The 245,100-nt window shown below is 39.8% G+C and overlaps 8 protein-coding genes and 1 long non-coding RNA gene across 15 annotated transcripts; 6 read left to right on the forward strand and 3 right to left on the reverse strand.

Annotated features, from left to right (window-relative positions):
- Positions 1-3,357: 3,357 nt before the first annotated feature.
- On the forward strand, positions 3,358-5,885 carry LOC142372527 (uncharacterized). Its single transcript, XR_012768263.1, has 4 exons — positions 3,358-3,435; positions 3,809-3,952; positions 4,082-4,124; positions 5,422-5,885. It is a non-coding gene; the product is annotated as an uncharacterized LOC142372527 (long non-coding RNA).
- Positions 5,886-7,838: 1,953 nt separating this feature from the next.
- On the reverse strand, positions 7,839-13,639 carry noc4l (nucleolar complex associated 4 homolog). Its single transcript, XM_075455847.1, has 15 exons — positions 13,190-13,639; positions 12,957-13,077; positions 12,599-12,705; positions 12,199-12,306; positions 11,934-12,083; positions 11,748-11,850; positions 11,586-11,620; positions 11,451-11,501; positions 11,248-11,359; positions 9,991-10,051; positions 9,775-9,885; positions 9,485-9,648; positions 9,213-9,301; positions 8,946-9,059; positions 7,839-8,199 (listed from the first exon to the last, which is right to left on the reverse strand). The coding sequence occupies exons 1-15, from the start codon at positions 13,460-13,462 to the stop codon at positions 8,080-8,082; spliced, it is 1,719 nt and encodes a 572-aa protein (XP_075311962.1). The 5' UTR covers positions 13,463-13,639; the 3' UTR covers positions 7,839-8,079.
- Positions 13,640-13,837: 198 nt separating this feature from the next.
- Positions 13,838-16,574, reverse strand: pus1 (pseudouridine synthase 1). Its single transcript, XM_075455848.1, has 6 exons — positions 16,175-16,574; positions 15,749-15,969; positions 15,495-15,632; positions 15,054-15,156; positions 14,253-14,953; positions 13,838-14,163 (listed from the first exon to the last, which is right to left on the reverse strand). Exons 1-6 carry the CDS (start codon positions 16,227-16,229, stop codon positions 14,131-14,133), a joined length of 1,251 nt encoding a protein of 416 aa, XP_075311963.1. The 5' UTR covers positions 16,230-16,574; the 3' UTR covers positions 13,838-14,130.
- Positions 16,575-24,471: 7,897 nt separating this feature from the next.
- On the forward strand, positions 24,472-49,299 carry atp2a2b (ATPase sarcoplasmic/endoplasmic reticulum Ca2+ transporting 2b). Of its 2 annotated transcripts, XM_075456570.1 has the most exons (24): positions 24,472-25,112; positions 25,443-25,460; positions 25,592-25,674; positions 30,740-30,844; positions 32,175-32,313; positions 38,858-38,938; positions 39,664-39,749; positions 40,159-40,314; positions 40,428-40,569; positions 40,812-40,978; positions 42,595-42,683; positions 42,851-42,953; positions 43,072-43,203; positions 43,315-43,434; positions 43,533-43,751; positions 43,884-44,007; positions 44,116-44,327; positions 44,460-44,680; positions 44,777-44,979; positions 45,141-45,226; positions 45,333-45,466; positions 45,613-45,730; positions 45,921-46,041; positions 48,370-49,299. In XM_075456570.1, exons 1-24 carry the CDS (start codon positions 24,995-24,997, stop codon positions 48,381-48,383), a joined length of 2,991 nt encoding a protein of 996 aa, XP_075312685.1. In that variant the 5' UTR covers positions 24,472-24,994; the 3' UTR covers positions 48,384-49,299. The 2 variants fall into 2 exon arrangements, with proteins under 2 accessions (XP_075312685.1, XP_075312684.1); XM_075456569.1 differs by lacking the exon at positions 48,370-49,299 and having other exon boundaries at positions 45,921-47,591.
- A 610-nt stretch (positions 49,300-49,909) lies between these two features.
- Positions 49,910-128,385, forward strand: bcr (BCR activator of RhoGEF and GTPase). The gene is made up of 23 exons (XM_075455201.1): positions 49,910-52,391; positions 93,303-93,487; positions 98,999-99,103; positions 99,700-99,885; positions 103,836-103,943; positions 106,812-106,869; positions 106,994-107,046; positions 107,518-107,658; positions 114,075-114,196; positions 115,458-115,623; positions 115,845-115,964; positions 116,260-116,335; positions 116,558-116,662; positions 116,946-117,020; positions 117,266-117,363; positions 118,174-118,305; positions 120,727-120,783; positions 121,118-121,227; positions 122,225-122,364; positions 122,916-123,050; positions 123,243-123,348; positions 124,208-124,370; positions 124,543-128,385. Exons 1-23 carry the CDS (start codon positions 50,798-50,800, stop codon positions 124,630-124,632), a joined length of 4,125 nt encoding a protein of 1,374 aa, XP_075311316.1. The 5' UTR covers positions 49,910-50,797; the 3' UTR covers positions 124,633-128,385.
- A 2,073-nt stretch (positions 128,386-130,458) lies between these two features.
- On the forward strand, positions 130,459-141,343 carry adora2ab (adenosine A2a receptor b). Of its 2 annotated transcripts, none has more exons than XM_075456096.1 (5): positions 130,459-130,663; positions 134,393-134,966; positions 135,107-135,238; positions 137,514-137,617; positions 137,765-141,343. In XM_075456096.1, exons 2-5 carry the CDS (start codon positions 134,767-134,769, stop codon positions 138,748-138,750), a joined length of 1,422 nt encoding a protein of 473 aa, XP_075312211.1. In that variant the 5' UTR covers positions 130,459-130,663; positions 134,393-134,766; the 3' UTR covers positions 138,751-141,343. The 2 variants fall into 2 exon arrangements, with proteins under 2 accessions (XP_075312211.1, XP_075312212.1); XM_075456097.1 differs by lacking the exon at positions 130,459-130,663 and adding an exon at positions 131,333-131,459.
- A 743-nt stretch (positions 141,344-142,086) lies between these two features.
- Positions 142,087-145,514, forward strand: snrpd3l (small nuclear ribonucleoprotein D3 polypeptide, like). 2 transcript variants are annotated; one of them, XM_075455372.1, is made up of 4 exons: positions 142,087-142,249; positions 142,855-142,995; positions 144,860-145,052; positions 145,327-145,514. In XM_075455372.1, the coding sequence occupies exons 2-4, from the start codon at positions 142,870-142,872 to the stop codon at positions 145,389-145,391; spliced, it is 384 nt and encodes a 127-aa protein (XP_075311487.1). In that variant the 5' UTR covers positions 142,087-142,249; positions 142,855-142,869; the 3' UTR covers positions 145,392-145,514. The 2 variants fall into 2 exon arrangements, with proteins under 2 accessions (XP_075311487.1, XP_075311486.1); XM_075455371.1 differs by having other exon boundaries at positions 142,087-142,215.
- Positions 145,515-145,812: 298 nt separating this feature from the next.
- On the forward strand, positions 145,813-165,931 carry camkk2 (calcium/calmodulin-dependent protein kinase kinase 2). Of its 4 annotated transcripts, XM_075455402.1 has the most exons (19): positions 145,813-146,130; positions 150,896-150,979; positions 151,275-151,573; positions 151,979-152,323; positions 153,462-153,509; positions 154,476-154,529; positions 155,477-155,528; positions 155,684-155,817; positions 156,278-156,314; positions 156,496-156,517; positions 156,623-156,711; positions 158,382-158,581; positions 158,769-158,822; positions 158,950-159,023; positions 159,128-159,215; positions 160,820-160,951; positions 161,770-161,873; positions 162,065-162,118; positions 162,999-165,931. In XM_075455402.1, the coding sequence occupies exons 3-19, from the start codon at positions 151,340-151,342 to the stop codon at positions 163,069-163,071; spliced, it is 1,794 nt and encodes a 597-aa protein (XP_075311517.1). In that variant the 5' UTR covers positions 145,813-146,130; positions 150,896-150,979; positions 151,275-151,339; the 3' UTR covers positions 163,072-165,931. The 4 variants fall into 4 exon arrangements, with proteins under 4 accessions (XP_075311517.1, XP_075311515.1, XP_075311518.1 ...); XM_075455400.1 differs by lacking the exon at positions 150,896-150,979; XM_075455401.1 differs by lacking the exons at positions 145,813-146,130; positions 150,896-150,979 and adding an exon at positions 149,122-149,345.
- An 8,830-nt stretch (positions 165,932-174,761) lies between these two features.
- On the reverse strand, positions 174,762-217,358 carry nsmfa (NMDA receptor synaptonuclear signaling and neuronal migration factor a). The gene is given in 15 exon segments (XM_075456206.1): positions 174,762-176,886; positions 177,551-177,626; positions 182,320-182,422; positions 183,164-183,243; positions 183,383-183,453; positions 184,322-184,355; positions 184,512-184,595; positions 185,756-185,886; positions 190,351-190,440; positions 192,029-192,081; positions 196,504-196,572; positions 200,681-200,753; positions 202,918-203,820; positions 204,134-204,195; positions 217,021-217,358. Coding segments are annotated over 15 exon segments (1,998 nt in total). The 5' UTR covers positions 217,092-217,358; the 3' UTR covers positions 174,762-176,788.
- Between the last annotated feature and the right edge of the window lie 27,742 nt (positions 217,359-245,100).

A 245,100-nucleotide genomic window follows, 5' to 3' on the forward strand; every position in this document is an offset into this window, starting at 1 on the left:
CTGTGCAAATCAGTGACAGGCACCTCTATTTCACATGTTTCAGTCATGTCATTGTCTCATTATTTTGGGGTTTACCTTTTAAATCCCTGAGTGAAGCCACCCATATTTCAGGTTGAGACACATCCCCTCATTGTTATAGTTAAATCTCTGGGTGTAGCTATATGTATGACCCTGATTTTTTTCTTTTTTTGTGTATGGGTTGATCTTCTTGTAATTAAAATAGAATGCCATTGTTTCATTATTTTAGTCAGTTGTAGACATTAGCCTCCTGGGGTTGGATTGGGTGGTGGAATAGATTGGAGGGGACGAAAAAGAGGCTGGGAAAGGAGAAGATGCTTTTTGTTATACACTGGAACTTTTATGATGCGTAGGAGAACATTAAAAAAATGATTTTACATTTTTTCTCACCTCCATTCGCTTCCTCTTTTCTACTTGGTGATTTTAAGCCCTGCTTCACACTGTGAGACAACAAGCCAGTCAATCCATTGATGGTGATAGGTTGCAATGACTGATGAAGCTGATGTCAGTCTCCTAGTCTCATTTGGTTCAGTTTGTTGGGTTGACATTTTGAATGTGTGCGTCTTTGTTGAGTTCAGTCACTTACAATGTAAAAGTATCAATCAAGATTAATTTTATTTAATTTTGTATTTATTGAAGAGGGGGAGTTTTTCTTGTTTACCAACCATTAATGTCAAAGCTATGGAAGATGATCAATTACCAAAGGTGTTGCAGTGTGTGTAATTCTCAAAGCAGTCAGCAGTATAGATAACTGCTAAAAAGTGAAGACTAACCAAGCTTGGCATATTCCTGGAAAAATAACATAAAGTGCCATTTATTCCTGTATAGGTAACATAGAACGGTTAGGGATTCATATTTCCTTCTGAAATGAAAGAAACATACTGGGAATTTATTTTTCTATTAAATGTCAGAGTACAAAGCAGAGTTATACAACTCTAGCAAAAACATATTGTGTTAGTCTGACAAAAAAGACTTTTTTTCATGTAAACATTTGCATAAAAATCTTAGTCTGACCAAATTGAAACGAAATCGAGCTTCCCAAAACTGGACTAGCACACCCAGATAATGCGATTGGGAATCAAATCACTGGTGCACTAGTCTACATGCTCAAATGGGAGCTACACACCAAAGTTCCAACTTTTTGCATATTGTTGTAAAAGCAGCTCAGAGTGTATAATGATACAGCCAAATTCTCTATAAAGCTGCTCTCATTTACGCTTCCCTGCCTCTCTTGTTTAAACACACCAAAAATTGTGACTGGATACCAGCCCTCTGAGACTACGTGTCAACTCGAGGTCATTTAAAGCGTTTCCAGGGTCTTGCTCTGCCCTAACCACAGCATCATCTGACCAAATCACCATTCAAGTCATTTGAAGACAATGTCTGTGCAATGAATTCAGCTATTCTTACAATGATCTCCCACGGTGAAAGTTTGGATGGGCAGATCGTTTTGACAGTTTTTTTTCACACGGTCTACACTGTCGACAGTGATCCTGTAGACTCTACATATACTTTGGTTGATTACTCAATTCTGCTCCCTTCCATGCAAACTGGAACAACGATGGCGGTCCAATTAAATGGCCGATGTACAGACCTCACCTGTACATGTAACTGTATTGAGCATATTACATGATTAACAACTGGAGGCTGCAGTAACTGTTGATTTCTGTAGCTATTAAGGCGTTACGGCATATGGTTATGTAATAGGGGCTTTTAAATACTTTATGCACTGCAAAGTTAGCCTTTCCTCCCTTTTTCCTGTAATTAACGTCTACTAACTTTCATCATCATGACACAGACAAATGTTGTGAGTATTAATTCTGAATTTACTTAATAAAACAGCATTCTCTGGTATTTTTAGTGAACGTCTGCTTTGTTGGGTGATTTGTGTTAACAGGGACATAAAAATTAGAGCTTATGGTGAACGGTTTTGAACTGAGAACAATGTGGTTAAGTGGCATTTGCTCAGCCAGCTGAGCAACCAGGACATCCCAAGTTAATCTTTTTTTTTTTTTTGAGTCAGAAGAGAACAATTTAAAATTACTGTCACACCGCCATCTGGTGCTTGAGTGAACTCCTTGCATCGTTTCCTAAATTTTGTCGATTATGAAAGTAAAACTCTAAACCTACTCTGAAACAGATTTTCTGCAAGAGAAATTTACTTTTTATTGTCATCAAGCAACTCCCATCCAAGCTACACTGCAGTTATTTGAGTTTTTATAGAAGTCAGCGAAATTCTCCTCAGAGGAAATATATGTATAAATCTTGATCCTTTCCTCAAAATGCATAATAATCATAGTAACATCCACAGAAGATATCAATAGTATCTAGCAATCTAAAACGAAAAAAAGAAATGTGACAATAATTCTAGTACAGTAGACACATGTATGTTTGCAGATACAACAGTAAAAATGGTCCTACCTCAAAGGCAGTGCCCCTTTTGTCCAAAAATTACTCTCCTCTCTTCACGGCACATTATAAACTGGCCACAAAGGCAGCTGCGACATGTCTGTGTGTGCACATGTTTATGCCGGTGTGTGAGTGCATGAGATTGCACTAAGCGTTTCTGCAGCTTTAACAGTTTGCCTTGGCTGCATGCAGATGTAGCTGATGGGGTGTATTACCCTAATAGCCAGACCAAAAACAGCTACCTTACTAACACTCTCACACGCACATACTCACGGTCTCATCCCTGAATGTGTTAGCAATTCTGGCTCCATCCCTCAGCCGTGCAGTAAACCCCCCTCCTTTTCACTCGTTCTGTCTCTCTCCTCCATGTGTACTGCCCGTTCAACTGACCAAAAACAGCATAACACATGGCAGCTTTAATTTAAATGGGATGTCTAAATCTGCTGAGCAGTAATGTCTAACTCATTACATCACAGATGGATGCAGTTCACATACAGAGATGGCCCTGCATCTCTGTCTTCTGTACATACTTTCCAAAGAAATTGAAAAAAAGAGTAGAGGGCTTTTCTCTTTTGATGCTATAATACTGTTTGTTTTCTGTATCCCACATAAAGTTAATAACTCACATACTAGCATCTCTTTGCTCAGTCCACCTTCTCTAAATCCCTAAGAGGGCTCAAATTAAATCACTGTGGTGGTTTTAGTAAGGTTACATCAGCAGCAGGCACTCAGTGTATTCTCTCTCTAGCTGTTCCCTGTTAAACACTGGGACAGAGGTACAGGACAGAAGAGAGGGCAGAAAGAAAAAGACACCAAGTGTGCATGAGTGAGAAGAGGAAGCAGAGTGTACACTGTGTTCCACTCTGTTGCCTAGCAACACTTGCTCACTGTCTGTTCCCATCTTTACAGTGGACGCATTACTCGCAGTGAATTGGTTTCCAGGCCTGACATGAGGCCCTGTGAGACAGGGACTTGGGAACAGATGGAAACTGGATTGGGCAGAAACAGGTAATGACCCTTTTAAATATGCAGTAGTATCATTTAACTACTTAAGCAAACTGCTGCTTTTGGATCACATCGTGGCCTGGCCGTTTTCTCAACTTTTAGGGGCATGCTGTCCTCTTCTGGCCATAATAGTTAAATGTCTGTAATAGCCTATGCCTCTCTGATTGATTCTGACAGGCAACCTATCGCTCTGTGTAATTTTTACACCAAAGGGTTATAATCAACTGTTGAAACAGTGTAAAGGCACAGCAGAAAAAGGATTTAAGTGCTTTCTGCAATGAAGTAAAAGAAGAGATGATAGTTTTGTTACATTTTATTGTTGTATGGTTTGGAGAGCATTCAAATTAACCTCTTGTTCTGCTTGTGTGCTCCACAGTTATATAATAATATCCCTTGAACAAGGCTGCAACTACCCCAAGGGCTCCCTTTGGAGTGCAGCTGTGGGTGCCCTCTGCTTTGGATGTGTGTGCTCATTGAACACTGATGCCAATAAATACTAACAGGCAGGTTAAATGCATAGGTAAGATTTATGTTTATTACATCATAACTATACGCAATGAATACTCTAAGCTATCTGTGTCAATTCCTGTTGACAAGATGAGCATATGATAACACTTGAAATATAACGCGGTTTTCTTTTTTGTTTTAGGATCATTGAAATCAACATCATCATCAAAAATCAAGGAATTGATGTAAGGAACTAATCAAAGACAGCTAATTTTGAAGAAATAGAGAAATCTGAGACACAATACCATTCTTTCCAAACTCTGTGTAGTTTGGAACATAACTACAGCTTCAAATGAGATTTCATTGCAGCCCTATCAAATTACATGTTCAGATTTGATCAGCGTGTGGTACATCCCATTTATCCTGGACTGACATTAAGGCTAATGTCCCCGGAGTAACTTTTATCTTTGCTGTAACAGCAGTGAAAGCTGCACAGGCCCACAGAGTGCAGAACAACATTACCTTGCCCTTGGTGTGCAGGTGGTGATGGTGTATGTTTCTGTCAGCGATCATAGCCAGCTGTCTTTGGAACCACTGTAACTCCATCTGAGACTGTCTCAGCAGATCTTCCACATTGATGTTGGATGTTTGAGCCTTCATTGTCACCTGTAAAACAATCCAGATAATACCTTCATGAATCTCCAATCAAACTCTCCACCTCCTTACAGACAAAGACGCACAAATGCCTAACCTGTGTGTGGAGGATGTTAAATCCAGTTATTCATACAAACCATTTGAAATGTTTCAACAAACGGCTTTCATGATAATAATAGTATCTGGATTTTGCCCTTTTTGCATGGGCAGCTATCATCTTTACCACAAACGTGATATGATTGTTCAGAATAAGAAGTTCTTCTAGAAAATAACCATAAGGAAGTTAGAAAAGAAAGAAAAAACAGACAAAACTGGGCTACATTTATTCGTTTTGTTTTTGTTTACCGCAGGTAGACACACAGAAAAGCATGCATTCGCTACGTTAATCATCTCATTACTCAATAATTCGTCACTCAAATTGACTCAGGTGCTATACTTGACTGCCACAGATTGAAAGCTAAATCCCTTGTGCAATGTAGCATTATTGCCCCGAGGTTCAGATTGTCAAAATGCACTTGTAGGTGTTAGATTGATGTAATGCGTGCATGTGGATGAATGTGTTCAGTGAGAAAAAGAGAGCTCCATTTAGTTATGTAAGAGAGGATTACTTTATCACAACACCACATGACAGGAGAAGCATTGAAAAAAGCATCAGCTCTTTTTACTAGACAGCAAATCCCCATTTATCTTGACCTGCTTTGTACCTCTGTGCAACCACACACTTACTCACCCACAGGAACACTGTATATAAAGCAACAGCACAACATGACACTGCCACACGTGGGGTTGAGGAGGTTAATGCTGTTTGTAACTCAGCAGATTTAACTGTATCATAATAAATGCTTCTTTTTTTCTGTTTTTAGACTAATGCAGTTCTTTTTTTCGCAGAAGCAACCGGCTACTTCTTCTTCTTTTTCTCCATCGTCTCTATTGGAGCTTTTTAGGGCCTCAGCCAAACGCTCAAACAGCTTCTGTGTGCTGACTCACCTTGGACAGCTTCTATTTCATTGCAGGGGATTGTGGAGGAGGAGGGCAGACACAACAACAAGAGGACACAATGCTCAGGAGTCCTGGAGATTTATGCAGAAATGTTACAACCTGCCAAGACCACTATGAACCTTCTTTGATGCCAAAGCATTTCTAGCAACGATTCATTAGAGTGAGAGCAGAGCGGTGTATCCATGACATGATACAGATCTGATTGGGATTTCTCATTTGCCATCTGCTTAAAGACTGATCTATCAGCCCGTGACATTGATTATTTTCATGACACTGCCACTTCATTTCAAAGCATCACCTAACTAAGATGTTAGACTTTTGATCCTGTGAATTTAGATTATCTTGATTGTTGAGGCGACTCTTCGTTGTTGCACTGTTTAGTTTGAGTGTTCAAATTAAAAATAATTGACAAATAAATGCATTTTAGTAAAGGGTTCACTGAGATAGTAGAAATAGCATGATAGCTGTGCGTGGTTTTGGAGTTTGGCTCCAAACTGAAGTGTCTAAAGCTGTAATTTGTCTCCTGAGTTGGAGTTTCTGCAGCTGGAGAAAAAGTAAAGTGCGCTTTGTGCTCCGACAAAATGACAGACATTGGTAACAATGTGTATTTGATACAAATTGTCACAAATCATATGCAACTTGAAAACATCTCCAACTTTTCTTACCCATTTAAGATATGGTCTTCATTTTCTTTGATTCTCTCTCCACAGTGGTCTTGTTTTTGTAGCTTCTCATTTTCTTGGTCCCATGCTACCCCTCTTCCTTAATACAAAAGCCATCGAAAACTAAAAATTCAGACTCGCAAGCTTAAAAGTAGCAGGGCTTTACGTCAGAATTAGTAGTCTCCGTGATCTCAAAATGAGCTGGTTTGCTGGTGTCGGGTATGGCTATATGTAGGTCCAGTTTTGGAAAGCTTCTCCCTGGTTTGACGTGCTCTTTTGTAAAAGAAGACGGTTATGATTCATAATTTTCTCTCCCTGTGTTCTTGTACACAGGCTGCCTGCAGTGTCACCATATGGTATACTTAACAAGAGGATGAGAGAATGAGATGCAAAAAAGAAAAACAGCCTACACTTAAGAAAAATCTCTCACCTGTATGAGAGGAAAACAGCTCAGTTATTCTAAATCATGGCTGCAACCTTGTAGCATTTTCAGTACTTTGTATAACGTCACTGCAGTATAGAACTATATACTTTTTACAACCACAACATCAAATCATGCTTATTAAGAGGAAGAAAAACATCTCTCACAAATCATCACGACAGGTACCCCAAACTTACCATGACTTAAATATATCTACATCCAACAGAGACAGATCAGCGTTAATGTTCAATTATTTAGTCTCTTGTTGATTTTCTTCTTAATCACAAGCATCAGCAACTGCTGAAAATGTTTCATCAGAATATCATTAACATCTTCACGAATAAACGAGTTATTATATTTCCACAAATAAGAAAATGACGTTTATCAAATTAAAGGAGTCCGTCACAACTAGCCCCTCGGTGAGGATAGTACACTGCTACTACTACAACTACTTGTACATGGATTCATTACTTCTAATTCAGGAAACATCTGCGTTCAAAGGAGAGTGTAACTTGTCTGCGAAAGAAGCTTTACTTTTTAAACAGTATCAAATACCTGCACGGCTGTCCAGCAAGCAGTAATGTAAGGAACACGTATTTTCTAGCGCCCTTATTACATAACATTTTACTTATGTGGAAAAAAAGTACTTTTCTAAAATAAATGAAGGTGCGGTGGGTGTCCTTTTCTTAAAGCAGTTCTGATTAAGGCTGCTTTACACAAATAGTAACCCAAAACTTTAAAAAAATAAACATCTGTGCAAAATTTGTCAAAATGGCGGCTTGTAGACACCTATATCAACATAAAATGTTCTTCATTTTCTAAACACGTATCATAGATAACATTTCTAAGTTTAAGCTTACAGTTATCTAAACCCGTGAGGTAAAAGAAAATAATACTTCTTCAAACAACCAACTTTCATACCATTTCTGTTGTTTCTCATGGTGTGAAATGGTTCTACTGCTTTTCCAGACAATTTTACAAATCATGTGTATTGTCGTCCATTGAATGTCTTTTAGTAGTCCACTGCCAGCTTTAAATCTATCACACATACCAGAATGTAAGCACTATAAGGCCCAAAGGGTAACTGAGTAATCAGTGATAATTTTAATATGAAAATAGAGCGAATCTTTAGATCTCACATGTAACCCTAAGCCTTATATCTAATCAACTTGTAACAGATCTCGTCACAAAAGTGCCAAATAAGAGTCATTTTCAGAAAACCATGACCCTGAAATATCTTTATTGATGTACATTTGTCACATATCAAAGAGCAGTCATAAAGGGGAAAAAATATAACACAATGTAAGCTGGTGCTGATCTAACACTGCACTCGTAAAACTTTTTTCATGAGCACATCCATGGGAAGAGTCTAATCTGCTAAAAGCATCCATCCTGAACGATCAACCACTTAAAAAAAAAAATGATACCACATAGTGATACCAACCCTTTGTTTTTTATTAAACTTCAAACTAGAGAAAAGTGCTGTGCCAGCACATTTCCCCCTCCTTTCAGTAGCTGCGTGGCCATTTCAAACTCCAATGGGATGCTCTTGATCTGAGGCTTCTTCAGGTCTCTCTCCATCAACTGTGGGTAAAGAAATAGGATGTATTATCCATAACTGGATGTTATTTACAAAGCTGGTCTCACACAGGAACACCACATGTTTTTGTCCAGACTTCTTCCACAGTTGCTGTTCACACAGGCATATCACAGTAGGCTATTTCTGCCTGGGATGCACTCTCTTGGCTGGAAATGCTGGGAGGGGGTGCAGGGGAACAGCTGTCCAGAGCATGCAGGACACAGCACGGGATTCGGAAATGATGCTGTATATATCGCTTTCCTAACAAAACGTTCAGAATAGCAGATGAGGCTCCTTGCTGTGTTGCTATGAGACCTGCATGTATCTAAATGTATCCAAAATAGCAGGGAGTGAGTGGAAAACAGTGTGCAGGTTAGAAGCACACACACACACTCTCTCTCACTTGTACAGCAGCAGCAAATGTCCAGAATATCTGCTGACACATCCCTACATTGTCTCCAACCGATGTTCCAGAGATTTAACTTGGGTCTGGTTGGAGAGGCTACTCAAGAAGTGCAGAGCCAATGTGGCAGACATTTCTGTTCTCACATGCCACCGCTCCAGAACATCTCAAGAACATTTCGCTACTCCAATGTGCGCGTGAAAACGGTTTTCAAGGTTAATATCTGTTCACTTTGTATTCACCAACAGACAACACTCTGCAATTACACTAAGGTAATATTAAAAAAGTTGTAATTAATCAATGTGGAGTTGAGAAAAATGAGAAAGGTTCATTTTCATGTCTCATCACCTCGAATGCTGTTATCTCAAGCACCTCACTGATGTCCTCCTCTTGCTCTGGCAGGGGCGTGTTGATCAACATAGCAGCTTTGGCCACATCTGGATGGTAATGCTTCTGCAGCGTCTGCAATACAGCGCACAAGAAAATGTGTTGCCATTACAAAGTCTTCCACTAATCATATTTGACATTTCCTCCTCTCGTTTTCCCCAAACGAAAATGAGAAAATGCTGATAGATGATTCATTTGCGAATCTGAAGCCGTCTCACACTGGCACACCTTAATCTCCCACAAGCTGCTCTCTAAGGCACGGCAGTGAACAGGATCCTCCTCATCCATTATATACGGATCCTCGAGAGGCTCAGTCTCTGTGAACAGAAAAACAATCCAAATACATTTAAGGTAATTTCTTGGGCTGTGGAAGAAGATTATATATCACAATAAAATGATTTCAAAATGCTTTATAGATTAATAGAAATGTAATTGAGGACACATCATGAAGTGTCATTGAGACAGCCCCAGGCATAAACAGAAGTATGATTGTCTCTAACCATCTTCTGTGCTGGGCTTGTGAATCAGGACTCTGCAGGACGGGTGTCGACGGATCAGGTTATAGACGAAGGGCAGCACTATCAGAAGGGCTGTGGGTGGAGCTGTGAGAGCCAGACGAGCCAGGCGTTTGGCAAACGCAGCCACCAGGTAGACTGGCAAGTGACTGGAGACAAGTGCAAACATAATATATGCTACCGGGTACACATGTATGTTGTGTTTTCATGAGCATAAACTGTGGTAAAAAAATATATCTACATTTTTTTATGAAGTGCTGGATATATAACCTTACCTGGAGCTCAGGAAGAGATTGGCCAGATGGAAAAAGCGCGCCCTGTACTTCACATGAAAAACAGACGGCTCGAGGAGATTGTACAACTTCTTATAGAAGTCGGGATAATCTCTGTGAACACACACAACATGCAGCATTTATGTCAATTAAAATGTCTCCGAGCTGAAATCTCTGCATAGTTATAGGTAAGCAAATGAGCGTTTTCATCATACTCACAGGTTGTGTTGATGAATGAGGACAAAAAGGCCATTGAGGGCCAGCAGACTGATTGCGCCTCCTGTTCAACAGAAAAGCAGGGTTATTGTTACCTTACACAAGGTTGTAGTGCTGGCTGAAAGCTGTTTACCCAACTTTCAAATTCTAAAAAAGCCTTTTTGCAAATCTCCGCCAGTGCATACTTTACATCTGCTTGTGCAGTAAAAGTGGGGCCTCTTTTTGAAGGAACTTGTACAGATACAAGGACTGCTTCAATTGTATTCGGGTGAATCACTGAATCCCCATCACATCCCCACACCAGTACTGTTGCATCGAGTTAACCACCCGCCCACCACCAGCTCATTGCCTGATATACTGTTAGATCGTTAGAATTTTTATCATTTATTTTCAGAAAACTGTAAAGAGCATTTCTGTCTCTTCAAACTAAGGGCCGACTGACCAATGTTTGAGGGCTGCTTGAGCGGAGCCAGATGGAATCTACCATAAACTTTTAGAAGTCACCCGTGGAGACAAAGAGAAATGAACATGCCTACCGGATGTAATATTTTAGCCATCGGTAATCAGAGCAGAGAGTAATTTGACCCTGAAGAGAGCACCGGTTTTACCCTCTCCCACTGAAGGAAAAAGTCAGAACAGAAAGTTTTTTGGTGTGAAAGTGACTTGGGAAAGTAGAAAAATAATTGAAGTCTAACTCGTTGCTTTTATGAAACATAATCGAAGTTCCAACCAAGTTTCAAACATAAAACAAAAACTTTATCTGGCAAGAACGAGACAGTTCTAGGGATTCTCTGATGATTATGGGAAAGGACTAAACACCTTCAAAAGCTTTTCCTCTGGCTGCACACAGTACTCAAAATCACACTGTAATTTTTCTGTCACGTGTATTTACTTATGTTTTGTTTAGGTTTTTAAAGGCTAATGTTAAGAACCCCTGTTTACATGGGTAAAAATTTAGTTTTTTGGGTTGATGGATATGATATTGCTTTCCCATGTTCAACCAATCACCGTGTTACTCATGTCCTCTGGACCAATCATCGTGAGGACACATCAAAGACGTCTCTCCTCGTGTTGGAAAAGCTAAGAAAAAGACGCTATATTTTGCATCAGAGCCCCATTTACCACTGTGGCCTTGCCCTGCGGAAATATTACATTCCAGAGTCAAGATGTCAAAGTGTCTTCATGGTTCTGTCACAGAAGTCAGTCAGTTCAACTCTGTCAACTCAGAGCTGTCACGGCAGAGAAGCGTTCACGGCTTACCAACGTCATAGGCAGCTGTCAGAAAGTCGATCATCATCGTGGGTTTGCTCATGTGCGGCAAAATTGAGTCATGAAGGATCACCAAGATTTTTTTATACATGCTGTTTGGCAACTATGACAGAGAGATGAAAAGAAAAAAATTCAATGGGACGAAGCGTGTGTTAGCAGGAGAAGAAAGTGTTGGTCGCGAAGTAAACATATACCTTGTGTTTGAGAAAGCCAAGCCACATCCTCTCAAAGGCACGCTTGTGGTCCTGTAGCAAGAGAGAGGATTTCACTGAGACACGCTAAACTTACAGACGCACATTTGAAGGGGAGATTTGAAATATTCTACTCACTTTTAGTTTAGCAGCTTTCCAGTCCTCGGGCTTGGCTAGAAAAGAGAAATATGAAACGTTTGGGTCTCAGCGAACAGTTCTTTTCCTCACTACACAGTGACAGGGAAGCATAATCCCGTCAAAAAGCTTTCTGACGTCTTCAAAATGAAAAACAGTTCTCACCTTCCCGTTTCACCATAAAGTTGGTTAGCTCTGATTCTTGGCTTGGAATACTGATGTTGGACATGAGAGTGAACACATTGTTCTGATATACAGGTAACACAGCCTAAGAGGAACAAGCAAGCAGCAATAAGAAAACATCAAACAGCACAGAAAAAAAATTAAATCCTCCATATCATGCCTTCCTACCCCTTTGTTTTTGTCCATGATTTTGCCCACATTCTCACGAATGGAGCTCATTACGTAGTAGCGCAAATCCTCCATCTCAAGGAACTCCTGGAACCTGGAGATCAGCAGGGAGTTGTCTGTGGTCTTTGACAAAAGGTTGTCGACCACTGCCTGACGGTAAACAAAAACGGAAACATGACAAGAATCAAAAAGGTTTCGGTCTTGCAGAAATAGATGGAAAATCGGCATTATTCATTGTTCTGACCACAGACGCCCAATAATCTACCTGGAGCAGTTCCCTTGGGAAGCTGTGATGTTCGCTCCAGTCCAAGTCCTCCAGAGGGTGCTGTCCTTCTCCTGCTGCAAATTTCATCAAGCAACAGAGGGCACTTTCCTGTATTCAAACATTCAATAACAATGACATTTGAAAGTTAGAATTAATGTCATTTTCTTTCTTTAGGCTCTAAAGCACAGCATGGTGGTGAGTGGCGGCTCAAAAAAATGGCTTTTGGCAGCGATAACTAAATTAAAACATAATTGCAACAGTTATCACTCGTTACCAGCAAATAAATAAAATGATACGGCACAATGAATGGAAAGACCCACAAAGCATAGTGTGGCTTCTTTTGTGTGCAGAAAGATTTTCATTTTTGTGACTACAAGATGTACAGTCTAAGCGAACTCACCTTGACTCCATGCAGCTCATGGTTGAGATGCTCCAGCAGTATCTCCACACAGCTGTTGTAACGGTGTCGCATGAATATCCGGTACTTCTCCTCAGCACTGGACCCTCCTGGACCACAAAAGGACACAGACACGCTTGACTAACCCCTCATTCACAGGTTCAATGCCAGTTTGCAACCAATGCCAGCCAACTTTTGCAGATGAGTGATCCTTCAGAGGGCCTGATGTTTAGCTGGGAATGCTTTCTATTAGGAGCCAATTTCTCGGCTATCTAGTCGTAGGTCTCACGAGCTTCGGGTGTAGCAACGCTGGTTCTTCATTACGGGTAATAATCACATGTAGTTATTAACCAATACTCACCACTCAACGCCTCCTCCTCCTCTGGGAGTTTTCCTATGAACAGTTCTTTTCTCTCCAGCAAAGTGTAAAACAACTTACTGCACGCGTCGATTGCACTAACAGCATCCTTCTCTTTTTCTGACTGTATGAAACATTAAGAACACAAACAAGTATAGACACGCTAAGGTTAGCCACGCCGTACAGAGTAGATGGTGCAAAAGATAGGCTATCATTTAGATGCTTCATTTTTATACCTGGAGGACCTCGAGAATGTCAAAAACGTCGTTGGCGTGTTTTCTGCTTTCCAGTATGCGCTCAAGGATAGTGTCCAAGTCGATTTTAGCTGTTTTTACACGAAGTTCTGATGATTTTGCGGAACTCACGTTGCGTCTTTTGGCCGGCGCCATGTTTACTGACCTGATGCTGCCTTCGCGTGATCTGGAGAGTAGGAGAAAAGGCCACCCATCAGTGGTCATACATCCTCCGTTTATTTTACATGAATTAAAACCAGTAATTAGGATAGACATTTAAAAAATATGGCACGTAAGAATATAAGTATAGCTTAAGTACACTGTTAGTCACATCCCGTTCAAGGTCAAGGCAATCATAGTTTAAAGGCAGCTCTTCTACTTTACGAAATCCTGAGATATTGAATGCAGCATTTGGCCTAAACATTCACGGAAGATTATCATTGTCAACACTTCTGAGTAGTTTAATTATCTTAGAAGGAGCCTGCATTTAATGACGTGTGTACAGGACATAAAGATTTTGTTGACATTAAGGTGTTTAATAATCAACCCCAGTTTTAAAGAGATAAAAACATAAAAGATGAAAATTACTCCTTAAGAAGTATACTATCAGTATTCTTTAATAAAAATAGATATGATATTTGAGTGAGCAGAACTCCTTAATCCTCATATGATAAAAGTCACAAGACAACTTACAAGAGTCAAACAGCTAACGTTAATGTAGTTACCACTGCCAGAACATCATCAAACTGACGAGGCATCCACATTTATTTCAGTGTGAAATGAACATCAGGAAACAATCGATTTGCCAGAAAGAACAGAGAGTTTTTATTATGTTGCTTTGATAACAACTTTAAATGAAAAATAAGATTTAATAACACTAAAATAGCCAACAAAAGAAATGTTCTGATGAGAAAAATGGATTTCTTCTCTGCAGGGGGCACCGCCTAATCGGAGTTGTTCCCTTCATCTGCATTTTCCTGTGGAAAAAGGGGAAGAAACAACCAATAAGAATACACGACGACCGATTGCCTATTTTGAATATATTAACATCTTAATTTCCAGATACCTGTTTTTGATCCTTATTGTCTCGCGCTTCAGCAGCTGTGCCTTCAAAGTCATGAATTGGAAGTGTGGACATCCAGCTGACCATGGAGCCCTCCTGACACTCTGTCTCCACAATGGTGGGGTAGATGTGATCTTCCTTGAAGGCCTTAATCGCCGCCTCTTCACGATCCCATTCCAGCGTCTCATGCAGGCCGTCTCCTCCAAATCGTTTGTTGTACCGGTCAAAGTGCACCCTCTCCAGGATCAGCCCAAGTCCCGGAGCTTTGGGGACATCCACCTTCTCCGGTCCCCAGCTCCGCTCAATCACCTCCTCCTTTGCATAACCCTTTACCACTGCAATCACCAAGCCAATCATTTTGCGAATTTGGTGCAGCATAAAGCTCTGACCTCTCACATTGATCACTGCAAACTCATGATCATTGCGGATAAAAGGCTCTCCACAGGACATCTCTGTGATGTAGCGGCGGGCACTGGGGTCATGTGCAGCCTTCTGGGAGGTAAAGTTATGGAAGTTATGGGTGCCTTTGTAGAGGGCAAAAAGCCGGTTCACCCTCTGAATTGTCTCTGGATCCAGTCGAAAGGCTGCTATATTCCCTAGATCATAGTCTTTTTGGGAAAAGGCCACAGTTGGAAGCATGTAGCAGTATGTACGAGCATCACAGTTGTTTTTTGAATTGAAACCCTGGGTCACCCGTTTAAATCCTGAGGGTATGAAAATAAGAAATGGGTTTTTTTTAAATTTAGCATTCATTGCACAAACATCCTGGGCTTGTATATTTAACTAATTTCAACAGTTTCTCACCGAGTACCCTGATCTGCAGTGGCAAATTTTGATTAATTTTTTCAATGATGTCCTCGATCAACCACAACTTCAGAGACACCACCTGGCCTGCAGCAGACACACCCTAAAGAATTTTCACATACGTAAACAACAATGCAGTTTGTCAGTGACATACCAGTACATATGAAAAATAAATATGCATAAACTCATCCTGTACATCATATTCCCATAATAATACCAAAAACCTGCAAAACTATCAACCCATAGGCAGCATGTAGACATTCACACAACCGTTTGAACCTTAACTGACCAATAGTTGTACTAGTACAAGTATTAACAGTGCTGGTTGCATCACAATGGAAACACTTAAACTACTTCTCTGTAATTGTGTCAGAAAATCTTAATTTCTCTTCCTCCAACACAAGTGCTGTGCAAAGACAAATCTACCGTGTGAATGCAAACCTTATCTGTCCTGGCGCATCTTTGGAAGGACATTTTCTTCATGTCATTGCCGTGGTTTTCAGGAATGCAACCAGATTTAATAAGGGCAGTGACCAGATCATCTTCAATGGTCCTAAACTGGGAGGTTCCAGGATTTCTCTGAATATTGAAAAAAAAAAAAAAAAAAAAAAAAAAAGAATGTCAATGTAAATACATTTAGAAAATAAGACCAAAGAGTGCTGCAAATAAGGAAAACACACAGCCACAGACTGTACCTGCATTCCATAATATCCCTTCCCAGAGTAAGCCAGAAGAAGAACCACTTTCTTCTTTGGATATTTCTTGTCATCTTCGGTGTGTTCCCCGTCGGCTTTCACTCTTTTAGTGGCTCTCTCAGCAGAATCCTCATTCTCCTCATTTGCCCTTTTTAATAGCTTAGCTGTCTGCTGATCTGGGGATCCTTCGCTCATCGTGCACAGCAACTTTAAAAAACCACCTGTGCAAGTAGCAGGAATCATTTCCAGCGTTAAAACCTCCATATGCTACCAACTCTGTGTTACGTGATATGATTAAAGTTTTATAAGACTGGAAACAGCTTTTGTACATATGTAAACAAGAAACCTCACATCAGGGATAACTACCTTGGCATGACATCGGTAAACAAAGGTTAAACTGACAAAACAACAAAAGAATCGGCTCACCGTTTCTCTGAAGCGTCTGTCTAAAGGCACTTAACAGTGGTCGGACTTCAAACATGTCAGGCTAAAGAATCATGAGAAGAATCTGCAGCTAGGAGATGCGCACAGCTCCATAAGCTCAAATAAATAAATTAGCTCGAATTATCGCCGGATGTTTCGATAAAAAACTAAGCTGAAAGCGTCCGTAAGCGAAACATGAACGAATGGCGATTTATATGACCGTAAACATCAACACTGTGACTAAAACTATTGCTACATTCAACGAAAATGTCCTGTAGTGGAAGCAGTAGACAGTCACACATGGCACTGTCAACTTCGACCTCCGGTAGCAATCTCGCGAGAATTGTTTTGTTCTCTTCTTGTGTACGCGAGAGCAGTCCCATTCACTTGAAACGAGGGGTTAAAAGGTTCGCTGAGTACGTTTTTGTTCGTTTTCACTTCTTTTACGAAGAGCGTCCGAATTGATTAAAATCACTTTGTAAAATCCAATTAAAAAACAGAGAGCAAATTTACAGACTCGAGTGTTTTATGTAATGCATAGTTTGTTCAGTGCCAATGGGTTGCATATAAAATCCGATTAGCCTCTTAATACATACTTATTTGGTGTACTGTTGAACTCAAACTGTGTGGCGCTTTAATTGTTACATTTAGCCTCTCTTTGGACTGAATATAAATTGAACCTCGTCCCTATTTAATTAAAAAAAAAAAAGATCCATTTTGAAAGGAAACCTACAAAGCTAAACAATAAATTGACAACTCGTGCGTGAAAGATTGTCTTTCATAAGGATGTTTGATGGAGATGCGGAGTGGTTAATCCAAAATCAGATTTTGAAACGTGCGTCAGAACCGATTAGAACTGTACCATAATCCTTGCCGTTCCTGCAAAACTTTGCAAGGAATTCAGAGGAAACATAATCTGTAATAGTGTATTTGTCCACTTGAGTGCAGCAAAATCCCATTAAAGGGATACAAGGTAGTTTAGCGGCAGTATAGCGATCTCTATTGGTCAAACTGAAATTCTACACTGTCGTAAAAATGCCCACCTGTACACACCCACTAACTAAACATCGTGGCGAATGCTGCCGTTGTGTTATTCAGTCAGTGCAGTTAGGTCATCTGATTCACAAGTGTAGACTGCCCACGTAAGATACTATAATCAGAGATTTTCTGTAGAGAGAACTCAAGATAATATGCTATAATCCTGTTGCTGGAGGAAGTGGCCGGGGACAGCTCGTCTGGGTTTCTCTGCTCAGGCTGCTGTCCCCGCGACCCGATCCCCGGACAAGCGGAAGATAATGGATGTATGGATGGACTGTTGCTGATCTTGAATGGGATTCTTCCCTCATCATGGTGTATTCGTGGAGTGATTCCTTTGTATTAGCAGACACTTACAAAAGTTACATCTTAGACAGATGCGCGCAAGCACTACCAACACACGCCGCAATAAACGCAGACTAGCTCTACACTATTCCGATTACAATCACAAATTAATCAATTTTCATTTGTAGATAACAATTCTTGTTCGGATCAAAACGCTATTCTTATTCTAATCAGGTCAGTCCGTGTATTTCTGAAGCTAGGCTACGTCTCGAACTCAGGAGGAATTAGAGCACCGTCATCACCTGTCTCTTCACGATCTAAAACGCAGATCACTATGGTAGATGAACAAGATCACGCTTGGAGAAATTTCACAAAGATGGGAAGTGCCAACATCGAACGTTTCATATTAAGTCTGTGAAAGGCAGAATATGAAACGCTTGGTGTTGGCTCTTCAACGCAAGCGAACACAGCTACAACTACAGCTAGCATACAGTACCTAGCTAAGTGCCGTAAACACAAACGACTCTTCTCGCGCATCACGACACTTCAGAAGCGGGTCGCTCCTGCCGAAGTTACATATGGGATTTTCAGCATACAGACCCCTGTTGGGAGCGAGACAGGCTTCATTCGCTTACTATTGACTTGTTTAACCTTTGTTAAACTCCTAAAGGCTATAATTTTAGGTGAAAATGCTACCTAGTGCCCCTTTAATGGAAAAACGATCCTGTAAATGAGAATGGAAGATTTATTGTTGATGCTTTTCTGAGTTTTCTCTTCAAAATTAACTACAAGAGAATTTGTTTCTGGTGAAAATAATAATTTGACCTATTAAACTGCTGGCTTAAAGAGCTAGACCAAAAGCCAAACAAAGGATCTTGGATCTTTACATAACTTAATGGCTTCTGTTTAGGGTAAACTGCAAGTTTGTAATTAAAAGAATACGTTTAGAAAATTCTCACACCTGCTCACATCAGTCTATTCCAATATCACAAGTTTTTTTTTTGGGGGGGGGGGGTTCATACATTGTAAACAGGCTGGTGTATAACAATAATATGGCATGATGCTTATCATAAGTCTATCATATCGAGACATTATGCATTTTAACTTACAGTAGCCACTGATTATAATTAGCTGTGAATCGTGGAACCGTCATACATTTGGAAAATCACTTAAGTCAAATAATTGTGGTGAAGAACTTAATCACTTCCAGGGAAGAGAAGTGTTTGTCTTTCTCAAGGACATCCCAACAAGGACTGCTGATGGTTGCCAAGAGGCCATACTACTAACTGTCTCATCATGGGATGTCCTTAGACAATTTCACTTTTTCTTAGCACCTTATAAGGTGATCAAGTGGTTTTCTGCTAAAATGCCAAACATAGACATGCTATGGGAAAAGGACCTTGCTGGACACAATCACATATCACATAAGTCATGTGCCCATTCAGCAACAAATGCTTGTCTCACTGGACGCTGGTGATTCTCCATGTGACACAGGGGTTCTTCAGGTTTTGTGGCACATCTGATAAGCTTTAGCAAGATAAAAAAGCTTTCACTTTTCTGTTAAATTATCACAGCTTTATTATCATTATTATTGTTGGCACCTTTAAACCTTAAAAAATCACGAGCGAAGGTTTTTGGATGATGGCAAAAAAAAATAGAAAATACACCACAATAAAATGAATCATTCTCTTATTTGTTTTCAGAACTCTAAACAATGGCAGATTTACTCTGTACAAAGGATTTCAATGGGATTTAGGTCAGTCATCACTGCAGGCCACTTCTAAACAGGGCATGTTTTCTTTTTCAAATCTCCTTTTGTGTCCTATAAATGTGTATATGATTGTTGTCCTACAGAATGAAGTAGGACTATCCCGTCGGACATAGTTTTGTCACAACACGTAACACATTGCATTCCAAATAGTCTGAAAGTCTCCTGATTTCATCAGAATATCTAATGTGTCATGGTTCACGGCCCAATATCACCTTCATTTTGTCGCACTGTAGGGTGTTTATTTTCTTAATTAAAAAAGTCTTTTTGTCTCCATCCATCCATCCATTTTCTATACCCACTTAATCCAACTGTAGGGTCACGGGGGGGGGGGGGGTGGAGGGCCTATCCCAGCGGTCAACGGCTGTGAGGCGGGGTACACCCTGGACAGGCCGCCAGTCCATCACAGGGCCACACAGAGACAAACGACCACACACACGCTCACACTCACTCCGAAGGACAATTTAGAGACACCAGTTAACCTAACATACATGATTTTGGACGGTGGGAGGAAGCCGGAGTACCCGGAGAGAACCCACGCATACACGAGGAGAACATGCAACTCTCTTTTCGTCTCTTATTAGAAATTTTTTATTTTTTTTTAAACTGATCCACTGTATTTCAAAGCGGATTACATTTGGTTGCCACTGTCCAAAGATCATTATCCCAAAGAGACTGTGACTTATCTATAAAGATTTCAGCAAAAATGAGCCTCATTTGACTTAACTTCAAAAAGTGGTACCCTCCTTTGACCTCACCAATCCAGTTCTACTTGATTCATTGTCCAGCTTTTAATATGGGATAAAGCCATCCATTGAGGTCAGGCCAGGCATCTTTACATGTCTTACATGGTGCTTTTCCCACAATCCACTCAAACCCTCTATTTTTGAGTTTCTGTTTTGCATCCCATCCTCAGTGTCTTTTCCGGTTTATAACTGTAAAACTTCTTGATAACATTTTACAAGAAATTAACAGGGATTCTGGGATCTTTAATGATTGCCTTCAAACCTTTAGAATTGCACATTTCTTGATAACTGCATTTCTGATGCTCACAGACAGCTGTCAAGGTAAAAAAGGAACTGGAAACAAACAGCCCCCTTTAATACAGTAAAACCATCACTCACTTATCATTTATGGTAGCCTATTGTTAACACTGTGAAAGTTGAGCACGGGTAAAACCTATCTAGAGTAACGGATTTAAATTCATTAAAAGGGTCCAAGTATTTGTAAATGTTGAACATTTTGTGAGTGTTTTTTCTTTTACATGAAAGCCTTTTTTAATTGTTTTTATTAATCAACTTTTTTCTTTTCTAAAATTATTTTTATTTCACAGAAATCGCTCATTTCAATTCTTCTCTGGAGATCTTAAAAGGCTACACCTCAATTCCAATGATTCCATAAAGCACTGTACACAAATCAGTCACTTCCTCCATTGAACCCCCTCAGATTCAGTGCTCTTTGGCATGTAAATATCATCAGAATCATTAGCTGGGCCATAAAACAGGCATCAGACTGAGGAGGAAGCATTTCAGAAATGATTGGTTTGTTAGTTTCCACACAAAAGCTTCTCTAGGGTTTAAAGAGAATGATTAGAAAAGAAAACACACAGAATGTGAGGGCTTGTCCGCTGGTTGAAAATGAGTCGATGATAGAATGGTTTGAGCTGATAGAAAGGCAACGGTAACTCAAATAATCATTTGTTACAACCAAGGTATGCGGGGGAGTATCTCTTGTGCTCGTTGAGCTGCGAAGCAAATGGGTCACAGCGGCAGAGGCCTAGACAGGTTGCCTCAGCTGTCAGATAAAGACTCAGCTAGGAGGAATTTGAGGCTACAAGCAACATATCAACTCATCCAGCTGCGTAATAGAAAAAAAATTCAGGCACAGAGGAAGTTTTTTGGCTCACTTTGGGTCTTTTAATCACATACACTCATTAGTTAAGTAACCTAACTGAGCATTGTTGAAGTGCATAATTTTATAACCACAAGATCCTCTGATGGTTACTTTAAGCAAGATAGAATATCATATCACAATGCTCATATCATTATAGATCAGTATTGCTGCCAAGAATTAGGGCAAGTGAAATATTGTACGCCTTGTCAGTGGGGCCTCTGAATCATATCTTGACTCAAAAATGAAAGAACAGATTGGAAAGACAGGGTGAAAATGAACCTACATGATATGCATACCTCAAAGAATTATCCCAATGTGCAATTCTGCTGCTAATCTCATAGTGCAACCGAAAAGAAACAGTTTTAATCATCTTAAAATGTACTGTTAACATGTGACACCACGTGTATTTCATTGAGACCTTTTAATTCCATTAATATTTCCTGGAAGTGATACGTCATCCGGTGAAATCTTTAGAGCCAAACCTTTATTCATTTATTTAGTTTTTCATTTACAGCGGCATTTCACTGAGAAGACATCATGTGACATTAATCTCGTATTTTACTAACAAGCAGTAAAGCTCAGCCATCTCCTGTAGTCTGACAAAAAAAAACAAAGCCTGCGTTGTTGTGATCTTCAGTCTCTTGAGATGCACCATCTGAAGTTTGAAATTAGCTCTACAAAATCACCAAGCAAGCTGTCAAAGTAGATCTAAAGCTCCCAATTTTGCTACTCATTTTAGGATCTGCCCTCCACTTGTTCTTATTTTCCAGGTTATAAAACCCAAACCAATAAACAAGATAAGGATAAAACTGACTCAATAACACATAACTTCTACTCCAGCTTCAGTGTGCAGTTTTGATTGAAGACAGATTTTATCATATAAAGTGACCATCTGATTCTTTAGCCCAGTGTTCCTCAACTTGGCTCCTCGGAGGCCGGAGCCTTGCATAGATGTTTACCTGCTACAACACACCTGGCTCCAACTATTGGGTCATTAGGATGCTTGTGCAGAACTTGAGGACAAGCTGTTGAGGAGAGACATTTCTTAAAAACAACTAAATCATACAGAGCAGAGGCCCCCGAGGACTAGAACTGAGGAGCACTGCATTAGGCTATACATATTCATGGATACAACCAAAAAAAGTCCTTTGAAACTTTCTGTGAGTTTAGGGACAACTGTACATCCTTCCAATACTTTAGAGACTATGATCAGTTTTTCATTTCAGTTTTGAAAAAGGCTGAATATCAGATTCTCTTGTCAGGTTCAAGTATTGAAACCCCATCTTTGGATTAACGCACCAGTTTTCTGACCACATAATATATGTCACAATTCTGTCGTGACAGCTGAGATTAACCCCACTATAAGTATGTTTTGCATCACATAGCAGAGCAAAAGTGTAGTTTGGGTGTGAAATATGCATTTGTGTCAGTTTTGTATCACATTTGTTCATTTTAGGTTTGAGGAAAAGAAAAGTTCTACTTTTCTTGCTTCTTATCACCATGCTCCTCGCAGCATAGGGACTGATAAAACCTTGTTACAATCAACTGGAGTTAAAGTAGCATTAATAGACTGAGTGTGACAGCCTGGAGCTCATTCACAGCACTTCACTGTCTGTTCTTCTCTCAAGCTGTTGTGTGATTGACAGATTTGTTTTTCTTCTAATATCAGGCAAACCCTTGTCTTCCCTTATCAGGAAGGCAGAGACTCACTGCTACAGCACTCATTTATCTCAGTGGCTGAAAATAACTTGTCTCCCAGATAGACAACAGATACTGCTGGCAGCCATCGAGAAACTGCAGTCATCACCTCTGGGGATTTTAATTGGACCAGTTTAAAAGATTCTTCTTTCATAAACTGCACAAGACAACTGTTTTAACATATTGTTTTATTTCACAGACAACTCATATGACCTCTATCACAGATTAAATATTCCTGACATGTGATAAGAAGGCAAAGAGCAAATGCTAAGATGTTCTGTCTTATATCACTGGCTTGCTCTGACAGTCTGACAGAGACTGGAATTTTTCTCAGACAACTCCAGTAATGCTGACAAGTATAAGATATCAAAAGTGATGTGTACAGTGCCACATTGCCCCAGAATGGAGGCTTTTCTTCATTCATAGTATTCATCAAAGATAAATGTGTTAATGCATCTTAGTTTATCTGCCAATCAGACTCACAACTGTAAGTTTCACTGAGTATGCATGATAGAAATTACCAATGATAACTGGATTTTTTTCTGACAGAACGGTGGATTTTGTTTGTAGAATTTGCTAACGATAATTGAATTGTGCTGAAAGGTAATGATTTAGGCTCATTCACTCCTCTGTTACTGAACACGAGTGTATAATAGCATAATGTGCTGTGATTACAGAGAAGCAACTCTTTCTGGATGCAAAAATGTTGCCACCCGTGGTTAAAAATTTAGTTTCTGTGAATGGCTGTGTAAGCAAAGGCCCCACAGTGCTGGGGAGAATACAAAATTTTGGAGGAGAGCCAAGAAGTGGAACTGAGACTGAGCCATAGCTCTGAAAAAAGAAATAAAAAATACATGCCTTCAGAATTAGCACTAGCATTAGGTATCATTTTCAAAGTCAAAGTCAAAGTCAAAGTCAAACAAAGCTTTATTGTCAATTTCTGCAATACATACACAGACATACGTAGGTTGAAATTACGTAGGTAATTAAAATTACGTGACTCTTGGTCTCCCGGACAACAATCGTCTCTTCTTTTCATCTGGGATGTTGTTTGATTCGTGTACATTTTTTATGCCACCGCTTTTAATAGAATGAAGGACTTTGTTTTTGTAATGAAAAGGGAACAAAATGTTCATGTTTCACTGATTTTCCACATAGATGAGAAGAACTAGAAACTATCATAAATAAATCATCATTTAGAAACAGAATCAAATGTGAATGAAAAGGGTTTCCATAAACGTCTTTGGGCGTTTTTTTTTTCTTTAAGTTTTGGCTGTCAAATTTTAAAGTCGCAATCAAAATGTAATGAGATTACCACTGACACTGTGGCTATACTGTTACTGATTTCTGTTTTTATCAACTACAATTTGGGCATAGTAATATATTGTTTGATAGGATTACATCAAGTAAATCAAATTATATTAGTCAATTGCAATAATTAACAACATCAGTTGATATTGTGTCTAGAAAGTATCAAAACATGAAGGCTTTTTGAACTGTCTGTGGGGTTATGACATCCAATAGACGCCAACACACAGCCGTCATGGAGAGAGAGAGTAGGACTTCCGGTGCCTCCGACCAATGAGCAGATTCCACATGCGGACACTGAACAACCGCATTCGACGAAGAGACGCGATTGGTGCCGATCACAACGCTGCTGATTCCGCAACGCACTGAGAGAGCAGGCGACAAGCTGCAACTTAACCACATGTTTAAATCATCGATTTGGACAAACTAATCTGTGATTCGCTGTTTTAAAGAAGGCAACGACAGCAACAACATCCGAATGAGACTGCGGTGTTGATATGCTTTTTTCGCTTCGGGCTTTACAGGAAAGCTAGTGGAGCACAGCCGGCGAATTCACGCCGAGCCAAGAGGGCAAAGGAACAGTTAGCTAGCATTAGCCTGTTAGCTATCCGTTAGCACAGGAGTCGTTATTTCATTCACTCTCGCCGTACACCTGCGTCCTGCGCTGTCCTGTGTACAGCTATTCGTCCGCTTATAGTCGTCGCCGTGGGCCTTAGTTCTTTTATTTGTCAGTATTTTTGTTTTTAATCAAGAGGTGACACCATACGAGGAGAGGACCGTGACTAGTTGAGTTTGGGACCAGCGAAACAAGCGGTGTCCTCAAGTGGCCGTTCACCATGGACAACGCACACACAAAGACGGTTGAAGAAGTTCTCAGCTTCTTTAACGTCAACGAAAGCACAGGTCTGAGTTTAGAGGAAGTTAAGAAACAACGGGAACGATATGGGCCAAACGGTAAGGAGCTTGTGTGAAATGATAAATTAAAAAACAAGCCATGTTCCCGGCGTCATGTATGGCCCATGGCTCGTGATAATGTAACGGCAAGCTGAGCGAAAAGGAAGCTTATTACGTCACAATCCGGATGTTGAAATACTGCGAAGCATCTTTTATGGGGCTGACTTAGTAAACATGGTTTAACCTTCATGTGAATCACTAACTGTCACCGCTACACACTATTGTACATGAGTCACTGCTATTTAACTAATTGCCTTTCCGACTATATTAAATGTTTATTTCTTATTTTCTTTCCCTCTCTGCTGCGGCCTTGAATGGGATGATCTGCAGAACTGCCAGCTGAGGAGGGTGAGTGGACTACTGTACTTGGAAGATGTCACCTAAATAAGTTATCTATAGGCTCTCGTTTATAATCATTAATTAAAAAAAGAAAAAAAAAAAGTCAGAATGACCTTAAATATCATTTTTTTCCCCCTCAGGTAAATCCCTATGGGAATTGGTGGTTGAACAGTTTGAAGATTTGCTTGTGCGGATCCTTTTGCTTGCTGCCTGCATATCCTTTGTAAGTATAGCACGCATGTTTTCTAAGCGGTGCAACTGACTTGTTTAGTGTTCACTCAACCAATACGGAACAGCCAGTGTAAATACAAGCTGTTTTCACATATGAAGTAAAGATGAACATAGTTCACTATAGCCCCGTTAGACTTGTTTTAGGCAACAGGAGGTGTTCAGTGTGAGATGGATTCATACCACTGAAAATATTGTTGAATGGCATCGGGGTTGAGCACATTGGGGGCAGGAGAGTCTAAACGTCTGTTCTGGTGTCAACATCAATACTGCATATATATATATGTGTGTGTGTGTGTGTTTTATGGGTTTCAGGCTAACCTCTCTCACACACAGAATTAGTGCTCCTAACTGAAGATAAATCTCTTCATTTAAGATAAAGCAGCCGTTGGGTATTCGTGTAGGCTCAACCTAATTAATTACCAAAGCTTTTAGTGATGTAAATGTAATTCTCTTTTTGTCTTTGAAAAGTCCCTTTAAAAAGGACCTTTGTTGTCAAGTGGCGCCATATAAATGCAAGTGAATTCAAACTGAATTAGGGATATAATCAAAATGCATTGAGAGGCATGTCAGCTTAGTGGTTGACAGAGCAGCGTTACTTTCTGTGAGCACCGGACATAATCTCCCGTGTGGTTTCTGAGTCAGATCCACTTAAACTCTTGTTTTCTTTTACAATTAAATGCTACTTGTGATGTGCTGAATGGAAGCTCTTTGTTTAACACGTGTTTGCCTGTATTGAATTTAGTCATTTCAGTCTTTACGTCGGACTAATTATTTGTCTTTTTTTTTTACCTAAAAAGTGCTGCAGTTCCTGCGTGGATAATGTGTCACACTGATGTTGTGCTTCACAAGTGTTTTTTTTAATGTTGCGATCCAGATGACACTTTTGCTCTCTGATACATGCCATACTGGTGTTTGTTCGTTCCTTTCGAATATCTTGACCTGATAAACTGCTGTAAATGTAAAAGGTTGCAATAAGTATATCTCTGCCTCTTTTAAACCCAGACCACTTGTTGATTGTATATCTCATCAGAGGCAGGATTGCTCAATTATTTTTTTATTTTGAAGTGAACTGATAGTTTAAAGGCTGAACTAGAGTAACAAATGGCTGCTCGGGGAGCAGACACAGGTAGATGCCAACAAACTCAGATGCGCACCAATTTTTTCACCTTCCTGATGTTTCACAAGCTATAATTATGAGAGTGGAGAAATGAGGGGCATAGTTACATATTTACCAGTCACACTGATGTGCCTAATTGTAACAATTTTGTCAAACTTCCTCAAAGAAACAAATTCCAAAGATCAAGGTTTCACACCTACCTGCTGTTGATACACATGACACTCACTGCTATTTTGACGTATTTAGCCGTTATCTTGACTTAATTTTCGCATGCAGTTCCCGCATATAACGTCTACAAAGTTTCACAGTGGCGGTGTGTGTGTGACCGAAAATGGCTTTAACAAGACTAGTTCAATGACTTTCCACTTTTGTACACTCGAGTGGCGCTCTTAATTTTCAGTGTTTCAGAGATAAGACACTTGTGTTTGTCGTTGCATACTCGAGATTAAGCCAAGTGTATGCGTTTATTTTGGTGTGAGAGGGTAATTCACACCGAGATCTTGTACACGAGTATCTGCTTCGTTTTCGCTCAACTCAGAATCTTCATTGTCGAAGACAAAATTGGGATAAAGATTCATTTTATTATTACATAACACAAGATTGTGTAACACATTGGACGTAGTCCCTTTCTTCTGACCAGAATAAAAGAAGAAATGAATCAAATCACATGAATCAACAATCAAGTCATCAAAACAAAACGGTGTGCATTTCTTCCTCTGATGGGGATGTGAACATTTATATAGAATTTAGGTAAAAGATTGGGAAGATTTGATGCCATCCAGTTATGTTATGCGACTGCTGATGACCTCATAAACTTCCTGTTGTGCATTTTGCGTCTAGTGGAGTGTTAAAAGGTACAAACACACTGATTTCTATGGCAACAATAACACGGTTGACAACCCATCATCAGAAACATGACATCTGTTAAACATCGGCCATCCACCTTGACTGCATTTGAGCACCAAGCATCACTGTTGAAAACCCAGCCCTCCCCTCATTCCAGTGGAGTCTCATGCTTTGTCATGGTGAAACGCTGGCTACCTATCAAGCTGTGCTTGAGAAAGGTCTCTGCAGAAAAGTGGACAGCACAAACATTAACCAGAAGTAAGCTGTTCAGAGGAATAGCCTTAGGTTCAAACCGTCTTAACTTAACTGGTATCCCAGCTCGATTCCTTTTATTTCTGGGTCAGTCGCTCCACTTGTGATGATGTTTGGGCTGGCTGTTCAGGGTAGCTGAGTGTAAGTCAAAGGGGCAGAGATGATTTGAGGGTCTGCTGCACAGTATCTCATCCCTGTGCTCTGATGTGTCTATTTCTGTCTCTAAAAATGCTAAATAAAACAAAAAATTGAGCAACATTTGAAAGAGCTACTGGCCTTTAAATCCCCATGTGCCTCCATCACCATGTTCATGTTTTCCTTGTTAAAGATTTTCTTTTTAAAAACCCTTTTCACCATGAGTTCAGTTGATTTTATTTTGAGTGTCATTCATTTGTTGATGGAAGCTGCAGATCACAGCTTTGTAAGAACGCTGTTCGTAGTGGAGCAGAAAGGTGCCTAGAATCTGTCTGGTGACACAAAACAGATGACCATTTTATTTCAGGATTCCCTCTAAAGTTAACACGCATCGGTGTAAACATACAGCTCAGAGCGAATGATCATCAGTCCTGCCTGTCCAAACAGGTTGTTTTTATAGAGATATGTTGATTGTAATGCGATTACGTAGCAATAATTTAGAAATTGATATTTCTTAGTTTTACGTGTTTGATTTTTTTTTTTGTCTTGTTATATATTTTGTGGTTGGAAAAGGATATCTAAGATGTCGGTATATCCCCTTATTGACTAAATTTGCAGGCATTAGCATGCTATTACACTATAGCAATGACTGAAATGCTTTATGAGTCTCTGTTTCTTGGCCAGTATTCAGACTGTCATCATGACTACAACATGACCGACTGCTTTCTACACTAAGGTTGTTACTGGCTTGTTGACTCAGAATATCATCTGTCACCAAGGCATGGGGATAACAGCCAGCTATGTTAACATAGCCTATAAATCAGGACCTGCACTACACTCCATGCTTTCAATTTCCTCACACTTGTAGACCCACCGACATCCATTTTATTTTGACATATTTGACAACAACATTTGTTAGTTGGATGTTTACACACTTGTGAAATTATATTTGCCATGTAGATGACTTTGGATGATAGAAAAAGAGTAGAATAAGGCTTTTGATTGACAAAAGCCTAAATAGGTTACAGTAGGAAAAGAGTGGGGCAGTTGGCATCTCTTGACATACTTAGCTCCTGGCACAGATTCTAAAAGAGGAGATAGTGGTTCCTGCACCGTTTCTAACATATTTGGCCCAGTTTGCTATATTGGTGGAAGGAGAAGAAGAAACCGTTATCTTCCTTTCTTAAATATGTGTCTTTCCCCGTTATAACGCTGGTTCATCCCACAGGATAGGAGGATTTAAGTCCCAGTTGTGGCAGCTTGGTGGTTTGAATGTCTAAGCCTTTCATCAGAAACCACTGAGCCACAACTTCCAGAAAATAAGATGCATTAATGTTCATCATGAGTTTTTAAATGATTGTTGAATGGTAAAATTACTATATGAGATAATGTACAAGTCAAAATGGTGCTCTGTCACTACTTCACCAACTTGCATAGAAAACATTTGGATAAAATTTAAAGGTCAACTTGATAAATGTCGTGATTTAGAAATATCAGAAATATTAAAAAGAAATAACAGCACGTTTTGTTCAGTCTCCTCCAGCTTTAATGGTTTGCACCCTCTTGTTGTCACCTTGTTACAAATATTTTAAATTAGAACTGAGTTTAGCACATCTGGATTGATTTTCCATTCTCAGTGAAACAAAGAATGAACCAGGAGTTATAATTGTATTTTGAAATGGAATCACATTAAATTGCATTTGCCAGTTACTTAAATGAAATTGTTTTTTACGTAATACTTTTCAGATAATAAAAAAAGAAAAGTTAGGGGATATTATTCTGAGACAAGGCTGGGAACAAACTACAGTTAGGCAGCCAGTTGTCGTAGGTTGCTAAATAGACAATTAGCCGAAAATAGCTTTGCCCTTTCTACCCTTTTTGTGTGACTAATGTGATTATGTAATGTGGTGGGCCATGTTGAGACTTTCTGTTAAGATATTTTTGTGTATTCTCACTCAGTAGCTCATTGCTCATTTAAAATAAAGCCTGCGGATTATTATTTTACTGAAAGTGTTTTAGCATTTTTGTCACATTGTTGAACCAGTTCGGTGCTCCAGCCTAACTTTTCCACTATTAGCACTTATGCTCCTAACTGGAAATTTCAGGAGAACCACTTAAGACAGCTCGACCACAGTGCTTTCTTGTGTTCTATTTTGACTGCTTTACTGATGAATGACTCTGTAATAACAGAAATGCATACATTACAAACTTCAGTTGTTGTTGTTTTTTAATCAACGAAGACCAGATCTATGAGGAAAGAAATCATTAAATTATTAGATTAGCTGTTCTTTCTTTTTTTGACAGATTTCATAGCTTAATCATTTAGGATTATTCCATCTCACTCAAGATGTAGGTGCACAAGCACCCATGTACACCAGTTCTCTTGTGAGAAACCAGGAGGTGTTTCATGAGCTATAGGAAGTATAATATAAGAGAAGTACTGAAGATTGAGAGTTTAAAACAGACAAGAGCATAGTTCCAACTCTCATTAGTGCTCTTAGTTGTAAAATTCTTTTGCACTGCCTCCCAAAAAACAGTCAGTGTTTCACTAAATGGTTCCTTGTAATTCAGCAAAATTGACTTTCTCCTTGATATGCACCCAATGTTAACCTAGACCAATGTCTTCCTGTGTTGCACACTTTAATGTTTTATTTCCATGTCTTTTTTTTACAGTTTTGGTTTACATCATCTTTTGTTTCGTATACAGGTACTGGCCTGGTTTGAAGAGGGAGAAGAAACCGTTACAGCCTTTGTGGAGCCTTTTGTTATCCTCCTTATTCTCATAGCAAATGCCATTGTCGGAGTCTGGCAGGTAAACACACATTACATTCAATTTATGTTGAAATCTATCTTGTGGGGCCAGAATGTTTAAAAATACTCCAGTTATAATGAAAGAGGTTGCTGTGTGAAGTTAAGGGAACTTCGATCTTGAGACAGATTTGTAAAGTCAAATGAACAAATGAAAGAATTTCTTAATATTTAAATTATTTTATTTTATGGCTGATGAATGAATATCATGTGTGGTTTAGATTGAATTATTTTGCATTGTTGGACATTTATGTTTATGAAAACCCACCTTCGGGGGGAAAAGCCCATTCAACAGTCCCCGTGATTATTAATGATGTCACAGTGAGCTTGGTCAAAGAAAACACCTGGTAGATGTCTCATAGAATAGAATAGAAAAATACCATATTCATCCCCCAATGGGGGAAATTGAAATTAGTCAAGTAGCTCCAAAAAAGATATTTACAATGATTGTATATTAACAACAATAATAATACCAATTCTAATAAAAATACTACTACTAAATAATAATAATAATAATAATAATAAATTACTAAATACATAAATAGATAAATAAAAAAAATAAATCAATTTGAGAACTCAAAACTGTACATATACTGTTATGTAAATTTGATGTTTGTTGAAGGTCCTGTTGAGACTTGTGTAAATGAGGAGTTGGTTAGTGGCAGTTTTCCTTTATTTATGCAAATGCAACCACAAAGAATGAAGGCGGAGGGGCAGAGGCTATACCAGCTTTCTTTTTTTTTTTTCTTTTTTTCTTTTTATATATTTAAAAGCATGTCGCAGTTGCTTTCTCTTAAAAAAGGCCGTAATTTCCTGGGATTGTTTGCTCAGTCTTGCTATGTCTACTCAAGTACTGCATGCCTGAAGAACCAGCCAGGCTGGAACCTGCCACTTAATGTGCCCTAATCTTTATCTGACTCCACCAGAAAAAAGAAAAAGTCAAGTAGGATAAAGGGTGTAAATCAGAGATTATTGGGCAAAGACCAAAGGAAGAACACTCTTTTACTTGAATATGTGCTCAACGAAAGTCTACTTTCAGTAATTTAAGGTGTGTAGTTTCACTTATGAAAATAAGTGTTAATGTGTTGAGCGTTTACAGAATTCTCCACTACTATCTCACCTTAGTCCAGTAATCATGGACTCTTTGATTAGTTGCTTTGCTTATGTAAAGATGAGCCTTTACCCTGCAGTCTGTGTTTTTGAACAGTGCCACACTCGCTGACATTGCTGAATATCTGAAAGGTTTTTATTTCTGTCATCCTTCATCATCCTCGTCACATGGTGTTTGTGACATTTTCTTGTTTTTAAATGATTTCCAAATTTCTTTTGTGAAGGAGAGAAATGCAGAGAATGCCATTGAAGCACTCAAGGAGTATGAGCCAGAGATGGGGAAAGTGTACCGTCAGGACAGGAAGAGCGTCCAGAGAATCAAAGCCAGGGACATTGTGCCTGGGGATATTGTGGAGGTGGCTGGTAAGATGAAAGTTATTAGCTATGCAAACGATACCGCAGCTATTTTTTTTTATTGCCTGTAAATTATGACACAACCCGATGTGGGCACACAACAAAGTACGAAGCAAGAGGAGTTATTAAAGAAAATATACGTACTATGAGAACTCTGATAAAAGTGCTTTGTTGCTAATGTTGACATTTCCATTCAGAAAGTTCAGATGAGATGAGGCTTATTTATTTAGCTGAAAATGTTATCGTATTTTAAAGTATACGTTTTGTTCAGTCTATTGTAGGTGGATCATCTGACCTGTTTTAACTTGCCACGGTGCTGGTAGCTCTGGTTCAGAATTATTAGGTGATGAATCAGCAGCTGCAATTCAACACACCGATGCAAAAAAATGGCCTTAAGAGAGGAATGATTCTGTTAACATGTAGTTTTTTAAATAGAAATACAAGAAACTGATCCTTCAGTATGGTTATCTCCCATGGCAATTTCAAAGTAATGTTAATGGAGAGACTGCAAAGTAGTTATGCAATGCAAGAGCAGAGGCTCAGTCTGTTCCTGAACATTTCTTGGCTAACCTCTACTTCAGTCGGCCACATATGTTTATGCCTTTTGCGTCACTCTTCTGCTTTTCACTGGGTCTGTGTTTTTCCTTCTATTAGTTTTTTTTTCTTTAAAGAGTCTTTTGATCTTTTATCTCTTTTGTGATTATTTATGTTCAAGCTTCGGATTGGGAGAAAATCGATGAATAAATAAAAACAATTTTTCTGTTTTCTGAAGCAAAGCTTAAGGGAGTTGGACAAGTTTTTTTGGACCCATTGTGCTTCAGTCTGCTTAACTGAAGGAAACACTGTACAGTGAGGAATGTAATGTGACTAATGTAACAACTGAGAATTCACTGCAGCATGATGAGATAACGGTTAATGGAAGCACTTTCTGCTTTTTAAAAAAAAAAAAAAGAATCGTTTCACTCCGAGCAAGATTATTGAAAAACATGTACTTATAGGAATCACTGTGAGTTCAGCTGAGCGGTTGACAAATTTTAGTAAAATAGTTGTTAATTAAACAAAACCCACTTGAGTCTGTCTACCTGCAGCTAATGAGGATCCTGCTGTAAGCATTAATATGTCCACTGATGCTTCTTTTTCAGTCAAAGTAGCTCTTGGGCTCATTGTGAGCCAGTATCTAATCGTGAACAACAATTTTGTGTTTGGAAAGCAAAAGAACTTCTCAAGTGACGATATTATTCAAAGTAGCAGAAGAATTATTGGAGATTATTTGGGGGGGTAGATTTTTCTGAAAAACTGTCAGATGCCTCAAATTTAGTTGATGTATGCCTCAAAATTGACTATGAACCGAAATGTCCCTGGAGCAATAAGGAGCAGCTTGGAAGCGTTCTTTTTGTCCTGGGTATTTATCAGGAGAGGTAGTAGTTGAGTTGATTAAAAAGATTATCCTGATGCGAGTCAAGTGAGTCACATGTTTTGTTTTTCCGTTCTGTACAAAGGCACGTTTTATCTGATTTAAAACGAGTACAGACTACAGAAGACATTGGATTAATAAAAACGTTTTGACTTTAAGCATTACAATATGTTAGCTGTCATTGTGGCGTGTCCTCACAAAACCTATTAAAATTGTTCTTACTTAAGAATAAGCAGTCATTAAAACTGGTGTACAAGATGGATTAGTAGCATTAGAATGTGACAGTCCACCAAATTTGGACTTTTATGGCTAACCATTTTCTCAATGCGACATGACCCCCAGATATGTCATGGCTCACATGTTTTCCCACCAGTGACTGGCTACTTCGTATCCTTGAGGAAAGCTCTGTTTTTGGCAGATGAGATCCGGACCGGGTAAATAAATTCAATTTGAATCGAAATGCATAAACGTGATTATCAAAAAAACGCAACACGGTCCCTTCTGTCTTGTTTCTGACACCATCGTTGTCATGCTCTCTTTTCAAGTTATTTTATTGCTTCAGATTTACTTAGTGGATTCCTCCTCTTGGCTGGTCTGACAGCAGCACGATCTGCTCCGCTTTACCATCTTTGAACACACGGCAAATGTGCTTTTTATATATGTTCAGTTAAGACTGTGTATATGATGCCATTTACTGTCTTTGAGGTCGATGAACTAAAGAGGAGAAAATTGACAGACTTGAGCCGTACAGTGTTCACTTGCCTTTTTGCATATTACTCCATTGATTAGATTCAATTTACGTCATGACCTTTTCTAGCTTGAAGGCAAGTCGGCATCCTTCAGAAAAACTATTAACTATCCGCTTCATGGAAAGGATTGTTAGGACATAAGGAAATTAAAGTGAAATCTGTGGGGCCGAAAGCTTTTTTTCAAATTAATTTTATTTTATCAGGCACCTAATGGTAATATCATTCAACAGTGACGTGGACTGTAAATGAGTGGATTTTTAGAATATTGAAATTGGATGATTGAATAGACTAATAAAATCAGTTGATTGAATAAACTATTGGACTATTAGACAACACAGGAGATCAAGCATTTCTGCAGTGTGCGGAGTGGTCTGACCTGCTAACATTACACTTTCTGTCAGGCAACTGTGGCAGCGATAACCTTTTAAACTAATTAACCCCTTCAAGGGGCGAGAAGTGACTTGTGTATGATCAATCAGCAGCGTGAGTTAAAAGCACACTTCTGATTGGAGAACATCTTTGTTCCCTGAGTGTTACTGACTTTTCAGCGTTTCAATTCGAAATGTATTAGAACCAGTCACAAATGCACTATTGCCAGCCATGGACTTCCCACACTCTTTACAGTAAACGCAGTGCATTATATTATCGGCTTTACTATATCTTAGCCAGGGAAACTGGTCAAGTCACTCTCTTCGAAATGTATACACTTTACCTCTTTTAATTTCACTTGGTTCTGGCTCGGAGTCGTTCGTATGTGGCTCATTATCTGATGCTAGCTTCGGACCAGGGCTTGACATAACATGGGAGGTTGGTGGCTCCGTGTCAGAGCATTGGTTGTGGTTATTTTTGGACGAATCGGGCCTTAACTTTACAAAAAAGTTGTCAATCGTTCTTTTCACCTTATCACCTGCGGCTATCCACTGTTTATCTGATGTCACCTCTCTGTCTGACTACAGCACGGGCGTGTTCAAACAGGTACACACACATACACGGGCCAATCAGAGGGGGGTCCCGCCCTTCACTATCTCTGATTGGTTTAGACCACGATATGTGTCTAATGTGTCTCTGTTGTTGAACCACAGGGAAACTTTAAGTCACGTAGACTTTTTTTTTTTTTTTTTTTTTTTTTCGACTGGGTGGTCGCAGATTACCTCTGATTTTATTTTAGTCGCACCATTGAGAAAATAGGTTGCATGGTCTTACTCTAGAGCCCTGCCTGTGTATACTCTGAAGGTGCTTGCCAAGGTTTTTCTTCTGCTCTCACATTCATTTGTTTCTACGCTGTGTTTTCAGCTTTGATGTTCGTCTTCAGTTCGTCACCCACGTCGTAACTTGCTGTCCCTTACTTGAGCTGTTAGGGTTAGGTTAGAGCTCTATTTAATCTCTTTGACTATTACAGAGTTTTGTTAAAATTCCTGAATGAGTCCACTGGTTCTGTTTGCTGCCACAACTTTACTGACCCAACATTTCCTCTTTCATGGCTTGCATCAGTTTAAATTTGCTATCTGTTTTTGGACATGTGAGACCTCTGTTCTTTCGGATAAGAGCTTCGACAACACTCGAGGGCAGTGATCACGGTAGATCTTCCATGTCGATCTTGTCCTACCACGGTGTAACACGTAGAAAGGATACAGATTCAATTTGAAGAAAAGTGTTTGGTGGTCTGCTTATTGTCTTCACTCAGGCAGCATCTCTGCTGCTGGTCTGTTCAACTTGTCTGCACTCTTTGATTTATTCTTTTGCCTCTTGCGTGTTCAAAATGTTGCTCCAGTATTGTAACATGCTAATAATTATGTGAAATGTGTACTGTGTCAAAAGTGTTTATGTGAAAGTCCCCGGAGAGCTGTAGGAAGTCAGGAAAGGTCCCAGAACTTTGTAAGTCTACGTGCGAGCACATCACAGAGCCTTAGTCGCTGGGAGACAAAATATACAACCCCTGAAGACATTTAAAGTTCCACTGGACCCCCCATGATGAAGAGCTGGGTGCTAAGGAACCCAATTTGGATCTCAGTATGAAATGCAGTTTGTGTTTTGGGTTATGCTGAGTTAGTCCCAGGCATCAGTGATAGTGACAGTCTTTAGTAAAGTTAATTCCCTCAGATTTCTCACACTTAACTGTGCATGAGATCAGCATCAGTCTATTCAAGCTGATGGGATGTTGCTAGTTGAGAGTATGCAGCCTGACATTTGTTCTTTACTCAGGGGAGTAGATAATGCAGATAAAGTCTTTTGTTCACATGGAAGAAGGAAAGGTCCATGTCCCATAAGCTGTCCACTGACTCCCATGAAAATAAGAGCTAAAAAGAGCACGGAAGGCTAGACTTCTCACTTGTTGAGTCGAAACGGCTGTAAAATTTGGGTCACTGCAGTGAATTTTGGTGCACATTTGCAAAATAATTGAATCTACTGTGCGCAGAATGTAACTACCTGTAGCAGCATTATCAAACCATGTGAGTAAATTCAAAGTAGTCAATGCACTGTTTGTTTTGACAGAGGACCTGATCCAAGGACATTCAGACGTCAGCATGCCTATATTTGTGTTTGATTAATACTGCATAGGTTTTATCATGTCCTTTTGCTTTCCGATTGATTCTCATTGGTCGTGAAAGTGGGTTAGTCTACTTGCTGTGACCTTATTCCCATTATATACTGTTGTTTTTACTGTTACTACATTTGTAGGAGGATTTCTAATTAGTGACTTTTTGTGGGAACTGTCCCCCAGGGCTTTGAGTCCTTGGTATATCCAGCAGCAGCAGTCCCACTATTCCTTTGTCTCTTCCATCGTGCTCTGCTTGTTCATCCTCTTTAAATTCTCCTGTCCTTGAAGGGACTCTAGTTTGAAGTCATACAAGAAAAAATAATGTGGTTTTGACAGGATGTGGTAAACTGATGGACCAAATGAGTTAGTACAGATGATCCAGTCCATGTGTGTTACCACTCACAATATGTTGCACTTAATAGATTTTTGAATAATTTTCATACTTTTAGCAGATTGTGAAACTAGTGTCGTTATTTGCGTACTTCGTCGGCTACTTAGGTCTTGAGCACAATTTTCTGAATTAAATCTCTATTAATGGGGATAAAAGAGGGGGAAAAAAACCCTTCACAAACTTATGAGAATGGTTGCAATAAATGGACCGCCTGTACGCAGTCACACGTCATACTGTTTCTATTTCGGTTCGTGACTCGGAGCGGGATCTCCTTGCTTAAAACAGATGTTTTCAGCATTACCCTTCCCCCAAATCCAGCAGCATGTTCTCAAATGATCAAAATAGTTTTCCCATTTTTGGACGTGTGTTTTGAAGGACTCATCTAACCCCACTCTCCTCTCCTTAATCCCCGTTTCTCTTACTCACTACTCTGAAGGGCACTGCAGAAGCCCAACGGGTTGGTTTACATGTCTGTCACCACTCTGTCCACAGAGCGAAGAGCCTCTGGGTCATCGCTTTTATCTTTACCCTTTCAAGCTGTGTGATGTCTAACTGTAAGCTGAATGGGAAAATGTTTAGTTCAGCAGCAGCAATTTCCGGTCCGTTTTCCTCATCAGAACTTCATTAAAATGTCAGCCATCAGTTATAGTCAGAAGTATTACCTGATACATTTATTTTAAATCTCATCAATGACTAACATTTTTATAGTTAATTCTTCAGGAGTTATATTTCTCATCTATGTTTCCACTCACCTCCAATAGTAATGGAAAGTCAAAGATATGCATTTGCATGTAGAGCGAGGTCTATTTTTAAATAAAGATTAATACAGATCAAACCACAAAAGCAAAGGTCGTGTATCAGCACAATTCACCTCAGAATTAGCTGCTTGTGAAACCATGAGAAGTCAGACTGTTTATTATTCCTTTGTTATAAACAAAGCTAATAAATGTTTGTGACATTGACGGTACTTAATGGATATATACAGAAACAACCCTTGTTTGAAATCTGTGTATATTCATGTCACATTTATTTTACTGGGGATTGCTAAAGCCTTTTGATAATGGAAAGAATGTGTTGTAATCCATTTATGTCCTGTGCAGACGAGTGGGACATTAATAATTTTGGATGCATGACTCTTCCCCAGTCTCTCCAACAAATAACTCAAGGTCGATTATGTTATTATTCTCAAAGAGCATCAGTATGATAACTCGACAGATGATTTTATTTCCAAGTCCTCCGTGTATGCGTGTGGTTACTCGTTTTATTTTATAGCTTTTAGTGTGACGAGTTGCATCCGGGACATTTATGTGCTTTGAATATCGCATCTAATCACGTTTCATCTGCTTTTATAGGTTGAATTGTTGAATGCATCTGTGCAACACTGGTTGGTGCTGTTCGCATTTAAGCTGTTAACAGATACTTAAATTTGTCCTGCATGTTGTTGTTGTTTCTGTCAACAGTTGGTGATAAAGTGCCTGCAGACATCAGGCTTACTTTTATTAAGTCCACCACTCTGAGGGTAGACCAGTCAATTCTTACAGGTAAAGTATTTCTACAACTTTTTCCTCAGTTTTGTAATTGCATGTTGTTAGTTTTGAAATTATTATTTTTTTTTAATTTTCATTATTTGCTCTTTGCTTGCCTCCACAAATGATCTTTTCTTTTGTTAACCAAGACACATAGGAACAATGAGCAATTTTCACCTTTTATGCACATGCTCTCATACTACTCGGTTAATACTAAAAGGAAAGAAACATTATGTGGATGGAAAATGAACCGAGTGTGTGGATGGCCAATGAGATGGCTGGAAGAGATTAGAAGGGGGGAATTTTGAAGAATGGCTAATGTAAAAAAGAATAGGTTTATGTGAATCGACTCTTTAAATCTCTTGTCCTTCTCTGCTGCCTTAATTGGTAGCAAATTCCATGAGATATTTTAGTGTTTGAACTATTTTCCTCCTCTATTCCCTTCCCCATTCATGGCCATGCTGCCTGTTAACTGCTCCCTATCTTACTCTTTCAGAACTGTGCAGTCCTTGCACAGTTGATTACTCCCAAAAATACATGTGATGTAAGCCTACATTTCCTGAAGGGTTTGAAACGCAATGCCAGGCCAGGAGTTGATAATTGTCAGGCTGCTCAGTCAGCTGTTAAGCCTTTTCCACACATTGGCCTGAAGTGTTAACCAACCATCACTATTACCTCTTCATGCTTTACTGCTCCCACTGTCTCTCATTTTCTTATCTTCTGCTCACCCCTTGTTGTAGGAGAGTCTGTGTCTGTGATCAAACACACAGACCCGGTGCCAGACCCACGTGCTGTCAACCAGGACAAGAAGAACATGCTCTTTTCTGTGAGTGACTCTCAACACAATTTTGGGCTGTTAACTATTGTTTAAAGTCTTTCTGTTTATTTAACTACTCTTAAGTATAATGATCATCCTTTTCTTTTTATGATCCACGGTCACAAAGTGTGTATTTGTGTATTTGTGTGTGTGTGTGTATGTGTGTGTGTGTGTATATATATATATATATATATATATATATATAAATAAAATATTCCTGAATGACGAAAGATTCTTCTGAGTTAGAAATATTTGGAGACAGTTCACCTCTAGAAAACCTGTGATTTTAGTGGCTGCTTTTTAAGTTAGTTTTACCCCTCTGCCTAGCACCTTAGTACCTTAAAATGTCTTGTTTACTATTGTTTTGTTTTTTAATTTAATTTTATTTTTAAAAATGTAAACTACTCCAACTCTACAGGGTACCAACATCGCAGCTGGTAAAGCTGTTGGTGTGGTTGTGGCCACAGCTGGCAACACGGAGATCGGCAAAATCCGAGATGAGATGGCGGCAACGGAGCAGGAGCGCACGCCACTGCAGCAGAAACTGGATGAGTTTGGGCAGCAGTTATCCAAGGTTAAAAAAAAGAAGAAAAAAAAAAAGCATTTGTGTTTATTCAAAATATGACAGTGAGTCTATTTGATTTGATGTTCATTTATTTATTTGTTTTTTTAACTTTGTAATTTAAGGTCATCACACTGATCTGTATTGCTGTGTGGCTCATCAATATCGGACATTTCAGTGACCCCGTCCATGGAGGTTCCTGGATTCGAGGTGCCGTCTATTACTTCAAGATTGCTGTGGCTCTGGCAGTTGCTGCTATTCCAGAGGGTACGTCAGAAGGTTACAAAAAAGCAGCCATGTCCTCAACAGGCTTGTTGCTCTTAGTCCAAAGAAAAAGCCTTCTCTTGGGGCTAATTTTTTAATACTTGATGGTGCTGAAAGAAGGATAAGATAGAATTCTCATCATTGAAACGAGTTCTCGTTGTTGTTTTACTGAAGTTGTTTATTTTCTTAAAGTCTAAATAATCATCTTTCCTTTTTGTGCTTCTGTTGTGACGTGACTCATCTAGGTCTACCTGCGGTCATCACTACCTGCTTAGCTTTAGGAACGCGCCGCATGGCCAAGAAGAACGCCATCGTCCGCAGTTTGCCCTCCGTTGAGACCCTTGGTTGTACATCCGTCATCTGCTCTGACAAGACTGGCACGCTGACCACTAACCAGATGTCTGTGTGCCGGGTAAGAGGACAGTGTACAGTGGCAGAGATGTGGATAACTGATTCTTTGGTGGATTTAATTTATTTTATTACTACACACCACCTCTAGGAGGCACAGACAGAGTTTTATGCTAAAGAGTGTCAACAGATGAGTGTGTAAATAAGACTGTTGTTTTATTTACATAGTTTGGGTATATCAAAAGTTATGTTGTGAAAATATCTATTAATTATCAGAATTATCAGACTAAGAATAATGGCAGAATCTGTGGAAGCTGTACGTCTTTACCACTCGCAATCCCTTAAAGATGGCAGCCTTGAAATGTCCACTAAGTGTAAAGACAACTTCAGGACAAGTTATTATCTTATTGGCTGCAGGATACAAATGATGCCAGCATCATATGTTGCATGTGTCAGTATAAGATTATGTTCATTTTTCCCAGATCAGCTCTTAACTCTGCTCAGGCTGAATGGCAAAGAAAGAATGATGAAGAATTGGGTTGTAGACATGCAGAGGTTGAGATTCTGGGAGGTCTCTGTGTGCTTTCCCATCTCTTATGAGCATGACTATCAGAATCCTGTTTGTTTACAGTGTACATTTTTTTTCTTTAAATCTATCAAAGAGTATATTTTTTTCCTCCTTTTCCATCCCTCCATATTTGTCAGTGCTCCACCCCCACCCCCGCCCCTCCATTCAAGCAGCACGCTGATCAGTATGCAGTGGTTAGTCACTTGCAGCAAAACCGTTCGAGTTGCATAACTGACCTTGTGTCTCTTTCTGCTGTTTCTATCTTCATCCTTTGTTCATCCCGCGCAGTTTTCCTCAAGTCAGACCTGTGATAGGGAATTCTGAAAACCATTCAATCGGATGTTGTTTCTCGCCGTCGGATGCTGTTGACATCTACCCAGAATTTAAGATGGTCCTGGCCAAATAGGGCAGTGCTAAAATTAGTCAAATCTTTATAGAGTTTCTTTTACACGCTTTTGTGTTTTGAGAACCAGGAGGGAAAAAGTCTGTCAGGGAATGCTTTTTATAGTCGTGTTGTTGTCTGAGGGGGTGGGGGGGTTGTCTCCATTGTGCCTGCTCATCTTTTCATTTAGATATTTCTGCCGTCATCCCTCTGCGCTGTCAGTTTGGGACAAATGTTCTGCCTCGGATGTGAGAATATGGAATGAATGAACAAATAAATGCCGATTACTCTATTGTTGTCCAAAATTGATATTGGTAAGGTTTAAAATACAGAAAATAAAATATTGATCTTGCATAAACATTATTTTCTATAATAAACAGTAAAGTCGAGTATGTTTTCTAGGTTCCACACAGGTTTTTAGTTTGATGCAACAGCACATAGGAATTTTGTGCCTTACTTTGCTGTAAGATGACATTTTAAGAGCTTCTCCATCAGTGTTCAGTTCAGCCTGCTTTTCATCTGGATTTTGTTGTTACACACTGATCAGTGTTCGTGTTGCTATGAGGACTGTGATGTGCTGCCACCTGCTGGATGGCTTTTGCATCTGCCGTCTGTCTTTGCTCTCGAAACATTGGAATGGAATGGTTTGAACATTTCACACGTTGTCCTGAAGTGAACGTTGTACACGAGCGGTTTTTAATTTTGTCTCCACATTTCTTCTTTCCTCCAGATGTTTATTGTGGATAACGCAGACGGCAATCACTGTGCATTAAAGGAATTCAATGTAACTGGCTCCACCTATGCCCCAGATGGAGAAGTGTGAGTATTTGGTTTCTTAAATGTTTATTAGCTCAGTAAAATGCATTGATAACTTATAAATCAATGACATGCTTGAAAGAATGCCGTTACTTTTATTCATTTATTTTTAAGTGTAATCAGCTATTTTCTCACCATTATTTCCAAATGCCCTCTCGTCATTTGTTTAGGTTTCTTGATGGCAAAACAGCCAAATGTTCCCAGTACGATGGCCTTGTGGAGCTGGCTTCTATCTGTGCTCTCTGTAACGAGTCCTCACTGGACTTCAATGAGGTCAGTATTGTGAAGCTGCTCTCAAGTGTTAGTCCCAATTTGGCAATACATTACACGTTTCCTGTGGCATTTTCTGATGAAACCCGATCGTCTTCTGCCCTTGTTTATATCTGTTCAGACCAAAGGCGTGTATGAGAAGGTGGGCGAGGCCACAGAGACGGCTCTGACGTGCCTGGTGGAGAAGATGAACGTGTTTGATACGGACATCAAAGGCCTGTCCAAAATTGAGCGAGCAAACGCCTGTAACTCTGTATGTAATCTTACACTCTTTAAAGAACATTTATGGCAATGCAGAGTTTTTGATTTGAATGAAATATTACCTTAAAAGAGTGACATTCTGATTCTGTTTCATTTATCACAGGTGATCAAACAGCTGATGAAGAAAGATTTTACCCTGGAATTTTCCAGAGACAGGAAGTCTATGTCTGTGTACTGCACTCCTAATAAAGCACGCTCCTCTGTTGGGAAGATGTTCGTAAAGGTAGAAACTGCACACGATGAACTTATTTGTGAAGGTCTTAATGTTGCCTACTATTAGGTCCTTCCACGCTCATTTTCTTTTTCTGTCTTTGATCATAGGGTGCCCCAGAGGGAGTGATTGACAGGTGCACACATATCCGTGTAGGCAGTAACAAGGTGGCCATGACCCCTGGCATCAAGGAGAAGATCTTGTCTGTGATCAGAGAGTACGGGACAGGCAGGGACACCCTGCGCTGTCTGGCTCTGGCCACCCGAGATAACCCCATGAACAAAGAGGATATGCCGTTGGAAGACTCCTCTCGCTTTATACAGTATGAGGTGAGAGCTCGGACCTTTGGATAAGCTCGCTGGATCTTCCAAATATTTTTTGGCAACCTTTTCACATTCCAGTTTTCTTATCGTTTTGTGACTTGTGACAACTTTCCTTTATTTTCCCTTTTAACTGTCCAGACTGATCTCACATTTGTGGGGTGTGTTGGCATGCTGGACCCTCCCAGGGCAGAGGTAGCGGCTTCTATAAGGCTCTGTCGTCTGGCAGGCATCAGAGTGATTATGATTACCGGAGACAACAAGGGTAAACGGAGACTGAAAAATTAAACTTGTCGACTAAACAAATGAAGAAACTTGTTTTCTCCTTTTGGAAAGCCTGTAGAAGTAAACCTTGCGCGCCTGTTGTTTTTAGGGACGGCAGTGGCTATTTGCAGACGTATTGGTATTTTTGGAGAAGATGACGACGTTTCCAGCATGGCCTACACTGGCAGAGAGTTTGATGATCTCTCACCTGCTGCACAAAGGGACGCTGTGATCAAGGCTCGCTGCTTTGCCCGTGTTGAGCCTGCACATAAATCCAAGATTGTTGAATTCCTACAGTCTTATGATGAGATTACAGCCATGGTAGGAAAAAAATAAATAATTGTCAGTCAATCACAATATCAGCAAAAAAAAAAGTGTATTTTTATTGTTGCCCAGGTGTTTTATTTCAATAGCTCATCTCTTCTTCTTCTTTTTTTTTTCGTCCTGCCGTAGACGGGCGATGGAGTAAACGATGCCCCTGCTCTGAAGAAGGCTGAGATTGGTATTGCCATGGGCTCAGGAACTGCTGTGGCCAAGACGGCCTCAGAGATGGTGCTTGCGGACGACAACTTTTCCACCATTGTTGCTGCAGTTGAGGAAGGCAGAGCCATTTACAACAACATGAAGCAGTTCATCAGATACCTCATCTCTTCAAATGTCGGAGAAGTTGTCTGGTAAGCCCGGACATGCGCCCAGACACACCCCTAGTTTTCTGTGTCCTCCACGAATGCACACATCTGTTCTAAACGTAATGCTTCTTCTGCGTGTAGCATCTTCCTGACTGCGGCTCTGGGGTTCCCTGAAGCTCTCATCCCCGTTCAACTGCTGTGGGTCAACCTGGTGACCGATGGCTTGCCCGCCACTGCTTTAGGCTTCAACCCTCCAGACTTGGACATTATGAGCAAACCTCCACGCAATGCTCGGGAGCCCCTCATCTCTGGATGGCTCTTCTTCAGATATCTCGCCATTGGATGTAAGTTGGCACTGTGGTCATTAGGGATGATTTCCTGGAGATGTTCCCGGTGTTTAATGTTCACACTCAAAACGTCAGGTTATCGCTGCTACTCTTTTATTCTTGTCCACATAAGCAAGCATTGTGTAACAATGCCGTATTTTTGTTTTTATGTCACTAAGGTTATGTCGGGGCCGGCACTGTTGGTGCTGCTGCGTGGTGGTTTGTTGCTGCCGAGGATGGGCCGAGGATCACCTTTTACCAGCTGGTAGACCTCATTACCCACCAGAGTTTCATTTCACTCCACTTGGAAACACAAACTAAATTCCTCCGCTGTTGGCTCTAATCTTCATTTTGTCTTTCAACTTTGACAGAGCCATTTCCTGCAATGCGGCCCAGAAAATCCAGACTTCCAAAGTTTGGACTGTAAGGTGTTTGAGTCCCCTTACCCCATGACCATGGCCCTGTCTGTGCTGGTCACCATTGAGATGTGCAATGCCCTTAACAGGTTGGTTTGAGCAAAGCATCCTCCTGGTTGTTGCTAATGCTAATAAATTGTGTTTATATACAGTGTCACTTTTGTGTTTCACGAGGGAGTAAAAGTATATCAAAGTGCCTCTACTGGCTCTCTAAACAAACCGTGTTGTCTCTCAGTGTGTCAGAGAACCAGTCGCTGCTGAGGATGCCCCCCTGGGAGAATGTGTGGCTGCTTGGAGCAATCTGTCTCTCCATGTCTCTTCACTTCCTCATCCTCTACGTGGAGCCTCTTCCAGTGAGAAATAGCTTGCAGTTTTTCAATTAATAGTGTTGTTTTGTGAATTTAGCGGCATCTAGATTTGCTGTCACGGCAGAGTCAATCTGCCGCCATATATACCCTGCTGAAGTGCTCCCTCAAAGTTACGTTAAGATACGTTGGCCGATAGAACTTTGATTGAACTGCATTCTTATGTACTACTTCACAGATCATCTTCCAGATCACCCCTCTGAATCTGACACAGTGGCTAATGGTGCTCAAGATCTCACTGCCTGTCATCCTCCTGGATGAATTGCTCAAGTTTGTTGCCAGGAACTACCTGGACCCCGGTAATGAGCTGGAGAAGCCTGCCAGCTCCAAAGGCTGCTCCCTGTCTGCATGCATGGAGGGCATCTCCTGGCCCTTTGTGGCCATTTCCCTCCCCTTGGTCCTCTGGATCTACAGCACCGACACTAACCTGGCCGACATGTTCATGTCCTGACTGACTTGAGCACAACCTCGACTTTTCCATTCCCCACCCACTGCCATCACTTCTCTCTTTCCTCTCCTCCTTCTCTCTCTCTCTGCCTTCTTAAATGTGCATAGCTAGTGTGTGCGTGTGTGTGCATTTGTAGAGTTAGTGTGTGTGTGTGTGTGTGTGTGCGCGCTTGTGCGTACGAGAAGGACCAACTTCAACTCGTGAAACGTAACAAATACTATAAAATGTTAACATTTAAAAAGTTTTGAGTTGGGATAGGACTTGTGAATGGGTGAAGCTTTAAACGTGAGTGTTAGAAGACCATCACTTCCATGGCTGTGGACTTTGTTGCTGGTTCGAAAGAAAATATTGTTGCCAGTTTTTTTTTTTTTTTTGTTTTTTTTTTATTATTTGTTTTTGTTCATGTCTATATTGGCTTTACGGTATATTTTAAATATTTTGGAAATTTTATGTCCTTTTGTCACTACAATTTACACAAGATTGCTTTGTTTAGCTTCCCTCCTAAAGAAAAAGAAATTTAAGATATCAGAAATGATTTGATCTGTACAGAGATTGAACACTATTTTATTTTTAACTTTTTTTTTTTTTTTTTTTAAAGGCTTTGTAAATTGTTTGACCAGCGTGGCTTAGACATACACCGCCTTCATTTTGTTTTTCTAATGTTTACCATTGTGTCTTCAGTACGAACTCAGAGTTCTCTTGAGAGGACAAGCTCCATACGGCAGACTAGGACGGGGAAAGGTTTGGAAATGCTTCAAAGGCTTAAACAGAAAAGAAAAAAGAAAAAAGGAAAAATCCTGAGAAACAAAAAGCTGCATGTCCTGTGACCAAGCATGAACTGTATGTGGTTTCTCATTCTAATTTAATTATGTGTGTTTCCCCTGTTTAAAGCATAAATTAACTTTGTGGATGTTTTTTCTTTATTTTGTTTTTTTATTTGCAAATTTTGATTGAGAAAGAAGTCAGTTTTTCTGCACTGGGCAGAGCACAGCTACCTCAATATGATAAAAAAAAAAAAAAGAATATTTTTTTTGCTCATCTCGAGATGCTTTCCCTCAACAGTCTTTGCTAAACAGTAACACCTGAGGTGTGCCCCCCTTTTTGCTTGTGCAGAAAACGGAGAACAAAATCTTCCTCGCAACACTTTTAAGGAATACATTTTGTCTGTATTGACTTGTGACATTCGTCTAACCTTGTTTGTGGTTTGCTGTGGAGACGGAGCACGCGGGGATGCCATGTACCATCTCCGTGGGCGTTTGATTCAAAGGACGGTGATATTAGAAACTTAAGAAATACTAATTCAACAAATACTCCAAATGGTCGTTGATTGCAAATAAAAAAAATCCCAATGTTTTTTTTCTTTCCCTAATTCAAGAAAAATACACTCTTGAACCCTTTGAATCAAGTGTTTTCTGTCTTTATTTAATACAACCGAGGCCCGTGGTTATCCTTACTATTCATATCTAGTGTTTTTTTTGTTTGTTTGTTTTTTTGGGGGGGCGGGGTTAAATGTACATTTAAGACTTGAATACAAATCATTTCAACCATTCAAAATGCTTCAGTTTTCTTGACACAACGTGGCCGGCAGAACCTGATCCGGTGTATTATTGGGCTTTGACGGCCTTTAATATTGGCGGCGCGCGCACGTTGGATCAGAGCCGTCGCACTAATCCCCGAGCATCGTTTTGTGTGGACGTTTCCACGTGTGTGAGGGCGGGGTGGGGTGAAACTCCTCTAAAGCATGTGCTTTAGGTAGACGCCTGGGTTTGCGTTGCCTGTTTTTCCTTTTTAACAGATGGTTGTTGTTGTTTTTTCTTCAATGCCTTCCCTTGGCTCCACTGTCACTCGTGTGAGTATCCATTTTGTTTTTAATGCTCTGAATTCCTCACCAAACAAGGAACGAGACGAAATGTGTTTAAGGCCTGTTACATGATTTTCCAGTATTTTCATGAAGTCTTAAGTAGTTGTACATATGCAAGCTATAATTACACGCCGCCATTCCACCACATGTCACTATTGGCACCGTGTGCTGTTCTTTTCACCACTCTTGACACTCGCTTGTATTCATTCACGAAATCTACTCTTGTGGGAACAAAATGAACATGTGAAAATCTGCCCTTGGAAGTTTTTAAGACCTGGGATTTCGCACTAATTCCGTTTGTCTCTTTTTTTTTTTTAGATTGGCTTTCATAAAAGCTGCTCGCAGTTTAGGAGGGGAGTCCGAAAGCTGGAGTCGACTCGCCGCCCAACGTGTGCGCTCACGCCTCACTCATTTCAGACGCCGTGATGACCAGCAGTACGTACCAATACACGAGCGAAAGTTTTTTTCCCGAGTGCGGCAACCAAATATGTAGAAGTATACTTGCAGTGGTCTGCATTACGACGCCCGAGCACTTGCACACGTTGTAACGCACACGCCTCTTGTGTGCATATGCTAAATTTCGACACTGTTCCAGTTTTATGTGCAGGGAAGATCCCTCTTGCATGAAGAACCCGTTTCCACTTCCCATGGTAGCTGGCGCATAGCGAATCTGTAAAACACCGGGTTGGATGATCTTAGCTGTACGTCTGTACAAAACATTCATGCATGTGTTTCAGCTGTATATGTAGGCTTTGCAGTTTGTATTTATAGATTCTAACGTATGATACTCAAATGACTCGAAAAGGGTTTTAAGATGGATATATGACAATTGTTGCAAAATCACTGTTTCTATTGTAATGGTTTGGGTAATTTGCACAATATTAGAGAGACATGATCATCAACTTGAGATTTTTGTCCCTCCCCCCATAAACTACTGTAGGCTAATCACTCATATATTTACTTTAATGAATCAGCCCTTTGCAATGAGTGCAGCTGACTGTGGCTCATTCATCGGTTACTCTGCAATACAACATAGGCTATTTTGTTTCTTTTTATTTTCTGCCTTTGCATTCCTCTTCTTTATCTTCTGGTGTAAAACTGTGATTTAATGTGTGGGGGCTGTATAGTCTCCTCAGCGACACCTGGTCGCAGAACAATATTAACCATGTGTAAAGAAGACATCGATCATTATTGGAGGCTGATAATGATTGTACATGCATTGCTGAGGTTGTGGTTTCAGGTAAATAAAGATGATATTAGTATATAATCTGTTTCTTGTCGTTTATGGGTAATTTTTTTGTTGCAAAAACTTAATTCCGGTCTTAGTCACTTTTTTAGAACTTTAAAAAAACAAAGATGCCAATCACTGTATTTATAGTACGAGAAGTAGCCGAAATTGTCCGAAATTCACATGCAATGAGTCGTATACAATGCCTCTCCACTAGGTGGCAGTGTTGAATTAAAGTTTCCAGCCGCTCCACTGAGTGAACAGTTACAACTGCTTGGCAGGCAGAGCTAACAGCTTTAAAAACAACCCAATAATAATAATAATAATAATGCTATAACAAGCCAAATGAATAGTTCTTACTCGAACTAACAGCATTGGGATTGTTTGGGTTAGTGGCAACAAGTGTTTAACGAGAGGATTAAATTAGATTAGAGGCTTCAGTGTGTGAAATGTAAAAAGCTGAGTTTGTGCTAGCACTTGTGTAAGAGTTTGCACGGCTACCTGAGGATAAACGGCGCCTGTCTGGCCAGGGAAGCGTGACTGAGTCCTGGCTCTGTCTCTTTAACCAGCGGGCTCACTATCACCCTGGTCCCTCCCATTCTCGCAGCCCCTCCAACGTAACTGGCCTGAGATGGGAGCGCATACAGCAGCAGCAGCATCACCGCCGAAGACACGGCATGAATCTGGAAGGAGGCGTTAATTTTTTAACAATACCGCGTAGGTGCTTTGGGATTAAAAATGGGCTAAGTCCATCACGTTATCTCCTTACGCCGGACCCCACTGCTCAGAGAGGCTGATGTTGCCGGGCGCTCGCGTTGTGCGCTTTTTTTTGATCCATTCTTCTTCAGCGCTGTTGGTACAAAGACGCTCAGTCCGGAGAAGCAGCACCTGGAATTACAGACTTGTGAATGGGCGAGAGGCAATGGAACTGCTACTTTAAAAAAAAAAAAAAAAAAAAAAATCCGGAATGTGAAACACAGACAGTGAGTAAACCGAGACGGGTTAAAACACTTTCTCCTTCTTTTTTTTTCTTCTCCTCCTCCGTGGGAATCAGACCACCCGTGTCACCCTGCGAAGACATAAGGTCATTGTGTCGATACAGATTTTTTTTGTTTGTTTGTTTTTAAAAAAAAAAAAAAATAAAATACTCCGTAAGTAGCTTTTTCGGGAATAATGACCGAGAATCATGATCTCTGTAACAGCTTTTTATCCCCCTTTATTAGTCGCACATTCCCTGTTTCTGCTCTGAAGGAGCAGCCGGTTCCTCTTGTTCAGAATGGGATGCTTTGCTTCGACTGAGCAACCTACGACAAGTGTCAGCTATTAGGCTGCGAGTCAGTGTGCGGATTACTTAAAGGCTGATATAAACAATAGCCGTTTTTTGCGCTGGGCTTTGGCCATTGTTCTCTATAAGGAGACGAGTGAAGTGGACAAGGAAGGGTCAAACTGCGCGCACTTGGCATCACACCCCCCTCGTGTCTGAAACGGGGTCTGTCACAGAAATAAATTAAGCACAATATGGTGGAGCCGGTGGGATTCATCGAGGCGTGGAAAGCACAGTTCCCGGAGTCAGAACCCCCCAAGATGGAGCTGCGCTCTGTCGGTGGCATCGAGCAGGAGCTGGAGAAGTGCAAAGCAACCATTAGACGTTTGGAGCAGGAGGTGAACAAGGAGCGATTCCGCATGATCTACCTGCAGACCCTCCTGGCCAAAGAGAGGAAGAGCTACGACAAGCAGCGCTGGGGCTTCAGGAAGACGCCGCTGAACGAGGGGATGGACCCTGTAGCCACACAGGGAGCAGAGTCCCAATCCCAGCAGCTTCACATGCAAGAGACTGGTGGAGTCGGAGTGGGTGCTGGAGGGTATGGTGTTGGGGACAGGAGTCGCTTTCAGCCTCTTGGAGACGGAACCGGCAGGTCCAAACCCAGACCTCCACCAGCCAGGAAGTCGGCCTCCCACGGAGACGGCTTGGAATCAGCCTTTGACATTCCACAGCAAGTTGAGTCGACATCCAGTGACAATTTAGACGGCCTCTCTCCATCCAAGCAAAGAGGCGGGGTGTCCATATCGCCCCGTAGGCCAACCCTTCCACCCCCAGACAAGGAGCTGCCCTCTGACCCCAAGGACAAGCTAGGGATGGGACTTGGTGTGGCAGCTCTTAGATCCAACTTTGAGAGGATCAAACGGGCCAACTCTCATTCTGCAGGTGATGTAGCCAAGGGACAGGAGAAGCAGCTGCCACCACCACCGCCGCCATTCTACACCAACATGGAATTCCACCACGAGAGAGGCTTGGTGAGGGTCAATGAGCGTGATGTGTCTGATAAGATCAGCTCCCTGGGCAATCAGGCCATGCAAATGGAGCGGAAGAGATCTTTACACTCCCTCCCAGGTAATCTGGCCACAGTGGCAAGTGACCTCAGACCCAAGCCGGTTTATAGAGGGCGGTCTACTGAGAGCACATGTGGGTATGATGCAGAATATGAAGATGGCGAGCCCAATCAGCGACATTTAGGGAGGGCCAACGGGGGCAAACCTCCACCTCCTCCTTGGCAACCCTCCGAGTTTCAGGCTTACTCCAGTGTCTATGTTGGTGGGGTAATGATGGGGGAAGGTGGCAGTGGTGATGGAAGAGGAGGTGGTGGCGGGGTCACCATGAGAGACCACGGGGGAGGTGATGACCACCTCCTGACCTGGCCACGCCGCTCCTACTCCCCAGGAAGCTTTGAGGATGCCGGTGGAGGTGGCGGTTACACGCCGGACTGCAGCTCCAACGAGAACCTGACATCCAGCGAGGAAGACTTCTCCTCAGGTCAGTCCAGCCACGTCTCGCCCAGCCCAACCACGGCCTTCCGACGACCCTTCAGAGAGAAGAGCCGCTCGCCGTCTCAGAACTCCCAGAACTCCCAGCACTCCTTTGACAGCAGCAGCCCCCCGACACCGCAGTCCCAGAAGCGCCACCACCGGCAGCAGGGGGGCCACGTGGTTATGTCTGAGGCCACTATTGTGAGTGTCCGCAAGACCGGTCAAATCTGGCCACCTGCTGCCCATCATGACCTTGTGCCCCACGGTAGAACATCCCATGACAACAGTTTCCATGGAGACCACCTAGGTGAGTGGTGGCTGCTGTCTCTAATTTGTTCAATTTTCAATGGACTTTTTTTTAAAACCTGCACAGTGAAAACAACAGCCTGTGTGAGTGAGAGTAATTCAGTCATGCTTGCATTATGTTGACACTTATTATTTTGCATTTTTAGACTGTTCTTCACATGATTTGTCTTTCCTCTTGAAACCACAAAGTAGTTGAATCTTCAAGTTTTTTTATAATGTGTGTGGGATCACATGCACACGTATGTGTGTGTGCACTAAAACATGCAGAACTGTGTGTCCTTTGGATGGCCTTGCGTGGGAGACAGATGAAAGATCCACCTCTGCTTATTCCTGGAATGTTAGTCGGGTGGGTGAACAATGAATGTGGTCAGTCTGGGTTGAAACTACAAGTCTAGCCTCTCTAAGATGACTCCTGTGGCTCTCGTATGTAATTCAAATCACAGGTGTCCTTCCTGCCTTTCTTTCTTTCTGCCCTTTCTGAACCGCAAGCTGAAAATTCACCAGGTTTTAGCTCAAAGCATAGCAAAAGAAATCCACTCTTATTACTTAGCACTAAATTGCAACCTTTAAGCCATGATACCTAAGACAGAAGAGCTAGTAGGATACATGTGCAGGCTGAATCCAAATCACTGGCAAACTCGGTAACTGGGCTACCAGGCTGAAGCACAACAACAATGGAGCGCGTTGCTTTGAGAAAAGCACATAAAGAGGTCTTAGGTTACTGTAATTGCTCAGTAAAGTTTCCATTGTAGAAGCGGTGCCAGGTCACAAGAGCTAAAACCAAACACTTCTCGGGTAGTTCAAATATTTGATTTAATTTTTAGACATGGACTGCTGTTTACAGAGGCGCGGTAAGAAGGAATGGATGCACAATTTGGTGAGTTGCTATGGATTCGAGTTGTGTTGAAGTGCCTTCTGTATAGTCACAGATTTTGGACTTGTGCCCTGTTTGACCAGACAGGCGGCAGGGTGCTGGCATTACAGGCATGCAGCCATGCCAGGATGACCTGGAAAGAAGGAGGAGGTCGTAAGACTTTAAGTAAAAAAAAAAAAAAAATACAAAAAAAAAAAAAAAAGGGAAATAATTGGAAGGGGAACGGGAACACTAAAAGGTGAAAAACAGTATATGTTTGCCTCACCTGCACAGAGCTAATGCAAGCCCCTACCTCAATGTCATCAATGTTATGCTGTCGCATCATGTGATCAATTCATCTGAAAAGAACCAGGGATCTTGATGGAATCTGTTAAAATGCTTCATCGTACAAGATGCGATCATGAAAGTACAGTCACATCCTGTTCAGATGTAAATCCAGATCCAGTCCCCAGCAAATGACTGGCTAATTCTCCAGCAGCAGTGCTCAGGATTATCACCGCACTGTCTGCTCTCTTTGTTTTAACATATCTTCCACAACGATGAGCCCTGTGGGAAGTTAGGCAAGCCGGAAGAGCAGGGATGGAGATGGATATTTGAGGGCTGGCGGGGGGGTTATGTGCTATAGACATTGATGTATTGAGTGGGATAATCTGGACTTTGACCATAATACTTCAATGTTGGTTGGAAACCCTGCAGAGTTGCTTGTGTTTTCTTGTCGGGGTTAAGCTGACGCCAGACAGACTTGATTTTTTTTTTTTAACAATGAAGTGGGTGATCTAAATTACTGCTGCATCATTTTGTGCCCTGGTGGTGTGTTCCTTTAATCTTTTAGCAAAAATAGAGACATGTTAGTGAAGGAAGAAGGGGTCAAGTTGATGATGCTAATGAGAGTGGGATGGTGTTTTGAGGAAGACTGAGGCAGGCAGAGTGTAAGGCAAAGCTGTCGTTTCTCGCTTCAATGGCCAGGGATGCGGGGGCTGCAAAGAAGCACAGATGGGAAGAACTCTCCCGTTGTGTAACAGAAACGCACGGAGTCGGGCTCCCGCACAAGGACACACATACTTGATGTATACTTAAACCTTTGGGGCTGCTTTGCCTTCAGAGTAAGGTGTGATGTAAACAGGCCTTATGTGTTCCTATGTTGTAGCCTTAGATGATGTTCAGACCGGCCAGCTTCTCTTCTCTAATGACTGCAGTAATTGCTTCGTGGTGTGTTTTGTTTGTTGCATGTAGGGGGAATTTTCAGGATGAAAAGTTCAACATGCTGAGCTGAGATGAACATGTCTTTTGTGGTTGTGACAGGAAAAAAAAGAGGCTAAATGAGCGAAAGGCTAAAATGAAGGTATTTCCCTTGAGCGTTGCTCTCTGGGAAAAGCGTGGCGAGTTAAAACGAGGCTCAGAAAAGAAAGGAAACACGTTTGGAGGCAAAACCGTCAGCTGCTAACTCTTCATTTTTGAACTAGATTGAGCAAACATGAGCTCGGCAGACTTGCATCAAACGTTTGATTATCCACGCTGCGCTTGGCTGGCTGATGAGTCTCTTTCCCATCATCATGACTCAGATTTTATGTCTTCCTCGAATAGCTAGAAAAAAAATTCTCTTTTAATGTAGAACACAAACATAGACTTCGAGATGGCAGAGGTAGAGGCAATATAGGTTTTATGTAAAGTGAGCTTAACTGATAGAGATCGCGCCTGCTCCATACATACAGTACCACTGGTGGATAAAAACGGCAAGTCTTTCAAAACATCATTCCCATTTGTTCATATTTGAACCAGTGAATACCTGTGGCTTCGTGCCTCTGATAGCAGGGATGCCAAAGCAGGGCAGACTTGAGAAAGCTTCAATCGCTGCATTGTGCTTGGCTTCCAACTGCCTCAGCTGTGTCCTGTCAGCGGTTGTATATCTTAGCAGAGGCAGCCCATTACTCCTTTTGGCGAGCGTTTTTAGTCTTAGGGCTATTTATGAAACACCACCCTTTCCATCTATATTGCATAAATAAAATACGAAGCCACTAGAAATGGCTAGTGGCAGAAGAACCATATTTCCCAGACCAATGAAAAAAAATCATTCACTGTAGTGAATTATATTGTAAATCAAATCTAAAGGTCTAACAGAACTTCCCTTTTCTAACCACATTTATAGCCCAGTTTTAACATGCATCTCTGTTGACTCGCATATAATCATATTAAACCTTATTGCAAAGTTGTGCATGCGTGTGTTTGTGTGTGTTGTTATTGAAGTATGTGCTCGAAAAGACAAAGAAACAGTTGCTGAGAAAAGAGCTCGGGATCCCCGAGGGCCCCTCGCAGATTAAATCTGATTATGCCACAAGTGTCGTTCTGTGTGTGTTTCTGAGTATTTTTCTAATGTAATTTGCTGCTTGTGAAACACTCTGTCTTTCTTCGTGGCAGTTGATCATGTTGCTTGAGCGTGCATGTATTTGACTTTCCATGTTTTTTTTGTTTTTTTTCCCCCCAATCACTGGGCAAAGCCGTACAAGAGGGCTGCCAGAGAAGATCAGAAGGCCGCACGTGTCTTGCTCTTAGTTCTTGTGTGTATCTGCAAGTCTGTCCTCCGCGTCATGCGATTCGACATTCCCACATGTGTATGAGGAGAGGGAGTAGGCAGAAGATGAAAAGGAATGCTTTACAGTAGTCTGGTGTGGCACAATGACCCCTTTTCACATGGGCTGGGGAGTAACTATTGCTCTTAAAAAGGCTCGTTCAGCGTTTGCAGTTGAGTGGACTTGGCAGTGAAAGCCGGCAAACAGTGGCTACAGGCTCAAAGTCGGGCCCTGAGTGGTGGAAAGAGAGGGAAGAAGGATGGGAGGAGAGGGATAAGAGGTGGAGGGGGTGATCTGGCTTTTCTTGCCAGCTGGTGCTAAACTCAGCTTTTCATGGGACTGGCGCAACCTGCTCAGACCAATTATACAGGTGCAGAACTGTCCCTTTGTCCCTTTTTACAGGGAGGATGAAACTTGTTTTTAGAATCAAAAAAAGGCCGGAGACTCATTCATTGTTTGCTTAAGTCCGAATTGATGATGTAATTTGTGCTCTAGATCACAGTAGATCACAGCTAACTGTCCGAGATACACCGAAAAGTCTCATAGTCGGGAGGATTTTGCCTGTACTGTTAGCGCGGACTTTGTCTGTCAGAGTTGGATTCCATGTGTCAGCAGTAGAAGTCCAGCCTGGGTACCGGGGCTGGCCTTTAGTCACAGGGTTGGAAACAGATTGAGGGTGAAGAGCTCCCCACTGAGAGTCAAACTGCTTGGCTTGGTTTGTGGGTCTGGAGCAGTCGGTGTTAAATGTTCATGGATCACAAAGTTTTGCGTCCACTCTACAGCCACTTTGAAATGGATACAAGGGGAGAGTTTTGGACATTCGAGCTAACCTCGGGGGTGAAGGGAAGCAGATTGGATGATCATAATGGGGCACAGTTGAGAGACATGCAAATGCAAACACTCATAAACACACACTCATAGCCCTCCAAAGGGTAATTGCTATTCCCTGGTTGTTTATTTCTTCTCCTTTTTGTGTGTGTTTGTATACTTCCCATGCCAAGCATTCAGCCACAATCCCTCCTCTGGTGACCGACAAGGCTTGTAAAGAAAGAAAGTAACAAACAAAAAAAACCTTGGAAAAATCCCGGACATAAATTTTGGTGACTTCTTTTTCCCCATTCGTAACGACCCTTTCTTTTGAACAGTGGCCATCCTGGCTCTCTCGCATGGCCTGTGTTATTTCATTCCCAGAGGTCGTCATCTCCACCGGCCGCAGTGCATGGAGACAGTGCTAGTTAGCGTGCACCCTTTACTGCTCACCACATGCCTTTTGGCCTTGTAGTGTAAATGCATGCTGGTGTATCTTTCCTGGTTTTGTACAGATCCTAGGTTAACTACATGGGCTGTTAATTACAGCCACTTCTTTCAGTGATGGAAAGAAAAGACCGGTTCTCTGGTTTATGGTTGAGACCACATGGCAATATGGCATAAATTAAGGTGAATATCTCAATGACTCATATGGCTCTAGGTTACGTGGAGCTGAAACGTGAGTGCCCACGTTTTCTCTGCTCTCAACATTAAAGGAGCGCTCCACTTATTTTATATGTCTTAGTCGCAGCAGGAAAGACTTTGCAAATCTTATATGGTTCTGAGAGTCCTTTGGCGAGTATGGTTTATGGTTATAAGTATGGTATAAGTATGGTTTCAGCATGCAGCTGAAGGCCGGCAAGTCATAGGTCTGCTTCGACCACAGTAGTTGAATTCGTATGAATGCCAACAAAGTTCCCGACTAGAGTAGAAGATGGTGGATGAATTGGTATAAGGTGAACTTTGACTCGACTGGACAAGTCAAGATTTGAGTACAACTTAAGCTGAATTATTGTTAGCCCATATGAAGCCCCTGCTTGTTTTCAGGGATGTTGGCTTAGTTCAGAGAACGGCGGCTGTATTTTCAAATTCCGCCGTTGGTCTTGTCCAAACTTCTTGTTCTACCCCGGCTTCTGGTTGCTGTGTTTGAGTGATGATAGCTTCTCAGCCTGACAGCAATAGGATCACACAGCACTTTGACAGTCTGCACCAACTAAAAGTGGCTGCCGCTCCAGTGATGGTCAGTGCCAGCCTCATTCTGCCCCCAGGTGACACACTGACACACTGACCAATAGGAAACCAATCGTGCTCCCGAACTGTAAAGACAGGCCACATAAACGAGAGAACTCTTTTAGGCCACAGGTTAGAATAACAAGGACCAGTTAATTCAATATTTCTGCTAATGAAGGACATGAGCCTGCAGCCTCGGGGCACACATTTCATGCATATGTATAAAACTGAGGTCAAGGGGCTACAGAAACCCCACTAACAATCAGATTACTAAAAAATGTTTCCCCCCTCATATTACACAGCTCACAGCAAATCAGACTCATTGCAGCACTAATGCGTCATGTCCTATATACAGTATTAAACTTAGGATTATAATCGCTTCCAAACCGGCTCTGGCAAGTGTGCACGTTTTGAGAGCTATACAGGAATGTTTTCATGTAGAATTTTGGGATTGGTACTCATTGGTAAACTTTTATGATGGTCACTTCTGCACTTAAGTTGGGGGATAATCCTAATGTTAAATCAAGCTTTTCTTTAATTTAATCATGCATTCTCTGTCTCCCTAAAGCCACCCCCCACCAAAGCCTCCCTTTGTTTTGCCATTTAACTCTCAAAACCTCTTTATCTCCTCTTCAGCAAGGCTTCGTTCACACAGCTGCTTTTAGTTTCCTTTGCTTGGAGCCAATTAGAGGTGCATCACCCTCTCTCCGTCTCTGTTTCTGTGTTTTTTTTCTTTCTTACCAAAGCAAGGGGGGTAAAGCACGGCGAGATCAAAGTCACGACCCCCCACCCTCGCCCACTCTCCTCCAGGCCTCTCTCTGTAACTGTCAAAGAGGGGGTTACCTGACCGATCCTTATAAAACGACACAATCAATGCCAACTGTCAGCAGCAGGAGTCCTTGCTCCAGAGCAGTAAAGACTGTCTAGTCTATTCCCCTGACAGCGGATTCTATCAGAATTCCAACCTCATTCTCTGTCTCTTCCTCCCTCTATTCCTCCACGTTGCTTCCTTCTGTTTATCTTGTGGTTCGAGCACGTGTACCTTCAATCTATAGCAGTTGCGTGAGCAGGCCGTTGATTCAGAAAATCGCTCTAATTGTTTAATGAAGTTAACTGCAGCTTACTGTCAGTATTAAGGAGGGTTGATAGTTGTGTAGTTGGCGCAGCATTCCTCATCCAGTTGAATGTCCAAATGCTGCTAAGTGAGCAAAACATCCCAAAAAATAATGCTAACAAAGTAGGAAGTGCTTCAAACCTTATTAGCTTTCTGTCGCTGTGGATGATGAAGGCCCGCAGTCGTCACACTGTTTCTCTGCTGGACAGGACACATGTCTGCATCTATCCGTCCTCATCTTCAGAGAGGGGATGAAGACACATTGTATTTATGCAGACATGCCGCTTGACTATGGTTTGTTTAATTAATCAGTGCAGCATGGAAATACACACGTCCAACCTAATAAATGCAACATTCAGCAACGACCTGAAGATGAGACAAGCAGCCGATGATGTTGAATGTCTAAAATCCTTAACGCTCTCTTCTGTTATTCATTTTCTTTCCTTTCCAACAGTCACACTTCTGCTCCCAGTTTCCTTCTGCTGGGAGCAAAAATCCCACCTTTTGAATAAACACAGTACAAAACAAGGAAGTGAATGTGACGGCTTTACTTAGACTATTAAAACTCACAGGATGAGGTCCATAGGATGGTTTCAGTTGAGAAGATTCACAGATTATAATCAAAGAGTAATATTCCTTTTTAAGAGAAAAATTTCATTTTTGGCCGAGTATAGACCGTAGGGTGTATGTAAAAGATGGGACATACCTTTGGTCCATAAATTGCACTTGTATACTGTGACGAGGACAGTAGTCCAGTTAAATTGCCTGGTCAAGCTGTACCTGCAGCTCATCTTAACTGTACATGCGAACGTAACGAGTATCGGGCTGCAAACGTGTTTAGATCTTCTTTTGGTGGCCATTCAAGGAACTGCAGTGTTTGGCACTGGGATTTTTCAGCCTCTGGGGGTTGTGGCTTGCTTTAGGCACCGTGTTGCAGAGAGCATTTAATAAGAACAGCCAAATGTTTATTTAAGACCTAACGTCATCAGATGAAATGCTGATCTTATGTACAGATGATGTTTTTGTATGTAAACTACGAACCTCCTGTCCTCTATGAACCTGTCAGCTCCCTCACTCTCACCCTGTTTCTTTCTCTGTGTGTGTGTGTGTGTGTGTGTGTGTGTGTGTGTGTGTGTGTGTGTGTGTGTGTGTGTGTGTGTGTTTTTCCACCTTCCCTCAGGCTCTGTTGGACTTTGTTTTCACTGGGTGACTGGATGGGTTTTCTCAATAAGTGGTAGTTGTTAAAGGCAGCCCAGGCTATTAGTGGAGGAGGTGTGTGTCTGCGTGTTTGTGAGTTAGCACTATTGCAACACGATGAAGCCACGCCGTGAAAACAAATCCAACATTATCAAACAATGCGCAGGGTGGCACAGGCTGTTGATCATCCGGCTGCCTCTGTGTGAGTGAGTGAAAGAGGCCAGCGGAGCAAACCACACAGCAGCAAGAATTGAAGCAAATTCTTCAGTTGGTCGTATTGTTTTGCGGGTAAAAGCATACTTTTGGTCAGTCCTCAGCAGATGAGTTGGCACAGTTGTGCTCTTTGTAAGGAAAGTATGCAGGAGTATCGGTTGTGTTGAAGAAGAATGTGTGAATGTGGTCATTTCTGCGTTTCATAGACTTAAACCTTTTTTTTTTTTTTTTTTTTTTTTTAAATCTCAGTTTAGAATATTCTGGATTGAGGATACACTGTGTAGATGCTGTTTGGAGGAGGGCCACCCAGATGGAGAAATGGGAAGAAAACCTCAGAATTGGTCTGGCTTGAACAGACACTTATTAAATGTCTAACATTTGACGGGAAGGAAAAAGCTTTTACCAGATTGCAAAGATTTTATTATATGAATATGCTTTTTATTTATTATTACATTTTTATTTTATTTTTTTTCCTCTGGCTCCCTTTTATTGTCTGTTATTTGTTGAGCTGCTTGCTGCAGAGGGACTGGATGAATGTAGGCTCCAGGGGAGGATCAGATTTCATGTTGCATCTCCCTCCCTCCCTCCCCTTTCTCCATCTCTTCCCCGAATGCCCTTCGGTAACTTCTCTCCCTCTGTGAAATCTCTTTTATGTCACTTAATATCCCTTTCTCTATGCCCCTGACCATTATCCGTCTCTGCCTGCCCTCCCTCATTCAGTATTGCTCAGCCTGGAGCTCACTAGACAGCATAAAGGGCCTAATTTTAAGCCCAATTTGGCCATGATTTTCGAGTTTGTAAAGAGATGGGACTTAACTAACACAGGACACATCTCTGTGGGCAGTGTTATCTGTATGATTTTATTTAACAACTGAATGTGATTCTGGACATGTGGACAGAAACATGAATGGAAATCACTTATCTGGAAAAAAAAGCTGTCATTAACTGCGCGATCAGCGGCTTTCGACAGCGGCTCAGAATCTTTCGGCCTTCAGTCTTTCTCCTCCAGTCGATTGTTAGACCTCTCTTCTCTTCTGGCAGAGGACAGGGACGGAGAGCTGCCAGCAGAATTCAAGCCGGCAGTTCTCCGTCTGGTTCTCCTCCCACATACCTGCCAAAATGGGGATGACAAATTCAGCTCTGCGGCCTTTTCATTTCAACCCGTGCTCCCCTCGTGCAAAGAGTTCTTTATGCTGCTGAGACTCCAAATGGCGTGACAACCACTTTACCTGATCGGGCCTGGAATCTGAAAGTCTCTAACAGATACCTTGTGCAAATAAACCTGACTGTGAGGTAACAAACCTACACTGAAGACACGTGATGTTTATTTAGGCTGTTACTTCGTGTCAGAAGAGCTAAAAAAGAAACAAATAGGCCATTTTAATCAAATATCAGTACGTGTTTAACTGATTAACTAATCAATACCAGACAAGGAATACAAGAGAGATCTCCTTTTTTTTTTTTTTTTAACTTCACCTCATATTTTTTTCTTTATATGAGTGAAGGAGGAGGATATGAGATGATTCTACATTAGCTGCTTTGTTGTGGGGTTCCTGTGCCTCCTGTGCAATGTCCACATGGTGTCCACATGGTCAGTGTCATGAAAATACAAAAACACACTGTGACAGACTCAAAAGTTTTTTTTGCCTTTGTGTTTTATGATTTATGATGAAACCGTGGAGATTAATAAAAAAAAAAAAAAACTTTCCTTTCCCACACATCACCCTGCAAACAGAGTTGATGAGTATCCCCAGGCTGAATAGACTTATAAGTCCTTTTTTCAGTGATCTGCAGCTGAGTTTGTGTGGAAGAAACGGCCAAAGCGCGAAGAAAAAAAAAATCTTTTTTTCTTTTTTAATAAGCAGCAAGTGTTGTAGGCTGAGTTTTCTGTTCGTGTTTTCATCGTCTCCTTCTCACGTTCTTTCTCTGCTCTTGGCTTTAGCACTTATTCCTCTCTCCAAGTGCTCCAGTTTTACACATCATCCTGTGTCATTGTCGCTGCAGCTTCCTCTCATTTGGCCCAATTTATAAACCTATAAATGGCAGAATGTGCCTTGGGCAGAGTGGCAGTGAATGACTCGGAGTTATAACTCGAGAGGTGCTGCTTGTGTAAGAAGAAGATGCTGTAGCTTTCCGTCCTGAATTGAGACTGTGCTCATCTAATGTTGACATTTTCCCCCAGTACACACTTATTTCTTTTTTTTTTTTTTAATCTCTGTGCACTTCATACGCACTTTCTTTTACTATGATGTGCTTTTACACAGAAATGCAAATGCAGAGTTTCCGCGTTAGACCTACTGCTTGTAGAGCTGTATACCCACTAACCGACTGTTGGATTTTTAAAACAGGCTTATTTGCACACGTACCTGCACCACTCGGCCGCCCTCTCTGTCATCCATTATTGAAACTGGAGCCCACTTGTAAAACTAGAAACTGACTGTCATGACACGGGGCGTCATATTACCTATTCCACACACACTTGCTAGACTGCTGTGTTTTTGCTTGTTCCATGTAAAAAACAAGCTCATGCCTGCACACGTAACACACATCCTAATTTGATGACATGTAATGAAAATATAGAAATACTCCTTCCTCAGCTGACCAGCAGGGCAACATGATCCAGCTCTGTGAAAAGCTCCACCTAATGATACTATAATGACTGATTTAACTGCTCATTATTTTAGTGATCCCTCTTATGTCGCTCAGTATGTTTATCATGCAAACAGGAGCTCCTGTTTGAACATGACGTCACTGAAGGTCGAGATAAACGAAGGAGATTCCTAATGGAAAATCCACATTGAGCTTGGAGCAGGTGACCAGCTTGACCTGCGTGTCCTGGGTGTTTGACAGCTGGTGTCCCCACCACATGATTACCTGTTAAACCTGCTCAAGCAAGCTGACCCTGCAGCTTCAGCCCGAGAGAGCAGCGACTGAGGTCTGAAGTAGGTTTTGGCTGGAGTTTTTTCAGTGGGGCTTTGACTGCAAACCCTACAGAAGTTTGAAAGAGAAGTCCTGCCCTGTCATGTAATTATTAATAATTCTCTGTTTCTTTTTCTTTTTTATGTATTTTTGAGTACTTTGTTTTTCTTTCTCAACCATTCGTCTTCAATTGATTGTATACAGTCTAATCTGTGCATTATTTCCAACTAACTGTGACAAAAGTAAATCCTAATAAGTTTAATGCTCTCCCCCCCATGTTGACCCACCTTATTCTTTTTTAGTTATTATTTTGTGTTTTTTTTTTCAACCCAGTTTTTCTGAATATAATCATTGGTTTTATTCAGTGTCCACTTCCACTGTGTAAGAACAATTTCTGATCTACTAATCAGAGCGCCAAAAAGCGCCACACTACACTTTTTCGATAGCCTTTGAGGGATGACGAGCATCCTCGGTGAGTGATTGACATTCCGTTGTCTCCGCCCCCTGCCCTGCCCTGCTTTGGATTGGATGATAGGCAGAGGACAAGGTGTCAGAAGGAGTTCCTGAGAATCTCGGGAATCTTTGGCTGAAACCCACACACACACACACACACACACACACACACACACACGCACACACAAAGATAAACAGCAAAGAGATCTTTACACACAGTACTATTTGCTTTAGACACACACCACCGTATGCTTACAGGCTTGTCATGAGGTCTTTACAAAATAAAGACACTGCTCCCTTGTTTCATGCTCTGTTGGTGCCGACAAACACTTGCAAACAACCATCTGTTCCTCAGTGCGTCTCGTGCACTTGCCTCTTTTCTATTGTGTGCCCTCAGAATGTCACTCCATAACCTTGTTGTGTGGACAAAAATATCTTGTATTTCCTCTGTGTGAGCTCTTAGCAGTTTGCCTTGCAGTCAACCTTGGAGTGAAAACAGAAAGTGATCTGCATTAGGAGGCCAGTGAAGAGTGGAATAATTTTATTACCGTTGCAGCACGCCGAGATATATCCATAATGCTATTGATTACCTGAGTGAATCCACAACAAGGACACCGTTCAGAAGGCTTTTGTAAATCCTTCAGTTGAACAAGCCGAACCTCTTTCCATGGAAAATGAAGCCAGATATGTGGCATTGAGTTAGCCAAGCTGCCTTATGGTTTATGGGACTGTCCTTTACTCTGATAAGCTTTCAGCTTGCTTAAGTCTTCCCTGGCAGCTATATTACTGCCGATCTGCAGCTAAAAGTATGATTGATTAATGACAATTAACAATTGATAATTGTGTTTTTTTTTTTTTACACATGCACACAACGAGACACACCTTGTGAGTTGTCTTCCATAAAACAGATGGCTTGGAAACTTCCACTGTTTCGCCCTGACGATATTAGCCTATAATGACTTGCATTAGCCTGCCAAGGTAGCCAGGCTTCAGTGAAAAATTGAACGCCGACCGAGATTCTCCCCTGGCAGCTGAAACCTTGTGGCGTCTCACTTCAAGGATCTGTTCTAGTGAGAGAAACAGATGTGTTATTCTTCTGAATGTGCATGTTTGCTCAAGCACGATATTGGATCAGAGCCGTTATGTGCTTGTGCCTTTGTGTCTTTTAGTGTGAGTGTTTCACAGCCCTCTGCTGTGGACACATGGCCCGATCAATACATGTCACACCCCGTCTGATTCCGTTCGTGAAAGCAGGAGTCTTGTGGGTGATATTGTCACATTGGTTAAATATTGTAAATTACTGAACACGCGGTAGGTCTCTAGCTGCTCTCATTTCTTTTAAAGCCATAGTGAAACATCAGTCTTTTTCTGAATGGAACACAAATATGTCATCAGGAGAGATTTAGATGCAACATCAAATAAATCATTTCGGCTTTGAGCACATGCTCAAGGACAGAATGATAAGCCTCTAAGACATAGGTCTTCTCCCACTCTTTAAGTCTGGACACATCAGTGGAAAGGTTTTTGTGTTTTTTAACTCTGATTTGCATCTATTGGCATCCAGTCGACACCATTTGTCCTGCTGTCAATTTGCCTGTCAGTCAGCCTGCTCATAGGCCAGTCATTTAGAAAAGAAGCAGAAGTGCAGTGACTCACTTAAGATTTGGGCATATTCAGGTCTCCCATTCCATACAGACTAGGAAAACACACATCCTGGAAACAGTTGTTCATAAAAAAAAAAGAGGAAGAGATTGAATCAGCCTGGATCTGTCTCGGTTTAAGAATAAAGTTGGTGTTTCCAGAAATACTGCATGAAAACCACAACGCCTCTCTGATGACTTGAGTGTTGATCAGAGTTACTAAAATCTCCAGCGGCTTTGAGTGTGTCAGTGTGTGCCCGAGACTGACTGTAAGATGATTTGTGGGAGAAATCTTGACAGGGCCTCTGAAAAATCCACTGTGATGTAAGAAATTTCCTGAAGCACGGAGTATATTTTAAGAATAATTGCAGTGCAGATTATGCTGTGTGTCATTTTTGATGCATTGTACTTATTTGGCTGAAATGCAAAGGTTGATTTACAGTGTGCAGGCGTGAACAGACAGTAATGAACAGTCTCTCTTTCTCCGTCTTCTCTGCCATTTGCCTATATGCTTCTCTTGAGTTTATTCTTTGCATTTCTCTTAGTAGCTGTACTTATAAATTCATGCCTCAGTTGAGGCGGTTATGTAAGTGAAATAGCTGGCAATGTAGCCTTTCATTTTTGATGGGCTGTGTTGCCGATCAGAGACGGGTTGGCTTATGTCACTGCTGTTCAGCTAAAGAAGGCAAATTTAGACACAAAGAATGTGATTAATTCGACAGCTTGTACAACTTTTCATTTCTTCTGTTCTGTCCCTGCCCTTTATATTAGCAGGGTATGATGTCGACATGCTTTAGTTCATGTCATCCAGTCCTGTTTTTCAAATGAAGATTTTCCAGATTTGAAAAATAATTTGTCATATTTTTTGTACTAAGATGTACAGGTTCTGTGTATCCTAACTACTTTTACCTCACAAAGACTCTTTGCAAGGTGTACAAAGTGATGTTTTCATCCTGCTGTTTAAGTTGGCTAATGCACAGATCACATATGTCTATATGCTTATGCACTTATGCACAATATATATATATATATATATATATATATATATATATATATATATATATATATGTGTGTGCATAAATGGGCCGGGTCTCAGGAGGATATATAGATGTTGGGTATTGCTGAACAACGGACACAGAAATGCTGCGGATGCAAGCATGCGTGGCAACATGTCACAGAGATTAAACTAATTGAAAAAGCAGCTAAATTAAAGCTGCACCGTGTTATCCTTTAAGGCTGGATAGACCCCGTATTGACAGTAGGTTGTTTTTGTCCCAAGGCCAGATCTCCTGAGTGAAAATGCCAATAAAAAGCCATTTTCTCTCTTTCCCGCCGCAGAGCTAAAAAAAAAAGCCATTTCACTGCTCGGATTTATTTTTAACTTGCTTAAAAGTGAAAGCAGAGCAAGGTTTGACTGGCGATGTTGTCGAAAGTGTTTATACCCTCCGCTTCAAAGAAAGTTGTCTTTTTTCTTGTTCTTGACTTAACTGTACTTAGTCACTGAAGGAGTGTCTTTACATTCATGGACTAGAAGGGTGGTGGTGGGTCTATGCACTTATCTAAAGTGTATTTATAGAAAGAGTTTCCTTCTGACAGACCCATTAGTAGTTAGCCACAGTAGCTAATCTTGGGTTTAACTCAGCTAGCTTGAAAGCTAAACTCTTAAGCTTATCTTGCTTGGGACCCAGTGAGTGTTTTATTTTATATTTTTGCTCTTTTTGTGAAATACTTTATTTTCAAAAAAGCCACCGCCACTTCTCCAACTTCTCTTAGCAGTTGTTTTTATCTTACTGCCTATTGAAAAGGACAGTTAAACCACAAAGGTGTGAAGAAATGTTCATGTCTAACTTCACAAAACAACACGAGTGAACAGCAGTGTTGGTGCAGCAAACACGGAACAGTCATGACATCATGTCAGAGCACAGCTGGACAGAGGCTTCGTCTAATACTTTCAAGGCAGGCGGCGTAGGCAGCATTGCTATATTTTGACTCTGATGTCACTCATCCTGACTTTGAGGTTGATTCATGGATCTCAGACAGGAACAGGAACATCAGACTGTGGGGAGAGCCTGGGTGCGACAGAACTTATTTATGCACAGGCACATTTCAAGGCGGGGAACATCAACTGCTAAAGAGGAAAAAACCAGCACAGACTTTTAAAAGAAGAGAAAAAGAAAACCTCATGTATGAGTTGCGAGGAAAGAGCCATAAAAGGCTTGCAGCCATAAGGACGACCGCCATAACAACAAGGGCTGTGAAGTATTTTCAGACAGGGACATGACACGAGTGCAATTAATTTAGCTCTAGAGGCAAAGCCCGTCAAAGCATGTTTAAGACGTGCCATTTGGTGACTCGCCCAAAAAAAGCCTGAGACCCTTATTGTTGTTTAAGGCACAAAATGGATTGTACAGTTACTTATTTACATCTCATATGTGTTGAAATACATTTGTTGGCCTTTTCTCATTCTTCCTGATGATTAAAACCCGATTTTATTATTATTTTTTTGGTTAAACTTTAGCTTTTATGTCTTTTATCACTGACTGCTCACTGAAGAAGAGAAACTGTCAAACCTGCATTTATCAAACTTAGTCAGAAATAACAAGATCACCTAACTAAGAACCAAAAGCCAAAAAATCCAAGAGCCATTCCTCAGTTTAATTGACAAGAAATAGGTGCAGCGACTTATTGAACCATGTGCAAACATTAATAAACTGTACAGGTCTAATCACTTAAGTCAACATTTGATATGAACTACTTCTATTCTTCGACACAGTTTATCAGCTGTCTTGTAATATTCCTTGGTAGTGTTCAGGGCTTCATTTCTTCATTTTGCAGGACTCATTATGTGTGTGTTTGGGAGTTGGTGTATTCAAATGTGGACAGCCAGTCAACCTTCATTTGGCTGAGAGCTGTGTCCTGGGTTATTGATGGCGTCAATTAGAGATGAAATCTCCCTCGAGAAGGCACTCTCTCTCACGCTCTTGCCATACCTGTTTGTTACTTCTCCACACCACCTTTTTCCCGTGGGTAACACAGCTCTCAAGTTGCTCTCAGGGTGCACTGATACATGTGAAATGTTGCTGAGGACGCAGAAAGACAACCAGGCTGAATTTAGCTGATTGCACTGATATTGTGTGAAAAGGCTGAGGGAAGGTAAGCCTAATAACTTTTATCTGATGACAAATTATTTTATATATGTGCATTTTGGCTTAGTTCATTTATCATGGAGCTTTTTTTCCTGCCTCGGAAGATTTCTTTTTCCGTAAATTGGGCATTTTGTTTTCTAAACTCTTGGTTGTACAAACCAATCTATTTAAAAAGAGCACCTTTAGGCTTATTTTTTTCTTTCCTTCGTTCATTTCTCAGTTTCATTTCTTTCAATTTGTTTACAGTGACTACAAATGACTTATTAAAAGAACTGCATGCAGCGAGCAGTAAGTAGCTGTGCCGATGTAAATGCGTTTTGCATCTTCTCCATCAGTTTTGAGCGGCTGTGATGGACAAACGTTTTTTTACATCAATCATCTACAGTGGATGATAACTTCTGTCATTTTTTTTTTTTTTTCAAGGATAATCAGTGCTAACTTTGATGAAGATGAAGAATGTCACGTGAAAACCTTTCCAAACATATCAGATTGGTAGAAATGGCATCACGGCAGATATTGGAGGATTTTAACCCTAACCCTTGGCTTCATCTGCGTAACCTTGTTATAACCTGTTATGCTGCCTATAGCAGATTATCCAGTAAATGTAAAAAATTAAAAACTGCCGCTCTACATCATGTGCAACTGATGCTTCAATGATCAGCAAGATTAAAAAAGGAGAGGACACAGCTCAGAGACACAAAGAGGTGAAGATGAACTGAAGCACATGCTGCTTTCCCACGCCCCTCCCAGTCTCTCCTGACACAGACACATCTCCCCATTCTCTCTCTCACACACACACACACACACACACACACACACACACACACACACACAGACACACACCTATAGCCTCCCACAGTTATGGGTGACTTGCTGATCATTTTGATGTGCAGTTGGAGTATCATTGGTCTACTAATAGTAAAAAGTGGGTCACTGGAGGGTTTACGCCCATCTTTTGGGTATTATTTGATGTCACTCAAGTGTGGCGAGACCCCACTGTCTTTGTCTCTCTTCTCAATGGACAATGGTTTCCCTCTCTGTTTCTACATCCTTCCGTCACCCACCAGTTGACTCACTACTGCCTCAGGCTCACTGCCAAGGGCTCATGAATCCCAGTTAAAGGTCATTTACTTTAGCCTGTTCAGATAAAAAGAGTGTTGCATTGTTCAAATGTTTTTTTGAGTTTACTGCAACTGCATTTTTTATTCTATGTCCGCCTGTTGTTTTCATATTCAAATTTTGCTGCCATAAATTAATAAATCAATTTGCCATATACAACTTTTTGCAACTTTCACTCATGATAACCGTATATAGAGTAGATACCGATCTAACACTTTTGCCATTAAAAAAAATCTTTTAGCCCTAGAATACCTTCGCCATGACTAAATTTAGGCTCATTTAGTGAATGGGTATCTATGAATATGCTCTGCTCATGAAATGAGAAGCTAGCACAAGTTTTAAGGACAAGATAGCCAGGAGCAAGTAAGCTCTCGTGGCTAGTGGCAGCATAACTGGCTCAGGGCCTGAAGGCTAACGACCACCCAGTCACTCAGTCCGGGCCGCGTCCTGGGGACCAGTGATTCCTCACCCACTCAATCCAGTCCTGATGGACAGAAACCAATTGGGAATTGCTTAGCAGTGACTAGCCCACTGACTGTCATCACCCATAGTGCTGGTGGATGATTTTGCTCTGCATGTGTCTTGTAAAAAAAAATCCTCTGATGAACATATTAAAAATGTTAAAGACTTAATTTTTTGCAGAGGAGGCCTTTAGAGTCGTTGCGGTCTCATGAGGGCTTGATGACTTGTTATGCTTCGAATTTTTCTCTCTTCAGTGGAAACTACTGTGCCGAGCTTCAGTTTGCTGCTGGGCACAACAAATCCTCAGGAAAAACCCCAAAGCATGATTTTCCTTACAATTCTGTCACCAATTTGGCTTGATTGCTTCCATGCGCACAGACGAACTGCTGCTTCCCTTCATGTATCCTTGCAGAGCCTGTCCGACAAGTTTAATGACACACACGCCCACACCTCGCATTCTATCCCCCAGTCAGAAACGCTCTGTGCAGGATTTGGGTCAGACGCCTCCACTCACACAATGATGTGTGTGTGTGTGCGTGCCCGTGTGTGTGCACCTGTCAGTCTAAAGGGTCCTGGCCTCTATCCTGCAGATATCCCAACGGTAGTTTGGCGCTATCTGTCTCTGCTCATTGTCATGGGGACAGGTCTCTTTTGGTGCTCTCTTGCTCCTGTTAGCAGATGGGTGACAGTTGAAGGACTCAAACTGATGGATCAGTCAGTAAGGGCTGTATATGCTCACAACTGATTGATACTGTCCTTAACACCAACTTTCTTCTTTTATCCCTGAACAAAAAAGGTCAACTCAGGCAATTTGAATAAGTGACTAAAGTCCATGCCATGGTTATAGAGAGTTCTACCATTTTGTCCTATTGATGATTTTATCATTTGTACAGGAAAGATGTTTAATCAATCGGTGGTTGAGTAGTCTATGATGCACAGACCTGAGATTCACATACTTAAGCACACCTACTATAGTATTTAGCATCGTCGTGTGAAATTACACGGAAAGAGTAATCCCACTCTTGATCCTAAAAAAGAAAAGGCAGAGTTGCCAGTAACTTTATAAAAACCACAAAGACGATTGTCTTATCGTCAGCATCTCAGCTCCCAGACAGCAGACAGATTAAACCTGTTTTTGCTGCGGGAGTTGTGGTTCTCATTTCCCTGATTTGTTGCGTGTGTGTGTGTGGGAGTAATATTAACTGAGACACAGTACATCAAATGACTCATTCTAAGTGTCTGGTGAGGTTTTATCTCATTGGAAGTTATGGTGTATGACATATATTTAAAGGCTGAAACTTTTTTTCTTCTTTTTTTTTTACCAGATCTGAAAACTACATTTCTCTATTATTAATCTGATATGAGTGATTTATATTTCATGTTTAAAAAAACAGTCAAAAGTGAACTGCTGATCTAGAAAAGGGCATAGAAATATAAAGTAGGGTGTTTAATAAAGCTTTACAATCAGAAGCTTTGCAAAGCTTTATAACGTCTGCAAATGTCTACTTTCTGTGTTTGCAGGCTCCTTGAGAGACAATAATGTGACTGATAACATCATGTATTCACCACTCGTTGTGTCAGGGACACTACCCTGCTTACCACTCAGCAAGCCTCATCTGTGTTTGTGTGTGCGTGCATGCTGACGGTGTTTTTTTTGAGCATACGTGCTGATGTGAACTCTCATTAAAATGGCTAACCTGACTATGGCTGGAAAATCCAAACTGCAGAGTCGTGTGAACAAAACATACACAAACATGATGCATGGCCACACGTATACAGTAGGTAGAAGCACCTTCATCTGGCTTCATCTCTTTCTTGTCTCCATCCTTTTAAGACGCTCATCTGGGAAGGCTAGTGGAGTGCACAGCACCCACAGGGGAATAGTTGCATTGGTGGCTCGACAAAGCTGAGCTTTGAACCTTTGGGAGATTGAGGCTTTAATTTGATTTTTTTTTTTTTTTTTTCTTGAGGTCGCAGTTTTTTTTAAGTCATTACTCAATTTATTTTGATTCTCTGCACCCTGGAGACTCTGCTCATTGGTTTCTGTTAAGGATTTTTGTTGGATTCATTTAGCAAGAGTTACCCGTTGTGCTTCTGCTGAGACAAGGTTAAGCACTCTCGCTAAGAGATTTTGCAAAAAGGTGTGTCTACGATACTGATAATAAGCTACTGAACAGGCTTATACTGGCAGCAAAACTCAGTGGCTGATTTAGCACCGACGTGCTAAGAAAGTAATTCCATGGGCCTTTTGTTGAGGGACTGAGTATAAATAATAAATGTGACAAACAACGCGGTTGCAAAACAAGTTTTCCCATCCATGTTTGAGGTGGCCGAGACGTGCTCTGCTCGTTTCACGGCCTCCAGGCATCCCCGAGTGGGACTGTGAGAGCCGGCTCAGACAGAAAGGCCAGAAGTCGAAGATGAGCGAAAGTGCAAATGAATGAAACTTAGTGATAAACATGCTCTGTCTCTGCTGCTGTAAAGTATTTGGTGATATCATTTATAGAGTCAACACTGCATCAGAAAAAACACAACTGTGGTGATTATTGTTTTTCCACTTCCAGCCTCACGCAGTTAAGAGGCTAAAAACACTCTAATTGTGATATGTTCTCCTCTCTCCCTCTCTCTCCAATGATTCCCTGTTTGTTCCTGGATCTTTTTTACCTTTGTGTATCACTTTGTAGCAACGTGAAGCTGCTTGCCTCCGCTGTGCATGTGATGTGTTTTGGATGTTTTTGTCATCACAATCACAGTAACCTGCATGAGAGGGGGTGGATGAATGATTGATTGGTAGATGTACTGTATATTTGCATTAGCCTAACTAAATTCAGTAGGCAGATAATTGGCTTTAGTTATTTATTGTGTACAGCTGTATATTTTCCACTTGAAATGTATAAAGCTCAGGGAGAAAGCACAGCCAGATGGCTGGATAACAGTTTTTTTTCTCCAATTTCTGTTTATGCGTCCTGTAGACAATATGCAAAGTTCAGCCTTGTGCAGTTGTCATAGATCTTCTCCCGGTGTGTGTGTGTTTTCTTCATGATTTAGTATTTGCTCTTTTAAAAGCAGTTTGGCTTTACTTCACGAGAACCACAGTCCAATTAAAATGCAATGCAACAAAAGGCCAAACTCCTTTGATCTCTGAAATTCATCTTCTTATTATTTATACTTTCAATAATTCATATGTGTACTTTTATTTTTTGAAGACCTACTCAGCCCTCCCCAGCTTGGACTATACCAGTATTGCACACATTTCTAAAGAGATATTTGACAGCTCCATGCTGGAAGAATCTTGTTGCTCTGCCTTTCTCCTCAAAACACCCTAAAGCTGTAAGGGTGTCTGTTCTGTTGGATTCAAGTCAGGCACCAGGTCATGTTTTTTTTGTTTTTTTTACCTTTTTCACCTTTTTCTTCCTTACAAAGTCTTGGGGAGATGACACAAAGAATCCCTGACAAAAAAACTCCCAATACCTTTTGCACTCATGCCGACCCATATCATCACACTCTCGCCTCTGTGCTTCACTGTCAGTAGGCAAGGCAATTTTATTTATAGAGCACAATTCGTACACAAGGCAATTCAAAGTGCTTCACAGCTACATAAAATCACAAGAAGGCAATAAAATCATTTAAAAAGAAATAAAAAAAAAAAATACTAAGTACTATGCATTCACTGGGGTGTTCCTGGACCCCATCTGAGCTGATCAAATTCATGTAGTCGGGAGTCTTTGACATTCTTCTTCAAAATTGAATCTTTCATTTTGAGCAAGCAAGGTTTTTTTTTTTTTTCTTAAACACAGTGCATAGAGCTTGTCATCTTGCAGTTTCTCACACACTGTCTGAGCTATTGCTCATTCTGTACCCCTTGATTGCAGCTGCGATTTTCGAAGATCATGTAACTTGATTATTCGTAAAACAGGTTTCTCAATTTATTTGCAGTGTTTACAGCTCTTGAGTTTGATACCCTGGGGGCTGTACTTTCAGTGCAGTCTTTCCAAAGTAAACGGCAGATCTTTACTGAAAATAAGACTAGATGATCTTCTCGTAAACTGAGATATATTGTAATTATTGAGGTGATACAGTTTCCACTGTTTCAACTTTGAGTGACTTTGCACAAGGAGCGTGCTCACTACCATCGTTCAGTCATTAAATAGTCGTTCCCTCGTCAATAGATATGTACATACATTTGCTTCGAACACTCAGAAGAATTGTAGAAAATTGAGTGTCTAGAAAGGGGGAGGGCCAGAATAGTGCAAGCTATAATTTGATGATATGTCAAATGTGTTGGAATGTGGACGGAGCTGGTCTGAAGGGTCTCTTAGACTGATTCAGCTAGAAAGGAACCTGACTGACTGTGTTTAAGTGAAGTGACGAATATTTCAGCAGACACGTTTGTTTCTGTTTCTCATGTCTGCCTGCTAAGATCATGCTCTAAATGCCATAATATTCCAGTTTATGTCTCAGTATATGTACTGTTTATATATATATTTCTTCAAATTTGACTCATTTTTATTTAAAGCTGAATCACATGTTTTCGGGCAGGAAGTGCTCGGATTCAAGGGCAGAAGGACATAGGGGCTTTTGTTTTCAGCTGGCCGCACTGCATTGCTGTGCTCCACAACATGGGAGCACGTGGCTACAAATCACACACTCAGAGTAGTTGGGCTTGATTCATTGTCACACAGGAATGATGGCCAAAATGACTCCGTTGTTCCTCCCATGTAGTTCCACATTCTCTCTTTCTCTCTCTTAACGTCTCTCATTGCCTTCTTTTTTTGGGTCACATGGAGTTTAATGTCACTTTATATCTAAGCGTCGCTGAGGATTAAATAGTTGTTTAGCTACAAAACATGCACATTTAGTCCGATGTGTGTGGGGTACAGCTGCACGTAAACACACCTATGTGTTGATAAATGGCATTCACATGTCCTTGTGGTTCATTCTGCTCAGTATGATGTCATGCTATCCCAGGCTTTTGTGTGTGTGTGCGTGTCTCCTCTGCCTTGCCCTTGGTCTGTAATAAGCATGTGGGACTGCGGCTCTTAGCACATCTGTCAGGTGGTCAAGAAACTGTGCGGTGCTGCTGTGCACCATTTCCACCCATGGCTGCCCCACCCCCCACCTGCGCTTCCCTCCCAGTCACATTGTACACACAAGCTCTCGGAAACACACAAACGCCAAAGGAGGTCTTTTTGCACGGAGTTTGAGGCGACCGCACTCTGTGGGGAAATCTGCCTTTTGTTTGAATGAATACAAGAACCTGCTGTGCTTTCATGGCGTTTCCCCTCATACACTCCTCTCCGCATGTGTTGAGTAAAAGATTTGTGCACGAGAAGTAGAGTGAGAATGCTTTCCAAAATAATTCAACAAACTGTTTAATTTATCAGTTTACATGCCTTGTAGAAAGAGGAGAACGCCGGTTCTCGCTTTCCGGGGTGTTTTTGTGGGGAAACTGTGCATTCATTGAGGGGCAACTTATAGCACTTCTTCTGTTGACTGACTTGATAAAGTTTCTATCAGAAGGATCTAATTTTCTGTGTAATTTAGATCCTTTCGATTTCTCAACCATATTGATGTTTTACTTTTATTTTTTGGCTGTAGCATTTCAATCAAGGTCCTCAGTTCCACACTTGACACTTCATAATTTATAGAGAGAACAGAAGGAAGGTTTCCCTTTTTTGGGGGAAGATTTCAGGCATGGTTTCTTTATTTCTCACAAGTTTTTAGTTTTTGTTGATAAATGCCAGAGATCTGTTATAGTTATCAAATAATGTAATTCTTATATATGGTTTTAGCTGAGAAAAATGAATTGGCAAATAGTTTTTTCACCTGTATAAAAATGAAACAAACAGAAATGTAATCATTCCAAAACTGTTTCCATGTAGTTTTGCGCTGTATGCGCCTTACTTCTTACAGTTTAATGGCACACATTTTACTTTTTTTTTTTAAAATACCGCCAATTAAAAATCCAATTGTATGTAGTGATGGGTTATCATCAGTGCCGTGAGTGCTACAACTTACAGTGGACAGGCACGTCGCTACGTCAACACTAAGGGTTGACATTACTCTGCACCCTACAGACTGTGTTTCTGATAGTCAGGACGCAGTTTACTATTTTTGATTCGTCCGTGGACGTCACCCCCGCACAGCAGGATAGAGAATAAGCTGCCGCCTGCCTTGACATCTTGATGACAGGTTGAAGAGAAAAAAAATCAATCAATAGCTTTCATTTTCAGAGCTACAATGTGAGAAGCTACTGTTGGCGGACATGTTTTTCTGATATAAAAAAAGAAAAGCTCTGCAGTGAAAATAAGCATGTGTACCCAGGTGTTGTGGCTGCATGCTGACCATGTGACCTGTACAGGGTGTACCCTGCCAGGGAAAAGTGTGATGGCTGTAAAAACATCAAAGTTCTGCTCTAGAGACAATACGGCGTGTTCTTTTTTGCGCTGCTGTAATCATAACGATACAACATGGTGGAGGACAGGAAGAACCAGCTCTATTTATGGACATTAATTGCTCATTGTAATGAAAACACTGCGGTTTCACACTGATTCAAACATACTTACAGTTATTATATTGCTTTTCTGCTTTTCCTAACTGTTGCACATATTTCTATTACATTTATTCATACCTGTGCCATCTTCGTTTTAAACCTGTTTTCCTCTTTTCGGATTCCTCTGAGGAACTGTATAGATTGTAGCTCATCTAAGAAGAACGGCTTGCTTTTTTTTTTTTTTTTTTTTTTTGTTTTATTGATTTAGAGTCTGTGATTAAGAAACACCAATATTAGTTTTCTGACTGCCCGGAGGAATCATTGCTTTGAAAGAGCTTATGTGCTCCTGCTCTTTCATAATGTGCTGAAGTGGGCGTACACCCATGCATACATATGGCGCTCTACAACCTGCAGTGCCATGCCCTCCCCTGCTTTTAGTGTCTCGTTACATAAGCAGGCTAATGTTACCCGGGCAGGCCATGTAACGGGCACCTCACTATCAGTCATCGCCCCAGAGAGAAGAGGGGAGAGATGCAAGTGGAGAAAAAACGATGGAGGGTAATGAAATGATTAGTTGAAAGTGTAAGACGTGAGAGAAAGGGTTGAGAAACAAAGTGATTGAAAGAGTAAACAAGGGAAAATTGAGTTAGTGAAGAGTCATGGGTGAAGTTGAAGAAGCAGGGAATGTTTTTAAAGAAGGGCGAGATGGGTCTCCTTATTCTTGAACATGACAGTTTCTTTTACTCAGTTTTATTCCTCTTTTGAGCAGCTGTCAGCTGCCTAAGTGGACATTCTTTCTTTCAAAAATATTTTTATTGAATTTTCCATGTCAACAGCAATGTGAGGGCACATCCAGCATAGACTATCCAAGTGGACATTCTTAATGGCATTTTTTATAAGCCTGTAGTCTTGTTCAGGCTCAGGTAAATCTCCAGTCAGAGTAACACAGAAAAGGCATTGAATCTCCAATCCATGACATGCATTCACTTAGAGTTGTTGCATTGCAATGCATTCTTTTGACCTAAAATGAATACATCTCTCCTCCCTCGAGGTGCCAGAAAAGAACAACAAATTCTCCCTCCATGTCTCTCTATAAGTATTATATGTTTTTCAGGTGCATTTTTGCACAGGAGCAAGACATCTGTTAACTTGTGTAAGGACAGTTTGTGTTGGAGGCCAGTTCTGTTCTTGATATCTCCTCACAAAGCAAAGCATAAAAGCAATAAGTGTCTGAACCCCGTCCTCCACTTCAGTTTCTAACCTTTATCGATGCAATGCAATTATTCCTAAATGTACATCGCACTCCATGTTTCAATGGGTTGTTGTTGTGAAAAATTGACATGATGGATTAAATTTACTAGTATATGATGTTGCTGTTATTCCTCTTTCTCATATAAATCCAAAACTGTGTTTAGAAAGATAATATTCAAATCCATCCCTGTTTGAGAAGTTTGGGTAGCTACACTGAAATCATAATGAATGATTGGATGGATGGATTCATGGAGAGCCGTGCTCTTCTTTTTGAAGAATTGCCCATCTTTAATGTCGACTGAGCATTTTTATTTCCCCAGAGTGTTACCATTGCACCACTGCATTTGTTATATAACCTACTTTACTATTCCAACATAGTGTTAGTCAGGAGTTTATTTAAAGTTACCTTACTATCCATATATACTGCAGTGGTTACTAAAGCTGGGGCTTTCGCTCAGGGAAAGCTTCACCACACACACAGCATAGGCCAAAATAGCAGATTAGCAACATTACTTTAGCTTAAGTGCTCTTAATCGTGTGCAAAAACTGCCAATTTCTGTTTAATTCACTAAAGCAAGCCATAATGCAAATAGAAATATGTTCTTGTCTATGGCATTTCTTTTTTTCAATTCAGGCAGAAACTCAGAATTTCCTCTTCTGTTACCTTGAAAAGGCAGGTAATAAACCAGAATAATAGAGAAGGGTTAGTTATCATTTAGTTTTAGGGTCATTTGTGTTTATACTTTCTCTTTTCTGCTTTGTTTCACTGGGTTTGTGCTTGTGTGTGTGTCTTTGACTGTGTGAAGGAGGGGGACTCCATTTGTGTGAGTGGGGAAGCATGAACCACAGCACAGGTGAGATAACAGTGCTTGAGTTGGTATCAACATGATAAGTTAGTCTATGTGCACTATAAGCTTCCCAAAAAGTATAAATTGTCTAAAATCAAAGCTGATCGGACATCAAACCCAAACATCTGAAAGCGCCGTCGTGATCGTTGCCATGGAAATGATGAGCAAGCGCAACTGCTTGGTCTTTGCAACAAACAAGATAGAGTTGGACCTCTCGGAATAATTCCCGGTCCAAACCACAAAAAATAAAATGCCGCTTGTTGATTAATTTGTCACTTTTTAGAATTAAGTTCAAGTTAATGGTTCAGCGTTCCCTGACATTTTTATTTATAATCGGTTTTGGAAAAAACTGAAAATGAGCCTAAAATTTAGATAAAAGAGAACAATTATTAAGTAAATTAGATTGAATATAAAATAGATCATGCCGTCCTTTGTCCACAATGAAATAGATTTTCTTTTATAATAATTTCAATACCAAAAAAAAGTACATACTAATTTGTTTTTAGTCTCTTGAATGCAATTTTTTTTCCTCATTTATGCTTTTTAGATTGTATTACAAGCTCCCCTCATCTGGGTTTTGGGTCACTTGAGGATGTTCAGGAAAACTGGGACTGGCATTTTTTCTTATTTTGTTACAATTTTACAGACAAAACAATTACCTCCTTGTTTGAGAAGATGGTGTATTCTTTTTGCATGAACTATCTGCAACATACAGTTGCTACATACAGTTGCAACATACAGTGTGTCTTCAACAGAAAAATGGGTGCGTATTTGTTTTTGCCTGGTGCTTTTCCGTCTTGTTCCGACCATACTATTTGCCACGTTGGCCTTTTATTGATGTATAGGTGGTAACTGCTGGTATGGCAAAGAGACTTTGAGTGATTATGGTAATGTTGACCCTGCATTTATTTTCAGAGGGAATTGGAAAAACAGCACACACACACAGTTACACAGGTCTGCCCAGAGTTTCCTGTGTCTCTCTGCTTGGTCCTGTTGCCAAGGCGACTGTGCCTGGGATAAACCAGTAAATACCTGTGAGGATGTGGGAGTGAGGGACTGAGAGGGGGTTGCTTCGGTCAAACCGGCCCGTTCATCATATTTAAATGCAGCCGCAACAAGACGCTGTTAGCTTGACTGTATCTGTTGGAATCCACCAAAACTCATTTAGTCCCCCAAAGAGCTGGCGGGAAGATGTTTAACACAACCGGCTGAGAAAGAAGTATTGTCTTTTCCCCCATTTGATGTAGCCACCAATCTTAGGATGGAAACAGCAGTTCTTTAGAGCATTGATGAGCTCTAGCAGCTCAGATAGCAACATGGCTCCTCCTGATGGGTCCCGTTGTAGACTCTGTTGAGCTGAGCCAATAACCTTCAATAGACGGCAGCAGCCAGACTGCCAGAGGAAAAGAGATAATTGAAATGGCAGTCTGTGTGGAATCTGTCTTTCATCTATCTAATTATTCGCTGTCCTCATTTGGTGAAATTATCCTTGTGTGCTCAGATGAATGTAAAAATCTGAGAGCCCGCTGGAGGTTTTTTTTTTCTTCTATACTCTGTGCATTCTCTTCTATGTCATGAGTGATAGAGTGTGATGATGATAGAGTATAGTATGTGTGCGGGTGGATGAGGCACATCATAGAAGTGTGTAGGTTTTAGAGTAATCAGGGGAACGTGTGAGAGTGGGATTCAGGTAATTGATGCTGGGATGGTTAAAACAGTCAGACTGGCCCATTGCCAGTGCAGAGAGGGAGAAATGAGAGCAAGGGGGAGGAAAAGAAGATTAGAGCAGAACTGATATTGGCCACAGAAATTCCATGGCAACCACTCTGGATGAGAATGGACTGAATGGATGTTGACAGCTAACCTTATGGTGGAATGCAGCCTGACAGTTTACACCCTCCTTGAAGTCTGCTGTGAAGTCAGCATGCTTGATTTTGTTAAGAATTTCTTAAAAAGCTGCTGCCTAAATAGATGCCAAGAAGCCAATGATAAGGCCAGCAGATGCAGATCGATTCACGAGACTAAGAAACCAGCGTTCATGGACCTCTGTTTTGAGTAACATGAGTGAAATCCACTTATGTATCGTGACAGGTTACCTAATCAGAAATTAAAGTTGCTTCCTGTTAGTTGTGGTAACCCAGGCAACAGTTTCCCTGGAGACAGGCTTTGGCAAATCTCCATGGTCTGTTTAGCAAACCCCTAACGCGTGTCCCCTGAACAGCCCCAGCATAAAGCAGCAGTTTATTGCCCTAAGCAGTGATGATGCGACGGCTTGTGTTTGACCAGAGATTAGTCAGACTGGAGCCTTTGTGCTTGTTCTGCTGTTTGCGGATGATAAGCGCTGCTGCAGGCCGTGATGTCTGAGTAGTCGGGAGGGGGGCAAAGGATGGGACGGGGTTGAGTTATACCGAGGGAAGGCCTCTTTGGTTCCTTTTAGCAGATTTCAAACATCAAATTTATATCAGTTGCCATTTTCTAAATGCCACCGAGTGTTAAAGTTGTGCATTTCGAGAGAAGGGGAATATTGCATATTCACGCCTAAGTATAACGAAATCGGTTGTGTGAACTATCCCATTTGGGTAACAGTTTTGAATGTTCCCAACTCATACTTGTCCTAACTTGTCAATAATCTCAAGAATTTTTTTCATAAATAACTGTCAAAAAATTAAACATTGATGACTTTGAGCACCTGTATGTGAGGGCAACTGCAGGCCATGAGAGAGGCACAAGTACACTTGTTTGTTGTTTAATTTGGTTTCATGGAGACAATCTCACACCAGGAGCAGGGTGGTAACATCAACTGCATTACAGTACTCAGGGGATTGGTGTGTGTGTGTGTGTGATAAGATCTGATGGGAGGTGAAATAATGCCAGGAGCACACACTGAGTGTTGACTCCTCTATGAAATAAAAGATTGCACCTATGTCTGAAAGAACAATTCAACAATCTTGCTACTTTGCCTAAGACTTTATAGCCTTGTGCTTCTCTGGAGAGAGAAAGTGGCTCCTCTTGGTTGTTTTGATGAGGCTATTCATGTCCTCCTGGGAAACTGAACCTGCAGTGTGCCTGTGTAGTTAATTGACTGGTCAAATTCCTTGGAATTTAAACAATTTAAGTCAATAATCTATGTGTGTCTGTAGCTTTGCATTTAAATGACCAAGCTTTTGACAGTTTAGGATTTGGATTGCATATGGCTGATGGAGACAGCTGTGCTGCCTAACAAAATTTCCATTATGAAAGGCTTTTGTGCATTTAGAAATTTCAAACTGTATATACAATAATCCTGTAATGAAAGCTCAAAGCTGTGTTTAGAAGCTCCTCTAGAAGTGCTTCTGTGTGTGTGTGTGTGTGTGTGTGTGTGTGTGTGTGTGTGTGTGCGTGTGTGTGTGTGTGTATTGGGGGGGGGGGGGGGTTGTGTTGTTTGTGCTGAAACCAGCAAGATGTTTGTTGAATGGCAATCAACTCTAAACATATCCCTGTCATACATCCCTATTTGTGACCTTTAATTGATTGTTATACATGTATTTTTTTCCTCACTTTCAACGTTGTCTCAAATCAAAGCAAAGTGGTATCTACAAGTTGTTGTCACTGTAGACAATGTGAGGTGTTTGAAGTTAGACTGCTACCTATAAAATTCCTGCTGTCAATAAGTCTTATTGAAGACAGACAGACACTCTAATCCCTGGCCACTAGTCAAACCTTCCAAACCACACGTAATAAATCTTAGAACCAGATTTATTCAACAGCAGAGTTGAGTGTTATTCTTTTGTTAAGATTTCAGAATTGGCTTTTATATATATATATATTGTATATATTTATATATATACTGTATATACACACATTTTTTTTTTTATGGCATTCAGCTCTTTCCAGTTGATGTTTTCATTATTTCATGAACTGAGCTTATGTTTTAAGGAGAATTTCGCGCTGACAATTGCTAATGAGTGCCACTGGATGTTCCAGCTGGTGGTTTTATTGACTGACAGAGTGATATTGTTTAGTAATTGGATTTCTAACCCTCTCCACGCATACACAGACGGAGACAAAGACCGCATGTGACTTTTGTCCTCACTTCTCCGGTGCCTTAACCTCTAACCTTTCTTCAGTTCTGAGCATTGAATGCCTCCAGCTTCCTGCAGTAGACACATAAACACATTCAGAAACCTGCGATTGTCTAACTGCGATTTATAAAGCTGCATATTCAACCTTTTTGTTTGCTCAGCCAACAGCATGGCTATATAGACGGACAGTGTTAGTCGGCATGACTGATGACATTTCCATCAGTCTTAGCTTTACTTTAATTTACTGCTAATTAGGTACAAAGATGGCTAACGAAATCATAAAATCTGATTGAATCAACACTGAAATGTCAACAGCCTTAATTACCGAATTTACATTGATGTCTGACGTTGAAACCAAATGGAGAGAGTTCATATGATTCATGTTGAATAAACATTGATTTTTCAACCACAAGCTGACATTTTATCAATATTAATTCAACTGTCATCTAAAAAAGTCAGTCTCAGCTACTATTTAGTTAATATGATATTGAAACAATGTTTTTGACGCAGTGTCAATTCAGTTACCATCTGAAAGGAATTTTGTATCTACTTGTTCACAGAATTAGAGATTCTTTCACTTTTTTGTGTTAGAACATATTTTGCTCAACATTAAGCCAAAGTGACTAATGACAGACCTTTCCAAAGAGCAAGATATGAAAAACAAAACAACTAGGAGTTATTAAAGTAAAAAAGGAGAAAGGCCCAGTCCTCATTTCCTTCATTTTCCCCCCATCTCTCTGTTAAGCAAGTAGTAGTGTCCACCTAACTCTGGACCACGGGACCATTTGATTGGCTAGATTATCCCTAATAGAAAAGGGACTCTAAGGTACATCTGAAAAATGATAGGGCAAGGCCAAGTTGTGGGACCAAGTGGAAAAATTGGGTTGGAGCTAGGGCTGGGCAATATGGGAAAAAGTCATATCACGATATATGTGTTTTTACATCAATCAATATCGATATATATCACGATATAAAACGAATCACTATTTTGTGAATTTTAAATGTTCCCTCTTACTCTTAATTGAGATTTGATGATATCGGAAGGTTAATTTTTAATTAAATATTTATTTTCTGTCAAACTTGACGGATTCAGGTGTGGATATGTCGTTGCCTTCGTACTCTGCATTATTCTCGGCTTCTTCGACCCCAGTTTCACTCATTTTCTCCTCCTTTTTCCATCTTATTTTTTTTTCTTTCTCTTCTCCCTCTCAGTCTCTCTCTGCAACTGCAGCCATGCTGCTCACATCAGGGAAGTGGGCGTGTCCTACCTGCTGACGCTGATACTGTTGCTGTGTTTACTGTCTTTTGCCATGCGATAGCCTATCGAATGTAGGTCACGAGCAGATCATCGAGATCGATCAAAATTTAATCGCAATGCCAATTCGCGATCGAATTATCGCCTAGCTCTAGTTTGAGCCTAATCTGTTTTATTTAAACTGGGTCACCAATTGGAGGGAAATGGCAAGATTTTGTGTCGTTTTCATTTTTAAGATTTGTGCTAATGTTTACTTAAAACATGTAATCACACACGACTCATAAGTTTAATATAACAGGTGTGGTTTGCTTTACCTTCTGAAGCCAGGCTCAGAAAAAAAGCAAGAAATGGAGGCTGAAAGTCTCCTTACCCTCAACTGAAGTCAGCATTTAGGAGGAGAGAGGAGGACACCAATTTCAAATATCAACGTTTAAATATCTGTACAACGTCCCTCGTGTTGTCTTACAAAATCGGCACAAAATAACGTTATTATCTATCACAGGAGCAGCTAAGTTAACAGTAAATCAAATTTGTCAGCTTACCTTTACTCTTAGAATGTGAGCTGGCACTGCATTTAAAATTTGGAAGGTATCTTTTAGGGGATCCTTCCCTTCTTCCTTGTAGTCTTTATCCAAACTATCGATACTCAATTTCACAATTTATTGAGGGAAAATTGTGGAGATAGATTCCCCTGGGCACAGTTAATACTTTTGAATGTGTTAAATCACACTCTTAATCTATATAGTAAAGTTTATCCAGACCTTATCGTGCTAGTATATGTATATTAATTTGTTTCTATTGGCTTGCATCTTTAATGATCTCAACTCCTTGATGAGTTTTGTCAAATGCCAATACCCGCAAATTTACCAGCTCGATTAAAGAAAATTGACTTCTGTCAGACACATTAGCGCATTCAAAACCCACACATTACTTATGACGGGCAGCCGAGTGATTTTCCAAAAGCCACGGAGACTTCAGTGGCAGCTTTAGTGTAGATGAATTAATGAGACTGCTCTCTCCGCTGACACAAAAACACACGCAGTCGTCATGGTGCTCATAGTGCATTACAGAGTGTGTCAGGGAGGAGGTCTGCCCCCGAGATTTACTGCTGTGGTGAGATTGCAGACCGGCTCCTGCAAAGGCCAACTTGGAAAGGAAATTAGAGTACAGTAGAGACGCACAAAAGAGAGAGATGCTGAGAAAAGATAGTGAGGGGGGGTCTTACAGAAGAAGGAAAGTCCTCTTTTTGTGTGATTGGAAAAAAAAAAAGAAGGGTTTTTCTGATGATGCGGGGGAATAGACAGCGCTGACACCACACTGTCTGTCTATCTATGATAAGATTCTTGCAGTCTTTCTCTTGCTAACTGAGGAGCGTAAAGCTAAGCATCTCCATTTTTCTTCACATTGCTTTGCTTGTAACAACCGCTTTCTAATGAGCGCCACCAAAATTCCAGTGCGGCTCTGGTGATTTAACATGCTGTAATATTAATCAGAGTGTCTGTGTGATTTTTGCAGCAATTTGAACACTTATTTCCCAGATAATGCCTCGGGGGTCGGGATAATGAGTCCCTTTCTTAATGACTTTAGCAGTTGATGGAGGAGACACGGCAGGCGCTTATGGAATCAAAGGTTTGTCTGGCAGAGTAAGGATAGAGCGATGTGTGTCTTTGCTGAGTGCGTGTCTACAGGGAGAGGAGGGCACCTCTCGAAAAAGTCTTGCGATGAAAGGAAGCAGCGACTGTAATGAGAGACGGAATAAGAGAGCGACAGACTGAAGTACTGAGAGGAGAAAAGCAGTGGAGGATGTAAAGCACACTGTGCGAGAGACGCTGGCAAAAACACAAGATTTAACATATTTTGACTGGCTGTGTGTCGATATTGAGACACCTTGAATCTTTTCTGTTGCATTAGTCGGTTTCAGCCAAGCTTTAGCTGTCAGAAAGACATTTGAGTCTCTTGGTATGCAGAAGAGTTCATGGTTGACACAATGACTGCGAGGTGCACAGGTCCCACGGCTGCAAAGCAGGCCCAAATAATCCATTCTCCACCGGTGTTTGTGCTTCCCCTACCGAACTCTGTCCAGGTGAGATTTTGAAAAAGGCTAGCTCAGCTTTATGTACCTGTCTTGGCAAAGTGAGATCCCTTTGGTTGATATGGAGACGAGCCTTATGTCCGCAGGAGTGTCTCTCTTGCAGAAGAAAAACAGCAACACAGAAACCGTTCTGATTACAGTGAAAATGTCTTACGCTATTTCTTACCTTTTACTTTCCGAGGATTTGTCAGCCAGAATAAAAAAAACAAAAAACAGTAATTAAAAATTTGGCGTCTGTATGAATAATTTAGAGCTTCTGACAGCATCCCCTGGCAAAATCTTCTAAACTGTGTAAGAATGAGGTTTATGGAGAAATAATTCCTTTATGTAAAGTACTTGAAAGGAAGTGAACCAGATTTGCATCTAAACCGAATGGATTTTTATCAGCACCCATGCTCTACCTTTGCAACACGTTTCATGAAATACAGCACTAGTTTTTATGTCATTTCTTTTTACTGACAAACAGAAGTGAAAACAGACTGAAATTGTCCGTTGGGCGTGATTTGGATTCAGAAAGTAGAAGTTCTGGGCACAGTACGTCTCCCGCTTCACGCTCATTTTCCTTATAAGTGTTGGTGTAGAAGAGATGTGATGCCACACAACAGAGTAACTTTCCTCTTCATCGCATGAGTGTACTGTATAAAGACGGTTTTGGTTTCCAACTCTATACAAATTAAGGGAAAAAAGGAAAGCATCAATTATTAAAACGCTTTGAATATTTCATAACCCATACACAAAGCCTGGTTAATAGTAATAAATATCACCAGTTATTCAGTATTATTAGGAAAAAAATAATTTTGAATCTAGTACTTTAGTGCTTTTGACTGATCAGTGTGTGATGTAGTGATAGTAAGTGCTGCAGGTGAATTTGCATGCCTTCGCAGGGTTAAGTCATTTGTATCTGTTCTCTCTTGTACAGTAGCTTAGGGAAATGCACAAAATAAATATTGAAAGACCCAAAGCATAAAAGCTTGAATCACTCAAACGCACAGTATGGAGACACTTTCTTGTAGCATCCTGTGGTGTGATCTTCAGCCACAGTACCCGCTCTGTTGGATTTTTAGTTCCTCCTGTTTTTTTTTTTTTCTTTCATTCCTTTTACTCTGAGACAAAGAGATGGTTACATTGATTGCTGTAGGGGGCGCTGTTATTTTCTTAAAGGAGCAGCGTCTACGTCTTGGCATTCGCCCCAGCTCTATTACTGAACCCGGCTGCTTCGGCTGCTGGGTCATTTCCACAGAGATTACCAGCGTTGAGGCAAACAGATTACCTTCAGCAAACAAATTGGTTTGTTATGATTTCTCAACCCGAGTGCATGGGGTGGGAAACAAGGAATTCACTCGCAAAGAGACATCAGACGGCTGCAACTACTTGTTCATTTGGTGGTCTTGTGGTAATCCTGATTCTTTCAAAGGAGCAACTGATATATGAAAAAAGATCTACCAGATAATACACCCTTTCATTAAATCACTAGTCCTGCAAAAATAGGTCTGTGCCACCAAATACATTCTTTGCATATCTTTGACATCGAATCCGCGAAGAATCTTTTCGGGATTCATGTATTCAAGATTTTGTTTCTGCCGAATAGTTACACCAAGTGCTGTGTGTGACAGTTGCAAAGTTCCCAGTCTCCTGCACCTTCTGAGTCCCCGAACACATCCACACATCCAGATTTTTTTGTGTCTACATCACAGATGTTTGGGAGTTTCAGGATTGTGCAAAAAATGACACTGCATCTGCCCCCTAATGACAAGATGCCAACATTTAGCAAATTAACGGCTGTCAAGGGGCTGTGCAGTCGTGGGAGTATTACAGGAGAAAAACTGTGCTCGTATCCGTTTGACGGTGTGACTGTCCCCTCAAGCGATGCTGGAGCTGAGGCTTCGCTTTAATTTTCACAGTTTTCCACTTTCACTCGTGTACCCACCCCCTCTCTTTTGTGCTAAATTATCTCTAAATTGGATATTTAGGGGAATGAGGAACACAGGGAAAGCGCTGCCCTCCCTGCTTCCGGGTCCTCCCCTCAGCTTCTCACAGTTCTGCATTCATACATATATTTTAAGCGGTAATAAGAACTACAGTTTATCCAGTAGTGAGGGATCCATCTTGTTTATCTCCAGTATCCAGACCTGGGCTCTTCAATGAGCTTAGGACTTCCAAATCCACTCTGCCCTTTCTATCACACTGTCATGGAGGTTGGGATGAGAGCATTAAAACACCTCCTTTGGCCTGTGATTATGTTGCATTCTGTCCCATTCAATAGCTTGATTAAGAAAAATAGGCTCTGATTGCTGGAGCATAATATCAGTATCCTATGGACATAAGTGGGGCTTTATGGTAAGCGGTGTGCGTGGATGTATTTGTGTGTCTGAGGAAGAGCTAGAGGTATGGTTATAATGGCAGTGTTACGATGACGGGCCTCTTCCGCTGGTTCAATAAAGGAGTCGGCAGCCGGGGCAGATTTATGACTGCCAAGCTAAGGGGGAAACTTGATGGGGGATGGAAAGGAGGCTCACTGTTGAGGAAATCTTATGCCTCCTTTGAGAGTCACTCCTCTTTTCTCTTTAATTTCATGGCTCTCGGCGTGTTGCATTGTCTCTGCACTCTTGTTCTGATTGTTATTCCTCTCCCCTGTTTTTATTTCCATCTGAATTATTATTTTTTTCTTTTTTTTTACTTTCACCCCTTTCCCTCCAAACCACACAGAGCGCCGCTGGGTTTTAGGCACCAGTTTTTTTTCTTTTGTCTGTTGGCCGCTCTCTTTTTCTCAGATAAAGTCAGACGAACCTTTTTGATTTGTTGTATTTGTGGAAATGGGTAAAGCAAATCAATGCTTTATTGTCTTTGCGCTGTAACAGTATGTCAACACGCTGTAAACATGACGGAGACCCAAGAAAAACAGTCGAGATGTGATGCACAGCAGATAGAGTAAAAGCTGATAGATATACTATAAAGAATAAAAAGCATACAAGGAGAATGAATTGGTAATAGTTGGAAATTAAAATAATGACCTAGTGAAAAACTAGGCTACTTGGAATAATTTCTTTTTTGGTTAAAAGTCACCTTTTGTACATGGCGGTGCTAAAACCAGACTGTAAATCAAACCTGCTGATAAGGTAGAGCTTAAAAACATTCCTGTTACCCATTAGAATTCTTCCGTGGTGCTTTTTAGACTTACAGAGACGACTACCAGGAATCCCTTTTTCATTTCAAAGGTGTAATATGTAACATTTCCATGGGAAAATGTTCCCAAACAAGTAGAGCAACCTTGTACATTTGGATTTGTTCAATGACATTGTTTCAAATGTTTCTGACAAAGTTAAGAACAACAGAAAAAACTATTTCTTTATGCGATGAAATGTCACAATTTCACTTGCTTTGTTATGGGATACGTCACCTTTAAAGGGATAGGTTTTTTTTATTTTTTATTTATATATGCCAGGACAGTGTGAGAGACACAGGAAGCAGGGGGCAGAGAGATGGGGAAGACACGCAGCAAAGGGCCGCTCGGTGCGGGAGTCGAACCGGGGCCAGCTGCATCAAGGACTAAGCCTCTGTACATGGGACTGCTGCTTAACCCACTACGCCACCGACCGCCCCATTAAAGGGATAGTTACTGAATTATATTTAACGTCCCTGAATGATGCATAGTGATACAGTGTTTTCTAATTTATTTGATCATTTGTAGCCATTTTGCAACACTAATCCAGCAGAGAACAATTTTTATTATGTCACTGCTGACCTAGCTTACTACAATGTGCACCCAATTTAATTCTAGCCAGCGAGGTAATGTGCCACAGTGATGTCACCCAGAGGTTTGTCGAATGCTGTTTTGAAGTGTTGTGTTTAACTTTTTGACTGTTGCTGCATTTCATTTACACATATGTCACTTATATCTGGCATATGGCCCGTCATAGCACATCATTTCTTTATAGGGTTCCATACAACCTGACTTCTGTTTGCAACCAGAACAGTCGCCCCCTGCTGGCTATTAGAAAGATTAGCGGTGCAAAAGCAGTCATTTCACCGTACCGTAAAGAACTGTACGCTTTGTCCATCTTTTCTATACGTTTATGATTACACATAACATGTTAGCTACAGTAGCTGTGAGAGTAGGCAATTCATCTGTAAAGGTAACTTCGCATTCAGCATATTTAATTCGCTAAGATAATTTATGTTTATCACATAAACCTTAAAAAAAGGTATGATGCAAGCCGAAAGTGAACAGAATTAATTTTGTCTGTCTTATCCAAGAACATGATTCTGCTTATGTCAGATTTTCATCGACAGTCGTGGTGAAAAAAGATTGTCCTCAGATTGTCCACTGAATGCATGAAAACACGTTGACGTTTGAGATATTTTGCTTAATTGTGACTGTAATTATGGAGGATCCACAGAAGTGGAGTTGTCAAAGGGCAGCTCGCAGTTCCCATGTACAGTATAGACTCATATAGGATATCCCTTCAACAGATCAGAGTCACATGACACTGTGATACCCCCGCTGTGCCTGCGATATTGTTTTGGAAAGACCCATGTGTTACCATGGCAGCTGAGCACCAGCTATTCCCAGTGCGATTGTAGTTTTCCACCTGCAGCGGGAAAGAGACCTGTTCCCCTCCCAAACACTGTTTCCACGTAAACATTTTACAGGAATGTGTGTGTCCATAAATATGTGTGTTTTTCACAGCTTGAAGCAAATTCTGGTGGTTTGGTTCTATGTTAAAATCAATGTGTCTGCTGTTTGTATGCGTATCTGTCCTTCCCCTCCTCCTTAGGCATAAGTGTTTTTTGTTTTTTTTTACAGTAATAGGTTCCTTTTATCCCCCTGTTGCGGTGGATATGGTTTGAGATACAAGAGAGGAGGGTGAAATTAGGCAGCTCAGAGATCATGTGGGTGAAGAGGCCAGCTTTTGGGGCCACAAAAAATGGAAATACAACGGGCAGAAGATGAAAGACGAGACAGACAAAGAAAAAATACAGGAGAGACAGACGGAGAAAGTTGCTCAAGGCTGCAGTGAAAGAAATGTCTAGACCTGGATTAAATCAGATGTAGAAAGACCGCAGCTTGATGTCTGACAACTACAGGCTGTGGTGACCCATTAACAGACTCGTAAAATTCAGTCCCTCCCCCACTGGAAACTGGTGCGTGTGCACATACTCTACATAGGAAAAGATCAATTGCAGTAAATGATATGCAGAGATAATCTGAAGATAGGTGAATGCCAGATTAGGTGAGCATATTAGCTGACGAGTCATGATCTTGACAAATCATCTGTATCAGTCTATTTGTTTGTAACAGAAAAAATCTGTATTGTCTGGTTACAAAAATCATATAAACTGAATATTTTTAGTTTGTAGCTTTAGTTTGCTTTCGTACCTCAGAGATAAACAGATATGGCCTTTCATGTATCCTTGTTTTGTTCACTCTTTACGCCATTATTATTCATGATTGTAGTTTTAGGTCTATGATTGTTCTCCCTTTTAACCAGTAGGTGGTTACAGCCTAAAACGTTTGTTTGGTTGTTCGATATGACTGGCCTCGGGGCTGTGTGTGTGGGCGCTTAAGGCATCCCTCACAACAACACAGTCACACACACACGCGCAAATATGCACATGCGGGGTTTCTAGTGATGACATTTTTCCAAGCAAGATATGATTTGAATAAGAAAAGGTCCTGCAGTTGTTTGAGTGTTTCTGGAGAAACAGCTGGAGGAGTGATTTCTATTAAACGTCAGCTTTTGAGATCTTATGCCTCCTAGCATGAACACGCAGAGGCGGGGTTAGAAATACCAAAAGAAAAAAAAAATGCCAGGAGGGTACTCACTCATTTCCCACTTGGTGTTTTTCATATCCACACACGGTATTTTTAGACAAGAAATGAATCGGTGCCTATTACACTGCTGAGTTTGTTTTGCTAAAATCTTTGGCATTGGTGGGAAGAGACTGTTTGCTCCACACAGAGCATCTGTGTTGGTCTTCCCCTGGCATGCTGCCATGGGTCGAAGCAGGCGCAGTGGGCAGCACCCACCCACAAGCAGCAGGGAGTACGCTGAGCAAACGATGGGTGGACTGAAGGTCAGATGGACTTTGGAAACTCTTGACTCACGCCTTCTATCACATTCCCTCCAGTTTCCTACCAACATAACACAAAGAAAGAGAAATGACTGTCACTTTAATGTGTTTTAAAGCTGGAAAACAAGGCTTACAGTTGGTGTTGTATGAAGACTCGATTGTGTGTATGTGGGAGATAAGCAAAGAGTGTTCTACGATATTCAGGGATTGATGTATTTCCCTCAGACTGTATTCTCTCATCCTGAAAAAAAAGCTGTTATAACTCTCCTTAACATGTTTAGTGGAAGCCGCAACCTTAGCGTCATTGAACGTAACATCGTAATAGAAGTCATTCCTTGTCAATTTGTAGTTTGTTTGATTCCAGCTCACTGACCTTTGTGTCTTATTCTTTCGGGCTGTTCTACATATCTTTGCGAAGGACATCACTTATAATCATAGTCAGAAGCAGTTGGGGCTGGCTGGGCCGCTGTTTTCACACCGAGAAAGTGATAGCGCCCACCATAGAAGGAAGCAGGTCAGAGAGGTGTGGCTGAGAATTTCTCTTGAGATGCTTCATTCATTTGAACCTTGAACCAGTTTTTGGTTAGCCTTCTCAAGCGTTTTCTCCCCGAGCTCGATGTCTTTGTGTGGATGCATGAACAAAGATGCAGGAGAAATTCATTTTAAGTGCCCCAGTTTCCTGAGCTGCATTAATTAGTGTTGCAAATTAACTCTGCAGAACTTGGAAACCTTCTGAGAGCAAGAAGGCAATCAGCAAATGTAATGTACAGCTCCCTATCTTTGTCTTACCAGAGGCTCATGCACAAAGCCACATAATATCTGCATTAAAAGTGAGATTTTTTTTTTTTTTCAGCAGCATTTGAGTTATAGTTGAACATGTTGCATATCATAACTATGTCTGTAAGATATAGTTGTATAAGTACAGTTTAAAAGTTTTTGCATTTTACTTAGAATCAACCAGTTGGAATGAATTCATAAAAGAGTATGGTGTCTGTATAATTTGTGCTGTAATGAATTGCAGAACAAAATCAGCAATCGACTGCAGAAACCTCAAGAAACGCTAACTTGGAGTTTGATTTTTTTTTTTTATCTTTCACAGATGGTCATTTCACCGGGACCCCTCCAACATATGGTTACGATGCAGACCGAGCAGAGGAGCAACGGAGGCACCACGACATCCTGCCGTACATCGATGACTCGCCGTCGTCCTCGCCTCACCTCAGCTCTAAGAGCCGTAGCAGTCGGGACACTCTCTCCTCCGGATCGCTGGAGTCCTCTAAGTCGGTCAGTGTGTCATCTCACAGTCTTCTATTAGATTAGAAAAGAGGTAGTTCCTTCTTCTTTTTTAGTGAAAACAATTCTTCCATATTTTGACCTCATTACAGAGCCGGAACTGGGTTAATCTATTCTTAAAACAATCCTGCCCCGTCAAAGAGTCATCACTTGGGAAAAGAGTATCTGATCACATATGAAAGTATTTATAAAGAACAATATCTGTCATCCCTGCTAAAGCAACCTGTCTGCCTAAAGTTCTTTTTGCTCAGAGAAGGTATTAGACAGAATTACATATCACCCCCATCACTACATCACTGCCTTCATCCTCTTACCCCTCCTCCTTCGCTCTTTCTCCTCTGCAAAGAGAAAACCTGTGAGCTATAATTCCTGGATGATCATGAAGGGGATGCATACATGTGTAAACTCACATACACACAACCATAGCGTCAGCAAAGATTAATGTAATCATGGATTCTATGTTTATCCAGTATCTATTGGATTCACTCTATTTTACTGACGTAATTCCCAGTCATAACATGTTATTTTCTGCATCAAATACTGGCCCTCTACCAGACACGATGTTGTCATTGGTTGAGTTAAAACGTAGAGGTATCATGAGAGAATGGTATAGGCTAACACAGCCTTGGAGGAAGTAATTACCTCCATGGCCATGAAGCTGTATAAGTTGCACCACCCCCTCAGTCTTTGTCTGAATTGGTGAGTGTTTGCCTGTCAGTCTGATTGATGGCTTGAATCTGCCAATACATGATGTGCTCCTTGACTGCATCCAACCTTTGACCTGAGATTAGAACTCTGACTGATTAAATCTGTACCTATGCATACTGCGTCTTCTCTGTCTGACACTGCACAACCTACTTTTCTCACACTGCTGCCTGTAAAGCATGTGAACCCTTTAGAAATGTGTAAATGTGACCTAATATGGTCATCGTGTTTTCACAGGTTTTATAGGGAGATAAAGAGAGCACATTTAGACAAATTTTTGTCAATTTATCCATTCAGGAAAATGACCTGATGTTACATATCTGTGATTGACAGAGGTATGTGAACCTTTAGGAATAGCAGTTGTTTTGATGGTGAAATTAGTCAGGAATTTTCAGTCAATGGTTGGGCAATTAGTCTGATCAGTGTTCATAAACATTTAGTTGCTTCTCATCGCTGGACGAGACTTCTCACCACATCCTGACATCAAAGTACTTTTGCCACTCAGATATGTTATTATCAACTATTTCAGTATATCAGTATCAGTAATCTTTATTTCATTTGTTTTTCTATTTTCTACTTTTCCAGCTTGCATGGCGATATGTTATGTCTATGTTTTCCTCTCCTGCCTTTGAAGAAAGACAAACTTGTTACAGAAGACTTTGAAGGAGATTAGCTGTGTAAACGGACAGTTTTTAGACGCAAAATCCCTGAACAAACCCCATGCTGGGGTTAGCGGAGGCATCTTCTGATGGTCAGTTAAATACATTATACAGCACTATAACACTTATCCAACAACAAATTCCCCATGCAGCCAGACAGGCTTTCAATAACTGCCCTCAAAATGGAGTTACCATCGTCCTGAATTTGCCCTTTGACAACTCCTCTTCAAACAACATCCTCATCTCCTTCTCTAAATGATGAATCAGAGCGCAGACAAGCTGTGGTTGGCTCAGTGCAAGCTGATGGTTTTATGACGTCACCACGATGAGTCATCACCCATGAGCAATGCTGCTGATTTAGTTTTTGACTCTTATTCACTCATAATCTCAGAAAGTCCTCCCTGCAATGAAGAGGGGCTGAGAGGGAGGTTTACTGATCAGAAGTCAGCTACCATAGCTGCTCATGGGTACATCAAGGACAACTAGAGGTCACCCCTTTTTCTTCATCACCTCACTAACTAAAACCAAATTCTTTTTTGCTTTTAAGTTAATTTGACTTTGTATGCCAGGTTATATCCCTGACAGAGGAGTAGACATGCAGCAAGGGCCCTCAGATAGATTTAAAACAGCAATGTTGCAGATATCAGTTTGTCCCTTAAACTACATGAGCCACAGTGCACCTTAGAATTCACCCTGCATGTTAAAGCAGCTAAATCCTCACTCTGGTTGTTCCCCACATCTCAACATTACCATAGAGGTCATTCCCCTTTCCGACTCAGTCATCATTAAACTTTAAATCAATAAATCAGATATTAAGTCACACTTACAATAAGGCTTTGTCATAATCTATCATATCCAGAGACAGAAACTGCAGGCACTACATGTGTCACTGTGTGGCATATCAATTCATGTGTAAACAGCAACGATTTCAAATAAAACTTGTCTTTCTCCTGTAGCGCAGGATAATTCGGGGACATCTCCATTACCTACCAGATGTGGAGAAGGGAAGCAATCCCATTAGGCTTTTCAGAAAAGCGGGGAATGGAAGAACGGGATGCTGAACATATTAGAAAATGAAAAATGAAAAGGGTTAATAAAGTGTGGAATAGAGCAGGCCTTGCCACTCACTTATCCCCCCCAACCTGATTCTTACTGTTTATATGAGCATTTATCTGCACTCTGTGGGAAACCCTGGTAGAGAAATGAAGAATCATCTTGTTAAAGTGGCAAATCATATTAAGAAGAGCTCCTTGGTTAGGTGCGTGTGCATATGAGAGTTCAGATGGTTTGAGTGTGGGTTCAAATGTGAAATATTGGCAATTTGTGACATGTACTTGACAAGAATATAGCCTATTAATACACAAATCTAATTATACCACAGGCAAACAGAAAATGTAATATTCAGACTTTTTTTTTTTCTTTTATTACAAATGCAGACTGACATCTCTTCAGTTTGAACCCAGAAATGGGCTCATTAGTTGCCATGGTGATGAATAAAATATGACATGTCTGGAAGTGTGGGTACTTCCTTTGGGAGTCGTCTGGGGTCTGAAAGGATGAACAAACACTTTATGTCTCCCCTCCGCCAGCTGAATAAAATGTGGCTCCCTCCATCTCGATGTTTCATGTAGACCTTCGTGTTTTTTCACTGGTACGAACATTCTGCCAAGCTACTGTCCCATTGATGCTCAGCAAGAATTTTCATTCATGTTTCATAATTTACAAATGTTGCGGGAGCTCATTCGCTGCCTCGGGCTTTTCCTGGGTCTGCGGGTACAGACTGAAAGTGAAATCATAGATCATAAGTGCATTACTTATTTACTGCGCAAACATTTTAATTTACCATCTCAATTTGCAAAGATAAACGTTTCCTGTGTTAAATGTGTTAGTGGCGATACATAATGAGCTATTTCTTTCTGGGAAAAGGGAGGTTATTAAACCCAAAGCTCTCAAGAGATCCGAGTATACAGCCCAAGATCACCGGATAGCTTTGTGTGTGCACAATACATATCTGTCAGAATCATTTATTTACCTTTTCTTTAAAAAAAAAGAGCAAAAAAAGCTGAAAGAAATAAGGAATAACGAGATGAGATGATGCAGTGGTAGCGTTAACTGTTCAACACGAGGTAAGAGGTCAGATTAAGGAGGAAGGGATTTAAGTGCCCTGTTCTGCTTGTGGCCTGTGCTTTATGGATCAAACCGTGCTAATCAAATAAGTAGTGTCAATTAGTCATTTACTTTAAGTTCATTGACAGGAAAATCATTTTTATGGCCAGTTAATGTGATGCGGTTTTTCAAGCGACATCCCCTGCCTCTGTTCATAACACATAACATGTTAGTTTTTAAGAAAAAAAAAAAGTCCAAGTAGATAACCGAAATAATCAGCAGGTGTAATCTGTGGCCCATTCACATCCTTTTTCACAATGACACCCTCACTATCATTGGTTTAGACGCTAAGAAATCAGAGCAGCATCTCTCAATGTTGAAAAAGTCTGTTTTGTTTACACTTGATCTCATTGCATTACTCAACATGCACATTGTACAGTTGTTAGAATTGTAACCCCTCATAGCAGAAGCTAAAATGAGAAGCTAAATTCTTAATTTTGAAGCTAAATTGAGAGGCTGACCAATGCTTTTCGTATCAAGTGAACCTAAACTTTAATACCAGTATATCTGTGATAAGCAATTTTCTTGCCAAAAAATACATTGGTGGGGCTCTAAATAAATTTGAAGTAATGGTGTTGTAAAGGTATCTGACCTAAATGCACACATAAATGACAAACCAAATGTAATCATTCCATTGCTGTGCTAGTGAAATAAACTTCTTTATAATGACGTCCATGAACATTCCCAGAGATCTGTGCTAGCATCTTTTTATTCAGTGACCATGGAAACCGGTTACAGACCCATTTGCCCTATCATTTGAATAAATGCATTTACGCCCACGGACATCTAAGCACTCACGGTACATATACGTGTAAATGGAGCTCGCATGAGTAGCGTTCGTCATGAGAGCGTGCGCATTTATACACACTTGAATTTTGCTGAGGATTCAGTGAATTCGTGGAGTTCAGCTATTTTAACACTAACAGATCCTCTTAAAAATTGTGATGGCATGATCGGTTGCTGCCTGTCCTTAACCTTTAATTAGCAAAATTAGAAAACATTAGTTTGTTCTTGTGTTGCAGTGAAAGAAGATGTTTTCTTGTGTGAAGCAAAAAATAAATAAATCTGAGCTTATCTGTCGTATACATCCCACCCCCAAAACTTCAGCTACATCGGCTGTAGTCACAGCAGCAAGACTTGAATCTGCATGTTGCCCACATCATGTGCTCAGCCATGACCTTTTCTTTAAGTCATTTCACATCTTGAATATATGGCTGCTCTGGCATACTGTATGTGATTATGTCAATATGTGCTGTCAATAGAACGTGCACAAAGGTCAAGGCCGTTTCTGGTCCTATCCTCTTAGTTGTGTCCTCATTGTTGCATCAGTTATTTTACCCTTCCCTTTCTGCCTACTTCCTCCTCTTTCTGAACTCTTAATTACCCAGTTTTCTTTGTTTTGCTTGCACTTCCCGGCTTCTGCTCTTCTTTCTCTCTCACCTATCTCATTCTTCCTCCCCTTTTCCCCCTCTTTCCTCTCCAACATAACCTATGGGATTAAATCCACATCCCAACTTTGGCTAGCGTACATGTGTCTCTTGTACACGGACATATTTATACCCCAACCTTTTTTTTTTCTACCATGGGAGACCCTGTCTGTTTGAGTTATTTCAGAGTTTGTGGTTAAACAAGACAGCCCGAGGAATTTTTCTGTCCCTCTGTTTTCTCTCATGTCTGGGCTCCTCAGCGAGCTTTGACTCAGCCGAGGCGAATGGGGAGGTTACCGGGGATTATTTCAACATGCTTTTGTTTTGCACGGAACAAAAGTTTAGTTTCATGTTTAGCTTATAAGTAAGAACCCTGAATTTCAGGCTTACAAATCTGTCTGTATGACTGGAGGGCATTTTAACTTGAAAAAGTGAGGGGAAATATTTCAGCCCATTCAGACATGTAAAGCAAAACATGTCCGCTAGAAGGTAAAAGCACATGGTGGATATTGTTGAAAATGTATATGTTTTTGTGTTTATTGCAGACTGAATGTGACTTGGAAAAAGGTTTGGAGATGAGGAAATGGGTCCTGTCTGGGATCTTGGCCACAGAAGAAACATACCTCAGTCACCTGGAGGCTCTGCTGCTGGTGAGAACACTCACAGATCCACTGCATATGATCTACACACACTTCACTCTAAAAATAATGCAAAGCCATAAAAAGCACACAAGTAGGAACATTCGATTGCATTAGGACAGTGAGAGAGAAACCCTTGAAAATTTAATATCAGCTGCAGAGTGAAGCTGATTCCTTTTTTTTTTTTTCTCTGCGCTTCCGCTCATATTTGCCCCTTTCAGGTCAGTAATTTTATGTTTAAGCACTTTATCTGTTTCACTTTGATTCACTCATAGATTTCCCAGAAGGGGTTTGCAGCTATTTTAAGCAAATATCTGATAAAACGTGTGCACCTTCTATTTTTAGACTAGCCAAAGAGCATAAAGGAGAGCATGAACTATGTCAAAGAGACATGGTTTGATATGAACGAAACATATTCAAAAGTTGTTGTGGAGCATGCATCATCAACCTGTCTCCTTTTCTTTGTGCTGCAGTTACTTTCCTGTGCAGACCTAACCGTTTTGGTGTTTTTTACATTTTTTTTATTGATCTACAGGTGTTTACAGTTTACACAAACATGCCCTGTGAAGCATCTTACACCTGTCGCTTGCTCTGCTTGTTCCTTTCAGCCCATGAAGCCTCTGAAGGCTGCAGCTACGACTTCACAGCCTGTGCTCACTGTGGCCCAGATAGAAACCATCTTCTTCAAAGTGCCTGAGCTCTACGAGATCCACAAGGATTTCTACGACGGACTTTTGCCCCGTGTCCAGCAGTGGAGTCACCACCAGAGAGTCGGGGACCTCTTCCAGAAACTCGTAAGGCTTTTGGAGCACATGCACATTCATAGTTGGGATGGGCTACTTTTTGTTGTATACTGTGTGTATAGCCATGACAGCAACCAAGTCCTTGGATGTAGCTGCTTGACTTTACCCCAAATCAAATTGACAGTGTTGAGCACCCAAAAAGGTTGACAGCACTGGAAAGGACATTCAGGGTTCAACAGCAACATTTATGGGCTATGGATGTGCACCCAAATTATTCATAAACATGGGCTTTCTTTAGTTGATTTTTGCCGTGATACTTCTCTTTGTCATTTCATATTTGGACAAATGAAATCTGCGTCTTCCCCTTCTTCCTATTTCCGCCTAAGCATCTGCTCGCTCTCTGTCTTTTCTCCTGCAGTCTCTACCAAGGATGTCAGGTCCAAATGTACAGTACACTGATTCTATTGAATCGTTTTCACCATGGGTCAATTAACTCACAATGAATCATTTGTTAATTCTCTCAGAAATACTCCTTCTCTCCCACTGGTGTGACCCTCACTCGCTCTGTCTGTCTCCCTCCTCGTCTCTCACTTATGCTTTAGCACACACACACACATATGCACGTATACACACACACACACACACACACACACACACACACACACACACACACACACACACACACACACACACACACACACACACACACATACGGAGGGAGGTGCAGGCCTGCTTCACAATGCCCTCTTTCTGCCTCAGGCAGCTGAGGCCATCACAGCACTGTGTGCTTTGTGTCTCGAAGAAGCTGCTATAAATAGGAGCCTCTTTCTTTCTTTCGCTCTCTCTTTCTTACACACACTCACACATACGCACACATCCTTATTAATTTATCTCAGGAAGCTCCCCATGGGCTGTAGATAAAAAATTGGGATTTGATAGGTACCTTTTGTTGTCAAGTAGATGCATTTGTAAATCTAGTTTGGATCAAATGTTAGTAATAATCAAATTAATAGACAGTTAGGCTTGTCCATATTTTATCCCTTCCTCTTGATTGCATTAGACTTCCCTCCAACAAAACTGACTCGCAATCCGCTCCAAGAAACGATGTGTTTCTGATGTGGAAAGTGATGAGTTATGCTGAGAGTAGAATGACTGTTAGCTGTGAGCAGTGTTTTGAGAGTAATACTCTAGATTTAGTCTGGAAATTGTGAAAGAATAATGGCATTTTCCATGAGTGGGCCCTGGAAATGTGAAGAGCAAGGTCGAAAGAATACAAATCTGGTGAGGTTTGACGGCCAGAAAGAAGTTCTTGAACTTGTGCAGTTGTTGTAAAAGGGAACCAGGCTGTCTTTGTCACTCCTCCTTAATATGTTCACAGATGTGTTTTTACTGTACACACATGTTCTGCTGCTTGAACACACTTGCTCACACTCAAAACAGTTACCGTTTCCACTACCACTACCCCATTTCCTCCCACTCTCTAGACAGTGGTTGGTAAAAGTCAGGGGGAGAAGATGCTAAGCCTACAAAAAAAGTAGAAAAATATGGAAGATGTTACATTATAGCAGCTCCACTTGGGAGAGGAGGAGAAGGCAAGGAGAGATTAGATGGGAGAAGAGTAGGTGATGCAGATGACTACCGGTGGGAGTAGGGGTGGCTGAGAGAGGATGGGAGCCGACAAGGCAAATAGGTGACTGCTGCAAGTCTGATAGAGCTGTCACACTATGACTTTGAGATCCATGAGGGTTTAGGAATCATGAAACATCAGAACAGGGAAGACGAGAGACGGAAATAAGAGAAGAGGCAAAGCGTCAGTGACAGGTTGTGAGTGCGGGTGTCAGAGAGAAGTGTTTGAAGACTGAAAATAGGGTTGAGATTCTACTCCTTCCAAATACTAGCTTCATATATGGCAGAAAAGGGAAGGTTTTGCACCACAAAGTCAGACAAGCAAAGCGGTGATCTGCCTTTGAATGTGTTCCTCAAAGACGATGCACTAAAAAAGCACCAACACTGTAGAGCTGCGAAACATCAGGGATTTTTCTCCTTTCAAGAAATGATCTTGAGTCTGTTAGAGTGCCTTACAAACCAAGGATGAATTCAGCCTTTTTGTACAATGGCTGTAGTCTGTCATGAGCCTGTTTTCATGATGTTGTTTTCCGCTGTGGATTACACACCTACTCCGACACAGGGCAAATCCTGAGCTGAGAAATCCAAACGCCTAATCACGTTCTTTCATCACTCTAAGCCATTTTCTGCTCTGACACCGCGCTCTGTAAGCCTTCATGCCGTTATGTGGATGTGGCTGGCAGACATTCGGGCTCTTTTCCTTCAAACTGTCACGCTCTGAATGGCCTCTGCTGTGGTGCAGATTGTGTGGCCCAGGGCAGGACACAGGACTGCTGGATTGCCAAAGCAGCCTCACCTTCCTCCTTTTTCCTTCTGCATGCTGTGCAAATGTATGAACGAGAATATTTTTGGGTCAGTTTCACTGCCTTAAATGTTCCAGCAAGAACTGCATTTTAAAACACAGTTTAGGACTAATTTTAGACCTCGGGTTTTGTGTTCCCCCTGTGGCATTTGGCCTCAAAGCTGTACATGGTTTTTGCATACACAATGAGAGATCTGTCGCACACAAATGCATTGTAAATGCCAGAGATAACAAAGTCAGGGCAAACAATGTTTAGAAAACTTGTGACTATACATTCCTCTGGGAATCAGTTCTCACACACCACGTGAAAGCAAAGATCATGGGCTCATGCCTAGAGTAAATAAGTAGTCCACTGTGGTGGGTAAAAAGCACATTTTTAAGATGCTTCGCATGTGAGAACAATTTCAAAATAATCAAAAATAAATGTATGGAATAATATCTAAGGAAATAGAAAATATTAACTCTGACCAACTGCTGCTCTTTCAAAATATTTTGTCGCACCCTCAGAAGGAACATGTGAAATACAGTACACATAAACTGTGGCAGCAGAGCTACACCATCCATTCTCTATGGTACTTTTCCACCTTGGTGTGAAAACCCACGGGGATTACGCAAATTAATCTGCTGATGTATGAAAGTGAAAAAGCAAGGTCTCTGCTCGCCAATGTGGCAGCTCGGCGTTTCTGTGACGGCGATTTCAAACCGCTGGACGTAAACCAAGAGCAGAGAGACCACGCTCGCTCACACGCTCTCACTCTCTGTTCATCCTTCAGATAAAGTTGTAGAAGTTGTTTTTGTAACAGTTTGTGTGACTGCTGTTTTTTTTATCATAGCTAATGCAACTGATGGTTGAAAATGGGAATTAGTTACACAATGATAAACCTGAACGGCCCTTTGAGAGTGGCTCTTATTGGGCTATAAATTCTGAAAAGTAGCAAGACATTAAAAGCTTTACAAGTAATAATTCATGTTCAGCTCACTCAGGTAAGAGATGTTTAAATATGTGATGTGAATTTTTAGAAGTGAGTGTGTGTGGCTCTCAACAATTCCCACAGAACCCGTCTCTGCTCCACTGTACCCTGTCCTCTTGTCGGCTTTTGTTCAGGAAAATTGATTGTCCTTTTGTTCACCGCCGAGATGGATCGCAACGCTGGCAGCCAACGTTTGCCGTACTTTATTCAGCCATCCAGCTTCCTAAATGTGCTTTCATAGCCTCCATTACACCAGTCATTAATTACCCAACCCAGCACAGTGCAGGTCTAGCTAGTTTCTACGGCAACGAGCGATGAAGACCACCATAGTTAAACACCGCTCTTGTTATCTGAATGTCTCATTTGCTGGCTGTTTCGTTTGATTGTTTGCAAGACATTTACAGTTCTCAAGATGTTGCTGACTGGGTGAAATCACCTGCCTGAGATTTGAAAATGAAAAAAGAATAGCATCTCACAGTTGCAATTTGCACTAAAAGTAGGGCTCTTTTCTGTGACTTATATCTCAACATGCCTATTTTGATAATTGAAACACACTCCTAATCCATCCTCTGTGCCCTTTGTTCTTTCTTTCTTTCCATCAGGCGAGCCAGCTCGGAGTTTACAGAGCATTCCTGGACAACTACGAGCTGGCTGTAGAGACTGCAGAGAAGTGCTGCCAGGCCAACACGCAATTTGCTGAAATCTCTGAGGTAAGACAGAAAAGTCATCCCTTTCATTTCTAGATACAAGTAAATCATCCAGTGGAGTTTCCTATTTCACTCAGAGTTTCTCTAATACCTACAGTACTGTGCGGAAGTCTTGAGGAACCCCTCATTTCTTTATATTTTGCTTCCAGGGAGCCAGACTTTCTTATAATCCCTTAAAGAAGCAATTGAGCAATAGTTCTCCAGGTTTTTTTGATGGGCTCTCCAAGTTTTTCTTTGTACGTTTTCTGCTTTTTCACTCATTTTCAGTCCTTGAACCTGAGAGGATCTTCTGATTTTTATTATTTGTTTTGGTTAAGCCACTTAACACTGACCTTATGAATAATTGGAGCATTAAAAAGCTACTGCACTTAAGGAATTAACCAGTGGTGTGTCTGCTCATAGCAGATAACTTTGCAAAGGGACAGTTTTGCATTGTATCTTCAGATGCTTTGTTACTGGCAGCCTGTCACAAAAACAAATAATTTATTACTTCATTTGTTGCTTCTACAAAAAATGCCAAAGATAACACAGTTCGATGGCATAAAATAGCATTTTGATTGGTGATTTACAAACAGTTATTTGTTGAAAACATGGCTTATCTCAGTAAGATCTGCAGTGTATCCCTAAAAGAATGAGGAATCTAGACAAGTGGAGAACAAGAGAAGAAGTGGCAGGCCTAAAAAAATATTTACAGCAGAAGAACAGTATCTGAAAGTGACGTCCTTAAGAAATAATCAAGACCTGATACAGAACCTGAGGGATGTATCTGGACCTTCAGTTGATCCATCTACTGTTCACTGAAGCCTCAGCAGAAATGGTCTCCATGCTGTAAAGAAGTTGTTCTTTAAGAAAATGCTGAGGTATGCCAAATGACACAAGAACTGGACTGAAAATCAGTGGCAACAGGTCTTATGGAGGGAGGAATCCTCCCCAGAGCCCGGACCTCAACATTATCGAAGCAGCGTGGGATCATCCTGACAGAGAACATTCAAAGAAGAGCTTTGGAAAGTCCTTCAAGAAGCCTGGAGAACTATTCCTGAAAACTACTTAAAGAAATGACAAGAGAGTTTGTCTAAGAAGGTTTTTAAGCTGTGTTTAAGAACAAAACTGGTCATACCTAATATTTAATCTCAAGCCCATTAGAATAGTACAAACTCTTTTTTTGTCAGTTGTGTTTGCACGTTTCAATTAATCGCTGTTCTCACTTTTGGACAATGCCCTATTTTTGATCAGAAGAAAATAAGGCAAAACATCACATGGCTGATATTTAAGCTCCCATAACTTCTGAAAATACATTAGAAGATGAGTGTCGGGTTGATGATCTCCATCCATCCCCCCGTGCCGATTTCATGCTTAAGAGAGCGGCCTTCTCTTGACTCAACACCACCGCAGACCACATTCTTGAAGCAGTGTTAATTCATGTGTTATTCTGAAAAGAACGGTTTCTGAGAATTGGAGAGTCGGGGAGAGTTGTGAGTGCTTATTAGTTTTGTCCTCGATGTACTGTACTTGCAAAACACACTCAGTCTTCACCCACGCAGTCATTTCCATGCATTTAGATTTGAATGTTCTGCAGAAAATATCTATACAAATACAGCTAGAAGCAATTTCTTGTGTGTAACCATGTGTATACTATTGTTTTTTTTCTACAACATTTAAATAGAACAGTGCCGGGGAGGGTGGATTCCAGTGTGCTTTCCCTCAATAGAGCCTTCTCTTTTCATCCTTATCCCTGATCGGCATGATGTGAGCTCAGCTTAGTTAATGCGGACATCTTCCTTGAAAGAACTCTGACTTTCTTTAATCTAGGGCAAGTCATCAACACTAATGCCAACAGTTTAGTTTTGGGGGCTGACACAACCAACGTGACCCTGGTTTAACCCACTGATCTACACTGCCAGGTGTTCCAAGGCATGGTTTGAGGAGAAGTATGACCCAAGTGCAGGACTGAAGATACGCGTGGAAACCTTTTGAGGAAACTGGAATCTTTATTTAAAGACAAAAACCAAGGGCTTAAAGAAAAGGCGCAGAATGTAGACAGATGACAATAATGGCTAACTACTATAGTGTAGACAAGGATCTGGCACTGAACAAAGGAAACCAAGGAGTATTCAAACCGAAAGAGCTAATGACTAATAATAGGCAATGGTAGTGATCAGCTAACAGAATCCAGGTGTACAGAGACAGCAGAAAAGAAGACTGAGAGAATACAAAGATCACACCGATGCATTACAAGTCATAAGGTAAAAGAGAAAAACCCCAAGATGAACCTGACAACACCCAACACTGTTGTATTCAATCTAATATTCATGCAGTGTGTGTAAGGTCTAACAGGAATATTCCTGTTGGCACAGCAGCTGCAGTAATGGATTCAGATCCAGCTTATTAAAAGAAATGTTTTTGAACTGCTGCACGTTCATGAAAAAAAGCGTAAAAGTACAGCGATGCGTTTTCATCAGCTTTCGGAAAGTGGTTTGAAAAATAAAATCCTATGTTAAACTGTGGATGTTACGCAGTCTGGTGAGCAAACCCAGGAGTTTGCGAACCATTTCTTTCTTTTTTTTTTTTTTTAAGCATGTGGAACTTTCTGATACATGACTCTTCATTTATGTTTTATGAAGTGAGTGTTAAGGCTGGTATCTACATGCCGAATGGGGAATTCATCATTGAGGGTTGTTAATGGTCTAAGTAATGATGCATGACTCTGAGCCATCTGAGCATGATAGAATGGGGAGGAAAGCTGCTGAGGATGGCATAATTAATCTGGAAGTGGATGACCTCAGAGCTTGAGCTATGATAATAACCTCACCACTGAGATGATTTTTAAAGGTCTTTCTAGTTGCACTAGTGGTTTTTTTTGTACCCAAACAGAACCTAAAGGTGAGAAGTCCCAAGGATTGTAAGGACATGGCCAAGAACTCTCTCGAGGGTTAGTCATGTTATGCTTAATTCTGCTAAAATATAACATACAAATATATATTTACAAATGATATATAATGTTAATTCGGTCATGTAAACATTTCAGTCCGCTTTCTGTCCTATTTCATTTGCAGCTTTGCTCTATAAACCTGTGGACAGAGTGACTCGCAGCACATTGGTGTTACATGTAAGTAAGAGAGAGTGCAGGTTCAGCAAATTACTTAAATAATGTAACTGTGTTTCATGAACCGCCGATAAATAAACCAAAGAGAGCATGACACAGTGGATCAAAACACAACCAGCAGTTTGTTTTCCAATATACTCAGCTCATAAAATGTAATAGTTTGTTATTTGAGATAATGCATCTGCATTTTCTCATGCATCTGCTTTAGTTATTCTCAGAATATTCTGTGTTTTCGATGCTAAGGAGAGAGAACTGCCGCAAATGCTCAGTTTCAGTATTTGCCAATCATTTTTTAGTTTCATTAATTATTTATCATTTATTATTTCATTAATGGCACTGTGTTCAGAAGATGTGAGTTGTAGCCGTGAGTTTAAGAAAGAGAATGCAGATCTAAAAATAAAATACTGAGAATTCTGGGCTTCTGCTGGGATGTTTTCACCTATGCAACATTAATGTTCCTTTATCTGCTGCTAGGATTTGCTCAAACACACACCCACCAGCCATCCAGACCACCCGCTCCTGCAGGACGCCTTGCGGATCTCCCAGAACTTTCTGTCCAGCATCAATGAAGAGACCACATCCAGGCGCCAGTCTACAACGGTCAAGAAGGGAGAGGTGAGTGTTCAGAGTTTTACTAACTCTGCGCTGCCAGAGTGGTCGGCTAGTTGCTAGTAATATAGGTAATAATATAAGTAATAAAAAGCTGTTGTCCTAAATGAAAACAAACCAACAACAACTGCAGTGAACATTTACAAGAGGAAAATGAAGCGAGCTCTTCTTCAGGAATCACATTGGTTTCTAGGATTGTTATTAGTTTTTTGTTTGCCAGCTCAGTCCAGAAACAGCTGGTGCGCCACATCATTTCAGTCTTCAGGTTGCAAAGTTGTTTTAATTTCTCCTAACATGCAATATCTTGTCCACAAAAAAAAAGGCAAAAATAATTTCAAAGGAGTGTATTCTACTTTTTTTAGTTGTTGTTCTTAAAGTTTCCATTCACCTTGTCTTAGTCACACCTTCTCAATGGGAATCAAAATTAGAAATGGAAAGCCAGCTGGTGCTGCAGAGTTTCATTTGAAAAGAGGATGATATGAACCCGTCTAAAAAGAACCGTGAAGTTGTGTAAATTATTTAGACAAGCACATTGTTGCATGGTTGTGGAACTCAGCTGCTCAACAGTTTTGGTTTCCTAATGGATCAAATAATTTTAGTGGATGATGAGTGTAGGCTGCGGACATTTTATTACTCAATCTTTTTTTTTACGACCGTGTCATGAAGTTGAAATCATGCCAGTTGAGTCTGGCTAAGAAAGGATGGCAGCATATGATGCTCCAAAATACGTTTTGGTATTGTTCACCTATTGTCTTTATTCTGGAGAACACAGCATATGTGATTTTCTAAAGGAATTCAGTCCAACTGAAATTATCTTTGACTCAATCTTGTTCATTTCTGTTTTATTATTTACATCATCAGGTTTAACTTGTGTTTGTGGATGCAGGCATGAGCTATGTTCTCTGGTAATGGCTTTCTATGGTCTCTAATTTTTTTTAATTATGTTATTAATCCTCAAATCCTTTGCAGTTTTTTGTCAAGCTTTCTCAGAGATGAACCCTTCCACATCTTTACTTCTGAAAGAGTTTTCCTCTCTGGGAGGATTTTTGTTGTTTTTTGTTTTCTTTAGTTGCCCCTTTTCCCAATCTTATTTGAACAGTCAGCCAGCATCAAATTCAAAATGACTGATTAAAAAGATCTCTTGATTAGCATTTAATATGCTGTCTTAATGGGGCTATTATCTGCCAATCATTCCACTCATGACTCAATGTCAATCTTTGTTGACATTGTACGCTGGCTCCCAACTTTTTCAGAAACAAGCTTGTAGATCGCCCGTCAGTTTTCTACAGGCCTGCTCATTTTGTGTATGATGTCATAAACACACTCCCAGAAAGACTTTGAAGTCACAGCCAGATGAGTGCGCAGGAGCCACCAATCTGCAGCCTAAAGCGGAGCCCATGTCCTTATATGGTCATACCAGGGTTGCCATGATGAGGCTGATTCTGTGTGTTTGCTCTGTGTCTCCCCATCCCTCCATCCCCCACTTTCAATAGCACATACACAGATCCCCCCCCCCAAACACTGTCTCTCTCTCATCCCTGGAGATGACTTGATACACATGAATGGCTGCCTCTTGATTGATAGCTTATGTGACACTGCTGTACACAGCACCGAATAATGAGCCACCAGTCCACTCTGACTGGCAGATTCCAAGTTAATTATTCATAAATGGTGGGTGGGAGGAGGCGAGTCAAGGAGGCTCCTCCCCTTGCTCACTGGGGTCATTACCACACCCTTTCCACACACACACTCGCAGACTTTCCTACTCTCTCTCTCTGCATATGCTCCCTGAACGTATATATACACACACACGCAGGGCCTTTATTATCCCCGAAGGCCACAGTTTCCTTCTCAGTCGATTTAGGGCTTCACACCAGTCATCAAATATTTATAATGGATACATGAAAGAGGCACTTGGAAATCAATGGGGCTCATTATATTGTACCTCACCCTAGACAGAGTATATACTGATAATACGTTTTTATTTGTTTTTGTGTGTGTGTGTGTGTGTGTGTGTGTGTTTCTCTTTAATCAAAACGCTTCAGTAATCAAAACGCTGCCATTTCTTGGAGATTTTGAGAAGATGAGGACTTGCATTCAGTGAGGATGATGATGCTCAAAAGAAGACACTGTTTCCGCCATTGATCAAGTGTAACACTTTTAGAAGATTGATTTGAACATTTAAAATTAGATGGTTAGCTCAATGAGTTTGCAGAACTTGAACTCAGGTTCCCTTCTTTCGTTGGTAACCATTTTCCATTGTTCACTCGTAATGGCAACCATGAGAAGAAGCAAAATGCAGTCCAACAGCACAAGTGACAGCAAATGACAGAGTGCTCGATTATCATCCGAACTGCAATGTACAGGGTTAAAGAATCGCTAATGGTTTGTGGAGGCATGCAGGAGTAGAGCTGCACAGGTGGCCCCCAGAGGCCCTGGTCCAGGTCCATGAAGGGAGGAGACAAACAGAAACTGCTTCATTAAAATGCAAATGACGGCGCTCATGTCCTCACTGTTTTGTTTGCCTTTGGCAAAGCTGCATCACTGATGCGAGTGTTGCCGGTGGAAAACTACACACTCATTTACACAATTCCACTTTTTCCCCAGTCATCACATAAGCATGTCCCCATGCATGCTTACAAGATAAAACACACACCATACACACACACGCGTGTGCAGAGGTAGCTCTTTAAGCGAATGTTCTAAAAATAAACTCAAGCCATTTCTTCTGCCACATGCTCTCAGTGACTCCGTGTGCCTTCTCCAGGAGACGGTCAATATTTAATCTGTGTTCTGTTGTTTTCACGATGTGCCGGTCAGCTTTTATTTCTCTTTCTGGCTCTCAAATATTATGAAAGTCTTATGTGCTGAGACAGCTGGTTTGTTTAAGATGCTATTTTCTCTGTTTTAGAATGAAGGAGATGCACAGGGCAAAGTCTCTTTGGTGGAATTTTTCCTGTATCCAATGATAAAATAATCAATGTGAAATCACAAGAAAAAAATATATATTGACCCTTCATTAAATGCCGCATAAATTCAGAAGAGATGATTTATCAAGGGGTACCGTAGAGGCCCGACAGCCACAGTAGTTTTGCCGTGGGTCATTACAAACTCATTACTCGAACAGATCTTATGTAACACATTGCTCACTCTAGATTTGCAGTCGTCAATGTTAATAGTTTGGCAAGTTACTTTCTCGATAGTAATCCAGATTAATCTGCTGCTGCCTTTTCTTTTCAGCGGTCTGTAAAAATGTAAAGCCGACTCGTGAAAATCATAACAGATCTTACTTGCCAAAGTGCCTGGACACAGTCTTATTTACATATGCACAGTAAAACTGTCACAGTGTCTTATTTTCACTGCAGAATTATTGCGTCCAAAAGTGCTCATAATAACAATATTATCACAGTATGACAACATCATCTTCTTTTTGTTTCCTTTTTTTCTCAGTCAAACTACACTCAGAATAGAATTTAAGGACCTTTTTAAATTGTAGAAATAATAATTAAAAAAAATACACAATCACAATACCCCTAATGCATCTATGAAAGCAAGTTGTTCCATGCACTCTAATTTGCTGTTGTTTCTAACCATATGCATTAAAAAAATATAGTCTACAAAAAGACAAAAGCATTGCATAACCCAAAGATATTCTCATCTCTTTTTATATAAAACATAAAGCAGCAGCAAATTCTGTTTAAGGCTGCAACAAAGTTTTGTCATTTCTCATTGTGAAAGTTCCCCTCTCCTCATGTATAAAGGGCATACAGAAATACCCTTCCATGTGTCTGACATGGTTTTGTCATTTAATTATTTTTTTTGTTAAAGCATTTAAAAGGGCACATGATCTTTCACGCGCGATTCCCTCTTTAGGAATTCCAGAAAAGGAGAATACGCACATGGTTGTCATTTCACAAGTTTAATATCTCCACATTGTGTTTGCATGTGCTGAATGTTGGGCCAGGATCTCGCGAGTCATCCTTTTAAACCCACCTTCACCAAAGAATGGGACGACAGCTTTCTAGCAGAATATTCAACTGTAGAAGAAAAGAAAAAACGTATCTTTTGTCTGGAAGTTGCAACGATACTTTGTGTGAAAATTCAGATTAGACATGTTTCAAAAAAACATGTCAAAATGTTTCAAAGTGGATCACAGTCTTGAAGCCGATAATAATACAAAATTTTGATTATTGACATGAGAGCAAGACATTATGAACGCGATATACTGGCCCTAGAATGATGTATTTTTTCTCATAGGAGAATTTAGCATAGCAAAACTAAGAGCAGCTGGGTGTCTCATTCAAACTGCTGCACAGCACACCTCCTCAATATTGACTGGTTGTTAGATGGATGGCACAGATTATATTACAAGCAGGGTGACTTCATATATGTGCCATCCTCACAACATCCCCACCCAGAAACAACAGAAACATTGCAGTGTGTCTCACAGCACAATCATGATCAGGAGCATACACCTGGAGAGAAATGAGCGGGGAGGAATCATGTGTTAAACATGTCTAGTGAGAGAGTGGACTCACAGATGTAGGTGACAGTTGCCACTAGAGACGACTGCCGCATGGACAGAAAGCAGACCATCCAGAGGTTGTCTATCACAGGGCTTTATCATTGCACTCTTCAGTCTGTAGCTATGAATAAACAGTGGAAACTGGTATTGCTATTAGGTCACTAATTCAGGAAGAATAGAGTTCTGTGAGGTTGCTTCAACAACAGCGTGTCACGTGGTTCGGTATCTATGTACAGTAAGAAGTAGCAGTATTCTACTGGGACTTCTCTTGCTGCCTCTCCTCTCCGCTCCGTTCTCTCTCAGACATTATGTGTTCTCTGTCACCCCCCCTCTATGTTTTAGTAATCCTTCCTCCACCCCCTCATTTCTGTCATTCATGAGCATTTTCACTCACAGACTGATCTCTTTCCAGCAGATGCCAAAATCAGTTTTTTTGTAAGCGTATGAGCTTCTCTTTTCTAAGCATCAGCTTCACTCCAAAGTTCTCTGGTGGTGACAGTAACTGTGTGTTCATGGCGGAGGTGGGTGGAGGAGGTAGACAAGAAGGGGATGTCTCAAACATGATGACAAGGATGTGGTTGGTTGTGAACAAGTGTGATGTCATGCTTCGTGGCTCTGCTGCAGGGGAGGATCGACTGCTGTATGTTTGGAGAAAGGGTGCTGGTGTGGGACAATGTGGAAGTGAGTTGGAAGGGAGGTGGTCAAAGTCAAGATGACATGTGGAGAAAAGAAACTATTTCTAGCGTGAGCTGATGAAATGCGTATTAAAAGCTTTTATTTTGAAAAAAAGCTATAAATTACTTGTATGTGAGAGCATAAGCACATAAGCTACCATTCCTCTTCACGTGTTTAGTGTAAAAAAAAACATTTTTTTAACTTACAGTGTAAATTCTCCATTTATTGTTGTCTGTGACACCTTTGAAATAAATATCAAGTCATTATCATACATTAAATGTTACAACAAAGGGAAATATCCAGATAAAAGTTCCCACAAGTGTGAAATCAGGTAGATGAGAAACATGGTAAAGATGAACCAGAATGAGGACTATTTACTCAGATAAATCCTTTGCTCTGACTGCTCTTATTTTCCATACCATATGTAAAGCTGCGGTTTTAAGCATGAAAAATCAAGCCATTTACTACTAAGCTGTGCTTTGACATATATCTGCTCCTTGTTTTGTTTCATGTCCACTCAGTTTCCTTCTAAGAAAATGGCATCACCGCCCCCTTTTGGCAAATGGCAATATTACATGTCTCATTATGTAGTCTGACATCAGTGATAAGTCCAGAGCTCCTCGTGTCATTCATCCTTTTTCACCACCACGCATTCACTTGCATGTGACCTGCCAATCGATGAGTGTGGCAGATCCAGGATATGAAAGTGGAATTCGGTTGTATATGTCTAGTGTAACAGGTGCCAACCTGGATGGGTTAAAAGCAGACGAGTAATTTTCGTGTATTTCGCGTATCTACATGACAATAAAGTCTTAATCTTAATCTTCATCTTAATCTAATGCAAATCCCTACCCGATTTCAAAAATCGTTTTGTTGACTTTCAGTGAGTGTATGTAGGTGTGTAAGTGGTAACAGAGACAAGGGGACGTCTCCTGTCTTCTTCGCTCTCCCACTCTATCCTTCCTTTGTCTCTTCCAAGTGTCATGCTGGTCAAACAGAGATGGGAATGTGAGCAGAGAGGCGGAGAAAATAAGCTTTTTGAGGCAGTCTCAGCACAAATGCTCTGCAGATTAAATGTCTATGGAATATATCAGATTAACTGTGACGCTCTTAGAAATTGATTTATTGCTCATAGTTATACACAACCAAGATGCCCCCCCCCCCTTAAGAAAAAAAAAAAAAAAAATGTTACTGATTCGCTACTGTTGCCTTCCTGCCACAGAACCGCCAGCTGCTGAAGGACAGTTTCATGGTGGAGTTGGTTGAGGGAGCGAGGAAGCTGCGCCATGTCTTCTTCTTTACAGACCTGCTGCTCTGCGCCAAGCTGAAGAAACAGATTGGAGGGTAAAAAGCATCTTTTTAATAATTTCATCCTGAAACAACGACCAAGACTGCAGAAGATGTCTGATATTTTACAGTTTTGAAAGAATTAGATCTTAAATCATGACATGCAAAGCTTTGGTTTATAACCTCACCATAATAAGTTTGCATTAACTGCACTAACATTCAGTCAAGGGTCAAGTTTATTTCATCCTGCTCGATTACAATTAGGTTCTGATACATTAGGATACTAGCACTTCCAAACTAGAGGAATGGTTTAGAAATACAGCTTTTGATATGTCACACATGCTTTTTCAGGGTTCTCAAAAGTCATTCACGATTGACTCAAAAGCTCTTTAATGGACAGGTTTGAGCTATTACTTTACTCAATTTTTCTTCATAAAATCAGGAAAACCACATCATTCTGTCAAAAAAGCTCCCAGTGGAAGGAAGATAGGCTTTCTTTAGGATGCAAAGACAAAAATCGATTCATCAGAGCAGAAATATTAGTGTTCAAATTACCAATTTGGTACATTCTCAATGCAAAAAGAAGACAAAGATGGCTGGCAGTGATGGATGATAAAGAGAAACCCCTCACAACGTCAGGCCAAGTGAAGAACCCTCTCCTTGACATAAATAAATCTCATGCTCATACAGTGCTTGTGCAGAAGGTTAACCACAAGTGCAAACTATTTCCAAATCTCAGTAATAGAAAGACCAGATTGTATTTTGCCAGAAAACATCTGTAAAAGCCTGACTTCTTCCGGAACAACAATTTCTTGGATCAATAAAAGTGAGATCAACATGCACCAGAATGACAGGAACAAAACGGCATGGCTTATATCGAGTTGTGGATGGAAGCGTACAGCATGCACGTACAATGTGATGGCATGGCCCCACGTGGCTTTCAAAGGCACCAGTTCACTGTGGTGTTCATTGATGATTTGTAAGGAAACAGTGGCCACATACAGAACAGAAAAATGCTTGATTGGACACTCCTTCTGTGTACAAAGCCCATATTATAACTGCAACATCAATATGTTTGAGTAAACAGCTGCAATGACAAAACAGATTTTAGTCTTTAAATACAGTATTTATGGACATAAATGAAAATTAAATATTCTTTAACACATAGTCTAATGGCACTTGAATCAGTCAGATTCCTAAGAGATCTCCTTTTCCCGGCAAAATTAGCACTTTTCATCATCCAGCTTCGCATTTCACGTTTTTTCCGTACCTTCTACCTTCTATCCCCTCTAATTTCCCCATCCTGCTCCTGATGCAGCAAAAACCAACAGTACGACAGCAAGTGGTACATCCCCCTGACGGAGCTGACCTTCCAGGGCCCCGAGGAAACGGAGCCACTATCCGTCCCTCAAGTTCCAGACGAGGAGCTAGATGCCATTAAAGTCAAGATCTCGCACCTCCGCAGTGAGATTCAGAGAGAGAAGGTAAAGTGGATGCATACATTTCCAGATTTCTAGGTACAGATAGTCAGAGGCAGACGTTTCTTACAGTGGAAAGCATTGTTTCCTTAAAATCCTTTTCTGGTCTGAAATAAGGGTTTGAGAGCAGGGTTTCAGACGTTTCATCGGTGATCCTCCAATGCAGACTCAAACAGAGTTTCACGGTGCGACTGCATTTAGCTATTAAATGTTTTCAACTATTTCAGAGAGCCAACAAGGGTTCGAAAGTCATCGACCGTCTCCGCAAGAAGCTGTGCGAGCAGGAGTCTCTGCTCCTGCTCATGTCTCCGAGCATGCCCCTCAGAGTCTACAATAAGAATGGCAAGGTGATGGCACCTTTTCATTTTAACTACCTCTGATTCCTCGTTTACTTGTTTCTTCTGTGTACAGTATGTGCCTCATCATCATTTTCTAAGCACTCTCTGTGTGCTCCACTTCTCTGCATTTCCTCTGCTCTTCATTTTCTTTATTTTACTGATGTGTTTTTTTTTTCCTTTTGGTCTTTTTGTTTCATTCCCAGAGAATTACCTCCTTAATAAGTCTCCTCAATCTGTATCTGTTCATGTATATGAGAAAGCTAGTTGAATAAGAATGCATCGCTACTGCATCTGTTTGTTTCAGAGTTACGGCTTCCTGATTTCATCAGACTATGAACGTGCAGAGTGGAAAGAGATAATCAAGGAGCAACAGAAGAAATGTAAGAGTCTCAGACATGCGCTGTCCACTCCAATGGAAAAACATTCTTATTTCTTAGTTTGATAAAACTTGTCATGGTTATGTGAAATACTGGTAATTCCTGTGATGAGAAACCTTTTTTTTTGTTTTTGTTTTTACCTTGAAAACACACACTTCTGTAAACCACTTGCTATTTTTAATGCAAATTGTGATTTACAGTCTAAATTTATTGTCTAACCTCAAGGTTTTAAAACATCCACCCTGACTTCCATGGAACTACAGATGCTAACCAGCTCTTGTCTCAAACTGCAAACTGTCCACCACATTCCTCTTAGTATCAATAAAGAAGGTAGGGTACTTATTTTTGTACGTAAAAGTAGCTTTTGTTCTGTAGTTAAATGTGGGTTTGGGGTGGGGGGGCGTTGTTAAAAGAAATGAGTTGTCTTTTTTTGTCTGGAATTCCGATGGTTAATAATTGTGGTTTTGAACAGCATGTTCTCTGCTGTCCAGGGCTGTTTTATCTCTTCTCTCATGTCCGATTCTGTTCCAAAGCAAACAGAGATCTGCATGCTTTTCTAATCCATCCACTGTTTTTTTTCTGCTCTTTCTCTGCTTGCTGACTGTTTTTCCAGAGGATGAATCCTCCGGTCTCTGCGGGTTCCTGAATGTAATTGTTCACTCTGCCTCCGGCCTCAAACAGAGCTTGAGTGAGTCACTCAACTTCAGCCTTCATGCAAACAACAGAAAATCCGACTAAATTAGTTGCTAGCAGGGCTCAGTTTTAATGTAGCCATACAGAGCATATCAGCTTTATTTTAGGTTCAGCTTTCAAGTCGCTGTGCTTATAAGCACTAACTTTAAATAATTAATACTATTACTAATTAGTTTTGAGTTTTATCTTATTTTATTCTACCTTAAATATATATTTTTTTAAATTTCTCCTCTCTGTCAGATCTCTACTGCACAATGGAGGTGGATTCATTTGGCTTCTTTTCAAATAAAGCCAAGACGAGAGTGTATCGATACACCACTGAACCCAAATGGAATGAGGTAAAGCATCCCTGTCGAACTTGTTTTGATGGAGGCTTCATATATTTACATCTCATACCTGCACTGAATCCTAAGTTGCACAAATTTGTCGCCATTACTGTTTTGTGATGATGCTTAACATGGAAAAACCATGTTTATCTCTCAGGAATATCTCCCAGAACAGATTTCCTTCTGAGCACAATTTATGCTGCCTGTCATATATCTGACATCTGGTCTTTTAATCAGTTAGCTGTCCAATCTTTGAGCAGTTGAAATATGTCTAACAAAACCTGCACAGCGCATCTGCACTCCCTCCAAACATACAGCCAACACACATATGCGCACTCTGTAAGCATGCAAGCACGCAGACGTACACAAACGTGGATGCAGTGATTATGACCCAGATGGATGAAGGAAGAAGAGCTTTGAGACTCTGTCACAGAATCTGTGCATCTGTAGATGAGTGTTTTAATATCTGGATTCTCTTTGAGGATTTTGTGAGCAGCAAAGTGGAATTAATATTAACTAACGAGGAGCTGCTGTTTGGGATGACTCACATCTGTCCAAAAGCTAAATGAACCAACACAGTGTGGCTCTCAGGGCAATGTGCAAACCATATGCAGAGTGTTGGCTTACATAACAACAAGGAAGGTTGGTCAGCCGTGTGTAGCAGTGGGATATATATCAAAATGCAACGGAAACCAGATCTTTCACATCCTTGAGTTTAATTTTTTCTGGCAGTTGGTGTCATAGTGCTAAAACCTTCTTCTCCACCTTTTTCACACAAGATTATCTCCCCTCAGCTCCTGATTTATTTCTTCTTCCCTAAAGGAGTTTGAGATCGAGCTGGAGGGCTCTCAGACCCTGAGGCTGCTCTGCTACGAGAAGTGTTACAACAAGACCAAGCAGAACAAAGACGATGGAGAGAGCACAGACCGCATCATGGGGAAAGGACAGATACCGGTATGACATTACGTCACCCCCTCTATCAGCAGACCCATCGTGACTCAGTATTGATAGGCAGTTTTGTCACAGCTGCTGCCACAGCGTGAAATTCACATTATTGGGCCTTCAGTGATTTAGATTGTACAATGATGTAGAAATGTGATGATTAGCTGGATAACCTGAAAAGGATGTGGATAGACAAGAGAAAGACTGGCCGATGTTATTTGGATGCCAGAAAATGGTGCTGTACAGTCAGGTGAGCAAAGATTTACAATTAAATTCAATTCTGCACAAAGGAAATTACATCATTACTGCGAAGTGTTGTGTCCATGCAAATGTCAAAAAAACAGATGACTGACATTATACTGTGGAATCTGACCATAAAGCTAACTGAGTGTTTGATGGCAGCTTTAGATCGTCAGTACGATTAGGTTGCCAAGACAACAACAGCCTGCAGTTGTGTCTGTACTTAAAAAGGAAGGAAGAAATCACACGAGAGAAAACTCCATTACCTTCCTGTGCTGCCAGCCCTCTCATCACCCACAGCAGGGCAGGCATACATGTTTTTGTCTGCAGTATTAATTAAAAGCTGCCTGCATCCTGATTGGTTTGGTCAAATAAAATCAGACAACTAGGCTTCGTTGTTGTCCACCAAATGCAAAGTCGCATGCACCACCTAGCGGTTGCCTTATAAACCTGAGACTTGATCCTCTCTTGAAGGATGATGTCATTGAAAACAAGCTGGCAGAGGGTCGAGAACGTTGCTCATCAGGATTTTCACAAAGATGAGGGAGTCACCTCTGACACGTTGGTCTGATCAGTCCTACCTTTTAGTGTCCAGTTTGGAGCAGAAAACAGTGGCTCTATTGGCCAGTGCTTAAACGTGGTGTCCAGCTGTTTAATTAGTTAATTTGGTGTATTTTCTTGTCATGGTCTGTTCAGCGTGCTTTAGGCAGACTTATTTATGTGTGGCTCTTGGTAGCAAATGCTCACTTGTGTTTCTCTGTGCTCCATGAACAAATATCTTTAATCTTCACCCTTTAAATGCCAGAGAAGATTACATCGTATCCTTTATGTCTAAAAATGACTGTTAACAGGAAGTAAGAGCTTCTCTGAAACTGTAGCTCCGTGTTTTTTTTGTTTTTTTTCTAGACTAATGTCATTCTTTATTCATACATGGTTCAAACCAAGGAGGGCTCTCAACAGTTACAGATTCCGTTATGAGAAACATGATCAGGCTTTGCAGGGTACGAAAACATTCAGCGCAACGTGTCTGTGTCTGTATGCTTCACTGTGCCAGGCGTGTAAATATGTACCCATCTATTATTGTCCCAAATTGCCTGGCTCTTCACATATGTGTGTATTGGGGTGTAAATTTAATCTCTCTAAATAAATAATATTTGTTTATCGTGTTTCCAAAAATACAACAAGAGGACGTGCGATATCAGCAGCACCTTTGAAAACATTCCGCTGCAGCAGAAGGAAAATTTGTACAGTTGATGTGATTATAATTTTCTGCTCTGCTGGTCTGTCATAACTGGGCTGGACATAAATGGGACAACAATGTGCAAACTTAGCCTTAACGAAGCAAAAAAAACCATTAGAAAGTCATGAAGCTGCAGTAGTTTGTGAGAAAGTGATTGAAATGTCATCTCATAAATCCTAGATAATTTCCTTTATCTTCCTCGATCTCAGAAAAAAAGCTTCTGAGTTGCCACTTTAATGCTTTTGTGAGCCACTGTAAGGTACCGCTTTGGTTAGGATAGAGTTTACCGTCTTAATGAACTAAATGAACATCATGCTGTGTGAAATAAGTAGTTATACAAGCAACTAAGACTGTGAACTAATTTAGAAAATCTTTAATTAGGTTTAAGTCAAAGTGAGAATCAGAAATTTTCCTCTTATGCCTCCATACAAAACATCTGGACAGACATCTTTTTAAGTGACAGTCTCCTCCTGCTGGCCATCAGATAGAATTCAGGCAATAGTTTGAATAAAATTTTTGCACAGGAGGCTTCATCCAAAAGGCTGTAGTCGAAAATGAATGCTTTCATCTGTCACAGTAGTATGTTACTATTGTATTATCAACATGGCAGGCTGAAATGAGCAGTGTTTCCCTCTGAAGTCTCGTAGAGGAGGTGAAGTACAAAATAGCTTAAAATGGAAATACTCAAGTAGAGCACAAGTTTTTCCAAAGCGATTATTTAGTATACTACTTGTATAAGCACTTGTTGTTACTTCCCAACACTACAGACAGGAAAAACGTCAAAGCTGACAAACAATGACCTTAAATAATCTATTACGTTTTCATAAATTACTTTTTACCAGACTCGCATACATCGGAGCAGGAATATATTGAAAAAGGATTTGGTTCAGGTTGAATATCGCTGATGCAATGAATTCCCATGTTGATATATGTTGTCTGTTTCTGATTCTCAGCTAGACTTGAGTCTTCAAGGCAAAGACTGGCAAAGAACAGTGATTCCCATGAATGGGGTGAGTGTTTAATCCCATAAATAATGCAATATCTGTCTGAAGATGTTTAACATCTGTGTAATAATATTAACATTTATTGTCAAAAATGGTGAAGTTATTTAGTATGTTTAAAAAAAAAAAAAAAGAAGCTTTTTTGTATATTGTAGTAACACAGCCCTGAGGAATGTTATAAACCCTCTCTACAGGATGTGGCTCAGCTTTTGGTTTCCCTGTGAAATCTTCATCTGTTTTAAAGATGGCTGGATTTCCCCAAGATCATGGAAGCTAACGCAGATTGATTTAAAACTTGTACTCTAAACCTGATTTCAATGTAAGCTTCTTGTCCATGTGTCAGATTGAGGTGAAACTTTCCATGAAGTTCACCAGCAGAGAATTCAGCCTCAAGAGGATGCCCTCACGGAAACCCATGGGTGTGTTTGGAATAAAGATCTCTACAGTGACCAAGTGAGTTGATATAAGAAAAACCATGGCCATCTGTGTTGTGGAACCCCAAACAGTCATCCCTGCTTCTGACAGTTTTCAGGGCTCGATTCTGGGCCTCCTCTTCTTCTTCTTTTTTCACTCAGTCACATCCCATAGTGTTACACTTACAATTATCTGTATAGTGTTGTAGAACTCACTTAGCTGCATTCAGAATCTGTTTATGTCCTCCACATGAGGAAAGCCTGAAGCTCTGCTTTAGCATACAACACGAAGCATAGTAGATGCTAACGGAAGTTGCTATAAGTGTTGAAAAAACATGTTTGGGAATCCTGAACTGCTAGGATACATTTGTCAGTCCATCAATTTAAAATTGAGATATTTCACAGGATGATTTAACTTTGACCGGCTTGTCGTGATAGGGAGTAATCCAGGTTATCGTCAGAATCTATAGATAACAGTCTGTAAGAGTTGTTGAGATTTTTTAGTCTGGATCAAAGATGCGGGCCAAGCAACAGAACAGGATTGCTATACCTGGAGTCACGTCATTATGGAAGAAGAAGAAAGCAATTATAAAATGTTAATAATATCTATATTTTATATTGTCTAAATTATTTTGAACATAAGTAAAAGTTATAGGTAAAAGAACAAAGATTGAATTTGTTGGAGGCGAGAGCGCTTCTACATGCAATAGTGTTTTTCATTTCTATGGCCATTGTTGATGATGATTGACATTAATGAGGAATGGAGACACCATATGGGCTGGCAAGAATTAGTAGCAAATATCTGTTTGTGTTGGAGAAAAATCATTTCAGCAGAAACACAAGCAAAGAGCCTGAGGCAATCATGGGTCTTCCAGAGATTACAACAATTTAAAACATGACAATTAGCTACGCTCATTTCATGCTTTTGTCACATAAACATTTAGGACATCATCACTTAATTAGCATTGCAGTCTGGAAGTTTTTTCTTCATTATAAGACGTTTATTAAACATTGTGTTTATTTTTGTCTCCATTCAGACGAGAGCGCTCCAAGGTGCCCTACATCGTTCGGCAGTGCCTAGAGGAGATAGAGAGGAGGGGCATGGAGGAAGTGGGAATATACAGAGTGTCAGGCGTGGCCACTGATATTCAGGCCCTGAAGTCCGCCTTTGACACCAGTGAGTTGTGCCTCCTCATCCGTGTGCAGCTCTTGGGCTTTTCACAGATTATATGTTGTTTCTCTGAACTGTAGTAGCATAGAACAAAAAGGGTTGATAGTATAAACTGATCCTGTTATACTGGAATATCTGTATTTTTATAGTTGTTGTTTTTTCTGCAAAAAAACATATATAGTCTCTCTATTCCGTAGTGAGATTATAATTCTTTAAATGCCATGAATTTGTAGGAAAGAAACCTGAGAGAGCTTCCTGACCATCACCACATGGACATCCTTTTTCTAATCTCTCTGTCTCTGTTAATCAGGTGATCATTACTGTGACGTGAGTTTGAGAACATGTTTTATGCTAACTTGCCTTTGCTTTTTGGCCTATGTGTTTAATATTAATGAATGTATCTTTTGTGAACTGGGTGTACTTCTAATACTTGTTACGTGTCATAACAAACTGACCGTCAAGAGGAACGGAAACTGATGTTTGTGTCAAGCTCTTGTCCTCTCCTTTTGTTGGTGAAGTCCTACGGTCTTCACGTACCTTTCATCTTTTTCCTGCAGACAACAGAGACGTGTCGGTGATGATGAGCGAGATGGACGTCAATGCTATCGCTGGGACCCTGAAGCTGTATTTCAGAGAGCTGCCGGAGCCCCTCTTCACTGATGACCTCTATCCCAGTTTTGCAGGCGGAATCAGTAAGACACTCCACTAATCTTGTAAATGATCAAATCGTAAATCCAGTAAACTAACATTTAAAATTGAAATTTATCGTTGTAGTCGTTACTTATCAACTGCGCGTCCTACATGGTTGCCTCAAAATGATTGATATACAGGATGTGTGGAGCAGTCATGAAAGCAATAGTATCTTTTGCTTTGTTCCTTTGCAGCCCTGTCTGATAGTGTTGCCAAAGAGAGCTGTATGTTGAACCTGCTGCTATCACTGCCTGAACCCAACCTGGTCACGTTCCTTTTCCTTTTGGACCACTTGAAGAGGTATGAACAAATGAACACACACATGCTTGCTTCATATGGACGTGAATGTGCAAACGCACAGCAAGACGAGCTGAAGTTCGAGCAAATGTTTGATATTTGATAGTACTCACAGTCACATGCATGTAGAGTCCAGATCCATTTTAAACTTGCAATTAGGTGCATTGTGTCTCCTACGACCACTTCTATATGTCATTCTTCAAAAGGACAGTGTGCAGTATTCACCTTTGACGCTCCTTTTATACCATTATGTTGTCACTTTATGTGGGATGTCAACTGCAACAGCAAAATGTTCCCTACTATTGTCTATCACTATTGTCTGTTTTAAAGCACTGCATGAGTGAGTAATTGGCGGAGCGGGAGATATCTTTTCATTGTTAAAATTAGATTTTTTTTAGGAAGCAACACTTAGGAAAGTGCGGTGTTTTTTGGCTGTTTCTTTGGTTATAGATTACTAAAATTGGTCAATTTGTGAAATGATTATTGTCCATGTCATACTTTGAATGAAGGTGGAGGCTGGGGACTGATAGTTGGAGACAGATTAGACAAAATTATGCCTTTTGTGGCCTAAACTCTATATGGTTACGGAATAATTTTCTACCAGTGCACTAAGGATGAGTGATTTAAGTTAATGACACCCTTAACTTGTGGAATAAATGTTACATTCCACCAATATGAGACACTAGTGTCTGTCAGGGTTCATGTGGAGTAGCATCCACTTAGCCGAGTGTTTAAATTTTTACCTTTTCTATCACTTATTCGCACACAGAACGTAGACATCATTATACACAAGGAGATCACCTCTGAGTGTAACCTTGTTTTCATCTGTATCGCTGATGGACTGGTTTATTTTCCTCCCCAGGGTAGCAGAGAAGGAATGTATCAACAAAATGTCTCTCCACAATCTGGCAACAGTGTTCGGTCCAACTTTGCTGAGGCCATCGGAGAAGGACAGCAAGATCCCCACAAACCCTACACAACCCATCAGCATGGGGGACAGCTGGTCCCAGGAAGTTATGTCACAGGTGGGTCACACACCGAATCCTCTGTCTGCTCCGTCTGGCATTTTATTGTTCAAATTTATCAATCGTTTTGGGGTGGTTTTTTTTTATCAGAAATATGCAACTAATTTGGAGTTGTAACAAGCAAAGTCTTATTTCTAATGAGATAATTTCCCTATACTCAATATCCTTTCAGGTCCAGGTGTTGCTGTATTTCCTCCAGCTGGAGACGATTCCCACCCCAGACAGTAAACGACAGAGCATTCTCTTCTCCACTGAAGTATAGAGCTGATATGACTCTGATTGAGAGGGTGTGAAAAGGGGATGAACACTGGCTCAAAGTGAGCCCACTGTAGTATGTTTTTGAATTGACTGGCCGTACTCTGTTCAGCTGGGAAGGATCGTCTCTGGCAGTGCCTGCTTGAACACAAGGGGGCACCACTGGACCTCTGAGGATGCGAGGTCGTTGCCATTCGTATCTCTCAATACCTGGTCGTTAGTTTCTTGTACCCGTTGATCCTATGGGTACATCTGCATTCCTACACGCCGCTTTTTTTGTTTGTGTCAGCGCTGATCCTAAACAGCTTGGCCCACGAACGAAGAAGCTTGAATGAAATGTCATCGCAATGAGCAGAACATGTCTTTCAGATTTTCCATCATGTATCTTTTCATGTGGGCATTGTTTTCGGTTTGTGTTTCTTTTGGACAATCATTAAGTCTAGGCAAGAAAAAAACAACAACAACAAACCCTTCCCCCCCAATGTTTTGCCATCTCAAACATTACATTATGTCCTGTTACCAAATTCCTTTTTTGACATTTCTCACTTGATCTCAGCAGATTCTTTTTCCCTTTTTTCTGTGTTACCAAAGGCACAGGAAGCCAACACCTGTGAAAGTGTTTACAACGTAAACAAACCCAGTTCGAGTCAAATGCTGCGACTTGAGGATGTGTAATAAAGATAAGAACCCAATGCTCTTTTTCTGACTCAAGAAACAAATTCCCTCCTCAGCTTAGATACCCAGGAAGCAATATATTTTCTAAAATAGGAACTGTCTGTGATCATATCTTTGCTGACGAAATGTCCGTCTCGTTGTATCATAGGACGTCTTGCCAAACTGATTTTTTTTTTTTTCTAGGAAAAAAGAAGGCAGTTGCATTTAAAGAAATCGTACATGTATATAATCTTACAGTTGTATTTTTCTTTTTGATTAACAATATAATCATTGTTGCTGTTAGTGTAATTTATTTTGGGGTCCCAGTGGAGAAATTGGTTTGTTTTTCTATGTAAACTTCTCTCTCTTTAAGAAGGTGGTAGGTCTTAGCCTTGACTACAGGTCTTGCAGGAAATGAGCAAGATTTAGGCTTCATCTAATAGAAGCTACTCAGCCGTTCAGTCCAGCCTTTGGATTTTTTTATTTACATATTATTATGAAGGTAATGCACACACATTGTAGGTACATACTTTATGCTGCTGTGGAGAAGGCACAAGCTCTTTAACTGCTGAGTGTTCCTCAGCAGCTCTGTCTCATGTCCAGAGACGGCCGCCTGTCTAGAGTAGACTTTATGCAATGTCATGATACAGCACACACACAAACGTATGACATTGTGTCTTTTTGTACCGTTCAATCTGTAGCTACGGAAGTGCACTAATGCGATGTTAAAACTACTGTATTACAATTCAAGTGACCTGTGCACTCATGTCCAATGAAGAGCATATCTGTTTGTTACACTGAAGGAATATCGGCCGAAACTAAAACAAAGTATGCCCCTCTCAATAGCCAAGCTCGAGACAAGCTCTTAAAAGTATTTTTTAAAACTAAAAAGATGTTTCTCATTTTGATTTCCCTCTCATTAATTTAACATGCAGGCATGTTTGATTGTTTTTTTTTTTTCTCAACTATCTTGTCCACAAATGTATCATCATAGACTTTGGTTTGGGATGCATCTTATCTTTATTTGATCTTTATTATACCAGTCTCTTTCTCGCCATGATGCCATTCTCGCACAAGCGCCGTGATTGGTTTGTCGTATTCACCGGAATTAAGACCATCTGACTAATATTCCCCTTATTACCCTCCAAGTAGCTTTTTTTTTTAGCTCCGGATGTGGAAATTGGATGGATTTCATTGTCCTGCGAGTGCAGCCATCAGTGTGGTCCACTGCCATGGGTGGGAGGCTGAATGACCCAAGGTGTCCCTGCAAAACATTGCCTTGTGGCTATGATCAATGTTATTTGCTTCACCTGTTTAATGTTGTCTGATGGGCGTACTTTAAAGGCATGAAGCTGAAATGAAAAGATCATTTGAGTGTTTATGTGTGCTCGTGTCCATGATCAAAACCATAGGCAGGCATACATGAGTGAATTATTAAAGCAAAAGGGGTTTTTTGGCTTGGAAAATGAGACATATCAAATCCTTGAAATGTTAAAATTACACAAATTATCCCCTTATTATGTCCCAAAGATACTTTGTGGCCTGTAGTTAATAAATTATAAATATTACACTGTTGCTCTATCAGCCTCCTGAATAATACAGTCAAGATTTCGTTCTGAAGAAGTCGTTCCTACACAGTTGTGCTTTTATTTTTTTGCCATTGTGAACTTCCACTATTTTTTGCCCACTGTAGCGTGTTGTTGTATCAAGGAAGGAATCTTCCAGCCATCATTTAGTCTGGTCTCTCCTTTATAACTAGTCCCAATTGCCTGCACTACTGCACACTATCGTGCCTCAAAACGTACGCTTTTGTTTAGCACCCGTGGTACTCTGAATACCAGAGAAAACTCTTAACAGTGGACACGTTCATTCTTCTGTTGCCTTTGCTGAGGACAGCCACACATCTTTCATCTCATATCAGCTAAGACAGGACCTTAAATTTAACCATGGTCTTAGCTCAGTCTAAACATCAGTTTTGTACTTGCAACATTATTTGACTGCGATGCTGTAAGTAAATGAAACTGTTCTTAAGTTGGTCTTTTTGGGGCAACACACAAAGTTTCATCTCCTCTAATGCCTTCTGTTCCTTATTTATTTATGCTTCTTCCCGGTTTGGTGTAAGATGGTCTGCTGGATGTATTTATTTATGATTAAGTGTCATTTCGAACTAAATTAATGTTGGAAAATTGTCTTTATATGTTGTCTGCTTTCCTGGAACATGCAGTTTAGAATAAAACTGTTTAGTTCCGTTTTGTCTCGGAGTCGCAATCGCTGAGTCATTCTGCAAATATCTTTTAACCCTTAATTGTCAGCTCAGCTTTAGTTATTTGCGTTGTGCAGCAGACTGGCCACTGTGATTGTTTAGCTGTCTGATTTAGATGACCGAATGGCAGGTTTTTGTCAATCTCATTGGTAGAGTGACTCAAATTTCTACTTTTCCATGGATTTGTATAATATGTATTATACTAGAGAATACATAATCTGGTTTCCCTTTTATTTATTGATGTATAATCTTTAAGGATCAAGGTGGTATACCTTTAGTCTCTGAAAATCTGACTTGTCAATGTGTGGTAGAGGGCAGAAGAGTCGTATATTACTTCAGATCTGCATTGTTTTGGTCTGTTGATTGTCACTGTAACTGCATGTTCCCTCCATAACCTCAGTCCCAGCCAAAAAAAAAATATTTTTCTGTGGACTTGCCTGAAGATATGGTACATATTGCTTTGTATGAAAGTTACAAATCTCTTGCATTTATTACATGACCCTGGTATTTATCACATTATTATATAGTTAATACTTTCAGATGACCTCTCCTGCCACTTCTCTGACATCATGCAATCCTTAAGGCTACTTTGGGGAATATTCTAGTTTTGTTTTCATCAGCGCATAACAATGTAGAGTTCAGGATGAGACTTGCTGAACAACCACAAACACTGTCTCTTTTTATTCCTCGAGTTTTGACTCTTGTTCTTGTTAAAATATTCAATGATCTGCTTGTAGAACTGTAAAAATTAATACTGTATTCTGAGGGCAAACATGTTTGGTAGGCTTTTGCAGCCTATGTTTGTACACAAAAATGTTAAATAAAATCTCCCGTATCTACGTAGATCTTGTCGCCTTTCGTGTGTCTTACTGGGGAAAACAGGAGAGTTGATCAAATATCAGTACCCACACTTCCAACATGGCAACTGATTCATTAACGTATTCATAAATGTTATTAATAAAGGTGCACTGTTAACTGAGGTATGAAAAGAACATTCAACAGAAATAATTCTGAAATTGTTAACTTCGTGGAAATGGTTTACGTTTTCTCTAAAAGTGAAGAAATTACAGGACTGTTGCATACAAAATTTAGACTTCCATGACTAGTACCACTGAAACTGCTTTCTTTGGTTTCTTTGGACATACAAATTTAAACAGTCAATGTCCACATAACTAAGAAAACCTTTACAACTGCAAAGACTTTCTGCAAATTTAAAGTGGATTTGCAACAGCAAATTACCGTGTTTTATAATTGTAGTTTACCATTAATTTAACTTCTTTAAGTGAACATCCAGGGCTGAGAAGCAGAAACAACTTGCTAGGCAGTCTTGATTTTGTTTTGGGGGGGAGTTTTATGAACGACTACACTGGCTCCAAGCACTGGAGGAACTACAAGTAATATGTGTGCATAAAGATCAGTATTATCCCCAAAGTGGATTAATAAAGTATCTTATGTATAATAAAATGGCTGCTGATTCATTATTATCAAAAGTATGCTATTGTTCTAGACAAATAACTAAATAAGCTCAAAGCCATCATTTCAACATCTGAGGAGCAGAGACGCTCCTGTTACCAGCACTACTCCTCTTCCTTAACTGTTCCCTCTCTGTCTGCGGTCTCTGTGTGGCCACGTAGCCTTAAAGCTGAGTATTAAGGTGTTAGAGTTGTTCGTGCAGCCTTGTTTCGATGGCAAAAAATATTGCCTTCCTTATATTCCTGCTGTGTCTTCATCGGTGGTCCGAGAAATGGTTTAACCCTCTTTCCCCCTTTTCTCTAATTTATTCCTTCTCAAAATCTTTGACATCTCTTCTTCAACTCATCCTGTTTTGGGGATCTTATGTGGGCATTATTTGGACTTTGGAAAGCTCAGTGAGCTGCTCAAACTTTCCTGCTGCTATGGTTATGCATCATAACAGATCAGATCATAACCAGTTACCAGCAGAAGGCCTTCCAGCAGCACGGCATCCAAACCAGCACAGAAAAATGTTTTAGAAATCTTTGCATTGACAGAAAAAGCTCAGTAGAATATCTCAAGAAGATGCAAAGAAAAGCACATTATGTCCAGAACCACTGCAGATGACTCCCTGCCTCTAGAGCGGCGGTATGCTGGAATTCTACACAGCATACCAGGTTTTTGGTGGGGTCGGTAATTCATTTTGGACTGTTTCACGACCAAGTCAGTGCAAACTCAATCAGGACACACCGGGGTTGATGTTATCCAATTGGTCGATTGATGTCAACAAGCTCGATTTTGGTTGATGACCATGTTAGGACAACATGTCTTTATCCCTACTTAGAGTGTAGGTCCGATCTGAATTCTTGGTAGTTGGTAAGAAATGCGTTACTGGAAACATGAGAAGAATTAGAGGAGACGTATTGATGGTTCTACCTTGGCTTTCTGCGAACATGACACATCATGACAAAAACAGTAGAAGAAATGGAACAGTAGGATAATTCATCATCATCTATGACAAAGAACTATGATGTGCAAATATAAAAAAAAACATCTGTATAATGCAAAACCTTGAATAAACATCAACATGCAGCTACATCCAGAAGCAATGTAAAGTGCGTTTCAATGACCTTTATAGGCAAATATAGACACAATTTATAATCCAATCTGACTATGTTTTCAGTATAAATTACCCAAATTATAGCACACTCGGTGAAAAGGATGCTGTCATACCCCTCAAAAAGAGAGTTAGTGTAACCTTATTTTATTTCATTCTGTTAACAGGACATTACATTGACTCACTCCGGGCGGACATCCTTCAGCTCTGCTTTCTTCGCCTGTGCTAGATATAACAGTTCGCCAACTTTATGGGTGCTCGTTTATGCGCACACACACACCCACACACACACAAGTCAGAGGCGGCAAGTCCGCGGTCGCAATGTTTTCCTGTTGCATCGTGTACTGTAGGTGCGCAGCATTATGAGCGGCGGAGCGTGCCGTGTCACACACTATTTCCTTTGGATACAGCTTACTTAGCCACATTTTCATTTCACCTTACTGTGCTTTGTTTTATTTTACTGAAAGTTGCCAGCCAGGAGAGCACCTGAACACGCTGAGTGGGTAGAAAATCAGACTTTTCCTTTTTTTTCCTCCCCATCCTAAACACAAGGTAGGTTTAGCGTTTCTTGTTCAGGCCGTGTTGCAAATGCATAACTAAAGTTCAGTTCTGGAGCGTTTTAATGCACGACCGGTTGGCAGATCGTTGGTTTCTCCATAGGTTGAGGTTTCCACTGTGACTTATAAAGTGGAAAAGAGCATTCAAGCTGTAGGCTGTTAACTGGTGAGGGGAGGTCAATAACCAGTTAGATATCTAACTGGTTATTCTTTTAACTCCTGAAACTTTCGAGAGCGCAGACTTGTTCCTGACAATGAATTGGTGACATGGATACCTTATACACCTTATACACTATATCAACATGGGTGGAATTTTAAAACAGGCGTGATAGGTTTAATCTTTTTAAACTAGTACGTGGATCTGATGAAAGCCAAACTTGTCCCCTGCAGTGATTGTTTTTAAGCTTGCAGCTCCTCTCCAGTGTCCTATCCGTCTTGTCAAGAATTTACAATATGTCAGCACCTTCCTTATTAGTCATACACACAGCGCGCTTTTGCCAATAGCGTTACAGCAGCGTTTCTTTTTCAACATTTCTGCTCTTTGTTTTCTTTGGACTTTGGTGAAGCGGAGCTGAGTACATTGATTGACATGGCAGTGGCAGATCTTTTCCAGCAGGATGTGCATTTTCTTATCATTTCCTCTACTGCTGCCATGCTCATTCTGATGCGGGCAGTTTCTGCCAAAGCAGTCAAGTGGAATAAGATTAAGAAGGTTCACTACGAGGAAGCTTTTGTTACAATTGTAACATTATGGGTTAACCATAACGTTCAGCGCTTAAGAGAAAAACGGCGTAAGTTGAGCTTTTTTTATTTTCACTTTTACTTTAAGGGGTTTTGCGGGGTCAGAAAGTGTTACAGCCTCATGATTTAATTTTTTTTTTTGCTGCAGATTTTAAACCAGCTGGATAAACTTGGTTTTTGAATTCCTTTGGTCTGTGGGAAAGTTTAAATAGCACAACAATAGAGAGAAAGTTGGACTTTGTTTCTATAGACTGCCTTTCAGGATTACTGCTGCTAGGGCTAAAGGTTTACACAAGTGGCCCTCAGAAACTGAATGAAATGTATGAAAATGTCTGAAAATGTCCATGATTGTGAAATGTATGGGTTGGGGTAGCAAATTGCTGTTTGCCCTGTTCTCTTTGAACTTCTAACTCTGACTCTGGTAATGTGTGTTCACTCCTTTGCGTTTAGTATGTACAATATATATGTACAATGTGAGTGTGGACATGTTTGAGATGTATGATATCAGACTATAATCCAAAAGCTTTGACCGTCACAGGCTGGAAATGCTACCAAAGCAGAGAATTCCTTAGTGTTTTTTACAAGATGCATAAAAGGGAAAGTTTAAGTATCCATCCCTAATATTTCTGTTGTTTGATATCACATGAGGGAAAACTGAAACATAATTGAGATCATTTGGATCTTACAAGTATCATCACACTTGAATATATTGCATGCTTCTTTGACATTAAAGTTGAATTAAAATGTTACAAAATACATCACATAATACTGTGTTTGCAGTGCTTTCAGTCTAGTTTAATCATAGCTCATCAAAATTTAAACATGATGTAAGACTACGGCATTGCCTTCACTGAAATCAGCAACTCTTAACCTTTCCATACTGTGTGCTCAGTTCTTCAAAAGAGATTAAAGCAGATTTTATATTATCCTTAATTTTGTGTTTCAGACAATATAAATCCAAATAAATGTACCATTAAAGACATTACTGGTGTTTGGACTTGATCTTTGCTGTGCTAAAAAGACACTGTAGTTCAGAAGAGTTCAGTTTTTTCTTCAGACTCTGTGCTTTACTACACACAATATGAAATACAAAAATGTAAACCGCACTAAAAATCAGTAAAAAAAAAATTCCTCAGTCAGCAGATCTTTGATCCTTATATGTTTTTTTTTTTTTTTTTATCATGTGTGATATGCAATGTTTCTTAGCAATAAGGGGATTTACCTTGTGGTGGTGGAAATTTAGGTGAAGTAGTCTTCTCTAGACAAAAGACAAAGCTACATGCATTTATACTTGTATCATTCTTGGCCTTTTTCACTTGCATGGTAACTGCTTTATTATTCATACAGACAACTCTAAAATCTAACCTGCAACTCTGCTTGAAATCAGGGTTATGGTTAGGTGTTATGTTTTATGGCCCTTATATTTCTGAAAGTGTGACAATGAATGAGCCTCTCCCCGCACTTTATTTGGTTTAATATCCGGACACGGAAATCTGACTTTTAATTGGTGTAACGGGAGGTATTAAGACCCAATTGCAGCACACTGCCAAGCTGGCTCAGTTCTCAAAATAATTTATTGCCGACAACAGTTCTGATTGAAAGGAGCAGCAAAACAAGTCCAATCCAGATTAACGATCCAAGCAGGCAGAAAACTCCACAGGAAACAGGCCGAGTAAGAAAAGCCAGCAGTCAAAGTCCCACAAATCCACAAAACAGTACTCGTAGTCAATGGCAGAAGGTGGCAGAAGGCAGGTAGCTTTACTAGAGTGTAGACAGAAAGGATGTATCCAAAAACAGGCACAGTTGGCAACAGGTGACCAAACCAGGGAACAAGGCTGGAAGGTTTTGCATAGGCACAGCAAAGACAATCTGGCAAAGAATGAAAATTGTTAAGTACTACAGATCTCAAAAGAGACACTGACCCTGAGGAAAACAGGTGCAGAATGGAGTCCAGTAAGTCACTCTACACCCCTGAAATGATCCACTTGAATAGAGGTGTAAATCAACAGAGGAAAAATCCATTGCTGCACCATCTCTCTGTGTTGATTTGACCAAGCATGTCACAGACATATCATGTAAATGTCAGGAAATTGTGTCAGCTTTTGAAAAAAGAACATAATATGTGAACTTAAAATCAACTCAAATTAAAATATCTATCTTCTCGTTACAAAATTACTTTTTGTTACTACTTATAACGTCTTCAGCAACAGGATGTAGATAAATATAAAAAGTGCAGAAACATTTAGCAGTGGGAACTTTTAGCTGAACAAGCTTGGTATTGTTCGGCTAAACAACTCAAAACAGCTTGAAACTTCTCAGTGTTTGCACTTTTCCATTTAATTTCAAAGCAGGCCTTCGCATAAACCTCCAGAAAAAACTTTGCTTCTTTCTTGTTCAGTAGTTCAAAGATCTGTTTGGGAGAAAGTAAATAATAATGCACCGTAATCCTCACTATCACTGCAGCTCATGTGAAAAGATAAGGGAACCTGTCTGTTATCCCTTGTGCTGTTTTACCCCAGTATCTTAAATAACTTGTCACATTACATGTCACCCTTATTGCTGAAGCTGACTGTTGTCGTACCAGGTTTGTGTAATAAATCCTAATCTGCTTGCAACAGAGGAATTTAGCAAAATAACCCTGAAGAAACACAGCAATGATAGTTTAACAAAGTGCTCCAGTGATACAGTGAGCATAGTTACATTGAAATTTATGGGTGGTTTGTTTTGTGTAATTATCAGTGATTTTGGAGGGAAGTGTGTTAGTAGTGGGAATGATTAGTGGAAGAGTTTTGGGAAATTTTTCCCGAAATAAAAGGCCCATTGTTGGACTGTCTGCTTTGGCCCTGTCCCCTTGTCTTCCAGTGATAGATGGCTTTTCTGACGTGCATGTGCATGCGTACTGTATATCCGTGTGCTAAGCTGCAATCTGTTTATACAGGCTAAACCCACTGACACTGTGTTCTTTCTCTTTCTCCCTCTCCAGACCACTGCTCTTACTGGGGCATCTACTGGGCAAACCTTCCAAATGTCCTGTCCACGATATTCTACTTCCATCTGTGACAAAGTTCACTGAACCAAACACAAAAGAGACAAAAGACCTTTACAGAGAAAAAGGGGAAGACTAACAGACCGGTATAGCGGTTTGTATAGTAAAAGGTATAAGTGAAACGAGGCATCACGTGTGATGCTTGTGGTGGGAACTTCCGGCTTTAGCTCTCCCTCTGTGGCACAATCATTTTTTTCCCCCCAAGTCGTACCATGCTGTTTAGCAAGCAGTTATTTTCTCTAGAAACAAGTCAAGCAGCTGAGTGTGTGGGATGAAAGCACAAAGAAAGCAAAAAAGAGGAAAAAACAACAATGCTAAGGAGCGTCCAGGTAATCTACATAGTCCTGGAGCTGGTGATCGCTCTCCTGGCTGTGGCTGGGAACATCTTGGTCTGCTGGTCCGTCAGCCTGAACTCCAACCTGCAGACCATCACCAACTACTTTGTGGTGTCACTGGCAGTGGCTGATATTGCTGTTGGACTCGTGGCCATTCCTTTTGCCATCACAATTAGGTATAATTTAATTTGGGACTGCGGTTAATGTTTTCCCATCAAAATATTGCAAGATCACAATGTCCTTATGATTTTTCATGTTTGTTCTGATGGCTGCCTAATGTTTTAACCTACAATGTTTTCTATCCATCTTACATCAGTGTGGGTTTTTGTGGCGACTTCTATGGCTGCCTGTTCATCGCTTGCTTCGTTCTCGTGCTCACTCAGAGCTCTATCTTCAGTTTGCTGGCTATTGCTGTAGACCGCTACATTGCTATCAACAACCCACTCAGGTAAGAGGAAAGAAAAGCATCAACCGAGGTGTCTTTTCTCACTTTTTACTGGTCATATGAACTGAACTAAATCTTTCAGGGACTTCGTGAAGAAATACAAGTGTTTTCGTTGTGCATAAAATCTTTTTTTGGTACAGTATACTTTTAACAAGATCCTTTCATACATGGAAAGTTACACTCAAGAGAGACAATGAGGAGTTATTTCATTTAGACATGTTACGAAATACATTAAATTACAGAGAAAATATAATCAGGGCTAATCTGGCCAGCTGTGCATAGAAAAATATATACATTTCCTTATGTTTACTTGAGGTACTTTTTTAGTTTTTTTAGAGGGATTAAACCTGGTGAAAACTTTGATCTTTATCACCAATGAACACAACTTAAATGTTTTCCTCAGTTTTCTTGTTTCAGCTAAAAGTATTATGACACAACACTGACCCATTGTTCATGTGTGTGTGTGTAACTAAACCCATGGTTGACTAGCAGCAGTTGCATTCTTTTCTCCTGTCATGCAAGGATATTTGATTTAGTAAGCCATAGCAGGTGGTGCATTTGCATAAGCGGTTGCATAATAGCTTCGGTGTGTGTTTTTGCGGTAATACTGGTGTCACAATCCTGGCGCCAAAGAACGATCAGCTAATGGTTTGTCTGAATTTTAGGAGACCTGATAGATGTTAATGGTTGCCAACCTGCCCATGCAGGATTTTAGTCGACAACACAGTGGCAGTTTTAAGTCATGTGGGGTAACTTCAGGTTCAGCTTTGGATTTTCAGTATCACCAAGCTGGATTCACTTTTTACCGGATCAATAACCATGGCAACCCACTCTGGAAATCGTTTTGAGATGATCAACAGATGTAAAAGCACCACATCAACATTCCCTTCCCTTGGAAAATGAAAGCATCTCAGAAGCATCTTTATTAGCGATGTGTTGGCAAAGGGAATGTAAATGTTGCCTAAAACAGGGATTGATTATTCCAAAGCTTGTTTCTGCTGACTTTTAAAGATTTAGAACTAACATTTAGACTTTTTTTTTTTTATCAAAATCATCACTGAAATATAAAACATTCCCTTGCATTTTCCTCATGCATTATAACATTGTGCAATATATTCCATTTGCAAAATTGCATCAATTGATGTCTGTACGATCATATTCATACCCACTTACATCATATAAACTGTTTAGCAACTTAGTACTGCTTAGCCAGATCTTCATTGTTAAGGTTATTTAAGCGAAATCACCTAAAGACACCCGGCATATACTGAACCTTCTTTGTAGTACAGCCTTTAGGTCCTGGGTTGCTGATTGTCTCACATGCAAAGTGTTTGTCTTTATTTCCTTCTGTATATCTTGTTATAGGTTTCCTTTGTTCAGTGCCACATCCTTATCTTTGTTTTACATTGTGTGCTTGTCTTTTTAATGCCAATCTAGTATCTCCTTGCCACACTCATCCTTGTGTTTTGGACCTTTTTGTGTCATGGGCTTCCTGGCATAGCAGCGCCTTCAGTTTTAGCTTTTTGTAAATTTTTTCCTCAACTTGCCTGTTTCAGGGGTTTGAATCTGCATTTGTGTCATCACTGCTATTACTACACACACATTCATAACGCAATTGGCTGAAATGTAACATTTTCAACAAGCATTTTCGCAGCCAAAAATCAATTTTAAGGAGCGAAGCTCACTATACAACCGATCTGTGGGCAGTGACAAGGTTGTGTTATGTCAGAATATTCAAGTATTTTCTCACTTAAGATGCCCAAATATTTTTTCATTATATGTCCACTTTATTAGTTGCAAACCTTTAACACATATGTAGCACAGAATAGCCTCAAATATGTCTACAGAAGAGGTGAAAAATACGGCGGTAGATTACACTGTGGGAAGGAAGTGCCACTCATTGTGTGTGTATAGTCATGAAATGTCACAAAGCAGGATGGCACCCTCTGCCAACTACTCCGCCTTCAAAAATGGTAGGGAAGAGGAGGGTACAACACACTTTTTTTTTGCAAAACAAAGGGCTGATACTTGAAAAAAAATGTAGAATATATTTTCAACTGGGAAAATTTTATGTCCGTGAGCATATATTTAATAATACTGAAAAAAGTTGAAATATAATTTTAGCTGATTAAACTAATAATGTATGAAGATTGTATGTAGCATTTTCTTCTTATTTAAACTAGTAAATATTGACAAAGCCTCTGCGGGACACTATCATAAAGACATTAGATAAAGCATCTAGCCCAAAAGTGAGCTACTGTGTTCTGTTTTATTCCAGGTACAACAGTGTAGTGACAGGGCAGAGGGCAAAGGGCATCATCGCACTGTGCTGGGCTTTCTCTGTTGGCATTGGCCTGACCCCAATGTTTGGTTGGAACACAGGTGAGATATGTAATTCTGGTCAGTCACATATATGTTGTCATTTCTGTGCTAGATAAAATTGGTCAAATTTACTAGGTTGACATAAACAAAATAAAAAAAAACAAGACTGAAAGTATTCAGTAAATCAGCGTTTTCTCTGGTATACAGGTTGGAACTCCACCATAACTACCACTGGAAACAACAGCTGCCCCGATGGGATGACCCAATGCTTGTTTGAGAAAGTGGTTACCCTGGACTACATGGTTTATTTCAATTTCTTTGGATGTGTGCTGGTCCCACTGATGGTCATGCTGGTCATCTATGCACATATCTTCATGGTGGCACGGCGCCAGCTCCGACTGATGAGTCTCAAATTTGCACATAAGCCTGGTCCAGGAAAGAGAGCCCCATCTTCAAGCTCAAGTCGTTCAACTCTGCAGAAGGAAGTGCATGCTGCAAAATCACTGGCCATCATTGTGGGGTTGTTTGCTTTCTGTTGGCTTCCCCTGCATATCATTAATTGTTTCAACCACTTATGTAAGAACTGTGAGCGCCCGCACATCTGGGTGATGAACATTGCCATCATCCTCTCCCATGCTAACTCTGTTGTGAATCCCTTGATCTATGCGTACCGCATTCGGGAGTTCAGACAGACTTTTCGGAGGATTTTGTACCAGCACATTCTGAGACAGAGAAATGGGCATGGGATTGGGAGCACTGACAGCAGAGGTGCTGGCAACGAAAGTATCAGACGGATCTCCCATACCAGTAAAGAGGGTTCATCGTGTGGCACAGTCGTAAATAGTTATGTCCTTGACGCCAGCCCTGATCGAACTAAACAAAAAACTGCTCTTGAACCTTCTTGCTTCTGGATGACAAATTTAGATCCTGCACCAAATAGCTACACACTCAATGGACACCAAGTAAAGAGTGGCACCTTGTCAGCAGTGCCGGAGCTGCCATGCATGGTATTTCCTGCACAGGATGCATTAGAGTCGACCCTTTTTAAGAGAGGAGCCACAGAAGTTTTGGAGCTGAAAGACAAGGGAAGCTGCATTGCTTTTGTGAATGTTCAAGCTCTCTCCCCAAAACCAACTGACTGTGCATGCTTGACAAATACCAGAGAAGAACATTTTGCAAGTATTATGACATGAAGAAAGTTTCATGAAGGCTCAACAAATTAACAGTAACACTTGCCTTCTCTCTCTGAAGTCTGTTTTTCTTGCGATTTTTGTTTTTTAAACTCATGAACCATATGCGAGTCATGTGATGCACAACAAACTTCAAAGAGAACAAACTGGAGCTGCTTATGCTTTGTTGACGTGCTGGGCAATGGCATCTTTGGCTTTGTGTTAAAGCTGCAGTCTGCAGGATTTGTTGTTGTCATACGTAAAGTCCTAATTTTTGGCATTTTAAGAGTTTACATGATCTATCAGAACGCTTGAAGTTGAAAACAGTGACCTCCTTAGTCGCAAAATGCAAGAAATGCTTATTTTTTAACCGAAAAATAAAAAGTTATTCAACTTCCTGTCCCGCCCCATCAAAACACATGAGAACTCGCGCACGTCTACGTGCACGCCAGATGCGCTTACACGACTCCTCATTCATCAACTCACCTGTCATTTGCGATCATAAATCATCATAAATAAGCGTGGGGACGAGCCTACCTTGTATCGCGCGTGCACAATCGGTGATTGACAGGCAGCAGAGCCCAGCTCGTAACCTGATTGGTTACCTTTTACCGGTCCGGTCTGCAATTTTGTAAACAAACCTGCTGGCTTTGGAGGGACCTAGCGGGACATATAGGGGACCTAGAGAACTCTTTTTTTTTTGTATTGGGGTATTTAATGTACTACTTTCAGAATCCCCGGACAGTTCCAGGCATTATGCTTGAAAAAGAGTTGCAGACTGCAGCTTTAATAATTTGAGACTTTTTTTTAAATGTTTTATGAAGTATTGTAGGTAGTGGGCACATTAATGTGGAGAAATTAATATTCAGTGCCAACAGAGAGTTTTCAAACCCCTTCAGACTTTCCACATTATGTTAAGTCTTAGACTTAACTGATTAATTTATTTTCTCCTCATCAGTATTCCTACATTGCTCTAAAATGACAAAGCAATATCTGTTTTGGAGTATTTTGTTGATTTATTGAAAATAAAGAGCTGAAATATCCACTTTTAAGTATTTAGACCCTACTTTATAACAGTGGCTCTGCTGCAATGGAGCTGGTGGTTATTGAATTAATTGGACAGACAGACATTGGTGTTGTGCTCAGACAATGAGAAGCTAAATCTTATCACTTCATGAAATGAAGATCCAACTATTTGGCGACAGTTTCCAATAGTAGGTGAGGAGGAAACCGGGCATTTAGCATCACCTCATTATTTCCAGATTTTTTTTTCTGTGACACGGACGGATTAACAAGCCAGGGCAGGAGAAAACACGAAGTAGATGATTTATGGGGAAATCCTTTTTTCCAGAGTGCCCGTAGTGGGAGGTTTATATTTCAATAAGATCACAGCCAGGTGGATACCAGGAAGACAGCACTGGGCGGAGTCTGGACCTAAATCCAACTGAGCATCTCTGGAGAGACCAGAAAATGGTTGTGCAATGATGTTCCCCATCTAACCTGGTGGGACCTCAATAATTCTGCCAATAAAAATGAGACAAACCTAAAAAAAAAAGTGTATGTTACACTATTTTTCACTTTGATGAAGTTTGTTTTTCAACATTTGGGAAAAACTGTGCGGAGCACAAAGGTTTCCATCTGCATTGTAATGTACTATTTCTTGCAAGGCTCTATAACTTTCAAATTATTTTAACTGCGTCTTTCACAATGTTGCATCAAGTCATATTTTGTGAGTCTTAAACAATTAACTGTTGTTTTGTGGTTATTTCCTGTTGTAAAACTGAATAAATCGCCTATCTAACTTTGCCATTAACAACACTCATACTGTCATAGATGAAGTGTTTACAAACTGCAAATGGCAGACAGAAGTTGCTCTAATAAGATGTGTAATCAGTTGTCTTACTGATTAGAGTCATGTGCAACAGCCTGAAGCAAGCCATAATGCAGTCATAAGTTGCGCACCATCTCTTAAGTAAAGATCTAAAGTAATTTCTTAAAGTGTTGAATAGCAACAAAACACGATGTTGCTACAGTGAGTGCTTGATCGGTGATTTGATAATTGCCATGCAACACATGTCTATTGTCAATTTAACTTCTAAGTAACAAATATCAAAGGCACCCAGGTATAGACCAGTTACCAACCACCCAAAACAAAAGGCTTGTTTGCAAATACTACTCCATATGCCTGGGTTGCAACTACTTTCAGTCAAGCCAGCTTACATAACAGCATGAAATTTTTTTTTATACACACTCACACTTGCACACACAAACATGTAAAGTGCATACACATGATCGTAGGCTACTCAGCAAGGGGTGTTTACAGAGTGGACTGGCGTCTGACGCCAGTCAATGAGCCTAATGCAATGGAAATCAAATGAAAGTTCATTTGACGATCTCTTTTATTATCCCATTATGCCTTCTCTTTCCCCATTAAAAAGACCTTACACTGTGGGATAGACCTGCATTAGGCAACTTTTATGTGCCTTGTAGCACTCCCAGAGACATGTCTCCAGGAATAAACAGACATGGGTATGTATTTGATACGTTATATGTTCATAAAAAAAACTATGCATATCGGTTATTTTTATTACACTTTGTGGTCATGTACAGCGGTATTAAAATGGATTAAATAATTTATTTCAATACATCTTTTTATATTTTGTGTTGTTCTGTTTTGATAAGCTTGAGATAAGGGTAATGAAATTGTGTGGTATGTGTGATTGAAATCTGAGTTATTTGTTCAAAGGAAGAAAAAAAAAATGCCATGATGGCATCATGTCCTGGAAGGAAACAATCCATCCACTTTATAGCGTGTTGTAAAGTTGTTAACAGCAGCTTGGAAGCATGTGGGCACTTGAAGAAAGACATTTTTAATTGACGGCGCCTCTGACATAAATTTAAACTTTAAATTAGAATCAGTGTTTATTCTTGGGTCTAAGGATTTGGAAAAACATATATTTTCCACAAAATACCAGGCATCCCAAAACTAGATGCAAACCCTACTTCAGCAATGGAGATATTATAGTCAACGAATGATGAAACTTCTCAAATGTAAACATATGAAGATCAGTTGAAGTTAATGATCTGTGACCATGATATTCAGGTATCAGGTCAAGACGTTCGGTTCTGATGATCACCAGATGAACAGCGAACAATTGTGGTCGATAAAGCATTTCTTAACCCTATCCCAACAAAATTCCACATTTATAGCCGAGTTAGCTATAGCCCATTGTTGATTATACAATAATTTGTGTAATAAAACAACGTAGAAATCATCGCAAACGCCTCATCTCAAAATACATATCCCACAATGCTTTGCGGATCACACCACCGGAAACAATGCCGGAAACACTCAGTTGACCTACGGTTGCATTGTGGGTAGGTGGAAAAAAAAGGCTTAAAAAGGGACGCGAAAACGGCAAGTGCACGTTGTGGGTTAGCGCAAGAAGAAACAATCACAAAGAAAACTGCTTTCAAGATCCAGTTGAGGTAAAAAAGAAAAGAAAATCTGAACTACTGGGAGGTAATGGTGGTGTAACTTGTTCTATTATTTACATTGGTTTGTGGCTGTGATGTATTTTAAGGCTAATTCCTTCATTCAACAACATGGCTCCGCGTACTTTTCCGAACCCAGCACTTAGTTTATTGAATAGTTGGAATTTAATGCTAAGAATGCACATTCACACTATTTAAGGGTTTAGTTTGTTGCATATCCTGTAAGATACGGTTGTATGTTATGTAACTGCTTGAGTGTTTAAGTAGCAGTGCGTTTTAGCCTAGCTAGCAAATACTGCTAACTTATCTAGCCGTTAACAGTTTGCTAGGTTAGCATCAAAATGTTTAGCTCTGACTGTGTCTTAGTTAAAACTAGTGAGTAATGTCTTCTCTCACTGCAGTCTTTCAAGGAGTAGTATGTGATAACGGAGCTAAAGTAATGAAAAGCTAAGAAAAAATAATTATTGCTTTGATAAACTTGCTAGATATGTAAATATGAAGAATCTCAAATGTTGTTGGATGACCAAGTGGTTACTGAAATTTTTTTATAGAAACTTTTTTTGTGTGTGTGTGTTGCAGGGCTATTGTAAGTTTGAGCATTATAACATATCTTAATATCACGTTGTGTTTTAGGAAGATCATAGAAACATGTCAATCGGCGTACCAATCAAGGTCCTGCATGAAGCAGAGGGACACATTGTGACCTGTGAGACCAACACTGGAGAGGTGTACAGGGGCAAGCTGATCGAAGCCGAGGACAACATGAACTGCCAGGTTGGGTTCTTACAATAAAAACACAAAGATAAAGCTCATATTTAATTGAGCTAATTTCCACGCACTTACAATATGTTATAGTTTTCTTTCTCTCTTAGTTTTTGTTTGTTTTGTGCTTGGAACCTCTCAATTACTTTAACACAAATCATGCAATTTCCTAAATTACCATAAATGAGAAAAAAAATATATAAAATCTAGGGAAAAACTTGAGTTGAAAGTATATCTAGATCTACACAGTATACACAATTAAAGTGCCTTGAAAATTATTTTCCAACTTCAGTTATTTGGTCGTCTTTAGTGCTTTGCTTGTGAGCCCGTCAATGCCTCTGAGTTATCGAGAACATTTATTTTTATTTAGTTGCATTTGATAAAGCAACACTATACAACACAAGTTTAGAAATCTTGCAGAGCAAAGTAGAAATTCAAGAAAAATAAATTATTTTAGTTTGAGTGCTTTAAAAAGAAAAAGGAACCAAATTCACCCCTTCTTAAAAATAAGATGGCATTGTCTGTACAAAAGCAAAACATTTAACAGTGATGCAGTTAGGATGAAAAAATTTATTGTATTACATGTTGATTAAAGTTATTGGTTGACTTATTAGTTTAGCTGACAATTAAATTCACAAGTCCATCGTGTTAAGTTCACTTAACTCTATCTGTGAACGATGTTTGATTACAGACTTAATTTCACTGCACACGTTGGGCCACACAGAGAACAAGGCATAAAAAGTAGTTGCTTTCTTAACAGTATTTTGTGATGATGTGACTGTCTCTTCTTGCTATTGTTAGAAATGTGGAATTCCAGGAGCGCTTTTTCAATCTTTTTTCTTTTAAAGAGTAACTCATAGTTTTGTGGGGTGACTGAAAGAGAGCGCAGCACGTAACACGCTGGTGACGGCATCCTGTGTTGTGGCGATGACAAGAGCTCTATGCCTGGTCCTGTAACACTGCATGCTGAAAGTATCTTTGAAATGCAGGCAGTAGGTTCTGAAGTTCCCTCTAGGCTCTACCATTCTCAATAGCACACTTTACCAATAGGACTGCTCAATCATTAAAGAGTTATTTTGGTCAATGTTGACATTATTATTCTCATGCTTTTATCCCTTTGAAATTGAGCTATCATAGGTGTACTTAGAAAAGCGTGGTCCACTTATTGAAGTCAATATTTCCAGACAAACAATTTTTTTTTTTTTTTACCCCTCTGGATTACCAAAGACTGAAGCTGGGCTAAAGTTGAACCGGCCTCACAGGGACTATGGCGAAGTACACAAGAACATGGATATTTGTTTTATAAACGGGGGTTTTCACTATTCTGTCTCAGGAAAAAAAATCTCATACGAACTCCACCGTTGATAAAAGATTTACATCCATACAGAAACGTTAAAAAAAAAAACAGGACGATAGATCTACAGTAATTGCTAACTGGATTTTGCCTTATTGTCAATCAAAAGATGTTTATACGTTATCTCCCCTCGGCTGCTGAATAGTTCAAAAATTAAAAAAATATTATGAGTAGATGTAATATTTTTTTAATTTTTTTTTTTTTTTTAACTGTGGTTATCGAGGTCTCTAAGCATCTTATCTCACACACATACAGACAGCTTGTCTGTAATAGTTGTTGAGTAGTGGGACGCTGTTTTTGACCTTGACAATTGTATTAACGTGGAAAGCAGGTTACAGGCCAGTCTGCTTACAGATAATTTGCATTGAGTTCAGATATCTTTTGTAGTTGATTTGTGCAAATTACCTAACTGTCATTAACAATGTATACATCAAAACTTTAAAAGCTGATCTGTCAGCCAGTGGTTTTATATTTTGTTTGGATGTAGGATAATAATTATTATTTTTTCTTTTCCTCCCACAGATGTCTAATATCACAGTGACTTATCGTGATGGCCGGGTCGCACAGTTGGAGCAAGTCTACATCCGTGGCAGCAAGATTCGTTTCCTGATCTTACCCGATATGTTAAAAAATGCCCCCATGTTAAAGAGTATGAAGAACAAGAACCAGGGATCTGGTGCAGGAAGGGGCAAGGCGGCTATTCTTAAAGCCCAAGGTCAGTGGGAAGTTTTTAAATTTAAGTCTCCCCAGATATCAAAACGGTACTTTGTGTTTTGGCAACATCATTCATATCCTTTGCAGCTGTAGACTGATGATATTGATGGCATTTAATCACTTTCTTACTGGGAATTCTGATCTTTTTTTCATTGTTCTGATTGTTCTGACTGTTTTATATGATTTGTGAAATAAATGGGGATAACTTTGCACAGAAAGAGACTCCTGTCTCAGAATTCAATATTTAAATGGGCTGTCTTTTGTGTTTTCTGCAGTGGCTGCAAGAGGTCGAGGCCGTGGCGGAATTGGAAGAGGCAACATCTTCCAGAAGAGGCGATAACTTTCTGTTTATACTTGTTTTATAATTTTGTCATCTTTGGATTTAAGTAACACGATTATTCTTTGCAATCTTGTGTTTTTGATTTCATTATTTTTATGAAAATAAACTTGTTTCTTTTCGAGGTTTACTGTTCTCTCTTTGACTCAACTTATTGTTAGGTATTGCTTCTTTATCCCTTATCACGAAGGCCAGATTTACCATATTCATGTGGGTGGGAGGGGGCCGGTGACATGAGTGTATCCTGCTTTAGGAAAAATAAAACTTAATCTGTGTAAAATTATATTATCCTGTGTGGACTTGACCACAATGTTAAGAGTTTGAACTAAATGGCAAAATCGACAGCTGTTTTAATTTCTCTGTTGTGCAATTCTCCTGTACGCCACAAGGGGAGTGTCTTGCCCATGAAATGTGAATACAGTAGCAGCAATAAAGAACCATGAGGTGGTTTGTTGAAGTGAGAAAAGCAAAGAGGGGAACAATAGGCAGCAGACTTCACGGGTGTAAGATATTTGTGTGACCAAATCGTTAAGCGGAGCATGTTAAATGTCTGCTCTCAACACTTCCTATATGTGAAGCACGGAACCTGCGTGGTGTGCCCATTGGTTCATCACAGCATCGGTTGTCAGTCTGCTACAGTCTCCGTTTCTCAAAGAGCAAGCTAGCTGACGGACGCCGCTTGCACCTCAGCGGGAGAAGGAGCTTTGTTTTTATGACTTCTAAGCCCAAGTAACACGTGAAGGTAAGTCGTAAAACATCAGAATTTGTGTTTTGATATTTGACTCGGTTCCGCTGCAGGCTGTTGGGAGGGTTAGAGTCGCACTGGCATCCATGACGCTGTCATTTCCAACATCTGTATCTTGACAGATGAGGCAGCTGCTAACGTTAGCTGAGCTGCTTGACTTTGAAGCTCAGGGCTGAGTTAGCTTGGTGGGACTTCAGACGACATCAACACTCAAGTTGACTTGGTGACGGCGTTAATATGAAAGGCGCAAGCGTTTTGAGAGGTTAATGTAGTGGTTTGAGTGGGGAGGAAGCTATTACTGTACCAGAAAAGCTAAAGCTAAATGGCAGAGGCAACGAGTCTCGATGTGTTGGTGTTAATGTTTGCTCAAAGTAACGCTGCTCAAGAACCCAATGTAAATACATCGGTCTCCATTGTCATTATGTAACATTACTTAATCCAAACCTGTCATTCTTACCAAAGACCATCCTCCTCCTATAGACGCCCCCTGATGTTACTTATTGTTCCTGTATTTTAATGGAAACCAACGCGTTAAATGCAGGAGATTAAAATCAGAAAATGAACGACTACACACCATGAATACAGTGATGTGCTTGCTATGACAGACTGCATGTTTAAAAGTCCCCCTTTTAACGCTGAATATTCTCGTGCCGCTTTTCATTTTGAGAGCTGGTATCACACATGCTTCTGAACCAGTTTCTGAGAGGTTACTCTAAAATGTCTTGGGTTGTCGATTATTAGTTGTACTGTCAAAAATGAAGCTTTCAGTTCACTCTCTGGCAAATGTCTTGAACAGATACAGCTAAAGTGTTTGCTCAGTAATCTGACTAGAGCCTCTCTAGAATACAGTCTGTATGTTAAGAGCTTTATACACAATTTCTGATCTAGATATAGAAATAGATTCTTGTAAACATCTTACCCTCCATGATACTGCACTAATATAATTAATTGTATCTTCTTTATTCTCAGTAATCGTTGGCTATAGCTTTTATTTTGTCATTTAATTGCATAACTTGGTTACCATGGGTAGTGACTCACTGCCGCTGGTACTGGCTCAGCTCAGTTTGCCAGTTTAAAGTTATGAGAAAAGAAGTCGCCAAGAGCTGAAACGATAAAAAAAAGATAAAGGCTTATTATTTAACAAAGCTTCTAACTTGGTTTTGGCAAACACTGTGCAGACAAAGTTAGTTATTGTTGTGATTGTTTAACAGAAATGACTATATATTTATCCCGTTTATTGAGGTGAGGGATGCTGTAACTTCTTCTAGATTTTCAGTGACATTCAGCTGGGCTCATCTGATGACACTCCGGTTTAGTTGATCGAGGACACCCATCCCTCCGTTTACAGGAGCTTGACAGGAACACCGACAGTGTTGCCCTGTTGATCTTTTAGTGGAGCCGGGGATCCGCCTCTGCTCCAGATGGCCCTGTGTTGTACTGGTATGTCTGTAGGACCGTGTCTGTGCCGCCCGTGTCTTGACCCCCCACAGGCTGTGATAAGTCCTCTCCTTCCCTCCCTTCCTGCCCAGATTGTGAAGGTCAGATCATGTGACGTTTGTAATGAGAGGCGCAGTGGAGCATCTGGAGCTGGGCAGCATCTGTTGGTGTTTTACAAGGCTCACATCTAAGCCTTTGTTCTTCATGATGCTGCTGTGATCACCAGGGATCAGGGAAGTTAAAGGTTCCAGCCAGCATTTCAGTTATTTATAATGGCCAGTATCTTTGTCTCGATATTCCTTATCTTTAGTGTTAGGTTAACTCAAGCTGTGGTGCATCTGAATTAGATATTTCCTCTGTTTTGCTGAGTTGTTGGATCATTTTCAGCTTGGGTCTATCCATCCATCCATTTTCTATACCCGCTGAATCCATTGGTCGGGTCGCGGGGGGGCTGGAGCCTATCCCAGCGGTCATCGGGCGAGAGGTGGGGTACACCCTGGACAGGTCGCCAGTCCATCACAGGGCCACACAGAGACAAACCAGACAAACAACCACACACACGCTCACACTCATTCCTAAGGACAATTTTAGAGACACCAATTAACCTAACATGCATATGTTTGGACAGTGAGAGGAAGCCGGAGTACCCGAAGAGAACCCATGCATACATGGGGAGAACATGCAAACTCCACACAGAATGGCCCCAGCCTGGAGTTGAGCTTGGGTCTATATCTACCTTATTTTGGAGTAAGGGGTGAGGTAAATTGCACCTGTAAGCATGACTCCTGTGTTAGTTTTGTCAAAGATAAGTCATACACAAATGGGATTTTATTATCCTGAAAGTAAAGAGGTGGGATGAGTGCCAGACTGCCTCTAGTTTTTAGTCTCAGAGGCTCCCTTCTCAAATAATGGCTGTTGAAACCAGCAACCAAACAATGAGCTGCTATCTGACTGACTGACACTCAATGTCCAAAACCTGCAGGGCAGGGAATGAGACAGCATGAGCAATTTTTTAAACTGCACAAAAACCCTGTCGTGTGAATGGCAAACAGGATTTGATATGTTCCTTCCCAATTTATCAAAGTAGGTCAAGCATGGTAAGTAGCCTCTTCTCTCAAGATATAAAAAGCCCACTGTAGCTGCGACTGTCACCCAGTCTCACAAACGTATTGCTGTCTGCACCACTGAGGCTCTAATCAGGGAACGCTTTGTTAATTTGGTGGCACAGATTGTTTCAAGAGCTTCATTCTCGGCTCAGTGTCTGCTTTTGAGACTAGTGGGGGAAACTAAGAGGTCATAGAGGGCGGAATATGTGGTCTCTGCCAGAGATGAACAACACTCAGACCGTGCTGTTAATGTGGGGTAGTGTAGGAGAAGCTAAGGTGAATAAAGGATTGTAATTAAGACGTAATGTCTCAAAAAATAGAGGTTCTATAATGAAGTTCTGACAAGTATGGATAAAGTTGAAGAGAGGTAGGCAACGCACAAGAGATAAGCTGCTGTACATGGGAACTGTTATTCGTCTTTCTGTTAGTTTACAGCACTATATATAAGCTGGAGAGGCCATCTGGAGTGGGTGTCTCTTCCCACATATTCTACACTTGCCTCGAGCACCCACCGTCTAGTATACCTTTTGGCTTTCTTTTGTTTTTCCGCATCTGTGAGTTTTTCACAGATCCCTCACACTAACGTGGCGAGCTGTCTCAAATCTTTTTTCTTTCTTTTTCTCTCCCTTTCTGCTCTTTCCTTCTCTTCATCCTTTAGGTAACGAGCAGGTAAGACGTTTAGTGGGCTCAGAATTGGAAATGACATGGCTGAAATCGTGCATGGGGGGGGTTTTAGTTTTAGTTAGATGCAGATGATGATTATTCACGTTGTGTGGCTGAATTCAAAAAGCTTTCTTAAGCGTTGCTTTTATAGATGCATAACTCTGAATCTACTTACCAGAGCTGAAATTTGTGATACTAGACGTGTTTGCATGAATTAATTAGCACTTAGCAGAATGTGTGGGAAAAGTCGAGGCTCCGTGGAGGTGTCATATGGAAAGAGCTTTGTCTGCTTATGTTTGAGTGCTAGTGAATAGCATCTCTGATTGTATTTTCCACACATTTCCACAATACCCACGAGCCAGTTTGTATCCGGGTTTGTATGCTATTAAACTTCTTATGTACATATTACTACTGCTCTATTACATACAAAACAGTCACAGATTTGATGTCGGTCTAAAATGATTCTGTATTCATAACGTCTGGCAAGGAGGTTATGTTATCGTTTAGGTCTCTCTTTGTTGTTAACTCGTCTCCCACTTTACAGTTGCTTTGAGCACGGTCACACTTAGAAAGCAAAGAGAAATTCACAAGCCACAGAGACGGTAAAGGGTTCATAGTTCAGATGGACCAAGTTATTGTTTATCCAGATTGATTCTTCCTGAATAAATGATATAAGCCGTTTGATAAGTCCTTGCTCAGTACCATTTTGGTGCTGAGTTTAACGCTAGTATTGAAGAAAGAAAGGGGTTGTTATTCGTTAAATTGGGTCTCTGGTTCTATCCCTACGGGGCTTTTCTAGCAGAAAATCAGGGCACAAGACTAATGTGTATCCCTATCTGCATGTTTTTGTGGCCAGGATGTGTGTGGCGTAGAATGTCAGTTGTAACAGGAAAGTGCTGCTGGTTTGCGTCCTTTTAGTTGATGTTTGGTGACGTTGTTTGTAAACACTGTCAGCACATGTCGGTCTTTTCCCAGGTTTACAGCTTGGCCATGCTATGGTGTATATTAGTTTGCCATTATATTTATTGAAATGCCTTTTGTACAAAGTCATGTAAAGAATAGAAGTTACATTCAAGCCAAAGAAGAGCTCCTTAAATCTGACTGATTTGAAGATCCAGAGGAAGCAAAAATCTGTGCGAAAGCTGCACGTGATTAGGATTTGGACAAGATAGTGAGTCTAAGCTTAGATTAATATGTGTTTCCTACCAGTTAAGCATGAATCATGTACAATATTTGTAATGGCCAGCTCAATAACTGACATGTTTGCATTCAGAGAGAGTGGAACATGTGAAAGGGATGTGCCCTTAAAAGGAGAGGCTGGCTCTGAGTATCGCTCATTGATGGCGGCTGTCCTGTCAGAATAAATCAGAGGCTTGCTGTTACTCTCATTATAAAAGAATTCAAGTAAGAAAGAAGAAGAACACACTTTTTAGGGTACCATCATTTAACAGCACACCAACCAGAATATTCCTTTAAAAATGGCAAATACTAAAGCAATCCCCCTTAGTCACGTCTTAAGACCTGCTTGAAGAGTGTATTGGTGTGTTTTTCCACAGAGACACAGCCCTCTGTTTGTTCAGGATGTTTTTGGTCTGCAGCCTTGGGGCAGAGGATGTGCAAACACCAGCCACTGACAGCGTGTAGGTGTACAGTCTTACAAAAATGTAGTGATCACTTCTAATTGCTGTTATCCTCCTGTTCTTTGTTCTCTGAGTCAAAGTCTGTGGTAGTCACACATTTGGACTCTTGTCACATAAAATCTGATGATGCAGAGCCCTCCTACACGGTTGTTTGGAGGTTTGCCGTTGCTGTATGAAATGCTGCAATTACAGACAGCAACCCCTTTATCTGTCTTCAAGAAGGACAGTGTTTCTATAAAATCATGTTTTTTCCACCGTGCATTTTGTTGATCTTCAATTTGCTGTCGTACCTCAGGCACAATTCCCTCTGAAGTTCCCATCTGATGGAGCAGTGGTTGGCATTCCTTGTGAAGAGGCATCATGTTTCCTTGTCATGTAACCCCTTGGACTTCTGCTGAGCCCCCAGCATCCTGCGGCAGTCATGCACCCCCAGTGCATCCCTCACAACCTCTGCCTGATCTGCTGTGCAGCTGTCCTGCTCCACCTTTGAACACCCACTCTGAGACACCCTCCCCAGACCCCATGGAGTCCCTTATCGTGGTCACGGAGTACGAACCCAGCAGACCAGCCGGGGAGGCCGGGGAGGAGGAGGAGGTAAGATGAAACATATTGGCTAACTCTATAGTGCGTACATGAAATGGAGCCTAATTTGGTGTCTACTGAATGAAATGTACAAAGTAAGATTGATAACATCTCCATGATTTACTATGGAAACATTTGTATTTAGTAACAGCTCAGGAACACTAGTGTAACTGGAAGCTATGTCGTACTGTATTGTACAGGTGTTGCTATGATTTTATGTCTCTTATAAACACGGAAACAGAATGAGGGAAATTGTAATAAATGACAGTATTGCATTCAATTTTAGTGTAAAACGTTCACTGGAAAAGGAACACAAACTGCAGCATCTCGTTAAAAGTTACTACGGGTGACGACATATTGACTAAATAAATTTCCACAATGAAGTGAAATAAAACTCAATTAAATGTTCCACATCAGGTCGAAGACATGGACAGTTCGGAGACGCCTGAGCCAGCTTCCTCCACGGCAGCAGCACCTCTCCGGACTCCATCCTTTGACCTGCTGTCCCACACAGTCGGTCGGCCAGAGGCTCTGCTGCCCCAAAGCCACGAGCATAGGGGCAGGTTGAGCCTGTCTGACCGGAAGCTCTCTCTGCAGGAGCGCTCGCACACTGCAACGTCCCCCTGCAGCTCCCCTGGACTCAACGGGCGCTATATCTACCCATCACTGCCTTACTCCCCAATCACATCACCCCACTCTTCCCCACGCCTGCCCCGCCGCCCCACTGTGGAATCCCACAGTGTCTCCATCACAGATCTCCAGGTATGGTAAAGCCTTAAGGCTGTAATGGTCCCTTTTGATAACACATAAAACCATTTTTTAACCTTATTTATTTGCTTCCAAAATGTTTAATTGAGAAGTTACATTAGCCACACCAATTGATATATATATATATATTGATAATGTATAATTTATGCACTCTGCACAGCCACACTATTTTAGTTAACTTAGTTTGTCACTGACCAAATAATCTAGAAATGACAGGAAATGGCCTAATTAAAGGTCATGAGCATTGCAAGAGTGATAGCGATGATATCATTTTTGATCTCTGGACCATATAGCTCACTGTTTTCCTTGAAGACATGCAGATTACATAAGGCATCATGCATGAAAGGATTAACTGATGCTGACAAAGAGCCAGGCTCTGAGGTGCTCCTCTTTAACATCTGTGTGTGTGTATCCTAATATCAAAGTTGACTCAAAGTAAGCAGAACTACATGTGCATTTGTCTTGAAAGCAGCAGTTCACTGGTAAAGACCAGGCTTTGTGGATGCAAAGGTAAGTTTGATAGTCTCAGTGAATGTAGATATTAGCCGTGTTAAGGCCTGTTAGGACGTAGATGTAGGCACAGTAGCATCTGTCTTCGGCTCCAGAGCCTTCAGCTGCTCTTGACCACCAAGGCGGAAGCCGCTTCCACAACACATCTATTAGCTGGTATCTGTTGTACAGTTCGAAACACATTTGTTAAGATAAGCATTTGTATCATAATCCAACTGTAATCCACTCATTTCACCCATGTCAAGTTCACTTTAATTTTAATTGTTTAATTGTTTAATTATTTTGTGGTATTAGGCTTTGATGTCCATGGATGTTTTGATAGCTGGCAGCAAATCAAAATACTCCTACTCATATTCCTACTTCCTTATAAGGAATGTGAAATATGTTACAGACACACGTCCTGCCTAAGAAGAACTGAAAACGTATCTTGACTAAGAGACTTCACACACACACAATTTAAAAAAATATATATTGTAGGGAAATTCAGAGCACATGACTTTTTTGGGGAATTTCAAGGTAAAAGCAGAACTATTTAGAACACCCAGGATGCAAAGTACCCACGGCATGTAACTGTAACCATTTTCTCCTCCTTTCTTTCTGCTTTTCTCTGTCTCTCCTCAAGGATTGTGTTCAGCTCAACCAGTACAAACTGAAAGATGAGATTGGAAAGGTACCATCAGGGACAACTCACTGATTGCTCCATTTCACTGACTCTTCCATTTTCTTCTCCTCTCCACCAACTGCATGTCTGTCAAGTGGCGCACATCATCAAGGACAAGCAGTAACAGCCTCTGATATCCTCTCTCCCAGCTGTCCTCATTTCCTAAACTCTGTGTAAACCACCAGGCCATGAGAGAGTTGGAAGATGGATGAGAGGCTGGTATAAATAGCACTCTCTAAGGGTTGTGCTAGGCTTAGTGGAAACAAGTGTATGTGTGTATGTTTCTTGGAGTATGTGTATGCTGTTGCAGACTTGTTTTTTTATTAGTTTTATAAAGCAGAATGTGAGTGTCTGTGAATTTCTGTACTTGCAGTAGACAGGCATGCTACTGTGTGTGGTTTTGAGGCCGGTGGAGGCAATTAAAGCCTTTCAGGATTGTCAGAGGCTCCTGTTATCAGATCACCTCTTGCGCTGTAGGACAAGCTCTCTGCTGCCTCTCCGAGCTGCAATCTGCTTCCCCAGCAGGAACACTCCCCCTCTCTCTGTGTGTGTGTGTGTGTGTGTGTGTGTGTGTGTGTGTGTTTGTGGGTTTTTTTTTGTTTTTTTTTTGTGTGTGCATGAATTTGTCTGCATAGGCTTCTAATTGGGACTACTTTCTTATCCTGAATTTCCTGTGTGTGGGCACAGGGGGGGCTGATAGCATAAACTAGATCCAGTTTCCTTAATTAGCCTGAAATAAAAAATGAAAGCAAGGGGGAGAGATGATTTGAATTTCTCTGTTCTCACTTTGAAGCAGCTGGTGCACTTTCAGCGTACACTGTCAGCCCACTCACTTCCCGTGTGTGTAAATGTTTGTGTGTTTGCTCGTGTGTCTGTTTCTCAGCATTTTAAATGTTTGCTTTGGACGTGTTGGGATTTTCTGCATTTATTTATTTGCTCCGTTTCACTCATTGGCTTCCGATCTCTTCTACTTAGGGCTCCTATGGTGTTGTCAAGCTGGCTTACAATGAGGATGACAACACGTACTATGTGAGTTTTTCATGTGCACAGGACCCCAGTTATTAACACTGTCTTGTCTCTTGACACTTGCCGCACACCCCAGACTCACAATCTAACCGCCCGATAATCAGCCGCCCTTGTCTCATTTATTGGTGTGAATTTATGTGAAAGCTCCTCTTGTGAAAATAGCTCCAGATAATTGAGTTCACAGCGTAATGTAAAACACCCATCAGCTCAAGCTTTTCTGTTTGCTGTTCGTGATTATTGGAGCGCTTCTCATTAAGCTGCGTGATATTGACTGATAATGACATGAGGATTATTTTAGTATTTCTCCCAAGTGACAAAGCCCACATGTCACATCTAAGGATTATATTGTTGTCATGAAAACTCCTAACAGTGTGGCTGCTTTCTCTGTTAAACTCTCACTCCGTGGTTGTCGGCTTTAGTAACTGTTGGATGAGCATTGGTTGACCTTGTGCTTGCAGGTTAATGTTAGCGTTCATGTTTTGTTTTATTCTAAATCAGAGATTTTCCTTGTTTCCTGCTTCAGGTCGCAAGTTTTTAAAAGAAATGAAAATATTTAGCAGCTGCAATCACTAAATGAACAAACTTCACAGTGTGGAAGAAACCCTGTTTGGCCTGTTTAGTGTGTGTAATTTCTGATGTACATTTAAAATTCAATCCCTCAGTAGATGCCTTGTACAATAAGGCTAGATTTTATGATCACTTGTGCTGATGACATTTGCCAGTGTTAGTTGTCTCAAACATGAAAGAAAAATTGAAGGTACGAGAGACATTTATAGATGCTGGCATAGTCATCTGTAGGTGTATGATTGGCTGTGCTGTCACACAAGAAACGCTTTTTTGTTTGCCTCTATGTTTATTTTGTCTTCGGATCTCTTGCCCACTGGACTCCCTCCCCTCTCCATTTTCTCTCATCCCCTTTCAAACCATTTCCATTTCTCTTTCTTGTGTAGGCGATGAAGGTGTTGTCCAAGAAGAGGCTGATGAGGCAGGCAGGTTTCCCACGTAAGTCAGAGGCAGATGGTCAGCATAGCGGAGAGCAAAGGCTCTAATGCACCAGTAGCACATGAATGCTACCCACCAATATCTCAGCACACCCTGTTTCTCTTTTCGTCCTCCTCTCCCTTACCAATCACCGTTGTTTTTATCTCCTCCATCAGGGAGGCCGCCTCCTCGGGGAGTCAGAGCAGTCCCAGAGGGTCCCGCTCAGCTGAAGGGGCCACTGGAGCGAGTTTATCAAGAGATTGCCATTCTTAAAAAGCTGGACCATCCTAATGTAGTCAAACTAGTCGAGGTGGGTAATGTTGAAACATTGAGATGGATATTTTGATCAAGTTTAAACTAAGATATTTGTAAACATGTCTTTAATATCAGTTTGTAAAGCATTTCTTGAATGAATGAATGCAAGTTTTTAAACTGGGCTCAGTCTGTACCTCTTCTATTGTCAGTGGGCCGAGGAGAGGATGGATAAAGGTTCAAACTGGATCCATTAAAGATTTTTCAATCTTTCTGAAAGCGTTTTGAGGATTCTCAAATGACAAACCGTGTTAAACCTTAACCCAGTCGTATCTCATAAACACTGCTTTGCTCCCCTTTTTCATCATTATTAACATCACAGAAAATCATATGGCGTTATAAGAGGTTTCTGTGAAGGTGTATTTAGTTTTACCAATCACAGAAGATAATCTGTTGTGTGCCTGAGTGTGTTTGTTTGCATTTAACCTCATTGCTGTTCCTCTGCGATGTGGTGCCAGGTTTTGGACGACCCCAGCGAGGACCATCTGTACATGGGTACGTTGTGGACAGGCAGTCAAGCTGTAAAATGACACACAAACATGATACTGTCAGTCTCACACAAAGAAAGCATATAAGATGGCCATTAAAAAACATTCCCCTTAAAGGATGTTGTTTTGTAGTTTGCTTGTAACTGAAATTCTTTCCTCACTTATGTCATCCATGTTTTTTTGCACAGTGTTTGAGCTGGTTAAGCAAGGGTAAGCTAAGCCTCTTTTATTTTCATGATTTTGGCACTGGAATGAGCTCAATCTCATTAGTTATGGTTGCTAATTGCCTGTTTACGTGCCTTCATGTGTATTCAGGGCTGTAATGGAAGTCCCGACTGATAAACCATTCAGCGAGGACCAGGCCCGGTTTTACTTTCAGGATCTGCTCAGGGGAATCGAGTATTGTGAGTCTCTTTAAAACACTACATTTTTCACACCCAGCTTTTACTGTTATTTGATTGCATAAATTGAGAATGGGTTGATGAAGGTTGTTAATTTACCTCTGGTATGAAACATTTAAAGTGATCTTGCAGTCATTTTTGCTCTTGGGCTCCCTCTTCAGCTGTGATGTGTAACTTTGTAGCTTTGGTGAAAGCAAAAATTCTGTGAAATTCTGCACATACACAATCATACACATGAGTTTGTTGTCATGCCAAAGAGGCTGACAAAGAATATGCACAGTTTTAAGCAACAATGCAAGGTCATGTTACATGGCCCAACAAGAGTAAGACTGCATTTTTTAATATAGTATGAAATATGGAATGAATACCGTGACAAAAATACAAACTTAACAAAAAAAAGTGTTGTTTTTTTTTTCCCTAAATACAGTTTGCTTTTTCTGATTCACATTGTGAAGGGTTTGAATGAGTGAAATCAATGTGACAGAGATGTCATTTTGATAGACTGTTGCTGTTGTATTGTTGTGTATTATCTGCCACACAGAGCCATGTAGTAAATGTTTGGACTATATAAATATGTTGCAACAGTTTTATAGGAATCAATCACAGCTTCCGCTTCGTCTGTATGCACAGCAGATGAAGGACTGCCCATGATCATACTGTTTTTTAGGATTATAAACCCACCCATCAGCAACTTTACCAACAGAACCAAGCAAAGCAAATACAACAGAACCAAAGAGCTAATCACTTATTACTCACCGACAGCAACAAGGACGCTAATTCATCTTACATCCTTTTTTCACTGATCTCTCTTGCAGTAAAAGCCAATCTGATGTTTATTCGTGTTCTGTGTCCTCCTTGTACACTTAGTTTCTTTATCCTTGTTTCCTCTGATGGCATTGTTTTTATTTCCTATCTTTTTTTCTTTAAACTAGGTAGGTATAAAAGTTTATTAGAAATAATTGCGTAAAAAACAACAAGCTCTTACAACTTTACCAAGCTCTTTCCTGCCATTTCCCTCAAGTCCTTCAGCTGAGCTGTTGACTTTAGCCACCCACAAGGCTCATTTCACATCATCTCAGAGGCTCTTAATGCATTTCAGCACAGAGGAGGACATTTTGCACAAGTGTCGTCTAGGAGACAGCAGAGGGAGGGCTCTGAATCAAGGACAAAAGAAATGGCCAGGAATTATTGTAATAGACCAGAAATAGAAAAACGCTTTATTCATCACCTGTGGGGGTAATTCGAAAAAAGATTGTAATAGTCTTATGCAAAGAAAAAAATATATGCTTGTATTCAGTCAAAGTCTGGGTTGTCTGGTTAAAAAAAACACAAAAAAAACACTGATGGGCATACTTCATTTTTGTCCATTTTCATATCTTACACAAGTACTGTTGGTGTTCGCCCTCTTGTTTATGGGACTAATTGGCAAGATGCTTAACCATCTCACTGTCCTCAGGGCGCTGCCAGAAATTCCTCTTCATGTCTCCAACTAATAACTGATTTGTTCAGAACCTGATATTTAAAAACTCAGAGGAGGAAAACGCTATTAACGCTATTCTCACACCACACATCTGGTTGTATATACACACGAAAACAAAGAGTATTATATCTATTTCCATGAGCAGAATTTTACAGAAGGGACCTTGTTAATGTAGTGATGCTTTCTTTAACAGTACATTACCAGAGGATCATCCACAGGGACATTAAACCTTCTAACCTGTTGGTGGGAGAAGATGGACACATCAAGATCGCTGACTTTGGAGTTAGTAACCAGTTTGAGGGAGCTGACGCCCTCCTGACCAGCACAGTGGGAACACCTGCTTTCCTTGCTCCTGAAGCACTCTCTGAAACCAGAAAGAATTTCTCTGGGAAGGTGATGCAGCATTTAGCTAGCTACTGCCATCTGGAGATGGTTTTCAGGGATGCAAGAACCTGTGTTTTTGAATTGTTTTGTGATATTACTGTCCCACTTTTTACCCATTTTAGATTTTCATGTCTAGTGTTACAGTCAGTTATCATAGACCAATTTTATGAAAAATGTTTCTTTTTGTTTCCCAAAGGCTTTGGATGTTTGGGCCATGGGAGTAACACTTTATTGCTTCGTCTTTGGAGTGGTGAGTGTGCGCTGTTGCAAAATTAGATGAATGAATACTGCTTATTGTTCTAAAGTATCGTTCTAAGTGTGAAAATGTCAGGTCTGGTAGTCCTCTTTTAAAGCCAACACATTTCTTGTTTTCAAAGTGTCCATTTATGGATGAGCGTATTCTCAGTCTTCATCAAAAAATCAAGACACAACCTGTTGTGATACCGGAGCGGTAAGTTTCGCTTTCCCTCAGAGTGTATTTTGCTAATTTATTTAATACCCATTTCATCACTCATTTACTGAAGCAACTGTTTGGTTTTTCTTCCGTCTCAACAGTGCCGACATATCAAATGATCTCAAAGACTTGTTGTTAAAAATGCTGGACAAGAATCCAGAGACCAGGATATCAGTGCCACGGATAAAGGTAAACACTGTAAATGATCTCAGAACACGAGACAAGTAATGTCATTAGTTATTATTTTCATTGAACAGTCGATAAATATCTGAACAGGTGAGTGTTTTTACCCTGCTGAAATGAGAAAAAACTAAACACAAAAATTTGTTTAGTTGAAAATGTGCTTTCTGTGACTCTGTTTAGTAAATGTACCACAGTGTCCCATTTTTTTCTTTATGTGGTCATGCTGCTAGTAGAGCAAATGGGGGATTTTAAACCAAGGACTGCCAAAGATTTGAATAATTAACGGCATTATATAAACAGGGAAAAGGAACAACCAGTTCAGCTGGGTTGAAGATATGACATCCTTCAAAACCACTTCTATAAATAGATACAGTTAAGAAACTTCATAACATCCCAGGAGCATTCCTCGGTGTCAGCTGTGGAGAAAACCACTGTAAATTCCATGGTTACACAAGGCCAGATGTCAGTGATATATGTAATGTTACGGTCAAGTCAAAAGATCATTTTTCCTTGCAACTCAGCGTTTGAAGAGATTATCTGAAGCTACATTGAAGGGAAAAAGTGGGAAAATGATTGCTTAAAAGCACAGACGTAGATCATGAAAACACAGCACTGAAACTGATAGAGTATGAGTTGCTATTAAGAATATATGTGGCAGGTGTGAAGATGCCTTAGTGTGATCCTAACAATCCTGACAACTGTGTGAAGTGGAAAGACAACATGGGGTACTCTGCTTATGTGATAACATCCGAAGGTTCTCTTGTTCTGGAAGGATGTGGTGAACCTAGTCCAGTGTGTGGCAGCTATAAATCCTGCTAATCTCTCACCATGCTGCGAAGCTGATCCCCGAATGAAGATGTGCCTGTTTCCAAGCAAAGATAGTTATTTGGTTAAGGTGGATAAGGTAGTTAAAGCTGGGACTGTGAAATGGTGCCCTGACTTGCACATGAAAATCTAAACTATGCGGTCAGAGAAAAATCAAAGACATTTAGTAAAATGTGGAACGGCTCCATACAATTCTTGGATCGCGATCAGGTTAAAATAGGATACATGTGATTAAATATAATGACAGCATCTATGGAAAAACTATGCCTCCTTATGTACAAAATGTCATCATTTTTTGTCAGTTAAGTTATTCAATTGTTTTACATCTTTTATTTAAAAAAACAAAATGATGTGAATCTTTATATTTTTAAGCGGTTTGTTTTAATTTGTCATATTTCTTTATTTTGATAAATAATCCTGACAGTTATTTGTGAAACTGCGGACGTCAAAGCAGGATGTGTTCATGAATGTGATAATGTGTGTCTGTGAGGCTACTCGAGCTCAGATGAATGAATACTTATTTTAAAAAGAAAAAGTATAATGTCTCAGTTGAGATTCAGGTTGAAGTTAGTCCGAGGAAAAATATGTCAACTCTGAGAGATGAAAGTCACCTTTGCTCATAACATTTTTGATTTGTTCTTTATGCCTGTTTGTCTCGTCAACTGCAGTTTACATGTAGGTGTAGATAATCCTTGTATCTAATAATAATTGCATGATGAGCCATTTGTTGCATGATTAGCTCACACAGATGTAATGAAATAGACTTTATGTGAACCTGTGTTCAGGAGCACCCGTGGGTGACAAGGCACGGTGCTGAGCCTCTTCCCCCCGAGGATGACAATTGTTGCATGCTGATTGAGGTGACTGAGGAGGAAGTGGAGAATTCTGTTAAACACATTCCTAGCCTGGCAACAGTGGTGAGTTTCTCCACAAAGAATGATCGGCCAAATGTAGTTCACTTTTTTTCCTCTGATACCTTAAAATAAATGGTCATAAAAGGGGTTCAGTTTATGCACGTCAGACACAGTGAAAGGTTTCCCTGAGAATGAATGCACTATCAGAAGCTAATGTTGGATGATATCTATTTTTTTTTTTTATCACATTGCACGGCCCCACGGCATAGTTACTACAAACCTTTTCACATGTTTTGACATCTTTTAAGCTGAAACTGAGGCGGAACGGGGGGGTAGAGGTTGATCAGCTACTGATAAGCCTCTGAGTCAGCAAGGGAGTTAGTAACAGATGCGAAAACAATTTAAGAGTAAAGTTAAACTGACAGCGCAGAAACTCTCAGCAACGACTCTGCCGTCACTCAGCTTATTCTGAGCTGGCTCGATGTGTAAGCACACACTGATGCGGGGCTCAGCCCCTCTCTTTTAGACTTTGTCAGGGTTTTTACTTAAAGGGCTCTACTTTGGCATAAACTTGTTTCTTGTATGTATGTTGTAGCTTTTAAGTAATTTAGACAGAAGGGCAGACATAGCATCACTGGTGATTGCAGCTGCAATTAAAATGTACAAAGGTTGAATTAATTTGACCTTCAAATTATGGTGCATCGTGTGTCTTTAATTGAAAAACAGACAATGGCAACTAATTAAAAAAAATATATAGTTGACGTTTTGGTATTGTATTGTTATCAGAAAAGATATAGAATGTTGAAAGCTGTAGTTTTTCTTCATTACGTTTCTTCACATCATTTTTGGACTTGTGTACCAATGTTCACTTCTTTTTGCAGATCCTGGTGAGAACTATGTTGAGGAAGCGTTCTTTTGGAAACCCCTTTGATTGGGGACGGAAAGAGGACCGCGGCAGTTTGTGCGCTCCAGGGCAGAAGCTCACGTAAGGATTTTTCACAGACATAGGATTCTGTGTGCAGTGTGCTATCGCCACGATATTCTTTCTTAGAGCTGCCGGAGCCTTTCGTGCTCTGATGACATCGGATTAGCACGCCACAATGCTTGTCAAGCAGTTTGTCTGTAGAGACTGTCAGTAGACTGTCATCATTTCTCTTCCCCTCTCCTGCCCCCCAGGAAAGGCAGAGCAGGCAATGTGAGATACTGCTACATTCATTGTAACCAAAAAAGGTAAATAAAGTTAGGACCACCCTTGCCTGGTTTAAGTGCTAGAGAGGATGCTGAACGATCCTTGGCATGATATTAGCTTTTTCTCCCCAACAAAGCTGTGATGGTCAAATACCCATGTGCATCAAATTTGGTCATTTGCCTGTGCTCGTTTCTAGGCATCGTTTGGAATGTTGTGCTTTGCTCTTTTGTTTATATTAGGCTACCTGCAATACAATTTTTTTCGAATTTAATGTGTGAGGGTGCTTTTGGTGTAGTATGTGCTGTGCAGCGCAGAAAAAGATCCCATTCAATCAAGTAGCAAATTATGGAAAATGAGGTCATTAAAATCGTAAAAGCTAAATTTGACTCACTTAAGCTACTTTGTATGAAGGCCAAACAATTGATAACAAATAAACAGAGTCATTTGTAAATAATTGGTATTATTTCTTATATTACAGGGGATATTTGCTGCCATTAGTGTTGTGTTGATTGGCATTGTAACATGAAGTGTTGCCACATGACATGGCAAAGTAAAAAGTCTCCCTTGTAGAACAAACGAAATAAGAAATAAAGAAAGAATGAAATCATCATTTTTGTCAGCACATCATAAGCCAAGAGCATCTGTTTGTGTTGATAAATTGTTACTCGCTGTTTGCATGGGGCTCTTTTTTCCATATTTGATGACAGGATATGCCTGTACATTTGTTTCTCTGTCTGCTGTGGAAATGAGGTTCTTAGTGCTCTCTGCCTTGCATTGTATAACTGTTAAATGGTTGCTTTGATTTATTTCCCAAACAGGGCTTAGCTGCATCTTATTTGTTTCTCTGCTCAGTGATATAGGATTCAGGGTGGGCCGACAGCATTGCCACGACTAATACTGCGTGTCTGGTGTGTTTTTCAGGAAACAGGAGAGCGGTGATGGTCAAAAAAGTATGGACCTTCCCTATGTGGGAGAGGATGAGGCTCTCTCCTGACACAGACGCTTGAATATGCACGCTGGTGGTATCTTCCCACCTGAAACCACACAGCACGACAGCCCTTTACTCAGTTTTTAAACTGGCAGCCTACACCTACAGAAGTTATTTTGGGAGGTGGACAAGTGTGGAAGATGCTAAAAGAAGTGAGGAAATTAATGATCTAAGGCACTTTTGACGACCATTTCTTAACTTTTGTTCTCCTGTCTCTTCTTGTACGGCTTACTTTGGATTTGTGGGATTGTGATTGTCATGTGAACCTTCCAGGGGTCGATCCCCATGAACCTTGAACTTTCAGCCTTTTCCCCCAACCCACTTTCCACCTTTTCCTATCCTGCATGCATTTATAGTCCCAGCATGCTTCGTCTCAGGCTTCAACTGTACAGTTTTGGGTTTTATCATAGTTTAGCCTCTTGTGTTTGTTCTTATGTTTACTTGACAATACTTTCAGGTACACAAAGCATGAGAAGAGGTGGTGGTTGAAAGGGAGATATGGTCGTCTTCACCATCAATTCTCTTCAGTAGAGAATTTTTCTCCACAAAGACTGTTTGGTTCACTCTGCTTCAGAGTAACAGTGCCCAGTTTTGTAATATATTTTAGAGTGACGTATATGTACAGTTTGCCCAAAATTAACAACAGGGGCGTGAAATGTGTTTACTTCATCGATGCACACGTTTATTTTCTCAGTGCAAACACTGTATAAGCTATTTATGAAGATTCACACACTTAGATGTCCTAGTTTGACACCCCCTAAGTTTCTTATTTATTACAATAAATAAAAGCTTTAAAATGATCAGCATAGTGCTTTGTGAACAACCACATTTGTCATTACTGCATTAGATGGCCTATGCTTTTCTTCTCCAGTAAAACTAGTGCTTCTGGGGCTTTAAAAATCTTTTTTAAGTGCGCGATTATGATTTTTATGGGTTTTCTATCTATTTTAAAATTATTGTAGTTGCAGCAAATTTAATTAAAGACAGTGACTTACCAAATGCACAGGAACAGTTGAGCACATCGGTGCAAAATTGTTTTGTAGGTTTAGAGGATGTTCGTTTCTGGTCAAAGCTGTAAATCAGTCAGCAGGAAATGCTCGAGGCAACTGTCACTTGATACGTAATTCCTGACAAATATAGCCATCTGACCAAAGAAACTGAATCATTTGAGAATGACAGCAAAGGATGCAAAAGGTTGAAACTTTGGAGCATGTGCGGTGCGCCGAGTTACCATCTGAGTCTGTTGGAGCATATGTATACAGGAATGATCCAATCCCCAACCGCTTTATCTTGGTTTGAGAATCGAATTGAGCAAGATTTTGCACGAATTTGGTCAGACTAAGATGTCTACATGCATTTTAAAAGTTCAGTTCTGGTAGGATTAACACAAAAATGAGTTTTCTTTCTAGTATCATGTAAACTTGCTGAATCTGTTTTGGCAAATGCGATGTTGTTGTTTCACACACACACGCACACACACACGCACACACACACACCCTGAAAGTTGATGTCTGTATGGAGACTGAACAGAGAAAATGATGACGATAGAACCTCCAGTTAGAATTGTAACTTTTTTACTTGTTTCATCTTGTCAGAGTTTCTTGCATTATCTTGAAACTGCACATTTCAGGACACCAAAAAAAATTTGCATTTTGTAAAGTCACTTAACAAAATTCTAAACTTATCGTTGAGCTGTTAGAGCAGCTGCTACTGACGTTAGCTTGAGACAGAAGCGTAGTGCTATTGCAGACTTTTCTACAAATCTATGCATATCTGTTGAGGTGTCGAACTTGAAATCCTCATCTTTGCTCAGAAGTACAAGCCGCTCGACTAATATTCCACTTATACCTTTTGTTTTGATTTGTTCTCATGTTTTATTTCAGGTCTCAAAACACCAGATTGAATATTTTCACCCAGTTTGGGTATTTCTTGTCACTGTAGATTAAGTCACTGAATGTGTCTCAAATTAATGTAGATTACTGATACGGCATTGATTAAAACATCTAATGCTTCCACGTACTATTTTGTTCAGCACTAGTTTGCTGAATGTATGAAAAAGGGACTGGACTTTTTTTGTACTCCTTACTGTATTTGCATGTCACTCTGCACTGCACCTGCTGTATTTTTGTTTTTAAGACCTGTACTATGCACATGATGTGTCTTTATGGTGCAACGGTACACCCTGTCAGATTGTACAGAGAGCACGCTCAGTGGTTATGTTCAGAGTCCTGTAAGTGTTTGATTTAGACTTTGTTAAATTTTTTTTTAATTCATTAGTTCATTTTTTTTCCAAGCACTGTTTAATGAGATAGACACTTTGGTTTTAGATGACTGTAAATCTAAACTTGTTTTGGATGTTGAACTCCAGCGAAGATTTAGTCAGTGTAAATTGAAAACGCTGCAGTTTGTTTTGTACCGTGAGGTGTTTCCACACATTTCCTGAATGATGGATACCTTTCGCTGACGTTCTGAGACGGATGCATTCCCTTTGGTGTGACTTTTCCTCCCTGATGAACAGAAAATGAACTGATGGACCGTGAGATTGTGAGTGAGTGACAGTGCAAGCTACAAAAGCTAAAAAGAAGCGCATGATAAATCTTTTATACTTGCAGTATTTAATCTTGCCGTTTGTTTGAGTTAACCTGCCCGGTGACATCAGAATGGCCAGGCTTCATAATTAACGACTACTGTTTACATTTTTCCATTCTATGGAGTGATTTCATTTAATTAAGAACTCTTTTCCACTATATGCATGCCACAGTATTGTCATCGCATGAGAGGTCCTTCACCACAAAAATGGAACATTATACTACAAATGCTGTACCTTGTTCATTATTAAAATTGAATTGTTATTGCCTTTCTGTAACATGGATGGTCATGTCATTAATTGCTTACAGTTTACAGTTCCAGAAAGAAGCCACTAGTGGGTGCTGTTGACCATAAAATGAATTAAGCCTAAAGGAAGTCTCACAGCATATATGTCATTCTCAGAAAAAACAGCTATTATTTCCATCTACCATGCTCCTCCAACCTCTTTAAATTGAATGCACTCAGGCATGTTTCTCATTTAATCTCTAGAGGTTCATTTGCACAACATTTAAGCATTTATGTGTAGGGCTCACAAGTTGGTCAAGATTTCATGTGTTCAATGCATTCTTGACCTGCTGTTTACTCAAGATTAAACTTTGGCATTGAACTGTGAAAGGTGACTTCATTTTTAGCTCCTGCTGTTAAGATGCTCATGTCAAGCAAACTAAGCAAAAATACCAAGAACATACGACCCCAATAACATGAAAGTTGAGATGTAAATCTCCTGAGAAATGTCAGAAGTGATACATTTTACTGATTTATTTAAAGCATTGGCTTATCTTGAATTTGATGGAAATAACGCATCTTTGCATCATGCAAAGTTGGTACCATTGTTTACCAATGTGTAGCAGTAAACACCTCAGAACTGATGAGACCAGATGCTGGACCTTTGGCAGAGGAATGCTGTCCCATTATTGTCTGATATAGGATTTTGGCTGCTCAATAGTTCTGGGTCTTTTTTTCTGTATTATTTTGTTTCATGAGGCACCAAAAGCTCAACTGGTCAATGGTCTGATCTACTGGCAGGTCAGTCCAGCACCTACAACCTTCTACTATGGAGCTGCACTGTTGTAATAGATGCAGTGTGCAGTTTGAAATAGTCTTTCTGAAATATCCAAGGTCTTCCATGAAAAACATGCCATCCGAATAGGTAGGCTACATCCGTTGTATAGTCCTTTTCAGCATTGATGGTGCCTTTCCAGATTTACAAGTCGCCAGTTCCATACGCACTAATGCACCCCTATAACATCAGATACAGAGAGAGAGATACAAGCTTTTGAACTAAGCGCTGATAACAAGCAGGAGAGTCCTCTTCTCTTTAAAGTTTTCCACTTTGCATATGTCCCTTTTAAATTAGCTTTGGCCCAGAGAAGCCAGTTGCATTTCTGGATCATGTCATACGGCTTTCAGAAGTCATCGTCAGTGGACTGTGTTCCTGTTAAAGTTTGAGCAGAAATGCTGATTGATGACACAATTTTTCTCAAGGCCTTTACAGTACATTTTCTGTCATAATAATACAATGTATTGGCACCACAATATTATGCACGTTTCTTTTAAATGTGCCATCAAGAAAACATCTTGTGAAAGAAAGCGGAATTTGTGTCCTCTAAAGACTAATTTGTGGGTCAATAACGAATGTACGTGGTTTAGAAAATCCAATCATTTACACAAATAAACCCTAGTTTTCAATAATAAACTTAATCCTAACTTACATCTACTCTGAAGATATTTCCATTCAAGATCACAAATGCATTGATTTCATTCGTCTCTAATGGCCTCAACCTTATTTGGAACTCCTGTCAGACAAGAATCCAACCGGCATCCTCTGCACTCCAGTGGGGGTTTAACACATTTCGGTAGAAATGCTGTCACACTGACCTCTTGTGTAAATTTACTTATATTGCAGTTAAAACTCTAGTTCTCGGTTAATTTGAAAGATTTATTGATGGAGGGAAAAAAATGTATGTGGGAGAATAAATACTCTGATGTCATATGAGCATGCTAGCATAGCAAAAGGCATGACCCAATTATCTGTGGGAATTGCATAACTGGACATACATTTGATGCTGATATGTATTTAATACAGCCAGGACTATGCAATGAGTGAGCTTAGACATCGCTCTTTCCACTTGCAACCATTCTCATCAAAACATCACTATAAATATCCAAAGGGCAGGTTTGAATTGTTTCAGGTCCGTGGGGCTGACACATATTGCAAATGGCTTACCGCAGCAGATTTTAGGTTCATGTTCATCATAGTGGGCACAGTGTAAATGCAGTTGGGAGGCTGGTTTAGGTCTTGAACTGCTTTGTGTGTTGTGCTCCCTGCTGGGGGCACATAAGGAAGCCAAAAACTCCACATCAGCAAATGAGTAGTGCTGATTGTGACAGAATCAGAGCCTTCACTCATCATACACAGTTAATTGTCTACCAGCTGGAGGGAAGAAAAGCGCAAAAAGAAAAAAATATATATTCTCAAACAAGCGAACAAAGGCCTTGGTCAGCATTCTGCCTTGGCCAAAGGCCTTGGTCAGCAGGCTGAGACCTGCACGTACAGGTTGGATGTTTTTCCCTTCTTTAAGTTGCACCTAAACATACATTCAGGTTGCTACATTAATATCTGCTGCAGGTTCCAAATGTATGTATCCACAATAGGCCTACTACTATGTATCTGCTGAATTACTTATTTAGTAATTCCAAGAATCTGAGATTACGTCTAAATTGTAATTAGAGGAAATAATTTCATATCCTATTTGATGTGCATTGTTAAGAGCCTGAGGAGTTATAGTTGTAATTGTCCACATTTTGCAATGCTTCAGAATCTTCTTCCATTAGACTGACTAAATCATTGTTTGTGAAGCTACACACAGGACAGGTTTTGGTGTATGGTAATACATTTACACAAGCATCTTATTTACATAAGTGTTAAAACCCTTCGCTTAGTGCTTTGTTCACATATCTCTGCCGCCAATGACAGCCTCATGTCAACTTGAGAATGATCACAAAGGCCTGGAGCTGCAGCTTTGTTCTGGCAGAAATTTTAGTGATTTTCATGAAGTTGAACCAGGGTGGATGAGGTGTAGCAGAACGCTGGCATTTTATGAGGTGTCTCCAGAAATACTCAGTTGTAGAAAAATAACTAAGGACGTTAATTCAAGTACCAAACTTAAGCAGAGTTTTGAGTTGCTTTTTTTTCTATAAACTTCACTCTTGGTTTCCTTTCAGTGACCTCACCAAATCATTGACATCAGACGAAAAGTCTTTTTTTTTGTCTCAACCTTATTAGAGGTTTGTTTCTTTTTCTTTCTTCTCCAATTATTTTTGTTCACATATATAAAGCTATGTTTTAAGTAATTGATGCTGCAAAATATGATATGTAACACTTTGGCATAAAAAGATGCTCAAAGCACTTATCTAAGTGTTATGTTTTAGTCTGTTACTCTTCATAAACTACTACCAGAAAAACAGTAGTCTACTCCCTCACTGCATTACACACTGACATTTTAACTTGAATCTGGATAAAACACAAGGAAATGTACAGAACTTAAAAGATCTTAAAAAATACACTGAATACTGTTGTTTATTATAGTTTAAGAGTCAAGTTTATAATGCACCTTATTCATTTAAAAAAAAAAAAAAAAAAAGTGAAACTGATGCTGACAGAAACATAAATACAACAGTGATACATCAAATCTAAATGGCCTTATAGCAGATTAGAAATGTTGCTCATGTGAGCAGCATTTTAAACACTGGACACAATCCTGTAGCAGACAAGGTTGCGACGCGACAGCAACACAATCTCGTACAATCATGATTGTGATGAAAAGCACGAGTTCATTCTTGATCTGTGTGCTATGCCCTTTCTGAAGAAATGTCAAACAATGAGTGTTTAAATTCAGACTGCGTGCAGTTTCCAAATGTGGAATTCATTGAAGGTACATATTTAACCTTTAGCTTAATGTTTTACCACATATTTAACAGGAAAGATGCCTGTGAGCTGTTTCGAGCCCAAGCCGTCACATAAAACAAACAGATTGTATTAAGTAATGAAGTACATTGACTCAAGTGAGTACAATATAAGGTATCTTAGTTATATTTTACTCATGATACTCAGTTTTATGCTACATCAGATATCTTCTCCAGTCCTTTGATTAGATGTAGTTTTATAGCCCTTAACAACAACACATCCAGATTTTTTTCCCTATGGTGGCCCCATGGTGTTGTTTCTCCTTTAAGGGTTGTATATTACTTTTTGTTTTGTCTTTGGTTTTGATGTCATGCTTTGCTGGGATTTTGTTATGTGATGCACCTCGGGTTCACTGCACTTTTTGAGATTCTGTAAACAAAAGGCCTCGATCATTTTTATTGTAAGGGATTAAACTATCCAAGTGTATGAGGACAGTGCAATGAGCAAAACACAAGGATTACTACTCCAGTGAAACAGTTCTGATTCTATTTTTTTCAGCTAGGACAGGGATGAAATGCTATCACACTGACCTCATTTGAATTCTTTGCATGGTCCTGTATTAAATATTAAATTAAATCAGCATTAATTGTATGTCCAGTTATGCTAAGTATGAAAAAAATATTCAAATATTCTAATCGACCGAAATAGCTCTCAAGCGGACATCTGCCAAAGATAACTTTGTCAAACTTGACACACAATACGATTCTACAAAGCTAAGGAGACCATTTTTTTCTGGTTCAGTGTTCTTTGTATTCATGGTATATCACTCTGTGCTCTAATTTCTATGCTTACACTGCCATGATGTGTGCAGTTAGCAGGTTATGGCCTGATAGTTAATGATTTATGCATTTGAGGAGCTCAGCTCATGTTTGGCAGCTCGATGCTTTCATGGTGATTTTGATGTCGAGGTAAAAAAATCATCACTGAGTGTAACAGGCTGAAGTGGTGTCATGGCACGTTTCCACCGGGGTTGTTGCCTTAGGTGTCGTGGAGCACACGCAGAGTAGTTTCTCTGTAATACTGGCTTAATGGGGGTGGGCTCAGCATGGTCATCATCCCACAGGCTACAGGTAATCGGGTTCATTCTCTCAGTTGAGCCTCAGTGTTGCAAAATACTTTGATTAAAAGCAGATTTTTTTTGTCAGTTTGATTGACTACACTTCAGAACAAAGTAGGAGCAACGGATCACAGTTCTGTGGGGGTTTTTTATGCTTTTTTTTTTGTGCTTCTGCTTCTGTGAACAGCACTTACTGCCTGAAGCTTGTATTTATTCACCGAAGGTCAACTGATGTTCATCTAGATTTGGAAAAAAATAGTCTTTTCTTTTCTGAGCTACCAATATTGTTTCCAATAGAGCTATGTCAGTGCAAGGATATATGTATATATATATATGGCTGCAAAACATTCTGGCTTGGTCTGCCTGAAAAATTACTGTCAGTAAGAGGAGTGTGTGTAAGGCATGATGCTGTATGATGGATGTTGTGATAAGTGACGTGGTAAGGGCACAGATGATAGAAACTAGCATGTACAAGTCCAACAAGCAACGCAACTGCAAACCCTGGTGGTCTGTCAGCAAAACAGCAGAAGAAAATCCAAAAACAGTCCAAGTAGTTGGAAATTCCAGGTTAAAAAACAAGAGCCTGTTGTATGATAATGCTTGGTCAAATTGCCTTCCCATCAGTTTTCAATACACAAAGTACCCTTTTATGATCACTTTTTGACATAACTGGGGAACTGCTCTGAACCTTCATATTGCCCGCTATCCTTCTGCATCAGTAAGCGATGCACCGGCTGCACAAAGAGTACATGGGTACAAGAATGTCCAGTAAGTTACTAGCGTGGGTAAAACCTGCATGTCCTAAAATGAACCTTTGAACCTACCCTCTGCATTGAAAACCAACAGAGTGGGCCAAGCGTCAATATACAGTGAGTTTAGAGTGGAAACAGTTTGGGAAAAAAAAATACCAAGACAAATACAAAAATCAGGTAAACGATGAGTTTACCTGACAAGCAGGTGTGTATTGCACTGTGGAGGCAGAACAGTGTGTTAATCAACTAAACCTAGGTGTGAAGCAAGGGCAGAGAGCAAAAATAAACAGAAAGGAGAAAAAAGACTAAATCAGCCTCAAAATATGAAAGGAAGTTAATAAAAAGCTGAATAAAGTGGGAGTAAACAGACAGGTGATGCGTGTGGAGCTTTACATGGACCAGAGCTTTTCTTATTTTGATACATTTTTTTATTATTTTTTTTAATGGTGAAATATTAAATTATTGGAACATATACTGTCATGAATCCATGTGAGAAATCACTGTTTGGTGGAGCTGTTGACTCATCTGAAATGCGACTCCAGGCCCCAGGAGGAGTGATGTGACATCGCCTTTTGACCTTTGAAGACTCAGGGGGAACTGGTAGCTTCTAAACTGTAAGTCAAACTAAAATGTTTCTCATCTCTATCATACATTTCCACTTGTTATTCTCTGTCAAATTCATGTGCTTGCCTGCCACATAGACAACTGAAAGACACATTTATGAAGAGCAATTGTGATGTGAGGAAAGAAGTGAACCAATATTTAATCCTCGAAACAGTCAGGACATGCTGCGGGTAGTGCGACTGCTTATTAAGCATCTTTGATGTTTGCAAACTCAGTTTTGCATATCAAACCCAATGCTAATTCGCCACTCTAGTTGAAGTGGAGAAAAGCAATTGAGAGCTGAAGGTGGAGAAGCAGTGAACACAAGGTAGAGTGTGTGAAAGGCAAATTCATGGACATTGGAAATCAAAGATGTTTCTGGAAGAGGGAGATAAAGCGCCTTAAAACTACTTTTTGAGTATCAAGATCGCCTCATCTGCTTTGCATTGTAGTATATTTCACATGGGACAAAATGATTAACAGTTTTTGTGCCTCTGCTTCTCCTGTACTTTTAATTAATTTGCTGAGGATGAGCTGACTGCATCATTCTTCAGTGAGGGGAAATCTGTGATAGAGGGTTCCTCTCCTCTTCATTTCTGATGTCTGTCATCCTTTCTCCTCTCCGTTTGGGCTTTGCATGAATCAGCAACATGGAACACCACCAAACTTCAGTTTGGCTTGGCTGAGGTTTCTTTATAACAAACTCCCTATCCAGGGTATTTATTTGAGATTGAGGCTAAATCTAAGAACATTTCTTAACACATGATTACACATTCACTCAGATGTTGTCATACAGGCTTCCTGGAGCCATCCCTTGTCTTTGGAAGTTACCATAGCAATACACCTCATTCAAACAATGTGGAACGGTTTGATCATGTTTTTCTTTTTTTAATTTCTCTAGATTTTGAAATTCACTAAATTGTAACACACAAGCCTCCGTGTGTTGCCTTCATGTATTCAGTGAACTGAGATGTCGAATTTTTGAGTTCCATCTGGATCTGATACTGATCTGATTTTATTTTCCTCCACAAAGCTGAGCTGTGCAGGGGAAATAGTTTCCAACTGTATTCTACACCTTTTTCCTGTTTGACACACAAAATTTGACAAACAAAAACAGGGAACTGGACACATTAGAATCTTTAATTTGATTTTAAGTATGACGAAGAAGAAAATAAAAGAAAGCTCTCTTTAACTCCTGAGAGTGCTCGTCATATCATAAGTCCGTTCAGCCAGTTTGAATTATTGGAGTCTGAATTATCTGAATTAGACATGAGGGGGTACTTTTTAAGAAGAATAGATATTAGATTTTCTATTCTGTTTCACTTTTTTTTTAAATTTTTAATAATTAATCCACAATTATAGTTTTTATAAATTATTCCGGGGGGGGGGGGTCACTGAAAAAAAAAAAAAAAAAGAAAAGAAAAAAAGAATACATTGAACCCAGCAGCTGTTTAGGGCAACTTCTTGGAGAATTTGGCAGCCTAATGCTTTTGCAGGAATTAAAATGGCTGCGTGAAATGACAGGTTGTGTAACTACTGAATTTTAAACCTGCAGTGAAATCATATGGCGTGACTCATGCTGAGAGAATATATCTTACCAGAAAAACTGTAGGCCAGGACTGCAATGTCACAGAGAGTGCACGCTCACACATACACAGACACACATACACACAAACAACAATAACAACAACAACAACAGGAGGTCTTGCAGGAAAGAACACTCCTGTGAGCCCATTTGAACACAAAAAGTTTCGGCACATAATGCTCAAATATTTACACCTCAGCACAAATAATGAAAACTGGAAAGGTATATTCCATACACAGAGTACCAGTGCCTTGTGTTTGTGTTTGTATGTTGTGAGTGTAGGCACAGCTAGGACCACATGACCATACTTTATATAAAAGCTTTCCCCATGGAAACTGCAAATTTTCTGCATCCATTTCTCCTCTGCCAACGCAGGACTAGCTTGATATCAGACTCTGAAGTATTGCTGACATTCAGGAGCTGCTTGTCTTTGTGCGACACTGCTCCGATTGGCTGAGCCCTGGCTGACACGACCCACCACTTTTAAGAAAAGCCTTTGTGAAATCTCTCATTAATGCTTTTATGATAATTGCTTTCTCGGAGACCGTACTCATAATTCACAAAAGCTCAATACTCAGGTCTGCTTATTTTGTAGTTTTGACACATTTCATTTATCGAACCAGTGTGAAAGATGAAATGACAAAAGTGAGGCTAGAGTGTTCAGATGTTCCAGCTTTAGGGTGTCTCTGATTCCTGCAACATAAAATAAGACCATTTTAAGAAATGTTCGACTGATTATTTTTTTTTTTTTTTAGTATAATTAAAAAGGTAATTATAGTCAAAGTGCTGCCCAATTAATTCTAGTTATGCACATGAATTGGGTGGGGTACTTGTGATGGACAAAGAAACACATCAGACACTGTAAGTGATTCACTGGTCCAGTTTCACAATGAAAGCTTAAAAATGGTAAAACTGCTCCAGAAATGTTGTCAACCTACATCTGCCTTTAAATTCATAAAATAACTACATTTTCAAGGCTCCAAAAATGTTATGTCTACATTTTGCAAATTGTAACAACCCTGTGTGTTGCGTGACACGACTCACTAAAGTGATTTCGCACACATGCACACAGAAACTCTTAAAAATATGTAGGAAAGTGAAAGGTGGTGTTATACCACAGCTTTTTTTTTCCCATGCCTGAGAAGTATGTATAAGCCCTAAGTGACCCAGTATTGCCCAAAGAATTTTCCCTTTTTAACTGTGCTGTCAGTCATGGTTGGTTAGGATGTGACATGAAGAAAATGACATGGTTAGAGGTTAATATCAATGAATATACTGTTCAGGCTGTTGTCAATAGCCCCCTTTATAAAACAACAGGCAAAGGAATATATTTTCAATTCACATTTTCTGCACCTTTAATGTGACACTACCGTTGGACACGTGGACAAATGTGACAATTTTTCTTCTTTGATTGACCTGCAAAAAATGGTCAACATCAAAGCAGCAGAAGTCAAAATATCAAGAGCAGCACCCCAACTCTCGTCCTACTCTTACTACATCATTACGTGATGGTATTTTTCACCCATCCCTTCCTGTCTGGATAAACTCTCAGACATATTCACACAAACTGTGGTATGGATTTGAAGTCAACACTGAGATGACATCAGGGTTATGATACTCCCAAATCTTCTCCCAAATCTGCACAAGATAAAAAAAAAAAAAAAAAACGTTTTCAGCAGCTGAGCAGTTCTGTTAATAATAAGTACTCTTACCAAACCATTTAAAGTACGAGAGATATGTAGAGTGCCCTTTTAACTATGCTTTAGCATGTGTGTATATGTGTAAGTGAGCACTAGACAATCCATCATCTGTTTGAAGCTGCTCAGGTCATTCAGGTAGTGTGACTGTCTAAGACACAGACAAACACCTGGTGCATAATTCTGCCTTTTTTTTGTTGTTTTTTTGTTTAACAAGCTGACACCTGGCAGGGGAGGCAGATAGCTCCTCCTCATTTCTATTTCTGGTAGATTTCTTCAATTCAGAGAGCCCTGGTCCTCAAACTGGATTGCAGCCCTGTGAAGAGAGAAGTGGCGGAAGCTCGTTTGACTGCCAAAAGAAGTCAACCAGCTCTGTTGACAGGGACCGGCTAAGTGGCCTGAACCCTCTGCAAAAGAATGGGAGGGATCATTAGGGCAGCTTCCACACAACAGGGGTAGGAGCACTTGGATGGCTGTTACATCCCTTGACATCATGAATCATACTACAATGTCATGTGACAAAAGCATACTTGTGGGGATGCCGGCAATAACCCTTTTTGCTTTGAGGGGCAGTGAGAGTAAATACACATACAACATGTTTTCTATTTGTTTACATGGAAAACACACACACACACACACTCAGCACATCACACTTTTTTCCCAAATAAACGCGACGTTCAGCTCCTCAAGCCAAACGCCGATCTCTTGAGAGATCATTAATACAATCATTCGAAGCAATGGCGCTGAATATTACAATATCATGATAGAATAGACAAACATAATCATTACCTCATGACTAAAACCTGAGTTATTCCAAAGTATTTCCATTTGAAATTGCACAACAATGCACATCAAAAATAAACGATGGATCATTAATCTGATATAGAGTATCATTTGCATGACTAAAGCTATGCTAATATATTCATGTGGACTATACACACATTAACACATGGGTTATTTATGTACATGTATGTCTCAGAGGTCTGAGATTATCTGAGAGGTCCAGTCTAGACACAGAACCACATTAGGACAGAATGAGTTACCGAAATACATCAGCTTGTGTAAATGAAATGTTTTTTTTTTCTTTTTAATTCTGGATTGAACTGTCAATTTGAGGCAGACAGATTCAGTGACAATGATGTGGGTAGTCTAGTTGTATCAGGCTTTTTCCTCTCTTTTTTTTTTTTTTTTTTGGGGATGTGTTCTGTTTGCACCTTTTTTCTGTAAGTCTATTACCCTCATTCTGAAAATGAGGAAGAACAGAGTCACAGCTCCTTATCCTCTGGCTCTTTTTTTCTGCTCCTGCATTCCCTCTTCTTCAAGCCCTCTCCAGGATGAAAGCGGACATGACTGTTTACGTGGAGTTGGCAGCCCAAGCACTACGGTTGAGCAGTGTTCAGGCAGCGGATCAATTTTAACAGGGTCCTCATGGCATTGGAGGGCTTTTGTGCACTCTCTGTCCAGGTGTCTTTGTCACAAAAATTCCTCATAGTCCAAGAGTTTGGAGTGCTGGCGTGTCTTCCAAAGGCGATAGAGGCGGAAATCGAAGTACAACTCAATCACCTCTTTGCCTGAAGTGGTAAATGACAGGGGGAATAGTTTAATTAGTTGAGAATCATTACAATCTCACCTTGCAATACATAATGCATAAAGAGTTTGATGCATTTCTGATTGGGATATGAATAAATTCAGCTAGTGTGTGTGTCCTTTTTAAATCTATTTTCTTTATTGTTCTATATTAGACTTAAAACCACCAATTGTATCTCTTCCCTTGTTTTATCTCAAACTGTTGTAGACAATTTTCAGGAAACTACCATTAATCAATTAGTTTAAAGGTGACAATAAGGATGTCTCTGTCTTTGGTAAGTAGTATACAACAAGGCTTTTGAGTATATGGATCATCACAAAACAAATCTACTCCCTAATATTGAAAGTGCACCCCAGTAGAAAAGGTTGATGACAAAATGGAAAGCAAATGAATATTCAACAAGACAATAAAAGATATTCAAAATCAATTGGAAACAAGAAGTGACACTTTAAATAAATCAGAGTTTAAAATAAGAGGACAGCTGTTTCAGTAAATTCCTCCTTCACTTGTCAATGCTGGACAGATGGCATATCAACTCATCATCTTATACTGTAAATACCAGATGTAACATATTTATATGTGAGTTTGAATCATTATGTGAATAAGTCTGCCTGTCTGAATGTGCTAGGGTGTTTGTTTGGACCTACCCTGTGCAGACAGCTCCAGCGGTGACTCAAATTCAACAGAATAAGGCCTCATCAGATTCTTCAGTTTCTGGAACAGCTGTTGGGCCGAGATAAGAGGACAAACACCAATTGATCCTACTTCACTTGGATGTGCTAGCAATAGGGGAGCCAGCATTTTCACAAACGACACACACAAAAACAAAAACACTCACAATAAATTCAGCTTGTTACTACCCAAGAGACAAATGGAAAGGTGTTCATTTGGCTTTCACTTGATTCCTTTTGCTTTTATGAATCAGCTTGTACTGTAAGAGTCCCACCGTATCACCTATAAAGAGACACTTATCAGCTAGTATCAGCTCGCCCTGTCATTGGAGCAGCTAGTCTGCACTCATTCGAAGAGGGTGCACTGCACTGAGATTGTATTTCTCCTTTACACAGTGTGTGATTTAAACCTTCAGTGAATCATGTTGAAGGATTGCCAGTAAATGAAACAATAAATGCAAAATTGCCAAGCTCTTGGCAAGCAAACCCTGCAAGGCGAGCTGGCAGGCTAGTGTTTGCTTTTAGCCTGAGCAAAGGTCACTGCCTGAATCCTGCAACTCTGTTTCCTTGCATTCTGCTTATGATGTCCCCTCTGCTAGCCACCGGTATCAGGAGATGGGAAGGCCGAGAGATTTCGTCCCTGCAGCTATTCCGAGATCTCATAACCTGTCCAGCAGATTGTGTAGCATTTTGGTTGTTGGATGATTTCAATGCTGCAGCACTGTCTGCTGATGTCTTCTATGCAGTTTTAGGTTCAGTCGCTACCTTGAGTCAGAACTAAGATAATTTGTTTTGTTATTATTGAAGCATATCTGTTGATTTAAGTGGCTTTAGATTCTCAGAGATATTTAGTTGAATCAACTGTAACCCCTCTGCTGCGCTATTTTCTACATATTGTTCACTTATAGGAAATCTCAGACAATGGTAGCTTATTCCATTTTCTCTGAATAATATTATACATGGAACATATCTGAAGAGTTTTGCTTTCTCATGAAAAAGAAGGAAATGTGGTGCTGCTCACAAACTCAAACGTCAGTGAGCTTCAGTATTTTTGTCTTCAAGAATCTCCCATGTCCAAGAAATCAAAAGTCAGCGATGTCTTTGTCTTTTAATGGTGTTTAGAGGGATGTAGTGATGGAAAAGCTGTAATTTGTGTTTGTTTTGTTGTGTTTGCGATCCTTTTGAAAAAGATAAAAGATGACTGGACCTTAGATACAGAGGAGAGATTGTTTAGTGATATACAGTCGATGCAGCTTGTCTGTTGTCCAGACTGAACTGAAGGGAACAGCTAATCCAAAAATAAATGTGGTGTGCGTAAGGTAATTTCCTGCCTGTACTGGGTAGCTTCTTCAAGCTGTAAATGGCTGTTGATGCCAAGACATTAAAGATGCAGACTTTGTGCTTACGAAAGCAAAAATACATTTTCCAGGTGTCTGACATCATTGGAAAATTGGGTCACACCACTTCTCTGACCTTCTCACCATCCCCAGCCTTTGTTTTAATTTCCAATGGAACAGCTCAGCTCCTCATAACCCAACATAACAGTGATGAATGAATGGCCCATGGATAACAATAATGAGGTATTATCAGAGATAATTAACATTTCAAAAACAGCTTTTTTTGTGCTTTCAAGCAAAATGCCTTTGATATTTTCTGATTATTTAATAAATCATACGATAAGAATCATGTTGTTCATTTCAGACACACAGGGGCTGGGCTAATTTACCTGTGTATAGAAGTGAACCTACTCTAGTATGGTTGTAGGACCCAGTAAGAGTAAATTCATTCTATGTTGTATATGAGAATTTATGCTATCAACCATAATTGCTCAAATTATTATGCAGTAAATAATCATGCAATATATTTTTGACTGTGAATGAGACTTGGCTCACTTCTGCTTGTAATTCCAATATCCCACAGTGTCTCTATTGAGATACTACAACATTTGTTACTAATACGTCAGTTATTTTTTTAGGATTACAACGTGCTAACTCAGTTTGGACTTTGGATAACATGGGAATGGTGGAAGTTATAAGTACTGTCCATTATGTACTATTAAATTCCAACATAGCTCAGTCTCATCAAAAATGGTGTCATAGGTAGATTTGTCAACTTATCCAAAATGCATTAGTCTCACAAATACCTAGACTGTTGTTTATTGGCGGGCAGAAGCAAAAACCTTATAGATTTTTTTTCAACCAGCAAACCGTGTATTCTGCAACATGTAGACCTAATCATGTACATTTAACATGTTATCTGAACCAATGTGGGTGAGGGCGCACTATAAAAGTTAGACATCACAAGCTGAATGGAAACTGAAACGTTCATCGATAGCTAAAAACATTGCTTAAAGCCATCCATCGAGCAAGTGAATACTGCAGAGCAGAAAAGGATCAAGAATATAAAATGCTGGATCCATTTTTGGCGCATTTACAGTGGAGAAGGGTTTTTTTAGTTGTATAGCATGATTACAGTAAGAACAATTTAAAAAATAAAAAAAATAAAAAAAACATTTTTAACGTGTCTTCTGTATGGTTCTAAGTAAAATTCAACTATTCTACTTTATACCTGTGAAGTTGAAGATACTAAGGTTGACAAATCCAGAGCAAAAAAAAAATAAGAGGGAAAAAAATCAATTTGGGATCTCGGAACGAATCCAAGTCTTTAGTTGTCCTGGCTTTAAATGCTCTTAAAACAATGTGTGTGTTTGTCTTTTGGGGTGAAGATATCAATGATGCGCAGTCTGTTCTGAGCAGACTGTCTATCATCCCTGGAGAGAACCACTTTATATAACAAAGCATTGTTTGGCAGACATGACTGGAATAGACAGTTGGGTCAGATAAACACCGCTGGCCATGGTTTGTCTGTGTATGTGAGTGCCAGTTTGTGTGTGCATGGGCTTTGATTTATTTATTTATTTTTTTTGTGTGTATGCAGCTGATAGTTTTACTATTTTTTTTTTTTTTTCACGTCAGGTACGGAGGGGTGCAGCATCACTCAGCATGCGTGCTGCCCGGCTGTAGCCAGTAACATGACTCAGAAATGTGAGACAGTAAGGTGGAGGAAGAGACCGGGAGAAACAGCTAGGTGAACAGTATTCTGATTATCTGACAGGGATAGCAACAGACACTTTAAGCTATGAAAGAAGAGGGCAGCAAACCAGGAAATTAGAGCAAAGAGCGGGCAGACCAGTTTGTGTGGCACACAGATATTAGATTTTAAACATGTCATGACAATAAAAAAAAAAAGAAACAGATGAAATTATGCTTAATTATACATTGTACTGCATTATGGTGGAGATTTGACTTAAGATTTGACTATTTGGTACAAATAATACACTATTTAGGAAAATCAGTGTAGGCTAACCTCTTGCTTACACCTGCACCTGCATACCTCATAAAGATTTGAATTACTGACATTGATAACCGTAATTAATCTGTAACTGTTTAGATTGTTATCTTGTCATTATGAAATGGGTTGTGACAAGCTAGGGAAATACCTGACTGAGAAGTTGTGGACACTATGCATGAACAGTTGGAGCTTACAACATGGTCACAGCTTCAGCCTAAATGATACTCCACTTTAATTATATCTTAACTTGACTGGAACCATCATTTTCACAAATGAAAATCATCAGGCTCAACTTAGACAATAAACTGATCAGGAAAATGTTACGGTACTTAATCAAGTGACAAGTTTTATACAAGTCTGACATTCTTCTACGCAATACAAGTTATTTTTGCAGACATGACAGCCGCTCCCAACAGGTTATTAGACAGAATGCAGATCAGAGGCAATTTAGCATCGGCTTCACTTTTGAGACCTAGTGGCCACAGTCATTATTTTATTTGGTATACAGAATAAACTAACTTACTTTACCTTGCACCAGCATATAATTATTTATAGTAACAGCTACTGTTGAGACTTTTCAGAAGCAGTCAAGGTGTGGTCACACTGGGCTGCTTCTCAGCTGGTGAGCTAACGGCTCATGTGCTGGCAGCTCAACAACATGTTAGCACTGGTCAGCTGCCTTGGCAGGCTGTCAGTAGACATCTCTCCACTTCCTCTTTGTAGTCTGCACTTTTTTTTTTTTCCCCTAGGAGCCTTACATCATATTCACGGTTTTGAGAAGTGAGAAGTCTGAAACCCTCTTAGCTGACTACTCTTCCAATGTTCTGTTGGAAAACTTGTTACCTCAGTATGTAACGGCATAAAAGGTTTGCAAAGTTTATCCAAAATAACTTATCAACTGTTTGCATCTTTTGTGAAGGGTACTCCAGCAGAGCCAAGTCAGATAAAGTGGATGTTTGGCACACAGCTATAAATAAACCTTCCCTTTCTAGGGAATTTTTATCGAGTTTCTCTTTACATTATTGTAAGATCTTAGCCATGATATGTGGAATGCCCTGAGAGAAGTTAGACAGTGTTCTGATTTGATGCTAAACCAAAATGACTTGGAAATTGAAAAATAATCTACAGTAGCTCACTGTTCCTTCTGCAATATCAAGATAACGTGTTGTTGTTAAATCATATAAATGGGCATCACAGCTGCCAACTATTATGTAAAAGATTTGCTCAAAATCCACGAGTAGCAGGAATTCCCTTAATTGCAACACCCTTAAGTAAGTTATGCTTAGGCCTATATGTTCTCGCTGTTTAATGAAACTTGGAAGTTAAGTCTTTTTTTTCCCAGTTTTTTTTTTTTGAGTGTATGAATCTATGTGTTTTGCATTATGTCTAAATACCTTCTCTCCATTGGGGTTCCCCAGGACATAGCATCCCATTATGTGGATCACGTTTGGCTCTGGGTTGACTTTACTCATAAATCGACTGAGTCTCCTCCAGAATCTAAACAAAGACAGACATGGAAGGACTTTTCCCCTCAGAATGTATAGATGGTTATCATAAATGAAGTACACATTACGTAACTTCATAAATCAATCGGAACACCTCAGTTGAGACTAAAAACACAATTTGAAAGGACAAATCCAGGAGCATGAGCCACTCCTTATTTGTTTTTCTGCTTTGTTTTACATTAAAACACTAGCTTTAGCAGATGCTTCACAAGTCAGCCAGACCTATGAAACAGAAGGTGAGACTTGTTTAAATCTTAAAAACAAGCAGACATCACTATCCAAACATCGCCCCCATTGGGAGGTATGAATCATTCACAGTAGTTATATAAAGTGCTCATAAATGATAAACAAATGTAGAGTGTGTTGTAAGTTCCCAGAGAGCATCTTGAAATCACAGAAAATAGCATAAACATCCTGCAATTAGCATTTGAGCAAAGAGTATTTACATGGCACATTTGTTTCAGGTCCTGTGATCCTTTTAACACATAATGACAGCATTTAACCCACCACCCCTATTTAAATTTTTGAGCGGAATAATAGGATCATACTCTATACAAAACAGGGAGTCGCTGTCAGTTACACAGCTCCAATGAGTCTAAAGTCCAAGTTTGTGGCTCTCAGACTTGTTATCCATATTAAGCGTCATCATATTTCTGTGATGGAATATGAATGTGACTCGTCATATGTCACATTAGGTGGCAGCGACGGACCCAAAATTTGAACCGCAACTTACTGGCTCATGTCCTCCTCTTTTTCCACCTTAGCAAAGGTTGCCACTTTATTTTTCAGTAAATACAGATGACCGGGGCCTCCCTATTAAACACACAAAAACACATTTCACAGAACATGTACAGCAGTGCGTTGGGATATGAGGGTTAAAGTTAAAAAGTAAAACAATTCTACTGTGTAATGAATAGTGTATGATCTTTTTTCTTTGGTTCCTGTTGCTCACCTGACAAAAGATGAGCATCCTCCAGAATTTGCTTCCTCTCCTGTACGCTGTGAGCTTCTTGTCTATTTCCTCTGTGACCCAGAAAAAGAGAGGGATTGATGTCAAAGAGAGGGACCAAGAGAGTTAAACTAAAGGAAAATGAAGAGACTGCATGAGAAAGGGAGGTATGAAGTAAAAGAGAATCTCTGGAGGGTGAGTTCAAGTACAGGTGTAATAATAGACAGTAGAGACACTAGCTGGGAAAGGCATTTAAATCAAACTTGACAGTGGGTAGTTGAGGCAGTAGCAAATATCAAAGTGAAATAAAACAGATCTGGGAAAGATCAGGTGGTCGGGCGGACATTGTAAATTGTTATGTGCAAATGTGAATGTAAAATAAGTCTATCCTTTTCGCCTCTTTGTGTGTGCTATGATCTATGTAGAGTTCATTATTATGTTGGAAAGCTTTAGGGAAAATTTAATGTAAATGAGCGACACCAATTTTTAAAGCTGTCCATTTGAAGGATTTAACTGGTTCCAAATAAACACGAATTTATGAGCAAAATCTAAGCTATTATTTGGAGATTTGTCTGCATGTTAGGTATACCTTTGAGCTATTTTTCTGACCTTTAATTCCTACAGTACAGTCAGAGTTCAGTCTCCCCTCCTCAGGCAAGCAGTTGCACAGTCAAAACTGAAGACTAAAGGTACCTGATTTTATTTTCAGAAAAGTTACTAATATAATACTTTAATCTCTTTTATGGATATGATCTTATGTCAATTCTTTATATTTAATCATTACCTTTTTTTTATATGTCTAGTCCATGTTTTCTTTATGGGCTTCATCTCTTTATTTTGTTAAAGCTAAGTGTTCATTTTCCACATTTATACTCATGATTATATTCAGTTTGCTTTGAAAAAGCCCAATACAGACACGCATTCAGCAGAAATAAAACTCACCCAAAATATCATCAAAAGTTGCATGTTCATGATCCTGAGAGAAGACATATTCACAGACATCATTTTAGCAAACACAGAATAAAAAATGTTGGAAAAACGTCTTTATCAGAGAATGAAAATGTTGCCTTTTTAGCTTTTTTTGATGAGTTTATGTGCACATTGCGTCAATGCTACACTGTGTTCGACTCACATAGAGGATTGGAATGATGGACGGATCATCCCTGCGGATTATGGTGGGAACGTATTCTGCCTTGGGAACCTTTGAGGAGATCAGCTGTGATGCAGAAAGAGAGGATGGATTTGTAAGATCCAATGTGTGAGGGAGGAAAATAATCAAAGGCCTGAAAAAATGATAAAATTTAGAGAAAAGGAATGCAGAATGACGAAATCCTCATTACAATGACATCCACACATTGCAATATACAGCTCTAAATTACAGTGCTGACATAAAGATGAAAACCAATTTTCATAGCTACATTTACGAAAGACTCTTAAAGAGAATTTGAATGAATGTTTGATGATTCCTCACTACCCTCTAAGCAGACCATTTCTGGAACAAAACAAAGACATTGGCCACTGCTACCAGCTTATAATTCAAAATGAGGAATGGATGACATGCATTTCTGACCTTGTTGGGCATTTATGTTCTACATTTTGTCATGATGCTACTATTTCCTGCATGAGCAGAAGGCAGCCTATTATTCAAGTGGTGTTATCATCCTCTCCTGGATCGATAACAGTATAATAAGGTCTGTGTCCACAGGTTTGCATTGAAAACGGCACAACCTCATTTTCTGTTTGCTTTTTCAAGCGCTTATTGTTCCTTGATAACAAAAAAGTTGCAGTGGCAGCCATGATCAATTTCCTCTAATGGTATTGTTGACAGAGTTTAAATTGTAGGCAATGTCTCTTGCCTACAAACTGATCCACCTACATGCTTTACAGTGGGAGAGGTTTGCAAATACTTCCAATGTTCAAATATAGCTTTTCTTATCTTACTCCTCGTTTCAAGTGTACATCAGGGTCATTAGGGTGTTCATTGGCAAACTTATCACACTGAATTGTGTGTTAAGTATGCAAGAAAAATTAACCACTGATGGCTTTACGTGACAACCACATTAGTACAGATGCTTGCTAGACAGTACAACAGTGCACCACGACTCGTGAGTTTCCAAATTCTTCCTGCAGGTCTTTTGCAGTGAAACATAATCAGCATTTTTAGCAATCCTATGAGAGGTAACCTTTCTTGTTTTTTTGACCTTACACTGATCCCTACCATTCCCTTTAACTACAATTTGCAGACTGCATTGCAAAGTAAGGTAATAGCAACATGAAATGTTTTGTTGTCTTTTTGTCTTCTCCTGCTTTGTGGGCATCAGTATATTATATTTTATGAGTTACATTTTTTATGATCAGCACAACACTCATTCTTACCATGATTTTGGGGGGTATAAAGTCATCGCCCTCACAAGCAAGTCTCTCCATCTCTCTTTCTTCCTCCCATCCTATAGTTTCATCAAGTCCTCCTTCTTCCAGGGTACCACTGGAGGTCTGTAGTTCTCCACCTAAAAGACAATATAAGACAAATCTCGGTGAGTAACAAGATTTGAGATAATAGGATGGATGTAGAGAGGCTGAGAGTGGAAGGCAAGAGAGGTGACAGAGAAGAAATTGGCCAATGAGTGAAGAATGATCTCAAGATGTTAAGACATGTGAGTGTAAAAAGGATGAAGCTGTTAAAGATAACAGTGATGTAAGAAAGGGATGCATGAAGCAAGAAAAAGCAGAGGCGGTAGGTGGAAACAGAAAAAAAAGCAGCCCTGTGTCCTGTCAAAAATTATGATAATCATAAGGCACACAAACAATTTTGAACTTATCAATCATCATGTATGTTAACTTTTTTTTTAAATTATTTATTTTACACATGTATTGGACCCATACGAGACTAAAGTATACCATTATGGAATATAGAAAATGTTATCATATGTCTGTGATCCAGGCTTATGCAAACTCTTCTGACTGCAAAGTTAACTTGTCAATACAAAAGGTCTTCTTCACAGGAGACACTTAAATATGACAAAACTATGATATAATATGGTATATTTAATATTATAATCAGTTATGCTGTAAAAGGGCTCTGTTTCCAAAAACAAATCTTTAGAAACAGGTTTTTAAAATATCATTGCAATTCTGTCCTACTGCCTCTCAGATAGTATGTATGTAACCTTCTTTTCCTTTTCTTTCTTATCTGGGCATCTCAGCCATCCCCTAATTCCATCAAAATCAGCATGGGGTGTGCTGTTCCTGTTCCTGTTCCTATCTCTATCTCCTTTCTTCCTCCAAGACTCTTTTGTTGATAAGATATTGCTTATCATCAGAATCTAATCATTTCTTTATTATACATACCTTTTTTCTACCATAAAAGCAGAATTTTTTTTTTCAAATCACATCCCTTTTATCTAACTGAATATTATAAAAAAAACTCCAATTAACGTTTCATTGGCTTTAAAGAAAATTATCCAGAAATCAGCTACCCAGAGGAAAACATCCATTTCAAAATGGACTTGATTAAGCTAGAATGTGGAACAAAAAGAGAAAATGAAGATTCACATTTAATGTCAACAGAGAAACTCCAGAGGTTCAACTAAAGATGACATTATATTCCCTAAAGAAATGGAAGGAAAAATTAGGCATTAACCGTATCATTAGATTGTCATCAACAATTCAGACATTTTTATCACACACACATAACACTGAGACACTGATGGAGGTGGATTTGAAAAAAAAAAGAAAAAAGAAAAACATAAATCCACAACTCACACATCAATACAGACAAACAACATGCAAACAGAGCTGATTCGTAAATCTAAATTTTTACAGAGGCACTTAGACACACAAATCCTCACAGTAACATTTGTACCAGCTGATACAGTTGGACTGGGACATACTTTATTTTGGAAGACATACTCACAGAACGAGAGAAGATCACAAAGTTGAAGAAAAACCCACGGTCATAAGGAGACAGATGGACAGGGTCAGAACCAACAGCAGAGACAGTCAGTTTGTCCGTGTGATTGTGTCATTTATGCAAGTGTCGGCAAATTAAATTTTTTTGTGTTAGTTGGCCTTGGTCAGGAAGTGAGATGCATATCTATGAGGACCAAATGTCGCCCCATTGCAGGAGAGATGTACAGGACAAACTGTACACTATACTGTCATTATCGCAAGTCCTGCCTGTCATGTGCATGTACAGGTTACAAGCAAAGTGGCTCACTTTCTATGAACATAAACTTTTAAGTAACTGAGTCACCTCTGGAAACAATCTTAACAAGGTTGCTCACATTAGATTTCCTTCCAGTCTTGGAGCTTGGAAGAAATCTCAAAGTTATTAAAGAAAATATCCTATTACTCATAGAAATGAGTAATAGGGTAAGTAAGAAAGGAGGACCATTTTCATTACATTGATTCATAATGCATAGATGTTAAATTCATTTTGACTGATTAGCTTTCATTTAAGGCTGCAGATTATTTATCCTCATCCTTGCAGCACTGTAAGTTTGGCTCCAGCTCATGCATAGAGGTGTAAATACGTCTATGACAAATGGGAAATTTATAATGCTCACAAGTCAAGACATGCTCTCAGAGTTGACTCATTGCCTTTGTTTTGTACTACTATAAAATCTTGAGAATAAAAGCTTTAGAATGTTATGATTGACATCTCTAAGAGGATACATTTGCATGGTACTCAGAGGTATTGTTTAGATTTCATTGGTGTGATTTGACTGTGCTTGAAAGCATTGTGACTTTATTTAAAGTCTACAAAAAATCCAATTCTTTGTTTTTCAGAGTTCAATGAGAAGCCTGTAACTAGACTGGGTTGTGAAATTGTAGAGCAAATTAAGGAACAAGTAAACTTAAGGTTATAAGATTTGTTATGTAATTGTAATTGTTATGTTACAAAGATGATTTTTAGGGTTGATTTCCACTGACAATGTTGGTCACATGTTTTAAGAGTCCCGCCAAATGCCAATGACAAAAAAGGATAAAGGTTTTAGACTTTCAGTTTCAGGCTACATCCACAAGAAAGTTGCATGTTAGCTATTAGCATGTTCTCCAATGCTTGCACAACAATACTGTCTGTGTTAACATATGTCACAGCTGTCTTAAAATCGTTATCCTTCTCAATTCTAAACAAAGATTCAACAACAGGGCAGTTAACTACGAGGTCTGAATGCTACAGATTGTGGAAAAATAGCTGAAAACCTCACAGTTGGAGTGTAAGAGAAAGTTACCCAACTGGTTCACTGCATTATAGTTCTTCAATTTAAGTTTCTGCATATCATATTGATACAATGAAACTTGTGCAACTACTGTAGGTATTTAATTAGGGCTGGGCGAGTTAAGTCGTTATTATCGCGTTAACTCGTTAATTATTTAACAACGATAAATATTTTATCCCGTATTAACGCAGTTTTTTTTGGGGGGGGGGGTTAAATTATTTTTTGGGGCTTTTGTGCCTTTAATGGATAGGAAAGTTCAGAAAACAGGAAGCAGGGGGCAGAGCGACATGCAGCACAGGGCCGTCCGATGCAGAACTCGAACTGGGCTCAGCTGCAGCGAGGACTACAGCCTCTTGTACATGGCACACCTGCTCAACCCACTATGCCACGGACGACCCCTGTTTTATTATTTATTTCATTATTGTACAAGTATGTTGCTCACAGGGTTTTATTTTGTAAAAGTCTGTTCCTGTCTGCTGTGGAACCGGAAAGGAAAGTAATTGGCGGATCCACCAAACATGGAGAAGGGTACGGAACTTTTACTCGGCCATTTTCATTTTAAAGTTCTTCCAGACGGCGGAGTCGACAGAACCAAAGTCATCTGTAAACACTGCCAAGTTGAATTGTCTTATCACCGTAGTAGTTCCAGTCTAAAATATCACTTAAAGGCAAAACACACAACTGATACCAGCAAGTCATTCAAGGAAACAGACAGTGGAGCGAGGCTTCTACATAAAAACTACATAAAAATGCTGATGTTAAAAATGTGTTTGCACAACAAATGTTATGGCACTTTCATTCATATGGCAGCACATTTAAAATAAAAACTAAACGCTAAAAGCTATACACCACTTTTGAATAAATTTTTGGATTGTGCATACAAATGCGATTAATCGTGATTAATCAGGGAAATCATGTGATTAATTAGATTAAAAATGTTAATTGTTGCCCAGCCCTAGATTTAATATGATACTCCCAACAATATTTGCGCACCTAAATCAAGCTATAGTAATGTAGCAATAATGACAACAATGATAGTGACAATCAACTTTGGCTTGGTGTCTGCATCTGAGGAAAATATATGAAATTCAAATATTATCATTTGGGTGGGTGACGTATAGTGCAAGACACACTGAAAATGAAAACACTTATAGGTCAAGTGTGAAGAATCTGATGACATCTAGTGGCACAAATGGCAAGTTACAATCAAGTGACTGCATCTTACTAACACCCAAAAATATTAGCTGCAAAAAATGCTTAAGATCCACTCTAGCCAGTGTTTGGTTCTGTGCTACTGTAGTGACATTGTGTGAAGATTTTACACTAATCAAAACATTCTCATGGTTATTGTATAGCATTTTTTCCTGTCGCTCACCCTAATTATGACACACCGAGAATTTTCAAGACTGAATTTCCAACAAATCATCATGGGAGGGGTAGTGATGTGCTAAATCTAATTAATTGAGTGAAGTCTTTTTTTAAGTTACACATTTTAAGTTGCAGACTCAGAACCTTTATTAAACTCAGTAAATGGTTCTTGCGTGCTCGTGTGAATTTGTCCCTGGATGTGTTTTTCACTGCAGATTTTTCTACACATTCACAGCAAAATGTCCAAGTGTGACCTGATAACTTCAGAGCCACTTTGTATATACCCTCTGTAGCTGTTTGAAGCTGTGTGTTAGCATCTGTAAGTGTATCTGTGTGTCCTTGTGCTCATACATGCACAGGTGTTAGTCCGTGTTAACTCACTGTCTCTGGGCTCATGAGGAGAGTCAGTCTTGACAGGTGTGGGATCGCTCCAGGAACGGCTGAAACTCTTCGATCTACGCTCAGCGAATGCTAGTGCAGGCGGGGAGAGATAGTCACACACACACACTCACACACACGCTAGTAAGCCTTCGAACTGGCTTTTTTTCCCCCCTCCATGCACTCACCACTTATAACACACAGGACTGCAAAGGCTGAGGCAGCTACAAATACACAAATATAGTGTACATACAATGCCATCCCTCCTCTGCACAAATGCACGAACTGCCTACATGTAAAGACCAAAAAAATAAATAAATTAAAACCAAGCACACAAACAGGACAAGAAAAACATCATCCTGTTGCTCGACATATTTGTACAGTTATCAATATGGATTTAAAAGGCCTGAGTGAGCCTTTAATAGAGTTTGCTGCTTTGAATAGTAATCCCTGAGGTCTTAGAACATTTTTAGATTCCTTGGAGGTGTTTGAAATGAAATCAACCTTGTCCTTCAAGGGGCCATGGTTTTTGGCCTCTGGTGTTTTTGGCTGATGATGAATTGTCACCACTGTAAAATTCTTCTCTTTTATGATACTGCCGTAAGTTCTTCTTTTCAATAACAATTTTCTTTTAATTTGTAGCTTTATCATTCACAAAGTTAACTTTTTATGTTTCCCTGTGATTAAAAATATTTCTTTGAAATGGAGGTCCTTTGCAAAATACTTGCAAGTTGTAGTTCAACAGGTTTTGTGATATCATCACAAATGCTGTGGTTGTTAAAAAATATCTAGAACCAAACTGTCTCTAAATGCACTTAGGCTAACTTGACTACATGCCTTGCCATCCAATTCTGTATACATGAGGACAATGTTGTCTCACACAAAGCTATGCAAGGATGTGATGAAAAATTATACATCTGAAAAGGAATCAAGCTCCAGTGGAACAATTTCATTGTCAAAGCAGGGGTACTGGTAGGCATAAGGTTTAGAAAAACTTTGACATTACTGTTGGCAGTTATACAAACGTCAATTTGGATTCAAGTGTATCTCTACAGACTGGTGTGAAAATAGAATTTCAAATAACAAAAGACAGAACAACAATTTACTACCCAAGATGTTTTACAAAACTTCTTCATTACTACATTGGTTCTGATATAACTGTGGCTCAGAAAGTAAAGTCTTAACCATAAAACTGCCTGGGTATGGACAAAGGAATTTATAGATTTTGGAAACCTCGCATTCTTAATTGATTAGGAGAGGAGCACGACATTATCATTATTATATTATTGCTAATCGGTACCTTGTTTTTTTTCTTTCTTTTTTTTTTTAGATTTACCAGCCAACCAAAAAAGACAAACAATCATCCAAAAAGATACAACAGAGAAATGCCCCCAATAGCTCAGAACATAGTACATGCTTATACAGTTTGTACACATATGTGCACAGAATCATATAACTGGCAATCAAACACACACTGATAAATGTATATCCTCAAGGAAATACAGTGAGGCAAAGTAGCACACAGAAAAAGACGCACACATGCAAAACCACACACACACATTCAAGACAAATAAGGGGAAAAAAAGAGAAAAACCCAACTGATGATGGCAGGGTGAACAACATCCCAGTCAATCTGAGCAAACACATCAACCACACACACACATAGACACATCTGACTCACTCTGCGCTTTAATCCTTCTGCTGCCCACCATCCGAAGATGCTTCCGGAAGTTCCTGTAGGGAGCAAAAGGAAAGCAGAGGAGGGGTAAAGGAGGACAGAATATGAAGAAGAGAAAGAGGAAGTGGTGGGTGGGTGAGAGAGAGTCAGACAAGAAGATAAAAAAAAAAGAATTCTTAGGTGTCAAGATTCTGTTTCCACAAAAGGTTAAAAAGAGACAACTAGGTAATCACAGCCTGCTTATGAAAAACAGACCATCGACACAATAGTTGAAAGGGAAACCAAACACTTTTTGATTTTTTTTTCAGAGGAAGACATTAGAGTAACCAGCTGAGCTTCTTTTATAAAAGAAGACACACCGAGCAATTAAATACAACAAAGACGCATGTAGTGTTTCCATAAAGATCCAAACCATGTCTCAGTTACCCATACCTTAAACAATGTATGTCATTATCACTAATGGTCACTTCACATTTAATGTCTAGATAGACCTCCAATCAATGTCTTTGAAAGCAACATGGTTTGAACTCTTTGCTGTTGCTCATGATCTATAATAAAGGGAAACAGAGAGAAGACATGAACATCGTAACTAAAATATGACTCATTAAACAAACTATAGGGAAAAAACAAAAATCCAAAATCGAAACGTATTCATCTCTGTCTTCCAACATCGTACTTGCTTTACTGTTGAGATTTCTTGTGAACAAGCCTGTTATTTGAGGTAATACTGACAGTTTTTCTGATTCTGATTCTCTCTTCACAGGACTTTGAACCGCGATTCTTTTATCAATTTTAATCAGTCAATGTTTTCCTACTGATTTCACTTACTGTTTGGTTGATTATAGGGATCAAAACAACATGTTTAGATTTAGACAACAGAATACCTTGGCTAGGTTTAAAAACTACTTGGTTACACATAGAAAAGGCTGTGATTTGGTTGAACTTTTATGGCATGTTGAAAACTATCAAAAGGCTTTATTGATTTGTGACACCGTGGTTTTCAGACAAAATGTCAGTCCTGTATGTGATGTCATCAGGGTAAGAATGAACAGGTTGTGCATAGCTGGACTTGTTTGTGAGTTATCATTTAGCAAATTATCATGTATTCTAGCCTCTAACGCATTATGGATTTGGTTAGATGGCATTCAAAGACTGTACAGTACATTCTTGGAAAAGAATTATGGACACTAAAACAGAATATGTAATCGGGCATTTCTTAATGAATGAGAGGCATTCATAGAAGGGAGTGTCGACCTAAAAGCAGATAACATAGATCACACACAGACCACACAAATTCCAACAAATTAAGAGCTAACCACTCAGACAATGCTACCAAACTATAATTATGCGCATATTCTTTCTCTTTTGTTTTCAGTTTCCAAGGTTTTGTTTACGTATATATTAGCTTCTAACGTTAGTAGGTGAGTATTGAGGAGTTCAAGTGCTCATAAAAGTTGACAAGGATTTTCATGTCTCCTGGTAACAATAAATTGTTCCCTCAAAACTATGTAATTGAAGTCTATAAATTATTAAATGCATAGGTTTTGCATTACTGTATTCCAATTGTCGTTGCACTTAGTGTCTTTGATAACAACAAAGATTTTTTGGGTGTTTTTTTTCCCTACGACTTGCTGCCTGATGCTGACATAATGTTCTATGCATAAGCCCCAGATAAACATCCTTTTATCTTTCTGGGCCCCTCCCATGTCACCGCAGCACACAGTTTCTGTTCACCAGCAACCAGTCAACACTCATTATTAATGGTATCTGCATGTGGTTATGTGTGAGTGGGAAGTATGTTTATCTGGTGGCAGGGAGGCACATAAATACAGAGGCAGCATTAAAAGATAGGAAACACGTTTGCAGTCTCTTAGTCATCGGTTAACCTCCATAATAATGTCAGCAGAACATTAAACTTAAAACATCAAACCATGAATTTCTCTGTTACCCAGACAGGGTAAACATCATTAGTCTATTTGGTTTAAAGAGGTGCCAATACATTTATTAGCAACATCAGTTGCTTTGCGCCTTTGTAAAGACCTTCTGAACATACTAATTCATGGACACAAAGTGAAGGTGAGGAGAAATTTAATGAGATTTAAACAGAAAGAGAAGAAGCAATAGCCTCCGGCTAACGACAGTCTGACAGGTCCTCTAATGCCTTCTTCAGCTATTTCTGTAACTCTGTATGACATCAATACTTATTTTCTTTGAGTTCTTTTGTATATTTGCACATTTTTGTTGTTCCGATTTTCTGCTGCCTACCTTTCTTTCATCTGTTCATTTTTGGCCAAAATTTTTTGGACTTGAAGAAAAACCCAAAACATTTTTAACCAATTGATCTCTACAGATTGATTAGATGTAAAATTCTAATACTTGTGAATAGTTGCATCCATCGGTTTTCATGTTGAAGTGTTGATGTGTGGCATGTCTGACTTCGGTTAAGAATATTATGGCTGGCTGACTGTCACAGACATTCACCAAGCTTGCTTTTTTTTATTAGTCATCAATTAGGTGTCTTAAAGCTGCAGTCTGCAGGATTTGTTGTTGTCATACGTAAAGTCCTAATTTTTGGCATTTTAAGAGTTTACATGATCTATCAGAACGCTTGAAGTTGAAAACGGTGACCTCCGTAGTCGCAAAATGCAAGAAATGCTTATTTTTTAACCGAAAAATAAAAAGTTATTCAACTTCCTGTCCCGCCCCATCAAAACACATGAGAACTCGTGCACGTCTACGTGCACGCCAGATGCGCGTACACGACTCCTCATTCATCAACTCACCTGTCATTTGCGATCATGGAAGACACAGTAAGTAGACTAGCCCGTAATGAAGTTCAATAGTCTAGATAAATAAGCGTGGGGACGAGCCTACCTTGTATCGCGCGTGCACAATCGGTGATTGACAGGCAGCAGAGCCCAGCTCGTAACCTGATTGGTTACCTTTTACCGGTCCGGTCTGCAATTTTGTAAACAAACCTGCTGGCTTTGGTGGGACCTAGCGGGACATATAGGGGACCTAGAGAACTCATTTTTTTTTTGTATTGGGGTATTTAATGTACTACTTTCAGAATCCCCGGACAGTTCCAGGCATTATGCTTGAAAAAGAGTTGCAGACTGCAGCTTTAAATCAGAACTTGCTGCCTAGTTGTTTAGATTATCATTTTAACCAAGACCATATAATAGTGATGCACTGAATTCTCACTAATAGTGTACAGCTATTAGAGGATGTCTTTTCTGGAAAAAACTACCTATAAAACCCATACCCAGACAGCACATTATTTGCAGGGCTTATCTATGTATGAATGATATGGAGCAAAGTGAACATGTCCCATTGAAGAGAACTCCACACTAATTTTTAACCCCTTTATTAAAATTTACTGTCTTAAGAAACAGGAAATACAAAAATCCTTTCAGTATTAAAAATGGGAACATCTCAGTAGAGAATCTCTTAAAGTATTTTCTGTTGGTTAAAAAAAGATGGGCACTGAGGATCTCTAATGTTTAGTCATTTCATTCACATGGAGCAGGTTTTGCTGTTTGATCTGGATTTTAGAACAAAGAGCAGTATATAGGATTTAATAACAATTAGCAAAGTATCAGAATGCAACCGACTGGAGTCAATGTTGGGTTTGTCTCCTTTAGGCGACTGTAGCATGGCATCAGAACATGGTGGACTCGGTGGAAGAAGACCTGAGTTTACACATTTCTACCAACAGACTGCCCTCAATGTTACACACTACCTCCTAAATTTGGTCTTCAGTTTCTTCATGCTCAGACACACGGTTTTAATGATGCTGACACTGCAGATGGAAGACGCTGGCATGTCAGAGGAACTGAGATGTACTGCCTGGTGTCACATTCACCATCTGCCCCTTTGTGACAGAGCATCTGGGCCTGAGTGGGATGGTTTCTGAACTTGTTAGTGAAGTCATTACTCTTTCAAGTGTAACAGAATCTCAATCTGTCCGAAGGCTTTTAAAATTGTATCTCTTGTCTTTATAACTGTATTTAAAGGGAAGTGTTTGTGAGGAGAAAATCCAATGAATCGTATCGATGCAGTAAAACAGCAGGTTGTGCTGCACTGTAAGTTTAAATGCTGAAGTGTTTTTCACAAATCAGTTTAACAGGACTGAACATGATTTATCCACTAGTACCTGTTAATGTGTTGGTTAAACCTTTTAATCACTCACATTACATGTGCTTGTTTTGATCTTTTCAGTTTTATTAAAGAATAACAGTCAATGAGTAAGGCTGGCACAACTCTGCCCTACAAACTGAGACACTGCAAGCAGATTCTGTTTTGGTCCCTTTGAAACCTGCTGACATCCTTCCACCTTCAAGTGCCACGTTCTGACTGCTTGGCTTAGTCACATTAGATACGGTTGCAAATAAGCAACAGTAGAGCTATAGCCTGAAACGAGAGCGAAACGAACATCTCTTAAGAAAAGCAGGGCCTGGCAGGGTGACGCTTCGTACCTCTGGATGACTTCTGCTGAATCCTGCTCCCTTTCTCTCCTTTTTCTCTGCATAAATCCCCGGAAAGCCCTGCCAGGACGTGGCACAGTATTAAAGGGATGAGAGAGGGAGAATGCTGGCATATTGAGGGGTAAGACCATGCAGGGAGGCTGATGCCATGGCTTTTAGCTGCAGGGTTTATTTGGCTGTGAGGTGGATACCTTTGTAGGTGTGGCAGCAGATAGCTTTGACAACAAAGACCAGAGGGTCAGATCAAATCAGAGGCTCGAATCATATTTTCTATTCACCCCTGCAAGAAACTTACCCATTCGCATGTGACATAATCCAGCAGAATAACTGATTTTATGACCTTATGAAACAAGTCAGTATGTCCATGCTCAGTTTTTAAAGGGGAAGTTAGTTTTAGTTAATTTTTTTTATGTTGAAGCTATAACCCAATTAAAAGCTCTCCATAGAAAGAGTTTTTTTTTTTTTTTTGTGGAAACTTGAGGTCTCATTTACATCAGCCACTGAAATGATTTTCCCAACACTCAGGAAGTGATTCCTCTGTCAGTACAATATAGTGTGAAATGCATCACTTTCAGTGTGTGTGTTTTTAGCAGAGTTTGTTGCTGTTAACGAACCTATAAAGCTGTTTGTGTCCAAATAGGAGACAAAGTCAGACTGGGCTCCAACAGCCTGCAAAACATCGAGAGTAATATGTTTAACAGTACTTGACTGTGGGTAGATAAAGCCAAAACTGTGTTGTTAATTTATCCCTTAAAACGTCCAAGCCCATTGTGACACACTCAAGCTTAGTTACAAACTTGTGTAACTCAAACCAAGTCATGAAATTGACTTAATTAAGTTTTAAGAATTTGTCAGAAAAGATCAAGAATTTACTGGTAACATCAGGACTTCAAGCATCACTGAAAGAGGAGTTAATTTAATATATAGATTTATACATTTTTCAAACTCTGGTGAGCTTTTAAAACACCAGGATTGTGTGAGATATTTTTAATCATTTATAACGCAACGCAGAGTAACACAGGCTAACACACGCTCCTTTTTGATAGTTTTAAATGACTGTGTAGGCCTTTGGTACCAATAAAATACTGCAGATAGCCAGGTTATGTTTATGACTGGTTATGAATTTGTTGTTGGTTTGGGTCTTTTCATCATAATATAAAAATAGATCTTGACATCAGACTTAATACTTAAATAATGCTAGAATAAACCCCAAATGTTTAATCTAGGTGCCGGAGATTATCTTGGCCATCTGAAAACCCAATCTCACATCAACATGTGTCACAGTCACATTTGTCTACAGTTCAAAGAGCATTCGTTTCACGGTAAAAGCTGTGAGATGCCTTTTTTTTTAAATTATTTATTTATTTCTTTTTTTCAGGGGGCCTATTTCTGTTTATTGACACGCTTCCACATGTGTTCCACATGTTACACTAAGAATGTTTGCTTTCTTTTGCATTTGGAGGTAAGAGAATTAGACTGAACAGTGCAGGTTTTGGACTCACCTTTTTGTGTGAGGACGCTAAAAGATTACAAATAGGAGTATATTCTGACTGAATTTTGTGAAATTGTCAAATAAGAAGTCACACTGGTGGTAACAGGTTTTCATCTCCAGTTTGATCAAGTACTTTTAACACTTCATGTATTTAAATTCCATTTTGTTTTTACTGGCTACTTTGTTAGGTTTAGGAACCTAACTAACTTTATCTATTTATCAATTTTTAATTAACTGAAACACTTGGTAAGATTTCGGACAACATTATGGTTTGTGGTATCCACAGAGCAACATTAAAAGAAAACCCCAATTGTAATACATTACTTTGAGAGTGGTTTGGAGTGTCACAAAAAAATGCGTAATTTGTTTCCATCTGCTTGAAAATGTTTCATGCTTATTTCCTGATTTACCATAAAATTGGGAAATCTAGCAATAACGGATCAAGCACGGGACTTGGATCCGGTTTGTATTATCCAGCTTACTTTCATTTTCAGCTGTTCTTTGGTCAGGTGACAAGTCCCACCTGTTTTTGCACTGTGGACCTATGTACCTACCACACATTTGACAGTTCAGTAGCAGCTCATGTTAGTTGGGCTTAGTTAGTTAAGGTGTGCTGTAGCTGGGGGTTTGCAGAATGAAATGTCGGGTTTGAGCTTGGTAAAATAGTCAGTGTTAATAATGTTAGCAGGAATCATTAGGGAGAAGTTAGTGGTGCACACAACATACTTTGTCCCAGATACTTATCTGCACTGGATTTTTTGTAATTATACTTACAATTGACTTATTCTAGGACTACAATTGAATTATTTCAGAGGAGTAAACACTAAGAACCACAATTTAACACTATAAATGCTTGTTCTTATTAAAACCTCCCAAAAGCTAATTTCCACATTTGCTTTCAGACACAGCTGAAGTCAGCCAGCATTGTTTCAGTGATAATTAGGATGGCTGGTGAGTGGGATTACAGTATACTAACATAACTGCTGCAAATATTATCCCATCTATTCTCATGACCTGTGTGTGTGTGTGTGTGTGTGTGTGTGTGTGTGTGTGTGTGTGTGTGTGTGTGTGTGTGTGCGTGTGTGTGTGCGTGTGTGTGTGCCAAACTGACAGAACTGCTGGATGGATTTTCTTGAATTTTGGCAAACTTACTCAGCAGTAGTATACTATACTGGACTTTATCCATTCTGTTGGATGAAAGTCCCGTGACTTTCTCCTTTTGGCTTTTTGCTTGAATTAAAAGGCTTCATTTTATGTTGACAAGTCTATACCTGACTATTCACAACTGTCAATCAAAAAATAAACCTTTAGAAAAATCCTCAAAAAAACCAAACCACCTTAAACAGATTGAAAGAGACACCTGTTCAAACCCAGACACTGGCTCATGCATACGAACACATCTATACTGGAAAATCCCTGGTTTTATATTGTAGTGATTTGTTTTCTGTCTCTCCACATATGGATGAAGGTTAAATGTAGACATAAAAGTTGAAGAGGAGATGTTAAGGACGAGAGGTCAGCAAAAAAAAAAAAAAAGATTAAGAAATGCAGGCAATGAGGAATACTCACGATATCCTGTTGGAGAGTCCCAAGGTTAATTAGAATGCAAGAAGAGAGGCAAGAGAAAGAGAAGAGCGTGTCAGTGTTTAACCTCCATAAATAAAATGTCAACTCATGATGCACATAATTGGTGTTGACCTGTGTTTACTCAACAGGCCAAATAAGCAAACACTTTTAGAATATGTCAGCTGACTTTGTGCTCTAATCATGGGCAAACACACATCTGATGCTAGATTAGAGGAGAAGGTGCAAAACGTACACCTTAAAAGAGATAACATGACAGTGATGATACAGACAGTTTACAGTAAACCCCAGGGGACTCTACATTTTGATATAAACTGGTTATGACAGCTGAGATATCTTCTATAGCTACAGGTGATATAGAGACCGAATCTCATTTTGCTTTCAAAGCCGGATACTCACAAGAACTTGAATCCAGAAGCACAGAGTCATATTCACATTCACATCCGCGTTGCATTGCTTTCATTTCTTTATGTTTGATCCAGCCCATCAACTACTATGAACTACTACTTGCATAAACCCAACATTTCTGATACGCATGTATGCATTTGTTCAGATTCATTTAGTAGACTTAAAGTTAAACAATAAACAAGTTATTACTTGTCAACAGATTATCCTGTAATTTCAATACCAAATGTGTAGTACCTTAAACAACACATTTTAGACGATTTGGCTCTTTCTTTCTTTTTTTTTGCCTTTTCATAAACCAACAGAAACTGCTCTCTGATAAACACTGCTAGCAAAAGCCTTACTGGCCATCAATTATTTAACTTAACACTGACTACTTCAATCATTCATTATGATGAATTGTCTTCCTTGAGCAAGTTTTAGGGATTTGGAAGATGATTTTCATAACTTACTGAAATGCAAACGCTGCACAGCAGCCAGGAAAATTTCAAATTAATCTTTAACCAATATCAGATGTGGGAAAAGGGTGTCAATGCTGTTAAGTTAGATGTAAAATGGCCATTTGTAATTAGTGGTCTAAAATGGCAGTATCATTAATCCAAGTTAACCTTTCAGATAGCACATATGCTAAAAATGGTACTGTGTGCACATTTAGTGTACATGTTCACGTGTGCTCGATGGTTGAACACTCACGCCTGCATGGTTGTTGTGGCTGTTTGAAAGGAGAACATATTTTCCTTGGGGAACCAGTTAGTTTCCTCTGCAATTGGAGAGAAAAATGAGGATTCCAAAGTTAAGCAGACAAAAGACAAAAATAAAATATAGCTGCAAGCAGCGATATGGGGGCCTAGCAGAATGGCACAATAGGGAAGGCTTGGGCTGCTCAGGAAGGCTTCGTGAGTCCATGCACCAAGTTTGGCATCGATACATCAATGCATTGCAGAGATATGGCCAAATGTCCCGTTTGCGTGTCGGCGTAGAGTTTGATTGGCTGCCGCGGGTAAACGGAAGTGTAATAAAAAAATCCACGTAATAACTTATGTGCGGCTTGGTCTGAAGATTCTATGTGCCAAGTCCTGTGATGATTAGGCAATCTGCGTGGCCTGAAATGCTTTTTTAAGGTTTTCGATTAAATTCAAAATGGCGGTAAATCCAAGATGGCGCTGATGACGTCATGAGGTGCGTTGACCTCGACTATATCGAGGGATTAAAATGATACCTCATTTGTGACATTTGGACCAAGGGCTCCAAAGATATGAGCAAAAATGCATTTTTGCTGCTTATAGCGCCACCTATTGGCCAAACGTCATCAAACTTCTTGGGCCTCTTACCTTCGTGGTCTTGAGTCTGTGTTAGAAGTTTGACGTCATAATATCAAATGGTTGCCAAGATATGACCTCACTTCCGGTTTGGGGGCGTCAACCTCGAGTTTGATTGGCTTTTATAAAGAAACGGAAGCCTAATTAAAAATTCCACACGATAACTTTTGTGCGGCTTGGTCTTAAGAGTCTATGTGCCAAGTTTCGTGATAATTGGACAATCTCTGTGACCTGAAATGCTTTTTTAAGCTTTTTGATAAAATTCAAAATGGCGGAAAATCTAAGTATACGCAAATTGACGTCATAGGGTGCGTTGGACTCGGCATGATCCAAGGATTCCAACGATGCCTTATTTGTGAAATTTGGACCAAGTAGTCCAAAGTTATTAGGCTGAATGCACTTTGAACTTTGGCGTGTTGGTGGCGCTAGAGAGTAAGTTCTTGGGTCATGAAAATTCTTGACTTTGGCTTTGGCACTTGGCTGATTACGTGTGCAAAATTTCACAACTTTCTCGCATTGCGTTAATGGGGCTGCCATAGACTTCAATTGCAGCAGAAACGGATCAATAATAATAAGAAAAGCTACTAACACAATGGGTGCCTTCGCAGCTTCGCTGCTAGGCCCCCAATAAATAAGTAAATTCTATGTGCTGTGTTTGCAAATGTTGCAATAAATGTAAACTTAAAGCACAAAACCAGCAACAGCACCAGCACTTCACAGTCCACCATTCCACAAATGGAGAGAGGGAGACACAAAGGAGGAGACGGCACAAGAGAGACGGAGAGACGAGGAGTCAGAAATACAGACCACAACGTCACAGGTAACATCGAACCTGCAATCCCCACCAGATATCAGAAGAATTAGATGTTTTTTTCCATTTAGTTAGATTTCTCTTCAAAAGTAAAATAACTTAAAACAATTACTTTTGTATCTAACCAAACATTTAGGATGAGATTTGTTTGATGCTTATAATTTGAGGTATTATGAAGCTATAACTAAAGTGTTGAAAACTGGACCATAGAAAGATAAATTGGTCCAACTGGATCCCTCATTCTGACTGAAAACCTGGAATCTGTAAAAACAGAAACAATAGCTCTAAACTTAATACAATCATACAACAAACCTCTATTAAAGGTTATAGCTTCTAATTTGTGTAAAAAGTATGAGGTCATGTTTTTTCTTTTACATAGCTTTGTGGGTTTTTTCGTTTTTTCTCAATTTCATCTTTTAATTTGCTAAATGAACATGTTTAAAAAAGGCTGGCCTTGCATTCAACATAAAAGAAATGTGTCCTTTTTTTTAAACATTTCTTTTAAAGCCTTGGAAACCAGACCATCTCTTACTCACTGAAGTACTAACTGAACAAGTAAATAATTATTCTCTACAGGTATCCAAACTGATGCAGGTCACTGTATCTTGAATGACAGAAATTGTTTAAACAACATCAGTCTCATCGCCAATTGTGCAAGTTATTGAAAATAATGAAATGTTATTTCTTCTCTGGTCCAATATCAACATTTCAAATCCCAGTTGTAGGGCCACCCACCTTCCTCCCTTTTTTTGGATTTTAGTGCCTCCCTCACTCTGTGTCCTCCACCATCTCACCTCTCTCCATCCCAGTCACCCGGTCCACACTCCACATCCGCTCTAGGCGTCGGTGCTGCTTGCCTGCCTCTCGGGACGTGCTCTCCAAGTCCAGTGAGCCCTGGCTGCGAGAGGGAGTCCCGGTGCATGAGTCGCAAGCCAGCCCGCTGCACTCAGCCTCCCCTTTTCCACCTTCACCCCAGCCACGAATGTTGTGTGCGCTGACTGAGGTCTGCAGCGGCGGTTGGGACAAGTGATGGTGGTGATGGGAGTGGTGATGTGATGTATGATGGGAGTGGGACCCTGCAATAGTTAGCTGCTGCTGATTGCTACTGCTGCTTCCACTTGCCCCGCTACTTCCACCACTGCTGGAAGGGGCATTCATGCTGGAGACGGTGTGGTGGTGGTGGGGATTACTGTGATGGTTGCTGTGATGGTGGCTGGCTCCGCGGCTGCTGCCTGCACGCTGATATTGGGTTGGAGATGATGAAGCAGAAGATGGGGAGGTGGAGGGCTGGATCGAGCCACCTCTAGACCCCACCCCACCACGGCCTGACTTCTCTTTTAGGATATCCAGTTCTAGGCTCTCCTTGCTGCCTTGACCGCTGCTCATCAACATACCGTGCTTGGTGGTGATGGTGTACACACGGGCAGGTTGCAGGGTGCACTCCACCGACTTCTGTTGGTCTTCTTCTGCTGAGAAGCTGCGTTCCAGGGACAGACGCGAAGGCTTTGTAGAAATAGTGATAGAGGGGGGAGGAGGGTGCAGTAAGCCCAGCTTCTCTTTTGCTCGTCTGGGCTCCGGTTTGTCCTCACAGCCCTTGATGGTGGAGCAGGGAGGGAGGTGGTTGTTATTGTCGGAGCCAGTCGTGTCACTTGGCGACTCTGGATCAGGACCCACCAAGGTTTCACACAGAAGATGAGCTAGAGTGTGAAAAAGGGAGATGGATATAAATAAAAGAAAAAATATGAGTGTTCAAGAATGAGAAATATACCCAGGTGCTAAAGAGAAAGAAATAGAGAAAGGAGAAAAGAAACATAAGCTCAGGATGACACACAGGATAACATCAACATCATTCTTCGGTTATCGGCTTCTGTAGTGACACACCAGTGAGCACAGCCTGGCATTTCAATAGAGGATGAGGTGAAGCAGGTGGAGGAAGGATTAAAACCTCAAAGGTATACACAGAGTAGGATAGAGGGATGGACAAATAGCAGGATGACAAGAGACGCTGACCTGATCCGTTTCGGTTTTCAGGGTTTGTGTGGGACAGGTACTCTCCAAATGCTCGTGCTGCTCTGTGGGAACACACACACGACACACATAAAGACATTAATTCATGGAGGGAGGTGGGTGAGTGAGAGACAAGAGAAACGGGAAGGGGAGAAAAGGAGAAAAGGGCAAGGGAACTATAAATTATAATCCTAATTGGCTTCTTTGTAGGCTTGCGCCACCCACAGATTAAGATGCAGCTGTTTTATCTCCTCTTTTCAGCCAATCTTAGCCTCAGACAGCAGCAGGAGATAGAGTGAAGGATTGTTTTAGCTAGATTTAATTTCTCAGTATGACCTCAGTATGCGTTGGTGGTTAAAACTCCAACCAGGGGATTGCATTTGCATGTACGACTGTATCCATGTGTCAGGAAAATTGCTTAACCTTGACATCAAGTGAAACTGATTGCTTGGATATGTGAGAAAATAGATAAGAGGGGCTCCATAACCAAGGTACTGCATCTGTCGCTTAAAGGATAACTGCGGTATTTTCAACATTAAGTATTTTCAACATTAAGTCTCTTTTCTGAGTCATCTGCAATGTTTTAGAACCCCCCTCACCGCTTTTTTGATGTTTACTGCTGTCTCCGGTATTTGCCTAATTTTGATTCATCTCAACCTGCTTCAGAATGGCAAGTCATGTGCATGTCCAAAAAGGTCCGTAAAAGCACCATAAACGTCCGTTTTCAAAATCATCAACTCACCGGAGTGGTTACTGGTGTGCACTGGTAATCCATATCAAATTTCGTTCCGAAAAGTTGCTTCTGTCGTGTTTTATTTGACATTTTGTAAATCCCATTGAGTTCTATTGAAGACTGGATGTTCGTTGATATTACTCCTTCACCGAAACGAAAAGTCAGATTCAACTGCTGAGCGGAAGTTTATCCACGGCTGTGAGGTGGCTAAGAAAATAGTTCGAGCATGAACGAGCTGCCAAATAAAACACGACAGAAGCAACTTTTCACAACGAAATTTGATATGGATTACCAGTGCACACCAGTAACCACTCCGGTGAGTTGATGATTTTTTTAAACGGACGTTTATTGTGCTTTTACGGACCTTTTTGGACATGCACATGACTTACCATTCTGAAGCAGGTTGAGAAGAATCAAAATTAGGCAAATACCGGAGACAGCAGTAAACATCAAAAAAGCGGTGAGGGGGGGTTCTAAAACATTGCAGACGACTCAGAAAAGAGGCTTAATGTTGAAAATACCGCAGTTATCCTTTAAGTCCTTTGTCTTATGGTTACTATTGGAGACTCAACAGACTACAATATTCAGCAGAAACCAATTTAACCATATATAGGTCCAATTCCATATCATGAGGATCTTTTCCATTTACTTTAAGGGTCTGGTTGACTGACATCAATCTCCTTATGTTCCTGAAGTGACCGTGTGTGAGGGAAGTTTGAAAGTAACAGGATACAGGGGGTAACAGAGGAGAGACAATGATGAAAAGATTGTAGTATGATTTAAGTTTACAAATTATATTCATGTAAGTTTTACATGAAGTTATTCTAAAGACAATATTTTACCATCCAAATGAAAAATAAGGTACATATTTGTACCTTGTGTTGTATTCGAGGAACCCTGTGTTCCTTGAATACAACACTACACAACGGATTGCATACAACGCAATCCTTTAGCTGCCAATCACATCTCTCAATCTAAACAGGAGACTGACTGCTCACAAAGGTAAGGCGCATGCCATATAACAAACTAATTAAAAAGAATCCAGTGTGTGTTGAGTGAACCAACTTGACAATCAAGCAGCTCCTTTGAAAAACAAGCAAAAGAATTAAACTGATCATACTGCAGTGTAGAAACAGGAGATATTCAGAGGCAGTGCAGGCAGTAGCGTATCTCCTTTAGGGTTACAAATTACCCACTCTGTCTGTCACTCTGAAACTGTACAATGATGGTTAGGCAACAAAGTAGTCCTTGACTAAACACAATGCCTGTGAGAATATTCCGCATTTGAAATGATGACCATTTATTCCTATGTGACATTATGCCAGATAGAGGGAAGCGGCTAGCCCCAGAATCTGTATCAAATAAAGGGGTGATATTGAAATGTCAACAGTGTTTGAAAACAGCCTCCTAAATCAGATTGGTTTTTTTTGAAAATGTTGATAGAGCTGTAAACATGGTTTAGGGAAGGTTGGTCTGTAATAATGTTTAAATGGTTCATGCTTGACAAAGTAACAACCACTCAGATTGCAGGACAGACGTTTCCACAGCAGAACAAAGCATTTTAAAACAATGATTAATACTGATCACTTTACCTGTTAGAGGTTTTAATGTTGTAGTTCATCAGCGCATAAGAAGTAAGTCCAGGTAACAGCTGGCAATAAAAGACACATTATCTTTAACCCTCCTTTCAAACAGGACAAAAATTTTTTTTACTAACATCTGCCAACACCTGTTTATTTGCAATGGAAAAAAGTTTAAAACAGCGTTCAGATCTTTGTCAAATGACTCTGCAGACTCCAGAGTACTTCTTTTTATCAGCATGAGTGACCCTGAGCATGTCACATGGTTGCTCTGAAACTATTGATTTCACAAGTTTGCATAGCAGTTACCCCGCAAGACACATTTAATTCCACTAAGTACAGCTGACTTTGTTGGTTATAATAAAAAATTAAACACTCTTTCCCAGAAAGTTGAGCTTATTGGACATTGTGGTCCACCACCGCCTTTAGAATACCTTGTAACTGTATGCCTTCCTGTTTTATTGACTCACAGGCCTGTCTTCTGAGAGGACATTGTAATTACTATCTAGATAACCCAAGTTCTAAGTGTGTGTGCATGAACTTGAGCGCAAGCAACCTAATGCTGGTAATGGAAAAGGATTTGATTGCCTTGTACTAACATGTGCACCTACGTCTAAATAGCCTTTGTGAGTCTGAAAACTTTTGTTAGAAGGTACGGTATTCAACTTTCACTTTCCAACTTTTGCTCTCTTTTCCTTTATTTTTCTAAATTTGTCCCAATTGTACAGTAAGACAACTGACATGCAAAGTTTAACAGCTTATCAACTGTTCATATCCTTCATCACACTCAGGAACATGACTCGTCAGCTCTCTCTATAAGGGTTGACTATGGTACAATACATTTCGTGGCCCCTCCATTCTAGCCTTTCTCATCACAGTTGACTGCTTTAGCCTAACCCTGACCTTAACTTGAGTCTAACCTAAATGCTAAAACTAAGTTTTAACCCCTGAGAAGCAGTACCAACCTACAGTGACCTATTGTGTAGTCCCAATGTGTAGTTGGGTGAAAATTTCCATTTGAATAACCGTCACGAAGAAGGAAAGATGCAGGCAGTCATATTTATGCTGAAGAATCCCCCTGACGACAGGGTAATCTATGGGTGTGCAGCTCCTCCTTGGCAGCTGCGTCAATTATTAAGGCCCGTCCAGCACAGCAAGCATGGAGCTCACACTCACAGACAGAACAGTTCTGCACTCATTTGATGTTTCTTCTTTTATATCTCGGAGCTTCTGATTTGCACTCTGTTGAACTTATTCCCAGGGTTACAACTGAAACAATGAGGTGAAGACCCCACCAGAATACAATAAAACAACAACAACAACAATTCAAAAACATAAATAATCAGTTGTACACTTGAAACAAACAAATTTTCCACAAATCTATCAGGTTGGCCAAGGCCATGTGGCATGTGAAGGCAGTTGTTTTGTTAACAACTGTGCTCAAGTCTTACTTCAGGCCCTAACAGCCCTAAATATGATGGCCTGTTTTCTTTGTGGTTACTGAATGTTTTGCTAAAACTGCAAACTCATTCAGAAAAACTTTCAATTACAGGACCTCCTTGAGTAAACTGAAAACTTTCAGCACTGAATTGCACATTATTGGAGCTTTTACATCCGTCTAATTTCTCTATTTTCCTGCACAGCAATTACAAGTTGAAAAGTTTGTCTAAGCTTGCAGTCATTTTGGCTCCTCCATTGTTCAGTGTTAATGGTAAACACCATAGCAAAAGCAAATCCAATAGAGTTCGGTGGTGAAATTGAGGACTGAGCACATGCTGCGACATCATCCAGCTCCCTTCACTACACTTCTAAAAATAGATTGCCATGCCACTGCAATTCTGCTCCACTGCATCTTCTAGTCAGAAATCCACCACATTTAGTGTTGTAATGGTTTTATGTGTGCGTGTGTATGTGTGTGTAAGTTTCTGTTTATATCGAAGAGCATCACAAAAATGCCTCGGGATAAGAATCTGAAAGAAGTGTGTGTGTGTGTGTGTGTGTGTGTGTGTGTGTGTGATGATGTAATGAATGACAATCTCTATAATGCTGTAATGAACATGGTCAGCAATTTAATCAGCAGGTGTCCCTAAGAAGGTCTGAGACATTTTATTTGGCCCTCCTGTTTCATTATTCAACAGACTGGACTCTGATTAGAATCAGCAAACAATGGTGCAAGAGGCTCACATCATCCATTATACATGAGAGGAAACCAAGCAAAACACCTTTCAAGCCATCTATTAATGGAAATCTCTTTCTGTACTGTGTCGCCTCGTCTTACTGTTGTGCATCCGCTTCATATGTGGCTTGTGCACACAGCACATCAGGGACACAGGTGTGTGAAGTGGCAGCTGAGTGATCCGCACAGGTGAAAAATGGAGAAGGGGAGGCTGGGCAGACAGATATAAAATTCGTCCTGCATGCTCTCAGACATGTGATAGGGCTTTAGGGAAAGAAATGAGTTGGGGAGGGGGGAGTTTCTGAGGAGAAGAGAAGTGATTATAGCAGAGGGGAAGAGGAGTGAATGGAGAGAAATTGGAGGCACATTAACAATGAAAGCAGGAGTAAATTTGGGGAGAGGAAGGCAGACAAAGAGGACAGTAAGCACAGTGAAGATATAAAAGATGAAAACGACAAGGGACTCTTTCTTAAGGAAACTAAAGCCAACTAAACCCTGAAACGAAAACATTTTGCATAATTTTATTCTTTCAGGGGCTTATATGAGCCCATGCTAAGGAACGGACACTTTAGTGTCTGCAGAAGGTGCTGATAAATTCAAATCCTATACTTTACTTTAAAGATGTAAAGTGTGAGAAGTCAAGCAAGAAGGGCAAAGATGGTGCAGATCAAGTTCCCTCTCTTGGATTCAGATCAGACCAGTGATGGAATACTTGGCAGAATGTGAAACCTTTTACCATAAATTTAGCTTCTAAGGTCATATCTGCCATTTTGCTTGTCTTTTGTCGTTAAATATTAAGGATGCACAATATTGAATTTCTCACAGCAAGAAGATTCCCAGTTTGAATCTCAGCTGGGGCCTTTCTGTGTGGAGTTTGCATGTTCTCATCGTGCATGTGTGGGTATTCTTGGTGATCCTGAATTAGAAAAAAAAAAACATCTATGGAAAATAATGGAAAGATATTTTTTTTTTTTGTAAAATTCAGTAAGCTGACATTATCATATATGAATTATATTGAATAGTCAGTTATATTAGTTATATGTTAAGATTTGCACTTTAATAAGCAATCATTGCTGTTTTGGTCAATTGCTAAAATAACAGTTCTGCCAACCTTTTGCATTCCAACTTTGCACTTTAAAATAAAAATAAAAATAGATTAATTGATGCCTCATGACAAACAACATAGCAATTGTTTTTATCCATCTATGAAGAAAGTAGTCTTGAGATGATTTACAACAATATACTTTTGTTCAATAAGAGTGTTGTAACCCTCACTGAAAGCAACAGTTTTGATCCTGACCCTTTCAGCTCAGGTGATACTTTTTATGATTGGCAGGTCTGTAACAGGAACATAACTCAAGTACATGAGTAGCTGTAATTCTGTTATGTAACCTACAATCTGAAAGGCCAACTTATTGTCTGACCATCTTTTCTATTTATTCCTAACGACTGAGTAATAATTAATCTCAGCATATCTATGCCTTTGTCTGGGTCTGCAGTTGAACATGAGCATGAACTAAGCATTTCATAAGCTGAACGAGTCAGATGCAATTGCACACACTCCACTTCCTGAGAACATTTTGTCACAAACTGCCATAAGTACTTGAAAACCTGGGCAAGAGACCTCAGCACAACAGATCTTTTTATGGATTCAAACAGAACAATGTAAGACAAGATATTTGATGGATGGAAACATAAAACAGGAAACAAGCTGGTTTTGTGCCCACTAATGGATGCAGATGGTAGAACATTATCTATTTGTGTTCCAGTACCACTTTATCTATCTTTTGTATGACTTTCCTCTCCGATAGTCCTGCTCACAAATGTTCTTGTGTTTCTTCCGTCATGAATAAAATATTCATTTGGATCCATATCCAATTAGATATTCACCAAGCAACTACTCCATAGGGGCTCCTAAGTGACTGGGGATCTATTGAATGAGAAGTAAATGTAATGTGTGAATTGTACGCACTCATTAATGCAGTCAATATCAGTGACATTACCACTTAGTTTTGAAAAGAAAACATCTCTGTCATCCCTTAAGATGGAACTTTGTAAAATGCACGGTTATATTTTTACGTTTTTCACTTCCTGATTGTCTACTAACTGTTCCTTTTCCTTGTGGATTCTGGCATAATTTAACACTGTGACAATATACCGTATATTGGGTGTCTCTCTTCCATAAACAACAGGCTGCCAAGAAAACACATTCCTCACTCTTAATACTCCTTCATCAAATCATCCTCTAAGATTAACTAATTGAATTGGGTTTCCCTCAAACACACACACTCACGGATGCAGAGGAGCATCCATGCAAAAAGGTGCACAAGCAGAGTGATGAAAAGCTGTTGAGAGGCTTGTTGTATGACTGATGGTCAATGGAACCAAGGAAAATTAGTAGGTCTACTGAAAGTGCAGTGCATTATGGGACATGTGGAAACCATTCTGATCAGGGAGCTGTTTGAAATGTCAGTACACTTGGCTGAACACAACCAATTCGAACAGATGCTAGTAAAGTTTAGCACATATAACACATGTTATAACTGTAAACTGAGCAATTTTCCCTCATGGTCAACTTACATTAAATGTTCTTGTGCATTTATGCTGCATTAAATTGTTTTCAGAATCAGTAAATTAGTCACTGAGTTGTAGAAAAAAGATTTTCTGGATGATAGAAATGTGAAAATCTACATTTCTGCAACAACTGTGAAAGCTGGTGTGTTTTATCAAAGCAAAATAGAAAAAATTAAAATGATGATGCTCATTAGACAAGCAACATAGCTGCAGTCTTCATCATTGTTCAGATTGTAATCAACCAAATCTGACTCATTCAAATAATTTAAAGCAAATACTGACAGTGTTTGGCAGAAAAAAAGGGGTAATGAAGAGATGGAGTGGGAGATAAAGTGATGGAGTGAGATTATCATTGCTCATAAACAACAAATATTCATCACACATTACATAGAGGAAAGTGTCATTCTCAGCAAAAGATGATCACCAAAAAGAATTAGAAAAAAAAAAAAGATTATGTAACACTGTTGAACTTCATTAACAAGCCAACAATAAAGTCACACCTGGCTGGCCTGAATAAACTAAGACACAACATTTAATTTGCATCCTTCTGTTAAACTAACCCTTTCATCTCACGCCATTTTTCAAAAGCTCACAGTGAACCCTGTTGTCCGCTGCCCTTCAGCTGAACCACAGCACAGCTCTCTTCTGTGGATGATCGACAGATCAAAGCATTTTCTTTCTCACTTAATGCTGTCGGTGAATTCGGGTGTGTAAATGAGACGTAACCTCTCTCTTGTCATTCTCAGTCACCAGACACTTGTGAGCTCCTGGGAGACACTGCATGTTTACATATTGTTGGTTATGGCAGAGGGTGTTAGATGCACAAGAAGCACAACAAGTCAGTGCCTCTTGAGTGTTTCCAATGTCTTGTTTGAATGTTTTGTTATAAATTCCCCAATTCACAAGTGTGGTGTCTTCTAACAAAATCAAGCAATTTGTCATTGCTTGCCATAAGAACCTCAAATGCAAAGATGTGGGGAGGGTGCTAGTCTGTCCACCACTTTGCTGGAGAACCAAAAAAAAAAAATCCCAGAAACTATTGGACGGATTTCCCTTAAACTGGCCTGAAAAGTGAAGCCATTGCCAAAATATGCACTTCTTTACAGGCGACTTAAAGCTAGCTCCAAAACTGAATCAATCCCCAAGGACTCCCACATTATACCCAACTTTACAGCAGACAAGAACAAGTAGAAAACTGCTCAAAGATAAAAATATTGAAAATGAAAGCAGTTTTGGCCACCATAGATAATTCTCAGTGGATTATCAGTCAGATCAATTTCTTGCACATCAAATGCCAAATGCTGAACATGAAGCTTCTAAAGGATAATCAACAAGCCGATGACTATGCCCAGCTTTTATAACCAGTTTAATACATTATCATCTTTGTTTCCCAAAGGATAAAGCTGGCTTTGTATGGTGATCCACTGTCACTGATCCTGTAATCTTTTTATATTTTTGAGTGAAATATCTGATAACCATTGGTGGAATTTTGGCACATAGATAAGTTCTCACCATGGCTGTCATCATTTTGTTAATCATAATGCCAACATTAAGTAATAGCATTTATATGTCCAGTGCTTTGGTTTATGACCAAATGTCTGCAAAGCCAATGGCATTACCAGCAGCCTCATATTTCCTTTGTGCTTAGTGCTAATCAAATGCTGACCGTTAAATCTGATGAACTATTGGCTTAAGGACCACTGAACCCAAGTATAGCATCACAGAGCTACTTACAGGATAATTCATATTCTTGTTTTAGGTGAAGCCAGGTTACAAATGTATTTAAAACTACCTTTTAAACTACATTTTAAAGTATGTAAAAATATTCTGCAATAACAAATATCTAGTTTACTATGGTTTTACAACAGAAAAAGAGAGAGAGCTGTCTCTGAAAGAGGACTGAATCTACTTGTTCTCGCTCACTGTGAAATCCTGAATCTGGGTGGCACCCTGCCTGTCACTGGTGCTTAAGTAGTTCACATCAAGATGTAACCCTCTTTATCCTTATACCCTCTAACCCCCGCTGGATGATGGATGAATTTGTGACATAAAGTCTCCATCTTGCAATGTGAGAGTTTGAATTGGAGGTGTGTAGACATATCATTCCTCAAAAGAGGAATTTGAAAACACTCTCTAGTGATAAAAATTGCACAGATATGAGCCACCATAATTACAGTTCTTTTTTGGCAAAATAAACAAGAAAAGCATGTGTGATGGAAAAAACACTTTTTTTCTGTGGTTGAGAACATATATTTGAGTGTCTAAAGTCACTACTAACTCAAAAAAAATCACAACCATGCAATTTCTTTGCAATATTTTGCTTTGCTTTGGCCCTCTTTGTATCTTAAAATGTTTCCTTAAGTTAAGGTTAAATTTACACCCCTCTACAAGGCTATGCAGAGCATTTTCCCTGACGAGCTTCTGATGATGTAGCTGTATCTATTAAATGGAAAGTTTAAACTTTTTCTCTTTCATTTTGCTTTGATGTTAGTATCAAATATCATCTGTAGTTATATAGTTCACTTAGCTGAAGAAATAAATTAGCTGAAAAATGCTCTACCAGTACTTTGTATAAGGTTTCATATCCTGAGAAGAAATTTGATTTAAAATGAGTGTTCATTAAATTTTCACCTGACGGAAGATAGAAATTCTGATTCCACATTTGTCATGGAATGCACTGGCAAATGACTTTTCAAAAACCAATATATATGAAATATTGGCCACGCAAGCAATAGCTCTTAATGTTAGCTGTTAAAAACTTAAACAAAAAAAAGATGAATGTGGCAAAAAGCCAAGAGTTTATAGAGCCAAGATGGAGTTCTCAGTAGTGTTAAAAACTGGACAGTTCTGTGGTGCCTATTTTAACAACTCAGAACAGTTTGACAAATGACTCATTGTGCCTAAAGTTGACTATTTTATACATGATTATTTTTTTTATATACTATAAAAATGTGCCTTAAGGGTTATTTGAGGGGCAGAGTAGAGCCCAAATGGGTCACTCTATGCCTGAATTTAAAGAGGTGTAAATCAATAGAAGAAAGGGGAGTTGTGGTAGTTTCTCTCTGTGTTATACTGACCAAAGCTTGTCACATTCGTTTCATTAAGACCTCATAAAATTGGGTCAGCCTGTGGGAAAAAAAGGGGAAATATTTCTCCTTTAAAGTCCAGGGAATCTTGAGGCACCATAGGGTGGAAAAAAAAAAAAAAAAGGTTTGGGCCTTTCATAACCATCAAAGGAGCCCACACTGATTATTAGTTGCAAACTACATAGCTGACAAGTGGTCTGTACACTGAGAACAGATAATGACTTAATATGTGTAACAAACACAGCATAAGCCATAGCATCCAAAAACCGGTCAGCTTATTTGATAAATGTTTCATGTTTCGAGCATACACTATTTAAGAGTGAGGGTACATTTATCAGATTAGAAGTTGTCTGAAGTTGTTTGTTAAAGACAAAGTAATAAAATCAGTAAGGATGCTTTCGATTCCAAAATAAAAAAAAATGTCAGTGTGTGTGTGTGTGTGTGAATATTTACAGTCGCTTACTCCACTTGTATCTACAGATGAGTCGGCAAAGGATGATGACTCAGACTCGCATACAGTTACTTACCAGCTCTCATCTGCCTTTGAGATTCTCTAACCATGTTGATGACTGTGCTGTATTACTTAATCCCAGTCACACTATTGAGACAAGCTTCCCATTTGGGGACAAGTATCAAATCTAAAACAAATGGTTTACCCTAACCTCTTACAAAAGTAAGGTAAGTCAATGCAATGTTCTTTGAAGCTTGCCAGGATGTTTGCGTGCAGGTAGCTCATTAGTCATACAATTCCCAGAATGCTGGAACATGGAGGTATGCCATATGTTTGGATTTTATATCATTTGCTCTATGGGGGTGTTGTGCATATAAACCTGACATCTGACAATCAAAACGTTGGACTATTTGACAATATGCATAAAGGGTCCATTTTTCCTATCTTGCGAACCCAATTGAACATGGACATTTTAAAGCCTCATTGAAATAAAAGTACTATTATGGTCTTGAATCAGTAGTTGAAAGTATTAAATCCCAGATGCAAAGCAGATTAATTATCTCTTCAGATGTTTCCCACCACAATTGAAATTTTTGTTGCCATATAGTTACCTGGGTGATGGGACATGATCAGCAGAAAATGCACAAAAAAGATGATCGAAAACACACACCCCTGTTACATTTATGCACTTGTGTGTGTGTGTGTGTGAGGTGGAGAGAGGGAAAGTAACCGCGTTTGAGCTCTAGCGTCCACATTCATGAGGTTGTGTGTAGGTGAAAGCCAAATAAATATTTTATGTGATTCAGCTACATTTCCCAGTTACAGCAGATAGTAATATTCAAGCTGTCAATAACTCTCAATAAGTACAAGCATTTGAGAACGCTTGTGCATACAGAAGCCCTGTAGCTGCCAATTGAGTCACATTTCTGTTGTTCGACTTTGGCACTAAATAAAAAACAAAACCTTTCAGTCTTAAGATGGACCCTTTTCTCCTCACACGCTCTCTTGCCGCCTGCTCAAGAAACTCTTAAGCTACGTGCCATTATATGAGCATCACATTCTCTTCTTCATTTCAAGGTGGCGCACAGACACCTCACACTGCATGATGTACTATAGGCTGCAATATGGGGAAGATGCACGCATGGATGGAATGACGTAATACCACATCAGCCCACATCTGTGGACGTTGGGAGTCGTACGAGTGAAGGTCATTCATTGACCGAATTACAATCCCACACTATCGATCCTGGTGCGAGCCACCTCTGAGGCACACCGGCTTTATTTGTATTCTGATCTCACTTGCGACCGTGGCTTACTGTCTGCGCTTCATGCGTGTTCATACATGAGCAGACAGCCACACGTGCTTTGCAACTTCAACTCACAGCCGCGAGGACAGCGCGGGAAGCATGTATTACTTTCTCTGTGTGGTGCTAGCTGCAGTTCTGCTGATGAAAGAACAGACATATTCTAAGAGTGAGTCGTTGAGTCGTTTAATGGGCTGGACTCCTGCCAAACAGTCTGGATCACTGCTTTCCCAGGCTTAATAAAATTACAACCGCTATCCAAAGATAAACCCTCTGTGGCTGACCCAGGTAACTGGCCGTTATGGGTGATCAGTGCACGACAGCATCGATCGAGGTGATTGATTAATTGAAAGATGGTTTATTTGCCCGCCGGAGGTGAGAAGACAGCCTCTCCATCGTTGCTCTGTTCGCCCGGGTCGATGCGGCCAGACATGAAGCCATTTTTGTTTAACTTACAATAACAATCAAACGTGCATGCTATTTTCCAGCAGTTGATGGCTATTTAGGTGATGCCAAGCTGAGAAAATGTGTCAGGGGCTTTGCCTCTGCATGACTTTGGTTATACAATGACGATTTATTCAGAACACCAGTGAAAGCGCCAACGCGCCAGAGGCAAATATACCCTTCATCCTAAATCAGACTGTTAAAACACACCCTTGGGAAATCACTGGAGAACCTGCCTCGTATACATTTTGTGATTGCAAGTGCAGTTTGGCTGACAGCGAGAAAATTTGAGGTACTTGTTTTTTCAGCCGCACGCCCCGAGCTATAGACGGGACAGTTGGGAACGCACAGAGAGTCTGTATAGCGCAATGCAAGACGGACTGGCTGTACCCGGGGTAGCGCAGTGGTAGTTCATCAAAACACACAAATGTCTCACCTGCTAACTTAGCCTGGCATGCACAAGCAGGCTGAAATACCTTCCAAGACTTGCTGTGGCTGCAGTAAAACGGACATACAGACGGAGAGGTCCGAGTGCCACTCACCTAACTTTTGCTGCCACAGAGGATATCGCATCGTTTCTTAAATTCTTCCTTTTGGACGCGGCAGTTCCCATGCTGACATGGAAACGGCACAGGCAGGAAAACTGTTCATTCCAAAGAGACTCGAAGGAATGCGACAAGTAAAAGAGTAGCCTAGAAAAGCCTAGAAAAAAAGAAAAGGGCAAAACAAAAAAAAAAAAGTTCAAGGGAAATCCGGAGGTGGGTCATGCACGCGTCTGCAGAGCGAAGAGACGGACGTTGGTATGCTTCTTTCCTCTCTGCTCCTCTCTCTCTAAGCACGTACACGGGGTAGCTTAACAGATGTGGCTGAAAATACACAGACCTCTCTCTCTCATTGATCTAAAAATGCAATGGGAGGATCGTTTCGGCTGTATCACCATCACGCTCACAAAGGGTACGGAAGCATGAAACACTGGTGCCACCCACCCGTCTCATTCATCTAATCCTTTTTGGGGGTATTATCTCTATATCTTTATTTATTTATTGTGTGGGGTTATATAATCGGTCATTTTGGTTAAAACACCCGCCCCCCATCCCTCCTCTCCTTCTCACACTAACAGACTTTGAAATGATCTCTCAAACAGCCAAGGACAGAGGGAGCGTTGAGATGCTGCAGATCTCTTGGATCAACAAGATGATATCTATTATGTCTTTGTTTTCGGGGTTTTTTTGCTGTTGTTTTCCAAGCAAAATATAGCAGGAACTTCATTCTGAGGATTATTCAAAGGGGGGCTGAAGCTGACAGCTCAAAAAGCACTGTCCTCCAACACACAGCAGAATTCCATTATAGTTCCAATTAACAATGCAATGAGAACATTTTTCCTCAGTCAGACATAACCATGGGATTTTTGCACACTTTTTTTTACAATAACAAGTTTCGATGTCTACCATTACCCCAAATAATGTGCAAAATAGCTATTTTTCTGAATTCTTTATTATTGATGCTTTTCTTACAAAATCATATTGCAGAAAACGATGGCTGGTAACCAAATATCTTCACATTGCTATGAACAGCCTGCTACTGGTGGCACATTTAGTTCCAGCACCTTTTGGGCTACACATTTTAGTGTCAGGGAGCCATTCCTCCAGAGTACATGGTGTAAAATTGTTACATAAAAAGTACAGTTGTAGCGTATGACTTGGCATGTATTTTTTTTTCATGAGACCTGGTGGCTGGAATCGGACGGAGCTCATATTCAAGAAATCAATGATATACATTTATTTTGCTTTGTTTTAAGCTGTCAAAAAAAAACAAGACTCACACAATTAGCCAAATCTTTTGTACACACAAAAAGGAAATATTGGATGGATGTTGAGGAGACCTGCTGTGAAGTGTTTCACACATACGCAACAAAAAGAGCAGGTTCGTGAAATGTAATATTTTTCAATTTGGTGTTACAAAGATTTTAAAAGAAACATGCAAACCCACATTTTCATTAACAAAATAGAAACAACTAAGCTCCAGCACTACAAGCCAGAAAAAACTTCTGAGAACAATACCCGTCTTAATTAAGTGTACACATCTACACTGTTTATTTCCATAATACCATGCTGTGTGGCTTGATTTTCCATTCCTTTAAAGAAGTGTGTTGGCTAAAATCCCACCAAACGGGGCAGAAAATGGGTAAACTCGGACAGATCAAAGACATTCAATCTCTATCGTCATTGACAGAATTTACTGTTTATTTTTAGTGACGTACACAAACACACCAACATGTGGTCACATGCATATATCATGTAAACAGATGGAAGCACAGGCAACAGTCCAATCACCCATTAGCCTTCAAACATCAAATCAATCTTTCAGTCCACAGGTCATCTCACCAGAAGCTCAAATGTGCAGGATGTCCTTGGATTTTTTTTTTTTTTTTATCTTTGCAGTGTGTCCTTGTCCTGCACACACACAAACACACTTTGGCGCACACTGTCACTGTCACTGACACACACACTAAGACAAAAGGAATGAAAATCAATAAGTAAAGCAAAGCACCACTGGGCTGGTGTGAGCTGCTGTAGGCCATTAAGCAGTAAATAATTCCAGGCAGCTCTGACGAGACTGAAGAAGCACGCGCAGGTGGACTGTAAATGAGCATAAGGGAAGGGTGTGTGGATGACTGTAGAGACAGAGGAGTTCCTCATGAAAAAGCCTGCAAAGAGAATGGATCGAATAGGATGACATGAGAGGGGTGGTTGGAAGCATGCATGAGCAACAAGGGTCTTTTAGAAAAGGAACAAAGTACAGCATGTTTTCTACTGCGTCAACAAACATGTCTGTGTTGAAACAGGGGAGGTAAAGTATGAAAAATAGAGCAGATTAATCAAGAGGATAAGAAGGAGACATGCAGCCATCTTCCTACGATATTAGTGTCTTTACTGACCCTGGCTAGCTCTCACTATTTGATTGATAGCAAAGCAGATCAATATCAGAATACGTTACTGGGGCAGCCCATCAGGTGGTCCTACCATGTAAAGGTTCTGAATTTACACTCCAGGCTCAAATTACAATTTTCACGTGTATACGAAATTGTTCATATATTAAATAATTTATCAAACAGAAATGTGATACACATATACATGCTTCTCTTAAGACAAATTGCAAAAAAATACAGCAATCACTTGGCTTTCTTTTTTTCTACAACCACTATCAGGTTAAATTTTTGATTTGTTGAAAAATTTGATCGGCACAGGTGTCTTTTGTACCTCGTCACATAGTGACACTTTAAGCAGCGTTGGTGCTTAAATTTAAGCAAATAGTCAGCAAGAGACAAACAACAGTCTCACAAGAGACTAGAACCAGTGTCCAAGATGAAAACAATGGTTTGACACAGTAGCTGAGCGCTGGTCTGTTCGACAAAGGTCTTGCAACTGGCAAGTAGTCAGTAGTCTGAAGAAGGGAATTGTCACATAAATAAAATCAGATTTGAGAGCCCTTCTGTAGCTGGTAGAAGCAAAAGGCATGTTGCTGGAACATTTGCAAAGAGACAAAGAGAATATAAGCATGCATCCTTTCCAGCAATATGAAATAACAACTTTCACTCTGGAAACTGGGCTGATTTGGTTTAATGCAACTCCAGGCAGCTTCAGATGTATTTGAAATATATTGAAAACGTTTGTGATCATTTATTTTAATCACCCCCATTGTGCTTTACAGAGCCAAGGGTGTGGCTCCAACCTCTTGGCATAGTTTTATCTAGGAGGATCACAGATACTTTCAAGAGGGGACTAAGTAAGTTTTGCTTTAATTCAACATTGTCAAACATATTTAGCTGTGAAACACTTCCAGTTCTTCATCTGAGCTTCATCGGTCCATCGGTCAAATGAGTAAATGTTGGAAAACCAACTGAAAATTCAACTTAAAGGGATAGTTCACCTTTTTTGACATGAAGCTGTATGACATACCATACTAGCAATATTATTTATGAATATTTTCTTACCCCCTGCTGCGTACTGTGAGCCGAGTTCCAGCCTCGTTTTGGCGTTGACGAAGGTAGTCCGGCTAGTTGGCTGGGGCCACAAAAATATTGCTAGTATGGGATGTCATACAGCTTCATGTCAAAAGAGGCGAACTATCCCTTTAAGCTCCAGGGAGGTCAAGATCCCCGATCTGAACACATGTCTTTTCATATTTGAAATCAGAATTGCAAAGGATTCCTATATTTGTAGAGACAGATTTTAAGTTAACAATTGGGGGGGTGGGGATGATTGGACAGTTGGATCTAGTTGAGAGTAGATTAAGACTTAAAGCTGAAATGGCTTTAACTGAGGTAATTATAAACTTTGACACCCGCCCAAGGGAATATTAATAATACTGAACTCTTAAAATCCTGGTTTCTTTAAATATACTGTTTAATTTAATGAGAATGATGTGGAGGGTCTAACCCACATTAAAGAATTATGCTTCCCAATGGCAATGAACTTTGATAGTGCATTATAGGCTCATTATAGGCTTTGCTATATTTGACTGCTTAATTAAGTCATACACTCATGGCCATTAGTGAGGATAGTTGCACACAGCTTCACAGTCAAAGACTTAACAATCATTGTTTTAAATAACAATGGCTGTAACATCACACAATGTGAAAAACTTTTTTTCTGTTGCTTGGTTTAAAACATTATAAAGTCAGGCAAACACATTAAACCTATGACAGTGTTTCCATTTGTGTAAGTGGAGAATTTATCAAAAGGTGATGGAAAGAGTGAACTCTGACTCATCATCTTAGTCATAGTTGTTATTTAACTCTCAGTGTTAGTATTGTTTTTCTAGCTCTTAGTTTAAAAATAATGTTTCTATTACACCTAACCATTATTATGCAATCAGCTGCTGCTCAGCTGTTCATTGCCTCTTCTATTTTTTGGTTTATATTGTGTAAAATGTTTTTAATGACTGACAATTTCAATATATTATTTGAATTTTACTGTATAGAGAATCTGTGATTAATTGCATATTGTCTGGAAGTTATTGTCATGGCTTTACAGGTGGCAATGGTAGCTGGTACATTGTTTTGGTCCAGACTGATCATTATAACTGTGTTAAGAATGAATTGTCATTTGAGTGTCCAGAGAAAGTTCTTCTCATGCTATAATGACATAAACAACCTTGGTTTCAAGTGAAATAATGTTACAACTCTGAGAAAATCTGCCATAATTTGTCATAGATATTCAAGATGAATCGTAATGATTTTGCTGATCCTTTGTTATGCACCTAATGTTAAAACATTTTTGTTATACACTATAAAGGTCACCATCTGCTGGTAGGATTTGCACAGAATTTTTAACGAGATTTGTGGATCACACATAATTTACTGTGTTGATTTTTGTGATTACCTCATTTTCTGTAGCGTCTCGAAATTGATATTCACTCTGTGGGTGAAACCTATTCACAATATTTGATTGGATTGCTACGAAAACTGGTGGAGATACTCATGTTTCCCACAGAAAGACCTCCAGTTTTAGGGATGCCATAACATTCATTTGACTGCTCTTATCAAATCAAAAGTTTCAACTGTCCAACTGTTGAAGATGGCTTTGGTGCATAGACCACATGTAACAGTTGTTTCAACAGGGTCGGAGGTGATGCCAATGTAAAAGTGTTGTGATGTGGAATACCAGTAATGGCTGCTACGGGTGGATCAGAAACAACTCTGGATCAGCACTCATTCACTTTATTCAGAAAGTGTCGACTTCTCTCTTGAAATACAATGTCAGTAGACTAAAAACAAAAGTGGTGGTCCTACTATAACTAAACAGATATTAGGTATCGAAGACGCATATTTTTTCAGGTCTCCACTGTCACTCTACCTTCAAACTTCTGCTTCAAAAAGACAGCAAACTCAAAGAGTCAAAATATAAGTTCACAAACCAAACCAGTGGGAAACATCATGGTAGCATCACATTTTCATTATGAGCATTTTACATTTAGATTATCAGATATATTTGCACAGAACTCAGGGTATACCTTTGTAGAGCTGCCAGCAAGCCTGTAGACTATTTAACTTGTTAAAAGAATATCTAACAGAGACTTTCAGAAATGAGACAGCCCACTGAGGAGTTTATTCCTGTGTCACATATTTTTCTCCACTGACATGTCTCTTTGGGAGACTAGCAGCGGGTCCTGAGTCTTTTCTATCCATTGGGAGAAGAGATTCTGACACTAATTTGTGACCAAGTATTTCACCTTATGGTTTCTGTAGCAATTATTGGAGCCATTTTACACTAGATACACATCTAGGGGACATTCTGATACCAAACTAGTATTTTTCAGACCAACGAATAAAGAAAAAAATTGTAACAGAGCATTTTAAAGCCTTTTTTTTTTCTTTACTGCAATGTGTTCCTTTAAAGGTGGTCTGAAAAGTGAAGTGGCTGAAAAAGAATACTTGTTAATGAATGAAATTACTCTTAAATGTGAATGGAAACGTAGACTTTGCCTGGTAAAACTCTGCCTCCATGTCCACCTTTAAACTGCACTTAGGATAACAGATGTGGACACTTTTACACACCATTAGCACAGCTTGCAATGTGTCATCTTCTTAAGTATGAATATTTTGTATATTTCAGTTAAAATCACAGATAAGTATACCACAACTATGCATTTAAAAACAACAATGTTTTTGATGATAATGATGTCTGTTCAACAAACAGAATTATTTTTACATCAAGGACTTTCTCTAGACCTGGTTTCTAGAGTCAAGCAGGCTGGAAATGGTGATGGAAAGCAAATGAAGACGGCAAATAATGCTTCCCGACAAACATTACTTTGTCTGAACAAATGAAAAGGACAATAATCAACAATTTCAATGTGTTAGGGAATTTTGTTAAGAATGTTCTGTCTGTCAAAAAGCTGTTGCCTGTGTCTGTGTACGCGAGGAAAATACCCACCTGACGCTGCATGGAGGGGTGGGAGGAAATGGAAGGCAGCAGTAAAGTGACAGAGAGTAAGGCACAGAAATGAAGTGTGCTGGTGGAGGAGAGATTTTCTTGGGAACATGATTGATAGAGCAATCCGAGGGCAGGGAAGAAAACATGTGTTGAGTGTGTCTACATGTTTGTGTGTGTATGTGTCAGTATTAACCAAGGGGTAATCAGAGAGGCTTGGAAGTTTTAAATTTTGGAATGGATTGACTGCCAGAACTTATTCCAAGTAATGCTCCTCCACAACATTTAAAACACACACACACATACATACAGTATTTTGTCAGGTTTACTCCCTTTGCAGCAATTTTCTCTGCTCCTCGTCCTGCTAGAGTTTGTGGAGCTGGTGAAAAATAGAATAACACATAAGATCAGCCAGGAGGAGTTTTTCCTTTCTGCATACATACTCCCCACTGAATCAGTCTCACAATAAGAAGCTATTATCAATGCATCAAAATGGCAAAATTTTCAGCTTATAAGCGAAAAAGGTTGGTCGGCAGGCATTACATGGTATAAGGTGTCATACAACCAGATCCCTATCAAAGACCTGTGCCTGTGCTAAACATCCAAATGTGTACTGTATGTCTATGCCATCACTTGTATGCTAAACAGAACAGACAAGCTGCCAATAGCAGGTTAAATGAGCTATCTGTCTAAATCGGTAATTGGGAATTATGTGAATGAAACCTTAGACAAATTGCTCAATTTAAAATGACAATTACTGTTGGACATTTGGATGATTTGCATGGCAGAGCTGGTGATCAAACTTTTTTTCTCAATATTTTCTTGCTTCATTACATTGCTTGCCATGTCGCTCAAGTTCAAGTTTTGCCCTTTCATGATGCTGTAGGCAAAGTAAAGTGAAAGGGTCACTTGTTTAACAAGAGAAGACAAAACAAACTGGAAATATGTAAGCTGTAAGCCTGCTTTCGTAATATTAACAATAACTTGTAAGAAAATTAATTGAAAAAAAAGTGTACAAAATTAATGAAAGAAGCCATGATACAGTAGGCTATCTCTGAGTATGGCATACAGACTCATTCAAAGGATTCAAAGTACAGTTGAGTCAAGCTATGGTTATAGCTCGATTTGGCCATTTAGATAGACATAACAGAAAAATATGTGAATGACAATAGCTTTTTTCAAAATTCAGGTCTATAAATATTCCGTATTAAATATGTAGGAATGATTCGACCCCCGACTGCATTATTTAAGTATGTTAGCCTGGTTTTTAAAAGCTCAATTTTGTAAGATTTCAGTCAGAATAAGGTAAGGTTTTTGTGTTTTTTAGTGTCATGTAAATACGCACAAAAGAAACTGAGATTAAAGACCTCTTTTACAAGAGCATCCTTAAGAAGAGAGCAGCAACATCACCATTAAAGCAGAATCAGGATCAAAAGATTAGATTCGATTACAAGTACTGAGACAACGAAAAGCAGTTTAGCATCTTACCAGAAGTGCAAAGAAGCAGAAAGTGTCAAGTATACACATGTGCAGTAAGAGCAGAATGGTAATAAACTGTGACTATAAATATAGGTATGACTATATACAGTATGTAGTTGCAGAATGAGGTAAGAGGCAGTATGAGATATGTACAATGGATATACTATGGACAAGGTAAATAAATAGAATGAATATGTAAAAATTAGCAAACTATGTTCAAGTACAGCAGAAAACAGTTTAGTGCAAATGTTCAGTGGCAGGTGCGTGGCCGTCAAGGCCAGGGTGGAGGGGTGAAGTACAGTCACTGGAGGTAGGTGTGCATAACATTACAAGATGAATATCTTTAAATTTGTATCTATCTATTTATCTCTCTTTAAATGTCATAAAAATGTTGAGGTAAAAACAATCAGTTAAAACATGTACATCTTAAAGTACTGTATTTGCCACTAAGTAACATAAATGGCTTTAAATTCATTCTGTGACATAACCCTTTTTAATTTCAAGTAGTTTGGAGGCTGATTTATTATGCAAAGCAAGCAGCATATTAATGGCCCCCTTTTTCCCCAATCCAATATGTGATCTAGGAACATATAGCAGGAATTCTGAGAACAAGAACAATTCCCGTTTTTTTTTTTTTTTTTTAAATGCAGGCCAGTAAATATGAAAAAGAGAAAATATGTGGAGAAGGGACCATTGAACAAAAGCTTACAACAATCAATGGCGGTTAAGAGACTTGGATCACCTGATAAAACACAGAGCTCTTTTGTAGACAATACACAGAGCACTTAGGCATTGTAAGTATGAATTTCTGTAAATAACATCAACTGAGTTGTTAAGTCCATCCTCTATCCAATATCTCATATTGGTTGTTTGTCTTGCTGGATGAATGATGGACCAGGGTCTTCCCTGCCTGTTATCCATTGGAACCTGGGAACGGTTCCAGTCCCCCGCGACCTTGAATAGGAGAAGCAAATGTGGAAAATGAGTAAATGATGGAGTTTCAACTCAATATATGGATAACAATGTGGAATTGCCAGATGAGTAGGTCCCAGTACACAGATGGTACTTCACAGGTGGTACTTATATACTAGAATTAGTCTAATTGACAGATATAAGACTTCCTCTTTTTACATATTTAACCAGTTAAATATTTTCTCTTGACCCAAAAACATGCAGTTTGGGCAAAAAGTATTTGGTCTCTCTGGAATTTTGTTTTTACAGTTAGTCGGCAAAAAATTACACAGAAAACGCTACAGCATTTCACTTTATTTACCCATAATCTCATCGAGAAAAAAAGTTAAAGTACAACCACAAACTGAAAAACTCCAAGTTAGAATAACTTTATGAGCTTATATATCTAAATGTTTTGTTTTTGTTTTTTTTAGATGATGTGATGTCACTTGCTTAAAAGACTTGTTAGAGGCCTTTTAAGCAATGTTGCTGTGTCACCAGATCCCAGCAAATAAATCAGTAACTAATATGTTACCAAAACTCAAGTGAAGGATTGCCAAAGCTTAGAAAAATAAACTCTTCACTGTATAGGCTCTTTGATTTAGAGAAGCCGTTTCTCTGTCCATGGTGCTGAAGAAAGAAAACTGGTGTGTGAAGCTCATCATGGTGCTGAAATCAGATACCCTCCGCAACCAGAAGGAGAGCTACTGCGTAAAATGTCTGATGTGAATACTAATGTTTAGAATGACCCAGACAGAACATTTGGCACAGTCAGGGAGGGAAGATCTCTGACCCTAAAGAAGTCCAAGGAGAAAAACTAAAAGGAGAAAACACAGACGTCAACACAGAGAACAGTAAGTGGACAGATGGGACACAAGAATTTAATAGACAGAGGAACAGGGGGTTATGAAATTGACTGATCACATAAGATATCAGAGAAAGATACGTATGTAGACTGTGTCTAAAAAGTTAACCTACGTCACAAGGGGCCCACCCCCACTTCCGCCGCTGTCCCCAGACACTGAGGGCAGCCCTTCTTATTTATCACCAGTGGACATGGGCTTCATTAGAGGGCTAAAGCGTGGTCTCTCTTCATGTGACTCATCCATCACTGCTCTGTTTCAGTTCTCTGCTCTGCTTGGCAGATGCAGCAGGAGAGTAATAGTAATTCTTCCTGGTTAACAGGAATCCCGTGGTCACGTCGTCCACCCACGCCTCTGTGACATTCAGGCAGCTGCGATAAATGAGCTGTGGAATCCCGCAGCTGATGTGGAGGATTAAAGGTCTTAATTCCCTGGCATGATTAGGGAGACTACAAGAAAGGGAGAGACAAAGTGCAGACATCACCCAGCGCATTTGCTTTATCAACCTATTATGTAACTTCTTTGTTTTTAAGAAAGGATTTCTTAAGACAAGATGAAGAATTTTGCAGAAATTGTAATCAACAGCAGCTACCTTCCCAAGATAAAAGTAATCATTTCAAGTTCTTCTCTGGCATCAGCCGTGGCAAAATTAAAAAAGTGTTTTCCTGGAGTGTTTCCATTTGAACAATTAAGAAAAAAAAAGCCTTCATAAGGAGGCAGGTGTGTGACTCTGAATCATGACAGTTCATTAATTGATCCAACAGTTATAACTTAGTTAGTTTTAGGAGCCAAATCTACTTGTTAAGAGTTTGGAAAAGATTGTTTTGACTTAAAATACATTTTCCCTACATTTAACTGGTGTGTTGAACAATCACTCTGCTGGACAAACTGTGTAATGACACAAGAACTGAATTGGCTCAAGGTTATTTTTTGCATCACGTTAATATTAGTGAATATCAGGCTACATGTACATCGATAATGATATTTTTTTTATTAAATATCAGGCAGTGGAAAGATTCCGGTTTACTTTCAAGTGCATAAGGGGAATTGCTTCTGCAAGTACCTCATACTGCAGCTCTGGATGGTGTTGACAGTGATGAGATGGCCTTTTGCTCTACACAAGCAGCTATTACTGTCAACTCCGTCATCTGTGTGGCCCAGAAAAAAAAGCAGGCCCTCTTTCTGACGGCAGCACAGAGAAGAACAAGGGCAAAGATTCGCCAACTATAAGGTCAAACAGTCATATCCTCTTCTGCGGCATTCTCTGACAGCAGACACTTGGCATTTGAATTGAAGAATATTTAATGTGTGAATGTATGTGTGATTCCATCAGCATGTGGGAATAATGCTCAGGTTAGATCAATAACAGGACTTGATTGCTTGCTTATTGACTGAATTGGATGCAACAAATATATAAAGAAGTTATTCATCTTTGTCAAGTTAAGTTGCATCTCTAAGATTTACACTTTGAACAGCTTAGAAGATAAAATACAATTTGTTACATGAAAGCTTCAGACGTTTAATTTGACAGATTAATCTGCGCTCTTGTTGGTGCTTCCTGCTGCCTTTATCTGCAGTTCGATAGCTCCCCAAGAGATTTCTCACAGCAGATTCCACAGGCACACTCAGTCACAACAAAGCCAACCTAATGTCATACCAAAGCTGCAAGCAGGCCATGAGGAGATGCCCTAAATCTAGCAATGTGTTGTTTGAACAGGAAACAAATCATCTCAGAAACTGACAAAGCCAATTAAAAACTGCATGTTGCATCCACAGTGGGAGCAGCTGCAATATCATGATTACTGGATGCACATTATTGTTATGTTTTGCACATTAGAGTTTATACAAAATCAGGTGTGAAATTAGCTATAAAATGTAAACAACACCTCTATCTCTCCACTTCTTCGTCGTGCACTTTTCTTGGAATTTTTGTTTCTTCTACCTGGAACCATTCCTGCGCTCTTTAGTGTTCTGTCTATTATTGATTACCACATAAACAACAATATGAGGAAAAATGTTCTTTTTTTTTATTTCAGCTATCGACAATCAGGATTATTCTGCTTATTTTTATTTGTTTTAAAACAGGTTATGTTCCAACACTTGTCCAGCACAGAGACTCTTTAACCCAACCTACATACTTTAAACAAATACCACTTAAACACCCTGGACAGGTCACCAGTCTATCCCAGGACTAACACAGAGACGGTTAAGAAAGCAACAATGCATGCTCACACTCACAGTTAATTAAGAATCACCAGCTTACCATTCGTGCACATTTATGAACTGTCAGGAAGTGGGAATACCCAGAAAAAAAATCCACACAGGCAAAGGGAAAACATGCAGACTCACACAGGACACACAGGAGCTGCCATTTACCCACCTCTCAACTTTGTTTCTAAACTGCTAAACCTAACCATGTACTTTTATATACTTAAACCAATTAGGAGTTACAGTAAAGTTGAGAGAACTTGAGAAAATTTTGGGTCTGAAGAGGTGCAGATGTGGGTCTTTTGCACGACACTTTGTGGATAAATGCCACCCCCTCCTGCCTGCTTACAAGTGTTTCTGGGCATGTTGAAATGGCAAATATTGCTGTTTTGTGAACATTTTAATGCAGGTTGTTGTAGGTTACAGCTGATTTGAAGACAATGTCTCTTTTTAAAAGAAAAATTATGTGAAAATGTAAGAGAGCAAAAGAATAGAATACTCACACTAGTCGTGTCATCTCAACTTAAACTCTGAGGAAACTTAATATAGAAATTGAAAATTATGTTGAGCATGTCAAGTATTATAGCGTAATATACAAAAAGACCATTTTGAAAATGTATTTATGGAGTAAAATGGAAACACTGTTTTAGTAATAATATTTTAAAATGATTCAAATATTGCTGCACAGAATCTTTATTCGTTGCTTTTATATCTTGCAGAACCGTGTAGCACATAAGTAAGAAAAGAAAAAACCATGCCTCAGAAAATTCAGAGGTGTGAGTCACTCTTTTCCAGATGTGGCAGAAGATGAGTTGTCACGTTAGTCTGCCCACTGCATTGTAAGCAGGTGGATTTACGGTGTTGTAAAGGGTAATGTAACTCTAACAGGGCAGTCCTCCAATCTCGTTAGTGCTCCAGAATCACCTCTGAGACTAATAGCATTCATGTCGGCTCCTCCGATTCAACCCCTGTTTGATGTGTGTGTATATGTGGTGTGAGCAGGAGAGAAAGTCCGGGAAAGGCCCTCTTTTTACGTGATGTCCATGCCTATCCCCCACCTTGGTTCACCTTGGTTCTGCTGCACACCTCCTCTCTTCCATTTTTTCTGGGTTCCTTTGCTCAGGAGCAGTGGTTTGAAGAGAGAGGAGCAAGAGTTGGCGAAAGGGGGAGAAAGAGAGAAATGAGGAGGTCTGAAGACAGGAAGGTGATAGAGATAAAAGGAAACCTGTAAATCAGTGAAAAGTGGAATAAAATGTGGGATGAAAAAAAAGCAGAGGTTGGCATAGCATCTGTGGGAGCAGGTTGGACTGATGTGTTTCACTTTGCACTGCCTGGCATTTCTGAGCTCATTCAGTGAAAAAAGAGTGGATATATAAGTCAGTGTTGGTGAATTTGGACCATCTTTTGAGAAAGAGATATATTTGGAATTCTGCTGAGAAATAATTACAACTGCACATAAGTAATGGTAGTTTGGAAAATGCAGTTTAAGTATTAAATTAAGCGATTCTTACATTTACATTTACTGCATATGAGTCCAAGATATTTTGGGTTTACTTGATTTATTGATATATCTCCATTTTTGTCATCCAGGTCTGTAACAAATTCCATTACATCCCTTTAGCAGATGCTTTTATCAAAAGCGACTTACAGGTGAGAAACACATTTGGTAGGTATGTGGAGTTCAGTACCTTTCCCAAAGAGACCTCAGTAGGTGAACTGGGGATCAAATTAGCAACCATGTGAGGGAAAGACACCCACTCTATCTCCTGCGCTATGGCCACCCAAATAATGAAAGATGTTTGCATATTCACCCCTCTACAGCACAGAATATCAATTCTTGGAATTTGGTGGAATTTCAGTGTGTAAAGGACAAGGGAATTCTTGGAAACTGTAATCTTTGATACGTCAGATGACATTGCGCTAAGAATCGTCATTCATAGCTCATATAACCACATTCTCAGATCAGCCACATCATAAACAAATTATTTGATTAATATTTTCCAGTATTATTCAAGTCAAAACTGAATTGCTGGCATCTTTAGCAGTCATGTTAACAAGCAAATCAGGTGTTAAAAACAGTGTAAGAGTTTTTACAAGTCAAAAATACACTCTAGGGTCCATTTGTAACAACAATGCATGAATAAAAAGAAAAAAAGCTCATGCATACATCTTTCTCTACACAGACAGGTAAATATATATAAAGAAAGAAAGTGTGGTGAGAATGTGTTCACTTTACATAGTCTTTACACCATGCGTTCACACACTTAATGAAGTTTCTCTCTGGAAACTGAAAAAAAGGCGAATTTAACATAAAACATCATCATCAACATCAAACATGCCATGATCCATCTGTGTCCCTTCTTCTAGATCATCTCTCAAGGTGGATACTGTACATATTAATTCACAGCAGATGAAAAAGCGGAGCATATTGGGTTCAATTTGTGCTTCTTTTCTAGTCTTACTTTTATTGCCATGTCTATTTAGTCATGATAAGCAAATGATATACAAATGTTGAGATACAAATGACAAATTAAGGATTGTCTTTGTCCATTTATGGCTAAAAATAGGAGTGGAAATCATGTCTGTATACGTGGGTACAGTTTTACAATGATTAAGATTTATGAAAGAGAACCACATGTAGAAGCAGCTTTAAGAAACCGGGCAAAAAGTATGCTTGTGCACATTTCTGCCTTTATATAGACACACAGTTTTGTACATACAGATTCATGCATCTGGCCCCAGCAGTTTGCAAATTTACCACAAAAGTGAACTAATAAAAGTTAAAACGGTTTACCATAGTGTTTGCCCCAGACAAACTCCTGCAGATTTAGGACGTATTGTAAGGTGACCGTGTTTGACTGACTCCTCTAAAAGAGTTAGCTGGGTACATTCAAGATTTTCCCAGAGAGGGTGGAGCTCTGCCACAGCAGTTTTACACTGCAGTTGAATGAGAAACTAAGCCAGCATTGGCTGTCCTCCCAGAGGCTGAATGATGAATTATAAAGGACCGTTTGTCTCTGTTTACCCAGACAAATGTGTCCTTGCTCAATGTGTTTTTAAAAGAGGGATGGACAGGGAAACACTGACTATGTAAAACTGAAGCTTAGGTATATAACCAGACTGCTGACGACCGAGTTCTTTCTTATGTTCACCATCACACTTCCCCTTAAACTGTGGAGTCTCCTGGTGCATATTAAAACCATCAGGACTAACAAATCCATTGCACGGAGGGCTGGAACAATGAAGCTAAAGGTACAGCCAAACAGCCAGAAACCATCTGTTTGTCCTGATCAGCAGCTTTTCTTCTTTCATAGCCACACACGGGTAGACAGAGGGAGAGACAATAATATACAACAGAATTGGAATTGATTAAGGATACATCTTATGTGTAAAGAACAAATAAACTAGAAAAGCACACACAGAAAAGGCATGTAACAAGCAAAATGTATACTCCATGACAGTGAATATAGATTAACCTCTGGCAGCCATAATTTCCCTTCCTGAATATTGTATTTCTTTCTAGTGGGTAAAATATAAAGTCGCAGTAAATTCTGAGAAGCACATATGAACTGAAAGTATTAATGAAAGTAAGATCTGCCCCAAAAGAGGATTTTCTCTGATATCAATATGTACAGTGTCTGAGTTGGAAGACCAAACTTATAGACATCTGAAATCTTACGGAAAGGAATATCGTCCTCAGAAAAACAGCCTCCAACAATAAACGAATAATTTTCCAATGTGGAATTTTAGGAAAAACTGCACGGTGGTGTGGTGGTGTGGTGGTTAGCACCGTCGCCTCACAGCAAGAAGGTTCCAGGTTCAACTCCTGGCTGGTGCTTTTCTGTGTGGAGTTTGCATGTTCTCTCCGGGTACTCCGGCTTCCTCCCACTGTCCAAAAACATGCATGTAAGGTTAGGTGTGAGCGTGTGTGTGGTTGTTTGTCTGGTTTGTCTCTGTGTGGCCCTGTGATGGACTGGCGACCTGTCCAGGGTGTACCCCGCCTCTCGCCCGATGACCGCTGGGATAGGCTCCAGCCCCCCTGCAACCCGACCGACGGATTCAGTGGGTATAGAAAATGGATGGAATTTTAAGAGTTTTATTATGTTGTACTGTCACCTGCTCAAAATATCACTTTGTGGTTTTTGCATTGAGTTTAGTCTTTACTAGAAGATTTGAACATATTGTAATCATTCTTCTTTTTTTTTTAAATTTGGACTTGATGCCATTAATATTGTGTCATAATCCTTCATACAAAGGGCAGCATTTCTCGTGACAAATTTTTGCCATGGAAACAGCATTAATTCTCCCTAAGTGCGTTTGCATTTATTATTCAAGGTACTTGGCAGATAGGTCATTCCAAACATCTGGGAAAAGTCGCAGCAGCTCCATAGTGATGTCTGGGTCCTCATGTGTTGCCAAGAATGACTGCATTATGAGCTCTGTTGCAGGACTCAGGTCAGCCTCCCTTTCAAACAAGATATGATAAAAAATAAATGAAAAGAGAATCTCATCATTTGCTCGTCTTTATTTTTCATCAGATATATAGTTACATATATCCCTAAATGTTGAAACTGAGAAATGTAAGTCTGTATTTTAGAAATATGTCATTTTGAATTTGGTGCCAAAAGAAATGTTTCCAAAAAGTGAGCAAAAGCTGTGTAATGTCATAAGTAAATTGGTAAAACATCTCACAACCAATGGAGTTAGCAGGTCAACGACATTACTGTGTATAAAATCAGTGTCACCACACTGGGAAAGTTTATGTTTCTCAGTTAGAAATTAAAGTGATGCTAGTCTCTAAATAAGGAATTAAGGGAATTTGGGGGGTTTCATTATTGACTATAAATGTCGTAGAGGAAATTATCGCATGGACTTGATCTCGTTAAATTCTGGGATTGATGTTAGTGCCTCTAACTGAGAAATGAATCATGCTTTACATCTCCAACCTAAACTTAGACAAGATAAGTTAAAGAGATTTGCTTTATGCTATGATTATTTCCAGTTTATTTACTTGCATTTCTCTTGTCTGGGTAGAATTTTATTTAGAAATAAATATCATGCTTGCAATCTAGTCTCGTCAGATTTCACATCTGTGAGGACACAGCATCTCCTCCTGTAGTGACTGTAGATCAGCACTTTAAATCTGTGGTGTAGTGCTACTTTACAAGCCCTTAAATAATCCATGGAGCACCACAGATTGCAAATTGGTTCTTTCCTGTGTGCCCTCCAAAATCCCCCCTAGTGTTTAGCCATTGTTTATTTTGTGTATTTACTTGTTAAACTCTTCTTTTGTTTTGTGTGTAAAGAAAAACTGCAGCTAGTCTTGGACCAAAGCAGAAAATAACAAAAATAAAACCTTACTAAATAACTGTTATACAGCTGTTACATTCTAAACATGTCCACACTACCCTGCAGGAAGGTGCCACACTGCCAGAATTTATGTCATTGTTGTTCCTCTGTTTGTGTAAATAGTGCAAACCGACACACAGACACGGTTAGATAAAGGACAAAAGATTTGAGCAGATCGCAAAACAAAGTTCTAATACCTACATGCTGTGATTAGTTAGTGTCTACTCACCCAGTGGGTAAGTTGCAACATAAAAGCGCTTTGTAAAATACGAAGAATTAAGTAAAACATGTGCTGAGTGTGGTGTGTCTGCAGAAAAAAAACATAATCACACATTTCTATAGGCTTATTAGACATGATTGCAGCAGTTACTTCTGTATGAGTCTATTCATCACAAATCTATAAATTTTTTATACCTGCTTTATTCTTTTCAAGGTCACAGAGGCTAGATTCCAGCAGTCATAGGGTGAGAGGTAGAGTTCACCCTCGACAGTTTGCCAGCCCTTGACAGAGCCAACACAGAGACAGACAACCATTTACACTAACACTTAAGGCCAATTTAAAATCAGTTAATTATCCTAATGCTTGCACGCTTGGCATTTAGACTGTAACCCAAGAAGACCTAAGCTAACAGAAGTTCTATAGAATCTATAGAATTATTTTCTCCGTAGTCAGTATTTTTAATCAATCAATATTTCACTGAAATTTTGGAGCCAGTTATGCTGCTACATGGTTCAAAGAAGTGTAAATCTTATTTCCTAAGTGCAGTATAAAGCTAAAAAAGTAGTGACACAGAAAATAGAAACACTCAAAGCCAAGAAACAGTTAGACAGATACAAACTGACAGGCCAGACAGATGACAAAGGGCACGCTGGCTTCCAAGTCCTCTGTTCTTTCATGTTGCACACCTCACAAAAGGTAATTTCTCCTTGCTGGGTTTTTAAATCACTGTGGCTTAATGCCTCAGAGAGCAGCCATACCAAAAAGCCTTGGACTTCTGTAAATTGGCAAACAATGAAGGGAGAAACAATTTACCACAGGAAACAGGATTTTCCTGAAAAAGGAATAAAAGACAGTTAACAGTAGTTGAACAGACATACATATACAGATAAACAAATTTGAAGTGCTGGTGGTATTTTGGAGAGGACTGATAAGATGTTGACTACTTGTGTTATAAATGCAACTGAAAAGTGTCTTAACAAGGATATGCTCTACCTAATGGATATCAAAGAGATGATAGAAAGGGAGGGAGAGTAAAAACCTGAGAGAAGGAACCATGTACAGTAAGTACATAAATCATGCATGGTGGGGAAAAAGGCATGTGGTGATGCCCCCTCTGGGGTAAATTTAAATAAACAGTTGAATTAAGAGAGACAGAGGAAAGTGATTAATAAATGTTTTTTTTAGAAAACTGGGTCTATGAACATTGAAGTGGGTCTATGAACATTGTTCACTGCCTTAGACTCTGACACTGATACACACACCAGTTTTGAGGAGAAGGTCAGCGCTATAGTGCCACTGCTCTGGTTGGTTGAGCATTATTCATTAAAGGACCATAAAGTATAGAGGAAAATGTGAATCAGTGACATTATGATTTTTAGAGTTGCTAATTCTACTTTAATAGTCTTTCTTGGTATTTAAAAAAAAACAAAAACAATATGTGGTTGTAAATTGTGAGATGCCAACATATCCCAAGACTGTTGTTTTCTTTCAGGCAGCATTAATGTGACGGGGTGGGAACTGAACTGACTATGAATCATGAAATGTTAAAGCGAGAAGCTCGTAGATTTTTGTTAGTTTAACCATCTACCTTTTTTAACATCTGGAACTAACTATGTACACTAATTCTAACCTTTTCCATTTGCTGATGAGAACACGCAGAAAAGAAAGGAACTGTGAGTGGGAGGGAAGTAGAAAAGTACCAGGACTGTAAATGCTGTACAGGATTTAAGTCTTGAACTAGTGATCTGTTGCATGAAGCTCTATGAATTAGCACCTTTCACCACCCCCTCCTTCCTCCAAGTGAGCATTTGTGGTTAAATAAACACCAATGAAACATGAAAAGTAGACCTAATCACATGTGAACATGTCTGCAGACAAAGCATGTTGACGTGGAAACAAAGCTGCATCTGTGTCGGGAACAAAGTAAGAGAAAGGTAGTAATTACACAATTCTATATTGTGAAACTGTAAACATAAAAAATGCAATCAAACATGCAAAATCTGGGCAGTCACTGGGCAGTCACAGAATAGGGAGGGTGGTTTTGGTGAAAGTTGTCCCATTCAGTTCAGAGCAACATTATGCAGATGTGAAAGCTGAGATTTACAAGATTCCACCAGCAAGATGAGGCGATATGGACAGCATGGTCATTCTTATGTGCCAAACATATCCAAAGCAGAGGTGGGTTCCAAAGACTTCCCAAACATATCAGCTACTAATCTCCTGATTGTGACCTCTGGATGTTTGACGGTGGGCCTTACAGCATACAACATTGTTGTAGGCCTCCAAGTGCAACAAGCTATGCCTGAATAAGAGGATCCAATTTGGAAGGGATAATAGTGAAGAGATATACAAGATGATGGAGTTAAGCCTCCAGAGATGTTGGCTTATAAATGAAAGACCAGTGAAGGACTGTGCCTGATGGTCACAATGAAGTGATTACCCTTTACATCACTCCAGAAATCAAAGACATGCTGATTAGTGTAAGTGGTAATTACAACAAATCCTATGAGCTCAACAAACGGTTGCACATCAGATAGATTAGACCCTTGAAATGGCTCTGAATTGAAAGCTCTGAATATTTCTTTGTCAGGTGACAGGCTGATGTTCTGCTTTTTTGCTTCCAGGGCGATATTGGACAGAAAAGAAGCACACAATGTCATCAATTTAATGCCTCTGGACTCCAATCCAAGCTGTAAAAAAAACCCTGCATGTCAACCTTTGTGGCTGTGAGCAACTACACTCGTCAGCAGGTCTGTTTTACAATTGTTGCTTTATCAAATGCAATCTGAAGAGGTCAGGTGTAAAAATATATCATTCACGTCACTACATTTTGTATTTTCACTTTCTAGTCTCCGGTAAGCACATGGGAGCTGGGTGTTGAGAATATCTAAAACCTCGGAAAATGTTTCCATCTGGGGGAAAAGTTATTCTTCTTTTAGAAGCTGTGAACCTTTGTGACGTGCTTGGACAGTGAGGCGCTCTCACCTCGTGTTCCCAATCGGCAGCTTTAGCAGGATATTATTAGCTTGGCACAGAAATGAGAGAAACATCAGCTCTGCCCAGACCGTATGCTGTATCAGCCAGCAGCCGGGGCTCCATCTTTGTTTTCATCGACTTCCAGTTCTGCGTGTCTGTTCACGCGTTACACTGTACACTGCAGGACACACAAGGCCTCCCACACACAAATCTCTACTCATATTCTTAGACTCACTATTTTTTTTTTTTGCAAACTCAGAACGGCTCCAGCCCACATAATTGTAGACTGGAGACTATGACTTTATTATCATTTAGCAACATGAATATTTATGAAGCTTGGGTGAGCAGCTTCATTCCAATGTTGAATTAAAAATTATCTTGATAATTTTGTTTAATCAATGGTGAGAAAATGTGAATATATGTGATTAAAATCAATGTTTCATTGACTTTTACACTGCTTGTTGTGCTCGTTAAATTAGTTAATCATTGGGTTTTGATTGTTTCGGGTTTTTTTCCCTCTTGGGTTGATTTTTCTGCAAAACAAATAAGTCAGAATCGCCCACAAACCTTCTTTACAGTATATTTTGATTGTTTTTGGCCACTCGTTGCAAACAGATTATGCAGCTGGGGAGTTTTATAGATGGCAGAAATTTGCACAAGCAAATTTATGTTTTTGGGTTAACTGATGTCATAACTGGAATGGAATAAATATCTCTGCTGTTATTGCACAAATTTGGCTTCAGCACCTTTGCTTGTGAGGTAGGATATAGTGAGCTATTCAGTGTGAGTAACTAACAAGGATTTTGTTAGAAGTCTATTGACTAAATGAAATGCTGCACAAGAAAAAAGCCAAGTCTTTCCAATTTGCTTTCGACCTTTGTTAGACTGACTCCCTTGAGGCAATATGTTGCTTATATCAGACCATCCTTAGCTTGTGAATACAGTCACTAAAGAAACCTGATGTTTACTTGTTTACCCATGATCTTGTTTCAAAATTTCAATTGATCCGATTTCACAGACAGAGGCATTTCAGAAATGACATTTAAGTCAAATGCTCATGAGTGGGGAACAAATTTCACACATTTCAAATTATGTTTTTTTTTTTTTTTTTGTAATGTGCATGTATGTGCTATTTCTGCACTGAGGTGTTGACGTAGTACAATACAGTGTATGATAGGAGTTCAGTTATCAAGAGACTAACTTCTGTTATAAAATGTGCACAAGTGCGTCAGTAGTGTCCGCTAAGGGGTGCTGACAAGTGTTTCATCCCATTTACTGTATTTAAGCAACTTATTTATGGCCATAAGATTAAATATAATGTTTTGTTATGTAAAGTATGAATCATCATCTCTGTTTGGCCCCACTTAAACACAGGCAACCACCCCTCAGCAAATAAAAGCAGCATGTAGTCTTTACAAGTACAACAGACAGTCTTATTTTCTTCTTCTCTCTATAGTGTACAAGTGTGTGACAGTGATCATCTGATTCATTCAATCCAAAGCCAAGAAGCAAGTGTTTGGTGTAATGAAAATGTCCCTTGCTGAATCTTGCAACCCTATTATCACACAAATCTGCTCAGCCCTTGACTTCTATACACAACACAACATTATTTGTAATGAGTATGTGATCATTATTAGTGACAATTTCAAAATTGGCTCATGAGGTCCCGACTTAATTAGATTTCATTCAATTCAATATTGTTTGTTTTTTTAAGGATAGCTCAATTACAATATCAAATTTGCTTTGCGAGTGAATAGGAAACCAAGGGCTTGTGTTTCTATGCAGAACTAAGGCTAAAGATGCATACATCCACAAAAGAGACACATATGAAAGACCCGTGTCTAGTTTTTAGGAGTCAGTGATGGATAATTCAGAACAAGATCTAGTTTCAGATTAAAGTCAGTCTTCAAAGTTAAATAAAGATTTATTTACTTTTTTATTTGATGACCTCCATAATGACTCAAACTAGCAAACTTTCTATATTTTGGATGCTGTTCGTTTTTCAGAGTGATCTAAATAGTTTTATTAGTATTTTTGCTGGGTAGGTGATGATAAAAAAATATAAAGATAATGCCTTATTTAGAGGCTGTATTGTCTATGCCCTGTTTTCTCCCGTTATATGTATATACGTGGATCTCGAGTGATCTAAGTAGAGTCCGAAGGACGCCAACTTTCACCAAACTGCTATCGGTGAGTGGATGAACGTATTTTATGCCAGAAATAAGGTCCAGGTTTAAAATAAAAAAAACTTCACCCTTAAAGACTCAGTTGTAGCAAATGTACTTCAGCTTTATAATACCTCATTAATTCTCTTTTGATTGATATATTATTTGGGGTTGATTTAACCATCGATGCACGACACCTACAGTAGGTCATTATTTAGAATATGCTAGAGCAAAATTTTTGTGTACAAACTGTATATCTGTATTGGTTTTTTGATAATCATTTGATTGATTTGGATCTGTCTCCTTTGGCCTGTTCTCTTACTTAAAATGACATACTTGCCACTCTACATTTCTGGTGCTTTTTAGGAATTATTTCTGAAACTGATATATAAACTGATTTGATATTCCAAAGGTAGTTTAAAAGATTATTCCCCTCTCAAGGCACTTCCAGTGTCTCTTTGAAGGCTGGCCTGAGTTCCTCTGTGGATTTTGGTTTTCTCTCTTTTGCTTCTCTTTAAACAAAGAGTAATTCTGTGATGATGGGGTCAGGCTGAAAATTTGTATTTTTGAACCTTGCCGTATGTTTGGGTAACTGATATGTTGCAGGATGAATGTGACCAATCAGATGCCTCCCTGGGAGATTAAGTGAATATGAGATTAATGACATATCACTGAAGACATTTGTAGCTAACTGATCAGTCTCTGCTTAGTTTTTGAGTTGTTGTAACATAAAAAAACCCCACAAATATTAAAATATTCTTGAATGTTCTTAAAACTGCTCTGAATGCACTTGTGCCTGCAGCATCCAACTCACACACACACAAACTGATTATTTGCAATAAAACGGTGCGGCAGTAAAGTAAAACGCTCCTCAGTGAAAGGGCGCATGTTGCAGTTGCATGCTGCTCCTTGAACAAAGCACATCTCTGGATGGCAGAGACATGTCGAGGGGGAGAAGTTCACACAGCCGCAGGCTGCTAAAGCTGCGAACTGGAGGGCAGTGAAGAAAAGTGACTACAGCAGGACGATGATTTCACCTGCAAGGCCTGTCAAGATTAATAAAGACCTGCAACATCAGTCTTCAACGGTGGCACACTTTAGCTGACTGAGTTGAACGTGAGTTCCATATACCAAACGCTGAATCTTTATTTTAAAGAAATAGATTTAGATTTGCACCCTTTGCTGGAAAATCTTTCCTGCTTTTTTCCCCTTTTCCTACTGACTATCACTATCTAGTAAAGGCTCAAATTCTTGAAAGATTTAAGAAATGGTCCCTCTGCTTTTGTTTATTCACAAACGTAATCTAAGCTGAATCTTTACCTTTACCTTTTGTAAGGAATGCATCTTAGATCAGAAAAAGGGGAAACAAGTGCTTACACACAGCTCTGTCTCTTCCAATCAGTTTAACAAGAAAATGCGTTCACGGGCCAACTGTACTCTGTTGTAAGCTCCGTTGGCATAGCAACGCTACGTGGGTGTTTCAAATTGTCTTGCATACAGTTGTTAACATGCTCAATACAAATTTAGACTTTATTTTTTTACAAATCTTCCACTTTTTTCCATTTTCTTAAAAATCTATTTTTGACATCTGTTTTTCAAGATGTTCGCCCAATTTTCCCAAAATTGTCTCATCTAAAATTACAGTGTGCCAACGAGTTTTCATCAAAGTAAGTGTTGATGATACAAGTTGTTGTTGTTTCATCATGTTGATGATTGCTTAAAGAAAACTTGACTATCTCATAAAAGACTGTATAGATTGTCACGAGTTGGTCGATGCATTTAATTACATGTCTTATTCAAATCTAAACAACACATATATCTGACAACACATATATAAAACACCTATAAAATAAGAATGTGTTTTTTCTTCACCTTTTGAGTGGACCAAGTACCAAGCTGGAGGACAATGAAGAGGCTGAACTGGGAGGAGGCCAAAGGAAATACCGATAATGAGTCACTGTTGATTGCTCAAAAAGGTCAGCAGGAGGCAGTTTCACCTGGGTTTTATGTTGAGGTGAAGTGTGGAATGATCTGGAGTTCATTACTGCAAATGAACCAACTATGTAAACAAACTGGCCACACTGCAGTACAAACCAATTTATGATTTACTGAAAATCACCATGTGGAAGTTTACTTTTTTTTGCAACGTGTTTATTTGACTACTATTTAATGCCCCAAAGAAAAGACGCAGGCGACACAAATGATGGCTTTATTGTTGAATTTTGCAATCATCCCATACAATTTGTTGTGTGATGTTTAAAAATGCATGTAAAGTCATTTTTACACATGTATTTTGAGCACCGATTCAGCTATCAACTGAAATGTCTGTGTACAGTTCTTAAATCTCATCAAACTCAGAAATGGTCAACTCAGGCCAACGCCTAATGTGTCTTGTAGTTGGCTATCAAACACCATCTCTGCTGTACATCACTGCTCTAAAAGTGTTTCGTATACCCGAGGAGCTTCTGTGTCTAATTTTCTGTGATGTTCCAGGAAAAGAATGAGAAGCACCTACCGATGGAGGTGGCCAATATGCTGAAACTTCTGGATCAACTGAATGGGTGGGGACGACAGCTTTGCTATCTCTTCTATAGACATGTACGCTCTGGGCATGGAGCTAATCCAGGTGACCAGTCCCATTAAAAGACCTGCCATTAGGAACCATGTAAGAATCTGCATTGTCACAGTTTCTGCTTTTTCTTCCAGTGCTCCCACTCCGGTTTCTGATCAAAATACTATGCAATGCACTGATACTGATAAGACCGTATTTCCCTTATATGAGAGAAAAGGCTTAAAGGATGATGACTATCTTCTGCTTGGATTAATTGTATATCAGGAAAGCTTTCACAACAGGACAAGCATCAAAGATTATTCTATCCTCAGAAAGCCCAAGAACAATGCTTTGTAGTCTGGTCAATATGTGTTATTACTATCACTGAAAACTGTTTTGATAGATTAAGGAACAAGCAATGCAGGCAGGCAGGTTAAAAACAAAACCTCAGATCAAACCCATTCAGGTGAAACAACAAGCACTCCACCTTACAAGAAATCTTTTGACTTTGACAGAGTCTATTTGCTTCAGAGGTGGCTGTACAAATCATGTCTGTTGTAGTCAGTTTTGACATTTCTATTTGACACTGCGCTGTGATTCCAACCATAATCTCATTGCTGTCGTTCCCAGATCATACTGAGACAGAAGGTTGATGCTGCCAAGGAACTCAAGGAAAACTGCATCTCTTATCGGAACATCGAGGTTGAGAACATCCAAATGGAGATCAGCTCTGATGTCCCCTTGAGTTTGCCCCATTGATTTTGGACTGAGCTCCTGTGACAGTAAGCAATCAGTGCACAAATTGTTTCTCAGTCATATTTCTGGCTTCTGCTCTTGCTCGCTGTCATTTATCACGTCTTTTAAATTTGATTTAAATCTTAAAGACATTGTCTCCATTCAATTCCATTTCCATCTAATGGAGCCTGTAATTCCATCAGGCCGGCTGAGACACTGACACACTAAAAGTAAGCATGTATGAAAACTAAGTTAAACAATGATATGGTAACAAAAAAAAATCTAATTTATTTGCAGTGGCCTACAGAGTGTCCAAATACCATAGAGCTGTTCTGTGTCAAATCAACCAGTGTTTCAAAATTTTCCCAATTTCCCTCACATGAGCTCTGAACACAGCACTTTGTCGGGTTACTAAATGGCCATGTTTTGGTCGACTGGATGGTCTGCCTTTGACATGAAAGAGCATGCATTCACAAACTCTTTGACTATCCATTTCTGTCCAGTCATCTTCAAGAAGAGTCTATTTTGTACCTGCTCAGTTTGTTCCAGGACCCCACTCTAACAGATTTATATCAGAATACACAGCTGTATCAGTTTTCCACACCCCCTCATCCACTGTACAGTCCCTGAAACATTAGGCAATGCACCCACAGGTGGAGGTGAGACTGAACGTTTTTGTTTTTTGCAATTATCTCAAGGCTGGTTTGGCCTTGTCTTCGTTTTTTAAACCTCTAAATCTATTCTAATTTTTGCTCTCAATGTCTATTGCACAACAAATGTGAATGATTTCCAGGAAATTTCGGAAATTCCAATAAGTCTATCCATTCAAATATTCCAGCCCAATAACTCTTAAAAATCCAAACAGATGTCCAGGACAAGCACAGTTGTTTTTCAGTGTAGAGAAAATTGGATAAGATTAACAATAGTTCATCCTTGCTATCTAATAGCTTTTATTAGTAGAACTTATTTAATTTCAAATTGTGCCTTTTCCTCTTCAATGGAAGTTTGCTGGTTTCTGCTGCTCTGGTTATTACTCTCTCTTTATCCAATTCTGTGCTCTTTTGTCCTCTTTACAGATATGTTTTCACAAATTTTAAACACATTCCAGTTCAACCCTCCTTCATATCTTTTACAACTAATTATGTCCTAAACTACTTTCTATTTCCACATCAAGAGATTAATTAGAACAACTCCAGGAGGCTGTTGCCTACAGGAGTAACCGAGCTTATTTGATGAAGCACATCGTGCCTCACCTACAGGGGTTGCCAGCATTTGAAAACTTTGAATCTCATTAATAGCCTAAAATTAGATAATGAGTGTGGATGGGGTGATAAAACAAATAAAATTTGATTAAACTAGATTTGCAGAAAAATATTCCTGTCAACTGTGATGATTGCAATAAATGGTCAATTCAGAAGCTTGGAAAAGCATTTCTCATGAGAAAGGCTTTCTCTTCATTTTCGAAGGTCCTGTCTATGAAATGCTGAGTAAGACAGTTCCTGAGTTACTTTTGATGAAATCCCTGTGTTACATCTGTATTACCACCTCTGATGTATTGACTGTACAGTATTTGGAACATTTATTTTTTATTTTTTCAATGTAGAGGACCTTTCTGTGAGTTGCCACTATTTTTATAGTCAGAGGCTTTTTCTCACTACAGCAAGAAAAAGTGTGACCCACTTACCTGTTTAAGTCCTTTTGTCCCCATTTTCCCAAAACCCTACAGGCAACGGAAGAGAAATGAGAGGCAATGAAACCGGAAGGACGGGGAGAAAAGAGCACCGCTACATGGTTTGAGAGGTGGAGGAAGAGATGCACTGTACCGTACGTGGAGTTTTGACCTTCTATAAATCAAAGTGTCTGTCTGTTGAAGGTCAGAAACTTCCTCTTGTCTGCCCTTCCCCCTTTTTCCATAAATGTTTCTGCCTGTTACAGCAATTTCGTCCAGATGGGGTCATTGTCCGCTAACACACCAGCTCGGTTGCTCCTCTTGTTCACTGTCAACTTTGACTTTTCTGTCAAATTTCTAAATTTCAGGAAGCCTGTACCCATTCACCCCATTTTCCAGCCCTCCGCTTTCCTCTCTGTGATGTATCGATTGAGACGAGTGCCACTCCCCCATCGTCCTCCTCTAAGCCACTCTTGTGACCTAAATCCCACTTGTGTGCTCATTAATTAGCTGTCGCAAGT

The sequence above is a fragment of the Odontesthes bonariensis genome, chromosome 22 (genome assembly GCF_027942865.1).
Source record: "Odontesthes bonariensis isolate fOdoBon6 chromosome 22, fOdoBon6.hap1, whole genome shotgun sequence".
Classification (NCBI taxonomy): Eukaryota; Metazoa; Chordata; class Actinopteri; order Atheriniformes; family Atherinopsidae; genus Odontesthes; species Odontesthes bonariensis.

Bases quoted from the DNA above. Each gene is read 5' to 3' on its own strand.
- noc4l (XM_075455847.1), bottom strand. From the start codon at position 13,462: ATGTCTATCCTAATTACTGGTTTTAATTCATGTAAAATAAACGGAGGA. The intron at 11,621-11,747 runs GTGAGAACTGTT...TCTCTTTTCTAG, and splicing joins CTTTATGGTGAAACGGGAAG to CCAAGCCCGAGGACTGGAAA. The intron at 9,302-9,484 runs GTTAGAGACAAT...TTCTGTTCACAG, and splicing joins CAAGCCCAGCACAGAAGATG to AGACTGAGCCTCTCGAGGAT.
- pus1 (XM_075455848.1), bottom strand. From the start codon at position 16,229: ATGTTTGAAGTCCGACCACTGTTAAGTGCCTTTAGACAGACGCTTCAG. The intron at 15,970-16,174 runs GTGAGCCGATTC...CTACTTGCACAG, and splicing joins ACAGACGCTTCAGAGAAACG to GTGGTTTTTTAAAGTTGCTG. The intron at 14,164-14,252 runs GTATCTGGAAAT...CTTTTTCCACAG, and splicing joins ACAATAAGGATCAAAAACAG to GAAAATGCAGATGAAGGGAA.
- atp2a2b (XM_075456569.1), top strand. From the start codon at position 24,995: ATGGACAACGCACACACAAAGACGGTTGAAGAAGTTCTCAGCTTCTTT. The intron at 38,939-39,663 runs GTAAAGTATTTC...CCCTTGTTGTAG, and splicing joins AGACCAGTCAATTCTTACAG to GAGAGTCTGTGTCTGTGATC. The intron at 42,684-42,850 runs GTGAGTATTTGG...TCATTTGTTTAG, and splicing joins TATGCCCCAGATGGAGAAGT to GTTTCTTGATGGCAAAACAG.
- bcr (XM_075455201.1), top strand. From the start codon at position 50,798: ATGGTGGAGCCGGTGGGATTCATCGAGGCGTGGAAAGCACAGTTCCCG. The intron at 115,965-116,259 runs GTGATGGCACCT...TGTTTGTTTCAG, and splicing joins TCTACAATAAGAATGGCAAG to AGTTACGGCTTCCTGATTTC. The intron at 117,021-117,265 runs GTGAGTCACTCA...CCTCTCTGTCAG, and splicing joins CGGCCTCAAACAGAGCTTGA to ATCTCTACTGCACAATGGAG.
- adora2ab (XM_075456096.1), top strand. From the start codon at position 134,767: ATGCTAAGGAGCGTCCAGGTAATCTACATAGTCCTGGAGCTGGTGATC. The intron at 134,967-135,106 runs GTATAATTTAAT...ATCTTACATCAG, and splicing joins CCTTTTGCCATCACAATTAG to TGTGGGTTTTTGTGGCGACT. The intron at 135,239-137,513 runs GTAAGAGGAAAG...GTTTTATTCCAG, and splicing joins GCTATCAACAACCCACTCAG to GTACAACAGTGTAGTGACAG.
- snrpd3l (XM_075455372.1), top strand. From the start codon at position 142,870: ATGTCAATCGGCGTACCAATCAAGGTCCTGCATGAAGCAGAGGGACAC. The intron at 142,996-144,859 runs GTTGGGTTCTTA...TTCCTCCCACAG, and splicing joins AGGACAACATGAACTGCCAG to ATGTCTAATATCACAGTGAC. The intron at 145,053-145,326 runs GTCAGTGGGAAG...TGTTTTCTGCAG, and splicing joins GGCTATTCTTAAAGCCCAAG to TGGCTGCAAGAGGTCGAGGC.
- camkk2 (XM_075455402.1), top strand. From the start codon at position 151,340: ATGTTTCCTTGTCATGTAACCCCTTGGACTTCTGCTGAGCCCCCAGCA. The intron at 154,530-155,476 runs GTGAGTTTTTCA...TTTCTTGTGTAG, and splicing joins AGGATGACAACACGTACTAT to GCGATGAAGGTGTTGTCCAA. The intron at 156,315-156,495 runs GTACGTTGTGGA...TTTTTTGCACAG, and splicing joins CGAGGACCATCTGTACATGG to TGTTTGAGCTGGTTAAGCAA.